At 43.8% G+C, this 286,801-nt stretch overlaps 4 protein-coding genes and 1 long non-coding RNA gene across 7 annotated transcripts; 3 read left to right on the top strand and 2 right to left on the bottom strand.

Moving 5' to 3' along the window:
• Positions 1 to 43,541: 43,541 nt before the first annotated feature.
• Positions 43,542 to 58,264, top strand: SERPINB9 (serpin family B member 9). The gene is made up of 7 exons (XM_002816350.5): positions 43,542 to 43,685; positions 46,249 to 46,426; positions 50,697 to 50,834; positions 51,381 to 51,498; positions 53,257 to 53,399; positions 54,791 to 54,946; positions 56,150 to 58,264. The coding sequence occupies exons 2-7, from the start codon at positions 46,259 to 46,261 to the stop codon at positions 56,555 to 56,557; spliced, it is 1,131 nt and encodes a 376-aa protein (XP_002816396.1). The 5' UTR covers positions 43,542 to 43,685; positions 46,249 to 46,258; the 3' UTR covers positions 56,558 to 58,264.
• On the bottom strand, positions 46,311 to 62,818 carry LOC103890804 (uncharacterized). The gene is made up of 5 exons (XR_002915509.2): positions 62,660 to 62,818; positions 61,893 to 62,022; positions 47,758 to 47,848; positions 46,816 to 46,956; positions 46,311 to 46,387 (listed from the first exon to the last, which is right to left on the bottom strand). It is a non-coding gene; the product is annotated as an uncharacterized LOC103890804 (long non-coding RNA).
• Positions 62,819 to 107,770: 44,952 nt separating this feature from the next.
• SERPINB1 (serpin family B member 1) lies at positions 107,771 to 117,381 on the top strand. Of its 2 annotated transcripts, none has more exons than XM_002816354.5 (7): positions 107,771 to 107,931; positions 109,147 to 109,322; positions 111,036 to 111,173; positions 111,722 to 111,839; positions 113,464 to 113,606; positions 113,691 to 113,858; positions 115,683 to 117,381. In XM_002816354.5, the coding sequence occupies exons 2-7, from the start codon at positions 109,155 to 109,157 to the stop codon at positions 116,085 to 116,087; spliced, it is 1,140 nt and encodes a 379-aa protein (XP_002816400.2). In that variant the 5' UTR covers positions 107,771 to 107,931; positions 109,147 to 109,154; the 3' UTR covers positions 116,088 to 117,381. The 2 variants fall into 2 exon arrangements, with proteins under 2 accessions (XP_002816400.2, XP_009239666.2); XM_009241391.4 differs by lacking the exon at positions 107,771 to 107,931 and adding an exon at positions 108,194 to 108,519.
• Positions 117,382 to 161,033: 43,652 nt separating this feature from the next.
• Positions 161,034 to 181,673, bottom strand: WRNIP1 (WRN helicase interacting protein 1). The gene is made up of 7 exons (XM_024248552.3): positions 180,621 to 181,673; positions 178,173 to 178,364; positions 176,679 to 176,920; positions 167,325 to 167,554; positions 163,214 to 163,369; positions 162,373 to 162,452; positions 161,034 to 161,775 (listed from the first exon to the last, which is right to left on the bottom strand). Exons 1-7 carry the CDS (start codon positions 181,440 to 181,442, stop codon positions 161,500 to 161,502), a joined length of 1,998 nt encoding a protein of 665 aa, XP_024104320.1. The 5' UTR covers positions 181,443 to 181,673; the 3' UTR covers positions 161,034 to 161,499.
• A 2,300-nt stretch (positions 181,674 to 183,973) lies between these two features.
• Positions 183,974 to 280,972, top strand: MYLK4 (myosin light chain kinase family member 4). 2 transcript variants are annotated; one of them, XM_054557128.2, is made up of 14 exons: positions 183,974 to 184,289; positions 185,806 to 185,901; positions 197,560 to 197,830; positions 254,736 to 254,811; positions 258,639 to 258,744; positions 262,020 to 262,113; positions 262,191 to 262,300; positions 264,439 to 264,580; positions 267,326 to 267,396; positions 268,211 to 268,339; positions 269,244 to 269,396; positions 272,484 to 272,562; positions 276,262 to 276,337; positions 279,223 to 279,487. In XM_054557128.2, coding segments are annotated over exons 1-13 (1,380 nt in total). In that variant the 5' UTR covers positions 183,974 to 184,287; the 3' UTR covers positions 276,313 to 276,337; positions 279,223 to 279,487. The 2 variants fall into 2 exon arrangements, with proteins under 2 accessions (XP_054413103.1, XP_054413102.1); XM_054557127.2 differs by lacking the exon at positions 279,223 to 279,487 and adding an exon at positions 279,705 to 280,972 and having other exon boundaries at positions 184,095 to 184,289.
• Positions 280,973 to 286,801: the final 5,829 nt, after the last annotated feature.

Below are 286,801 nucleotides of genomic sequence, written 5' to 3'. Positions count from 1 at the left end.
TGGGGGGAGCAGGTGAACCAGATGAGGGTGACAGCAGTCCCCTGCCCTGTGGGTGTTTCTGCTTCCCTGAGGACTGGTGGATCACATGCCTGTTCACACACACACTGCCCACTTCCAAAAATGTCAAATGATGGTAGTGTTCCCTTTATAGTAACGGAGTTTACGGCGACTTCACGAGTCAGCACCAGGTGCCTTTCTGTTTCACTGAAGTATTGCAGACAGAAAAGACAGCTAAGGTTTCTGGGGCCATTTGTGTTACTTGCTGGGAATGTGATCCCTGCACCCAGCCATCCAGGAGCAGAAGGACGGGTCAGGCTCAAATGGAGCCACACTGTTCCAGGGAGGCAGGAAGGACTTCTTTTGCAGGCAGTGGGAACCTGGCCTCTCCTCCTTTACCTGGTGCAACTGTGCTCTCATGTGCTCTCACTCTTCCTGGTTCTCTTTCCCCTTAGTGTCCAGGCTGGGGTGACAGATGGGACTCAGGAGCAGCAGGAGATATGGCAAGGATGAGTGGGAGAGCAGGGGAAAGAAGGGCCAGGTAGTGCTGGTTTTGTCCCTCACACTCCCTGCTCCCTGCTCTGCACAGCATTCTTGTTTGTTTGTTTGTTTGTTTGTTTTTGAGATGGAGTCTCACTCTGTCACCCAGGCTGGAGTGCAGTGGCACGATCTCGGCTCACTGCAAGCTCCACCTCCCGGGTTCAAGCCATTCTCCTGCCTCAGCCTCCCGAGTAGAGTAGCTGGGACTACAGGCATGCACCACCATGCCGGGATAATTTTTGCATTTTTAGTAGAGACAAGGTTTCCCAATGTTGGCCAGGCTGGTCTCAAATTCCTGACCTCAGGTGATCCGACCTGCCTTGGCCTCCCAAAGTGCTGGGATTACAGGTGTGAGCCACTGCGTCCGGCCTCAGCTAATCTTTTGTATTTTTAGTAGAGACAGGGTTTCGCTATGTTGGCCAGGCTGGTCTTGAACTCCTGACCTCGTGATCCACCCACCTTGGCCTCCCAAAGTGCTGGGATTATAAGCGTGAGCCACCATGCCCGGCCCATTCCTGGTTTTTTGTTGTTGTTGCTGTTGTTGTTGTTTTGAGACAGAGTCTTGCTCTGTTGCCCAGGCTGGAGTGCAGTGGCGTGATCTCGGCTCACTGCAAGCTCCGCCTCCCAGGTTCACACCATTCTCCTGCCTCAGCCTCCCCAGTAGCTGGGAATACAGGCACCCGCCACCATGCTTGGCTAATTTTTTGTATTTTTAGTAGAGTCGGGGTTTCACCATGTTAGCCAGGATGGTCTCAATCTCATGACCTCGTGATCCACCCACCTCGGCCTCCCAAAGTACTGGGATTACAGGCGTGAGCCACCGTGCCCGGCCCATTCCTGGTATTTTTTAAAGAATGGGGACAAGGAGACTTGGAACAAGGGCTCTGAGGGTAGGGCAGGATCCATTTATGTGATGCTTCCAGCATCACGGAGAGGGCTTCTGCACTGCAGCTGGCAGCTGCTGCCCTGTGTCCAGTTCTTGGACAGAGGCACGGGGTCCACATCCTTGCTTAGGGTCTGCTTAGGGGCAGGGATGGGGGCAGGGAGTGGGGTAAGTGGAATAGTCTCTAACCATCCAGGTATCATGGTATTCCCTTTCCCCAGGATAAGGATGGTATCACTAGTGAGTTAAGATGAACATTCAGGGTCCTATGTGTTACTGACCTCTGACAGGGGAAGAGAACAACCAACCCCACACATCCCGCTCTGGAAGGCTCCCTGGTCCCCGCTGAGTTACTGCCCCTTAGCTGTCTGTGACATCACCTTTGAAGGGTTATCTGTCACTCTTAATTTGATTACAATACAGTAAAAGGCACAACCATCTGAGTAATGCCTCTACATCTTTTAGGAAATGGCACAAGAAGACATTGGGGGGATTTTTGTTTAATTTTTAAATTTTCCATTGTGAACATGTATTCTTGTGTAATCAGAAAAATATTTTATTTATTTATTTAGAGACAGAGTCTCGATTCATCATGTGGGCTGGAGTGCCGTGATTCAATCTTGGCTCACTGCAACCTCTGCCTCCTGGGTTCAAGCGATTCTCATGCCTCAGCCTCCCGAGTAGCTGGGGTTACAGGCATGCACCACCACGCCCGGCTAATTTTTGTATTTTTTTTAGTAGCGATGGGGTTTTGCCCTGTTGGCCAGGCTGGTCTAAAACTCCTGACCTCAAATGATCCTCCTGCGTCAGCCTCCCAAAGTTCTGGGATTACAGGCGTGAGCCACCGTGCCGGCCAGAAAAATATTTTTAAACTGTGTACAGGGAAGTAAGGGTTTCTATTATATGCAAATCCTGTGGGATTGTTTGTGCCAGGGGAGATCTGTTCTTTCTCTGCAACTCACTGTATCCTCACCTGCTCTTCCTCATATGGCTCCCACCCTTACCCGTCTCTCCCCTGGGTTCATGCTGTTCTTCTCATTTCAATTCACTTTCCCTGAAAGGACTCGGCCTTCGCCAGTCTGTGCAGGCATGGTTCTGGGCTGGATGGCCCTCTGAGCTCGGCCAGGCGGCTGACCGCGGTCATGCAGATGGTGGCAGGATCCTTGGGTGCACTCATCTTCAATAAGGGCCTTGGACCTCGCAGTGGTCCTGAAGCTGCGGTGGATAGTCTCGGGGAAGGAGAATGGAATCACTGGCTCAGGCCCGCCTAGATTGCGCACGCACTGGGCCTTGCTTCTATTCACTCCCGCACTGAGACCGTTTGCATCTGGGTGAACAGGGCGCACATCCAGTTCCTACATGGATACTGCGTGTGGCTCTCAGAGCACAAATCATTCCAATCTTAACAGATGCAAGAAATAAAAGGGAGGAAACACTCTTTAGTTCACTGCATATTGACGAGCACAACCTTGGTAAGGTTGTGTTTGGAAATTACGTATGGGAAGGGAATTATGTATGGGAAGTAAGCTTAACCCAGGAATATGAAGTGGATGCAGCATGATAAAATGCATGCCATCTGTTCCATTATAGAATAAAGAAGCAAGATCATAGGGTCATATCCCTTGATGCAGAAATAGCTGTCTCCTTCTAAAGGAGAACATGGCAGCTGATAGACACAAGCCACAGTCTCAATAATTGATAGGGTTGTTTTTTCAGTCAGCCCTGCCAAATGCACAGGGCTTTACATACACTGAATAAAATTACATTTCCAAAGAAACCTTTTGAGGTGGATATCAGCTCTATTATTGTTGTTTTTAATCTGTAGACAAAAGTTTGGATGAATTTTTTTTATCCTTACAAAAGTGTTCCCAGTCTAACTAATTAACCTATTCTCTTAGTCATTTAGATACTTTATAGAATCAAGGGCAATTATGTTACCATTATTCTTGAATTTCACAACTATAAAATTATACACTTGGGACAGAAAACTATACCTTAAAGAGAAGAATAAATGAAACAGCGAAATTTGATTTCACTTTTCTGTGTCATTTTTGGAGACTGTCTGGAAGGACAGGCCAGCCATTAGGCCAGTAAGCGTGTCTATTCTGGCCGTTTCATCTGGCGAGGCATACAAGTTCAAGTTAAATTTTTGGCAAGCTTGAAAACACAGTAACTTTATGTATGTTTCTAGTAAAATATCCTCTTTCTTTTTTTTTTTTTTTTTTTGAGATGGACTCTCACTCTGTCACCCAGGCTGGAATGCAGTGGCGCAACCTCAGCTCACTGCAACCTCCACCTCCCAGGTTCAAGTGATTCTTGTGCCTCAGCCTCCTACGTAGCTGGGATTGTAATCCTGGGCCACCACACCTGGCTAATTTTTGTATTGTTTTTGTAGAGACAGGGTTTTGCCATGTTGGCCAGGCTAGTCTCAAACTCCTTGCCTCAAGTGATCCACCCACCTTGGCCTCCCAAGGTGCTGGGATTACAGGAGTGAGCCACTGTGCCTGGCCAATTTCCCCTTTCTTACTTAAAACCCAGAACCTCCTAATTTAGCTCTTAAAATACACCCTTTTGATAGTCAAGGGCAGCTGGGGATTTAGCTCCTCAGGCCCTCCTATGCTTGCCCCCCAGCTTCTGTCTCTCTGCACAGGACAGCCAGATGCATGCTCATGTGACTTTGCTAAAAGGTGACGGGCTGCAAAGGGAAATTAAAGTTGAAAGTAAGTGCTATGGCTTCTCAGTAAACTTGGAGGTCATTTAAAATAAGCTTTTTAGAAATAACACTTCCTTTCCCCCTTATTCTTAGAGGAAACAGACAAGCGCTCAGCGGAAATCTGATTACAGAACAACTGCATTTTTTTTCTGAAAACATAGTCACAACTTGTGTTTTTTTTCAGTATGCGAACCCTGTCACGGGTGAGCAGCACCTACCAGGGCCATTGGTGCTGGGGTAAAACAATTTCCCAAGATAGTTGTAGGTAAAGAAAGGCAGATTTATTAGAGAAAGTATGATATACATCGTTCAGGTCGAAATGCGCAGAATCAGCAAGAGAGGAGTTCAGTGCAAGGGAACAAAGGCTTGATGAGGGTTTTAGAGGATGGTTCTCGGGCTGATTGAGAACACCAAAGCAGTAGGGAGCTCGCTTGCATTCTTCTGTCAGCAGAGGTGTTTGATGATAAGTTGAAGTGTTTGATGATAAGCAGGAAGTTTGTGAGTTATGTACATTATTTGCGCAGGTGGGCCATATGTCTTGGGCCATAAAGAAAAGCGAACCTATAGCTTATCTGCTTTCTCTCTTTGCTTTCCCCTGGTCCTGCCAGCCTAACTCCTTTTTCCTCATTAGGAATCCACAAACCTACATGGCACCTACACAGTATTTACCAGTTATTGAAGGTTTCACTTTCCAGTGTTTCAGTTACCCATGGTCCAAAAATAGGTGAGTACAGTACTGTGGGTGTGAGAGAGAGAGGGAGAGAGAGAGATCATATTTACATAACTTTTTTTGAGACGGAGTTTCGCTCTTGTCCCCCAGGCTGCAGTGCAGCGTGATCTTGGCTCACTGCAACTTCCACCTCCCTGGTTCAAGCGATTCTCCTGCCTCAGCCTCCTGAGTAGTTAGGATTACAGGGGTGCACCACAACGCCCGGCTAATTTTTGTATTTTTAGTAGAGACGGGGTTTTACCATGTTGGCCAGGCTGGTCTCAAACTCCTGACCTCAAGTGATCTGCCCGCCTCAGCCTCCCAAAGTGCTAGGATTACAGGCGTGAGCCACCGCGCCTGGCCTATATTTACGTAACTTTTATTACAGTATGTTATTGTAAACCAAAAATAAAATACTTTTTTTTTTTTTTTGAGATGGAGCTTAACTCTTATTGCCCAGGTTGCAGTGCAATGGCGCGATCTCGGCTCACCGCAATCTCTGCCTCCCGGGTTCAAGCGATTCTCCTGCCTCAGCCTTCCGAGTAGCTGGGATTACAGGCATGGGCCACCACACCCAGATAATTTTGTATTTTTAGTAGAGACAGGGTTTCTCCACGTTGGTCAGGCTGGTCTCGAACTCCCGACCTCAGGTGATCCGCCCGCCTCAGCCTCCCAAAGTGCTGGGATTATAGGCATGAACCACCACGCCCGGCCCAAAAATAAAATTCTAAGCCCCCCGACCAAATGGACCCCTCCTCTCAGCCAAAGGCATTCTAAAGTAAACCTGAAACACTAGTTCAGGCCACGATGTGAAATAGGGAGGAGGGGCTCAGACATGCCTCATTCTACCTTCCTCCCTTTGGAATTCAGGCACAGCTGACCAGCATTACATTAAAACAGACCTTAACACTGACAAAACAGACTCTATCTAGCAATAAGCTACTAACATGACAGATAACGGGCCCTGAAAGAAACTGAAGTATTTTACCCCAGAACATATTTCTTTGACATATTTTGAAATGGCCCTGCAAAACTGCCTCTTGTGGGGAAAATCTACATTTTTGTAGAGACTCTCCTTCCCTTTCTGGGTCCTTCTCCTGATCCAGGAGAGTCTGATAAGAGATATTTACAATAGATGCTCTCTGAAGCCTGCTCGCTTCATCTGCAGAATAAGACCCTTGGTCTCCACAACACCTTATCTTAACCCACACACTCCCTTCTATTGATTTCAGGTCTTTAGATGAACTTTCAACCAGACAATCTTGGAAACCACCTGTGACCCAGAAGCTCCCCCCTGACCACCACCACCTTGGGCACATGTTCTCAGGATCTCCAGGGGTTGTGTCAAAGGCCATGGTCACTCACATTTGGCTCAGAACAAATCTCTTCAAATACTTCAGAGTTTGACCGCATTTCAATTTTATTGCATATATTATATTGCATATGAGTTTAACTCATATTTTGAGTTGTTAATCTCTTACTGTACCTAATTTATAAACTTTATCATATATATGCATAGGAAAAAAACAAAGTATATATAGGATTCAGTACTATCCATGGTTTCAGGCATCCACTGGAGATCTCTGAACATATCCTTTGCAGATAAGGGGGGAGCTGCTGTGTACTTCTATATAACGTGCTGCATGTGAAGTGTACCCAAAATGGGAAATCTAAAAATGAAAGGGAAAATGAACATAATTAAGGTTTTATTTAATTACTTTCAGAAATGCGGTCTTGTTATGCTGCCCAGGCTGGCCTCAAATTCCTGGGCTCCAGCAATCTTCCCCATCTCAGCCTCTCACACGGCTGGGACTACTGGCATGTACCCCCACCCGCAACTTCGGTGGCTTTATCTTTTTAAATTTACTTATTGTAAATCACGTTGGTTACAATTAAAAACATACTATATACTTAAAAATGAGAAAGAGGTTTGAAATCTTGTTAACTGTGTGCCTGCTCCTATCTGAAGGAATTCGGGAAAAGCAACTTGGCACGAATCTTGGTCCTTTTGTGTCCAGAATTGGTGGGTTCTTGGGTCTCACTGATTTCAAGAATAAAGCTGCGGACTTTCCTGGTAAGCACTACAGCTCTTAAGGCAGCACGTTCAGAGTTTTTTATTCTTCCCACCGGGTTTGTAGTCTCAACCACTTTAGAAGTGAAGCTGCAACTTTCTCAGTATTACAGGTCATAAAAGCAAAGCCGACTCAAAAAGCAAAAGAACAAAACTTACACAACACACAAAGTAATCTGAGCATGTTACCACCGCCGGCCCCGGCAGCCTGCTTTTATTCTCTTCTCTGGCCCCACCCACATCCTGCTGATTGGTAGAGCCGAGTGGTCTGTTTCGACAGGGCGCTGATTGGTGCGTTTACAATCCCTGAGCTAGACACAAAGGTTCTCCACATCCCCACCAGATTAGTTAGATACAGAGTATACACACAAAGGTTCTCCAAGGCCCCACCAGAGTAGTTAGATACAGAGTGTCAATTGGTGCATTCACAAACCTTGAGCTAGACACATGATGCTGATTGGTGTGTTTACAAACCTTGAGCTAGATACAGAGTGCTGATTGGTGTATTTACAATCCCTGGGCTAGACATAAAGGTTCTCCACGTCCCCACCAGACTCAGGAGCCCAGCTGGCTTCACGCAGTGGATCTTGTACGGGGGCTGCAGGTGGAGCTACCTGCTAGTCCCGCGCCCTGTGCCCGCAGTTCTCAGCCCTTGGGTGGTCGATGGGACTGGGCGCCATGTAGTAGGGGGTAGTGCACATCCGGGAGGCTCAGGCCGCACAGGAGCCCACGGAGCGGGTGGGAGGCTCAGGCATGGCGGGCTACAGGTCCCGAGCCCTGCCCCTCGGGAAGGCAGCTAAGGCCCGGTGAAAAATCTACGGCAGCGCCGGTGGGCTGGCACTACTGGGGGACCCAATACACCCTCCGCAGCTGCTGGCCCGGGTGCTAAGCCCCTCATTGCCCGGGGCCGGCAGGCTGCTCCGAGTGCAGGGCCCACCAAGCCCACGCCCACCCGGAACTCCAGCTGGCCCGCAAGTGCCGCGCGCAGCCCTGGTTCCTGCTCGCACTTCTCCCTCCACACCTCCCTGCAAGCTGAGGGAGCCGGCTCCGGCCTTGCTTGGCCAGCCCAGAAAGGGGCTCCCAAAGTGCAGCGATGGGCTGAAGGGCTCTTCAAGTGCCGCCAAAGTTGGAGCCCAGGCAGAGGAGGCGCCCAGAGCGAGCGAGGGCTGTGAGGACTGCCAGCATGCTGTCACCTCTCACTTTGTACTTTTAAAGGAAAGAATTCAAATGAGAGACAGGCAAGGGAATGTTTATTTTAAGCAATGTGAAAGTTTATTGGAGAAAGTAGGCTTGGAAGAGGGTCAAGCAGGAGACTTCAAAAATCAAGTGCTTCTTCCGCTTCGATTTTTTTTTTTTTTTTTGGACGGAGTCTCGCTCATGTCACCCAGGCTGGAGTGCAGTGGCGCGATCTCTGCTGACTGCAACCTTTGCCTCCAGGGTTCAAGTGATTCTCCTGCCTCAGCCTCCCAAGTAGCTGGGACTACAGGTGCGTGCCACCACGCCTGGCTAGTTTTTTGTATTTTTAGCAGAGACAGGGTTTCACCATGTAAACCAGGATGGTCTTGATCTCCTGACCTCGTGATCCACCTGCCTTGGCCTCCCGAAGTGCTGGAATTACAGGCGTGAGCCACCACCCCCAGCCTGCTTGGAGTTTTTATACCCCTTACTCTTTTCCAGGCTCTCTGTCTCCACTCTTTGTTCTTCCCCTGGCGGGCTGGCCCTCAATTATTGCATGCCCAGTAGCCCTCCCAGTAGGCACAGGATGTTTACTGAAGTTGTGCACATGCCCATTAGATGCAATTCTCCCTTACTGGTAGAGCGCCCCTAGAGGAAAGTCATATACCGGGTAAATTTCACACCTTGCTATTGCACATACTCAAAATTTTGGGACTGTGGCTTGCTAACTCCAGGTGTCTTCTGTCTGTTGCAAGACTCCTGTTATTCCCAGCGCCAGTCATGGCCACTTACTACCCTAGAGGGATAGTTTTATGCCCTTCTATCCCCATCCCAGTGAGAACCAGACAACTCTGGGGTCCCTTCCTTGTCTTGCTCATTATTTCAGAGGGAGAGATTTATAATTGTCTGACTGTGGCTTGACAAATGTCCAACATTCCTGGGGGCCTGCACATGCCCTTCTCACGTCTAACCGCCTACTCTGACATTCTCATCACAAAAAAAAATGTAGATGAGGTAATGCATATGGGAATTAGCTTGTTTTAGCCATTCTGCTGATATGGAAGGGTGTGCTCCCTTTAAATAACATGGAGGGGGGAAAAGGGCGTGGTCCCTGGCTAGGGCTCCAACCCTGGGCCTGTGCCCACGGACCTAGTTGAGGACAGGCATTTTTGTTTTCCTGCCCCAATGTTGCATTTCTCAAGACCACCCTGACCTGCCACGCCCCTACCCTGTGCCTGTAAAACCCCCTGAGACGCTAGCAGGCAAGCACACAGGTGGCTGCACATCCAGAAAAGTACATCAGTGGTGGAACACACGAGCAGCTGGAAGTTGAGAGGAATGGGATGCACCAGCAAGCACCAGCATGCAGGCAGGCCATCCACCGGCAGAACAATGCAGTTTGACTGGGGCAGTTGGAGGAGAGCCCAGGCTGCCAGACTTACCTTGCACTCTTTCTCCAAGCCCACATGTGATCCGATTCTTCCGGTACACCAAGGCAAGAAACCCGGGATACAGAAAACCCTCTGTCTTTGCAATAAGGTAGTGGTCTGATTGAACTGGTTAACACAAGCCACCTACGGATGGCTAAACTAAAAGAGCATCCTGTAACACATGCCCAGTGGGGCTTCAGGTGGTGTAAACATTCACCTAGAGACTGCCATGGGGTTGGAGCCCCACAGCCTGCCTGGCTGTAGTCTTTCCCAAAGGTTGGAGCAGCAGCGCACTGAAGTGAGCCACAGCCCCATCACACATCCTGAGAGGAACAAGGGAACTTTGTGCAAATATCAAAATATCACATTGCAAAAGTCTACAATTTTTGTCATTTTAAAAATTCACTGATTTTTATTAGAGAACCTAAAATTGTTAAATTGTTCTTTAAAAATGCTTAGAAAAGATTAAATTCACATTTTTAAAGAATCAGAAAGTTTAAAAATGTTAAAAGTACAGAATTATTTGCTATGGAATGAATTGTGCCCATCTCCCCTCCATGAATTCATGTTGAAGCCGTAACATAATTCAAATTCATAGCTTTAGAAGAGTATCTTTATCTACACAGCAAGAAGGTGGCTAAAAACAAAGTCATCACCAAAAACCACTGTGCTGGTGGGTCTGGAATTGGTCGGTTCATTGGTCTCAGTAACTTCAGGAATGAAGCCATAGACCCTTGCGGTGTTATTTCTTAAAAGCGGTATGTCCCAAATTTTTTCCTTCTAGGGGATTTGCGATCTCACTGGCTCAGAAGTAAAGCTTCAAGACATCCACAGTGACTATTACAGCTCTATAACACGGCACAATTCTGGAGTTCTCCAGTCCCGCAAGTGGACCGGTACTCTTGCTAGCTTCAAAAGCAAAAACCACACAGCTTAACAATATTGCAACTCATACAGGAAACATAACTAAAAGACAACACATTCACTTAATTAAAAAAAAAAAAAAAAAAAAAAAAAAAAAAAAAAAAAAAAAAAACTGAAAAACTTCCACTACGTTGAAACAAACCTCAATAGATTATCAGTGTTAGCCTGGGCAGCCTGCTTTATATTCCCTTATCTGGCCCCACCCACATCTTGCTGATTGGGCCATTTTACAGAAAGCTGATTAGTCTGTTTTACAGAGAGCTGATTGGTCCGTTTTGCCAGGGTGCTGATTGGTGCGTTTAACAATCCCTGAGCTAGACGCAAAAGTTCTCCAAGTCCCCACTAGATTAGCTAGACACAGAGCACTGATTGGTGCATTTACAAATCTTGAGCTAGACACAGGGTATTGATTGGTGCATTTACAAACCTTGAGCTAGATACTGAGTGCCGATTGGTGTATTCACAATCCCTTAGCTAGACATAAAAATTCTCCAAGTCCCCACCAGATCAGCTAGACACAGAGTGCTGATTGGTGCATTTACAAACCTTGAGCTAGATACAGAGTGCCAATTGGTGTATTCACAATCCCGTAGGTAGACATAAAGATTCTTCCAAGTCCCCAATAGACTCAGGAGCCCAGCTGGCTTCACCTAGTGGATCTCGCACTGGGACCGCACAGGGAGTTGCCTGCCCATCCTATGCTATGCGCCCGCACTCCTCAGCTCTTGGGCGGTTGATGGGACCGGGCGCCGTGGATCAGGGGGCGCCGCAGGTCGGGGAGGCTCAGACTGCGCAGGAGACCGCTGCCGCCGCAGCAGGTGCAGGGGAGACTTAGGCGGGGGGGCTGCAGGTCCTAAGCCCTACCCCGCGGGAAGGCAGCTAAGGCCTGGTGAGAAATCCAGCGCAGCGCCGGTGGGCCAGCAGTGCTAGGGAACCCGGCGCACCCTCCGCAGCTGTTGGCCTGGATGCTAAGCTCCTCACTATCCGGGGCCGGCAGGGCCGGCCAGCCGCTCCGAGTGCGGGGCCCGCCACGCCCACGCCCACCCGGAACTCTAGCTGGCCCGCAAGCGCTGAGCGCAGCCCCGGTTCTCGCGGGTGCCTCTCCCTCCCCACCTCCCCGCAAGCCGAGGGAGCTGGCTCCGGCCTCAGCCAGCCCAGAGAAGGGCTTCCACGGTGCAGCGGCGGGGTGAAGGGGCTCCTCAAGCGCTCCCAGAATGGGCGCTGAGGCCAAGGAGGCAGGGAGAGCCAGCGAGGGCTGCCAGCATGCTGTCACCTCTCACTGGCATCCTGATCTTGGACTTTCTGGCCTCCAGAACTGTGAGCAAATACATTTCTGTTGTTTGAGCTGCCCGGTCTATGGTATTTTGTATGGCAGCCTAAGCTAAGACATTATTCTTGGTGCATATTTATATACTGTAATCATTTCTTAACTGAATCTACCTCTATCAAACATCACTGGTATTTTTGCTCAATAATGTATTTTTCAATAGGATTTTATTAAGAAAATTTTTATAAATTGCATTTTATTGTCAATAAATGTAAAATTACTATCATGGTCAGTTGACTCGTCTGTTGACCATAGGTCCTGTGTGACCTGTGCAGCCATGCAGGGCTCCACATTCGCAGGGACACACACTTGGATAGATGTTTTACTGTCATCATTTTGAAATTATTTATAGTTTTTGAACAGAGGATCCTGCATTTTCATTTTGCAATGGGCCCTGCAAATTATGTAGCTGTTCCTGCTGTTAGACTATGGAATTTTTATGGAGAAAACACTCTTGAGCTGAGAGACGTGGTAAGCTCAGAGTAAATTCTGACAAATGAAGAACTGTTTAAATTCTAATTTTTCTCATTAAAATGTACAAGTATTTCAGTCTGAATATTTCCACAGTTACAATCTTTTTGCCTGCATACAATGTGTTTCTTTTCCAAATACTTTTATCAGACAAAGCTTATCAAATGACTTACTTAAATAATCCTTTTGAAGTTTTCACCAAATTTTTGTGCAGCAAACTTTTTGGACATCCCAGTTTCACTGCATTCTAATATAGCATATAAATTTACCCAGTTAAAAATAGGAAGTCCATCTAAAGATTCTTCCTCCAAGTCAAGATATGCCAAATTTCAATTACAGAATTTCAGAAAGTTAAGTCCTATTCACTATTAAGCTGATGCTGTTTAATTAGTTTCTCCTTTGGTTTTGTAGAACTTTGAATATCTTCCTGTTTGCAAACTTCGTTTTCAATGATTTCAAGTAACTAAAAGCCTCCAAAATTACATTTTTGGGTGCTTGGCTCTGAATATTTTGACTAAATATTTCTAACTGATTTTGAACAAAATGCACCTGAAATTTAGAGGACTCAGTTCAAAGAAGGTTAATAACATTACAGAACATTTAGGCTGATTTAAAATCGTTCTCCAAAAGAGCACACACAGCTACGTTTCAATTGCTCATGGGCAGCAAAGACGAAAAGCAGGCGCTGCCATCAATACATCATCAATATCATATAATATCTGTATTCATCAGCAGCTTCATCACAAATATTTTGTAGTAACTATATAAAGAAAATTTATAAATTTTGATAACTACAAATGCTATTTTGAACAGAAGAATATTGCAGCTTGATTAATAAAATTCAAAATGTGTGTTCATCTTAACCAACTCCAAGGTTGTGACTCATCAAAATTTGATTTGTATGAAAACCTTCCCTAATACACATTTTAACTAATTTTTTTTTGAGATGGAGTCTCACTCTGTTGCCCAGGCTTAACTAAATTTTTAACGGCATTTATTCACAACATATATATTTTCCCTGTGGGAAAGGGAACTTCTAAAAGCTTATTTTTAATTCTATCCATGAATTAGATGAAAAACTTACACTGCTTTTTAATTTGAAACATCTGATGAAACTTGAACAAAATGAAAGTTTTTCTGCTGCTAATGCAGCCAATGCTTCCATGTATTTCTTTACTTTTTGAAACTGACAGAAATTAACTTCAAATAGCAGTCATTTGATCAAATGAACAGCCTGCTTTACAAACTAATATATAAACATATCCTCTGCAATGCACTTGATAGTTATCTTTGGACAGAATTTTCTTTCTTTTTTTTTTTTTTGGAGACTGAGTCTCACTCTGTCGCCCAGGCTGGAGTTCAGTGACGTCTGTCTTGACTTACTGCAACCTCTGCCTCCCAGGTTCAGGCGATTCTCCTGCCTCAGCCTCCAGAGTAGCGGGGACTAGAGGCACCTGCCACCACACCTGGCTGATTTTTGTATTTTTAGTAGAGACAGGGTTTCACCATATTGGCCAGGCTCGTCTCGAACCCTGACCTTGTGATCCACCTGCCTTGGCCTCCCAAAGTGCTGGGATTACAGGGGTGAGCCACCGTGCCTGGCCAGAATTTTCTTAAAATAACTTCTAACTTTTGAAGGAGGTGCTAGTATTTCCTTATAAATTAGTGTCTTATAGTTTTTACATGGTCAGAGATAGCACTATGGTACCACTGGTGAGTGGTAAGCAGCAACATTTTGTGCACACTAAACATTCCACCTCTTGTGATATGAAAATTCAGTACTTAATTTCTGAGCTCACTGTTTGCTAAAAGAATTTATTGCAAAATTAAAGTGTAGCCAAACAGGCTGGGTGTGGTGGCTGTTGCCTGTAATTCCAGTACTTTGGGAGGCCGAGGTAGGTGGATCACCTGAGGTCAGGAGCTTGAGACCAGCCTGGCCAGCATGGCAAAACCGTGTCTCTACTAAAAATACAAAAAATTAGCCAGTCATGGTGGCGGGCGTCTGTAATCCCAGCGCTCAGGAGGCTGAGGCAGGAGAATCGCTTGAACCTGAGAAGTGGAGGTTGTGGTAAGCCGAGATGGTGTGACTGCATTCCAGCCTGAGTGACACAGTGAGACTCTGTCTCAAAATAAATAAAATTAAGTTAAAAAAGTATAGTCAAACAATTAAATAAATAAATGGCTGTAGATTTTCCTGTATAATGAATAACAAAACCACTGTAGCAAGAGAGTTTGGGCTTATTTCTATAATAATTTATAGCCTCTATTTCCTCTATTTAAATATGCTTCTGTTTTATATAGCCTCTATTTAAATATGCCTAAATTATAGTTTAAACTGTGTACCTAAATTATACTTTTCCACGTTTCCAACTGACCCTGCCAGATGATGGCTTCTCAAAAGCCACAGCACGAGCTATATTACAACTAAGTGGCTGTCAGGGGAAAGCAGTCCCAAAGAATTATCTCCTCAGTACTAGAGTCCAGAAGGACTTAGCTGTCCCTAGCTGGTTGTGAACAAGGATTAAGTTGTTTTATCAGTGAGTGAGTTCCTTATGTCCTGTCCTTGAAGGGGGAGACTTCCGGTAGGGATCAGACTCACAAGTTGCCTGTCAGATTTAACCACAGATTAAAGTGAGCATGCTGCACCTGCTGAGTCACTTACCAATTTATTGTCTCTTGGCTCTAGAGCCTCCTCTCATGACACATCTGTAACCCTGGAGTTGCTGTCACTTCCCTAGATGGCACAATGCTACGCTTCGTCTTTAGAGGATGCCAGTGAGACACTGCCAGGAAAGCCCAGTAGAAAGACACCTGTCCTTCCAGGTTCTGGTTCTCCTGTAACCACTCAGTGCAGGGTCCAGCAGCCCACACAGACCATCTCTAGCCTCATTCTCATGTTTTCTCCACGCAACAGCCATTTCTGCAGTCACAACAGCTGCAACCTCAGGCAGCTGTGTCCCTACCTGGCCTTTTGCTTCTGCGGACGGCTCTGGCCTGTCACACCCTCTGGCAATGGCAGACAGCTCCTGGCAGCCCACTCTGACCCATGTACTCTGCCAGCGGCAGCTGCATGTTTCTGTGGCAGCTGCATCCGCTTCAAAAAGATCTGAGTTTCAGCCCAAAGTGTGTGTGGGGTGGGGGTGGGGTAAAGGTCTCCTAACACTTTAGTCTTTCCTCATCCACTCTGACTGGGCCTGTGGGTAACAGCTGCCCCTTTTTCACATGCTGCTTCTGTGCCCCTTTTCCTAACTAACAATCCTTTATATTCTTTGTTCACATAACTGATGTGGCTTTGTCTCCTGAGTGGACCCTGACAGGTGTAAGTGTAGTGGGAGCTCACAGTACAAAGTAAAGACCTGCCAACCCCCTCCTGTAGCTGTTACTAACAATACTTCATTGAAAATGAAAAGCCTGTGACAAATGCTGACCCAGGCAGGACACCAAGGCAACAGGTATAACTGGGACTGTCCCAGACAAGCCAAGCTGTGTGGTCATCCTACTGACATGCCGTATTCCAAGAGGAGATGAGGAATTCTATTTCCTATTTAATTTTCCTGTCTGCATTGCATGCAATCAAAGCACCCCAAAAAGGAATGGATACATTTAGAAGACAAACAGGCCTCCCTAACTGCCACCCAACTCCTTGTCATTTAATACTTCCAGGTAATGCCCCTGGAATTAATAGGGTTTCTCATTCAACAAGGCACTAAGGAGACACTAATGGCAGCTTCCAGGTGGGATCATGTTCGAAACACTTGTTTCTCTCACAAACTCCTTCAAACAGAAAAATCCGACAAACTAATTAATGTAATGCTTTTCGAATTGAGGTCCACTGGGTTCCACACATTCCTGGGTCAGCAAGCATTCTCCAACATTTCTCTTCAGTGGACTGCTTTCATTTGCTAATGATCTTTAAAAAGAGGGTTGGTTAATTTGATATTTACATTTTTTTTCTTTTTGAATAGCAAGAATTCCAAATGTAATGACTTGTTCTGTGAAAAGTGGCTGTTAGTAGAATACCTAGCAAATATTTTTGAAAAACTAATGGATTGCCCTTGTAGGTAAAGATGCATCTTATCAAGAACTGCTTTTTGAAAGAGGGTGGAGTGATCATTTTAAAACATCTATTTGAAAGTTTTTCTTTCCCTCGTTAAATGATGTTATTGCTACAAAATGATGTTAAAACTCATATACTCATTTTTAACACTTGGAAATGTAATTTTATAACCTTTAAAAAACTCTTCCAAGGGCTGGGCATGGTGGCTCAGGCCTGTAATCCCAGCACTTTGGGAGGCTGAGGCAGGCAGATTGCCTGAGCTCAGGAGTTCGAGACCAGCCTGGGCAACATGGTGAAACCCCGTCTCTACTAAAATACAAAAAATTAGCCTGGCGTGGCAGCATGTGCCTGTAATCCCAGCTACTTGAGAGGCTGAGGCAGGAGAATTGCTTGAACCTGGGAGGCGGAGATTGCGGTGAGCTGAGATCGTGCCATTGCACTCCAGCCTGGGCAACAGAGTGAGACTCCATCTCAAAACAAAAACAAAAACAAACAAAAAACTCTTCCAAAAAGAAGAGGTTTGGTTGGTTTCAAATAATTAAAAATATAAATATATAAAATATTAAATATTATAATTAGACATAGATTGACAATCAAACATCAAGGCTTAGTAAGCTTTTATCAATGGTTTTATTTTATTTAAATCAACCCATATAATCCCAGTGCTTTGGGAGGCTGAAGTGGGAGGATTGCTTGAGTCCAGGAGCTTGAGCCCGAAGCGAGCTATTGTTAGGGAAGCGGGAGCTCAGGAGAGCCAGAATAAGCCCATTTTAAGTTCAGCTTCATCTTGAGACTAACAAGGCACATTCTTTTCCAGTCACCACCCATAGTCATAAAATATTTACACTTAAGGAAACAGCTTAAAGACACCTGCAGGGACACAGTCCTACAGCAACAGAAAGTCAAGATATCCCAATGCCCATAGCAATATATGCTTTCAAGATAATTATTATTATTGTTTGAGACTCAGTCTTGCTCTGTCGCCCAGGCTGGAGTGCAAGTGGTGTGATCTCAGCTCACCACAACCTCTGCCTCCTGGGTTTCAGGAATTCTCCTGCCTCAGCCTCCCTAGTAGCTGAGACTACAGGCGCGCGTCATCACGCCCGGCTAATTTTTGTATTTTTTAGTAGAGACAGGGTTTCACCATGTTAGCCAGGCTGGTTTTGAACTCCTGACCTCGTGATCTGCCCGCCTTGGTCTCCCAAAGTACTGGGATTACAGGCATGAGCCACCGTGCCTGGCTGCTTTCAAGATACTTGTATTTATGCTTTTATGTACGTACACACTAAAACTAAAAACAAACAAACAAAAAACAAGGACAGTTTTCTTTAAATCAACAGAATAATAAATTTTGTCATGCCGTCAGCCTACCCACACATGGATGTGGCTTAGCTTAGCTTTTACGTAGACAAGACCTGCTACATAAGAAAAACTTAAAGATGAGTTCCTCCTCTTGCTTTCTGAGGACACTGTGCTCTGTATCTGAGTAGCTTTCAATAAACAATGTCTTCTCACTGCACCCTGAGACTTGCCTTGAATTTCTTCCTGCATGAGATCCAAGAACCCTCTCCTGGGGTCTGGATCAGGACCTCTTTTTCTAGTAACACTATGATCGCACCACTGTACTCCAGCCTGGGCCACACACTCTTGTGGGTTTGTGGGTAATTGTGTGTTGTGTATGTGTCCGGGAAATTGAGTGTCTTTTTTTTTTTTTTTTGATGGAGTCTTGCTCTGTCGCCCAGGCTGGAGTACAGTGGTGCAATCTCGGATCACTGCAACCTCCGCCTCCCAGGTTCAAGCAATTCTCCTGCCTCAGCCTCCCATACAGCTGGGACTACAGGTGCGCACCAGCTCTAGTGGTGTATTTTCAGTAGAGACAGGGTTTTGTCATGTTGGCCAGGCTGGTCTTGAGCTCCTGACCTCAAGTGATCCACTTGCCTCGGCCTCCCAAAGTGCTGGGATTACAGGCGTGAGCCACCGCGCCCAGCCAAGTGAATGTCTTTTGTGGGCACTAGACGGCGGGATTGGCTCCTCTCAAGTGAGAAATTCCAAAGGAATTTTTGTTTGCAGATTGATCAAGCCCAACCAATGGAGACAGGAAGCACCAGCTGGTCCAGCTGCTTCAGTTTGGACACTTGGGGCTTGTTTGTTGCTGCATCAGTTGGATTGTGTTTTGGGGATTGTTTGGTGTGTGTCGATACAGTCATGGGAAATCTGAATTTGATAAACTGATATTCTTCTGTAATACTGTTTAGCCCCAATATTCTTTGGAATCTGGAATTTGCTGTTGAATGAGAAAGTGGGATGGAGGTCCCTGTATCCAGGCGTTTACGTTGCTGTTCTAAGCAGGGTTGGGCCTTGTTAGCAGGTTTCAGGTGATGTTCTTCTGTGGGGCTGTTTGCCCCCACTGTTCTTTGAAGTCTGAGGAGGTTTTGGCGTTTAAAAATCAAACTGCCATGAAAATTGCTTTACTCAAAATTTTGGTTCACAGCCTTCATTGGATTACCTATCTTTTGGGGGACCTGCCCCGAAAATCACATAGGTTCTTTTCTATTTTCCTAAGCGTCGGCCGGCTTGAGAAATAACGGGACAGAGTACAAAAGAGAGAAATTTTAAAGCTAGGCGTCCGGGGGAGACATCACACATTGGTAGGATCTGTGTTGCCTCACAAGCCACAAAAACCAACAAGTTTTTATTAGGGATTTTCAAAAGGGGAGGGAGTGTGCGAATAGGTGTGGGTCACAGACATCAAGTACTTAACAGGGTAATAGAATATCACAAGGCAAGTGGAGGCAGGGCGAGATCACAGGACCACAGGACCGGGGTGAAATGAAAATTGCTAATGAAGTTTCGGGCACCATTGTCATGGATAACATCTTATCAGGAGACAGGGTTTTGAGAACAACCGGTCTGACCAAAATTTATTAGGCAGGAATTTCCTCTTCCTAATAAGCCTGGGAGCGCTATGGGAGACTGGAGTTTATTTCGCCTCTGCAATCTCGACCATAAGAGACAGGTACGCCCCAGGGGGGCCAGTTCAGAGACCTGCCCCTAGGTGCGCATTCTCTTTCTCAGGGATATCCCATGCTGAGAAAAAGAATTCAGTGATATTTCTCCCATTTGCTTTTGAAAGAAGAGAAATATGGCTCTGTTCTGCCCGGCTCACCGGCGGCCAGAGTTTAAGGTTATCTCTCTTGTTCCCTAAACAATTGCTGTTATCCTGTTCTTTTTTCAGGGTGCCCACATTTCATATTGCTCAAACACACATGCTGTACAATTTGTGTAGTTAAAGCAATTATTACAGGGTCCTGAGATGACATACATACTCCTCAACTGACAGGATTAAGAGATTAAAGTAAAGACAGGCATAGGAAATCACAAGAGTATTGACTGGGGAAGTGATAAGTGTCCATGAAATCTTTACAATTTATGTTTAGAGATTGCAGTAAAGGCAGGCATAAGAAATTACAAAAGTATTAATTTGGGGAACTAATAAATGTCCATAAAATCTTCACAATCCACGTTCTTCTGTCATGGCTTCAGCCGGTCCCTCCGTTTGGGTCCCTGACTTCCCGCAACACCTATCCAGGAAAAAAAGTGTAGCCGTGGAAACCAGTGAGTTTATTTTCCTATCTCATGACTGGAGTTCTGAGGTAAAAGCTATTGGATTTTTCTTTATGTGTGTGTATATATATGTCTAGATGTGTTTACATATGTACATTTATTATGTTATATGTTGTGTCTACCAAATTGGCTTATAAATGAAAGAGCGCTCATAAGTAAATCCAAAGTATTTTTTCAAGTTTATGTGACTTAAAAAAAATCTTTACTAAACAAGCTGGCTTTAAAATGTCTTCAGAATTGTCAGCATACATTTCTGCCTGGGTTTTATGTTTGTCTCTGCTAGATATTTTGAGGTGTCACAGTTTGATATAGAGGGTTATAAAACCATAAACCCAGCCAAAATGAAATGATCTTGGTTTGTGTGCCTTTTTTGATAAATAAGACTAATTTAATGTTGTTAGCTAAATCTTCTGAGTTATTGGCAAAAATATCCAAATATTTAACTTTAAGGTTCTTACTTCTGTGAGCACCTGATGTTCACTGGCTATTAAAAAAATTATTTGCAAGGAAATTACTAACTTTAAATGAGGACTAGCTGTGTCTAATATCTCAGTTTTCAGAAGTAATCTAGGTAAACTGTTTAAAATGAAATAACTGAGTACATGTATATAGGATAAATGTAAGTGGTCTTTTTTTGTAATTTAAAATCTTAAAATTATTTTTGATGCTCATTGGATGTCTGGGACATTTCCAATTAAGAAGAGGTTATGATATGGGGAAACATGTTTCTAAAAATTGTTGTGGGGAAAAGAAAGAGAGATCAGATTGTTACTGTGTCTATGTAGAAAAGGAAGACATAAGAAACTCCATCTTGATGTGTACTAAGAAAAATTGTTTCTGCTTTGAGATGCTGTTAACCTGTAACTTTAACCCCAACCCTGTGCTCACAGAAACATGTGCTGTATTGAATGAAAGTTTAATGGATTTAGGGCTCTGTGGGATGTGCCTTGTACACAGTATGTTTGCAGGCAGTATGCTTGGTAAAAGTCATCGCCATTCTCCCTTCTCGATTAACCAGGGACACAATGCACTGCAGAAAGCTGCAGGGACCTCTGCCCAAGAAAGCCTGGGTTTCCCCACACTGAGACAGCCTGAGATATGGCCTCGTTGGAAAGGAAAGACCTTACCATTCCCCAGGCCGACACCCGTTAAGGGTCTGTGCTGAGGAGGAGTAGTGAAAGAGGGAGGCCTCTTTGCAGTTGAGATAAGAAGAAGGCTTCTGTCTCCTGCTCCTCCCTGGGAATGGAATGTCTCAGTGTAAAGCCTCCCATTCCCATTCGTTGGATTCTGAGATAGGAGAAAACCACCCTGTGGCTAGAGGCAAGATAAGCTGGCAACAATACTGCTCTGTTACTCTTTGCTACACTGAGATGTTTATGTGAAGTGAAAGATAAATCTGGCCTACGTGCACATCCAGGCACAGTACCTTTCCTCGAACTTATTCATGATACAGATTCCTTTGCTCACATGTTTCCCTGCTGACCTTCTCCCCACGTGTTGCCCTGCTACACTCCCCTCCCTAAGATAGTAAAAATAATGATCAGTAAATACTGAGGGAACTCAGAGGCCGGCGCTGGTGCGGGTCGTCTGTATGCTGAGCACCAGTCCCCTGGGCCCACTGTTCTTTCTCTATAGTTTGTCTCTGTGTCTTATTTCTTTTTTCAGTCTCTTGTCCCACCTGACGATAAATACCCACAGGTCTGGAGGGGCTGGCCCCCTTCAAATTGTCAAATGGTTCTCATCTATAAAATGCTAATATCTGATAGGCAGCTCAGGACTTCTTGCTTCCTAGGTTTCCACTAAAATTTAAGGTTACTGAGGATACGAATTATAGTTAATATATAATTCTGTATATAAAATGTGCCAAAGAAGATGTGTTCTTGTGAGATAAAGAATAATTTTGTCTGATTTAGAACTTATCTAAAGGTTAATTCAAATTATGGACTTGAAAAGGTTATTTATGAAAAGCGTAGTAAGGAACCAGTAAGTAGGGAAGAGAGATGGGAAGAAAGTTATGTATGTGAAGATGTATTTTTGTTAAGGAAGGTTATAAAGAAAAATAATAGTTTTGTATGAGAAAGGATCTTGTATGGTGAATTTTTGTCCTAAAGTAAAATGACTCATTATTAAAAAACAGAGAGAAAATTTAGGACAAAACAGAAAATCCAAGCATGTTATAGATGGTCTGTGTAAATCATGTGTAATTTTTTTTTGTTTCTCTGTGTCTGTCTTCATGCACATACCAAAAAAAAAAAAAAAAAAAGACAGTTGAAAAAGTTTAGATAATAAAATATTCTTTAAAACCTGATAGAAAATTGAAGACATTTGGCTAATTAACATTGTTCATAGTTAAAGCTCTTAGTCTTGATGAAGGTAAAATAAGAAATATTATAAAGAAATACATTGCCAGTTTGGCAATTCTTTTTAAATGTAGTTAAGCATGAAGCCAGATTACCATGGAGCCAAATTTCACACACATGCTTGCATTGCTTCACACTATATTTGCAATTCTGCATAGATAGTACTAGCACCAAAGTAATTACTGGTCACATACCCAAAGTGAATTTCTTAATCGCACAAAATATATCATGTTATCGATAGACTTAAATACATTGAATTGTATATCAGGACCGAAATATCCATTATGTGTTTCTTTAAGATGCTGGTTAACACTTTAGCCTCTAATGTAGGAGAACAATTGGGGTTGGTTTCCTGTTTATTTCCTTTTGCTTCTAATTTTCATTTGTTTGCTGTTTGTTCTCCTTTGGGTTTTACATATATATGCATATATAAAACCATTGATGTTTTTAAGTTTCCAGTGGAAGTCTTTTGTTTTGTTCTATAAATAGTCATTTTGTTTCCTATGCATTTCCAACAATTCATCATTTGTTTTATTTATCTAAAATTCTTAAGCCCCTTTGTCAAGCATCCAAAAATTGATAAAGGACATCAGCCATTTAAATTTTGGTTGGTTTTGCTTGATGATGGGGAGAGCTACAGGATCTTTAAGGCTCCTAGGAAAAAAATAAAAGACTAATTTTTGGAAGTTCTGAGCAGAAATAGCATATTATTTATTTTGTTACTTGAAGAAGTGGGTGAGAATGAAAATGTTTAAATGGTGTTTATTTCCAAGGTAATTCAATTCAGTCAATAATTTCAGTTGGTTTCAGATCTTTCCTTTAGGTAGTGAGGAAGTGCTCTGATATGGGTACAACATTTTAATGTTCAGGAAAGATTGGCTGTATCCTTAATGAAATTGTATTGCTTAGGATTATTCTGAAACTAATTTAGTTGTTGTTGACCATTATTAAAATTTAGTTGTGTTGGCCATTATTTTGTTGTGTTGACATTCACTTGGATTAAGTAGTAATAAAGAATGTGAGACTTTCTAGTGATTTTTGATCTCAAGCCGTTTATCACTGATGGGCTTTCATATGTGTACACGAAAAAAAAATGTACAAGTGTTGCGCTGGTTTGAAGATTTTAGTGGTGAAAGTTACTTAATTGGTTCTCAGTACTGTATCTAGGAACTAATGTTGGAAATATGGGATGATGTTCTTTAAACATAGCTGAAAAGAAATTACTGTGTGCTTGTTCTTACCTCGTCTTTGCTCTGTTGTATACTATTTAAGTGAAAGGAGCTTATTTATCCTCATTGAATTTCTGAAACCGATATTTGCATTTACCATTTTTTAATGATGGAGAGAAAAGCTAGTTGTTTTGTTTTGATACGTTTGGCACAGGACCCATCACTTTTGGATGCTTTGGGTCACAGTTCTGTCACTAGAACGCTAGTAACTAGATACATACAATGAGTAACCTAACTACTTTAATACAGTGGTTTGGAGTGTGCAGGCAGTAACTACTGAATGCCAAATCACAATATTTTAACTTGTGACATGTTAGAATGATAGAACTTTCTGTAGTCTAAATAATATCCCTTTAATCCTTGTGCTGTTAAGTTACAGGTCTTTGACTCCTGGGTCTGAAAAAGACACCAACCCCTGCTAAATTTTGAGCACTGATACCTGTCAAAGGCTCATCTTCAGACCCTCAGACCTGGGAGAAGGTGACAATCAAAATGAACTGCTTTTGTGAGACACAGGGCCAGAAATTGAAACTATTCAACCCTCTAGGCCCAGGGACTATTGCAGAAGAGGTGGGCCTATGAGATTGTAAGGGCCAATTTTGAGGGATAACATTAGTTCTATAAATTAAACATTAATATTGAAAGTGCACTGGTGCAAGGCTAGCATCTAGGCCCATATGTCTGAATAACAGGGTTTCTTGGAGCATTGATCTGTTCTTTAACAGAAAATCATAAATGGTTATAAAAAGTATATGGTAATCTTACCTTATGGTCAAATTGATTAAAATTAGATTTGTTTGTAAGGTTTTATCAAAATTAGCTTTAACATTAATAATACACCATACAAAGGTAAAATTCTGATTTTCTCTTTTGAACAAAATATTTGTGTAATATTAGTAAGAGATAAAAGATTTTTGTATACCTTTTTTGTAAACTAAAGCGAAAAAATGGAGGGGGAGAGACAGATTTCATTGGCCTCATGCTGTGTTTATTAGGTTTTATTGTTTGGGAAGCTGAATCTCCTCTCTATCAAAAGGTAAATGTTTTTGTTTTATCATTTTTGCTAAATAAATGACTATTTTATAGTGACCTGTGGTTCTATTTTGTGATATCAAGTATCTTAACACTGATATTTGGCAAACTTTCTAAGAGCAAAATTTCAAGTTCTAAATTCAGTCTTTTTGACCTCAAACTAACTTTTTTGAATATTAGATTCCCTGAATCCCAAGAGAGACAATTTAGGCTTATTTGTTATGTTAGAATTATTCAGAAAGCATTGTCAAATCTGAGGTGGTGTTGAGCTTCCTTTGGGTTATATTTATATAGATATGTCGTTAATATGTGTTCCAGGATTATATAAGATTCCTAAAATTCTGATATGTCTTAGTATATATTGTCAGTAATAATTATGATTATTATGTTAAATTGTTGTATGCCATAGATATAACCAAATGTCATTGACAACTGTATCTTTACAGCTGTCCTAAGACTTTTATCATTCACAATTGTTGTTTTGCTTTGATCCTTCTCAAAAAGTGACTTCTAATTAGCTATAGGCCAGGGTTTTCTTCTTTGGAGAAGTTCATGAAAAGAACTCTTGAAGGCAGGTTTCTGTTAACTTTGAAGATTGTGCCATTGGATTAGAGAGGATATTTCCAGGGTACTAGTTGAAAGGCTGATGTGCTCATAAAGGTTACTAACCCAATATGAAGTAGAGCAGGAGCTGACTGCATGGATTGAACTAACGGAGGACTGAGATAATTTTTCATGGCCTTTTTTGTTTGTTTGTTTGAAACATTTGCTGATTCTTCTGAGTCTGGAGAACATTTTTCCTTTTGAGCTATTTATAGCCTTTAACAATTGAGTAGATTATACTTTTGTAAACTGAAATTAAGGCATATTTTGTTCTCTGCCTAATTTCTCCAGAATTTGTTATTCATTTATGAATATTCTTAATTCACGGCAATGTGTTTGTTTGCATAACTTCAATAGGAATCTGTTTTCTTGGATACTGGGCACAGTGGAGGAACTGGCTGTTTTCCCAGGGCTTTGACTGAAATGGCATTGTGAGAGGTTCCAGCCAGTCCAATCTAGGAGAGCCTATGTGGACAAGGATTCTTGCTGCGCTTTGTGTGGGTCATCAGGCTACCTGTATGGGACTGAAGTTTCTTTTGCATGTAGGTTGGTCCTGCTGTTACTTGTCTTTGGTGGAAGTGAGGTCTGGAGAGAGAAAGATTGTGTTTCAGAAGAAAACTCTATATTAAGTTAACCTTTGACTTCTGGGTGGCCACGTGGTCACCCCTGGTATGAAGCTGCCCACAATGCCCCTCCTCAGCATGAAGCAGCCGGAAAGACCGACCCCCAGATTCCCCAGGATTCAGGAATTGATCAATAGAAAAATGGGACTGAAACCGACCCAAGAGTCCCACAGTTTTTTTTTTGTATAAACATGGAAATTGACTCTCTGATCACAAATCTTGAAACTCACATTTGTTTTATCTGAATTCCTTCCTCAAGAAAGGACCCCTAGGCCTCTCGGAAGGTATCAAAGGACTGAAACTGACCAGATTGCTGTATGCAGACAATGAGACGCCAAACCTCTGGTTCATCATGATTGCTTCTTTATCCCTCCCAAGTTCCTGTTTCCCATACATAGTCCATTTTTCCCTGCTCTATAAACCCTTAATTTCAGTCAGTCGAGTAGATGGTTTTGAGATGGATCTCCCATCTCCTTGGCTGCAGCACCCGATTAAAGCTTTCTTTCTTGGCAATGCTTGTCTCAGTCATGGGCTTTCTGTGCAGCAAACAGCAGGACCTAGACTCAACCCCTGGTGTTTCAGTAGCAGTAGTGATGGTGATGCTGGTGGCAGGAACCACCCAAGTGCCGGAGTCTTGGAAGTGTGGGCACCATGGGTGAGCCAGGACTCCAAGTGAGCTTAGGGAAAGGAAGCGGACTGAGGCCTGAGGCAGGCAGAGGGGAGTGGCCATAGCAGTAAGAACCTGGCAGGGTCCGCCAGCTGGGCAGCGGGCAGCGAGGATGGGGTCATTGCTCAGACATGACATGCGGGCCCCAGGTAGCAGGGGCAATGGGTCTTGTTGCTCTGGGTTGATGTGGTCCAAGGAGTCACCGGATAGGAGGAGGGGACATCCTGACATGCTCGCCGCCCGCATCTACAGCAACCGTCTATGTTTGTAAACCAAAAGTAAAATTCTAAGCTTCCCAACCATCTGAATAGACCCCCCCTCTTGGCAAGGACATCCCAAAGTTTACCTGAAAAACTAGTTTGGGCTAGGATGGTTTGGGGTAGCGGGACGTGCCTCATTATACCCTCCTTTCTTTTGGAATTATACCCTCCTTTCTTTTGGAATTACTGATAGAACAGATTCTTTAAATCTGATGAGAAACATTTACTTGGCCAGGTGCGGGGGCTCACACCTGTAATCCCAGCACTTTGGGAGGCCGAGGTGGGTGGATCATTCGAGGTCATGAGCTCAAGACCCAGACTGGCCAACATGGTGAAACCCCATCTCTACTAAAAAAAAAAATCCAAAAATTAGCTGGGTATGGTGCCTGTAATCCCAGCTAATTGGAAGGCTGAGGCAGGAGAATCGCTTGAACTCGGGAGGCGGAGGTTGCAGTGACAAGATCGTACCACTGCACTCCAGCCTGGGCAACAGAGTGAAAAAAAAAAAAAAAAAAAAAGGAAACACTTACTTTACTTTAAATCTGATTAAAAAAACATTTACAATCTATTTTCCCTGAAGCCTGCTACCTGGAAGCTTCGCCTGCATGCTGAAACCTTGGTCTCCACAACCCCTTATCTTAACCCAGACATTTCTTTCTGTTGATTTGGAAAATCTTTGGCTCTGCTTATGACCTGGAAGCCCCCACTTTGACTTGTCCCTCCTTTCCGGACCAAACCAATGTACATTTTATACGTATTGATTGATGTCTCATGTCTTCCTAAAATGTATAAAACCAAGCTGTGTCCCAACTACCTTGGGCATGTGTTCTCAGGATCTCCTGAGGGCTGTGCCATGGGCCATGGTCACTCATATTTGGCTCAGAATAAATCTCTTCAAATATTTTACAGAGGTTGACTCTTTTCGTTGACATGTTGCTACTGCTTTTTTAAAAAAGCAAAACATCTCCCATCTTCCTTCTTCATTGGCAGCTCCCCTCAGCTGGAAACATGCCTCTTCCCTGCTGCCCTTGTGGCGGCCAGCGGGTCCGTCCCTCTACATCTCACTTCGCCAGGGGCTTTCCTGCCCTCCCTCAACCTTCCCTCTCGGGCTCCTACACTCTCTCAGGTACCCAGTCAACTTCAAATGTTGGACATTCCCCTGAATTGGGTGGATTTCTTCTCATGGGTCTCCACTATAACCTCCAAGTAATTTCCTCCACTTACATAGAACTTCCTGGCACAGGGATGCAGATGGCATCCAAGGTCTGTCTCTAGAAGTGCCACTCATGCCAACGCCCTACTGTTCCTGGAAAGGGGTCCTGAGACAAACTCTAAGAGAAGGTTCTTGGATCTTGCATAAGAAAGAACTCAGGGTGAGTCCATAGAGTAAAGTGAAAGCAAGTTTATTAAGAAAGTAAAGGAATAAAGAATGGCTACTCCATAGGCAGAACAACCCCAGAGGTTGCTGGTTGGCTATTTTTATGGTTATTTCTTGATCATATACTAAACAAGGGGTGGATTATTCATAAGTTTCCTGGGAAAGCGGCAGGGATTTCCTGGAACTGAGGGTTCCTCTTCCTTTTAGACCACATAGGGTAACTTCCAGGCATGGGTAACTTCTTGCTGTGACACTGGCATGCTGTGGCACTGGCGGGAGTGTCTTTTAGCATACTAATGCATTATAATTAGTGTATGATGAGCAGTGAAGAGGACCAGAAGTCATGTTGTCACCATCTTGGATTCGGTGGGTTTTGGCCGGCTTCTTTATTGCATCCTGTTTTTATTTATTTTTTTGAGACTAGAGTGCAGTGGCACAATCATGGCTCACTGCAGCTTCGACCTTCTGGGCTCAAGTGATCCTCCCACCTTGGCGTCTTGAGTAGCTGGGACTACAGGCGTGTGCCACCACGCCTGGCTAATTTTTAAATTGTTGTTGTTGTTGTGACGGGATTTTGCTATGTTGTTCAGGCTGGTCTCAAACTCCTGGGTTTGAGCGATGTACCTGCCTTGGTCTCCCAAAGTTCGGGGATTACAGGTGTGAGCCACTGCACTGGGCCCTGCATCCTGTTTTATCAGCGGGTCTTGGTGACATGTATCTTGTGCTGGCCTTCTGAGAAGGCCTAAATTCCTGTGAATGCAGCCCAGTAGGTCTCAGCCTCATTTTACCCATCCCCTGTTCAAGATGGAGTTGCTCTGGTTCCAACTCCTGTGACACTACCTATATTTATATTTGAATATCCTGGGCTATCTTTGCTTACAGGGACAGTTGGGATGTCCCACGTGCCTCCAGTGGAACACCTCCTCTCCCACTGGGCTTCCTTGGGTATAAATGTTGCTGGAGCCTCTCAGAGCAGTCCTCGCCTCCGCCCACCCCCTGACCTGTGCTAGTCATGGCAGCAGCTCATGTCCTAATTCTCCAGCTGCATCCCAGCAGCTGCAGGTCTATGGCCGTGGACTGCTGACAGGCGCCCTAGCTTTTCCATATAAGACGGCCATCCATATGGTTTCCCTAAAACTCCAAAGTAATTGCATCAAACATTTGTTTAAAAGCACTCATGACTCTCCAGAGAGCAGATAGAGTTCAGATGCCTGAAACCAGCTGCCCTGCCAAGAGGGTTCCTGGGAAGTTTGGGGCTTCCCGAGGGTCTCTGCCCCTCTGACAGGAAACAGCAGACCCTGGCTCCCCCAAAGCTGGCTCTTCCTGCTATGGGTGAACATGTGGCTGACCCGCACGGCGAATTCCTGTATATGCCCTCTCCTCTGGTGTGAGTTCCAGATCATTTTCTTCCCCCACAAAAGTGTAAGGGAAGGTCTGCATTGGTACTCTTGGAATAAACTCGTCAGCAGGAGCGTGGGTGGGGAGAGAGGAGTGCGTGTGGGGAGAGAGGAGTGCAGCCACCTTGTTTCTTTATGTGTAAAAAGGAAACTAGTTTGATGCCAATGTATGTATTTATTTGTTTTTTAGAGAAGGGGGTCTCATTATACTGCTCAGACTGGATTTGAACTCCTGGACTCAAGTGCTCTTCCTGCCTCAGTCTCCAGAGTAGCTGGGACTACAGGCTCGCCCTACTGCACCCAGGCAGGAATTTCAATGTCAAGTTCAATGGCTGGAAATCAAACTTTTCCTATTGCAGTATATTTATGGTGCCATAGTGTTGTAGCGTGGGCACCCACCAGTATTGTTTTGTATGCTGTTGGAATGAATGCCTTCTAGATTTACTGGGAGAGGTCCATCCATGTCCAAAGTTCCAACTCTCTTACAATCTTTAATGTGCAAATGGGAGTGGAGTACCAAGAAGAACCTGAGGGGGGCGGAGAAGAGAGTCACCCTGTTGTCTCCTTCCAGCGTCAGCCTAACCATCAGTGTGAGCTGGGACACACCCCCAAGGCACACTTGTGTGTGAGTGTGTGCATGTGTGTGTGTCATTGCTATGGGGTAGATAATGACCAGTACCTACAGGCTGGAAAGGAAAGAGGCGAGGAAGTGAGAAGACAGGAGAGGCCAGAAGTACATGATTGTAAGGAATTAAGAGCAGTTTAATGGAGAGTCAACATTGATGGGTACTCCAGTTCATTCCTTTGCCTGTTCCGACAGGATGATTATACAAACACACACACACACTCCAGCCTAGGTTTATGACTGCCTCACCTGGATGGTAAAGCTCCACTTGCAGGTAGAGTCCAATTCAAATGGTATTTGGGTCTCTGTCATCTCTGTTTTCTCTTCCTCATTGAGTCTCTTTTGCTAATGCCATCCCTGGTGGGCCAGTACCCTCAGTGTGAGTATTCCTTCTGGCTTCCTAGCCTTTTATTTCCTTCAAGAGTAAGGTGAGATTGAGCATGGCAGAAGCAGCCTGGACACAGACCAGACCCTGCTGTGCTGGAGACACTACAGACACCAACCTACGCTGCTGCCCTGGAAGGCTCCCCAGAGGCTTGATTATTTGAGGACAATGGATGAACTTTCACATTTTGTTCTAGAATCATGACCTATTATGTGTAGGGTACTGTTGTGCAAATATCACTAGATGGCATTTTCTTGGCTGACATTTTCACTCATTGAAATGTGAAAGAATTTGCACTGATTGGGCTGTTTGTTGTTCTGTATTTAAAAATGGCCTTCACACCTTTTTTAAGTGTGAGGCACTCCCTTTTAAAAAATATTTTAGCAGGAAGCTAAAACAAAACATCTGACAGTGGAGGTGCACTCTTTGAAATAATTGTCTCCCATCTCCTGCCTCATCCACTCAGCTCCTTTTCCTTCCCACCGCGCCCCTGAGAGACTCAGAAGACCCCCGCTAAGGCTTAAGGGAGTATAGCCTCACAACTGCAGGGTGAGGCACTGCAGTCCACTGGGGATGTGGAATAAGCAAGATCAGGGGATGATACACCTGTTTATAAAAGTCAGCACATGCATGATGATCCTTATCTCTGCATAGAGTTTTCTGTAATTCTTGCTTTGCATATTTTCTAATTTTCTAAATGGAAACATATATTTCTTATGTGGCTTTAAAAAATGTGAGCAGAATATACATGCATATGAAAAAAGAGAGGATAACATAATATAGAAAAATAGCTTGCAGGGTTATTGGATTGTGGATGATTTGTCTCTTCATTTCCTAAAATGTCCTCAATAGTAACAGCAAAGAGACTTTGGGAAACAGGCACATGGATGAACTTTAATATTTTATTGAATAGTGACCCAGCCAAAGAGAATCCTACTCTACTATTATTAGGTAAGGCTTAATAGAAAGATATAATTAGGCCAGGTGTGGTGGCTCACGCCTGTAATCCTGGCACTTTGGGAGGTCAAGGCAGGTGGATCACTTGAGGTCAGGAGTTCGAGACCAGCTTGGGCATCATGGCGAAACCCCACCTCTACGAAAAATACAAAAATTAGCCGGGTGTGGTGGTGCAGGTCTGTGGTCCCAGCTACTTGGGAGGCTGAGGCAGGAGAATTGCTTGAACTTGGAAGGCAGAGGTTGCGGTGAGCCGAGATCGTGCCACTGCAGTCCAGTCTAGGTGACAGAGCAAGACTTTGTCTAGGAAAAAAAGAAATAATTAATGTTGGACTTCTAAAAATTTGCTAAAATTATAATAACTGATAGTAACCTGTAGTAACTTTTGATTTAGTAATAAAGTTTCTCTCAGGCACATCTTTTCCTTCTGTTTTCCCGGGTGCACTGGGTGACCCAGCCGCTCTCAAATGGAAGCATACCTCCTGGACCTGCCCCAAGAGATGTGTCGACTGGCCCCAAATCAACACCTCCAACTCAAGTTTCCACGTGGGATTTGGGCTTCATATTTGATGTCTATGCCAAGGCTGCCCTGGACAGCTCCCTAGCCTAGTTTCGGCAACTTCGGGGGAAGTGGTACCTCTCTGTGGACTCTCCCAGATTTAAAGTAACTGTCTCTTCAACATGGCCCTTATTTTACATCTCAAATGGACCCTTCAGATTTGGTGAGATCTGTCCAGCTGTTTCACATGACATGGTGACAGAAATGTAGTTTTTAGTTTTATTTTTTAGAAATGTAGCTTTGGCCGGCACGGTGGCTCACATCTGTAATCCCAGCACTTAGGGAGGCCGAGGCAGGTGGATCACCTGAGGTCAGGAGTCCAAAACCAGCCTGAACAAGATGTTGAAACCCCATCTCTACTAAAAATACAAAAATTAGCCGGGCCTGGTGGCGCATGCCTGTAATCACAGCTACTTGGGAGGCTGAGGCAGGAGAATCACTTGAGCCTGGGAGGCAGAGGTTGCAGTGAGCTGAGATTGCGCCACTGCGCTCCAGCCTGGGTGACAGAGTGAGGCTGTCTCAAAAAAAAAAAAAATGTAGTTTTTATTACAGAGAATTACATTCTTTATTCACAGAACAGTGGTTATAAATTATATTAGTGACACCAAATTGGGAAGGAGCTAGCAGCAATCAGGGGATTTTATGGAATGATCAAGGATGCAGCCTGTGGAATCAAATCACAGTTTCCAACCCTGACTTCATTGACACCAGCCACCTAGGAGATCTGGAACAAACTCAGTCTCCTCATCTTGGTGGGTACTTACTGCAGGGACTCAGTGTGTGATAGTGAGGGTTAGCTGAGAGGCATGTAAAGAACTTAGGGCGGTGCCTGTTTGCACTAGGGGCGGGTACAGCCACCCGGTCTCTGAGGGTGCCTGTGAGCCCTGCAGCAGTGCTGTTGCTGAGGCCCCGTACTGGCTACTCTGTGACTAAGCCAGTGTATTCATTTCCTATTGCTGCCATCACAAATTACCTCAAATCTCAAATGGCTGAAAACAGCCGAGCTTTACACCATACAGCTCTGAAGTCAGAACTCCAAAACGGGTCAGCTGGGTTGGTTCCTCCCAAGGCTTCGGGGAGAATCTGCTTCCTGGCCTTTTCCAGCTTCTAGAGGCCGCCTGTGTTCCGTGGCTTGTGGCTCCGCATCACCCTCACTTCTGCCTCTGTCCTCACGTCTCCTCTGGCTGTGACCCTCCTCCCTCTCTCATGAGGACCTGTGATCGCACTGAGCCCACCCAGATGATCTATAAGAATGATCTGTGATCCTAATGTCTAAAAATGGAGTGGCTTGTGTTATGTGTGTAAACCAAAAATAACATTCTAAGCCCTCAGTCCTCTATATGGACCCGTCCTCTCGGTAAAGGCCCAAAGCTAACTTGCAAAACTAGTTCAGGCCATAATGGGAAGGGGAGCCGGACATGCCTCATTATGCACTCTTCCGTTTTGGAATTACTGATAGAGCAGACTCTTTAAGTCTGATGAGAAACATTTACGGTTTATTATCTCTCACACCTGCTGCCTGGAGGCTTCACCTGCATGATAAAAGCTTGGTGTCCACAACCCCTCATCATCATCCAGACATTCCTTTCTATTGATTCAGAAAATCTCTGGGTTTGCCTATGACCTGGAAGCCCCTGCTTCCAGTTGTCCTGCCTTTCCAAACCAAAGTATATCTTACACATATTGATTGATGTCTCATGTCTCCCTAAAATGTATAAAACCAAGCTGTGTCCTGACCTTGGGCACCTGTTCTCAGGACCTCCTGAGGCCATGTCATCGGCATGCCCTTAACCTTGGCAAAATAAACCTCTAAATTGATCCAGACTTGCCTCAGATACTTTTTGGTTTTCAAGTGGCATGAAGCCCACAGTGAAGTTGTTTACTCCTTAAAGTGGTAAGCGTATGTATACTAGACTGAGCCTGAGCTCATAGTAAAGTTGTTTTTCTTTAAGGTGATAAATATATGTATAAGAGATGAGATTACATTTGCTGTGGCGTGTACCACCTGAGACCCAAAAAGAACCGATAGAAAATGGAGCCAAAAGGTGGCTGAGATGATGATGATGGACACACCTGGAGAAAACCATAAAACCAGCAAGGAACTGACACTGTCAGAGGCACCTTGAGAATTCCTGCCTGTAGGAAACATCACACTCTGGGGACTGTTGTGGGGTGGGGGGAGGGGGGAGGGATAGCATTAGGAGATATACCTAATGTTAAATGACGAGTTACTGGGTGCAGCACACCAACATGGTACATGTATACATATGTAACTAACCTGCACGTTGTGCACATGTACCCTAAAACTTAAAATATAATAGAAAAAAAAAATGCCTCCTCCCAGTGAGACAGGGGCTGCCCAGAGGCTCTGTGTGAGAGGAGTGTCTGCTGTGCTGGCCTTCTCAGCCACTGCCTGGGTTTGACATTCCCCTCATTACTGCCTTTAGTAATTGTACCGTGTCATTCCCATCACTCACAGGAAAAGAAACAATGAAAAAAATAATTGTATTGTGAATGTTTGCTTGATTGATTGGGTATGTATGAGTCTCTGGTAATAAACCATATTTAAGCATTGCAAATTGGCTACCGGGTCATTGTGAAACCTGGCTTTGATCTAGGCACCCAGGCCACAAGAACCTGATTACAATAACAATTAAAATGAACATAATACCAGATAACCAGCACGCCTCCCATCTCAAGATTCTTAACTAGAGGGATCACATCGGCAAAATCCCTTTTGCCATGTAAGACAGTCACTGGTTTTGGGGATTAGGAGGTAAGACATCTTTGGCAAGGGGCATTATTCTGCTGGCTACACCCCAGTGTTCACTGACTGGGGACTGACGACTAGGTGGCCATAGAGGGCTTGGTAGATGTGCTTCTGATCCAGACCTTCCCTGATGGATGAATTCAGGTGCAGATGGCACTTTTTTTTTTTTTTTTTTTTTTTTTTTGGAGACAGTCTCACTCTTTCACCCAGGCTGGAGTGCAGTGGTGCAATCTCGGCTCACTGCAACCTGCACCTCCTGGATTCAAGTGATTCTCCTGCCTTAGCCTCCTGAATAGCTGGGATTACAGGTGTGTGCCACCACGCCTGGCTAATTTTTTGTATTTTTAGTAGAGACAGGGTTTCACCATGTTGGCCAGGCTGGTCTCGAACTCCTGACCTCAAGTGATCCACCCGCCTCAGCCTCCCAAAGTGCTGGGATTACAGACGTGAGCCACTGCGCCCTGCCCTGATGGCACTTTTGCCAGCAGTTTGTTAAGGAGGAGGGTGATGAGAGCAACTCATGAAATGTGTTTTTCTTGCAACTCACGAAATGTGTTTTTCTTGCCCCTGAGCATCTCCTCTGCCATGGCCATGGTGCTCATGGGGACAGGTAGAAATGTACCTATCACATGGGGAGAATGATGGCATGTTTTTCTCCTGTGCTTCCACAGAGGGGCCTTTTCATACCTTCACATCAGCCGGTAAAATCTGGGGTGGCCTGTAGGTGGCAGGAAGGACCTCATGATAGCACATGGCAGAAATGGATAGAAGGGTGAACTGTGCAGGATGGGGAATCTCCTGTAGTGTTTGTGGGAGAAATCAAATGACGAAGTTATTTCTCTAGACAAAAGCATCCATAAATCACAGCAAAATTGCATCTTTGATAAGGTAAAGCTACAATTCTATTCCACAAAAAGACAATTTCAATTTTATGTTTTAAACTTTTGCTAAATGTGTTTAAAATAGAATTGCAGCTGTAAATGAACATTCCATAAAATGGGTTATTTTTAGTGGATGATAATGAATACATGAAAAAAGAAAAAAACACAAATGAGAATGTATATCTTCTGGAGCTTAGAGGGCAAATATATTCTGACTGCCCCAAAATGGATGATGGGAACCATATGTACAAATGAGGTAGTAGGCACTGCTTTAGGGAAGCAGTCCTTAACCTTTCTGAGTCTCAGGTTTCTTTGGTGATCTGGGGAAGTGTCTCGGCGTGTTACCACCTGTGCAATGTTGTGCAAGTCACATTAGTGGTGTCTGGCTGACCTCTCGAACTGCATCCACAGACCTCAGCTGAAGATCCCCCTGCAGCTGTTTCTTCCAGCTTCTGGTGGAAGGGCCGGAGATAGAGGAACACCCTTAATTTTCACTGTGGCTTGACATTTAAATCGTAGTGTTACCTGGAGAACTTCTGTAAAATTACTGGTGAAACATTTTCAGTTTTATGTCTGCTCTTTCTTGTGTTCCCTGGGGCCATGTTAGATTTAAACCTGAAGACTCATTTTTTTTTTTCTGTTCTGTTTTCCTCCTGTTATCAAGGCTTCCTAGCATGAATAAATCTGCCAGACCCATGGTTCTCACCTAGGGGGCAACTGTGCCCCGGCCTGGAGGACATTTGGCAATGTCTGGAGACATTTTTGGTTATCATCATGGAGGGGCAGGTGTGCCTGGCATGGAGGGGTGGAGGCCGGGGATGCTACTGAACGTCCTACACTGCACAGGACAGCCCCCAGTGCAAAGAATGAGCTGGCTCCACACATCAGCAACACGTCAGTTGAGAAACCCTGCGCTAGACAATTAAAGTATTTCATTATAGGAGCCTACCTAATTTTCTGTGTAGAGATTCATTTGGAGGTCCCTCTTTAGGGGAATTAAGAGGGCAATGTTCGAAGTTAGTGTTGCTGTTTAATATTACCAGGCACTTTGTTTAAACAAAGATAACGGTGTTCACCAAGACTTCCAGTCACTTCCCATTGAAGTGAATATATCTTAGAATTGCTGACAGACTTTGGAGAAAAAAACACGTTTTAGTAAGTAGTACTCACAATCAATGAAAAGGAAAATAAAAGAGGAACTACAGAAGAGTAGAGAATACACACAATTCTACTGCCATCACATGTACTTAAAATTGCACTTGTGTAATTATAATTTTTATTTATTATTTTTTTTGAGACAGAATCTCACTCTGTTGCCCAGGCTGGAGTGCAGTGGTGCGATCTTGGCTCACTGCAACCTCCGCTTCCTGGGTTCAAGCCATTCTCCTGCCTCAGCCTCCTGAGTAGCTGGGATTACAGGCGCATGCCACCACGCCTGGCTAATTTTTGTATTTTTAGTAGAGATGGGGTTTCACCATATTGGCCAGGCTGGTCTTGAACTCCTGACCTCAAGTGATCCACCTGCCTTGGCCTCCCAAAGTGTTAGGATTACAGGTGTGAGCCACTGGGCCTGGTCTAATTTTAATCTTTAATATTGCTTCTAAATTACATCTCTCTTGTTTATTTTTTGATAACTCTCTTCCGATGTCAATTTCAATATGTCCATTCTCCTGTGCCCAAATCTGCATCTGCTCCTTAAACCCCGTCTTCCAGCATGCAGCACAAGGCTCAGCCATCAGGGCCTCCTCCCCCATCTCACCTCTGGGTGCTGGACTGGTTTCCTCTCAAGGCCTCTTACATTCGCCCCCTTTCTGAGTCATCTCTGCTACTGCCTGGGTTCACAATCCCCCTTTAGCTTCTACACTACCATCTTAACTGCCTCTTAAGCACTCTCTCCAAGCACAGCCTGAAACCTCCCTTTGTCTCATAAACCCCCATTACTGACAGAATAGTTTTTGTAAATAAAAAATCTGTTCATTAAACTGAGGCTTTAAATTTGAGTAGCTTTTATTTACTTAAACGTGTACTCACAGTCCAGAAAAACCCTTCCATAATGCAATACATGAGGCTCAAACAAATTCTACCAGGTTGAAGGGGTGGGTCGCCCCTCCACACCTGTGGGTGTTTCTCGTTAGGTGGAACGAGAGACTTGGAAAAGAAAAAGACACGAAGACAAAGTATAGAGAAAGAAATAAGGGGACCCGGGGGACCAGCGTTCAGCATATGGAGGATCCCGCCGGCTTCTGAGTTCCCTTAGTATTTAGTGATCATTCCTGGGTGTTTCTCAGAGAGGGGGATGTGTCAGGGTCACAAGACAATAGTGGGGAGAGGGTCAGCAGACAAACACGTGAACAAAGGTCTTTGCATCATAGACCAGGTAAAGAATCAAGTGCTGTGCTTTAGATATGCATACACATAAACATCTCAATGCTTTACAAAGCAGTATTGCTGCCCGCATGTCTCACCTCCAGCCTAAGGTGGTTTTTCCCTATCTCAGTAGATGGAACGTACAATCGGGTTTTATACTGAGACATTCCATTGCCCAGGGACGGGCAGGAGACAGATGCCTTCCTCTTGTCTCAACTGCAAGAGGCATGCCTTCCTCTTATACTAATCCTCCTCAGCACAGACCCTTTATGGGTGTCAGGCTGGGGGACGGTCAGGTCTTTCCCTTCCCACGAGGCCATATTTCAGACTATCACATGGGGAGAAACCTTGGACAATACCTGGCTTTCCTAGGCAGAGGTCCCTGCGGCCTTCCGCGGTGTTTGTGTCCCTGGGTACTTGAGATTAGAGAGTGGTGATGACTCTTAAGGAGCATGCTGCCTTCAAGCATCTGTTTAACAAAGCACATCTTGCACAACCCTTAATCCATTTAACCCTGAGTTTGACACAGCACATGTTTCAGAGAGCATGGGGTTGGGGGTAAGTAAGGTCATAGATCAACAACATCTCAAGGCAGAAGAATTTTTCTTAGTACAGCACAAAATGGAGTCTCCTATGTCTACTTCTTTCTACACAGACACAGTAACAATCTGATCTCTCTTGCTTTTCCCCACACCAGGTAGCATGCAGGATGATGTTATCTGAGATCAGTGAGCTGCTGACTGGCTGGATTCCAAGGGTTCTTCTGTAAGATTCAAATATATCCCAGTCATCACTGCTGCCGGGGACTCTCCTGTTGAAGTTGCCTGCTCTCGGCTTATATCCCACTGGCGCAGATTCTGGGCCCTTTGGGTGGATAAGCACCAGCGATCCCAGGAATCGTTTTTGAACATTGGCCTGATCTTTGACTATTATAATTGGAGAATACTGGGGGCCACCTGCCACCTTTCTCGTTGCCTAGCCCCTTCTCCCCTCTACATCCTCTTCTGTAGAACCAAGATTATTTGAGAACAAGAAGCTGGGCAGAGGATGGGAGTCTAGTGCCAAGCCCATTATAGCTGAAACCAGGTGATCATGGAAGGGAGTCAGCTCTGGGCTTCAAAGGTTTGCATACAGGCCTTTTCGATTTGACCTCAACGTATGTTTCAAGGCTCATCTGCTGCTGTGTTCTTCTTATCCCCCTCCCGACACACGTACTCAAGCACACACACAGACACACACATACACAACCTCGACACATGAGCACACACACATACACAACCTCGACACACGTACTCGAGCACACACACAACCTCGACACATATACTCGAGCACACACACACACAACCTCGACACACGTACTCGAGCACACACACACACCACAACCTCGACACACGTACTCGAGCACACACACACACAACCTCGACACACGTACTCGAGCACACACACACACCTCAACACACGTACTCAAGCACACACACACACAACCTCGACACACGTACTCGAGTACACACACACACAACCTCGACACACGTACTCGAGCACACACACACAACCTCGACACACGTACTCGAGCACACACACACACAACCTCGACACACGTACTCGAGCACACACACACACACAACCTGGACACATGTACTTGAGCACACACACACACACACAACCTCGACACACATACTCGAGCGTGCGCGCACACACACACACACACACACACAACCTCCAGACCCTTCCAAGTCCATCTTCAGGGACCTTCCTTGGTCCCTGTTCTCTCAAGCCACCTCGATGATGCAGATCTGAAATGCCGTTTCCCTGTTTGCCCACTTGCAGATCTCTATTTCTTGATCATCTAATCCCAGTATGAAGCCTCTCAATCATTCAACAAATACGCTTCAACAAATACAGTTGTCTCTTGGTATCTGATTGATTCCAGGATCCTAGCGAACATTGAGCTCTGCGGATGCTCAAGTCCCTAATATAACATGGTGTAGTGTTTGCATATAACCCATGCAAATGTAACCTGTGTAACATCCTCCCACACGCTTGAAAACATCTCTAGATTATGTATAATACCTAATACAATGTAAATGCTGTACAAATAGCCGTTGTACTGTATTGTTTTAAAATTTGTATTATTTTTTGATTTTAAAAAATTTTTTTTTCCGAATATTTTCCATCTGCAGTTGGTTGAATCTGTGGTTGTGGAACCTGAGGTACCGGGGGCCAAATGTACAGTGTGCTAATATAAAAATTAGTAAAGGAGGGTTAGGCTGTCCTGAGGCTCACAGTCCGGTGTGGGAGACAGAAGATTTAGCGGAAAGTCCCTGTGGAGCTTAAGTGTTGGGCTGGGGCGTTCTAGGGGTGTTCAGGGCACCTTGGAAGTACCTCGGTGTGCTTGCCGTCTCTCCCTCAGACTGCTGCCCCCTTGGGCCAGATAGTGTCTTCAACTTGGTACCAAGTTCCCAGCAAGTGCCAAGCCAAGCCCATGGCAAGAAGCCAATTATTTTTTGTTAACTGAATGCATGAGTCTTAGAATGGAGCCTGACTGTGTCACAAGTATGATAGGAACATGTTGGGGGAAGGGAAATGTTTTCAAAGTTGTGGAAACCTTTGCAGAATGAATAGGGCCACGCTCCATAGTTTGCCCTTTGCAGGCCTTTAAGGAAGTGTGTCAGATGCCCACAGGCAGAGCTGGAAAATGTGGCCTTTGCTAAAGATACAGAAGAGTCCAGAGACGCACAACGGCTGGGTCACTGGTGGTGAGGGACTTTATTTGCAGTGAACTTGGAGCTAGGAAGGAAGTTGCTGCTGGGTGGGTCCTCAGTGACAGAGGTCTGCTTACACATGTTTGCCAGGTTTTCAGGCCAGCAACATGATTCTGTTATTTCTCTTGGACTTGTCTGATCATGAAGTAGTGATTTTTGAAAAATCCTTGGACCTGGCGTGAGGATCAAAGACTCCCTTCCTCTGGACAGTGTTGGAAAATCCTGCAAAAATGCTTCCTCTGGGGCCCTATGTATCTTCTATCTGGGAAAACCGTTACGAGCAATCAGATAAGGAAATATTTTTGTGATATGTTGTGACTTTCTTAAAGTAATAAAGTAGAAGAGATTTTGAATGAAAGATATACGTAATTGCAAAATCTCTTGATTCTTAGCTATTTCTGAACAGATTTCATGCCCCCCCCGTACAACTTTTAGTGGGGGAAAGAGGAGAAAGGAAAGGAAAAACTAAAATAACTCTTGTTTTCATAGTTCTGTTTTTTTATCCTTTGCTAAACCCATTTTCCATCGCTCGTCATATGATTTGGATTGAAAGGATGTTTCCTCTAGGCCTTGAAGCACAGAGGCAGCTAACATGTTTGCACTATGCCATCATGGTCCACGTTTACTCAGACACTTTCTTGCAATGGCACTGACAACGATGCCCCATTTGTTGCCTTAAAATTCATGGGTATGGCCAGGCACAGTGGTTCATGCCTGTAATCCCAGCACTTTGGGAGGCTGAGGCGGGAGGATCACCTGAGGTCGGGAGTTCGTGACCAGCCTGGCCAACATGGTGAAACCCCATCTCTACTAAAAATACAAAAATTAGCCGGGTGTAGTGACGCATGCCTATAGTCCCAGCTACTTGGGAGGCTGAGGCAGGAGAATCACTGGAATTGGGAGGTGGAGGTCGCAGTGAGCCAAGATCACGCCATTGCTCTCCAGCCTAGGCAACAGAGCAAGACTCCACCTCAAAAAAATAAATAAATAAATGAATAAATAAATAAATAAATAACAGCTTTTTGTTTAATCAATTGTCTCTATCATTATAAAGTTTTCTATATCATTGATTTATTCTCTAATCTTTATTATTTCTTCTTTTCTACTGATTTTGTGTTCAACGTATTTATACTTTTTCTAGTTTTTGAACGTAGAAACTGAGGTCATTGATTTGAAGCCTTTCTCCTCTCCTAATATAGGCATTTCATGCTGTAAAATTTCCCCAAAGTACTGATTTAATAACATCCTATAAATTTTGATGTTTTTATTTTCATTTTTTTAATTTCAAAATACATTCTAATTTCCCTTTTGATTTTATAATATTTTTATAAGTATTATTCAGTTATAAAAATAAATAAAGTACTGACAAATGCTACCTAGAACCATCAAGAATGACCCTTGAAGTGAAAGAAGGCAGTCACGAAAGACCACATATTGTATGATTCAATTTGCATGAAATCTTCACAGTCCGTCAATCCCCAGGGCCAGAAAATAAATCTGGAGGACGGAGCCTCTCCCAGAAGCCAGGGGTTGTGGGAAGGAGGAAATGGAGAATAATTGCTAATGGGTATCACCGTTCCTTTTAGGGTGATGAAAACCTTCTGGAGTTAGATAGTGGTGAGAGTTGGACAGCTTTGTCAATATACCAAGAACTATTGAATTGTATGCTTTAAAAGGATGAATATTATGGTCCATGAATTGTCTTTTAATAAAGGTCTTATTTTAAAAAACAAGCTAGGCACCTAGGGTGTCAAATTGAAGGAGGCTCTGATTCTCAGGGCCGCGCAAATGCAGGGTTGGCACCTATGCGTGTGGCCCTCCTGAAATTTTGTGCCTTAGGCACCTGGCTTGCTTCTCCCTAATTCAGGCCCTCAGGAGAAAGCTCTAATTCTGGTCCATTTGAAACAGGAGGGCACGGCTTCTGGGCGACGCTCCGTGCTCCAGAGAGAGCCATTTGTCTGTTCCCTTCCTCTGGACGTCACCGTGCCAACATGAAATGCTTCCAATTGAGTCCAGCCTGAGATGGAAGGGGGTGGGGGGATATCTGATGACATCACGAACTGCGCATCAACTCCCCCGAGTCCCTGCCTCTGGACCCCCTGATAGAGGACACAAGGAGTGTCCTGAGCCCGTGTGACTCAGTGTCTCTTCCCATCACTTTGCGGGAAAATGGGGCTGCTTACACCACACCGCAGCCCAAACACCTGTGGCTAGAGAAGGGCTCGGGTACTAAGAGTGAGGACGCCTGGTTCTGGGCCCAGGACTAGCTCTAGTTAGTGGTGGGACCTGGAACAAATGCTTTGGTTCTAAGTGAATCCCCCATATTCATGACAAGAGGCGTGGAACACAGACCCATGGGGCCTTCCCACTGGAACATGCAGCTTGGCTGTCACCCGACCTTCGCTTCCTTAAGTAGAAAAGCCCAGGGTTCCAGGCTCTGTCTCCTTTCCCGCAGACCCCTTGTTTCTTGGCGCGGAGGCCCTGGGCACCCCAGGCTCCCAACCTACTTCTCTGGGCCGTCATGTTCAGAACCCGATCCCGAAGCGGCCCTGGCCCTTGGGGTCGGCGAGGCCGGGCGCGCGCCTTGGGAACCCAGCTGGCCTCAGACTGGCGGGAACATTCGCAGACATCGCCCTGGCCCGGGAGGACTGGGGTGGACCCTGACCTGACCCTGCTCCTAGCTCTGACCTCGGCCACCACGCGCGCCGCCCCCGCTGGTCCCGCCAGGCTCCGCCTAAAGGCAGAAAGCGTGGGAGGCGCCCGAACCTGCGGTATAAAAGCGGTGCCTGCAGAGGCCCCAGCGGGAGCCCGCGGCGAGCGCAGCAGCAGGGCCCGGTACTGCGTCTCGGGGATCGGCGTCCAGGCTCGGAGCGCGGCACGGAGACGGCGGCAGCGCTGGACCAGGTAGCAGGTGAGGGCGTCCCCGCGCAGGGCCGGGTGGAGCACGGGAGTGGCGAGCTTCAAGCCCCCGGCTGCCACCGAGAGATGGGACCGGGGGACAGGAGAGGTCGCTCAGCCAAGCTCCCCGGGGAGGCGGTGCCTTCTCTTCTCGGTGGGGTCAACAACGGTCTCTGGGGGTGCCTTGGAGCGCGCAGCCGGTCTCCGCCTTGGCGGCCCACAGCTAGCGCGGACGCCTCCCTCCCGGATGTCTCCTTGCTGCCCTTCCCTGGCCGAAGCCCTCCTTTGCAGCCTCCTCCCCACCTGCTAGTCCTGTTTTCTCACTGCTCTCCTCTGCTCTGGGATCCGCAGGATGAAGTCTGTCCTGCTTCTTCACTGTCCTTTAAAGTCACCAGTCTCGGCCGGGCGCAGTGGCTCACGCCTGTAATCCCAGAACTTTGGGAAGCCGAGGCGGTCGAATCCTTGGAGATCAGGAGTTCGAGACCAGCCTGACAAACGTCGTGAAAACCGGTCTCTACTAAAAATACAAAAATTAGCCAGGCATGGTGGCCCACGCCTGTAATAATGTCATCTATGTGCTGAGGCAGGGAAATCACTTGAACTCGGGAGGCGGGATTGCGCCACTGCACTCCAGCCTGGCAGACGAAGTGAGACCTCGTCTCAAAACAAAAAAGCAAAAAACACAAAAAAACCACCACCACCACCAACAACAAAGTAAAGCCACCAGTCTCGAGTTTCAAATCTGAGCACTCTTATCCATGTTAATTCTTTCAATAATTCAGCTAAACGAATGGGGTCCTGAGGATCCGCGGAGCCAGGCTCAGCCCTCACCTGCAGGCCCTGCGGTCTGTGGGGACCGCCAGCAAGATGACGAATCACCTTCGGGAGGAAGGGTCGTGCTGGGGAGGGTCGCGCCGGCGGGGTCAAGAGAACCTCCTCCAGGGTGGGAATCAGCCTCCGGGCCGCGGTGTTTGAGGGCGAGTGGAATTAATCCCGTGATGGACATGGGGCCTTCTAAGGGGGACCAACAGTGTTTGAGAAGAGGTGACTTTGGGAGGGGTTCAGGATGGCCAGAGGTGGAGGCTGTGACCTCAGTGAGGCTGGATCAAGGGAGGGGGCAGGTGGAGAAGAAACCGTTTTAACAACGTGGCTTTGAGCGAATCCTAAGGGCCCCGGGAGATTTAGGAGGAAGGACAAGAGGATTAAGACACCGCTTTCTGAGGTGCTGTGTGGCTGTGGCGTGGTGGTGGCTGGGGGAGTGGGTTGTGTTCATTGTCCAAGGCTCTTCAGTGCTTTGTGTGGCGTTTTGGGGAGCACAGATGAGGTGTCCCGACAGTGGGGAGCGGCTCTAGGGAGACCAGAGGCTCGGGAGGGGGCCTGGGCATTAGACCAGACACAGGATCCGAAGTGGGAAGAAATGTGGGGCGTAGAGGGCAGGCCTTGGGGATGGGTGTGGGGGAGGAGGGGGAAATGGAAAGGAGTCAGGGAGGTCTCCCAGGCTCACCTGGAGGAGTCAGGGTCTCATTTCCAAGTGCACCGGGAACTGCAGCCTGGGGGTGGGGGTTCATTTTGTTCCAGACCTGTGGCCAAGAGACCCACCCCCTCACATTCACACTTTGGCCTCCATGGGCTTCACAGGCTCCACCTCCTTGTTCTCGCCTGTTTTACTCCTCACCTTGGGCTGTTTCTTGCCTTTCCATTCTGGCGTTCTGCAGGGATCAGTTCCTTCCTCTCATGCACAATCTACACTCATGGCTTTTGCTGGGAGTAATGAGTAAAGCTCCCAAATAGATGTTTCTGAGTTAGGAAGCACAATAAAAACAAAACAAAACGAAGCAAAAACAACACACAATTGTCTAAGTCCCACTCTGTGTTCAAGGGTCACATGATATCCAGAAGCTAGTGATGGGCAGGAGCTCTGAATGGAGTTACTGGGATGTCAGGCTGTGTGGGCCTGGGGCAGGCTGGCTGACTGGGAGCAGAGTGGCTCCACCCTGGCTGTCCGGGAGGCACTCACTTGCCTCCGCGGTTGACAGCTCCTTGCCTCACAGCTGTCTGTCTCTGGGTCAGATTCAGCATCTCAGTGTCTTTTGTGTATCAGCTGAATGACAGGGAGGCCCCAGGCTGGTGCCCAGTTGAAAATCTCACAAGGACTCTTTGTAAATGCATGCAAGAATAAGAACAGCATTTTCCTCTTCAGATGGGACGATCTGGTCCTTACGGAAAGAATTGGAGTTCACTGCTTCCAGCTCTGTGTGAGTGTGTGTGTGTGTGTGTGTGTGTTTGAGAGAGAGAGAGAGAGAGAGAGAGAGAGAGAGAGCTCCGCAGGCGAGCCAGTTCTGTTGCTATTGCTGGTTTAAGCTGCTGCCATCACCACACTTAGCTAGTTACCTTAACATTTGCACTTTTAATTTTTGGCCGGAGACTAACAGAAAATAAAATTTTCTCCAATTTAAAATACTTATGAACTTTGAGAAGAAAACAAAAAGTACAATTCCAAAATTGCCCTGTAGTAAGTAGGTCAGTAACATTCAGGGGGTGTGGAAACTGCATTTCTCTTTATTCTTCACTTCCAGGCGCTGCATCATGGAAACTCTTTCTAATGCAAGTGGTAATTTTGCCATACGCCTTTTAAAGATACTGTGTCAAGATAACCCTTCGCACAACGTGTTTTGTTCTCCTGTGAGCATCTCCTCCGCCCTGGCCATGGTTCTTCTAGGGGCAAAGGGAAACACCGCAACCCAGATGGCCCAGGTAAGCTTGCCTGTCCCCCAGGAGCAGGGACTGGCCTGGGCTGCGTGTTCTGTCACCAGCTTCATACTCACACTCCAGAGCCACTGACAAAGGAGGGCAGGACTGGGGCCCGAGTGTGCACTGGCCATTTCAGGGAGACGGGGGTCCACTGGGGAAGAAGCAGGGCAGGGCAGGGAGGCGGAACTCTGCTCCACCGAGATTTATTTGGGGGAAACTTTCCTTGGTTAATCCCTTGGAAAACACCATCCAAGCTGTCTTGTCCTAGCGCAGAATCTTTCTTTAGAAAATGACACTGAAATTATTTAAAACATAAGTTGCAAAGACCTACCTCTTTTTTGGAGCAAGAGACTTTGTAACTATAAACTTTCATTGGTAAGGAAAGTTAATACCTGTTTCAAGTTGTTTCTGTACCAACAGCTCAGGGAGAGCATCAACAGAAATTTGCAAGAAGGATTCTAGGGCAAGTGCTTAGTTATAGCTGCACACTGTGCAGGTACTGCTCAGCTCTGTCTCACCAACACTCAGAGAACCTGTGGAAATGATTCAAGATCAGTGCTTGTCCCCAGACGTTTGTGGAAAGGAGAGGAGACAGACACCTGAGATGAAACCGAAAACTTGCGTCATCCCTGAGCGCAGGCCCCTGGACACACCTTCATCATGGCAGTTGTCCTTTGTTCAATATGACTGTCTTTTTCTTTGATGACGCTTTTCAATAGTGAATTACTCATTTTAATAATTTCCCAGCTCCTTGTGTGAAGAAGGGAAGGTTTATGTGTAAAGGCTACCAGCCTTAATAATAACCACAGAGAGGCTCTCTAAAAGATATATATATTTGGAAATAGGGCATTGCAATGAAAATACGCATGCCATGGCGAGCTATGTGCATATTCAGGGAGGTGAAATAACACTAAGATTTTTAAAGGAAAAAGTAAAGAGGATTACATAATTCCTTTGAAATAATTATTTTTGGCAAAAAGATCAATAACGAAGGTGATGCCATTGTGAGGTTGGACGGGGAGTTCCTGGGTAGACGTCCTTGCACAAGTATTTTGTTGTGTAAGGCTGTGATGGCCTTTGTGCATGAGTGTAGGTTTTTACAGAGTCCTTTGTGATAGTTTTGTTATCAGGCATTCCAGCGTGAGAACCCTCTCTTCATGGCCCTCACTGTCTGTTTGTCAAAGGTTTTTGGTTTTGTTTTTTTAACATTAGTGACTCCATTTTGATTCTGAAGTTCCTTATGCTGAAATCTTTATGATCTTTTTCTATGTTTTAGGCTCACTGATAAACCCTTATAGAAAGCTTTTTTGAGAGCACCAAAATTGTCTGGGTACCTTCTTAGCTGTGAGACTGAGCTCTCTCCATGGCTCCAGTGTTCAAATGGATGCTCATGAGACACAAAACATTCTGAGTACACGTTGCTACCTGTAACACGCAGAGAAGCATTAATGGCAGCAGAAATATTTTAAAGAATTATTTATTTTTCTTTCATTATATAACTGGTAAAAGTCCACTATAAAAATTTTTAAAAAAATAAAAGTAGAAGGGAGGAAAACAAAATCCCTATGGATCCATCAAACAGAGACAACCACCCTTGATAATATAAAGCATCCTCCTCCAGTCCTAGTTCTTTTTTTTTTTTTTTTTTTATTGAGACAGAGTCTTGCTCTGTCGCCCAGGCTGGAGTGCAGTGGTGCGATCTCAGCTTACTGCAAGCTCCACCCGCCGAGTTCACACCATTCTCCCACCTCAGCCTCCCGAGTAGCTGGGACTACAGGTGCCCGCCCCCATGCCCAGCTAATTTTTATTTTTAGTAGAGACCGGGTTTCACTGTGTTAGCCAGGATGGTCTCGATCTCCTGACCTCGTGATCCACCTGCCTTGGCCTCACAAAGTGCTGGGATTACAGGCATGAGCCACCGCGCCCGGCCCTATTGCCCCATTTTCACTTGACATTTTGTACTTTGGTGATTATATGGTATCTTTACTTTTATAAATGTTTTTTCAGCTAATGTGAGGATTCAGTGAGACAGTCCATGTAAAGCAAGTGCTCAACATGTGTTGGCTGTGAATAGTAATAGTGGTGTCACAGCCTTAGGTGAAATTGGTCTTAGCTTTTGGTTCTGTTCTATTTTTGACAGGGTTTCTTATCAACAGTCTATGAGCTGTCTGAAATAAATTTAGTAGCTTCCTCTTTTTTCTATGTCATAGAACAGTGTGTATTGCATGAGAAATAGAAATTGCTTGAATATTAGAAAAAAAAATCCCTCAAAAGATCATCTAAGCCTTTTTAGAAGTAATTCTCTCTCTCTCCCTCTTTTTTTTTTGTTCATTCATTGTGACTGATAGATTCTGTTTTTTGTTTGTTTTGTTTGTTTGTTTTGTTTTGTTTTTTGAGATAGAGTCTCGCTCTGTCACCCAGGCTGGAGTGCAGTGGTGCTATCTCAGCTCGCTGCGACCTCCAATTCCCGAGTTCAAGTTCAAGTGATTCTCCTGCCTCAGCCTCCCGAGTAGCTGGGATTACAGGCACACATCACCATGCCTGGCTAGTATTCATATTTTTGACTGGCATTTGGTAACTTATAATCTGTACTTTACTGAAAATAATTACATAGAGTTTTTGTTTTAACATTCCCTTTGTTTGTGTTGCTGTAACCTCTTTTTCACATATAACTTTCCTTTGGCGTGCTTTTCCTTACATGTGGTGGGTGGCTGTCTGTTTTGTATGTATGTGTGTTTTCTTTTAAAGAACCAGCTCTTGGATTCATTGATCATTTTGTGTTTGTCCCAAAATTCCTTAGGAGTTTTTCTGTATCTTTTCTAACATAATGATTTTAAAGTTTTAGCATTTTATTACTTTCTTGGTAATATTGAAAACAATGCTATGTTTTAACTTATCTTTCGCCAGACTCTTTGGTCTAATATATATCACCCATATTTTGATTATTTTCTAAATCATGTGTCGTATACTTATTTAGAAGAATATTTTTTGTTTGTTTTTTGAGAAGGAGTCTTGCTCTGTTGCCCAGGCTGGAGTGCAATAGTATGATCTTGGCTCACTGCAACCTTCGCCTCCTGGGTTCAAGTGATTCTCCTGCCTCAGCCTCCCAAGTAGCTGGGATTACCAGCAAGCATCACCACACCCGGCTAATTTTCATATTTTTAGTAGAGACAGGGTTTTGCCATGTTGGCCAGGCTGGTCTTGAACTCCTGACCTCAAGTGATCTGCCCGCCTCAGCCCCCCAAAGTGCTGGGATTACAGGCATGAGCCACTGTGCCCAGCCTAGAAGAATGTTTTAAATATTTGTTTAGAAGAGGTTTTTTTGGTTTTTTTTTTGACATGGTCTTGCTCTGTCTCCTAGGCTGGAGTGCAGCAGCTTGATCACAGCTCACTGCAGCTTCAACATCCTGGGCTCCAGCAATCCTCCCATCTCAGCCTTCCAAGTAGCCGGGACCACAGGCACACACCATCATGCCCAGCTAATTGGAGATGGGATCTTGCAATGTTGCCCAGGCTAACCTCAAACTCTTGGACTCAAACAATCCTCCTGCCTTGGCCTCCCAAAGTGCTGGGATTACAGGCATGAGCCACTGTGCCTGGCCTAGAAGAGTATTTTAATTGTTACTTTGAAGAGTTAATTATTTAGAAAAGTGTTTTCAGTAATATTTTGTAGGTCATTTTCATTTTGTTGGCATTTTATTTATAATGCTGATTTTTTGTTACTACATTGAAGTTAGAGAATATAATCTATATAATTCTGTATTTCAGAATGTATTGAGACTTTGAGACTTTTCTTATGGCCCAATATGTGTTATAGTTTTTGAACTACTTAAGTAATACACACACATATAGTCCCTATAGGGTACAATTTTAATAACTGTGTTATTGTCTTATTAATCACATTGCTCATTTAATATCCTTGTTTCCTTTTGAGGATTCTGATGATTGTATTTCTGTCTGTTTTTCCTTGCATTTTTTCTGCTTTTAACTTTTTAACTGCATCTTTTTTTTTTACTATAAATTGTAGAGGTAATTTCCCCACCACTTAGGGTGCATTTATATTTTCCTTTGGATGCAAGATTTTATCACAACCTCTTTTCTGAGCTTTTCTCACCCTTGTCATTTTGTTTGTGTTACTCATCTTCAAATGAGCGAGATCCATTCAGGCAGGATGGCTACATCTTTTACTCACCTGTTTTCTGTCCCCTCTCTCTCCTCTCCCCATCCATCAAAGAGCTATCTTGATAACTTTTAAAATTATTTTTCACAACAGGCACTGTCTTTAAACACAGAGGAAGACATTCATCGGGGTTTCCAGTTGCTTCTCACTGAAGTGAACAAGCCTGGCACACAGTACCTGCTGAGAACGGCCAACAGGCTCTTTGGAGAGAAAACTTGTCAATTCCTCTCAGTAAGTTGAATCAATAGAACAATAAAAGTTGTATTCAACATACCTGGTGATATACAGTCTGGGAGAAAGACCCTAGAGAAATTGAGAAATTTATGTTAACCAATTAAAAAAAATTGCACTATTTTTTTTTTTCTAAGATGGGGTCTCACTACGTTGCCCAGGCTGGTCTTAAACTCCTGGTCTCAAGTGATCCTCCTGCCTGTTGGGATTACAGATGTGAGCCACCACGCCCAGCCTAAACTTCTTTTTTTTTTTAAAGACCACAATTCTATAATTATACCTTGCATTAGTATTGCAAAAGTAGTCTCTACTTTTCTTGAAAGGTAAAATTGAAAGGTAAAATTCTCAAGTTCATTTCTGGTTATTCAGGGTTCAATACATACCTATTCACAAACTCTGATATTTTAACATATCTTCATATGATCACTTTTAAAGAGTTATGTGTATTCTTTTTATTAAAAAAAGATAACATATTTAGAATTTTTGGAAGTTTGCTAACATTTGTATTTAGCAATGCAGCCTCACTGAACATTTTTCTCTCCAAAGACGTTTAAGGAATCCTGTCTTCAATTCTACCGTGCTGAGCTGAAGGAGCTTTCCTTTATGAAAGCTGCAGAAGAGTCCAGGAAACACATCAACACCTGGGTCTCAAAAAAGACCGAAGGTCAGAATGACAAGTTATTCCACCTTCCTCCCAACCCCTCCTCCTCCTGAAGCTCTTCCTGTTCCTCCTTCCCTCCTTTTATATCCTCCCTCCTCCTGCTCTCCCTCCTATCCCTCCTTCTCTCTCTCCTCACCCACCTCCACCTCTCCACTCCGCCCCTCTAATTTCACGGGTGTTTCAGATGGTCAGAGTAGTGTTGACTGGCAGGGCCTCCTGGCATACTGAACCTTGATGGACTCATAAAGGTTCTGATTAGACATTCAGGTTTTCAGCAACAGAGATTTACTTTTGTCTGTTCTCCCAGGACCAGAGTAGTTGATACAAATGTCAAAAGAGGACCAGGCACGGTGGCTCTCGCCTGTAATCCCAGCAACTTAGAAGGCCGAAGTGGGCGTATCACTTGAGGTCAGGAGTTCGAGACCAGCCTGACCAACATGGCAGGACCCCCATCTCTACTAAAAATACAAAAATTAGTCAGGTGTGGTGGCCCATGCCTGTAATCCCAGCTGCATGGGAGGCTGAGACATGAGAATCACTTGAACCTGGGAGGCAGAAGTTGTAGTGAGCTGAGATCATGCCACTCCACTCCAGCCTCTCTCAAAAACAAAAAACAAACAAAAAAACAAATGTCCAAAGAATCTCAGGCTAGGTTTCCAGTTTAATAACTTACATTAAAATATACTCTCCCTGGCCTGTAACATTCACATGTCAGGTGACTCCATTGTCTCTGTGAGAAGGAGATTGATGGACAGATCTTGCCTGAGGTATACACTTGGGCTGCCTCTTCCTAGGTTCTGGGGGACCTCCATCACTATTACCTTTACCTGCTAAGGTCACTTCTGACTTTTCATGTCTTCCACTTAAGCTCCTTTAGTTTGACTTGATAAGCCTACATTTGATTGGTTAACTGCAGACCCCCCCTCAGGGCTGATCAGTTCCACAGACTGAAAATACCCAAGACCAATGATGGTCTGATGAACCATTCAGACTCCTGCGCCAATTATGCTTAGTACCACTAGGAACATTTCCATTGCTGTGAATAAATGAGACAGTAAAGAATGGGAGACGTTCTTCGCTTAAGGTCTCAGCAATTGTTTCCCACATTCCTGCTTGGAGTATTTACCACGGATGCTCTCTTGAGGCAGTGAGTTAGCAGGGATGCCCTCAGTTCATTGAAACAGTACCACTTGATCTCCAGGGAAAGAAGGGGTGATCTTTGCTTGCCCACATCCTCTTTTCCAGGGATGCCTAGTGCTTTGTTGAGGGGATTCAGCAGGAATATCTCCTCCAAAAGCTTCTGGAAACTCTCCATGTGCTCAGTGTCAGCTCTTCCCGCTTTGCGCCGTCCATTCTGGCTGCTTCTGACATGTCCATGTGTAGTCACAGAATGTTAGAACTGGGTGTGATCATGAAGGGTTGGATCGAACACTCCAGTTAACCACGTGAGACAAACACCCCTTCAGCCTATCACATTTCCTGCTGGTCTTGTTCTCCAACCTGGTGTAATTTTTCTACTTTCTACCAACCTGCTTTCCTCGAGTGACTTAGGTGTCTTTCACCATCCTCAACTTGTCAGTAATCCTGGTGTCAGTAATCATGAATACCACTCATATGTGCTGTTTTTATTTCTCTACGTGAGAACCCAAACTCGGCAAATTTGAAAACAGAAGTTGGCTTCTCAACTAATAATCCAGGATCATCGAATGTATCAGGTTCTTATAAAAAGCAACTGAATGTAGTCTCTACTTTTCTTGAAAGGTAAAATTGAAGAGTTGTTGCCGGGTAGCTCAATTGATGCAGAAACCAGACTGGTTCTTGTCAATGCCATCTACTTCAAAGGAAAGTGGAATGAATCGTTTGACGAAACATACACAAGGGAAATGCCCTTTAAAATAAACCAGGTGGGGGAAGCTTTTTACAATCCTGCTAGTTTGATGGAGAAGTTGAATGGAAAGATTTAACTTTGTGAAAGCGTAAGTGACATAAGTGTAAGCCAAAAGGAATTTGAAACTTAAAGTAATTCTGAATGAATTTCTTAACTCAGTAGAAAAAAACCGAAGGAGTAAAAGATATTTGCTGCATATATATATATTTTATATATATATATATTGTATATGTAGTGTTTTATCACTGTTCTTAACTGCCTTTGATAATTTCTCAAACCATTGCTGCCACCTAGTTTTGGAAACTAAAGATCTTCCTATAAGCCCAATTTACTTGGCTAGAAAGCAAAAAAAAAAAAAAGCATTAAGGTAGTGTGATACGTGGGAGAGAGAGGCAGTACGGGGCAGGGTAGAGGGAGAGAAGGTGAAAACATGTGTCTTTAATTAGTTATTTTTAAAATTAAAGTAAGTTTTGATTTGAATTGTTAACTATCATTAATTCAGCATTTACAGCTTTTTAATATTAAAACTTCATGACAAAGACCTTAGTTTTGACATTGAAGTAAAACTTAATTAAGGCAAGCATTAGAATAATTTGCCAAATCCTCCACCCCCTAAAAAGATACCATTTTAATGCAATGAAAAAACGAAAGCAGGTAACCCTCCTGCATTTTTGTAAGGTGTACTTTAACTTAAAAAAATTAGTTCTCTAGTTGCAAAGGGTGGGAGGAGAATTCTTCTAACCCTGGTTTTAGAACTATTTTAATTTTTATAATAAATGATCTGTATCAATTTTTAAAAGTATTACATTAATAAATGTAATACTTTGCTGAACTTCTGTGTGCGTATGCCTCTTCTGTATTTTAAAAAAGTCATTTCCTTAGAGTATCAGAATTGAAAAGATTGGGTTAAAATACATTACTACATATGTAGGTCGTTACTCTTTCTGAGAGTGTATCCACTTATACTCCCTGTCATGCTGTTGTGGAACTGTAAGTTTCATCCCACTTTATGATTTTTTTCTCATATGTTGGGTTGGATAAATAGGAAAAACAATACACATTTTTTTCTAATTAAATCAAAACAAATTTGTATTTAATATCATTTGATTATATTGTTTTCTTAGATCTATTTGCTGAGCACAATTTAAATGAGAAACATCTTTCTCCTCTGGAAAATGTAGGGTATCACATTTTATTTTGCAGAACAAAACCTTTCCCAGGGTGGTACTGTGTCTGCTTGCAATGATGATAGGAAGGAACTGGTTGACTTGTGTGTGTGTGTGTGTGTGTGTGTTAACTGGGGCATGAATGTGGCGGTTTCCATCACAGGTGCTGAAAACACTCTTGGAGGCAACTTGCAGCCCTTTTGAAACTTTTAATTGCGTCTTTCAATAATCCCTCCCCCAGGAGGAGCAAAGGCCGGTGCAGATGATGTATCAGGAGGCCACGTTTAAGCTCGCCCACCTGGGCGAGGTGCGCGCGCAGCTGCTGGAGCTGCCCTACGCCGGGAAGGAGCTGAGCCTGCTGGTGCTGCTGCCTGATGACGGCGTGGAGCTCAGCACGGTAAGACCCGGGCTACGGGAAGAACCGAGGGACATCTTTGAGGGCAGAACTCGAGTGCCACTTCCACCTCTTATATTCACCTTCCGAGTTGGCGATGCGGCAGACGCACACTGTGCAGGCACTTGGCGTTGGGATCGAACTTTTGTTCAAGGCTGACTTTTCCCAATATTGTCTGCGTGATCTGCCAAACTACACATCTCAGTCCTCTGTTTTTTCATCGCTAGAAGGGGTGGGGGGCGGTTAAAATGCCTTTTAAAATAAATCAGGTAGGAGGAAGCTTATAAAAATCCTGCTAGTTTGATGAGTGGCAGACTTTTAACTCTAAAAGCATAAATGACTGCTTAGGGTTATTGCCTCGTAGAGTTATGATGAGGATAAAATGTGGGTAATTCAGGTAACAAGCTTACCACATTGCCTGGCAACTAGTAAACTCTCTACAAATGTGATCCATTATTATAATCATCATTCTTAGCATTATGCTTTTAAAGTCTATGAACCTGAAACAGAGAATGAGGAAGTCTTAACTTTCACCTAACAAGGCTAGGAGGGGGCATCCAGGGAGGTGTGAAGTCCAGTCCTCAGAGAGTGGGACCAGAGGCAGCCTCTGAGGGCACATCCAGGCACTCGGCTTCCTTTCAGCATGGATCCCCGGGGTGAGAGAGTCAACCATGGCAAATGGCAGGCAGTGGAACCCCATGACTTAAGAGGTCTGTGTGCGCAGCAGCCATTGGCTGTCCCTCTGCCCACCTTCCTGAAACTATGCTCCAGAAACTATGCAGAATCTCACCTGGGGCAGATAATCTTGTTAGAGTGGCTCACACTGAGAGCCCTTTCGTTTCCAATCCTTTTCTTTACTAGCAATGGTTTGTTGTCTTTAAAAAGACTATGTTTGAAAAAAAACATAGTCGCCTGGGCATTAACACTTGTCACAATACAAGATGTCTCTGAGTTGTTGGATAAGGAGAGGACAGCCACAGCCTTCCTGCCTCTGGCTGCTTGGTGTCTCTCCCCCTTGTCAAGGAAGTGGCACATGGGACATAGGACAAGTAAGAGTGCTCACAAGCTTCTGAAAGATGAAGGGGCCACTGATCCTATGTGAACAAACAACTACGTGCAAGAGGAGGAAGGGAACTGTGTGAGTGCCTGTGCGCTTGTAGATGTGCACTGAAGTCGGAATCTTAAAGTCTAATTCTGGTCTTTCAGGTGGAAAAAAGTCTCACTTTTGAGAAACTCACAGCCTGGACCAAGCCAGACTGTATGAAGAGTACTGAGGTTGAAGTTCTCCTTCCAAAATTTAAACTGCAAGAGCATTATGACATGGAATCTGTGCTTCGGCATTTGGGAATTGTTGATGCCTTCCAACAGGGCAAGGCTGACTTGTCGGCAATGTCAGTGGAGAGAGATCTGTGTCTGTCCAAGTTCGTGCACAAGAGTTTTGTGGAGGTGAATGAAGAAGGCACCGAGGCAGCGGCAGCCTCGAGTTGCTTCGTGGTTGCAGAGTGCTGCATGGAATCTGGCCCCAGGTTCTGTGCTGACCACCCTTTCCTTTTCTTCATCAGGCACAACAGAGCCAACAGCCTTCTGTTCTGTGGCAGGTTCTCATCTCCATAAAGGGTGCACTTACTGTGCACTCGGCCATTTCCCTCTTGCTGTGTCCCCAGATCCCCACTACAGCTCCAAGAGGATGGGCCTAGAAAGCCAAGTGCAAAGATGAGGGCAGATTCCTTACCTGTCTGCCCTCATGATTTGCCAGCATGAGTTCATGATGCTCCACACTCAGCTCTTCCATACTGACCACTCATTTATGCTACTTAATCAGAATCTTGAGAAAATAGACCATAATGATTCCCTGTTGTATTAAAATTGCAGTCCAAATCCCATAGGATGGCAAGCAAAGTTTTTCTAGAATTCCACATGCAATTCACTCTGGCGACCCTGTGCTTTCCTGATACCGCGAATACATTCTTTAACCTGCTGCCTTAGTGGTAATAAATGGTGCTAGATATTGCTACTATTTTATAGATTTCCTGGTGCTTAGCCTTTTAAAAAAGGTTTTAAAATGTACATTTATATTTTATCTTTTTTTTTTTTTTTTTTGAGACGGAGTCTTGCTCTGTTGCCCAGGCTGGAGTGCAGTGGCGCGATCTCCGCTCACTGCAAGCTCCGCCTCCCAGGTTCATGCCATCCTCCTGCCTCAGCCTCCCGGGTAGCTGGGACTACAGGCACCCGCCACCACGCGCAGCTAATTTTTTGTATTTTTTAGTAGAGATGGGGTTTCACCATGTTAGCCAGGATGGTCTCGATCTCCTGACCTCGTGATCTGCCCACCTCGGTCTCCCAAAGTGCTAGGATTACAGGCTTGAGCCACTGCCCCCGGCTATATTTTATCTTTTTCTTTGAGATTTACCAATCACCAAGCATGCACCAAACACTGCATTAGGCACTGAGGTCACAAAGGGGACAGAGCCATCCTCCTTTGACACCTGGTCTTCAATTCTGTACCCAACGTATATAGCTTTGACAACGACCAGGTTGGACTGTTTAATGTCTTTCAACTTACCATGTAATCCTCTTGTAGGGATCACATCTTTCTTTATGATATTGTATTTCTCTACCTCTAAGTCTAACAGTAAAAATTCCATTCAACCCTTAAAGCTCATTTCAAATTCTTCTTTGAGAAGTTTTTCCTTTCTCCGCAACCAGATGTACATATTTGAACTCTCTTTGTACTTGGAGGGCACTTCTTTCATGGTAGTTCTTTTATTTTTATTAATCTCTGTATCCTTAGATAGTCCTCCAACAACCAAGGGTTGGGACTCTGTCTTACATATCTGGGTGCCCCTCATAGTGCAGTAATAAGTAAGTTGATTATATACGAGCTATGTAACTTATATTTTTAATGGTTGGATATCACTGAGTTTTTTTTTTTAAGAATTTTTTTATTGAGGTAAAATTCACATAACATAAAGTTAACTATTTTAAAGTGAGTTCAGTGCCACTTAGTATTGTTAACAATGTTGTGTAACCACCACCTTTATTTAAAGTTCCAAAAAAAATTTTCTCTAAAAGGAAACCCCATCCCATTAAGCAGATACTCTCCATTCCTTCCTTCCTCCAGCCCCCGGCAACCACCAGTCTGTTTTCTGTCTCTACGGATTTATCTATTCTTGATATTTTATATAAATCGAATTGTATGAGACCTTTTGTGTCTGGCTTCTTTCACTTAGTACAAGTTTTTGAGATTTATTTACATAGTAGCATGTATCAACACGTCATTTTTATGGCCAAATAAAATTGTATTATGTGTTTATAGCACAATTTATTTATCCACTCATTGATTGATGGACTTTGGGTTGTTTCCGACTTGGCTATTGGGAATAGTGCTGCTATGAATGTTTGTGTACCTGTATTTGTTTGAATGCCTATTTTGCATTCTCTTGGTTATATATCTAGGAGTGGAACTGCTGGGTCATGTGTTAATTCTATGTTTAGCTTTTTGAAGAACAGACAAAATGTTTTCCACAGCAGTTGAACCATTCCACATTCCCACCAGCAATGTATGAGAATTCCAATTTCTCTCCACATCCTCACTAACACTTATTATTTTCCTTTTCCTTTTTTAAAAAAAAATAAGTTATGGCCATCTTAGTGGGTGTGAAGTGGTATCTCATTGTGTTTTTTATTTGCATTTCCTGTGTAATGAGCTAGAAACTAAAGTACAAACTAGATGGGACATCCAGTCCCTTTGATAGATAATGCTGAGTAAAAAATGAGATGAAAGACGTTTGTTTGTTTTTAGAACAAGAGTGAAAGTTTATTAAAAAGCTTTAGAGGAAGAATGAAAAGAAAGTGAAGTACACTTAGAAAAGGGCCAAGTGGACATCTTGGATGTCAAGTGCCTAGTTCAGTATCTTTTTTTTTTTTTTTTTTTTTTGAGACAGTGCCTCACTCTGTCACCCAGGCTGGAGTGTAGTGGCATGATCTGGGCTCACTGCAACCTCCTCCTCCTGGATTCAAGCAATTCTCTTGCCTCAGCCTCCCAAGTAGCTGAGACTACAGGCACCCACCACCACACCCGGCTAATTTTGTATTTTTCAGTAGAGACGGGGTTTCGCCATTTTGGCCATGTTGGTCTTGAACTCCTGGCCTCAAGCGATCCACCTACCTTGGCCTCCCAAAGTGCTAGGATTACAGGCATGAGCCACTGAGCCCAGCCCTAGTTCAGTATCTTTTATGTAAATTATAAACATCTGCAACATTATGTATCATATGCAGATACTTATTGCATTTCTTTTATTAGTGGTGAAAGTGTTTTATGCATTTATTGGCTCTTGAATTTCCTCACCTATGAACTGTCATTCACACACCTACTTTTCTGCTTCATTTTTACATATCTGCCTATTAAAGATATCCCTCTGTTTTATATTTTCTCTCATTCTTGTATTGCCTTTTAAATTTTGTTATGATGTTTCATTAATAAACAGCGTTTTGTTTTCCTCTATAATCAAACCTAGATTTTCCCTTTGTGATTTCTGACACTTCCATTCTTAGAAGTACTTTTCCATTCATAAAGTAGTAAAATAAAATATTTTTTTCTTCTAAACTTTTATTTTTGTAATGATTTAACTAATTCACATGGAATTTGATTTTGTATTATTGACATTCAGGAGAAAGCATAATTTTATTTATTAGCCAATTTCTGGATATTATTTGTAAATCTATTTTTCCCTAGTGTTCATTCCTATTTTTCCATCTTTATTCTTCTAGGTGAACTTTAGAATAATTTTTTAATACCCAAAGTAATTTTTTTAACTTTGAGTTTTTTGGGGGGAAGGATTAGCATGATATTAAGCATATAAATTACTTGGGTAAATTGATGTATTTACAATGTTTAGTCATCTCATTAAGGAAAATGAGAAGAGTCTCCATTTATTCAAGCCTTTTTCTATACTACTTTTATTAAAACCTTTTTTTTTTTGAGTTTTTTTCAATATAAGTCCTACACATCTTTTTTTTCTTGTTATGGTTATTTCTAAATTTTAGTAACAATTTTAAACAAGAGCATTTCCCCCGACCTGATTATGGATGGCATATAAGTAAACCATTGAAGTTTATAATCTTGTGCATGACCAATTTGGTATAGTCTTTTGGTAATTTAAGAATTTTCAGTAAATCATCTGAGTTTCTGCTATATGATTATGCAACAGGCAAACGATCTTTACTACGTATGTAACGGTATATGCAAATAAGAAAGAGGACATCCTTCTAAGTGATACACCCCTAGTGTCTCTTTTTTGTTTATTGTTTTGTCTTTGTCTTTTTTGCATTACCCAGGCAGGAGACAACTTTCTGTGGTTTAGATATTTGTCCCCCCACATTTCATGTTGAAACATGATCCCCAATGTTGGAGGTGGGGTCTAATGGGAAGTATTTGGATCATGGGGGCATGAATGGCTTGGTGCCATCCTCGAGGTAATGAGTGAGTTCTGGCTTTATTTGTTCCCCTGAGAACTGGTTGTTAAAAAGAGCCTGACACCTGCCCTCTGTCTCCTGCTTTTGATCTATTGCCTTCTGATCTCTGCACATGGCAGTTCCCCTTCACCTTTTGCCATCAGTGGAAACAGCCTGAGGCCTCACCAGAAGCAGATGCTGGTGCCATGCCTTTTGTACAGCCCGCAGAACTGTGAGCCAAATAAACCTCTTTTTGTGAATTACCCAGCCTCATGTATGTGTTTTTTTTTATAGCAACACAAATGAACCAAGACACACAGAGTGCACAATCATGACAGAAATTCTTGTTCCGCTCTCTGTTTTAATTTAGAGGTTGATAATATCCAGTATTGGTGAGCATATGAGAAAACAGGCATCCTTACATTGTGTGTGGGAATGTGGATTAAGGGTTTTTGGAAGGAAGTGGGCAGCCTTTCCATTTTAAATGGACATTCTTTTTGGGCCAGCATTTCACTTTTAGATGTCTGATCTACATAAGTATTTGCATACATGCTTAGATATGTTAAGGTTTTCCCTGTAGTATTTTTAAAGGGATTTTTGCAGGGTAATTTAAAAAATTGTGGTAAAGAAAAACAAAATTTACCATCTTAACCATTTCTAAGTGTACAGTTAGCATTATTTTTGAATAGCAAAAAAGGAAAGAAAAAGGAAAGAAGGTAGAGAGGGAGGGAGGGAAAAAACAAAGAAAATGAAGTGTAATTAATTCAATTTTAATTTTTCCTTCAATAGGAGAAGAATTTAATTAATTTATAGTATGAACTAATGCAGAATTTTAAAAAATCACAATAGGTTCAAATGCACTTCTTGTAAAACACTATGAAAACAAATTAAGTGAAAAATGTAACTGGCAATGCAATGGGTATAATATGATCTCATTTATGTGAATGAAACCCTGTGTATGTAAATTTATGTATACGAATCTATGGGAAGAGATTTAAAAGGTGATACTTTTTCATTGCTAACAGAGGTTGTCTCTGAGATAGGTTTGGGGAAGGAGATGTGGGAAAAAACCTTCCATTTTTTGCCTTCTATATTTCTGTAATATTTAAAATTTTAACAAGGAAAATCTAATTCTGTAGTCTGCACATAATCTAAAGAAAGAACTCCATTATACAACCACATGTCTAATATTAAGTGACATGGTATTGAAATTGAAATAAAATCCATATAAATGGTTTTTGAAAATATCTGTTTATCCTTGGTTTTTATAAGAGTTTTTAATGAGAATGGCATTTGAACATTGACTTCCTCTTTTCATGAATAAAGTCTATTTCTGCCTTTTCTTATGTTTAAGAGCTGTTTTTATTTCCTGTTCTGTGAATTGACTTCATATACTTCACCCATATTTTTCTTCAGGAGTGTAGGTCTAGTATGCATAGATGAGTAGAAGCATTTTTTATATTCAAGGAATTAAGCCGAGCACAGTGGCACGTACCTGTAGTCCCAGCCGTTCTGGAGGCTGGGGCGTAAGGACTGCTTGAGCCCAGGAGACTGTAGTGTGCTATGATTGTGCTGGTTAATAGCCAATGCCCTTCAGCCTGGGCAATGTAGTGAGGCCCCCATCTCTTAAAAAAAAAAAGGTAAGAAAGAGATTAGCCTTTTGTCTACGAAATGAATCATAAATATATCCCTAGATTGTTTTTTGTATTTTATCTTGTTTACAGTATTTTCACCATGTGAAATTAAAAAGAAGAGTTTTTATGTAGTCAAATTTATGAATCTTTTAGCTTCCAGGTTTTGTGATTGTTTACTCCTTACTCAGCCAACTCCAATCTGGTTTGTGCTCCACCATTACACGAAATAAATGCTCACCAACACCCTCCTTGTTCCTAAGTTCAATAGAAACCTGATTTTTGGGCAATATTTGACCCTTTTGGAGACTTCTTCCTTAAGAAACACTTTTTGCTTTGGGTCCTGATCTCCCTTCTACCTTGCTGGCCTCTCTTGCTTAGTCTCATTGTCCTGCCCTTTCCCTGGCCCGTGCTTTAAATATTGCTGTCCCTTGCAGGGCTGGCCTGAGTCTTCTTTCGTCCACTTTCTCCCAAATTGGTCTGGCCCTCATCAATGACCTGATTGCCAGCCCAGACTTCAGATCTCTCTCCTGAGCTCCAGACCCAAATCTCTGCTTGCTCATCCTATCCTTCCATTTGGACACACAAGTATCTCTACCTCAATGTATCCAAAGCCAAGATTATTACCCACTTTCCCAACACACCTTGTTTAATTTTTCAGCTCTAGGACTGGATTCACCAGAGCAGGGATCAAGTTCACTTTGTCAGCTCTGCATACTGGACACCTTACTCAGTGTCTTCTGCTCCTTATGAATTATCAGTTGCATTAAACTGAAAGGCAAGACAATCCGTGCCGTTACCCAAGCTGGACAATGAGACACCTTCTTCCCCCTGTCACTCTGTCATGGAAATTTAAATAGCACCTTTTGATACTGCCTACAGGTTTCCTATAGCAATCACTCAGTTGATTCCAACACATTGTATTCTCGCCTGTCTTCCTTCCTCTTCTTGCCTGCTCCAACCCATTCTCCACATTCCTTGTAGAGAAGTCTTTCCGAAAAGTAAATCTAGGTAATCCTAGCTGCTACATCATAAACCTGCAGTCTCAATAGCGTAACACAATAGAAATCTATTTCTTGCTCACATAAAATAAAAAATGATTGTTTCAGGTGGTGATTCAGAGACCTAGGATCCACAAGCATTCACCAATGCCTTCTAAGGATGCTGCAGAAGAAGAAAGAGTGTAGAGGGCCACACCTGGTTTTGGACCGCATCACATCTACCTGCATGCCACTGGTGAGAACTCAGTTTCAGGTCCACACCTGATTGCAAGGAACCTAGAACATGTGGTCCAGCTGCCTGCCTAGGGAGAGAACCTGGGTCTTATGATCAGCCTTGGTAGTTTCCCATTGCTTTGAGGATAAAGATTAAACTCCTTTATAGGAGCTAACAAGGCAGCTCCTGATTTAACTGGTTCTCCTCTCCCACCTTCGCCATTTCTCCACTGCAGCCCTCAACTCCAAACTCACTGAACTATTTGGAGTTTCCTGATTATTCCATACTCTCTCTTACCTCTGGGCTTTGCATTTTCCAACTTTTACCTGGAAATCCCTTCTTTTCCACTCTTCCCCCTCCACGAATCTCCTCCAGCCACACACCCCATATCACCGGCTAACCCTCACTAACTTTTACCAGGGATACTTACTTCGCCTGTGTACTTAATTTTTTTGAAGCAGAAACATTTGGTGCACTGAACTAACATGAGCTGTTCACCCATCTGCCTGCACGTGATCGTGAACTTGAGGGCAGTTTCCCCATAGCTGTACCCTCCACACCTAGCACCAGGATCAGTAGCATCACTTATGAGGCCCAAAATGCAAATGACAGGCCCCTTGTTAGAATTTTAGGACACCAACAGCAGCGCATCAACTCCAGGGTGAGCCCTCCTGAGGGCGAAGTCTTTGGGAACTACACAGATCACAGGCTCCTGAAGCCAGCTCTGCCTACAGAAGGCTAATCACACAAGCCAAATATCCACGGTGGCTTTTGTCATTGACCTAAGGTTTGAGATAACATCCAACTTTCTAATCTTTGGCTGGAAAGACAAAGAGAGGCCACATTTTTTTCTGAATAGTGTTGCAACAGGATTTTCTTTATTTTTCCATAAGTTATTGGGGTACAGGTGGTATTTGGTTACATGAGTAAGTTCTTTAGTGGAGATTTGTGAGATTTTGGTGCACCCACCACTCTGAGCAGTATACACTGCACCATATTTGTAGTCTTTTATCCCTCATCCCCCTCCCACTCTTCCCCCCAAGTCCCCAAAGTTCATTGTATCATTCTTATGCTTTTGTGTCTTCATAGCTTAGCTTCCACATATCAGTGAGAACATATGATGTTTAGTTTTCCATTCCTGAGTTACTTCACTTAGAATAATTGTCTCCAATCTCATCCAGGTCACTGCAAATGCTGTTAATTCATTCCTTTTTAAGGCTGAGCAGTATTCCATCATATATATATGATGGAATGTATATATATATTTATATATATATATTCTTGCCTCCTCCAACCCATTCTCCACATTCCTTGCAGAGAAGTCTTTCCTAAAAGTAAATTTAGGTAATCCTAGCTGCTACAACATAAGCCTGCAGTCTCAATAGTGTAACACAATGGAAATCTATTTCTTGCTCACATAAAATAAAAAATAAAAAATGAGGTGTCCAGTATGCACAGCTGATATATATATATATATATAGATATGTATCTATATATATAGATATATCTCACAGTTTCTTTACCCATTCATTGACTGATGGGCATTTGGGTTGGTTCCAGGATTTTTGCAATTGTGAATTGTGCTGCTATAAACATGCATGTGCAAGTATCTTTTTCGAATAATGACTTCTTTTCCTCTGAGTAGAGGGAATCCCACTACCCAGTAGTGGGATTGCTGAATCAAATGGTAGTTCTACCTTAATTTCTTTAAGGAATCTCCACACTGTTTTCCATAGCGGATGTACTAGTTTACATTCCCATCAGCAGTGTACAAGTGTTCGCTGATCACTGCACTGTTCCCTGATCACCGCATCCATGCCAACATCTAATGTCTTTTTGATTTTTTGATTATGGCCATTCTTGCAGGAATAAGGTGATATCACATTGTGCTTTTGACTTGCATTTCCCTGATCATTAGTGATGTTGAACTTTTTTTTTTCTTTTTCTTTTTTTTTTTTTTTGAGATGGAGTTTCGCTCTGTCACCCAGATTGGAGTGCAGTGGCACAATCTCTGCTCACTGCAACCTCCGCCTCCCAGGCTCAAGCGATTCTCCTGCCTCAGCCTCCTGAGTAGCTGGGATTACAAGCACATGCCACCACACCCAGCTAATTTTTGTATTTTTAATAGAGATGGGGTTTCACCATGTTGGTCAGGCTGGTCTCGAACTCCTGACCTCATGATCTGCCTGCCTCGCCCTCCCAAAGTGCTGGGATTACAGGCATGAGCCACTGCACTTGGCCTTAGAATTGTCTATTCATGCCAGCCCAATTTTTGATGGGACTGTTTCTTTTTTTCTTGCTAATTTGTTTGAGTTTCTTGTAGATTCTGGATATTAGTCCCTTGTCAGATGTATGGATTGTGAAGATTTTCTCCCACTCTGTGTGTTGTCTGTTTACTCTGCTGACTGTTCCTTTTGCTGTGCAAAAGCTCTTTAGTTTAATTAGGTCCCAGCTATTTATGTTTGTTTTTATTGCATTTGCTTCTGGGTTCTTGGTCATGAAATCCTTGCCTAAGCCAATGTGTTGAAGGATTTTTCCAATATCATCTTCTAGAATTTTTATAGTTTCAGGTCTTAGGTTTAAGTCCTTAATCCATCTTGAGTTGATTTTTGTATAAGGTGAGAGATGAGGATCCAGTTTCATTTTCCTACATGTGGCTAGCCAATTATCCCAGCACAATTTGTTGAAAAGGGTGTCCTTTCCTCCACTTTATGTTTTTGTTTGCTTTGTCGAATATCAGTTGGCTGTGAGTATTTGAGTTTATTTCTGGGTTCTCTATTCTGTTCCATTGGTCTATGTGCCTATTTTTATACCAGTACCATGCTGTTTTGGTGACTATAGCCTTATAGTATAGTTTGAAATCAGGTAATGTGATGCCTCCAGATTTGTTCTTTTTGCTTAGTCTTGCTTTAGCTATGTGGGCTCTTTTTTGGTTCCATATGAATTTTAGAATTGTTTTTTCTAACTCTGTGAAGAATGATGGTGGTATTTTGATGGGGATTGCATTGAATTTGTAGATTGCTTTGGGCAGTATGGTCATTTTCACAATATTGATTCTACCCATCCATGAGCATGGGATGTGTTTCTATTTGTTTGTGTCATCTATGATTTCTTTCAGCAGTTTTTTTTAGTTTTCCTTGTAGAGAGGTCTTTCAACTCCTTTGTTAGGTATAGTCCTAAGGTTTTTGTTTGTTTGTTTGTGTTTTTTTGCAGCTATTGTAAAAGGGGTTGAATTTTTGATTTGATTCTCTGCTTGGTCGCTGCTGGTGTATAGAAGAGCTACTGACTTGTGTACATTAATCACATATCTGAAAATATTGCTGAATTATTTTACCAGTTCTAGGAGCTTTCTGGAGGAGTCCTTTGGGTTTTCAAGGTAAATGATCATATTGTCAACAAACAGTGACACTTTCACTTCCTCTTTTTGATTTGATTTGTTTCTCTGCTTGGTCACTGTTGGTGTATAGAAAAGCTACTGATTTGTGTACATTAATCTCATATCTGGAAACACTGCTAAATTATTTTATCAGTTCTAGGAGCTTTCTGGAGGAGTCCTTAGGGTTTTGAAGGTAAACAATCATTTCATCAGCAAACAGTGAGTTTAACTTCCTCTTTACCGATTTGGATGTCCTTTATTTCTTTCTTTCGTCTGATTGCTCTGGCTAGGACTGCCAGTACTGTGTTGAGGAGGAGTACTAAGAGTCGGCATCCTTGTCTTGTTTACATTCTCAGAGGGAATGCTTTCAACTTTTCCCCATTCAGTATTATGTTGGCTGTGGGTTTGTCATAGATGGCTTTTGTTACATTAAGTTATGTCCTTTGTATGCCGATTTTGCTGAGGGTGTTAATCATAAAGTGATGCTGGATTTTGTCAAATGCTTTTTCTGCATCTATTGAGACGATCATGTGAACTTTGTTTTTAGTTATGTTTATGTGATATATCACATTTATTGACTTGCGTATGTTAAACCATCCCTGCATCCCTGAAATGAAACCCACTTGATCATGGTGGATTATCTTTTTGATATGTTGTTGTATTCAGTTAGCTGGTATTTTGTTAAGGATTTTAGCTCTATGTTCATCATGGATATTAGTCTGTAGTTTTCTTTTTTGGTTGTGTCCTTTCCTGGTTTTGGTATTAGGGTGATGTTGGCTTTGTAGAATGAATTAGGGAGCGTTCCTTCTTTCTATCTTGTGCAATAGTGTCAAAAGGATTGGTACCAATTCTTCTTTGAATGTTTGGTAGAATTCTGCTGTTAATCTCTCTGGTCCTGGACTTTATTTGTCGGTAATTTTAAAATTACCATTTCAATCTCGCTGCTTGTTATTGGTCTGGTCAGGGTATCTAATTCTTCCTGATTTAAGCTAGGAGGGTTATATTTTTTCCAGGAATTTATCCGTCTCTGCTAGGTTTTCTAGTTTATGTGCATAAATGTGTTCGTAATAGCCTTGAATGATCTTTTGTATTTCAGTACTGCCAGTTGTAATATCTCCTGTTTCATTTCTTAGTGAGGGTATTTGGATTTTCTCTCTTCTTTTCTTGGTTAATCTTGCTAATGATGTATCAATTTTATTTATCTTTCCAAAGAACCAGCTGTTTGTTTCATTTACCTTTTGTATTTTATTTTTTGTTTCAATTTCATTTAGTTCTGCTCTAATCTTGGTTATTTCCTTTCTTTTGCTGGTGTTTGGGTTTGGTTTGTTCTTGTTTCTCTAGTTCCTTGAGGTGTGACCTTAGATCATCTGTTTGTGCTCTTTCAGGCTTTTTGATGTGGGCATTTAGGGCTACGCTCTTAGCACCACCTTAGCTGTATCCCAGAGGTTTTGAAAGGTTGTGTCATTATTGTCATTCAGTCTGAATAATTTTTTAATTTCCATCTTGATTTTGTTTTTGATCCAATATTCATTCAGGAGCAGTTTATTTAATTTCCGTGTGTTTGCATGGTTTTGAAGGTTCCTTTTGATTTCCAGTTTTATTCCACTGTGGTGTGAGAGAGTGCTTTATATAATTTCAACTTTCTTAAATTTATTGAGGCTTATTTTATTGCCTCACTATTTATGGTCTATCTGGGAGAAAGTTCCACGTGCTGTTGAATAGAATGTGTATTCTGTGGTTGTTGGATGAAATGTTCCATATAGATCTGTTAAGTCCATTTGTTCCAAGGTATAGTTTAAATCCATTTTTTTGTTGTTGTTGGTTTTCTGTCTTGATGACCTGTCTAGTGCTGTCAGTGAAGTATTGAAGCCCCCACTATTATTGTGTTGCGGTCTATCTCATTTCTTAGGTCTATTGTTTTATAAATTTTATAAAATTGTTTTATAAATTTTGGAGCTCCAGTGTTAGATGCATACATGTTTAGGATTGTGATATTTTCCTGTTAGACAGGGCCTTTTACCATTATATACCGTCCCTCTTTGTCTCTTTTAACCACCGTTGCTTTAAAGTTTGTTTTGTCTGATATAAGAATAGCTACCCCTGCTCGCTTTTGGTGTCCATTTGCATGAAATGCCTATTTCTACCTCCTTTAAGTGAGTCCTTATGTGTTAGGTGAGTCTCCTGAAAGCAGCAGATGGTTGGTTGGTGAGTTCTTATCTGTTCTGCAATTCTGTATATTTTAAGTGGAGCATTTAGGCCATTTACATTCAATGATAGTACTGAAATGTGACGTACCATTGCATTCATCACGCTCTTTTTTGCCTCTGTAATTTTTTTTTTCATTTTGGTGTTTTTGCTTTTTAACTTGTATTTTTGTTTTATAGGTCCTCTGTGCTTTATGCTTTAAAGAGGTTCTGTTCTGCTGTGTTTCCAGGATTTGTTTCAAGATTTAGAGCTCCTTTTAGCACTTCTTGTAGCGGTGGCTTGGTAATGGCAAATTCTCTCAGCATTTGTTTGTCTGAAAATGACTGTCTCTTTCCTTCATATATAATGCTTAGTTTCGATGGATACAAAATACTTGGCTGATCATTGTTTTGTTTGAGGAGGCTGAAGATAGGTCCCCAGTCAGTCCTTTCTAGCTTGTAAGGTTTCTGCTGAGAAATCTGCGTTAATCTGATAGGTTGCCTTTATAGGTTACCTGGTGCTTCTGTCTCATAGCTCTTAAGATTCTTTCCTTCGTCTTAACTTTGCATAATCTAATGACAATGTGCCTAGGCGATGATTTTTTTTGCAATGAATTTCCCAGGTGTTCTTTGTGCTTCTTGTATTTGCATGTCTAGGTCTCTCACAAGGCTGGGAAAGTTTTCCTTGATTATTCCCCTGAATATGTTTTCCAAGCTTTTATAATTGTCTTTTTCCTCAGGAATACTGATTATTCTTAGGTTTGGTCATTTAACATAATCCCAGACTTCTTGGAGGCTTTGTTCATATTTTCTTATTCTTTTTTCTTTGTCTTTGTTGGATTGGGTTAATTTGAAGACCTTGTCTTCGAGCTCTGAGTTTCTTTCTTCTACTTGTTCAGTTCTATTGCTGAGACACACTGAAAAGTGTGTCCAAAGTTTCCTGAATTTTTGATTGTTTTTTCTTTAAGCTATCTATTTCCTTCAGTATTTGGATTTCCTTGCATTGGGCTTTGCCTTTCTCTGGTCCCTCCCTGATTTAACTTAATAACTAACCTCCTGAATTCTTTTTCAGGTAAATCAGGTATTTCTTCTTGGTTTGGATGCATTGGTGGTGAACTAGTGTGATTTTGGGGGGCACAGGGTGTTGATGAGCTTTGTTTTGTCGTATTACCAGGGTTGGTTTTCTGGTTCCTTCTCATTTGGGTAGGCTCTGTCAGAAGGAAAGTCTAGGGCTGATGACTATTGTTTATATTTTTTTGTCCCATGGAGTGTTCCCTTGATGTAGTACTCCCCAGCTTTTCCTGTGGATGTGGCTTCTTGTGAGCTGAACTGCAGTGATTGTTGTCTCTCTTCTGGGTTTAGCCACCCAGCGAATCTAACTGGCTCCGGGCTGGTACTGGGGGTTGTCTGTACAGATTCCTGTGATGTGAACCGTCTATGGGTTTTTCAGCTGTGGATACCAGCACATGTTCTGGTGGAAGTGGCAGAGGGTGCAATGGACTCCATGAGGGTCCTTAGCTTTGGTGGTTTAATGCTCTATTTTTGTGCTGGTTGGCCTCCTACCAGGAGGTAGTGATTTCTAGAAAGCATCAGCTGTAGTAGTGTGGAAAAGGACCAGTGGTGGGCAGGGCCCTAGAACTCCCAAGATTATATGTCCTGTGTCTTCCACTAACAGGGTGGGTAGGGAAGGACCAACAGGTGGGGGCGGGGTTAGTCGTGTCTGAGCTCAGACTCTCCTGGGGCAGGTCTTGCTGTGGCTGCTGTGGGGAATGGGGGTGAGATTCCCAGGTCACTGGAGTTGTATAACTAGTAGGATTATGGTTCCCTCTGCTAAGTCATGCAGGGGTCAGGGAAGTGGGGGAAAGCTGGCACTCACAGGCCTCACCCAGCTCCCATGCAAACTGAAAGGCTGGTCTCACTCCCACTGTGCCCTCCACAATAGCCCTGCATCTGTTTCCAGGTGAAGAGCAAGATGGGTTTGAAAACTTGTCGCGGGCTTTCCACCTCCTAGCTGAGAAAGAAAAGGGCTTTAGTTCTTCCCCCGCCTGCAAAGTCTGCAAGCTGGATTCGAGCCCTCTCCTGAGTTCTGGCCAGGAGGCTTCTCGCGGGGTTCAAATTGTTACAAAGTTCAGCTACAGAATTCCTTCTCCCTGTGGAGTTTTACCCCCTGCTCCTCAGGACACCCTCCCAAAGGATCCCTGTGGTGCCAGACAGGAATGGGCTGCTAGGGGACCCAGCAAGCTCCCAGGGCCTTACTGCTGCTTCCTCTCCCCCTGTTTTTCGCTGGGCTCTCCAACTTGACTCTGCTCCAGGTAAAGTCGGAAACTTCTCCGCAAACAGACCTTCAGCTTCTCCAGTGGGAGTGTGTGTTGGGGAGAGGAGGGTCTCCCTTTCCCTTTCCCACTTCCACAGTTGGGGCACTCAGTATTTGGGGTGTCTCCCGGGTCCTGCAGGAGCAGTCTGCTTCCTTCAGAGGGTCTGTGGGTCCTCTCAGGATTGCTGGTTTGTTCTTGCAGTTGATCTGGAGCTAAAATTCACAGTGCGAGCCTCTGCATGCTGCTCTGGCCAGAGTTGCAATCTAGTCCTACCTCCCGTTTGCCATGATCCTGAAATCCTCACAACAGGATGTTAAAGTGAGAATCTTTCTGTTTCAGTTTCGCCACAAACACCCATACAATGGATGTGTCATAACAGAAAGAAGAACAAAGCCAAGGCGATTGACCTGAGAGTCCAGGGCACCGTCAGCAGTTCATTGAGAAATATGCTGAGAGACAGAGTCCTGAGTTTTGTAAAGGCTGGGAAAAGGCAGCTTCTAGTGGTTGTGTCAATAAAACATTCAACTCTGGGGCTCTGACTGGGGCAGAACCAAGTTCATTGGTGAGCAGTGTGTCAGGTTGGATGCTGTGGGCGCCTGGCCTCTGAAGGCCACTCGAGACTCACTGTCCAGCTGTCGCTTGCGCCGCGCCAGGGCGCCGCCAGGGAGGCCGACAGAGTTCTGGCCAGGGCTGCGGGAAGGAAAGGGGGCGGCGTCCTTCACAGGGAGGGTGCAGCTGACCTCCCTCCGCTTGTGCAGATTGGAAAAGAATGGCCCAGATCCTCTGGGCTCCTCAGATGAGCGGATTCAGAGAGAAGCTTTTGAGAGAGTGCTGGCAAAGATATTTTTCACAAAAGAACTCTTGAGGTGCTCGTGTCCATGGCGTGCCTGGGTGAGAGAGGGCAGCTTTTCCACCAGGCCACCGGGAGTCCCCGCCCCCCGTAGCCTAGGCCGGCACCCCCCGGGCTCAGAGCGAGTGGGGGTGGTGAGGGGGTTGGGGGGGTCCCCTGCGGCGCCCGCCGCCCACGGTCCCCTGCCCACCCCGCCCGCCCGCCCACGCGCACCCCGCGGCCGCGCTGCCCCGCGGGGGAAACTGAGCGCTGCAGGCGCTTCCTCTTGTGTTCTTCAAACACGAATGCGTCCCAACTGCTCTGAGGCTTCGGGGAGGCGGGCTGCGGGAGGGCGCGGGTAGCGGGGATCTCGGAAGCGGGACGTCTCCTAGGAGGGATGGATCCCGGGGCACCACCCCGCAGTATTGCGGGTGGGGAACGCCTGGAGTTCAGCCAGGTTTGGACAGGGGCGACTTCTATTTATTTATTTATTCATTTGAGCTGCTCTAGTCGCCCAGGCTGGAGTGCAATGGCGGGATCTCGGCTCACCGCAGCTTCTCCCGGGTTCAAGCGATTCTCCTGCCTCAGCCTCCGGAGTAGCTGGGATTACAGACTCGCGCCACCACGCCCAGCTAATTTTTGCATTTTGGGGGCAGACACGGTTTCGCCATGTTGGCCGGTCGCACTCCCGACCTCAGGTGATTCGCCCGCCTCCGCCTCCCAAAGTGCGGGTATTACAGGCGTGAGCCACCGCGCCGGGCCCGGGTGTGTCTTCTTCCCGAACCTCCAGGCGGCGAACGGGGGAGGGCGAGCAGCTTGGCGGTGGGGGACGAGCTCCCGCAGGGTCCTGCGCCAGAGCTGGCTGCAGCGTCCGCCCTCGCGGAGAAGGGAGGCTGCAGGAGGGCCCGAGGACGCGGGGACATGAGCCGCTGCCCTGGGGCTGCCCTGGCGTCTCCAGCCTGCCTCGCCCGAAGCCTCCTAGCCGGATTAGCGCAGCGGCCTGGGGCCTGCCCTGACCCCGGAAGAGCAGAACCCTTAGCTGGAAGGCTTAGGAGGGAGAGAGGGACGCCAGCCCATTGCTTTGGGTTTAGGACACCTCTGCCGCGTGTCTCCCCAGGGATCCCTGGGACCTTAAGTTCATTTTGCCTTTGGGGGAGGGCAAGGAAAGACCAATGGGTCTAGGAATACGGTGTATGCCTAGGATTAGACAATAAAGATACAGAGTGTCTAAGTCGATGTGTAACTGGGTGTGCAAATACAGGTGAACCAGTGGGGACGGCTCATCGGTGTCCATTGTCTTAGGGGCGTGGCTCGATTCCTGTTTATTGAGCCCAGTCGCCAGAGAGAACGCCCCAGTAGAAGCTGGGAGGGCTGGGATGGGGAGGCCATGAGAGCCACGATGTGATGTCCTGGCATGAGCAGTGACTTTGATATTGAAGATATGTCACCTGGGGGGAAGACTGACTGATGGGCCAGCTTTTCACAAATATGCACCAGTACGGCCTCACTGGCTGTGTTATCACCAACGTTTCTTCTAACTGGCCAGTGCCCAGGATACTTTTACTCTGGGGCTCTCCTCTGTGACCCCCTCCCATCTCCTAGGAGGCACCCTTTCCTGAGTTGGTGGAGCATCCCAAGACACAAGCTGAAGATGACAGCCCAGAGTTGGGTCCCCAGGGGAGAGCCCTGTGTGTCTCTCTGGCCAAAGCCTGGGGAAGCGGAGCCCTCAGCCAGGCATCTGCTCATCAAAGTCATCCAGGAGGACCAGGATGGAGGCCAGGGCTGGGAGGAACACAGGTCCTGGACAGACAAGGATGGGGAGAAATTTTGGGCTTACCTAGGGCAAAGAGAAGAAGGGCCTGGGCATGGAAAGAGGCCCGCTGGGGTTTGCCAGAGACCCTGGTCTGAGAATGCTCTGCCAGGGCATGAGCAAACCTCTGCTCTAGAATGTCCCCACTGAGTGGCCTGGAATTCCAGAAATCAAGATCCCCTGGGAGTGTTTTGATGATAGCTGTCATGCTACCTAACGTGTCTACCTGACGTCAGCATGGCTGAGAGGTGGCATAGCAGTTAGGTGTGTGAGTTCTGTAGCCAGAGGGCTTGTGTTTGGCCCTCATTCTGCCACTTACAAATTAAACCTTAGATAAATGACTACAGCTCTCCACACCTGATTTCCTCATCTGGGAGGATACCCCAAAGGGGTTGTATTTAGAATTAGGGTTGTGACATACTGTACTTAGGCAACAGTACATGGACCGAAGTAAGGGCTCAACATAAATGTTAGGTTTGTTATTATTATTTTTTATTTTTTTCTTTTCTCTTAATTTTTAAAAATTGAGACAGGGTCTTACTCTGTCACACCAGGTGGAGTGCAGTGGCAAAATCTTGGCTCACTAGAGCCTCTGCCTCCCAGGCTCAGGCGATCGTCCCACCTCAGCCTCCTGAGTAGCTGGCACTTCAGGCATGCGCCACCATGCCTGGCTAGTTTTTTGTATTTTTGGTGGAGACAGGGTTTATCATGTTGCCCAAGCTGGTCTCAGACTCCTGAGCTCAAGCGATCCGCTCGCCTTGGCCTCCCAAAGTGCTGGGATTATAGGCATGAGCCACTGCGCCTGGCCTAGTTTGTGATTATTTAAAATTAGTTTAATCAGATTGCTGTCTTCTTCATGCACAGTTAATGCTACAGAGAGTGGAGAATGAAATTTTCTGGGAAGGTGGTGAAGAAAAGAAGTAGGAGGAGGAAGAAAAAAGTAGTTAATTAACGAGTTAGTTAATGCAGGTGTTTGGGGCAGAGGCGATGGTTCCGGAGCATGTGATGAGGTGTCTTTGGACAGCAGAGGCAGCATAAGGGAGGGTCCTGAGTGCTGGGCAGGGCGGGGAGAAATATGGCAGCAAGTGAGCGGGGAGAAAAAGGAGCAGTGATTTTGGCTCTAACTGGCCTTACTCTTCCTCGCTGACGTGAGCTGGCCTCTGGAAGCTGTCAGTTGCATTGCTGTCCCCCTGGCAAGCATAGCCTCCTGCCTCCCTGTCACCCAGCCTTGTCTAGTGGTCCCTCTGCCCTGCCTGTGAGTGAAGAAGAGAGGAGTCTGCTTCTCAGTCACCCCTTCCTCCCCCAAATTCCCTGGGCTGTACAAGACCCAAGAGCTACTCCTCCTCCCCCAACCCCTCCAGCATTCTGCTGGCTCCATCAGAGAAGCTGCTTGTTCTCCTCGAGGATGACAAACTGTCAAATACTCCTCCCCGTGCTCTGTTTCCAGACCCTCTACCATGAGCACCCTCTCTGAAGCAGATGGCTCCAGCCATCATCTTTTAAAGGAGCCATACGAAGAAAACCCTTCATGCAATGTGCTTTTGTCTGTCCCAAGTGTCTCCTCTGCTCTGGCCATGCTCTTCCTGGGAGTGGAAGGAAATGTGGCTGCCCAAATGGCCCAAGCCAGGAGACCTCCACTGGAGGAATTGTTTGTAGCCATTAGAGTTGTTTGCCAGAAATTTCCTCCCTTCCAGCACATGGTAAGTGATAACGTCTGGGTCCATGTCCCCACCCAAATCTCATCTTGAATTGTAATCCAAACTTTAATCCCCACGTGTTAGGGGAGGGACCTCGTGGCAGGTGATTGAATCATAGGGTGGTTCCCCCATGCTGTTCTCATGATTGTAAGTTCTCATGAGATGTGATGGTTTTATGAGGGGCTTTTCCCCTTTTTGCTCTGCACTTCTCTCATTCTCTTCCTGCTGCCATGTGAAGAAGAATGTGTTTGCTTCCCCTTCGGTCATTATCGTAAGTTTCCTGAGGCTTCCCCAGTCATGTGAAACTGTGAGTCAATTAAATCTCTTTTCTTTATAAATTACCCAGCATGAGAACATGTATGTCTTTATTAGCAGCATAAGAATGGACTAATACAGTAGGACGGTTCTTTTTGGCTCCCTTTTGGGGCTTTGTGACCAGTTCTGGCCAACAAGTTGTGTGTAGAAGTGACACACACTGAAGTATTTAATGGAAAGTTTGAGGTCCTCTAGAATTCTTTTTGTCCCTCTGGCATGACATCAGCAACATACGAGGTGATAGCTACTCTACTTGCTTGGGTCCCCAAGTGTCCCTGCCTATTCGTGATGGACTTGTAGCCTGAAGCACAAATGACACCTTGTTATCTGCAACCACTGAGATTTGGGGGATTCTTTGTTATCACAGAATATCCAGCTTCTCCTGAGTGATACAGATTAGATATTTCCTTCCACAGCTTATGGAGTGACTATGAGCACTCTTGCCAGTGCTGCTGGAATAGGAAAGGAAGTGAAAAATGTGTTAGGACTTTGCACACCTGTGATAATTTCTTCCATGGCTCATTTTTTTAATATAAACTCAAAGGTTTCATTGCCTTGTGGGAAGGCAGTAGGTTTCGAGTGAGTTGATGAGCTTTTTCTATTTTTTGCTTTATTATTATTTTTTTTCCCAAGATGGAGTCTTGCTCTGTCGCACAGGCTGGAGTGTAGTGGCGTGATCTCAGCTCACTGCAACCCCAGCCTCCTGGGTTCAAGCAATTCCCCCGCCTCAGCCTCCCAAGTAGCTGGGATTAAAGGTGCGCGCCAGCATGCCTGGCTAATTTTTGTATTTGTAGTAGAGATGCGGTTTCACCATGTTGGCCAGGCTGGTCTCAAACTCCCAACCTCGTGATCCACCTGCCTTGGCCTCCCAAAGTGCTGGGATTATAGGCGTGAGCCACCGCGCCCAGCCCTATGAGCTTTAAAGTCCAGGTACTGCCTCTGATTCACTGTGGAATCTTTCCTAAGCCACGTAACTTCTCAGAGCCTTATAAAAAAGAGTAAATATCAGCTTGGCCTACCACACATGAGGTGTTTGTAATCCAGCAAAATATGCATGTGAGTGCTTTATGAACTGTAATATATTTGTCTAGTAGCAAGAAAATGTTGGCTGTATCTCTGGGGAATTTTCTAGCTCAAAAAATTTCCGTGATTGCATAAGAGTACATTCAAGGGAATGAATCCAACTTTTACACTGGAAACTCATATTGTAGATGGAGAAAGTGTCCCTGACCTGAGAAATAATTCTAACTATGGGCAGAATCATACACTGTAGGTGAAAACGTCAGGACTCTGAGGACCTTCTGCCTAATTTGAAACTGATGCAGTTTTGAGAGTCCTCTCTTGGATGCCATCTCTGCTGGGATGCTCCTGTGTCCTGTCTTTTGGAATTGGGGATTCTACTTGACAAACTTTCCCTGTCCCATCAACTTGCTTTCCCTCCCCCAGATGAGCAACTTCCCTGTCCCTCCTTTCCCTTTGCAAATTCCACCCTGTGTGTCATGGAATTGTAGGAAGTCAGAGCTGAACGGATACTAGACTATCCAACCCAGGGGTTCTCAACTTTAGCTACATGAAAAAAATCACTGGGGGAGCTATTAATTCTATTTAGGCCTTGATATTTTCTTTTTTCAGTGTACTCATTGCAGTGTTTGCATTTTTATTTGTCTTGCATGTAGTTTTAACAGTCAATATAATTAAATCAATAAAAATAAAATAATTATGTATACACGAGGTCAGTTCTTTTTGGCCTCCCAGATACAGTAGTGAGCATGAATGGGACAACTTTAAAGACTGCTCTTGTATTAAAAAACAAACAAAAATCCTACTGAGAGGTGGCAACGTGCTAGCAGCCCTCGCTCGCTCTGGGCACCTCCTCAGGACACGGTGTCCACTCTGACCGCGCTTGAGGAACCCTTCAGTCCGCCACTGCACTGTGGGAGCCACTCTCGGAGGTGGCCAGGCCAGAGCCGGCTCCCTCTTCTTGCCGGGAGGTGTGGAGGGAAAGGGGAGGTGTAGAGGGAGAGGCGCGGGCAGGAACTGCGGCTGCGCGCCACACTCACAGGCCAGCATGAGTTCCAGGTGGGCGCGGGGCTGGGCGGGCTCAGCAGGCCCCGCACTCGGAGACTCCGGCCGGCCGGCAGCGCCGAGCAGTAAAGGGCTTAGCACCCGAGCCAGCAGCTGCAGAGGGCGCGCCAGGTCCCCCAGTACTGCTGGCCCGTCCGCGCCGCGCTAGAATTCTCGCTGGCCTCAGCCGTCTCCTCGCGGGGAAAGGCTCAGGACTTGCAGCCCGCCGTGCCCCAGCCGCACCCCACCCCACCCCACCCCGGTGGTGGGCTCCTGCGCACGCCCAAGCCTCCCCGACGGGCGCCGCCCCCTGCTCTGCCCATCAACTGCCCAAGGGCTGAGAAGTGCAGGTGGCCGGCGCGGGACTGGTGGGCAGCTCAGCCAAGGCCCCGAGATCCACTAGACAAAATCACCTGGGCTCCTGAGTCCAATGGGGACTTGGAGAACTTTTATGTCTAGCTAAAGGATTATAAATACATCAGTCAGCACTCTGTGTCTAGCTCAAAGTTTGTAAACACCCCAATCAGCAGTCTGTGTCTAGCTCAAGGTTTGTAAACGCACCAATCAGTGCTCTGTGTCTAGCTAATCTAGTGGGGACTTAGAGAAACTTTATGTCTAGCTAAAGGATTGTAAATACACCAATCAGCACTCTGTGTCTAGCTCAAGGTTTGTAAACACACCAATCAGTGCTCTGTATCTGGTTAATCTGGTGAGGACTTGGAGAATTTTTATATCTAGCTAAAGGATTGTAAGTACACCAATCAGCACTGTGTCTAGCTCAGGACTGTAAACGCACCAATCAACACCCTGTCAAAATGGACCAATCAGCTCTCTGTAAAATGGACCATTAGCAGGATGTGGGTGGGGCCAGATGAGGGAATAAAAGCAGGCTGCCTGACCCACTAGTAACAAGCTGTTGGGGTTGTTTTGAGTAGGGTTTGGGGTCTGTGTGCCTTTTTAGAAGCTGTGACACTGACCACGAAAGTCTGCAGGTTCACTTCTGAAGGTAGTGAGATAACGGACCAGCTGGAAGGGAAAAACTGAACATGTTCAAACATAGGAAACAAGCTTTGGATACACCGTCTTTAGGAACTATAACACTGAGGGTCTGTGGCTTCTTTTTTCAAGTTGGTGAGATCAAGAACCCACGGATTTCAGACATATATGTTCCACTTAAGTTTAATTATTTAAGACTGGAGCTTAAGCATTGGTGTTTTCTAAAGCTTTCCCCAGATTGTTTCAATGTACAACTAGCCAGGTTGAAAAACCGGGCTCTAGGACAGTGGTTCTCCATATGGGCAATGTTGGAATTGTCTGAGAACTTGTTAGACCTCTGAATTTTCAAGCCCCGCCTAAGACTTTAGGAACTTTGAGAATGGGAATCTCCGGGTGAGTGATTCTGATGCATGCTCTGTATAGGTTGAGAAACACTTGTCTAGCCCAACCCTACATGGGTGGTAAGGAGGCTGAGAGCCTAATAAGTTTGTTACTTATAGTTCTAGCCAAGATGGAGTAACAAGTATCAGATTTATCCTTCCATTGTTACTAACTGTAAACTGGATAATGTATATGAAACAACTGGTGGTTGGTTTGATCTTGTGGAAGCTTGGTTTTATTAGGAATAGTTTGGAGTAATGTAGGGCTGTACTAGCCCTAGTCCAGAGGCCTGAGAGTTCTGGACTCAACTACATGCTAAAATGTCCATATTTTAAAAAGTTACTAAACCTACGTAGTACAACACATGACCAGGACAAAATAGTCAATAAAAACACACGAAAGTGATGCAAATGTTGAAATTAACAAAGACTGCAATGCAACTCTTATACATTAAAGAATTTAAGGAGTAGATGGCACAGTGAGTGAACAGATGGAAAACCTCAGCAGAAAAATAGAAACAAAAAAAATTCTCGGGAGGCTGAGGCAGGAGAATGGCGTGAACCGGGAATGCGGAGCTTGCAGTGAGCCGAGATTGTGCCACCGCATTGTGCCACCGCATTCCAGCCTGGGCGGCAGAGCGAGACTATCTCAAAAAATTTCTGAAACTGAAACACAAGTTAATTTGCCAAACGTTTCATTTTAATATTGGATTGGACATTTTAAAAAATCAGTGAATTACATATATAATTACTTTTTACCCATAAATACATTTTTATATACCCCTAAATATGCATTTTTTATTTTTTAAAAGGACATTTTCCTATAAAACTGTAATATCTCATACTTATTAAAATGAACAATTAGTTTCTCATACTGAATCCATATTCAAATTTTCCAGCGGTCTTGGAGATACCTTTTTTTTTCTTTCTTTTTTTTTTTTTATGAAGTATTTATTGATCATTCTTGGGTGTTTCTCGGAGAGGGGGATGTGGCAGGGTCATAGGATAATAGTGGAGAGAAGGTCAGGAGATAAACACATGAACAAAGGTCTCTGGTTTTCCCAGGCAGAGGTCCCTGCAGCCTTCTGCAGTGTTTGTGTCCCTGGGTACTTGAGATTAGGGAGTGGTGATGACTCTTAAAGAGCATGCTGCCTTCAAGCATCTGTTTAACAAAGCACATCTTGCACCGCCCTTAATCCATTTAACCCTGAGTTGACACAGCACATGTTTCAGAGAGCATGGGGCTGGGGGAAAGGCCATAGATCAACAGCATCCCAAGGCAGAAGACTTTCTCCTAGTCAGAACAAAATGGAGTCTCCTATGCCCACCTCTTTCTACACAGACACAGCAACAATCTGATCTCTCCTTCCTTTCCCCACACTTCCCCCCTTCTTTTCAACAAAACCGCCATCGTCCTCATGGCCCGCTCCCGATGGTCGCTGTCTCTTCGGAGCTGTTGGGTACACCTCCCAGACAGGGCGGCCGGGCAGAGGCGCTCCTCACTTCCCAGACGGGGCGGCCGGACAGAGGTGCTCCTCATCTCCCAGACGGGGCAGCCGGGCAGAGGTGCTCCTCACTTCCTCCCAGGTGGGGTGGCGGCCGGGCAGAGGCACTCCTCACCTCCCCGACGGGGCGGCCGGGCATAGGTGCTCCTCACTTCCCAGACGGGGCGGCCGGGCATAGGTGCTCCTCACTTCCCAGACGGGGCAGCCGGGCAGAAGCGCTCCTCACTTTCCAGACGGGGCGGCCAGGTAGAGGTGCTCCTCACTTCCCAGATGGGGCAGCCGGGCAGAGGCGCTCCTCACTTCCTCCCAGACTGGGTGGCGGCCGGGTAGAGGCGCTCCTCTGGAGATACCTTTTATAGCTTGTTTATTTGAGCAAGAATCCATTCAAGGGTTATGAATTAAATTTCATTATGATGTTGCTTAAATTTTTTTAATCCAGAACACCACCTCTGAGCATTTTGTCTCCTTCATTTTCTGACACGTTGACTTAAGAGCTCATTCTTGTACAATATCCCATGAACAAGGTTGCTATTGGTATTCATTTTAGTTGATTTCAGCCAGAATAGGGTTGGGAGAAGAAAAGATGCATGAAATAAAGTATTTCTGGATCTTCATGTTTTTAGCTGCTAAATCAGCTCTTGTGCCTATGCATATTTCATGCAACAGAAAATCGCATGGACTTTGTTAAATGTCATACATCTCTCTGGCATCATTTATAATGGCTACCTTATAATCCATTAGGTAACTTAACCATAATGTATTATTGAGTCATGTAAAAATAGACATTCCAGCTGTTTATATTTTTACCATTACAAATATCACTTTGATAATTTGATGGGAGGAAAATTGCATGTCACCATTATTTAAATTTTCGTTTGTTTATTAGTCACTCATACTTCTTTTAGAAATTAGCCTATTTTTATTATTTGCCTACTTTTGTCCTTGGAATATTCATTTTTTTGTCTTGTAGTTTTTAAGCACTCTCTACCAATAGATTTTTCTCAATGCTATATACATATTGCAAGATAATTCCCGTGCTTTTAATTTACATTTTAGTGTTATTAATGTTTTAAGGAAAGAACTTTTTTTTATTTAAATAGTCCACTTTACCATTTTTTTCTTTTTCTTCCCTCAGAATCTTGCATAGAAAGTCTTCTTGACACTTAGATTATATAAATATTCACTTGTCTTTTTCCTTAGAGCTTTTATGATTTTGTGTTTTTGCATTAACTCATTTGGAACTTCTTTCAGACTAACATGTGAGAAGTTTAATTTTTGAGGTAATAAGTTTTATTGTATGTATTAAAAATACTGAGGCTGGGCATGGTATCTTACACCGGTAATCCCAGCACTTTGGGAGGCCAAGGCAGGAAGATCACTTGAGCCCAGGAGTTCAAGACCAATCTAGGCAAGTAAGACCAGTAAGTCAAGCCTAATGAAGCCATGACTGATAAGAAAAAGGTGTTATGAACTTAGCAACACTATCAGTAAGTGGGAGTAAAGACCTTTAAGAGTTTTTTTCCTCACACGAATCAGTTCTTTGACACCAACTGGGTGTCCAACAATTCAGTTCAATTCTGACAATACTTACGTCCAGTTAGAGGGCTCAGTCCCCAAGTCTGCCCCCTCTTCAGACACCTGTCACAAATGGGGTGCCCAGGCTATTCACACTGCTGCCTGGCCAAGTACAAATTTGGGGATTCCCACAACCTCCCTTAGGCTTAATAATTTACTAGAATGACTCACAGAACTCAAGAAAGCACTTTATTATTATCACCAGTTTATTATAAAGGCTACAATGCAGAAACAGTGGAAGAGATGCAGACGGCAAGTGAAGGGGGGTGGGGGGTGAGTGCAGAGAGCTTCCATGTCCTCCCTAGGCACTCCATCCTCAGCACCTGTCTGTTCGTTAACCCACATGCTCCCTCAACCTGGTCTTTCGGATTTTTATGGAGGTTCCATTATATAGGTGTGATTGATTAATTCACTGGCCATTGGTGGCTGAACTCAATTCCCAGCCCTTCTTCCCTCCCCAGGGGATCACCAAGAGCCGCCTCATCAGCATAAGCTCAGGTGTAGCTAAAGCGGCTCATTTTGAATAGCAAAACACATTTGCATTACTCAGGAAATTCCAAGGGTTTCAGGAGCTTTGTGCCAGGAACTGGGGATAAACACCAGATATATTTTTTATTATATCAGGAACCTAAATGAAAGTAACCTCTGAGGAAGCCTGAAAAGGGATGAAAATAACTAGGAGTTGTCGACTGAAAGGAAGAAACTGAGGCAAAATTAATATGAAAGTTTATTTGGGTCAGGGTTGAGAAAAGCTGCTTGGGAAACACTTCCAAGTTGTCTTGGGAAGTGCCCGGAGAACAAAGGATGAATCAGGAGAGGAGGCAATTACCAACATTGTTGGTTAAGAATTTTTATTGGTTTGCCGAAATAACATTGATTAGTGATTGGCTAAAGTTGAACTATAGGGTATACGTTATGTTGTCCAGCATATGGCATCGTTAGGTTAATTTATAGCTATTGGTGGTGGCATTGGGTCAAGAGTCCACATAGCAGACAGATTACATACATACATAGCTCAAGCGGTGAGTGAGATGTGACTACTGTCACATTTCAATGCCTGTCTGGACCTGATGACTTGAAGGGGCTCATATTCCTCAGATAAAAAGTTTCCTTTCCGGCCCGGAGTGGTGGCTCACACCTGTAATCCCAGAACTTTGGGAAGCCAATGTGGGAGGATCACTTGAGGCCAGGAGTTTGAGACCATCTTGGGCAACATAGTGAGACCTTGTCTCTACAAAAATAAATAAAATTAGCCGGGCGTGATGGCACACGTCTGTAATCCCAGCTACTCAGGAGGCTGAAGTAGGAGGGTTGCTTGAGCCCAGGAGGTCAAGACTGCAGTCAACTGAGTTTGCGCCACTGCACTGCATCCTGGGTGACAGAGTGAGATCCTGAGAAAGAGAAGTGAAGCGGAGGGGAGGGAGTGCACGGGAGAGGAGAGGAAGGGAAGCGGGGAGGGAGGGAGGAAGGAAGGAGGGAGAGAGAGAGGGAGGGAGGGAGGGAGGGAGGGAAAGAAAGATTCTTCCTCAGAGACAAATGCTCAGTGAGTTCTATCCTAGGTGTTGCAAGGTGAAGGGAGGGAGTCACAAAACCATGATAGAATCATATCTTCAAGGAGCTTAAAATCTGGTCATGGAATAAGATGGACAAATGGGCCGATTATTTTAGGATTGACCCTCCCCACAACAGGCTGCCCCGTCTCCATTTGGTTATGCCCGGTCCGTTGCTGCTGTTGCCCTCTCTTCTCCTTAACACTCTGGGATTGTTGGTAGCTGACTCTCTCATCAGGACAATTTTTAGGGTTTTCATTTCTCGGAAAAGTTGTTGACTATGGAGAAACAAGAAAGATTGTAGCAATGAATAGAATTCTCATTCCTATGCAGGCATAAGAAGGATGGGTCTTTCCCCCAAAACTTTAAAGAATCTTGCCAGAAATTGTATCAGGCCAAGCCAGAGGGGCCATCCTTTGCAGAGGCTGCAGAGGTGTCCATGCAACACACACAAATGCTTAGGTGGTGAAAGCGACAGAGGGTGGGGTCTTTAATTTTTACGTTTTCTGTTGTTAAGAGCATTGTACTTTATAAAGGACAGAAATTTATTTCCACAACTATTTCTACTACATATAAATTGGTATGTGGTAGATAAGAAAATTATTAGGTAAGGAAAAGCAATCAATTTTTAATTATTCTGAGAGACAAAAAACAAAAAACTTTAGGACAATAGTCATCAACAAATCATTTCTTTTTTTTCTTTTCTTTTTTTTTTTTTTGAAACAGAGTCGGCTCACTGCAACCTCTGCCTTCTGGGATCAAGCAATTCTCCTGCCTCAGCCTCCCGAATAGCTGGGATTACAGTCATGCACCACCACACCCAGTTAATTTTTGTGTGTATTTTTAGTAGAGACAGGGTTTCACCATGTTGGCCAGGCTGGTCTCAAACTCCTGTCCTCAAGTGATTCACCCGCCTCGGCCTCACAAAGTGTTGGGATTACAGGTGTGAGCCACTGCACCCGGCCTGAACATTTCTTTAGTTATCTCTTACTTAATGATGGAGGAGGCATATGCCTCATAGCTCAGGGCATGGCAGCCAAAGAATCCAGTGGTATTTGGAGCAGTTTCTTCCAGTTCAGCTTAGTTTAATAAACATGTAGGAATGTTGACTTTGGCCCAGGCCCTGGGGATATAAAGATGAAAAGATAATTCTGCCCTGTAAGCTCTTTGGCTTACAGGACAACTGGGAGTGATCCTGCATTCAATGTGTCAAGTCCACCTCCCCTTGGGGAGCCTTAAGAAGCCTCAGCCTGGGGGGATCATGTATGGCCTTCCTCCTAGGAGATGTGTTTGGATGATTAAATCCACGAGTGTATCTGAGTCCTTGGTGCAATGCCTGGGGCAGGATAGGTTCAGCGAGGTTGGATGTCGGCATGTAATCCCAGATACCCCACCTTCCACAGCTGTCCATCAGTGTTTCAAAGGAAAGTGATCTACACAGTTTTATTAAATAAACAACAACAGCAACTTGTGTGTGGGGTAGGGAGTCTTAAAATTAGCAAGGTAAGGATAGAACGATGTCCCGATGTCTATCTGTGCAGAAACTGTCTTGAAACACTAGGACACTGTCATGGGCTGGATTGGGTTGTTCTTCACTCCCCTCAATTCATATGTTAAATTCCTAACCTCCAGTATCTTGGAATGTGACTGTATTTGGAGACAGGGTTTTTACAGGAGTAATTAAGGCAAAATGAGGTCATTAGGTCACCCAATATGACTGGTGTCCTTATAAAAGGGGTAATTTGGACACGGACACATACAGAAGGAAGACAGTAAAGAGCTATAGAGAGAGGAGGGCCATCTGCAATTTAAGGAGAGAGGCCTGGAACATGTTCTCCCTCTGAGTCCCAAGAAGGAACCCACCTTACTGACACCTTGATCTTAGACTTTCAGCCCTCAGAACTGAGACAATAAATACCTTTCTGTTGTTTAAGCTGCCCAGCCTAAAGTACTTTGTTATGTACGGCAGCCCTAGACAGTTAATACAAATATGAATACCAAGAATTAGTCACAATGATTCTTTTTGGGTTTTTAAATGCAAATGAGTGCCTAAACACCAGAGATGATTTTCTCTTTAGCTGAATCATGTGAGTATTCTGAGTTAAGTTTATATTTTTAATAAGTTAAAACATTTTGCCTTCCCCTTTCCATCATCTGGTTGTGGTCATCTGATTTGAATAACATCCGCTTTCTTTTAGAATGGGAACAAAGCCGTTACACTCATATATAAAATACACCCTTCTCACCACCTGTTTTGGGGGATTAGTCATAGTTTAAAAATTAAGTGCAACTCAAGTTGTGGCCAAGCAAGGCCGACTGACTTCCTGAGATGTTAGGATCCTGTTCTTGGGGCCACCTCATTTGCTTGCATGGCTCCAGGGGACACCTTTCACATTGGGTATGACTGGAGCATCATCCTTGAAGGTGGGTGACTCTGCAGCCCTACCTACCCTCTGGTGACATCTGAAGTGTTGACATCAGCTTTAATTTGGAGGAACTCTACACAAATGTCTTGGGTACTCCTATATGCTGAATACTGTGGGAAGACCGTTCTTCAAGGAGTTTACGATCCACTCCAAAGGTGGAAAGGCAAGTCCACCTTCAATATGACATAGAACGTGGTAACAAAATAGGTGTGTAAAGCACTTTTGCTACTTAGAAACACTTTAGATCCATTTGACTATTTGATTTTTTCCAGCTTTCTTGAGGTATAGTTGACAAAAATTGTATACATTTGCAATGTACAATGTGATGTTTTGATATATGTCTTAGTCCATTTTGTGCTGCTATAACAGAATACCACAGACTAGGTAATTTATAAAGAACAGAAATTTATTTCCTCACAGTTCTGGAGGCAGGGAATCCAAGATTGAGGGTCTGGTGTCTGGTGAGGGCCTTCTTGCTGCCTCATCCCATGGTGGAAGGTGGAAGGCAAGAGACGACGAGAGACAAAAGAAGGCCCAACTTGTCCTTTTATAAGGAATCCACTCCCCAGATAAATGCATTAATCTATTCATATGGGCAGAGCCCTCATGATCTGATCACCTCTTAAAGGTCTCACCTCTTAATACTGTTACAGTGGCAATTAAATTTCAACATGAGTTTCGGAGGGGACAAACATTTAAACCATAGAAATACACAGATACATTGTGAAATGGTCACCATAGTCAAGCAAATTAACATATCCTTCACCACATATACTTATCATTTGTGTGTGTGTGTGTGTGTGTGTGTGTGTGTGTGTGTGTATGTGATGAGAACATTCAGGATCTACTCTTAGCAAATCTCAAGCATACATTCTCATGAACTTTCATAGCCATGCTGTACCTTAGATTTCCAAAATGTGTTAACTTTGAGTAACTTAAACTTGTTTTAAGGCAGAGTCTCAGTCTGTCACCCAGGCTGAAATGCAGTGGTGTGATCTCAGCTCACTGCCACCTCCACCACCTGTGTTCAAGTGATCTTTCCACTTCAGCCACTCAAAGTACTGAGATTACAGGTGTGAGCCACAATGCTCGGCCCATAATTGAAACTTTATACCCTTTGACCAACATCTCCCCATTCCCGTGTTCCCCAGCCCCTGGCAAGCCGCTTTCTACTCTCTGCTTTCATGAGTTCTACTAGTTTAGATTCCAAATATAAATGAAATCATTCAGTATTTGTCTTTCTGTGCCTGGGCCTGGTTTATTTCACTTAGCATAATGTTTTCTAAGTTCATCCATGTTGAAAATGATAATTTTTTTTTAAGATTGGATAATATTATGTACACCACACTTTCTGTAGCCATTCATTCATGGACAGACACTTGGCTTGTTTTCATATCTTGGCCATTGTGAATAGTGCTGCAATGAACATGGGAGTGTAGATACCACTTCAGGGTAAGGATTTCATTTCCTTTGGAGATATACCCAGTAGTGAAATCGCTAGATCATATGGTAATTCTATTTTTAATTTTTTGCGGGACTTCCATACTGTTTCCCTGAATGCTTGTACTAATTTAAATTCCCAGCAACAGTGTGCAGGTGTTCCCTTCCTCCACATCCTGACCAGCCCTTGTTATCTTGATTGTTTTTTTTTAATTTATTTATCATGTTATTTGATTTTTAGAACAACTCTAAGCCATAGGCAAAGCGGAAGCCATTACCTTCCTTTCACAAATGAGGAATGGAGGACAAAGTTTTAGAAACCTTTGTCCACTAGACACTTGACACTAGACATTTGTCTAAGATCACACAGATAAGAGACTTAAATTTAGATGTTTGATGACGCAGAGATACAGACAACAGGAAGAGGATGGAGGTTAAACCCAAAAGCTCAAGCAAAGGGCTGCTGAGCTGAGCATCTGCGAGGCTGCACTATGCTGAAGGGCCTGCATGAGCGACGGTGTGGAGAGAGAAGACCCATAAGACAGTTACCGGAGGGACCAGCCCAGAGAAGGGGCAGGGGACAGAGCCATTCAGCTGGAGCCGTACTGAAGAGGAGTTAGAACTTTTTCCAGGGCCATCATTTATGATCAGTGGAGTCACATGGTCTCCTTGGCAGCTGGGACACTGTTTAATCGTCTCTCATCTTCCCAGACCCTAACCTGATATGTGGCACTGTAATAGAAAGTGCACAACAAATGTTTATTGTCCAAACCAGTGAGGATCTCTGGCTCCGAGGATGATCTGGCAGCAGAAGGAGGCTGGTTTTGGTGTGGGGGAAGAGGTAGGGTAGGTCAAACAGAGGCGGGGCCAAGAGAAAGGGGCATTCACTCAGAGAACCACTGTCAGCTGGAGAAAAACAAAATGAAACCAAATTATTTTTCCCAGGCCTTGAGGCAGAACTGTCTTTTTCTAGAAGCATGATAAAAGAAGAGGCCAGGCATGGTGGCTTATGCCTGTAATCCCAGCACTTTGGGAGGCTGAGGTGGGCAGATCACAAGGTCAAGAGATCAAGACCAGCCTGACCAATATGGTAAAACCCCATCTCTACTAACATTACAAAAATTAGCCAGGCGTGGTTGCATGCGCCTGTAATCCCAGCTACTTGGGAGGCTGAGGCAGGAGAATTGCTTGAACCCGGGAGGCAGAGGTCGCAGTGAGCCCAGATCCCGCCACTGCACTCCAGGCTGGGCAACAAAGCAAGACTAAAAAAAAAAAAAAAAAAAAAGTACAGGAAGTAGAAAGGGGGTGAGAGGAAGGGAGAAACGGGGGAAGGGGGAGGGGGAGGGAAAGGGGAGACAGGAAGAGAAGGAAAGATAGCAATTCTTAAGGCCTGTTATCTATTAGTTACCCTTGCCTTGGCGGCAGACACAGCAGAGTCCTAACGCAGACTTTTCCATATCCCCTCTCCCGCGTCAACAGTGATCTGTCCTCCCACTTCAGAGTTTAATTCAGTGCTGCTTTAGCTTTACGCCCCCATGAAAACAGGAAAACGGTCTGCAGCTTTATCATAACCTTGCTTATGTCTGTTGTTCTAGGTCTCAAATACCCTGTCCTCAGGAAGGCCCACCAACACTGGCCGGCCTTCAAGCACCCGGGCCTCTGCTCGTGTACAGCTCCTGATCTGCCCTGCCTCTGAGTTACTGTAAGTCCCTGCCCACTGGAGAGCACACTACCAGTCTCACCCCCCCATTTTAAAATGGCAGCCCCCTTGCCTTTTATTTATAGACAGGTGCTTTCCAATCCTTAAGTGATTTTTTGGTGAACAGGTCATAAAGTTTCCTGTCATGGCATGAGGTGGAGGGGACAGCCCTCAGAGAGGGGTGTGGGGACCGTGGCCGGCGGTCACGTCACACTGGCCTCTCCCGCCTGCAGCCTTGCCCTTTGCAGATGACTCAGGTGGGGAAAGCTCAGAAGGAAGGCCGCCAAGTCCGGATGCCCCACACCACACGCAGAATCTAGCTTTTCAGGGAAAGCAAGAAGGGGATGCTTCAGGGGACTTTGCTGAGGCCAACCTTTGGCATCTTTTTTGAAAAGACATTTGTGCCCGTTTGCTCATTTTTTTCATGATCAAGGAGGGTCCTCCCAGGCTGCCCTTGGCGGACCCCTTTCCTTGTACCCCGTCCACCTTGTCCTCTGGCTTCCAGCGGGTCCACTCCTCTTTCCTGCTTCCTAAACCTCGCCCGGAGCCTGCACCCCTCTCACCCTGGCCCAAACTCCCATACACAGATTTGCAGCAGCGCAGCCAATGATGTTTTCTTCATGTGACTTCCTGGGACACTGCTTAGTGCCTCCTCCCATGTCTTCCTTGGGCTCCAGCATCTCTCAGGGCTCACAGAGGCCCCTCTAGCTCCAAGGGGACTTCTTGGTCTGTTTCACAGGCCAGGAGACAGTGTTCAGATACATCCCCACTGTATGTTTCATCCATGGCAGTCTGGCCTTCCCATGAAGAGCCTCCGTGTGAGAAAATTGAAAATAGGGCTTCTTGCCCCAACCTTCCATGGAAATGGCTATGGTTTCAGTCTCCATAAAGGTTACTTGCTCTTTTTCTGAAAATCCAAAAGGACAGTGTTAACCCTTTATACAAATTACACTAGCCATTTGGTCTTAGCGCAAACTTTTTGGACCATGTTTCATTTTCATTTTGAGGTGAAAGAAAATATCAAAGCCTCCTAGCATTTTGAAACTACTCAAATATCAAGTGCAAAACTGCCGATGGGATCAAAGATGTCGGCTAAATTCTTGGCCGATAAGATAAGACTGTTTCCTGTCAACTGACAAGCAATACATGAATATGTGCAGGGTAGCTGATAATCTATGAAATTATCGGCTGGGCACAGTGGCTCATGCATGTAATCTCAGCACTTTGGGAGGCCAAGGTGGGCGGATCACCTTAGGTCAGGAGTTCGAGACCAGCCTGGCCAACATGCTGAAACCCTGTCTCTACTAGAAATACAAAAAGTAGCCAGGCATGGTGGCAGGCACCTGTAGTCCCAGATAGTTGGGGAGGCTGAGGCAGGAGAATGGCTTGAACTCAGGAGGTGGAGCTTGCAGTGAGCCAAGATCGTGCTACTGCACTCCAGCCTGGGCAACAAAGTGAGACTCCATCTCAAAAAAAAAAAAAAAAAAAAGAAAAGAAATTACTACCAATTACTAACTAGTAACTAATAAGTTACTTGAAATGAACTTGATCCTTGTCTTAAACCAGTGGTGGGCTACAGGAAACTTGAAGATTCTTGAGCCGCAGCCCTGTTTTGATTTGTAGTTTTTGTTGCAATATACACCTCTTTACTAAGCACAGGTGACACATGGGAGCTTGTGTCAGGACATGTGGGGGCCCTGTACAGGGTCCAGACCTTGAGGTGTCAGGCAGCAGAGCCTGTGGCTGGGAATGGGGGTGCGTGGGGCTTATCTTGGGCCTCACATAGGGCCTCAAGGTTAAAATGTTGAAATTATTTCCTAGTAATCTTACTATACTTAGAGTCACAGAGACAGATACACTGAAAAGATGGACAGAAATTACTTGGATGATAAAAGTTAAGCTCATGTTCCATGAAAGAAATGCCATAAGAATGTTTTCTAAATCCTATGCTTAACTTCGGAATAGCACAATTAGATTGCATTGCATTTTTGAAAGATCACTTGTTAAATACAAAATTTTAAAACATACCACAATGTTTGGCACTTCATTTTCTTTATTAAACAAGGAGACTCAGAAAATCATAGTGGCCTGGGACCATGTGAACCTCTGTGCAAGCCTCCCACAGGGAGAGTGGACTCAGACGCCATGGTCCTAGGTGGGAATGGGGGGAGCAGTGTAGGCCTCGGTGCGGACCCAATGCTGGGGCCCTAGGGCTCTCTCCTCTTTTCTTCCAGGGGGAAAATGAGCTTATATATGAAGAAGTCAGTGAGTGGACAAAGCCAGGCGCAATGGATAGCAATTCAAGTTAGAAGAAAACTGCAGCACGGAGTCTGCTCTCAGCTGTTTGGGAATTACTGATGCCTTTGACTAAGTCAAGACTGACTTTTCCAGAATATCACCAAGACATAGAGCCGTCCCTGTCCAAGTTTGTGCGCTAGCCCTTCATGGAGGTCAGAGAGGAAGGCACAAAGGCAGCTGTGGCCTTGGCGGTCACAGTGTCAGAATGTGCAAGCCCCATAGAGAGGTTTCACGCAGGCCACCCATCCCTTTTCATTCTCCAGCAGAACAGGACAGAGAGCATTCTGTTCTGCAGAAGGTTTTCCATTCTACAAGGCAATCCCTCCAGCTGCTTTGCTGTATTGTGCTGTCTCCTGTCACACTATGAATGCAGGGACCTCAGCCAGCAGCAGGGAGAACCCCCCTGCCCCCCGAACAAAGGACCTCATGTGAAATCCTGAGCTCAGAGCTTACAGATATGTGTGCACTTTCACTTTACATAGGCTGTGACTTTCAAACAACTTCAGGAAACTTTAGGATCTCTGAGGTATACTGGAGATTATAGCAGCGTAGAATGTTCATTTGGATTTAGAACAAAAATGCTTATTTTATATTTGGCTGCTCCCAAACTGTCCCCAAACTTCCTCTCCAGCGGTTACCCCTCCACTGCCCTGGATGTCCCACATTTACACTCACACCTCCACCCTAACAAAGTCCTCCACGGGGTCAAACCATACATCACTTCATCTCTGTAGAGACGACTTCCTGTCCTCTGGTCTGTGGATAAAGACCCCAGATAAAGATGCCTGTGTTGCTCAACTCTTGTATATACACTTGAAACATTTTGAAAGCAGAAGGAAAGGAGACAGATGACGTGGGAAAATAAAAAGGATGGTCTGCTTGTTCAGAAACATTTTGAGAATGCCCTTCCCTAAGAGAGAACAGTAAAAGTGAACAATACTTCCTGAGCTGTGGGTTCATACGGCTGGACTGTGCTGTTTCTCAGGGGAGACAGGGGAGAAGTTCTCATCTCCCCTGCATGCACGTCCCTGTTTGCCAGCCTGGCCTTGGGTGTGGTGGTATCATGGTGCATTCCCAGGAGGGAAGGGCTTGGTCAAGACTTCTGCTTGGGTTCGACTATCAGTTCTGGTTTCATTTAAGGCACAGGATCTTCCCTTTAAGGCAAAAACACCCCCTTGACACAAAGTAAGGGACAAGGGAACTTTAAACCGTTTGGAAACCCAAGCACAATAGGCTGTAGGTTATAAAAAGAAATTACAAAGGTAATTTTATCCGGAAGAGGGAGCAGTTTAACTTCTGCAGGGTAAGATTCAGATTCACTTTTGTAACTGAACAGGGAATTTTCTAAATGTTTTGAAAATGCCGGAACATTTACTGTTGGCATTTCACAGAAACGTTCAAAGTTCCCTAATGATAGTTTCCGCTGTGCTCACTCCGGAGGCTGCTAAGCAACGTCAGTAATTAGCTCGACTGAGGAAACGAAACTGTGGGGGACTCAGGGCTTTCAGTTTCCATGATAGGGAAACCAGGCAAGAAGTATCGTCTCCTCAAGTTGTGACGAGACCGTAGTTCTTGCCTGGTTTCTCTGTCATGGAGTCTTGGTTGGATTCTGCTATGCGTCTCTTGAAGAAATGTGATACTAGCAATTGAACAATTAAGAAAATGGATGGCAGGTGGTGGAGCGGTTTGTCACTATTGGAGTTGCGGAGGCGCAGTGGGGGAACCTGAGAAACACTGCGTCTCCCAGGTCATCACCCCGTCAGCACTGATTAGTCATGTTGATGGCATGTACCCTGGATATGACACAATGAGATGGCACTTTACCTCTGTGGCCTTTCCCCAAAAAAACCATAACCCCAGTCTAACCATGAGAAAAATGTAAGACAATGGTGCAGGCAGGGTGTTTCAGTAGAGGGACAGGGAAAGGGGAGGGGGCCCCAGGAGAGGGTCAGGGGAGGGGACTTCAGGAGAGGGACAGGGAGAGGGGAGGGGACTTCAGGAGAGGGACAGGGAGAGGGGAGGGGGTCCCAGGAGAGGGTCAGGGAAAGGGGAGGCGGCCCCAGGAGAGGGTCAGGGGAGGGGACTTCAGGAGAGGGACAGGGAGAGGGGAGGAGACCTCAGGAGAGGGACAGGGAGAGGCGAGGGGGCTCCAGGAGAGGGTCAGGGAAAGGGGAGGGGGTCCCAGGAGAGGATCGGGGAAGGGGCGGGGCTTCAGGAGAGGGTCTGAGAACACACAGGCAGGCAACACCTTAAAATCCCATCTCAGTCAGCAATGACTTCTCATAGGGCCACCACGAGCTTAAATGTCACTTAAATGTCCCTGTTTGCCAGCCTGGCCTTGGGTGTGGTGGTATCATGGTGCATTCCCAGGAGGGAAGTGCTTGGTCAAGACCTGCTTGGGTTCAACTATCAGTTCTGGTTTCACACGCACTGTGTGAACACACTTCATACAGAGAGTCAGCACCGCACCGTGTGAACACGCTTCATACAAAGAGTCAGCACCGCACCGTGTGAACACGCTTCATACAGAGAGTCAGCACCGCACCGTGTGAACACGCTTCATACAAAGAGTCAGCACCGCACTGTGTGAACACGCTTCATACAAAGAGTCAGCACCGCACCGTGTGAACACGCTTCATACAAAGAGTCAGCACCGCACCGTGTGAAAACGCTTCATACAAAGAGTCAGCACTGCACCGTGTGAACACGCTTCATACAAAGAGTCAGCACTGCACCGTGTGAACACGCTTCATACAGAGAGTCAGCACTGCACCGTGTGAACACGCTTCATACAGAGGGTCAGCACTGCACCGTGTGAACACGCTTCATACAGAGGGTCAGCACTGCACCGTGTGAACACGCTTCATACAGAGGGTCAGCACTGCACCGTGTGAACACGCTTCATACATGTCAACACTGCACCGTGTGAACACGCTTCATACAGAGGGTCAGTACCTCATTGTGTGAACACGCTTCATACAGAGGGTCAGCACCGCACCGTGTGAACACGCTTCATACAAAGAGTCAGCACTGCACCGTGTAAACACGCTTCATACAGAGAGTCAGCACCGCACTGTGTGAACACGCTTCATACAGAGGGTCAGCTCTGCACTGTGTGAACACGCTTCATACAAAGAGTCAGCACTGCACCGTGTAAACACGCTTCATACAGAGAGTCAGCACCGCACCGTGTAAACACGCTTCATACAAAGAGTCAGCTCTGCACCGTGTGAACACGCTTCATACAGAGAGTCAGCACCGCACTGTGTGAACACGCTTCATACAGAGGGTCAGCTCTGCACTGTGTGAACACGCTTCATACAGAGGGTCAGTACCTCATTGTGTGAACACGCTTCATACAGAGGGTCAGCACCGCACCGTGTGAACACGCTTCATACAGAGAGTCAGCACCGCACTGTGTGAACACGCTTCATACAAAGAGTCAGCACCGCACCGTGTAAACACGCTTCATACAAAGAGTCAGCACCGCACCGTGTGAACACGCTTCATACAAAGAGTCAGCACCGCACCGTGTGAACACGCTTCATACAAAGAGTCAGCACCGCACCGTGTGAACACGCTTCATACAGAGGGTCAGCACCGCACCGTGTGAACACGCTTCCTACAGAGGGTCAGCACCGCACCATGTGAACACGCTTCATACAGAGGGTCAGCACCGCACCGTGTAAACACGCTTCATACAGAGGGTCAGCACCGCACCCTGTGAACACGCTTCATACAAAGAGTCAGCACTGCACCGTGTAAACACGCTTCATACAAAGAGTCAGCACCGCACTGTGTGAACACGCTTCATACAAAGAGTCAGCACCGCACCATGTGAACACGCTTCATACAAAGAGTCAGCACTGCACCGTGTGAACACGCTTCATACATGTCAGCACTGCACCGTGTGAACACGCTTCATACAGAGGGTCAGTACCTCATTGTGTGAACACGCTTCATACAGAGGGTCAGCACCGCACCGTGTGAACACGCTTCATACAGAGAGTCAGCACTGCACCGTGTGAACACGCTTCATACAGAGGGTCAGCACTGCACCGTGTGAACACGCTTCATACATGTCAGCACTGCACCGTGTGAACACGCTTCATACAGAGGGTCAGTACCTCATTGTGTGAACACGCTTCATACAGAGGGTCAGCACCGCACCGTGTGAACACGCTTCATACAGAGGGTCAGCACCGCACCGTGTGAACACGCTTCATACAAAGAGTCAGCACCGCACCGTGTGAACACGCTTCATACAGAGGGTCAGCACCGCACCGTGTGAACACGCTTCATACAGAGGGTCAGCACCGCACCCTGTGAACACGCTTCATACAAAGAGTCAGCACTGCACCGTGTAAACACGCTTCATACAAAGAGTCAGCACTGCACTGTGTGAACACGCTTCATACAAAGAGTCAGCACTGCACCATGTGAACACGCTTCATACAAAGAGTCAGCACTGCACCGTGTGAACACGCTTCATACAAAGAGTCAGCACCGCACTGTGTGAACACGCTTCATACAGAGGGTCAGTACCTCATTGTGTGAACACGCTTCATACAGAGGGTCAGCACCGCACCGTGTGAACACGCTTCATACAAAGAGTCAGCACTGCACCGTGTGAACACGCTTCATACAGAGGGTCAGCACTGCACCGTGTGAACACGCTTCATACATGTCAGCACTGCACCGTGTGAACACGCTTCATACAGAGGGTCAGTACCTCATTGTGTGAACACGCTTCATACAGAGGGTCAGCACCGCACCGTGTGAACACGCTTCATACAAAGAGTCAGCACCGCACTGTGTGAACACGCTTCATACAAAGAGTCAGCACCGCACTGTGTGAACACGCTTCATACAGAGGGTCAGCTCTGCACTGTGTGAACACGCTTCATACAAAGAGTCAGCACTGCACCGTGTAAACACGCTTCATACAGAGAGTCAGCACCGCACTGTGTGAACACGCTTCATACAGAGGGTCAGCTCTGCACTGTGTGAACACGCTTCATACAAAGAGTCAGCACTGCACCGTGTGAACACGCTTCATACAGAGAGTCAGCACCGCACCGTGTAAACACGCTTCATACAAAGAGTCAGCTCTGCACCGTGTGAACACGCTTCATACAGAGAGTCAGCACCGCACTGTGTGAACACGCTTCATACAGAGGGTCAGCTCTGCACTGTGTGAACACGCTTCATACAAAGAGTCAGAACTGCACCGTGTAAACACGCTTCATACAGAGAGTCAGCACCGCACCGTGTAAACACGCTTCATACAAAGAGTCAGCTCTGCACCGTGTGAACATGCTTCATACAGAGAGTCAGCATCGCACTGTGTGAACACGCTTCATACAGAGGGTCAGCTCTGCACTGTGTGAACACGCTTCATACATGTCAGCACTGCACCGTGTGAACATGCTTCATACAGAGGGTCAGCACTGCACCGTGTGAACATGCTTCATACATGTCAGCACTGCACCGTGTGAACACGCTTCATACAGAGGGTCAGTACCTCATTGTGTGAACACGCTTCATACAGAGGGTCAGCACCGCACCGTGTGAACACGCTTCATACAGAGGGTCAGCACTGCACCGTGTGAACACGCTTCATACAGAGGGTCAGCACCTCATTGTGTGAACACGCTTCATACAGAGGGTCAGCTCTGCACCGTGTAAACACGCTTCATACAGAGAGTCAGCACCGCACCGTGTGAACACGCTTCATACAGAGGGTCAGCACCTCATTGTGTGAACACGCTTCATACAGAGGGTCAGCACGGCACTGTGTGAACACGCTTCATACAAAGAGTCAGCACTGCACCGTGTAAACACGCTTCATACAGAGGGTCAGCACCGCACCGTGTGAACACGCTTCATACAGAGAGTCAGCACCGCTGACTCTCTTCATACAGAGGGTTGGGTCAGCACCGCACCGTGTCAACATGCTTCAGACAGAGTCAGCCCTGCACTATGTGAACATGCTTCATGCAGAGACTCTGCCCTGCACTAGGTGAACACGCTTCATACAGAGGGTCAGCACTGCACCGTGTGAACACGCTTCACACAGAGGGTCTGTACCACACCCCGTCAACATGTGTCAGCACCATACCATGTGAACATGCTTGACACAATGATATACATGCATGTGGCAGAGCTGTGAAATTATGACCTCCTGCAGACAGACTTTGTACACTGTGCTATCAGCCAACTGGGCAAATGTGGACAAGAGTCCCTGCATGTCTCTATTCACTGGATAATGGCTGGTCTGACCCATGATTAGTGCCTGTAAGAGCTGAGTTATCCCGGAGTGTAGGCGTGGGATATTAAAAAAAAAAAAATATATATATATATATATATATATATATATATATATATATGTATATATTTGGGCTGGGTGTGGTGGGTCATGCCTGTAATCCAGCACTTTGGGAGGCCCAGGCAGGCAGATAACCTGAGGCCAGGAATTCAAGACCAGCCTGGCCAACATGGTGAAACCCCGTCTCTACAAAAATACAAAAAATTGGCCAGGTGCAGTGGCTCACGCCTATAATCCCAACACTTTGGGAGGCCGAGGTGGGCAGATGCCCTGAGGTCAGGAGTTTGAGACCAGGCTGGCCAATATATAGTGAAACCCCAACTCTACTAAAAAAATACAAAAATTAACTGGGAGTGGTGGCAAACGTCTGTGGTCCCAGCTACTTGGGAAGCTGAGGCAGGGGAATCGTTCAAACCCAGGAGGTGGAGGTTGCAGTGAGCCGAGATAGCGCCACTCCACTCCAGCCTGGGTGACAGAGCAAGACTCCATCTCTCAAAAAAACAAGAACAAAAACAAAAAACAACAACTTAGCCGGACGTGGTGGTGGGTGCCTGTAATCTCAGCTACTCAGGAGGCTGAGGCACAAGAATCCCTTGAACCTGGGAGGTGGAGGTTGCAGTGAGCAGAGATCTCACCATTGCACTGCAGCCTGGGCAACAAGAGCAAAACTCCATCTCAAAAAATAATAATAATAAATAAATAATAAATAAAATAAAGATAAAAATATATTTGGTCTTAGTCCTTGGTTCCTGGCACAGAGCTTCAAAAATTCCTGGAATTTCCTGAGTGATAAGGGTGTCTGTTTATTTGTAAAGCGCTCCTTCTGACCATGCCTGAGCTTATGCCAATGAGGTGCCTCAAAATGGGCCTTTAGGGAGCTTCAAGAGAGGGGCTGGCCATGCCAGAGAGATCAAGTCCATATTTAAAGGGCTAGAACGTTCAGCCCCATCCGACCTCTGCAGAGGGGAGAGGGATTGGGCACTGAGTTCATTCCTGCTTACATGGCTGGCTTTTATTTGTCCCTCTCTCTTTTTTAAAATGAGTATAGGAACCTGAAACAGTGGCTGACACATGCCTGTAATCCTAGTGCTTTGGGAGGCTGAAGTGGGAGGATCACGTGAGCCCAGGAATTTGAGACCAGCCGGGGCAACATAGCAAGACACTGTCTCTACAAAAAAAAAAAAAAAAAAAAAATTAACCAGGCACAGTGGCATGTACACCTGTAGTCCCAGCTACTCAGGAGGCTGAGGCAGAAGGATCACTTGAGCCCAGGAGGTCCAGGCTATAGTGAGCTATGATGGCACCACTGCATTCCAGCCTGGGTGACAGAACAAGACTCTGTCTCTAGAAAGACAAAAAAAAAAAGACTTAAATTTTTACATTTTAGCTATAACTTACTGAAACTCTAAGTAGCCTTGAAATTCATAATATCATAAACAGGCTGGGCGCGGTGGCTCATGCCTCTAATCCCAGCACTTTGGGAGGCCGAGGTGGGTGGATCATTTGAGGTCCGGAGTTCGAGACCAGCCTGGGCAACATGGCGAAACCCTGTCTCTACTAAAAAATACAAAAAATTATCCCAGCTACTTGGGAGGCTGAGGCAGAATTGCTAGAACTTGGGAGACGGAGGTTGCGGTGAGCTGAGATCACGCCACTGCATTCCAGCCTGGGCAACAGAGAGAGACTTGGTCTCAAAAAACTAAAATAAAAATTAAAAACTATTAAAAAACACATACTGAGGAGAGAGTGCTTAAGGAAATGAAATGAGTTACATATTCTGCTCTGCTTTTCCTGTAAAGGAAATGTCAGAAGAGACGGGGAAAGGGTCCCAAAGGCTGTCCCCCGGCAGATCCCCAGGTCAACACTTGGGGTGGGAGCTGAGAATCCTGGTGTGGAGCTCAGGTCTGAGCCATCCCCTACAATGCAGCTGTTACACAGAGTCCTACATCAAGGCTCCCAGGTGCATATACATATATATATATATTTTAAATTAATTAATTAATTAATTTTTTTGAGATGGAGTCTTACTCTATTGCCCAGGCTGGAGTGTGGGGGCGTGATCTCAGCTCACTGCAATCTCTGCCTCCTGGGTTCAAGTGATTCTCCTGCCTCAGCCTCCCGAGTAGCTGGGATTACAGGCGTGCACCACCGTGTACAACTAACTGTACAGCTAACTTTTTGTATTTTTAGTAGAGACGAGGTGGGGGTCCCACCATGTTGGCCAACCTGGTCTTGAACTCCTGACCTCAGATGATCCGCCTGCCTTGCCTCCCAAAGTGCTGGGACTAGAGGCATGAGCCACCGCACCCGGCCCCAGGTGCTTTTAAAAAGCAGATGCCTCCGCCACTGCTTTGTCCCTTGAACTTGTCCAGAGTGCTGGGCTGTTGGGGGTTCCTTACAAAAATGTAGCCCAACTTGCTGAATTCATAGACAATTTAGAATTAAGAAAAACATTTAGAACTTTGATGTTAACTCATGCATTCTTTGGTCCAAAGTAGAAATTTCCTCTTCACTATCCCTGAGTAGATCATCAAGTTGGCTTCAGTGACAAAAACGAGCATCGTGTTTCCATGGAGGGCTTCCCGTCTGTGTATGAGAAAGTTCTGGACGTCACACTGCTTCCGACACATCCACATTAGTCCCCAGAGCCATGCAGAAGGAGCCTGCTGTCCATGACACAGTGCTCCATGAGACAGCACCTACACTTGTGGAAGGTTGACTAGGTGTTCCCCACCCAGGTGTGTTGGAACAAGCATTCTGGTCTGTCTCTCATCCAGTCTTACTGGTTGGTAAGTGTCTGTCGTGAATTGTGCTGTGCGTCGCTAGTGGATGGGGCTAGAGGCTGTGGCTCCTGGGACGTGCTCTTATTTGCATTCAGCTTCCTGTTGCCATACCTGAAACACACTTAGGCAACCTAAGCTCCAACAACCAGTTATTGCACGTGTACTACAGGCGAGGCAAATGCTCTTAACCATCTTTCGGACTGTATCTAGATTGATCCTAACCTTTATAGACATTTCATTTAATCTACCCAAAAACCTTAGGAGATTGCCATTACTATCTCCAATCACAGATGATGCAGCTGGGTCTGTGAGGATATGAGAAATTCACCTCAAGGACCCAACCAGTAAGAGGCTGCACTGGGATTCAGACCCAGGTCCTCTTGCCATGAAAGCTCCTTCGAATTTCCGTATTGTATTGTCCAGATCTCCCTGATGGTTTTCTCTCATTTCAGAGTCTTATCCTCTGAATGAAGCAAATCCGATTCCTTCCGAAATTCCCCCACAGAATATCACCCTCATCTCCCTCTGACTATGGGTGGCACCCACATCTGAAAGCCATCTCTAAACAGGTCAGACCAGAGTGTGGGGCATGGCCCCTACCCCCTTACTGGATGTGGCTGCTATGCTTCTATCAGTGCTAAAACCTTCCTCACCATATTGGTGAATGTTGAGTTTGTGGTCAGTTAAAATTTCAGATTTTTCTTCATGTGAAGTGCGACTAAACTAGGCCTCCCACTTCTGGCATTGGCATAATTGATTTTTTTAAAATCTAAATTTAAAACATCTATATTGTCATTATTACATTTATTCATATTGGTCTGGGATGACATTTCAGCTAGCGGAGTTCTTTCAAATCTCGATTCTGTCATCCACTGCAATAGGCTTGTGCTATTTGAAAATTTCTTCTTTGTGGCCCTCTATGCTTCCATCAAAGTTGCTTGTGAGAGGGTGAGACAGGACCACACACAGGCAGAGCCCTGTGGTATACCTTGAGAGACCTCCCTCCCAAGTGAACCACAGTTTTAGGTCATTTCTTTTTTTCTTTTTTTTGAGACAGAGTCTCACTCTGTTGCCCAGTCTGGAGTGCAGTGGCACAGTCTCAGCTCTCTACAAACTCCGCCTCCCGGGTTCCAGCGATTCTCCTGCCTCAGCCTCCCAACTAGCTGGGATTACAGGCATATGCAACCACGCCCAGGTAATTTTTGTGTTTTTAGTAGAGACAGGGTTTTACCATGTTGGCCAGCCTGGTCTCGAACTCCTGACCTCAGATGAACCACCCACCTCAGCCTCCCAAAGTGCTGGGATTACAGGCATGAGCCACCACACCTGGCAATTTTAGGTCATTTTTATAGGCAGCTAACAATCCTTTTTTTTTTTTTGAGACGGAGTTTCATTCTTGTTGCCCAGGCTGGAGTGCAGTGGCGCGATCTTGGCTCACCGCAACCTCCGCCTCCCGGGTTCAAGCGACTCTCCAGCCTCAGCCTCCTGAGTAGCTGGGATTACAGGTACACACCACCACGCCCAGCTAATTTTGTATTTTTAGTAGAGACGGGGTTTCTCCATGTTGGCCAGGCTGGTCTCGAACTCCTGACCTCAGGGGATCCACCTGCCTCAGACTCCCAAAGTGTTGGGATTATAGGCGTGGGTCACCATGCCCGGCCAATCCTTTATTATAATATCAGCTTACTCTTGTTTATCTTGTCCTCAGAGTAATAATCAGAGGCTTTGGTAAACGCCTCTTTCTTCGTTCTGAATTCCCAGGCAAACTTTTTTGCACCATGATTATGCCATGCAGATCGTTTCTGTCATGTACTTTGTTTCCTGTATCTTGCTGTTTATACTGGGACCTGAATTCCTCTTGTTGGGGCTCCATTTTCATTCAAATTATAGTTATTCTATCCATGCAGTTTAGAGAGCTTTTTATTCTCCTTATCATTCATCAAGAAACTGAACTGAGCAATGCCATATCATCTGTCCACATGGCTTGGTTTGTTCTGAGCTATAACCTTCATTCACGTATTTAGCAAAATGTCCTAAACAACTGCTATATGCCAGGTGTTTTAGATACTGGGGATGCAGCAGTGAACAACTGGGTCAAAGCCTTATTCTTCTGATGTTATGTTCTGTTGAAGGAGATAGGCAACCAGTTTCTGATGGTGACTGAGGCTACAAAGCAAACAAAGTAACTCGGGATGAGAACAGAAGCCAGGGAAGGTCTCAGGGAAGAGGTGGCATTGAGCCAAGACCAGAATTAGAAGAAGGGGTGAGTCATCTAGAAAGATGCAATATCAGGGACAAAGACCTGAAAGAAAATGAGCCTTCTAAGGTGAGACACTGAAAGGAAGCTGGTGAAATGAGGGGGAAAGAAGGATGCGAGGTCAGAGGAAGTCCCAGTGGACTGCTTACATGGATATTTGCAAGAGAAAATTAAATTATAGACATTCTAGCTACCCCAGTGAGGAGGACCAAGCTTGACTGAAAAGGAGAAATTACATGATGTCCTGGCATTTATGTCTCAGCGGAAGCCAGTGATTTGTATTTTATAAATGATGGAATTCTGCCCTCTGGAGGATGAAGCTGTGTTACACAGCTGAAATTTTAATGCTAGGTTTGTTCCATCATTTGGCAGAAAATAAAAGGACTAAAAGAAACCTTGGCCAGGCGCGGTGGCTTGCTTGTAATCCCAGCACTTTGGGAGGCTGAGGTGGGCAGATTGCTTGAGGTCAGGGGTTCGAGACCAGCTTGGCCAACATAGTGAAACTGTCTCTACTAAAAATACAAAAAATTAGCTGGGCATGGTGATGCACACCTGTAGTCCTAACTACTCAGGAGGCTGAGGCAGGAGAATCGCTTGAACCTGGGAGGCGGAGGTTGCAGTGAGCAGAGTCAAGATCGTGCCACTGCACTCCAGTCTGGGTAACACAAACAGACTCCGTCTCAAAAAAAAAAAAAAGAAAAAGAAAAAAGAAAAAAGAAGAAACCCTGAGACATTATTTTATCTGTTTCTCTCATTTCAGTCATGTAAGCTGCCTAAGATAGGAAAATGTAAATGATTTTAGACTTTCCTGGAAGCGTCTTCTTATCTGCAACCACTGTCCAGGGGCTAAAATTATTCACTGTCATGAAATTAGTCTCACCCAAAATTGTCAGACTATTATAAGAAAACATTATCTGTGAAATGATTTTGTGTTATTTTTCTAGTTGTGTTTATAAGGTACAAATTAGTTTTTTGGTGTTTTTTTGTTTTTTATTTTTGAGACAGGTTCTCACTTTGTCACCCAGGTTGGAGTGCAGTGGCGCAATCATAGCTCACTGCAGCCTCCCGCAACTCCTGGGCTCAAGTGATCCTCTCACCTCAACCTCCCAAGTAGCTGGGACCACAGGTGTGTACCACCACACCCAGCTAATTTTTAAAGTTTTTTAGAGATAGGGTCTCCCTATGTTGCCCAGGCTGAAAAAATTATTTATTAAAAACAAGTGTAATAATTATTTTCATATTTCTCCTTTGCTATAGTAAATACAGGCTATGGCACACAAAAATTGGTTTTTTTGAGTTTAAAATGTTTCCAATTGCTGAACTGCTAGTGGATTACTATACATTTTATCTTTTGAGGAATTGAGTACCTAAAATAAAATATATTACCCAGCGAGCACAACATGGAAATAATTTACCCACAAGAATTATATTGAATATATTTACAAAACGCTATTGTGAGACTTTTAATTTCACCACTCTGCAAGTTTATTAAAAGTGTCACAATTCACTTAATAGCAGTTTCTTAAACTGAACAAGAAAACAAGCTAATTCAAAATGGCTTTTGAAGAGTGAAGAAAAAAATTCTCAAGATGCTCCTGAGAGTTCTAGGTGATCAGTAGCAGCTTGTTTGAACAGCCAGAAAATGCCTAAGTTCTACTTTCAGGAGCTGGGGGCAGGAGGAATAATTCAGGAATAATTCAAGGTGGAGGAGAGTAAGGAAAAACACTTAGGAGACTGACACTTCTCCATATTATTGTTGGATGAGATGGGCTAGGAAGACTCAGGGGGCAGTAATGTGGCAGTGTCCACACATTTCTCCTAGACAAGAAGGATAAGAAAAAGGCCAGCTTCTCAAGAAGAGCCCCTGTCTTAGTCTTTTCCTGCTGCTTTATCAAAATATCTTGTAAACACTAGACACCTATTTCTTACAGTTCTGGAGGCTGGGAAGTCCAAGGCTGGGAAGTTCAAGATCTGCAGGTGCAGACTCAGTGTCTGATGAGGGCATTTTCTTGCGGTGTTCTCATTTGGTGGGAAAGGCAAAAGGGACAAATGCTGTGTCCTCACGTGGCAGAAGAGATGTTATGGGCTGAATATGTCTCCCCAAAATTCATATGTTGAAACTTTATCACCAATGTGATAATATTAAGAGGTAGAGAGAGCCTTAAGAAGTGCTTAAGTCATGAGGGCAGAACCCTCATGGGTGGGATTTGGGCCCTTGAGGGAGTGCATTCATCCCTTTCCATCCCTCCCAGCACCACGTGAAGATACAGTATATTTCCCCCTTAGATGCCGCAACAAGGTGCCATTTTGGAAGCAGAGAGCAGCCCACACCAGGCACCAAATATGTTGGTGCCCTTATTCTTGGACTTCCCAGCCTCCAGAACTGTGAGCAATACATTTCTGTTTTTAATAAATTGCCCAATCACAGGTATTTATTTATAGCAGCACAAATGGACTGTGACAGAAATTGATACTGAGAAGTGGGATGTTGCTATAACTAATACCTAAATATGTGGAAGCAGCTTTGAAACTGAGTAATGGGTAGAGGCTGGAAGAATTTGGAGATGCATGCTGGAAAAAGCCTATATAGACATTAACAGAGCATTAAGGGAAATTAAGGGTGAGGGCTCAGAAGACAGGGAGAGCTGTAGGGAGAGCCTAAATCTTCTTAGAGATTAAGTGGTCTGGTCTTGATCAGAATGCGGTTAGAAGTATAGACGGTAAAGACAGTTTTGATGAGATCTTAAAAGGAAACTGGAGGAAAGGTCATCCTTGTTACACAGTGGCAATGAACTTGGCTGAATTGTGTCTGTGTCCTAGTGTTTTCTGAATGGCAGAACTTAAAGGCAATAAACTAGGATATTTGGTGGAAGAAATCTCTGAGCAAAGCGTTGAGAGTGCAGCATGGCTTCTCTTGACTGCTTATAGTAAAATGTGAGCAGAGAGAATGAATTAAAGACGAAGTTTATAATCAAGAGGGAAGCAGAGCTTAAAGTTTTGGAAAATTCTCAGCCTGGCCATGTAAAGAATGAAAAGGCATGTTTGGGAGAGAACACCAAGAGTGCAGCCAGGTTCACGTTTGATAATGAGATGAGTATGTATAGAAGGAAGCCAGATGCTATTTATCAAGACAATGGAAGAATGAACCCAAAGGCATTTCTGAGGTTACTGGTGCTGGATTCCCATCCCTGTCCCAGAGTGCCAGGACCCTGAGGGCAGAATGGTTTTAAGGGAGGACTCAGGACACCATGGAACCTTGGGGCTTGCTGCCTAGGGCTGCCTCAAGTCTCTGCCCCCCCACCCCCCACATTCTGGTGCAGCACTCTTTGGCCACCATTCCAGGTGTGGCTTATGCAGGCCCTTGTCAGGCCACCCTTCCTGTAAGCCTTGTCAGAGTCCACGTGATGCTAACTCTGCAGGTGCACAGAGTGCATGAACTGTGGAGACACGGCCACCTCCACCTAGATTTTGAAGGATGTCTTGGGGACCCTGGGGGCCCAGTCAGAGAATTGTCACTGAGGTGAGGCTGCTGCAGAAAGCCCTCACTAGGGCAATGTTTAGTGGAGCAGTGGGATTGGGGCCACTGCAGAGAGCCCCAACTAGGGTAATATCTAGTGGAGCTGTGGGAACAGGGCTGTCCCTGAGAACCCAGAACTGTACAGCCACCAGCATGCAAGTCTATCCTGGGAGAGCCTAGACCTCAACCTCTGAGAGCTGCTGCATGGCTTGTACCTGGCAAATCCATGGGAGTGGGTCCCCTGGACCCTAGGGGACCCAGTCCCCACCCCCATGTGCTCGGAATGGGGGACACAGCATCAAAGAAGATTATTCTGAAGCCCCAAGATTTAATGCTGTTTGCCTTGTTGGGTTTGGACTTATTTGGGACCAGATACTCCTTTCTTCTTGCCTGTTTCTCCCTTTGGGAATGGGAATGTCCGTCCTGTGCCTGTCTCACCACTGTATTTTGAAGGCATGTAACCTATTTGATTTCACGGGCTCATAGCTGGAGGGGAATTTCACTTAGGATGAATTGTACTTTGAATCTTATGCCTTTCTAATTTAGAAGATATTTAGATGACACTTTGGACTTACATTTTAAAGTTGATACTGGAACTCTGGGGGCCACTGGGATACAATGCATGCATTTTGTGTGTGAGAAGGGCATGAATTTGGAGGGCTGGGGCAGAATGCTATGCTTTGAATGTCTGTGTTCCCTGCAAAATTCATGCTGAAACAATCCTCAATGCAATACTAAGAGGTGGTGCCTTTAGGAGGTGATTGGATCATGAGGGCACCTTCCTCATGAGTGGGATTAGCCCCTTATACAAGAGACTTCACATGAGATTTGGCCCCTTTTGCCCTTCCACTTTCCACCATTGAGGATGCAGCAGCAAGCTGTCATCTTGGAAATAGGGAGCAGGTGTTTGGAACTGGTTCTGTTTTATCTGATTCTGGGGGCCCTATTTTTCCCCGTGCAAGATCCCCAAATTTGCTTCCTTCTCTCAAAGAAAGCTCCCAATATAGATGGGACTCAAAGGGAGTCATTTGCCCTCTAACAGGTGTCACAATATGTCGTCTCAGTCATTCACACCTTAGTAAGAAAAAGCTTTTCAGGTCCTTGCCAGAGATTCGGGAAGGGCTTTGAACTGAGAAAGGCGCCGCTCCCCCGAGGAGGGCGCTGCCCGGAAGCCACGCTCACTTCTGCTTCCACTTAGGCAACCTCGGGAGCTCTGACTCCTAGGGAAGGGCGGCTGCTGGCCCGGGTGACGCTTCCGCATGCTATAAGGGCAGCGGCCCTTGGTGCCTCCTTCCAGACCTCGCACCCAGCTCGGAGCCCGGAGCGTGCCTCGGCGGCCTATCGGGTAAGGCCGGGCCACGGAGCGGTGGCGCGGGGCGGGCTGGGGGGAGAGGCCAGGCTCCCTCGCTCAGCTTCCAGCCCAGCACCCCCGACCCCGCAGGCTCAGGCCCATCAGACCTGCAGCTCCCTGCACCCCACCTCCCCACCAGCTTCGCGCCCCCATCCCTTCCGGGCGCCCGGTCTGAGGCAGACGACCTCTGATCCCCCGCCCCTCCCTGGGTACAGGCCGGGCCAGCCTGCGAGGGAGGGAGGACTGCAGATGCAGGCGGAAGGCAAGACTGAAACCTGAGATCAGAATGTTGTCCCTTCTCCCTGAATTCCCTTCCTCCAAGAGCTGTTTGTGACAGTTTCCAGGCAGCCCAGGGCCAAGCCTCGGCTCCTATCTGCAGCTGCACGGAGAGAGAGGAGGAGCCCTGTGCGATTCTAGAGACGATTTCACAACAAGGAGAAATCAGCTTTGTCTTTACATGCCGAGCAGCCAGCACAGTTCTTCTTTGCCTGTCCTTGGGGGAAATTAGGGCTCTGAGAGTGGAGATCAAGACGGGCTAGTGGGTGGAGGATGGGATGCTGCACCGCCAGACCCTGGACTGTGGTGGGTTTCCAAACTGGCACATCCTACACCGGCTCTGAGACTTCGGGCACTGGACCTCTTATACCTTTTGAATCTCAAAAATAAGGAAGAATTATATTATTATAATAATTACAGTGATACCTTTGCTGGAGTTTTAATGCATAGTAGGTAGCTGAGTCTCTGATACAATGAATGCTCTTAGTTCAGGTGAAGGTAGGCAATGGATTCATTGCCCAATGAATCAGAGACTTGAATCAAAGGCTCAGAAGCACGTGCGCTCCCACACAGAGGTTGGGAGGACCTAGGGCTGGGTGAGTCCTCCCACCCCGCTAAAGCTGGGGTGGCTGGGGCCTGCCCTACCCGCACCCCACCCCCAGACTCACCTGTCTGCAAGGTCAGAGCCCTTTAGGGCACCCTGGGTGCCCTAAAATCCCCTGTAACTGCTGAGTCCTTGGCCAGAATGGTCCCACACTTGTGGGCCTGGGAAAGTGTTCTTGCCCTGCTGGAATAAAAAAGCGGGGAGAAAGTACAAGATCCAGGATGCCACAGGGTGGTTGGCAGAAATTGAGGAAGCTTTTGGAGAAATAGTGCTGCCTAATCGGCTGGCGTGGGCAGTGGGCACCATGGGGACCCTGTTCTTTGTTGCAGTTTTCACCATGGAGCAGCTGAGCTCAGCAAACACCCGCTTCGCCTTGGACCTGTTCCTGGCGTTGAGTGAGAACAATCCGGCTGGAAACATCTTCATCTCTCCCTTCAGCATTTCATCTGCTATGGCCATGGTTTTTCTGGGGACCAGAGGTAACACGGCAGCACAGCTGTCCAAGGTCAGCAGAAACATCAAAAAGGGTCTGCTTTCCTCCCATCTCCCTACGAATGGACAGTCTGTAGGGAAAGGTTGTGCTTTTGAGCTCTTACAGTGTGTTTTCAAAACTGCATTTTTATGAGATCAGACTTTCAGAAAAGTCACACTTGTATGCAGGCTTTCATTCATCATCAGGTTTTTCCTAAGTACCTACCACATACCAGGAACTGTTTTTCTTATTGCTGAGGAGACAGCAGTGAGCAAAGCTGACAAAAATCCCTGCAGGGCGAGGCTTCTCTGTTCCAGTGGATGAATCTGACAGCTTTCCTGAAAGCCATACTACATCCTCCTGAGCTAGCAGCTTCCAGTTTTTGCTTTGCATATGATGATATGCAACTCATAAATATTGCCTGTTATGTAACACTATTTTCAAGCATAATGAGAGGAGTAAGACATAGGGAATGCATTATAGTGGAGATAGTGGCATTGCTTTTTTGCAAGGAAAAGAGAAAAAGTGACCCTGTGGTTCTGTAGTCCCAGGGTGCTAAGCATGGTTCAGTGGGCTGTGTATAGCAGGCCCTGCAGGGGAGGCGAGGGGGAGACCCAGCAGCTTCAGGAGCAGGACCCAGCCCTTGGCAATGTGACAGGTCACTCTCCTGCCCAGCCTTCCTTCTTGTCCTTAATGGACATGGAGGGGACTTCTGTGCTTGGTACTCTTTAATTCTGAGAAGAGAACTCTAGCTCTCTCTGTCGAAGCCCAGCAGAAAGGAGTAGTAAAAGCGGAGGCTTTTCTAACATACCTGCCGCAAATTACACTGCACCTGTTCCTTGGCAAGGTGCAGCCCGGGATTCAAGTTAAAGGGGCTGCGAAGCTTCTATTACTCATCGCTTTAGATACGAAAGTATTTTAAAGATTTTTTAAAAATCCATTTAGAAAAAAAACCTCTGTTGCTAATTGTCAGTTGCTTCTTGCTGGGTTATATCAGTTCCTAGCTTGAGGCTTTCCAGGGACTTTAAAACCTCAGCAAAGAATAGTTTTAAGGACTCCTCCCCCATTTCCATTAAAGCAGATGGAGCATAGGCACAGTGCAAACATTCCATATCTCGGTGAGTAATGCAATTTTGTTCTTTGTGTCTTAATCATAAAGGAACCAGCCTAGGTCTCATAAAACCACAAAGGGCCTCTTGATTTGTAACTGATACATGGGGAATTAAACTTTTGCCAGAATGTTAAGTTTAAGGAAGTTATTTTAAAATAAGTGAGTTGCCGATGTTAATAGGGTAATAAAATTTCAAAAGCCTCAGTCCGTACTATCTTTGTGGTTCTGAATAGAGGATGAATCCTATTTTTACTGCTTATTTCTGAGAACTTTCAGTAAAATTACATTTGATACAGAATATAAACATGAACATACCATTTATTATTTTCTTTGGAAAAGGCAGACATATATAAATATTTAGTGTATTAACCACCCACATTTGTGGAACTGTAAGTATAACAAAGAGTGATGTAAAAGCAATGTCTAAAGTTGTAATCATTCGGTCTCACAAAGCCATAAATTTTGGATTTCCCATTGTTTGTTCTGCAATGACAAATTAATAAAGTATTGGGTTTGGGATCACCAATAATTAGTAATAAAAACACATTAATTTAATCTGATAGAAGGAAACACCAAGAAATCACTTTATAGTTTCAAAATAAATGGTTGTAGAAAGAAGTTTTTCTTTATTTTAGACTTTTCATTTCAACACGGTTGAAGAGGTTCATTCAAGATTCCAGAGTCTGAACGCTGATATCAACAAACGTGGAGCGTCTTATATTCTGAAACTTGCTAATAGATTATATGGAGAGAAAACTTACAATTTCCTTCCTGTAAGTACTTTGCCCTTCACATTCTAAAACCCCACTAGACAGTGCAGATATTTTCCAGCACAATCAAGTCATGGAACTCAGTTTTAATATTTGTAAACTTTCAGAAAAACAATACAGAAGGCAAACATGGCAAAAACAATACAGAAGGCAAACATGACAGAATGCAAACTTTAATTGACATGGTGATTTTGTGTTACAGTCTTTTTAGTGAAAAGATAGCTCCTGGAGGTTTTACTGAAGCAAGAGGACAATCGGTATTTGTGAAATCTTAGTCAAAGTTTAGAAAACAGTGGTAATTTTTATATAACAACAACAGTATAAGGGTTAGGCTTACCACTACTGGAATGCACAGTTAAAAATGGCTAAGAGAGTAAATTTAATGTTAAATGATTTTTACTACTATAAGAAAAACCATAAAAGTTAGAAATTTTGTGTTACATGGAATTGTAGCCTTTTAGGACAATTTCTGTTGCTTTTCAGGATTTTAGAAAACAATTTCTATATGTAGTAGGAGATATATATATTTCCTTTTTCTTTTTTTTTAATAGGAGTTCTTGGCTTCGACTCAGAAAACATATGGTGCTGACCTGGCCAGTGTGGATTTTCAGCATGCCTCTGAAGATGCAAGGAAGACCATAAACCAGTGGGTCAAAGGACAGACAGAAGGTGAGAGCCTGGGCAGAATGGAATCATTATGCGCTGGTCATGTCATTCGTTTCCTCAGTCCGCCTTCCCCACCTGCAGTTATTCCCTCCCCAGCTCCCACAGTCCTGGCGCACATCGTGGTTACCGTCAGAGGACGCTGCCGGTGCGTGAACTCTGCACTGCACGTTGCTGGACAGCTCTCACATGTTAGAAGCTCACCAGAGTGGAAACTTAAACATGATTTAACTCAAGCAGCTAAATGCTTTTTTCTCATCAGCTCCCCAAAACTTTTAAAGTTACATTTCAAAGTTAAAACCAACATTGGCAGGCACGGTGGCTCATGCCTGTAATCCCAGCACTTTGGGAGCCCAAGGCGGGTGGATCATTTGAGGTCAGGAGTTCAAGACCAGCTTGGCCAACATGATGAAACCCTGTCTCTACTAAAAATACAAAAAAATTAGCCGGGTGCGGTAACACACACCTGTAATCCCAGCTACTCTGGAGGCTGAGGCAGGAGAATCTCTTGAACCCGGGAGGCAGAGGTTGCAGTGAGCCAAGATCATGCCACTGTACTCCAGCCTAGGCAACAGAGCGAGACTCCATCGTAAAAAAAATAATAAAAATAATAAAAAATAAAAAATGAAGTTAAAACCAACACTGAATACAGCAAAAAAGGAATTAAAATTTTGAGGACAATCCAGCCTGCCAAAAGTTATCTAATACTCATATGGAAAGAAATGTCCTGGAATTTCATGGAAATACCTGAAATCAATATTCACAAACTACTGTGGTCATAAATTTTTTGCCAACATCTTGTCCAGTAAAACAGTTGTGGTAGGTGGGGACTGACTTGCTCTTAGGGTGCAATTTATTTCTTTACTACATCTGTCTTCTTACATAGTCCTGTATTAGTCAACCCACTCCAGAAGGCCTGTCTTCCATTATGGGAATTGTTCCCGGCCATACTTGTGGTCACCAAGGTGACCTTTATTTCCATGGAGTATGTTCTGCTGGGTTTTTTGTTTGTTTGTTTTTTGTTTTTAAGAGACAGAGTCTTGCTCTGTCGCCCAGGCTTGAGTGCAGTGGTGCGATCGTGACTCACTGCAGCCTTGACCTCCTGGGCTCAAGGAATCTTCTCATCTCCACCTCCCAAAGCGGTGGGACTGCAGGTGTGCGCCACCATGCTTGCTCTTGTTCTGCCTTTTGGATATTGTTTAAACCTTTTTTTTGTGAGAGTAGGCATCTACTGAGTGATTTGAAGAAGTGATTTACTGATGACTAAAGATATCGTCATTAAGAATTTTTTTTTTCTAAAAAAGAATGGTTGTTACAAAATAAGGCTCATTGTTTATCATACAGTCCAGAAAAGGAGAATTTTCCTGCCTTTAGTCTTTCGGCACATATGAATTGTTTAAAATGTCAAGTCCTTTGTGGGAAGTTTGTGTGTCATCCTGGTTTGCCCCACAGGTTGTTATATTTAAAGTAGAGACATGTTAGTGAGTAGGGCTTTCCTAAGTTAATATCTTGTTAAATGAAAATTAAGTAGAAAGTATATATTTGAATTGCATTTCCGTGCTAATATATTGTCAGTTCAAATTTGGAATTCCAGTTTGGATTTTTTTAACACTAACTTGATTTTTTTTAGGGAAAATTCCGGAACTGTTGGCTTCGGGCACGGTTGATAACATGACTAAACTTGTGCTAGTAAATGCCATCTATTTCAAGGGAAACTGGCAGGATAAATTCATGAAAGAAGCCACGACGGACGCACCATTCAGACTGAATAAGGTGAGGTGAGGTAACTGTACAGAGTCATGCATTGCTCTAAAGGAATGCAGAGAATAATTTCAGTGATTTTTTAAAACTGTTCAGAAAGACAGAAAAACTGTGAAAATGATGTATCAGAAGAAAAAATTTGCATATGGCTACATCGAGGACCTTAAGTGCCGTGTGCTGGAACTGCCTTACCAAGGCAAGGAGCTCAGCATGGTCATCCTGCTGCCGGATGACATTGAGGACGAGTCCACGGGCCTGAAGAAGGTATGGCTCCTGGGCTTCATGCTTTGTGGTTTCTCTTGTGTGTGTGTGTCGCATGGTAGGTAGGTGCTTGTTAAGTGTTCACTGATGGTGCATTTTCCAGTAGTTTGTCATTCCTTTGTAAATGTAGCCCATCAACACTTACTACACTAAAGCCCAGAGTTAATTTTTTTTTAAATTTACTTATAGAGACAAGGTCTCACTATGTTGTCTAGGCTGGTCTTGACCTCCTGGCTTCCAGCAATCCTCCTGCCTCAGCCTCCTGAGTAGCTGGGACTACAGCTGTGAGCCACTGTGCCCGGCTAACGTTTCATTTTTCAAGAAAGATGGCCAGCTACTTTCAGTGGACACTTGTGATGGGGTCATCAAAGATCTATACTAAATATAATACTGGTTAGTGGCAGCCCATGGAAGGGCTCTTGAATTAGCTTTAGAGGAAATTACAGTAAGATGAGGATTGTTTTACTGAGGAAAAAGATTGAGAAGCCCCAAATAGTGTAGCATATATCTTCATCATGTACCATAAAATTCTATTATTACACTGTTCATTCTCATCACAATTCATATAGATAGTGAATTAAATTTTCAATGGGTACAAGACAGAAAAAGCCTCATGTGACACATTAGGCCTATTTACTAATATGATCTTTGTATGAGGTTTCCATTATATGTAGGGACTCTAGCCTGCTCTGTGCTCTCTGTCTCCTCCCCAACTAAACTTGCTATCAGGAAGTGGGTCTAATATTAATCATTTGCAGGTACAGACTTTTAATACATTGTATAAAAATCAATGTGGTCTTTCTTTCGGTTGTATTTTTGCATTAGTTTTTTTTCTGATTGTAAAGTGAAAATCTCTAGCCTCTTAAAGGGAATTATCAGCACCATTAGAACAAGTAGAGTGATGGTTCTGTTCTAGTCCAATAGCTATAACAATAGTAATGATAATAGCTGACATTTATGTAGCACTATGGGCCAAGCGCTTTATATACATCATTTCATTTAATGCTCTCAACAATCTATAAGGTAGATATAAGTAATGTCCACATCACATTTCAGATGAGGAACCAGATCCAGTGCATAATCTGCCTTTTAAATTTTTACCTAGGAGCTAAAGTTATTAGATATTACTTTAGCTTCAGTGGGATTCAGACTAAACAGAAGAAATGTTTTAAATTTCTTCTAGCACTACTCAATCTGGACGTAATAGCAGCTGTCACGGCCTATCACAGTAATCCATGTGGTAGGGGTTTAGTAAACCCTGGATGAATGGATGGGTGGATGAATGGGTAGATGGATGGGTGGATGGGTGGATGAGTAAATGGGTGGATGGATGATAGATAGATGGATAAATTGTTGGATGGGTGGGTGGGTGTATAGGTGAATGGATGGATGGATGGATGGGTGGATGGGTAGATGGATGATGAATAGGTGGATAGATGGTTGGATGGGTGGGTGGGTGGATAGGTGAATAAATGGATGGCTGGATGGGTGGCTGTGTTGCTGGGTAGCTGGGTGGATGGATGGATGGATGGATGAGTGGATGAATGGGTGAATGGGTGGATGGATGGGTGGATGGGTGGGTGAGTGGATGATGGACCCAATGTACAAAGTCCCTTGAACCTTTGATAACTTGGAACACCACCTCTGCCCTATTTCATCAATTGCAAGAACGAAATAAAATGCTCCAAATGGAATCTGTTTTGGCACAAAACATGAAGGAAACTAACTAGCAACTGATATTATGGGTCCATTGATTCAAATAATACTTTATTGCCTTACTTAAGTAAAATTGATATCACTTCTTCTTTCGCCTCATTTTAATTGCAGATTGAGGGACAGTTGACTTTGGAAAAGCTGCATGAGTGGACTAAACCTGAGAATCTCGATTTCATTGAAGTTAATGTCAGCTTGCCCAGGTTCAAACTGGAAGAGAGTTACACCCTCAACTCTGACCTCACCCGCCTAGGTGTGCAGGATCTCTTTAACAGTAGCAAGGCTGATCTGTCTGGCATGTCAGGAGCCAGAGATATTTTTATATCAAAAATTGTCCACAAGTCCTTTGTGGAAGTGAATGAAGAGGGAACAGAGGCGGCAGCTGCCACAGCAGGCATCGCCACCTTCTGCATGTTGATGCCTGAGGAAAATTTCACTGCTGACCATCCATTCCTTTTCTTTATCCGGCACAATTCCTCAGGTAGCATTCTGTTCTTGGGCAGATTTTCTTCCCCTTAGAAGAAAGAGACTGTAGCAATACAAAAATCAAGCTTAGTGCTTTATTACCTGAGTTTTTAATAGAGCCAATATGTCTTATATCTTTACCAATAAAACCACTATCCAGAAACAAATCTTTCATTTTCTTTGTAAGTTTGGCTCTGTTGGCTGTTTACACCCAGGAATTTTGGCGCAGGTATCTTTCTTTTTTTACATTGAAAAAATCCAGTGGTTGCTTTGGAATGCATCAAGTAAAGAGGAAGAAAAGCATACATTAGATGTGTAGATTCTTGACCTTGTAGTAATCTATAAAATTGCTATATCCTCCTGATAGCCATGGGAAAACATGATAAGATGGTCATTTATTTTGCAGTTAGGATTTTAGAAGCCACGAAATAGACAGACAGCCTGACTGTTGAAGGGAGGTTTAAAAACAGATATTCAATTGAAATATAAGAGAGCACCCCAATTGAGAGCCCAGGTTATGAAGATAAACTTGCCTTGCCTGACGTTTCTGTCCGTTGTTCTGCAGAATTAGTATTCTGTCACAGCCCTCTAGTTTTTAGACTCTTCAATTAAAGGGCCAGTAGTTATAACCTGCATTCCCTTTTTCGTTCTTCTTTATGTATAATATATAGTTCATGTGGCACTGGGTGTCTTAGGATAAAAGATGCCAAGAGTCTACAAAAATAACCATGTAGTAAGATAAACTGCTGAACAGAGGTTTTACTATTAGCCACCTTCTCATGTATTTTCTTTTTTCTTTCTTTTCTTTTCTTTCTTTTTTTTTTTTTTTTTTTGAGACAGTCTTGCTCTGTTACCCAGGCTGGAATGCAGTGGCACAATCTCGGCTCACTGCAACCTCTGCCTCCTGGGTTCAAGTGATTCTCTTGCTTCAGCCTCCTGAGTAGCTGGGATTACAGGCATGCACCACTAGGCCTGGCTAATTTTTGTGTTTTTAGTAGAGATGGGGTTTTGCCATGTTGGCCAGGCTGGTCCTGAACTCCTGACTTCAGGTGATCTGCCCACCTTGGCCTCCCAAAGTGCTGGGATTACAGGCGCGAGCTACCATGCCTGGCCTTCTCATGTGTTTTCCGATTAAGGCTCTTGACTTCCTTCGTCCATACACGTTGTTATGCCAATAAGATGGCATTGTGCGAGGCTGTGTGGGGAGATGGGGTGGGGGCTCTTGGAATAATATAAAACTTTGTCAAATGTAGTTCTTTGAATGGGGCTTGAAACGCTGCATTTTCTTGCTCCCACGAGGATAGTGAGCATCATGGATTAATAAAACTTCCCAGGATTCTGCAAGCCAGACTGGTCTCAGGCCTCTTCTTATTGTCCCTATCCCAGACATGTTAAGACTACAAGTGGGGATTCTTGGCCTTACAACATTGTTGGTAGAGAGGAATTCCACATGTTAACAACAACATTTTAGAAACTCTTTTGCCAACAAACTTTCTTTTCCCCCCCTTTCTTTTTTTTTTTGAGATGGAGTCTTGCTCTGTCACCCAGGCTGGAGTGCAGTAGCACAATCTCGGCTCACTGCAAGCTCCACCTCCTAGGTTCATGCCATTCTCCTACCTCAGCCTCCCGAGTAGCTGGGACTACAGGCGCCCGCCACCAGGCCTGGCTAATCTTTTTGTATTTTTAGTAGAGATGGGGTTTCACCACATTAGCCAGGATGGTCTCGATCTCCTGACCTCATGATCTGCCCGCCTTGGCCTCCCAAAGTGCTGGGATTACAGGCGTGAGCCACCGCACCCGGCCCCCTTTCTTAAAATACTTACCATATTCCAGGTTGTCTTACTTATAGGAAAAACACTGCCTTCTGTAAGTCTTCTCTTTTGGTTCCTCATCCTAAAATCCACTCTGATTTGGAGTAATCATGTTAATTGTGTAGAAACTGAATTGTAGGGGTCCAAGTGAGCCTGCTCAAATTGTGTATGAGGGAACAGGCCTACAGACTATAAGTAAATTGTTGAAGGTCAAAACAATTGGTGAGTTCCAGGGCAGAGACTAGAATCCAATTCGTATTTTATGTGGAGAGCATCTAATTTATGTAATGGTGAAATAGTTACCTCAGGCCTCTGAAGACAATTAAAAACCAAACAAATATAACAAGCATCAGCCCAAAGGCAAGGGAGGGCTAATCTGAACATAAAGAATTATTGGGCCAAGATCCAGAACAAATTGGAAATTCAGAAAGGTGAATCTGGAAATTGGGGCCACTTCTGCCCCAGGGCCATCTGCCAGTCCAGAAGAGGGAAATGAGAAGTGGTAGACAGAGTTTGAGCCTGTCAAGAGTGGGGGCCCCATTATACTGCCTCTGCTTTTGTTTGGCATCCTAAGAGCTATGCCCTATGAGTATGACAGAGTCAGCTCAGACTGCAGCCCTGCTATAAGTCATTGAACAGCCCAGAACTTTCCAATCCCTAGAAGTAGATTATTTTCATCCTGGTTTGCTGCTATCCATCGGCATATTGCAGAAGCAAACAAAAATCATATTTTGGGGAAAATTACCCATAAACCTCAAATCATGTTTATCATCAGCTTTTATAATATGATATCCAGCACATAATCAAAGATAATTGGACAGTTGAGGAGCCATGACAATGTAAACTAAAATCAGCACAAAAGATAGACAATAGAAACACCAGTACAGGGGCTCCAAATATTAGAATTGTCACATACAAACTAGAAAAGAACACTGCTTTCTATGATCAAGATGATTAAAGACAAGGTTTAACATTTCAGCAGATAATTGGAAACTTAAAAGAGACACTGCATATTTGAATAAAAATAAGACAGAAATTCCAGTGCTCAAAAATACAATAATAAATGAACTCAATAGATAAGATTTAACAAAAAATTAGATGGCTAAAGAGAGAATTTGTGAATTTTAAAGTTCAAAGAAATTATTCATAGTTTATTCCAGAAAGACTAATATGATAAATAAAACCTCAAAAGGCAAAAGAATGGAAAATACAAAATGGAGGATAAGAGACTCAAGGTAGTCAATAAGAAGATGCTTAATGGGAGAAGAGATAGAGCAGAATCATATTATATTTATTGAGTTATTATTAATTATTAATTTTTAGAAACAGGATCTCACTTTGTTTCTCGGGCTGGAGAGCAGTGGCACAATCATGGCTCACTGCAGCCTTGAACTCCTGGGCTCAAGTGATCCTCTCACTTCAGCCTCCCAAGTAGCTGGGACCACAGGAGTGTGTCACCACACCTGATTAATTTTTAATTTATTTTTTGCAGTGACAGGATCTCTCTATCTTGCTGAGCCTGGTCTCTAATCCTGGCCTCAAGCGATCCTCCCACTTTGGCCGCCCAAAGTGCTGGGATTACAGGCATGAGCCACCACACCTGGCATCAGAATCATTTTTAAAATCTAACATTCAAATGTTTATACTAAAACAGATAAAGAATGTCAATTCACAGAGTCTGGAAACCCTACTCAAACCCCAAGTAGGAAAATACAAAGAAATCCATCTCCAGACATACCCTAGTTAAACTGCACTCATCCAAAGACTTAAGGGAAAAATCACAAGATGAAAGCAACCGAAGGAAAGGCCAAAGTACCTTTAAAGAGGCAGTGATTACAATGTCAACACATATGTCAACAGAAATAATAAAAGCCAGAAAACCATAGGATGATTCTCTCAATATGTTGGAAAAAACAAAATCTGAAAACCTGGCCAAACTAGAATTATTGTATGCCCAGGAAGAACATCCTTCAAGACATTTTCAGACAAAAACTGAGAAAGTTCACCATCAGCAGACTTCCCCTGAGAAAAAGTCTAAAGTAGATTCTTTATGCACAGGAAATGTCAGAGTTGTAACAACAACAAAAAAAGAGCAAGAAAAATTGGTGAATATAATAAGTTTACATGAATATTGACCATATAAAACAGAAATGACGTCTACAAAGTTTCAAATATATTCAGAATTAAAATAAATGATAACAGAAGTTGGGGAGGGAAATGGAGTCAAAAGTTCTAAGGTCCTTGCATTGTCTGGGAAGGGAATAAAGTACAATTACAATTACATTAGAGGCTGATAAAGAATGACAAAGAATACCATCATCAGTCTGAAAGAAAAATAGAAAGACGTGAAAATGATACATAGAGTAGGCATGACAACCAGCAAGATGGTATATTAGACTCTAAATAAAATGTACATTGAGTAAATGTCCCCGTTCCAGTTAAACGACAAAGATGGTCAAGCTGGATTGAAAAAATACTATATGCTAGTTAGAGGAAATAGATATAAAACATAAGACTAGGGAGAATTTGAAAAGAAAAGAATAGAAAAAGATATATCATGCAAATACTAACCATAAAAGTAAGTGTAGCTATAATGGCATTAGGGATAATGTCTACAGAGTCTCATATATATCCAGAATTAAAATAAATGATAACATAGAAGTTGGGGAAGGAAATGGAGTTAAAAGTTCTAAAGTCCTTGCATTGTCTGGGAAGAGAATAAAGTACAATTACAATTACATATTTCCTATTCTTATTCCAGAGATAAGGACAGACACTTCATAACAACAACAACAAGTTTCAACTCACTAGGAAAATATAACAATTCTAAACTTGTATATATCCAACAACATGCCCTCAAAATGAAACAACAAAAATAGAAAGAAATTAAAGGAGAAATTGGTCTGAATTTGAGAACAAGACAAGGATGTGCTATCACCACTTAATAATTTAATGAAGATCCTAGCTGATATACTAACTCAAGAAAAAAATAAATAAAATATATAATGATTTGAAAGAAAGAACAAACCTCATAATATTTCAGATTATTTTTCTAGAAAATCTAAATTATTAGAATTTAAGTAAGTTAAGTAAGGTTGCTGGTTATCAGTTTAATTTGTAAAGCTAGTTTGTATTTCTAGATAACATCTGCAGTTTAAAAAATTTTAATACCATTTATAAGGACATCAAAAAAAACTTTAGTGCCTAGGAATGAATCCAACAAGTTGTTTGGGACTTTATACGTTATTGAGAGTAAATGAAAGAGATCTGAAAAAACGAAGAGCTATGCCATAGTTATGATGCAATACTTTAAATATGTCAAATGGGCTGGGCATGGTGCTCACGCCTGTAACCCCAGCACTTTGGGAGGCTGAGGGGGGAGGATCACTTGAGCCCAGGAGTTCTAGATCAGCCTGGGCAGAAGACTTCATCTCTACTAAAAATAAAAACAAAAAAATTGGCCAGGCATGGTGACATGTGCCCATCCCCACTCCTTTGGAGGCTGAGGCAGGAGGATCACTTGAGCCTAGGAGTTTGAGGCTGCAGTGAGCTATGATCATGCCACTGCACCACTCTATCCTGGGTGACAGAGCAAGACCCGGTCAAAAAAAAAAAAAAAAAAAAAAAGCCAATTGGTCTATAGAATCAATGCAATCCCAATAAAAAACACAATAGTTATTTTTGTTTGGTTTGGTCTTCTTTTCTGTGAAATATGGCAAGTGGTTCTTTTTTTTTTTTTGAGACAAAGTCTCGCTCTGTCACCAGGGCTGGAGTGCAGTGGCATGATCTCGGCTCACTGCAACCTCCGCCTCCTGGGTTCAAGTGATTCTCCTGCCTCAGCCTCCCAAGTAGCTGGGATTACAAGTGCACGCCACCACGCCTGGCTAATTTTTGTATTTTTAGTAGAGATGGGGTTTCACCATGTTGGTCAGGCTGGTCTCGAACACCTGACCTCGTGATCCGCCCACCTTGGCCTCCCAAAGTGCTGGGATTACAGGCGTGGGCCACCGCACCTGGCCAAGTTGTTCTAATGGTTATATAAATATGTAAAAGCCAAAAACACCCAAGACAATCTGGAAGAAGAATTAGTAAGAGGATGAACTTAATTGAATCAAGACTTATTCTAAAGCTGCAGAAAATAAGATAAAGCAGTTTTGGTGCAAGGATGACCAGAAATGGACTAGAACGGAGAGCCTAGAAATAGCCTCCCACGATGAACCCAGCTTCATGACGAGTAGGACCGTCATCCCAGTGTACCCCAAACAGCCTGTTTACACCTCTGGTCCTAATGGAATTAGTAATTTTGTATCTTTTATCTTTTACTCTCAAAATTTAATCCACTTGGATAATAAATCCTATGGTCATTATACTTATGACAATTGCAGCATTTCGGGGTCGAGAATTAATGGGGAAAATTTTCAATAATTTGTCTGGGACATTTAGGAACCCATACTAAAAAAGTTTAAAGTTGATTCCTGCCTTACAACCTACAGGAACATTGATACCAGATGGACTGTAGACTTAACTGTGAACAAAAAACAATAAGGATTTCAGGAGATAATAGAAGCATCTATCTTCATGAACTTGTGGAGAGAGATTTTTTAAGAAGACACATACACATGTTTTGTTACATTTAGTCCAAGGCATATGGACTTTTTTGATGCTAAATTGGACCAAATGAAAATTAAGAACTTCAGTTCTGCAAAACATAGCACTGAGGAGTGAAATGGTGAGCCTCAGGGGTAGTTTATGTAGGCCAATACCCCAAGAAGCTGTAACATCTAGATAGGCTCTGAGAGTTTCCGTTGGCAGCATTCCAATTCTAGAGCTTTCCCCACTTCACTCTGTGATCTCCCGAGCTGGTGATTAAAAAAAATGTAGTGAAGGCAGCCAGAGAGAGCTCTATGTAGTCACAGTTTTGGAGAACTGGCTTCCAAATATCTTCCGAGTTTTTCATATTTCAGAAACACTGCCTTAGGTGACCCAGAAGAAGTGGGGGCCAATTCTAAGATGGGAGAGCAGGGGGATCTGGTTGAGTGTTATAAAATTTGGGTGCTTTTATTTATTATTTATTTATTTTTATTTCATTTATTACATTATTTTATTTTATTTATTTATTTATTTATTTGAGATGGAGTCTCACTCTGTCTCCCGGGCTGGAGTGCAGTGGTGTGATCTCAGCTCACTGCAACCTCCATCTCCTGGGTTCAAGCAATTCTCCTGCCTCAGACTCCAGAGCAGCTGGGATTATAGGCGCCTGCCACCACACCTGGCTAATTTTTGTATTTTTAGTAGAGACAGGGTTTCACCATAGTGGCCAGGCTGGTCTCGAACTCCTGACCTCAGGTGATCCACCTGCTTCAGCCTTCCAAAGTGCCTGGATTACAGGCTTTCCCGCCTGTAATCCTGTGTTGCCCAGGCTGGTCTCAAACTCCTGGGCTCAAGTGATCCATGTACTTCAGCCTCACAAAGTGCTGGGATTACAGGTGTGAGCTACTGCACCCGGCCTATGTCCTTGTATTCTAAATTCTTCCTTACTTGAAAAATAATCACTATATTGTAACCTAGAATTCTCATCCCACCATAGCTCTTCTTCCAGCTTAGGGCAGGAAGAACTCGCTAATATTTAGTGAGGAATAACATGGGGCCACCCTGGCGCTTGGAATCTGATATTTGTATTTTTGTGAAGTATTATTAACATCAACTTCCCGAAAAGGGTGCTATTATCTTCATTCTATAGATGATCTCAGAGCAGAATGGAGACTTGGTCTCACCGCTCTGAAGGGCAGAAATCAACCTGATTCGTCATGAGCAGAAGTCCCTGAATTTCACCATAGGATTTTGTCAGAGTGTTGAATACATTCTAAGCTCTCCTAAGAGGTTTGGGTGTTTCAATATTAATGTCATCCTTTCACTTTTCACTGTGAAACTCTGCCAATGGAAATGGAACCTTTGATAATTTTGGAATCTTCCATAAACTTGTTCTTGACCAGCTGGACTGGGAATTGCTTGGACATAGGTAAATGACATTTCAGTAGAACCTGCTGATTTATCATCTTTCCACGGCACAAATTCAGCAGCCTTGTCCCCCTCCATTGTCACTGCCAAGAGCCAAGATCATTACAAAAGCTTGTACATCTGGTTGGGTATAAGAAATAAACTAGAGGACACATTTGACTTAAAAAACAAAAATTCAGGACTAAGGGAGGATCTGTTATATTTCAACCTTGGAGAAGGTGATGCTTCATAAACATCTACAGATTATAAAGTAAAAAAGCATTTCTTCAGCTGAACTATCAGAGTTCTAATTACATATATTTAAAACGACAGAATTGCGATGCTGGGGAGACTTCTGATCTGAAAAACCAGTCAGCAGCTGCTGTGACCACAGCTGAATACCCAGGTTGTGGAAGAGGGGTGTGGAGTGAATGAATTAACCCCAAATCACTCTGCCCAAGGATAACTTATAATGTGACATCTTGTATGTGTTGTGTAACAAAGCCGATTTTCTTTTTGAGATAGAGTCTCGCTCTGTTGCCCAGGTTGGAGTGCAATGGCACCATCTCGGCTCACTGCAACCTCCGCCTCCCGATTTCAAGCAATTTTCCTGCCTCAGGCTCCCGAGAAGCTGGGACTACAGGCATGTGCCACCACACCCACGTAACTTTTATATTGTCTTTTTTTTTTTCTTTGAGACAGAGTCTTTCTCTGTTGCCCAGGCTGGAGTGCAGTAGCCCAAACTTGGCTCACTGCAACCTCTGCTTCCTGGGTGCATTCTCCTACCTCAGCCTCCTGAGTAGCTGGGATTACAGGCATGCACCACCACCACGCCCAGCTAAATTTTTTTTTTTTTTTTTCTGAGACAGCTTTTCGCTCTGTTGTCCAGGCTAGAGTGCAGTGGTGTGATCTCTGCTCACTGCAAGCTCTGCCTCCCGGGTTCATGCCATTCTCCTGCCTCAGCCTCCCCAGTAGCTGGGACTACAGGCACCTACCACCACGCCCAGCTAATTTTTTGTACTTTTAGTAGAGACGGGGTTTCACCATGTTAGCCAGGACGATCTCAATCTCCTGACCTCATGATCCACCCGCCTCGGTCTCCCAAAGTGCTGGTATTACAGGCGTAAGCCACCGCGCCCGGCCTGTATTTTTAATAGAGATGGGATTTCATCATGTTGGTCAGGTTGGTCTCGAACTCCTGACCTCAAGTGATCCACTCGCCTATAATATATAAAATATGTATATTAAAATATATATATTTTAATGTCAAAAAGCCTCACGGCTGCTGAAGCATTTTATGGCCAACGGTGACACAAACAAATTCACATTAAAACACTGACTCTGCCTGCCACTTGAAGAATAATTGCAAGGTAATCAGGAGTGGGAGCTGTGGGGTCACTCAGGGGTCATGACAGTGGCTTCCACCAGGAGCCAGAGGAGGTGGACATGAAGAGATGGATATGAGACCTACTTGATAGCAGCACTTTGCAGTTGATAAGTTGTGGAGGGTGAAAGAAAATGAATTTTCTATTAAAGTTTTCCTTCAGCTTTCTAGCAGTTGGGCAAATGCACATGCTACCCCTGAGATGAGAAGCCCAGAAGGCTGACAGTTCTGGTGGAAGGTGGGAGTGTAGTCATGAACACGTGGGTCTTCCAGAAGGAGATGCCACGTTGGTGGTTGGGTATGTGGATCTGCAGCTCAGAAGCGAGGTCTGGGAAGAGATGTGAACCTGGTCACCCACACCACAGAGCTATAAGATTGCATGGATGAGGCTGGGCGTGGTGGCTCACGCTTGTAATCCCAGCACTTTGGGAGGCCGAAGCGGGCGGATCATGAGGTCAGGAGATCGAGAGCATCCTGGCTAACACGGTGAAACCCCGTCTCTACTAAAAACACAAAAACAAAATTAGCCGGGCGTGGTGGTGGGCGCCTGTAGTCCCAGCTACTCGGGAGGCTGAGGTGGGAGAATGGTGTGAACTCGGGAGGTGGAGCTTGCAGTGAGCTGAGATTGCGCCACTGCACTCCAGCCTGGGCGACAGAGCAAGACTCTGTCTCAAAAAATAAAAAAATAAAAAATAAAAAAGATTGCATGGATGAGAACGTGAAGGATGTGAAGAGGGGAGGACCCCTAAAAGAGAACCAGAGGTATCCACCATTCAGATCCACCATTCAGGGACAGGAACAGAATGAGGATGACAAGGAGGCCAATGAGAAGTGGCCCAGGAAGGAGATGGGAGAGCTCAGGGGATAAACTCTATCACATTCTACTGAGAGGTCAGGTGAGGTGAGTTAGCGACGTGGAGGTCACTGGGGACCTCAGCAAGGAAGATGTATTTGGAGTGGTGGGAACGAAAGCCAAGTTGAAGTGGCTTAAAGAGTACATAGCCCAACTCTGGCTGCAAGATTGTGGCACTAGCATAGATTTTTTTTCTTATTAATCAGCCTTGAGTCATAGTTTACATATCATCACCCATTTTAAGCATAAAGCTCAATGAACTTTGATAAGTGTATATCCTTGTGAATCCGGCACCCAAGTCAACATATAGAACACCCTGTCGCTCCAGGAGTACACTCATTTTTAAATGTCACTGCAGATTTCTTTGTTCTGTAATTGGATGGAAATGGAACCGTATACTAAGCACTTTTTGTGCTTGACTTCTTTCACTTGGCATGCTTTTGAGATTCATCCATGTTGTTACATGTGTCAGTTCATTCTTTTTTAACGCCAAATAGTATTTCCTTGTGTGTTAGTCTGTTTGGGCGGCTATATCAAATCACCATAGACCAGGTGGCTCATAAACCACAGAAATTGCTTATGGTGCTGGAGGCCACAAAGTCCAAGATCAAGGTACAGGAAGATTTGATGTCTGGCAAGGGCCTGCTTACTGGTTCCTAGATGGCCCTTTCTTGCTGTGTCCTCATGTGGAAGAAGCGGGGATGCAGCTCTCTGGGGTCCTTTTTATAAGGGTGCTAATTCCATTTATAAGGGCTCCACCTTTACGACCTAATCACCTCCCGAAGGTTGCACCTTCTAATATCATCAGCTTGGGGGTTAGATTTCAGCACATGAATTGTAGGGGAACACAGATATTCAGATCATAGCATTTAGATATATACTGTAATTTATCTGCATATTTTTAATGGACATAATTGAGTTGGCTCTATGCTGTGAAAGCAAATACAATTCAGCACTAGACAATCTAGTAAGAAGAAAAACAATATAATGAGAAAAAAATTATAATCATATGACAAATGGTGAAAAAGCGTTTGGAAACACTTAACTCCCTAACTTGATAAGGAACTTTTGCTAGAAACCCATAATATCACGCTTAGTGGTAAAATATTATAGGCATCTCCATTAAAGTCAAGACCTGTTGTTAAGGATACCTGCTATCACCAACACCAATAAATTTTTCTAGATATTGCAGACAGTGAAATGAGTCAAGAAAGAGAACTGAAGTACAAATATTAGAAAAAGATAAAGAAAATATCTAGAAAACTAGGGAATCAATTAATAAAAAAGGAGACCAATAAGATAGCAAGATGCAAGGTAACTATTCAAAAATTAGTAGCTTTGCTATATAACAGTAGTGGTAAAGTAGAAATTGGAAAAAAAATCCCATTTACCATATCAGAAAAAAAATCTAGATATTAATAGAGGTGCAAGAGTAGGAAGAAAACGACGAAACTTTAGCAAACGATACAGAAGACAATGACTACAGCACCACATTATTAGAAGACAGACTTAACATGGCAAAGACACCAATCTCCCCAAATTAATCCATAGTTCTGATGTAATTCCAATCCTAATTTGACAAACTAATTCTAAGGCTTTTCTGGAAGAGTAAATGAGTAAAAATAGGAAAAGTATTTTTGAAAGAGGGGGAAATGAGGAAGAATTAGTCCTACAGTTAAACACTGTGGCTCTGGCTCAGAAATAGACAAACCAATAGAGTAAAAAACCATCAGGTAATAAAATCTGTGAGAATCTCAGAGTTCATTGTGTGATTAATGAGCCACCTCAAATTTGGGGAAAGGATGGACTAAGTGGGTATAGAGGCTGTTCTTCGGGAAGAAGTAGTTCTCTATTTTGTACCCTGAACAAATTTCAGATAGATCAAAGTGATAAATTTAGAATATAAAGCCACAAAAGTACTGGAACACGATACTGGAGAATATATTTTTAATCTTTGAGTGGGGAAAGGACTTCTCAAACAAGACAAAAGATCCAGAAAGTAGAAATTTAGCCATAAAGTAGAAATTTAAAGATTTGATTCCATAAATTTTGCTACTCCCCATATAAAATAATTGCACAATATATAAGAAAGGTGTGGTATCCCTGAGACATGTGTCAGGAGAAGCGATCACTGTGTCCTGCCATCGGGGACAGAAGGTTGTGTGAACGACCCCTCAGATGCCTTTGTCCCTGTGGTCCTGTGATTCCAGGAAGCTGCCTCACCAGGACCAAGACGGTAAGTCCTCTGTCCACCTCTCATTGCCCTAGATGCTGAAGATTAACACAGCAGTAAGAAAAGGTGGTTCCTTTGGAAGGTGGCCATCTATCTGGGGAGACAAATACCATAAGCCGGAGGCAGGGACATCCACTGCATTTTGCAGCACAAAGTGGGAAGTGACTTCCTTTGCTCTGGGGAGGTCAGTTAAGCCTGGAACTGGGTTCCACACATCACTACAACTCTCTTTGTTGCTTTTTTTTTTTTTTTTTTTTTTGAGGTGGAGTCTTGCCCCGTCATCAAGGCTGGAGTGCAGTGGCTTGACCTTGGCTCACTGCAACCTCCGCCTCCTGGGTTCAAGCGATTCTCCTGCCTCAGCCTCCGAGTTGCTGGGACTACAGGCGCATGCCACCATGCCCAGCTAATTTTTTGTATTTTTAGTAGGGATGGGGTTATACTGTGTTAGCCAGGATGGTCTCGATCTCCTGACCTCGTGATCCACCCACCTCGGCCTCCCAAAGTGCTGGCATTACAGGCGTGAGCCACTGCACCTGGCCCTCTTTGCTCTTTGATGATGTTTGTTTTATTTAATCATTGCAACCATCCATTTTTCTAGCAAGGGAATGCCTTTATTTGACTTCACGAAACTTAGAAAGCTCTTTACAAACAAATGAAAAAAAAAATCAACACACCCATGTATTCAGCACCCAGATTGAGAAATCCAACCCTTCCAGCACCTTAGAGGCCACAGACCCCTTCTAAAGAGCATAGAGGAATTTTATCTATATACTGTCTTAATTTTCTTAGTTATATTTTGTGTATACGTGTGTGGCATCCATGATCAATCTATTTTGAATGACCAACTACCGTTGTGAAGAAAGTAAATCCTTTAGGACTAAAGTTCTGTATTTGGTTTTTAGGTGGATGCGAGTTTGTAGCAAATTCTAGCCATCTTTAGTTTTTCTTTCCCTAGCCTGCTCTTTTCTCTTGGATGTTAACAAACCCTTCTAGATGTGAGCAATCCAGCACCAGTTAAGCAGGAAACCATTCTCTTCCTGAACAGTTCAACCACAGTTTTGTCATGATGATCCGTCAAACTCTCAGGAAGGCCTCTTTGCTCGTTACTTTTTAGAAAAAATAAAAGCTTACTTCTATTATATGTCAAAATCAGCACTGACACAGAAAACCCCAGTGAAGAAAAGCCAAACAATTGCTTAATTTATTTTGCTAAGAATCACCAAGCCAGCAATCAAGTGGATCATGGGGGGAAAGTAAAAACCCTAAAGAAAAGGAAAGGTGCCTGTGTTCCCCTAACCCTACCCACTCCCTGTTTTCTTTGGCTTCAGTTTTGAGCACAGCCCTTCCAAATTCCCATTTGTCACCCTGAGGAGGCTTTGCGTTGACATGATCAACGATGACATTGACATAGATTGAACTCTAAAAGGAAGATAATATCTCACACTACAAAGTGCTGAAGTGACAGGAACTTTTCTAAGTTCTAGGAGCGTATTTAATCCTCTCAACAATCTGATGAGTTGGGTATTACCTGCGTCCTCATTTTATGTATGGTGACACTAAGAGACACGATGTTAGGCACGTTGCCAACAGTCACAAAGGGCCAGGGTTCAACGTAGACTGTCTGGCCCCAAAGCCTGTGCTCTTTTCTTTTTTGTTAATTTGTATTTACTTATTTATTTTCATCCTTTAAAAAATAATTTTACTTTTATTTTGGATTCAGGGGTGCATTTGCAGGTTTGTTCCATAAATGTATTGCATGATACTTAGGTTTGGGGTGTGTGTATACCACATTTTCATTATCTAATCCACTGTTGATGGGCACCTGGGTTGAATCCATATCGTTGCTATTATGAATAGTGCTGCAATAAACATCCGAGTGTACGTGTGTTTCTTATAGATTGATTTGTTTTCCTTTGGGTATATACCCACTAATGGGATTGCTGGGTCACTTGGTAGTTCTGTTTTAGGTTCTTTGAGAAGTCTCCAAACTGCTTTCTACAGTAGCTGAACTAATATACATTCTCACCAGCAGTGTGTAAGTTTTCCCTTTTCTCCTCAGCTTCACCAGCATTCGTTGTTTTGGCAAAGTCTATGCTCTTACCCACTTTACTGCCCCCAGCATAACACAGGCTGGTGAGGGAGGTGTGACACTTCTTCATGTGCTCAAGGCAGCCTGTTGCAGACCAAAATCTACTACGCATCTTGAAGATTGTTGCTCAGATCCACGTATTAATGTTTCTGAATACTGGAAACTGTGCTAGTGGCTGGGGACCAGGAATAAGTATAGTGGAGTCCTTGCTGGCAAGGAGTCCTTTACCAGAGGAAAAAGACAGGGCAGGGAATGCTCAGCTGCACAAGACTCTGAACATAAAGACCAGATTCTATTTGGAGCTGTTGACTCAAAGAGCAAAAGGAGATGGCCATTAGCATATCAGACATAGAAGCCATATTCCCCATGGGCAAAAATGAAGAATGTTCTGTAAGGGTCCTTCAAGCTATACCACCCTGTGGTCCTCACTAGTGTTCATGGTCCTGTTAACGGATGGGACACACTGGCCAAATGCTGGTGATCAAGCCAGCAAAGCTTCACCAGGCAGGCAAAACAAGGTATCTGGCATAATTTGGATACATCACATCACTGCAGTTCATTGTACTGAGTAAAAATATTACACACAGCCCAGGTATGTAATGAAAACAAAATATAAAAAAACAAAAGCCACAAAATGTCCCAGCTGGCAAAGAGACTGCACTCCAAATGGGAGGGATCCTAGAGAGGAAGCACAGTTCATATTTATGGAATAGAACGGGACAGCTAGATGCTTTGGTTTTTGGGGGGAAGTATTTGGCCTAACCCAATCACAACATATATATTTTCTAACTCAGGGATTTGTGAGTTATTATCATAGATTGCTCATGGTTATTACCGAAGGTTGCTCTGTCTCTTTGAAACCAACCACGTTGCTGGGCAACAGCTTCCTTGTTGATTTCATTTCTCCTCTTATCATTGTCTCAGTAACTTCAGCAAATCTATCCATATTCTGTTCTCTCCCACACAAAATAAAGTCCCTTTACATTCCTGAATTATGAGGCAGCAGAAGTAAAAAGTGATAGATTCATCAGGCCTAACTATAAGATAAGATGTTGGATATTTTACTGCTATTTCTGCAGTCTCAGCTTTGGTTTGAGTTTGAAGCATTATGGGTCAAAATTCCCAATGATTTTTGAAAATGCCACCTGTGAGGCCTGTGGCAGAGCAAGCAGTTATACTGGGGGAAAGTAAAAATAAACTCAGAGTTCAGGTTCATGTGCTGTAAGTGATTTGGTCAGAACTGGATTTTCCTGGAGAGCAGGAAGATTATGATAACCTTTGAATTTTCAACACAAACCAACAAGGCGTGTTTCCTTTTTACAGTGGTAAAAATGTTGGAGGATTTGGGAACAATGAGTGTTTATTGTACCTGAAACCAGGCTCATCTGAGCCAAGAAGAAATGTTGATAGTCTACAACTGTTCCCGGAGGAGTCCAGTTCCTCTGCTTCCGGAGATCTTGCTTATGTAACTCTGACTAATGCCTGAAATTCCATGGCTAAGCTACACCCTGTTACCTTAAAACCTTGAGTCTTCTTTACTATAAAAATGCTTACTACAGGAATGATGGTCTTTAGCCACCTTTTACATCTTAGTAAAGATTAGTCATTTATATCTTTGTAGGAATGAAGAATCTGAGAGCGAAATATAAGTGGCAAGAATGACAGAATGAAGGCACTGCACTCTGGATAAAATGACAAAATAACAGGCCTGAACCACAGACTTTGGAGAAAACACTGGCCCTAAGACTGTCCCTAATTTGAGCACCCTAGTTGTCTAATGACTTACATAAATACCTGAATGCACAGATACCAGACAATACAGACTTATTTTGATTCCTCCTTCTTCCTCACCAGCACCCAATCCTCATCAACCACAAAGCTATAAAGGATTACAGATTCTCTTCCTCCTAAACCAATTCTAGTCCATGCACATAACAAAAGATCAAAATACATCGAGCAAAAACTGAAAGAACTGAAAGAAGAGACAGATGAACCCACTATTATAGTAAGAGATTGTAGTACATCTCTCTCAATAAATGAAAGAATGAACAGACAGAAAATCAGTAAAGATACAGAAGACTTGAACAACACTACCAACCAAATTGACCTAATTGACATGTATAGAACACTCTATCTACCCAACAACAGCAGAATACACATTTTTTTCAAGGTACATGGGACACTGAGCAAGATACACCATATTTTGGACCACAAAACGAGTCTTAATACATTTAAAATTATACAAATCATAAAAAGTTTTTTCTGACCACAATAGAATTACAATAGAAATCAGTAACAGAAAGATATCTAGAAAAATCCTCTACGTAAAAACTAAACAATGCACTCTAAAGTAACCCACAGGAGAGGAAATGAAAAGAAATCAAAAAAGCACTTTGAAGTGAATTTAATTTTTAAAATGAAAAAAATGATACATCAAAATTTGTGGTATGCAGCTAAAGTAATGCTTAGAGGGAAATTAAAGTATCAAATGTCTATGATAGAAAAAAGAAAGGTCTCGAATTGATGATCTAAGCTTCTATGCTTAGAAGTTAGAAAAGAAAAATAATCCCAAAGTAAGGAGAAGACGGAAATAATACATATAAGAGCTGAAGTCAATCAAATAGAAAGCAGACTAAAAAAATAGAGAAAATCAACAAAGCTAAAAGCTGGTTCTCTAAGAATATAAATAAAATTGATAAATCTCTAGCCAGATTGAACAGGAAAAAAAAAGATGCAAATGACACATATCAGAAATGAAACAAAGGACATCACAAGATATTCTACAGACAATAAGAAAATATAATTACAAACTTTATACTAATACTAATTCAACAACTTTGATGAACGAGTACATTTATTGAAATATAACTACCAAAGCTCACTAAAAATAAATCAATAACCTAACTATCAATTAAAGGAGTTGAATTTGTAACTAAACATCTTCCCAACAAGAGAACTCCAGGCCCAGATACTTTCATTGCTGAATTCTACTGAAAATTTAAAGAATAAATAATAATTTTATATAAACTCTCCCAGAAAGTTGAAAAGAATGAAACACTTCCCACTAATTATACAAGGCCAATATTACCATGATACCAAAACCAAAGACATTACAAGAAAGGAATACTAGACACTAAGATATATTATGATGCAGATGCAAAAATTATCAGTTAGATTTTAGCAAGTCAGACACAGCAATATACAAAAAGACAATACCTAGTGATCCAATGGGGCTTACCTCAGGAATGCAAGGTTGGTTTGACATTCAGAAATCAATCAAAGCACAATAAAAAAAATGAAGGCAATTCACCATATGGACAGATTAAAAACAAAATACTATGTTCATGACTATCTCAATATGATCATCTGGATACAGAAGAAGCATTCAAAAAATTAAACATCTATTCATATTAACACTCTACTCTCAACAAACTAGAAAGAGAAGAGAGGGCATCTCTTCTCTTTCTAGTGGCTCATACCTGTAACCTCAGCACTTTGAGAGGTGGAGGTAGGAGGATTGCTTGGGGACAGGAGTTTGAGACCAGCCTGAGCAACACAGTGAGACCCTGTCTTTACAAAAATTTTAAAAATTAGCCTGGCATGGTGGCTGCACCTGTAGTCCTACCTACTTGGGAATTTGAGGTGGGAGGACTGCTTGAGCCCAGGAATTCAAGGCTGCAGTGAGCTATGATTGTACTTCTGCATTCCACCCTGGATGACAGACTGAGACCCTGTCTCTAAATAAATAAAAGAAAGAAAGAAAGAAAGAGAAGAGGACTTCCTAAACCTGATGAAGAACATCTACCTACACCCGGGAAGCGGAGCTTGCAGTGAGCCGAGATCGTGCCACTGCACTCCAGCCTGGGTGACAGAGCAAGACTCCATCTCAAAAAAAAAAAAAAAAAAAAAAAAGACAAGAAAAGGGTATACATTATAGAATTCTTGTAATTGCTAACTAGTCTACAGTGGCAGAAAGCAGGACGATGATTGCCTGGACTGGAGAAGGGAGGGAGGGATTATAAAAGGGAATGAAGAAATTTGGGGGTCTAATGGATGTTTGCCATCTTGATTGTGATGATGATTTCACAGATGTATACATATGTCAAAACTCAGCAAATATATACTTTAAATATGGGCAGTTTACGATATGTCAATATACCTCAACAAAGCTGTTAAAGAAATTTCTGTCTCCAACCCGTTCCTTTTTTTCTTTTTTCCTTCTTTTTTTTTTTTTTTTTTTTTTTGAGATAGAGTCTCGCTCTGTTGCCCAGGCTCAAGTGCAGTGATGTGATCTCAGCCCATTGCAACCTCCGCCTTCCAGGTTCAAATGATTCTTCTGCCTCAGCCTCCCGAGTAGCTGGGATTACAGGCCTGTGCCACCACACCTGGCTAATTTTTGTATTTTTAGTAGAGACAAGGTTTCACCATGTTGGCCAGGCTGGTCTTGAACTCCTGACCTCAGGTGATCCACCTGCCTCGGCCTCCCAAAGTGCTGGGATTACAGGCATGGGCCACCATGCCCAGCCCATTCCTTCTTTTCCATTCCCACTGACACCATCCTATGTTCAGGCCCTAATTATACCCCACCTCTGCTAACACCTTCATTGTTGTTTACTGTTTAACACCCTCCAATCAACCGTTCATCGATGCCACAAGATCCAACTTCCTAAAATCCAGCCATACCAACATACCAGCACACCAACGGCCTGCTCCAAAATCTTCAACAACTCCTGTTATCCACTTTTCAGTAATCTTTCGATGTAAGTGTTATTACCCTCATCCCTGTTTTCAGGCAGGACTTGCCCAAGTTTGCACAGCAGCACCAGAAAAACCCCGTGCCTGTCTGACTGTACGACCCTTCATCACCTCTTTACAATCCACCCTGCTGTAATCTAGGCCGCTTGACATTCACAATGGCTCTCTAGTTCATCTTCCCAGCTGTGTCTGTCTATCGCTGCCTATATCTTACAGGGTCTACATTGTTGAGCCATATAAAGGTACCATTTTTGTAGGTCGAAAATGGTGAAGTATGAACAATTTCAAGTGGTTCAACTATATGTCTATATATTGGTGTACATATACATTTATAAGGATACATGTAGGCTGTGTGCGGTGGCTCACGCCTGTAATCCCAGCACTTTGGGAGGCTGAGGCGGGCGGATCACGAGGTCAGGAGATTGAGACCATTCTGGCTAACACGGTGAAACCCCGTCTCTACAAAAATACAAAAAATTAGCAGGGTGTGGCGGCAGGCGCCTGTAGTCCCAGCTACTCGGGAAGCTGAGGCAGGAGAATGGCGTGAACCCGGGACGTGGAGGTTGCAGTGAGCCGAGATTGCGCCACTGCATTCCAGCCTGGGTGACAGAGCAAGACTCCGTCTCAAAAAAAAAAAAAAAAGATACATGTACAGTTTTGCATATTACATATGCATACATATATGTGCAGTAAGTCTTCACTTAACTTCACCAATAGGTTTTTGGAAACTGCAATTTTAAGTGAAACAATGTATAACAAAATCAAGTTTTTTCTCCTTTACATTATAACAAAATGATGTGAATGAAATGATGTTATTGGAGGACCTGCTGCACATTATCAGTTCTCTTGAAGTCAAAGTGCCTTGGACAGTTACTATATATATATATACACATATATATATATCCTCATATATGTGTCTGTGTGTATATATATTCTGTATCAGTAGCTCTCATCCAAGGTGATTTTGTCCCCAATCCCAGGGTCAGTTGGCAATGTCTGGAAACATTCCTGGTTGTTACCACTGGGGTCGGAGTGTCACTAGCAACCAGTGGGTTGACAGTGGGATGCCGCTACACAGCCGACAGCTCACAGGACAGCCCCGACAACAAAGAATTATCCGGTCAAAATGTCAGTCATGCTGCAGCTGAGAAACCATTTCCTCTGTTGAAGAAGAGCTGTGGATGCCCTGTCTTCTTTCTGGAATGCTGATTTCTACCATCTCCACCTGTTGAAATACTGCTTACCCTCCAAGATGCCTTCAGTGCTCTCTGCACCTGGATCTTTTCCTGATGGAGAGGCATCCTCGCTCATATCCTTGGCCCTCCACTGCTATTTAACATGTACTACGTACTACCTTTTTGAGTTACCATTAGCGTTTCTGTCTTAAAGTGAAAATATAATAGACTTACCTTAAACTCCACAAGGGCAAATACCCACTTCTTGCTTATCTTTGTACCTTCTTCAGATCTTAGTAATTTAACTAAAATACAAAGCAGACCATGAAAAGTAATAGAATATTAAAGATACTGTACTGGCCTTATTGGACTGTACAAAATAATTAATTCTGGTCGGAAGACTTCTCCTAGGAGATGGCATTGAACCTGCCCTGTTCCTAGTGAATTTTCTCTCTGACAAAGTACCAACTCTTTTGCAATTATGTGTGAAGGTGTGTAAGCTTCCAATCTGTGTGAGTATTTAGGGATCCTTAAGACTGCTAAGTTAACTGGAGTGATGGCTTTTCTGAAATGCTAGGTTTATAAAATTAAGGACCACACCTGAATTATAGAGCACAGTGCAATGTCCGAATGATGACCATAGCCTGCCTCTGTGGGTGATAAGGCATAGCATTGTCTAGCTGGGGGGCCACTGAGGCCTGCAGTATTGACTATGTTATGATGATTGTGAAACAGTCGCTACATATTTGAGAGGCACTCGCTTTCATAGAGTAAGAAAAGCTAACCCGTAGGACAGTCAGCAACCTCCATTACACAACTGTAACCTCAAGCGTAAGTTTGTAGAGTTCCCAGAATTACCCTCACCATCCCTCTTGGGAGTTCCCCTCTTTCAAAAACCTCTGGACTCCTTTCTGTCTCAGCAGACACTGAAGGGAGGGAGGGAGATGCCCAAATCCTTAATCAGAAACTTCCTGACCACACCTGTAGCTTACCCGCTCATGAGTAGCACCTGTTCCCCAGGAGAGACACCTGAGTCACCCTCTTACTAATCCTCCCCTGGCCAACCCCCAGAATCTGTCAATCCTGCTCTGTCCTCACCCGCCTTCATCATGGGAGATTTCACCTTCTCTTGCCCAGCCCATGGGAACAGCCCATGATTCAACTCCATTGTAGCCGCAGTTCACCATACAGAATTCTAATCCCAGGAAGTCGCTCTTTTGACTGAAAACCTTCCATGACTCTCCATTACCTACCAACCACTAGGGCACGATTGTAACTCCAAGTACTAATCTGTTTTCCCCACACCAGGTGTTCCTCTGTCTTCTCTCCCACCACACCCAGGGAAACCCCTGGTGTACAGGAAAACAAAGCTAAAGATGAAAAACTGCCGACTTTGATGCCATGGTTTCTAAGTGCAGCCTTGAGGTAGAAAGATTTGGAGGTGTGTTTGAGTCTTTCTGATTGCAAACCCTTAATAAGACTGGCCTGGGCTGAAAGACGAGATACTGTGAGTGGTTGGGGAGGAATTGGCACAACTGAGGAAGGCGAGAAGGAAGTGAGGTGAGTGAGGTCCTCTGTGCAGTAAAAATGGGTGGAGGAACCAGAGAGCAGAGATAACTTGGGCCAAGTTGTCCTCAGACTAGTCCATTGCCTTGGACAACCTGTCCTCTGATATGCTGGGTGCATGCAGAGCCCTGAATAGAGGGACTTATATGGGGAATCAGGCTTGAAGGGGAAGTTGTGCTCATCACTGGAAGGTGAACAGAACGAAATTGGTAGAGAATTTATTTTCACTTAGGATGCGTGAGGATTTAGCTCTTGGCTTCCACTATTCCCTTTGCTTCCTATCACCATCTTCTTTGGTTATAATTTTGGATTAAATAATATTTGGTATTAACATTGTTATAATCACATAAGGGTTATTCACAACTGAGCAGCATGGTAAACTCTGTTCCCTTCTTGCTTTAACGTTTTTCCTGAGGTTAATAGTGCCTTGTTTTTTATTGCTCAGTTTCTTTGTGCCTGTAATTTTCCCCATGCTTTTCAATAGCCTCTCAGTGCTATTTTCAGCAAGGTCAATAACCTCAGTTAATCAGCTGGGTCCACTTTGTTTGTGGAGACATCCCCGCTGCAAACCTCTTTGCTCCTCTGTCTGGAATGATTGCGTAGGTCATATCCTGGAACTTCCCTTTACATCCCCCCAACCCAGCTTTATTGAAGTATGATTGTCAAATAAAATAAAATATGTATATATTTAAAGTAAACAACATGATTAGATATATGTATGCCTTGTATTCCTCAACCAAGCTAATATATTCATCACTTCACATAGTTATGTGTGTGTGGAATTTCAAGTGTACAGTACATTATTAAGTGTAGTCACCATGCTGTACATTAGATTCCCAGAACATATTCATCTTACTACTGCAAGTTTGTACCCCTTGACCAATGTCTCACCATTCCTTTCCTTGCTTCCCAGCCCTTGTCCATCCCCATTCCACCTGCTGTTTCTAGGAGTTTGACTTTTTTAGGTTCCACATATAAATGAGATCATGCAGTATTTGTCTTTCTGTGTCTGATTTATTTCACTTAATATTATGTCCTCCAGGCTCATCCATGTTGTTGCAAATGCAGGATTTTCGTTTTTTTAGGGATAAATCACATCTTATTTTATATATACCACATTTTTAATCCATTCGTCCATCACTGGATCCTTAGATTGTTTCATTATCTTGGCTATTGTGAGTAATGCAGCAATAAACATGGGGCTGCAGAGATCTTTTACATCCTTTGCATACATACACAGAAGAAGGATTGCTGGATTATATGGAATTTATTTCTTTTCTTTTCTTTTTTATTTTAAGAGACGACCTGTCACTCAGGTTGGAGTGCCATGGTGCAATCATAGTTCACTGCAGCCTCGACCTCTCAGGCTCAAGCAATCCTCTTGCCTCAGCATCCTGAGTAGCTGGGACTACAGGTATGTGCCACCATGTCCAGCTAATATTTTTACTTTTTGTAGAGATAGGGTCTCATTATGTTGCCCAGGCTGGTCTTGAACTCCTGGCCTCAAGCAATCCCTTCTGCCTCAGCCTCCCAAAGTGCTGGGATTACAGGCGTGGGCCACTGTGCCCGGCCTCTCATAAGGCAGTTCCATTTTTAGTTTTATTTTTGCAGAGCCTCCATACTGTCTTCCATAGTGGCTGTGCCAGTTTACATTCCCATCAACCGTGGGAATGTTTCCTTTTCATCACATCTGGCCACTTGTTATCTTTTGATTTCCCCCCCAGCTGTATTTAGATATGATGAACAAATCTTTTTACTTTAACTCATGGAATTCCTTCTGCCTTTTTCCTGCTTGGACTCTCTGTTTCCTGGATCTCACATCTTCCTATTTTTTGACTTTATCTCCTTGGTTGATGGAGCACATCCTCCCATTGTTTCATCCCAGGGAGGAGGTGGCACGAGGCTGAGGGGACAGTGACATCGATAGTGGCGTGCCACTTCAGAGTCACACGGCCTGTTCTGGCTGGGGTGCCAGCTGTGCCCTACACTTATTTGTCATTGCAGATTTTTTGTTGTTGTTGTTCAGCTGAAGATTTACATCATCCTAGAGATTTCCTTTTCCTTCTAGGTTGGACTTCTTAATATTCTATATTCCATGTCTTCTTTTATCTTGGCTCATTCTCTTCTTTGGGGGAAGCTACCCTCTGGCTGCTTCCTGGAAAATGATACGGGCAATTATTTTTGTTGTTGTTGAGAACTTACATGTCTGCACCTGTTTTGTGCTACCATCAGATCTGATCAATAATTGTGGTTTAGAATTCTACTTGGGAAATCATTGTCCTTTTGGGTTTTGAAAGCAATACTCCATTGCCTTCTATTTTTCCAGTGTTGTCATTTGCAAGTCCTCGATCCTTTGTATGTGACCTGTCTTTTTCTTTGGAAATTTGAAACACATTCTCTTTACCCTCGGTATTCTGAAATATCATTTTTCTTGGGCGTCTGACAATTGGTTTTCCTGGGACTAAGAGTGGGGGACTGGACAACTGCTTACAACCTCTGTGCACCTAGGTGGTCATCATCAGCTTGCAGCTTACTCTAGGATGGGCCATTCTCAGGGTCTCTAGGTTTTTCCTCTTTGACTGATTAGAATCCCAGGGGAGACTCCCAATTTCCTGCCTAGATATTAAAGATCTGGCTGCCAATGTTCTGGGAAGCAAGTGAGGAAGAAGGAAGTGAGTTTCTGCATTGGTATTTACATGTGCAGTTTCATTTAATCTCCACATAGGCCAAAGACCCTCTGTTTTACTCTTTCCAGACTTCTACTCTGGGCAGCTTTCCTGAGCCTTGGCGTTTAAGTGCCCAGTGGGTTCCTCTTGCCTGCTGTCCAGACAGAGTTGATTTATTAAGGCAAGGAAGTTGAAATAGAGAAAGAGTTTTGCACACATAGAGCTGGCTGAATGGGAGGTCAAGGTTTTACTATTCCCCAAATCAACCTCCCTGAAAGTCGGGAAGTTAGGGTTTTTCAAAGATAGTTTGGGGTAAGAGAGGAGTGGTGGCTAGGCTGGGTGTTTCCTGCGACTGGTCAAGGCTGCAATCACTGGGCTGTGGGAAATGGTTCTCCTGGTGCTGAGTCACTTCTGGTTGGGGCCACAGGAGTGGTTGGTGGGTCCAGGTGGGGCCATCAGTGTCAGACATGCAAAAAACCTGAAAAGACATCTTAAAAGGCCAATCTTAGGTTCTACAATCGTGATGTTTTCTTCAGGAGTCATTGGGGAAGTTACACACCTTGAGAACTCCGCAATAATGTCTGGTAATAATTTATGTCTACACCTTAGCAGAATTCGGGTTCCTCTCATCCTCCCAGCTTAGTGGCCTTTCATTAGTTTTACAAAAGCAATTTTGTTTGGAGAAGAACTATTATCATTTAAGCTATAAGCTAAATATCTCCCAAAGTTAGCTTGGCCCAAGCCCAGGAATAGTTAAGGGCAGTTTGAAGGCTAAAGGCAAGAAGGGAGTTGGCTAAATCAGATTTCTTTCACTGCCATGATTTTCTCACTGTTATAATTGTTGCAAATGTGGTTTCAGGGGGACTGGCTCAAAATGGACTCTGGGCTTCTGTTTTCTCTTGTCACCTATCTACAAGCAAGAATCCCACTTCATGTAACTAGCTTTGGGGTGGGGTGGGGGTGGCGTGTTCTGTCTCACCAGACTCAGACAAGTTGTTAACCAGTTCCCTGTGAACCTACTTCACAAAACTGGCTCAGTGAGCAGGGTCTGGTCTGACAGGACCATGGCTTCTTGGCAAAGAGGGAGGGTGGTACCCCTCAGTACCCAGCCCAGGCAGAGACATCAGCCTGGGAGTGTGGGAGGCTGGACATGAAGCTGGAAGTTTTATAGAAAAGGAAGGGTGATAAGTGGAACAGAGGTCACCTTCCCTACACACACACACAACACACACACACACACACACATACACACACACACACACAGATGAGAGAGAGCTGGCTGCAAGGACTGACGTGGGGAGAAAAGAATATGGAAATGAGAGCATGGCACACGACCCCCTGGTTGCTGGGCACTCATGTGATCACTCTTTCCCGGGGCTGGAGAGTTCAGGAGTGGGTACGTAGGTGGACCCCAGGGTACCTGAGAGGGAACCCACATGCACAATGTGGGTCTTCACAGAAAAGGAGAATTTGGATCTAAGGGATAGATGTGGGCAAAATGCAGGGGAGGCCATGTCGTGGCTCTCTGGGATAGCTGATGAGAGAGGACAGAATGCTCTGCTGTCCCAAAAGAAATGGTGCAATTAAGGGTGGGGACAAGGTCTCCAGGCCCCCACAATGCTCCTGTCAAAGAAGAGAAAAATTAAACTGATGCCATCGGCAGGTTCGATGACAGACATGGCGATTGACAGTGCCTGTTTGCTGTGGGTGGGGCCCTTTGGGCTATTTTGGGCACAGTGACGATGGTTCCCACTTCTGCACTATAACAGGGGTCCCAACCCCCCCGGGCCACAGACTGGTACTGATCTGTGGCCTGTTAGGAACCAGGTCGCACAGCAGGAGGTGAGCATGGACAAGGGAGCATTACCACCTGAGCTCCGCCTCCTGTCAGAACAGCGGCGGCATTAGATTCTCATAGGAGCGCGAGCCCCACCGCGCACTGTGCATGTGAGGGACTTAGGTTGCATGCATCTTATGAGAAGGTAATGGTAAATATAATGGGCTTGAATCGTCTTGAAACCATCCACTCTCCCATCTTGGAAAAACTGTTTTCCACAAAACCAGTCCCTGGTGCCAAAATGGTTGAGGACCTCTGTGTTATAGGCATCGACACGGGGGCTGCAGTGGCACAGAACGTCACACCACCTAGATGGCATGCCCTCACAGCAACAGTGGGGCAGATCCACTCCTGCCTACCACCTAAGCTCCCCAAGCCCCAGTGGGTTGTTCAGCAAAAGCAGTACTGAATGCAAAGTGGAGAACAGGACTTTGTGTTAATTCTGATAAAAATGTTACAAACCATTCTGTCACACGGTTGACTTTGGCTGGTCAAAAAGACCCTCAGGGGATGGAGACCAACAACGGACTGTTGCAGGCTGAACGCCAAGGCCACTTGGGCAGGAAGCCAAAGAAATATCCCAGATGCCATCAAGCAAAAATTGTTGGCCTGGCAGCATCCACTAATAAAGAGGAGGCCCCACAGCAGGTAGGTCTCTTTGAGTGCTAGAGATAGCATATACCCACCTTGTGTTCTTTTGCCCCCCTGAGTCAAGGTGATGGGCAAAGCTGCCAACTTTGAACAGGGCCCTTTGCAATAGCAGGCCTTGGAAGTCACTTAACAACTTTTGTCTCGGGCACTGCCTTTAAAACTTTTAGAGCCTGCTAGCCCAATGGAATTATAGGCGTCTGCCATCTCCACACGTGCCGATTGGAGCCTCTTGCAACAGGAAACTGCCACTGGGGTGCACCGGCCTCAGGTTTTGGACATATAATTCCTAAAGCAGCCCCCAGATATACATCTATTGAATGGCAACTGCTTGCTTGCTATTGGGCAGTGCAGGAAACTGGAGATCCACATGTGATATTGCAACCTGAACTGCCCAACTTGAATGCTTACAAATTCCACCAATAAAATCAAACAGGCTCATCAGAGCTCAACTGTCGAGTGAAAATAGTACCTTTAAGATTGGATACAGCCAGGACCCAAGGGGTCGGTGGGCTTCATGAATAATGGCTAGCTTGACAAAAGGTACCATGTGAGCTGACAGGGGTGCTTCAGCTCCTCCTGGGGCTAACTGAGACCCAAGATTCAGATTCACAGACTGGACTGCCTATGATATGGCATGGTTTACTGACAGCTCTGCAAAACAACAAGCAGACAGGGTCCACTGGGCTGCAGCCACTGTCCAGCCAGTGAATGGCTGTCTTTCGATTGAGACTGCACATGGATATTCTGTCCAATGGGCTGGACCACAGGCAGGGGTGATGGCCATGCAGACCACCACCATATCTTGTTAGATATTCGCTGATTCATGGACTGTGGCTAACAGCCTACATGACTGTTCAGGAGAATGGCTACTGAGTGGCTGGACTATTAAAGGGTTTCCTGCTAAAGGACTATGACAATAGCTTGCTGCCTGGAAGGGACACAGAGACGTCACTCATGTGGATGCTGAGACTACCATGGCCACCCTTGAGAGGAGCTTCCGTCATGTTTTTGGATATCCCGGAAACTCACTCTGCCCAAGGAACATCCTTCACTGCCTTAGCAGCATAACAGTGGGTGCGTACTCACGAAATAGGACTTTCCATGTGCACTGTCACCTGTAGGCCAGTGGGGCTACTGAATGATGGAACCATTGCCCACAAAGAAACCGAAGACAGGACATCAAGATGGCCTGCTAGCAGGGTGACACCATCTGATTAGGGCGTTATGGACCCTGAACTCTGTACTCCCGCACAAGGGAAGTGCCGAGGCCAGCTCAGTCAGGGAGACCCTAACCCAGCGGCCCTAGAGGGAAGCAAGACACTGCAGGGCGCATTGAGAGACACTGGGCTTGTAAGGGTGATGGCGATGCGGGGCGGCAGGCAGCCACCTGATTAGGCTGCACCTGTGAAATCCCAATCTCAGCATTCCTAACCATTCTTTTTCCCTTCTCCCTTTACAGTGCACGTCCTGAAGGTGGTTTGTGGTTCAGGCTGCCATAGTACCCCAGACAGGGCTTCCAACTTGAAGCTGGACTCAATACGTCCCCTGGGGGTCTCCCCTCTATGGGGTCCCACAGAAGTGGGGATGGGACCAAGGAATACCAAGGTGCTAGGGTCTCTCTAGTGGCAGGGGGAACATCTGATCTTCCACTAGAGTGGGCAACATTATCAGACATGTCGTTTGTACAGGACGTGACACCCTTTCCTGGACTAGATGACTGAGGCCAGGTCTGAGTCATGCAACAGGGACCATGGGGGCCACAGAGGTAGTGGCCTGGGCTGGGGCAGACAGACTTAGTCACTGCAGCAACTCAGCCCAGCCTTGTCCACAGGTGGGGAACACCTGGAACCCCGAGTGGGGGAGGGACACTAATGTGTCTCTGCTTTTCCACAAGGATGTGGGAGCAGACGCCCAGGAGCCCAATGCCTTTGTCAGGCTCTCTGAGCTGTAGCCCTCCCAGGCAACCTGGCAAAGTGCTAGATCTGCCCTTCTGGACCTCGTTCTGTCCCTGACATGCACACTGAGCCTGGTGAGATAGAACAATGTCCCTGACATTGCACTGAACCTGTGTCCGTCAACATGTTACATCGACCTGACAAGACACACCTCTGTCTCCAGATCTGGAGAGGTCGGAGGCCAGAGGCAATGGACTGGCTTTGTGGAAAGGGCTACCTGGGTTGGGAGGTGGACTGCAGGACAGCTCTCCAGGTGACCCTGGACTAACCCAGTTCCGCCCCACTTCTCACTCATAGCTGTCAAGAATAACCATAGAACATGCTGGAATGCTGCATCCCGAGATAGGGAGGGACTGACTGGGCCTGCCTGGGCTCTCTCCTGGTCTCCCCTAGAAACAGGATGTCCTTCAACACTGCAGCCCAGTGTGTCCTGTGACCCCAGGGAATAAAACCCAGGGCAGGCTGCTTTCTGGGGGTCCCTCAGCTGTGGTGCAAGTGGGGTACACACAGATGTGACTCCACCTGCCCCGGGCAGCTTTCCTGAGCCTTGGGGACCGGTTTGCTGTGGAGCCATGGCTTCTGCAGTCCCTTGCCGTTCATCTGTGAGTAAGAAATCCACTTCATGGTGCTTGTTGAATTTGATTGTGTTCTATCTCATCAGGCTCAGACACATTCATAAACAGTGCCCAGTGACACTGCTTCACAAACCCCTTCTAGACCTTTCTCCAGTGAGCCTGGACCATCCACAGAAACTCCGAGGGAACTAAATGGAATATCACGGGAGGGCATAGGGTCAGTGGAGGAGCTACCTTGGTCTGTTACTCACGTACTTAGTGAAGGCAGTCAGGTTTCCAGTTAAATTCTCCATATCTGTAACCTATGGTCACTGTGCTAAAAATAATTTGCCATTTTTCATTTGCAGGCAGAGGTTTTATCGAGTTGATTAGATTAGGGATTGGTATTTACTAGCTATATTAATGGAAAAAGTTATGATCAGACACATTACCTACCAAACTATCTTTGATTTTGATATTTCCTGTTCCCACCATAGTGTTTCTGTTACATTGTCAGTGGATGACATGTGGTTCCTGTGGAAATTGGATTAAGTGACTCAGAAGTTCCTTTCCAGTCCGTGATGCTATGTGACACGGTGCTGATTATCTGCAAGTGGTCTAATCTTAGGGCTCGAACGCAGACCGTCACCCAGCTCCATTTACTTATGTATGTTTTAACAACACAGGAAAAAGGACCTCCAGAAGTGAATGCCCCAGAACGAGTGTTTGACACTCCTGACTTTGCAGGTGGACAGAAAAACTACATCTGTCCAGGCCCCAGCACAGGAGTATGATCCTGGCCACTTCTAAAAATACTCAGGATCAGAGAGAAAAATCTTTACTTTGACTAGAAAGTGTTATTATATAGGAGACTTTCAAGATCTGTAGCAAAACACCTTCTATGTGCCATGCATTTTGTATTCATTTTTGAACTCCTCTCTGGTCCTACATGTAGGTATCATTTGCTCAGTTTTACAAATGAAGGATGGAGGTTCAGGGTGTGGCTGCAATGAGCCAGGACTGGAAACCAGGCTTAAGTGCAAAGCCATGCTCTCTCCACAGCCTCTGCCCCTTGGTGTGGGATCTGGTATCAGGGGATGGGGCCTGATGGAGAGGGACAGAGGTAAGGGAGGAGCAGCTGCCAAGCCTGGCTGCTTCTGATTGAAATTATAGCAAACAAACAAAAACTAGAGTAGAAGGACGTGCCTACCAGACTTTTATAGTTCTTGAAGACAAAGACACTCTGCTTACCTCCATTTCAAAATACATTTTGAGTTTTCCTTTTTCAATAGAAAATCCAGGCTGGCCACAGTGGCTCATGCCTGTAATTGCATTATTTTGGGAGGCCGAGGAGGGTGGATCACCTGAGGTCAGGAGTTCGAGACCAGCCTGGCCAACACGGTGAAACCCCCTCTCTACTAAAAATACAAGAATTAGCTGGCCGTGGTGGTGTGTGCCTGTAATCCCAGCTACTTGGGAGGCTGAGGCAGGAGAATTGCTTGAACCCAGGAGGCAGAGGTTGCAGTGAGCTGAGATCATGCCACTGCACTCCAGCCTGGGCAACAGAGTGAGACTCCATCTCAAAAAAAAGAAAAAAAAAAAAAAGGAAAATCCAAATTCCGAAGTTCCCAGTAAACCAAGGTACCCCAATGGGTATGAGGTTTCTGGGGCTGCGCTCCACCCATCCCGATGGCTACTGAACCCGTGGCCTCATGGGCCTCTGCACGGCTGGAACCCACCTGTCCCGGCTCCGCCCCCACACTAGCCCTGCTGTTCATCGGTCATAACTCCTCTTGGTTGCCAGTTATTGAAACCCAATTTAAGCTGGATTAAGAGGAAACAAAGGAAGGGATTTTTGGAAGTTTCAAGCTACCACAGAAATGGCAGGGGTGTGGTGGGTGTGAGAAACACCTGTCACTAGGCCTGGCATGGGCCCTGGCTGTCTCCTCCTCTCAGCTGGGTTCTTCCCAGTGTTGTTTCCTCACACTGGCTTCTTCACATAGCGGGAAACACATGTTCACATCTCTGAGCATCATGACCAAAGAGTCAGGGCTTGCTCCTGTGTTCCCAGGGAAGAACTTAGACCAAGAGCCTGTCCTTGGACGGAGTGACTGGAGCCTGAGGAAGGGGCACCAGAGGAGGCCGCCTGGAGGGAGTGTTCCTCCCTGTGCTGGGCGGGGCAGCCTGGGCCTTGAGGAGTCCACAGCTCCCCTCACATCACACACTTGGAGGAAGAGTAAATGTCCCCGGAGAAAGGGGTTGCTGTCATGCGTATGCGAATCCTCCATGCCCGCAGTAGCCAACCAAGCAGATCTCTGCAAATGTGTCTCCATCCACCACCCAGGAGAGGGGTCACATCGCTGGCATGCAGCAGGAGCTATCTAGTTAATATATTGCAACTCACTGCAGGCAATGATTCCAATCAATAGTGAATTTTGTTTAAAATATTATTTATTTCAAAGTTATCACTACTTCACAAGTATTTTAGCAACTATTTATTTAAAAGTATCTTCTTGATACCAAAAAAAAAAAAAAAAAGAAACTGTGAGCTTAAACACATTTGAATGGAGAGGAGGAATTCATTTGAAGTTAGTTTGATGCATTAGCTTGAAGTCGCAGCAGAGGCTGATTTTAAAGTGACAGCGCTCTCTCCCCATCTCCTCTCACAGCCTGCCCAGGGCAGCATGAAGGAGGAGGAGGAGGGGAGGGAAAAGGAGGAGGAGGAGGTGGGGGAGGAGGAGGAGGAGGAGGTGGGGGAGGAGGAGGAGGAGGGGGAAGAGGAGGAGGAGAAGGAGGTGGGGGAGGAGGAGAAGGAGGTGGGGGAGGAGGAGGAGGGGGAAGAGGAGGAGGAGGAGGGGGAAGAGGAGGAGGTGGGGGAGGAGGAGGAGGTGGGGGAGGAGGAGGGGGAAGAGGAGGAGGAGGGGGAAGAGGAGGAGGAGGGGGAAGAGGAGGAGGAGGAGGTGGGGGAGGAGGAGGAGGAGGAGGTGGAAGAGGAGGAGGAGGAGGTGGGGGAGGAGGAGGAGGAGGTGGGGGAGGAGGAGGAGGAGGAGGTGGGGGAGGAGGAGGAGAAGCAGGTGGGGGAGGAGGAGGAGGAGGAGGTGGGGGAGGAGGAGGAGGAGGAGGAGGAGGAGGAGGAGGTGGGGGAGGAGGAGGAGAAGCAGGTGGGGGAGGAGGAGGAGGAGGTGGAGGAGGAGGAGGAGGTGGGGGAGGAGGAGGAGGAGGAGGAGGTGGGGGAGGAGGAGGAGGAGGTGGGGGAGGAGGAGGAGGTGGAGGAGGAGGAGGAGGTGGGGGAGGAGGAGGGGGAAGAGGAGGAGGAGGAGGAGGTGGGGGAGGAGGAGGAGGAGGGGGAAGAGGAGAAGGAGGAGGACGTCGGGGAGGAGGAGGAGGAGGAGGAGGAGATCTGCCTTGGGTGAGATCAGCCCAGGGCTGAACCCGTGGTATTCAAATTGGGGCTTCGTTGTTTGTGTACATTCTTGTGAATTCATTTCTGGGATCTCGTCCCTCCCCACCTTGCTTGCTGTTGGCTGTCTCGAGGGACTTCAGGGAACTGGGAACTGTGAAGAATGTGTTGCTCGAGAACTTCACCTGTCACATGTTCTGGGAGGGGAGCAGGGAGGGAAGAACAGCTGCACAGTACTGCCGAGGACACATTCATTCTCAGTTCTTGCCTAAGTTTCCAGGGACTACATCACTGAGGGCCTCCCCCTTCTCTCCCACCCTTGCCATTGTAGGAAACTTCAGGTGTCTTCGTCCACCCAGCATTCAAACTCCTGACTAGAAGGAGCTAGCGAAGGCCTGGGAAGCTGCAGGAATGGATCTGGTGCTGAGCCTCCAGGCCACTGAGCCCAGAGTCACACCTGGCCAGCTTCCTCTCATCTCCTTCCTTCTGTGCTGAGGCCTCAGTTTCTCAATTCACCAAGACCACTTGCTGCCCCAAGGGGCTTCCCCTGTGTCCTTGGTCCTGCAGACACAGCGCAACCCTGGAGCTGCCCTTGTGGGCTCTACCATGTGTGGCTGTTCCATGCGGCTCTTCCCTAATGCCAGGGCCCTAAATCCAGAAGGAACGGGTGGGCCCAGAGCAAAAGGTGTGATGGGATTTGCTCATAGACATCTGAATTGAGTAAGAGTCTTCTCAGTGGAGAGACACCCAGCCTTTGAGAGCTTTGGACATTTCCTTATGAAAGAGACTTGAAGTTGAGTAACAGCAGGGAGATGAGAGAGGACTGGACTTGTTCTCTAGAGAGCAGCTTTTGGGCTGGTGGCTGGAGGTGGGCACAGGGGAGGTGCAGGAGCAGCCCACCCCCTCCTCCTCCCTGCCCTTCAAAATGCCCAGTGCTGCCCTGCAAACGCTGGAACTGCGGGATGATCAGCCAGCCCTTGTAAGGCCTCTGCTTCCAGAGAAAAGAGAAGGAGAGTCCCAGTGAGGCACTTGAGGAGAAAGAGAAGAGCCTGGGGAAGGTGATCCGCTATTTTGATATTATCTGACAGTTACTGAACCATGTGATCCATTTCCCTGACATTCTGACACAAAAGTCTTTGAGCATAACTTACAATATTGTTTCTTCCTTTTTTTTTTTTTTTTTTAGACAGAGTCTTGCTCTGTCGCCCAGTCTGGAGTGCAGTGGCGCAGTCTCAGCTCACTGCAAGCTCTGCCTCCTGGGTTCACACCATTCTCCTGCCTCAGCCTCCCGAGGAGCTGGGACTACAGGCACCCGCCACCACGCTCGGCTAATTTTTTTGTATTTTTAGGAGAGATGGGGTTTCACCCTATTAGCCAGGATGGTCTCGATCTCCTGACCTCATGATCCGCCCACCTCGGCCTCCCAAAGTGCTGGGATTACAGGCATGAGCCACTGTGCCCGGCCAATATTGTTTCTTAAAATGAAGGAGGCACAAAAAAATCTCTTGAGCTTTTGTTCACACAGATTCCTTAGCAATTCCGGCTGAGTCAGCCGAGGCTAGGCATCGCATTCTGCGTTTCTCACGGGCTCAGGCTGCTGGCTGCCAGTCCGGGCACCACACCCTGGGCAGCACTGGCTGAAAGCATGGGGCTGGCGGTCCTGCGGGGTCGTAGATGTGCCACTCACCTGGAGGGCAGCTCGTACTCCTAGTTCAAGCCTGACTTGCAGAAAGTTTTGCAAAGATTGCATAAGCCTCGCTGTTGTGACACCCCGTCTGTTCTCTTTCCAGTTCTGTGTCACGGTGACAACTCACAGGCCAGAGGAAACTAGAAAAGAGGTTTCTGGTATGAACTGTCCTGAGGGCTCCTCTCCTCTGCTATTTCACGATTTCCGTACCATCACCGGGTTTAGCAGTATTCTTTGATGATCCTAAATTCTCTAAATTTAGCTTCTTAATCAAGCCTGTTTCTGGTTACAGGAATGGGCAGATGGAGTGGGCAGACAGGCAGTAACAGACCCTTCTAAATCTACCAAAGAGGCCAAGACAACTCCAGCTTACAAAAGGCAGCACGTCCATCAAAATCTGTGGCCATCCAGGTCTGCTCTCTCCCAAGGAGGAAAGAGCCAAGGTATCTCCAAGGAGAGAGAAAAAGAGACAAGGGGAGAGGAAGGCACAGGGCACACTGATCATTTTCCCATTGGAGTTCATTCCATACCCATTTGAATATCATGTGAGCTAATGAAACAATTCTGACTTCCATAGCATCTGGCTTCTGAAAACTGCTAATATTTCTTAATGCTTTCCCATGTAAACAGTCAAAATAATCGTGCCTTAATTTAAATAGCACTTGACAGTTGATAGAATATTTTTATCTGCATATCTTACTTGATTTTCATAAGAAACTTCCAATGTAAAAGTGGCCCTGCCAAAAAATAAAAGTGAACCTAGAAGTCACTGTTATACCCACTTCCAAGCTGAGAAAATCGAGGCCTGAATGAGTGAAGTGACTTACCAGAGATTGAACAATGGCCTTGTCTCAAAGCCAGTTTTCTCAACATGGAAGCTTGTTGGAAGGATGTAAAATATGTATTTAATGACTCATTAGCAAAATGGAGATTTTCCTTTAAGTGGTTCTTATGATACAGATAACAACTATGTTTTGTTGTTGGTTTTTTATTTATTTATTTATTTACTTTTTTGAGATGGAGTCTCACTCTGTCGCCCAGGCTGGGAGGCAATTGCATAGTCTTGGCTCACTGCAAGCTCTGCCTCCTGGGTTCAAGCAATTCTCCTGCCTCAGCCTCCTGAGTAGCTGGGATTGCAGGTGCACGCCACCACGCCCAGCTAATTTTCGTATTTTTAGTAGAGATGGGGTTTCACCATGTTGGTCAGGTTGGTCTCGAACTCCTGACCTCGCGATCCACCCACCTCAACAACAACAATGTATTTTTAAACTGCATGAGTTTGTAGAGATTATTGTAATCTATCCTCCTTTAAGAGATAAGGAAACTGAGGCTTACAGAGGCTGATATACTATGATCCAGAAGTTGTCCAAATCTGTTTTATGATTTATGACCTTAAGCACATTAATTATATTTTAAAATTCTGCTTCATTAAAACATCATGGGAAGGTACAGCAACACGACATTTGCAATGAGGTTATTGCATAAACAATCATAAGGCAGAAGGGATGCGAATCCTGTTTTTAGCGCACTAGTAGGAAATTCATACCACATCCTAAGCTATTCCAGTCACTCCACTGTGCAAACCAGAGAATGAAAAATGATCTCGGCTCATGACTAATCCACTGCCCTGAGCCAGGGGACGTTCACACCTACACTATCTGCGACATGGAGTTGTCTATTCTTGAAAAGCATCATCTTCTGTAGCGAGGAAAGTCAGTTAAGCAATTACTTGCTGAAAAGCTACTAGGAGCCAAACATTGTGGAGTGAACATGACTATGACTATGCTTGCCCTCAGAAGGCTTATAACCCATAGCCAAAAAGACAGAACCTATGCAGTGTGATGTGAGCAGAGGAAGGAGAGACTTAATGAAGTGGATGGTTAGATGAAGACTTCACTATTTTTTATAGATCATGGGGGCAGGATTTCAAAAAAATTAGAGAATGGAAGAAATATGGAATTCTAATTCAAATACTTTCTGCTTCAACAAAGTTGGCTAGTCATAGAGATGGCGGTTGAGTAACTTCACGCAGAGTAAAGAAATGCCACACCCAGGACTTTGCAGGTTGCTCAAGCAGATGGCCACATGGACCCTGGCTTCCTCAGAGCCTGCTGTGACTAGAGCACAACCAGTACAAGTGACAAGAGACCCGCCCCATGTGTGCACTTGCTACTCAAGCTTCTGACATTCACCATTCCCCACACTTGGGGAATCTCATACCAGAAAGTCTATTCTTGGCCCAGCAGACTTTCTGTTCCACTGCACTTGTCTCAACTACCTGCAACAGTGAGGAGGAGATGAGACAGGCAGAGAATTTGCAGGCTATGGAGTGGAATTCATATATTTTATTCCTCAGTAAGGAGCCAAATGAGTAAGAAGGTGTGTTTTCACCGGAAGCCACAAGCTAAAGCAAAATAGGCAAGAAGCATAAACGGACTTGCTCAAAAGCCTCTCTCTTTCCTCAGAGCCCAGCTAGCCCACATGTGCCTTTGTGAGACTCAGAAAAAGATGTCCTCTCCTCTGGATTTCTGCCTGCTCATCGTCGGCCCTCAGCCAGGCCTCCTTGGCCTTGCCTTGCCCACACAGCCACACAGCAGCCAGTTCCCCACCCATGCAGCAATTTCAAGTGTGGATGACAAAACACCTGGAGAGAAGCAGCAGCTGGTGTCAGAAGGAATGACAGGGGAGGGGGACGAAGGAGGCAAGCTCAGGTGGCATGGGGACTCAGGACCTCCTTAAGGCCTCATAAGTCACTGAATGTGTTTAGAGCAAGGAAGAAAAGATAAATGACAGCTACAGGTAGGGAGGCAGGAGGTGGGTCTGAAAAGAGCCTGTTTGCCACCAAAAACTTATTTCTAGGCTATTGATGGCAGGTCACATAACACAGTGAAGTGGTTCTCAAAGTGTGGTCCGTGTGGACCAGCCCCATTAGCACCACCTGAGAACTTATAGTTAGAAACACAAATTCTTAGGCCCCATCAAAGACGGACTGAATTAGAAATTCTGGGATTTTTAGCGAGTCCTCTAGGTGATTCTGATACATGTAAGAGCCTGGAGCTACTGGCAAGGTGGCCGGGCAGGTCCGGCTCTGGGGGTTTCCATCCTAGCTGACTCTCAGGAAGTCACTTTGCCATCTTAAGTTGTGTGCTCCTTTTCTCCATGTAAAACAGACACTAACAGCACCAGCTTATATAGTCTTTTTGGAAATTGAGATCACATATGGAAAACATTTTGCATGGTGCCCAGCATATGGCAGGCAGGGAATACATGTTTGCAATTACTGCTGCCAGCCAAAATGAAGCAGCAAGTGTGCTTGGAAGACTGCAGGCCTCCGCAGTCCCCAAGTTCAGCCTGTCCCCTGAGCAAAGAAAGTGAAAGAGATGCAGGCTGGCGTCCAGGGAGAGCCCAGAGGGAGAGAGCAGTGCCCGGTGTATAACCACCCAAGGCCCTGGAACACCGCAATGGCTCAGAGCCCAGGTGAGCAATAGCACCTGGGGCTGCACAGAGCTGGGCTGGGAAGCTGAGCCTGAGGGCTCAACGCAGGCTTTGAGAGGAAAGCGATGCTTGAACTGAGGTGGGGAGAATGAGTCTTGGCAATACCCAACATTTATGGACTGTGTGCCAGACACGACTTTAAGCAATGCCAGATTTGAATCATGTGACCTCCATTGTGATGAAGTAATATTTTGATACCTGTTTTAAAGATGAGGGAAAAGAAAATAACCTTGACCATGGTCATGGGGTGAAGTGGCTCAGACAGGATTTGAACCCAAGCAGGCAGACTCCTGGACCCACACGCCTCACCAAGTGTGGTTGGCTGGCGAGCTGAAAGAACCCTGGAGGCAGGGTGCTGAAGGAGGCGAGAGTGGTGTGAGGCTGTTTCTCTTATTAAATCCAGCTCTAGGCCGGCCGCGGTGGCTCACGCCTGTAATCCCAGCACTTTGGGAGGCTGAGGTGGGTGGATCACCTGAGGTCAGGAGTTCAAGACCAGCCTGACCAACATGGTGAAACCCCATCTCTACTAAAAACACAAAAATTAGCCAGGCATGGTGGCGCGTGCCTGTAATCCCAGCTACTCGGCAGGCTGAGGCAGGAGAACTGCTTGAATCCGGGAGGCAGCAGAGGCTGCAGTGAGCCGAGATTGCACCACTGTACTCTAGCCTGGGCGACAGAGTGAGACTCCATCTCAAAAATAAAATAAAATACGATAAATAAATCCAGCTACTAGGTGTCTGGCGTGACCTACCCTCTGTGGAGGGCACGGCTGGTGGGGTGCAGCACAGGAGGGGTGCACCTCCCTGGTGGCGGCTCCAACTCAGCCATGAAAAGTCACACGCTAAGAGACTAATTCTGCATCTAAGAAATCATGTGAGGGGGTGAGAAACAGCAAGCTATAAACAGATGGTGTAGACACACACACACACACACACACACACACACTCATTGGAAAAAATTCCCAAAGGACATACACTAAAATGTTTATAGTGGTTATCACTGAGAAAAAATATTAAATATTAAAGTTTAATATTTAGTTTAATAAAAGATTTTTGTCTTCTGCTTTTTTTCTTGCATCTTCTCCTGTGCCTATGTGCAATGATCATGTATTACTTTTGCAATCAGACAAATACATAAGCTCTACTTTAAAACTGTTTATTAATCTACCAGGTTAATGACAAATACTGAAACTCAGTCTTGGTCTGAACCTGGTGACCTGGAGCTGGTGGAAGGCCTGGTGAGAGACAGCTCAGACACTGGCTCACTCTCTCCTGGCTGAAGCCTGACTCCTGGTGGACAGAAACATCAGCGACAGACTTCTATTTTCAAACATCTACATACACATCTTAGGGAAAGTTTATTTATCCCCTCATTTTGTCATTCAACAAATATGTACTGATCACATTCTACATGCCAAGCATGATGGGAATGTAAAAAGAAATTTGAGATGATGCCTTTGAGGAAAAACGGCTTCTCTCTACTTTCGTTCTCATTTTCTTTTGTTTCAATAGTAGGGTATATAGTGTGGTAGTTTTCCTCGTGTAAGTCCTGCTCCTCAGTTACAATTCAGTTTCTTTCCAGGTTGCTACTGAGAATGGAATATTCTTCTTGGTGTCTTTTCTGATTACAGTAGTGGCCTGGAAGCTATGGATTTTCATGTGTTGTTTCCATGTGGCCACTTTACTGGACTATTAGCTGTTCGGACTCTTATTGGCTCTCAAGGTATACAATCACACAGAAAGAATTTTGTTTCTCCTGAAATAGAGCAGTAGTAGTTCTCATTTCAGAGATCTGTGCACACTGGGTATTCTCCACCCTTCTCGCCTGGCTTTTTAACCAGGGAAACTTCTGGTTGGTCCTGCAGTGGGAGGGACTGGCAGGAAATGAGAGGGCAAGAGAGAGAGGATTCAGACCATGCATCTCCTCCTCCTACCCCAGGTTCCCTACTCAAGAGGTGCAGCAGCTGCTGAGTTCTTTGCCTCCACTCAGGGCCGCAGTTCCTGTCTGAAGGCTGCTGGCCACCTCCTGCTCTCCCAAGGCTCCCTGCCTGCTCCCACCCCTTGCCTTTCCAGGCCTTGCCAGAGAATTGCTTCTCACCTTGTGTTGGTCCCCTGAACCTCCCCCATACCTTTCTAATACTTGTGATCCCTGATTAAAAGCTTCTCAGTGGCCTGAGAGGACCATCTGTGTCCTCCCTGTCCTCTTATGCCTGACTGGCATAAGAGCTTCAAAACATTTAGTTTTAAATGATTGCTTTTTATGAAGATTTGTTAACTCTATTAAAAATATTTACTTCTGCTTGGTTTCTGCTTAAGTTATAAATGCCTCTGTGGGCTCAAACTGCCTGGAACTGCATCTATGAATGTGTAGTAGTGCTTTCAAACTGTAGTCGCTACACAAAGGTTAATTCGTCAAAAAGTAGGATATCCATGGCATTTATATGAAAGTATAGGAAATTCATCCTTTCTAATACAACATCAGTATCAAAATGCTGGTTCTCTCATTTGGAATTAATTGATAACATTGTCCAGATTAATTGATATTGTCCAGGTTTGATGAATTGTATCTGGAAAAGATGAGTTAACAACCATTCTTGTTGTAACAACTGGAACAAATCTCTGCAAGTTACTATTCTTACTGTTCTTAAACTCAGGCTTGGCTGTACAAGGGTGAACAAAACTACCAAATACACTTGGAACATAAGGAATAAATTGTGTTTGGTGGTTATGTTGCTTTTTCAGAATCAGTACATAACTTGTGATATTTATTTATTTACTTATTATTATTTTTTAAGATGGAGTCTCACTCTGTCACCTAGCCTGGAGTGCAGTGGTGCAATCTCAGCTCCCTGCAACCTCCACCTCCCAGGTTCAAGCGATTCTCCTGCCTCAGGCTCCTGACTAGCTGAGATTACAGGTGTGCGCCACCACGCCCAGCCAATTTTTATACATTTAATAGAGACGGCATTTCACCATGTTGTCCAGGCTGGTCTCAAACTCCTGACCTCAAGTGACCTGCCCACCTCAGCCTCCCAAAGTGCTGGGATTACAGGTGTGTGCCACCGCACCTGGCCCATAACTTGTGGTATTTAAATGGCATCATATGGAAGAGCTGCTCTCAATTGTTGAATACTACTGTAAACAGGCAAGAGATGTGCCTCCCTCATCAGAAACTCTGGCTCACTGCATTAGTTTTTCCCAGGGTTTAGCTAATGGTGTACTTTCACAATCATGCTCACTGTGGTATGTCCTAGGTATTCAGGCAGTGAATATCTGCTTTACAAAACTTTAAAAATCTGCTTTCACATAATAAGATTCTTTGAAACCAAAAAACAAACATTTCCAAACTTTCAAGTTTGATTTTACAATTACAGAAAGTTGGCTGCTCAGCGCCCCGCTGCTGGATACAGCAAGAAGTGTACTGCAGGCTCTCCCCAGCACCACATGCTCCAGAACAGGCCCCGAGTCCGTGTTACACACTGTGTGTTCAGGGCCACATGTCTTAATAGGATGATGGGTCTCAAAGAGCCCTCATCACTTATTTGTTGGCTTGAGTTACGATGCTCACATTCACACCTGTGCCTTGACCACTACTGGGATCCGTCCCTCAGGAAACTGACAGGAGTGAGTCATGACAGAAAAGCTTGTTCAGGAGTTAATGTCACCTCTGGTTACATCACAAGCACACTTCTTATCTAGAAGTAACTCCATCCCCCAACAAATTTTTTTTTTTTTTGAGACAGAGTCTCGCTCTGTCGCCCAGGCTGGAGTGCAGTGGTGCGGTCTCAGCTCACTGCAAGCTCCACCTCCAGGGTTCATGCCATTCTCCTGCCTTAGCCGCCCGAGTAGCTGGGACTACAGGCACCCGCCACCACGCCCGGCTAATTTTTTGTATTTTTAGTAGAGACGGGGTTTCACTGTGTTAGCCACGATGGTCTCAATCTCCTGACCTCGTGATCCACCTGTCTCGGCCTCCCAAAGTGCTGGGATTACAGGCATGAGCCACCATGCCCGGCCTGTAAAAATGTTATTTTTAAAGAATCAAAATTGGCCAGGCACGGTGGCTCATGCCTGTAATCCTAGCATTTTGGGAAGCTGAGGTGGGTGGATTGCATGAGCTCAGGAGTTCGAGACCAGCCTGGGCAAGACGGTAAAACCTTGTCTTTACCAAAATACAAAAAAATTAGCCAGGCGTGGTGGTGTGTGCCTGTAGTCCCAGCTACTCAGGAGGCTGAGGCAGAAGTGCTTGAACCCAGGAGGCAGAGGTTGCAGTGAGCCGAGATCGCGTCATTGCACTCCAGCCTGGGCAAAAGAGCACAAGACTCCGTCTCCAAAAAAAAAAAGAAAGAAAGAAAGAAAAAACTGGGCTATAAATTTCTTAATGAAATACTAGTAAAGATAATGGATTGGACCCACATGTAATTTTATTTCCTCCTAAGCCTCCACCAAAAATACAGTAAAGGAATCCTTAAAAGCCATCAAACCTTAAAAGTGAGGAGAACAAGTGAGATAATGGCAACACGATGCTGGAGGTGGAAACGTGACAGGCAAATAACTGACCTGGCAAGTCGAGTGGGGAATGGCAAGGCATCAACATGGCAGACGTCTCAGAGGCCTGGGAGGTGGCAGCAGGCAGGGAAGAGGAAGAGGGGTCTCCAGACACCCTCTCCTACTCCAGGCCATGGGAGGACCTCTGAACCAGAGGGCCCCAGATAGATCCAGGGGCTTGGGTACCATTTCAGTCAGATCAAAGTGGTAGGCACATATTGAGTGATGTATGACGACTTTCCTCTTTCCCTACCTGGCACTGAGAACGCAGGGAACTGTGCCTTGACCTACTTGACCGAAAACATGAGCCTGACCCTACCTACTGTCTAGTCTCAACACCGCGGCAAGGGATCCCTGCAACATCAAAGTCTCATCATGACAGTCCTTTGGGGGAAACCCTGAGTAAAAGCCAAAGTCCCTCCCATGATCTAAAAGGTCCCACCTTATCTGAAGCTCCATGATCCTCGGCCTCGACTTCCACCACTGTTTCCTCCCCTCCGGCTAGACTGGTCTCCTTACCGGACGCTGAACCCACCCAGCCTTCCAGCCTCCCTCGGGGCCTTTGCACTTGCTTTGCCCTCTACCTGGGATGATCCTTCCCCAGGTGTCTGAAAGGCACATTCACTTCCTTGAAGTCTGGACTCAAACACTTTCTTGGTGAGCTCCACCTTGGCCACTCTACTAAAACTGCACCCATACCTCCCAACCCTTTCCATAGTCAACCTTTCATTCATTTTCTCCTTAGCATAGCACTTATCACTTTTGGCATGTTAACGTATTATTTTTCATACCATAGGCTTCAAGAACACAGAATTTTTGGTCTCTTCTGCTCACTGATGTGTTTCAACATCAACAAGAATGCTTAGCATAAAACAGGCACTCAATATTTATTGAGGCCGGGCGCGGTGGCTCACGCCTGTAATCCCAGCACTTTGGGAGGCTGAGGTGGGTGGATCACCTGAGGTCAGGAGTTCGAGACCAGCCTGACCAACGTGGTGAAACCCCGTCTCTACTAAATACAAAAATTAGCCTTGTGTGGTGGTGTGCGCCTGTAATCCCAACTACTTGGGAGGCTGAGGCAGGAGAATTGCTTGAACCTGGGAGTGGAGGTTGCAGTGAGCCCAGATCGCATCATTGCACTCCAGCCTGTGAAAAAGAGCAAGAGTTGGTCTCATAAATAAATAAATTTATTGAATAAAAAAAGAAACTTCCCTAGAACTGCAAGGAGTTTCCAGGTTGAAAGGTCCAACAAGTACCCAGTGCAGACTTTTAAAACACGGGGAGCAAAGACAGAAGAGTCTACAAGTTGATAGAGGTTACAAACAAAAGACCACACACATCAGGATGCCTTCAAACTTGACAACAATGTGGGAAAGTGTAAAACAATGCACAAGTAATTTCTTACCTAAAATTTATTCCTAGCCAAACTCTCAGACAGGTCTGAAGGTAGAATAAAAGCATTTTGAGTCTCCTGAGGTCTAAAAATACTTTTCCTCCACACACCCCTGCTCCATAAAGCTACTAGAGGGTACATGCCACCTGTGACAGAAAGCACAGTCAGTCCTGTAATCAGATGGGGTGCAGGGAGAAGCAAAGGAAAGCTCCAGGGTGATGATGAAGGGAGATTCTGGGGATGGCAACTGCACACTACAGTGCAACCACTCCAGACAGAAGGAGGGAGGCCAGTCGGGACCAAGCCTCTGCAACGTACAGTGCCTCCGGCCTGATAAAACTACTAGAGGATGGGTTGCACTGAAATAGCGGAATAAACCAATAAGGCAGGATGGAGCATCCAGAAAATGGGAATCTCACTCAGAATAAAGGCAGAGGACGTCCCAGCCCAACAGCCGGCAGCCTTCCAGACATGGCAGGAGGACCCCAGGAGGGATCACACAACGGCGGGGGGAGAACCGACTACCTGAAGGGGCCATCCTTGTGGGAATATGCACGACATGCGACTAAGGAGAGGGAGAGGAAGTAGCAGTAGGGACACATAACTCTCAACTGAGCAGGAGGAGTGGCATATTTTGTGTTCAGGACACACAAAAAGTAAAAGAAAAATGACTGTTTAGAAATATGGAGCTGCAAGAAGAAACCAGGACAAGCGGGGAGGAATGGGCATGGGACTACTGGAGTCTTCTACAAGCCATTTAAAGAATTCCTTTATGTGTTCCTTTAAAGAGATCAGAGTTAACTTTCAACAAGGTAACACTGACTTTTTAACCAAGCTCCCCGCTCTTCGCATCTGGCGTGATTTCTCCTTCCCAGTATCCAGCCACCAAATGCAATGGTGACAAGGCTGGTAGCTGGCATCCAGGCGGGAAAACCATGACAGAATCGAAGAGTACTTTGAAATAGTTTTATTGGCTTGTAAGACCTTTGCATATAAAAAAAATACCCAAAACACTATGCAGTATTAAATCACAATTACATTTTTTTTTACCAATTAAAACTACCCAGAATATACATTTTTTAAAGAAAAAAAAATCCTACAGAACTGAATTCTGAAATGACATTATGACTTAAATACTATGACAAAATAGATAATTCCTTATAACATTAATTCATTGCACAAAGCTGCCAGATATTTTCATAAGCATAACCGCTGCACCGAGTGCAAATGAACACAATTTCAAAGTTACACATTTAGTTGAAATAACTGCGCCTCCACCTATGAAACTCTTAAATTTCTGGCACAAAATGTTGGTCTGTTCTAACTTCCACCAGGTAACCAACTTTGCAATCCAGTTACTTTCTTTCTGGCCCTCCCTTAAAAAAAGCAACATCCTTCTGCTGTCATGGCCTGAGGAGTCAGCACCTCCTCTGCTTGAAGAAATCTACTCCCCTCAACTCTTCAGGCAGGTACTCCTGATCCACAGGCTCGCTGTACATGGGGTTGTACTTGTAGCCTTTGCCATAGCCCAAATCCTTCATCAGCCTAGTGGGCGCGTTCCTCAGGTGCAGGGGCACAGGGGGCAGTGGCCCCTGGTGGTTCCTCAGGCAGGCTTTGACGTTGTTGTAGGCGCTGTACACCTCAATGGACTTTGGGGCTCTGGCAAAGTAGACCACACACTGGGCCAGAAGCACCTACCAATGACACAGAGGACACATTTTACTAGCAAGATGCCAAGCTTCTGTTCTGCAGAGCCCCTTCTGATACACAGCTCTAGGTAATTCTGAGAAGATCCCCACATGCTTTTATTATCCCCGCTTTGCGCCTACACTCTGGATAACCACCTATGACAGACAGAAGACATTCCCATGAGGTCAGAGGCAAACCAGGTGAGTGGTTTTCATTTTTTTTTTTATCTGAAGGACTTTTTACTAAATTAAATTTTTCTTAAGCCCCCAATATATAAAAGAGATGAATATGAAGCTGCTCTGGGGGCGAACTTGCAGAGGCTTGCTGTTCAGCTCCTTTAACTTTTCTACTCCCTGGAAAATACGGAGCATGTGCTCTGAACCCCGGAATCCCGAGGACAGTTTGAAACATGACCTCGTTGATACAGAAGGTTTCCCTCTCTAGGAGTCTAATAGTCTACAATTGGAATTCCAAAGCCAAGCAGCATATTCAGTTGGCCCAATACACCAATGGTGAAGGAGGGACATTTATTCAAATCTACAAAGGGACAGAGCACACGAGAGAAAAGAAGTGATTTGCAAGAACTGAGCTGATTACTTTACCTCACATTCGGGCATGCCTATAAAATGACAGCCTTGGTAAGCAGCAACTGCTTGTGTTAACGCAGACGGGTCTGCCAGACCTGCCACACACAGAGAGACAAAGGAGAGTTTCAGTCATGACACGCACTGTCCTCCTGGCCTATGAGCAGGCAACCACAGACCACCACTGCTTGTACACTTGGTGACCACAACAATCCCATGTAGCAAAACAGACTGACTTAGCTCTAGTCTCTGATCACATGAACTTATGCAAGAAATATTTAGTGAGTGGTTACTGTGTGGTGTTAAGAACTGTTTCCTTGTGGATAAAAACTACATCTAGAAAAATATGAGTCTCTGTATAACAAATATAAGAAGTGAAGGCTATGGAGACGTTCACCAGGATGGAAACACTAAAAACAAAACATCCCCTAATACCAAAGAAGAGGAGAGCTTTCCTGATCTTTTTCTTCATATAGTGTCTAGAGTCTTCCATTTTTACCTTGGGAGCTGTCCAAAGAAAACCTTGAACACCTGACTTAAAGCAAATTTAAAAGCAGCTCACCTATTGCAATACTCTGAATAGTCACCATGTTAGTAAAAACATTCCCAAAGAAGAAACAGAAAATGGTGACTTTATGAACATAAACATTCAAAAGCACATACACCAGGAAATAAACGACTGAGCTCAGGCATAAAGTCTTATCTTCTCCTGCCAGTCTCACATAACCCTGAGACATTCTTCCTGCTACCCCCACCCACCCTGCCCTGCCAAAAAAAAAAAAAAAAGCCACAATGTAACTGTTAGCCACTTCCCCACCCTCATGGACACAGGGCTCTGGGACCCTCCCATCACACTCACCTATGTCCTCACTGGCAAACCTGACAAGCCTCCGTGCCACGTAGAGCGGGTCCTCTCCTCCCTCGAGCATGCGAGCCAGCCAGTAGAGGGAGGCGTTCTGGTCTGAGCCCCTCATGGACTTGTGCAGGGCAGAGATGCAGTTGTAATGCTCCTCACCTGACATCACAAAGAGCACCAGTCACACAGAGCTCACAGGAGGGGCGCCCAAGCCATCTTCACCTCCGCCAGCTGACTTCCAGGAAGCCTGAATGAATGGCCCTGAGAAAGCCAAAGAGAGGTTTGGGCAGCTGCCTTAACCGTGCTCTGAGTGGGGTACACCGGCTGCTCGGGCTTAATCCCAGGACATGCCCCAGCACCGTTCTCTGTGGGGCTGGGGAGCCTGTTCAGTAACCCAGTCCTCTTCAGGGGAAGAGGCTGCTGCAGCAGAAACCTGTAGCTGTCGACATGGAGCGCACGCACAAGCACAGAGGCAGGACGGAGGGCACATTCACTTGGAAAGGCGGTCCTCCCAGCTGGTGGATTTGCCAGAGACAAGAGTGGAGGGAGGGCAAGTCGTCTGTTCTGGCTCCATCCTGTGGCCCACCATCTACTGGAGGAAAATCAACGGTGGGCCTGGTCGGAGCCAGGAGGATGTAGACCCAAGGGGCAAAGGCAGCTGTTATAGCCCATCTGTTCCTCAGTGTCATTTCCAGCTGCCTTTCTGATATCCGAAGCCTGTGGTCATTTAAACCCCCTTCTGCCAGCCTTGGTGTGGGGACACCTGTGTGGCAGGGTCCCAGAAGGACTGACACATGGACTAACCAGCTCCCGCCCTGAAGGTATGGAAGCCCACTCTCTCACCGCCTGGTCTTACCCCATTTTTACCCTAGATTCACATGAAATCAGTGAAATGTGCTTTAAAAAAAGGCATATTTAAGGGCAAAAAAATGACAGCTAAACAGTTCTCAGGAACTAAGCAGTGGCACCTGCATACATTTCACTATTCTCTGGCCATCGTCCCTTAGGTAAGTTCAAGGAGGGGGCACCCTCCTCACGAGAAAGCGGAGGATGATGTTCCTGTGAGTCTCACTCCTCCCAGAGGAGCATCTGCTCTGTGCTCAGCATAAGCCCATGTCCACAATACGACTGGCGACAGCCACAAATCCTGGCAGCTGCGCTCGCTGGTAAGATGACAGTTGGTCTTCAGGTGGAGGAGAGAGCACGCGAAGATGCTGGCCTCCCACAGGGGAAAGACCTGCAGGACCCACGGCTCAGCCTGAGTGATTCTGGTTTCTGAGAACCCGGGCAGATGGATGGGTCAGCCCAGCTACTGGATTTCTGAGGATGAACTGAGTGTCTCCTGGGCAGAGCGCCCCTGGTGAAGTCAGAGGGCTACGGACACTGGCCGAGAGGGTGTCCTGGATGACATCTGCATGGTTCTGGCCCATTCCCTCACCCTGCTGACCCAGGCACTCAGGCTACGCTCTGCTCTTTTGCAGGGTGAAGGAAGGCGGGGAAGAGGGTAGCAGATAACAGGCCTGGCTAAACTCACGGGCATGGGGGCTGGAAGAAACTACCCACACCACTTTATGTCAAATTTAAACTCCTCCTACACAGGTTAGTCATCTTTTCCCACTTTGTCAATGCCAGGTGCAATACCACCAGTATAACGGGCAAGAGCACAGGCTCTGGGACCAGGCAGCCTGGGCTGGACCCCCAAGCTCGTGGGCCATGGGCAAGTTCCTGATCCTCACTGTGCCTCAGGTTTCTCATCTGTAAAATGGGAAAAACGAGACCACTTACCTCACAGGGCTGTATTAAATAACACACGCCTGGCACAGAGCAGGCACTGTAAAAAGATTCTTTTGCATCAGTGATACATACTAGTATTATTCCATGCTACCTTCCATGTTTGCTTTTATTATACACTGCTTTATAACCCGAAATTTGACGACTTCTATAAAACCCCGATCTCAATGCATGGCAGAGAGTTTGCTCTCATTTAGAAATTCCTTCACTCTGATGCAGAAACATCACTGGATCCTACTAGTGGGTAACTATGTACTAGGTGGCATATAAAAAAATAATCACAACTCTGGGGGTGGGTCTTTGTCTCACTCGAGTTATAAAAAGGCCCAAGAGTATAAGCTAACAGGTTTCCAGGGCAATGCTTCCACCATCCCTATTTAGAGAGCAAAGCCTGTAAAAGCAGCTTTCTCCAGGATCTGAATGATATTTATATGTCTGCAGATCCACTGTGGGGCAGACATGTTGCACTGGGGTGGGGTGTGTAAGCATGCTCATACTGGGAAGATGTATAGGATGTGGGGTTCTTAAGGCGGTGGCACTAGGCAGCCTCCACCGCCCCCCAGCTCCAAGCCATAGACAAGGTGATCCCCACTGTGCAGAGCTCTGCAACGTGGAGCTCAGGAAGTGGGATTCCTAGGACTGAACCCCTCCAAGATCCGCTCTGTATGTGCATGGAGGGGTGACCCCTCTCAGGAGCGTGATGTAACGGGTGAGATCAGTAACAGCATGGCAAGGCTGGTGTGGAGGCAAACGCAGATGGGGGGAAGGACAGTCTTGGGAACCAGTCAGACCTGGATTTACGGGTCAGTTTCACCACTTGCTTTGTGAATGCAGGCAAGTTTTGTATCTTAAAATGGGGGTAATATTAATAGCTATCTCCATAAAATGATTTTGAGAATTTGAAAGATGAATACACCTATAAAATACTCAATGGCTGAGTGTTAGTGAATGCCATGTTATATGGATCTCAACTGACAGTCTGATAAAATGTCAAAGAACAGTCCTAGTCGTTCCAGTCAAAACAAGGCAAATCCTTTGGGACGCCTACAAGAAGAGAGAGACCCCGCTGCTGCTGCACCTCAGAAACAATGGAGATTCCGGCATGGTGAGATTTTTTTAATGTCTTAAAATCTTTTTCTTGTTCATATCTACATTTTTTCTATTTGGCCAAAAGTCAAGCAGGGCTCTACACACCTAGAATGTGTTGCTTTTCAGACTTTGCAAGCATTCATGTCATGCTCCAGAGCACTAGGGAGAGCCAGCCATCTGAGCAGGCCCCGCTGAGGCACATTCACATCAAAATGCAGACAGGATTGTTTACTTAACTTGCCAGTGTGTCCTTAGTACTAATGAACACCCCCGAGCTACCATCAGCTAAGGCACGCTAAAGCCAAAAAGCTTTGGTCAGCCCCCCAAGGTCATGCAGCGAGTGTGCTCACCCACGAAGAGGCAGCGCCTGGAACCAAAGTCATTCTTAAGCCCCTCCACCCCTTCTCTAACCAGTAAGGACTCTCCATTGTCACATGGCACAGCCTACGTGAGATCAGGAACATTCAATTATCAGCCTCCTTTTCTGGCAGATCTTTGAAAAGTGTGGAAATTATATTCCACAGTTACTGCAACATGATTCCATCCAAAGTCCCACAAATGCTCAAGCAGCAGAAGTTTGCTAATCTACAGTATGTTATCTTCATCTCCCACTTGTTTTATAAAAAGATGCAAATGTGCTGTGCTAATGACATTTAATATTGCTAAGTCACATAAGAGCTGGTATCAAATCTGCTATTTGTAAATGCAGTTCTACACAAACAGATAAGTGCACACAGCAAAATTAAATTTTTGAAAAAGCTACTACATAAAATAAAAACTTCAAGATCCATGACAATTTATTTTTTAGTATAGACTCAAGAAATAGAGCATTTTCTCAATTAAAACTAATAAGTCATTATGACAAAAATCCTCTTTTTATTTACTGCCATTGTAAATGATCACAAAACATATTCATTGTCAAGTGAATGCACAGGCTTTCAAAGGTGATTGTATTCTGCAAGGTGGGGAATAGCCAACTACCTTCTAAGGTGAATGTGCAGCCTGCCATTTCCAACCCCAAAACTCCTCTAGATTCTCAACAGGGCAGCTTCTGCTTCACGCCTCTCTTCGGAAAGGTCAGCCCTGTGTGGAAGGCTTAATACCAACATGGAGATCCACCTGAGAATCACTGGAATGCTTTGGACCCAGCTGAAAGTCAGGCTTCCGGAAATGAGAATGTGTGCACACACTTCTTTCCATACAGTTTCACTCTTTCCACAGGTGAATTACTTACCTGCCCGGTCATATAAAATGTGGGATCGCTGTAGGCCCTCCTTCACGTCATTCTCTGTGATCAGAACTCTACTGGGAGAATAGGATTGCCCACTCTTCTTACAGAACATCTTCCTAGAGCTTAACCTAGCCAGCACTGCCAGCTGCAGTCCGTTCAACCCAGCTCGGGCGTCACCGTCACTGAGGTAAGCCAGGGTGTCTACTGCTTTATCCTCTATGAACATGGCGGGCCTGAAACACAACCAGGGTTAGTTACGGTCACACTCAGGCTGCATACTTCTTGTTCTGCACATGTCTTAGAAACTCATACTTCTCGGCAAGGACACTGAAGAGTTCAAGGCCTTTGCCTCTTATTCTCACCTTTGTCAACGTGCTTAAGCATCATCAAGACTACGAACTGACCGGGTCTCCTAAGTCACCAGGTTATCGCCCTGTATCTTATAAGTGTCGAGGGTATCTCACTGCATAGGTTCATACATCTAAGTTTGTGTGAAACAGACACTGACTGGCCTGGAAAGTCACTGTTGACAGGTGGTCTCTCTGGTTCTACCCTGCAGAACAGTGAAAACTTTATTAGAAATGCTAGCACCTCATTACCGTGTATGGAAAACATGTTCCAAATGCAGCCTACATCCTGATGAGACAGACGTGCTTAGACCACTTTCCACACAGGGGAGAGTCAGCATCACATCTGAATATTAGCTCTGAAGGGCTCCAGATCATGCAGTTCAATTCCTTCATTTTAAAAACAACAAATTGGGTCCCTAGTTATTCTGAGCACAGCAGATCCTAGAAGCAGGTCTCAGGAATCTTGGCCTGGGGAATCTTGGAAGCTGCAGTAGGTCATCTCATAGTGGGCACTAATCATGCAAAATCTGCACAGGGTAGCAGAGAGGTCATTAGCCTGGGGAGCGACGAGAAGACTGCTGGTACCTAGCCATGAGACCCTGGGTAAGCCACCTAACCTCTCTCTGAACATCAGGACTAAAACTTACAGTCACATTTCTAAATTTGGACCCTCATAAATAAGATCTAACTATGATCAGAAGGCTGACTCAGTAAAATTTTCTATTCCTAGTTGAGTTAAACAAGACATCTAACACATGTCATGACTTAGTGGGGTCTTATATTATTCCTGGCTAAGCTGCTAGCTGCACATTTGTGAAGCAAAAAAATAAAAATTTTCAGTGACAGTTCACCCATGTCATTATCAACACTTAGCTGAGAACATCTACAGTAAATAGTAAGCCCATTAGGACTGTCCGAATCAGCTACCTGGGAAACAATGTACAGGCACCAACGGGGCTGGGCCGGGGAGGGGGTGGCGGTTTCCGAAGGGGACCCAGCTTGCCTGCTGGATCAACGCAGAACTCCTCAGCATACACCCACTCACTGACACTATTCTGCTCACTGAGTAACCCAAATAACACCAATCTGCATTTCATTCACGGAAGGATTTGTTCCCAATGCCTTAAAGATGTCTTATTACACCCCCATATTTACCAAAGTTGATTTCCAGTTATTCCTTGTGGGTCTCTCACCAGACCTAAGACAACTGGCCAGCCCCAGCTTTACAACAAATGACTCTCTCCTCACTCGTGCCAACTGCCTGGGCCCCAGAGCCACCGGTGCAGCCTGGAGACCCATCTTCCCCTCTCCTGATGACAGCATTCTCTCAGCAGAGACCCCACCACCAGAACAACACAAAACAAACACCGAGGACCCCCCCAGAACAACACAAAACAAACACCGAGGACCCCACCAGAACAACACAAAACAAACACCGAGGACCCCACCAGAACAACACAAAACAAACACCGAGGACCCCACCAGAACAACACAAAACAAACACCGAGGACCCTACCAGAACAACACAAAACAAACACCGAGGACCTCACCAGAACAACAAAAAACAAACACCGAGGCCATGGCACTGGCACTCTATAAACCCTGCGGTTCACTTCTCAACCAGAAATTAGTTAGCAAGTCTTCCAGAAGATGATTTAGAAGATAATGATGGACAGAACATATACTAAAGAAAATGTATGGGGAAGGACCAGCATCAGAGGGGTGTGGCAGTACGTGACATGCCTGAGGGAAGGGTGCACTCTCGGCCCCTTACTGCACTCAACCTGTGTGGGAAGACAGGTAGGGAGAACAGAAACTGCCTGGGCATCTCATTTCTGCCTCAGAACTAGTAAAAACAATGGATTCTCTCTCCTTGGAAAGCTGCCTAGCAACAAAAAGCCTTCAGGACAATTGAGGGAAGAAAAAGGAGTCAAAGCAGGAGCCCCAGTGGATCCTAACGGACTGAACCAGCCTATATCCTGCACCATGGGTTGGATTGTGTGTTGATTACATTACATTCATCGTCTCTCCATCCCTACTACATGCAGAGCACCTCAAAGACAGGAATATTTTATTCTTTGTATTTCCAGACCTGGTAGATGATAGACATCCAATATTTGCACAATAAATGGACTAACTTCAGTTTTATCATAATCTCAGAGTGAAACCTTTACTTCTTATAAATTATACGGAAAGTAAAGAGAAAACAAAAATAATCCGTATTTCCAGCACCGAGAGATAAAAATGTACTTGTTATTTCATGGCTGAATGAAAGCTACTGTGTCAAGTGTTGAATTTATGACCCACTCACCCATGCAACCGTCAACCTTACAGCTAACTTTTAAAACAAAAATTGGGACCACATATTGTATAGTTTTACATCCTTAACCATTAAATAATTGTTTGAAAAACAAGCTACTCAGACTCGTCAACATTTACTTTTAAAAAATTTACATTAAATTTTAAAAATAGACAAAGGGAGAAAATTCACCTTCTGCTAGACTACCTTGACGTTAGTATTTTGGTATGTATCCCTTCTCCATGAATTTGTCTTTTGTATGTATTTAGGGGCATGGCGTGCTCTTGGAACAGTGACGAGATGGGCAGCCTTATATACCATGGTATTTACTAGTATAAACTGCCTCATTTCCATTAATCCTCACATACAGACAGGGAGGCAGGCTTTATTAATTAGGACAGAAGCCAGCTAGCCGTCTACTCCATAGATTTATGAACAGTATGCTGTGAATAAGTCTTTAGCAATGATTATGTATTTTATGTGGTTGGAAAATAAGGTCTTCCTTTGGCTTTTAAACTCCTGACCAAAGTACAAGTGGTTCCACTCTTCTGGTTTGGAGTCATGGGGAATGGAGGTGCTGTCACAACGAAAGCTACCGAGCTCCCGCCACTCCCTTCTTCTTCCTCCCCTTGAGTATAATCCACATTTTAAATTTTACCCTGTCCAAAAGAAGAAAGTATTTCGAGGCCCAGATCAATCTGTCGGCAACTCTGTCCAAGTAATACAGGATCTGCTGACACCACTCACTATGATCACACAAGAAAATTACAAAATGGAGATTCACTGTGAAGAAGACTGAGCAGGGAAAGGTTCCACTTAAACACCCAATATATCTTGAACTCCCATTTACTAAGTTCTGAAGAACAAAGTAAGATATACTAAAATACCTTGAGATCTTAGAATGGGAAGCCCATGAGAGAACTCATGCCAAGAATGATGAAGGGATAGTTGTATTGATATTGGCAAAATCCCTCAGCAAACTGCTGCACAAACTATTTTGAGAGTGTTCCCAGTCTAAAGAATTTACAATTATTTTTAAATTTAAGCATATATTAAAATTAAGCATATATTTATAAAGTGTTCTGCAGTTAAAAATAACCTTCCAAAGGTAGAATACAATAAAAAGAGGTCAAATCTATTCTGGGGATAGACTGCCCAAAATGTCATAACATCCTACATGGAAATAAACAATAGGAAGTAAATTATGTTGTTATAATAAAACACTATTCATAATAAGGGAAAATTGGTTAAAATAAATGCATTGGAAAAGATTCTATTTCTAGTTAACAAAACCTAGAAATAAAAACAGACTTAAGAGAGCTTGGCTTCTCCAACTGATGAGAAGGGCTTTAATTTTAACAGAAGAATATAGGAAGCTCTCTCCTTTCTTCTTCCAGGTGCCTAAATCCTGAAGCTTTCTACACATTGGGTAATACTGGAATTTGGAGGATACTACTTAGACAGCTGGATGTGTAAGTTGGAGAAGGAGTGTAGTAAGTAAAAATGTACCTGTTATTTCAAGGCAGAACGAAAGAATATGCATGGCTTGGTTAAACTCTCTCTCTCTAAATTACAAACCAAACTCCACAAATCTCTTTCAGTAAGGAAAAGGAACACTTCTTGGTCAGGGTGATAATTGCTGTGTAGAGGTTCTCAACCAGGGATATGCATCAAGTTAGACACAAATACAGCCACATGTACCTTACCTACCATAGACTGAGCTCAAATCTCCAGGGAAAGACCCTGAGCAAGGCATGTTTCTAAAATGTATCCCAGGGAAGTGTGATGTGCAGATCTGGTTAAGAGGCTCTCCTGCTGCTCTGACACAAAGAAGTGCCAAGAGAGAAAAGTCAGAACGGAAAAACCGAGCAGTGGGTCCATCCTCTGTAAACTTGGCACCTCCACCCCTTGTAGCACTTGAAGTCACTGAGAAGACAGAGACATGCCTTAAACACTGGCTCCATCACATTGAAGCTGGTTGGTCTTGGGCATGTTACTTAACCTTTTTGTGCCTCAGTTTCCTCATCTAGTAAATATGAGGTAATGAGACCTACTTTGCAGAGCTGTATTGAGGACTGAATGAGATTAAGACATGTGGAATGCTTAGAGCAGTGCCTGCCATGTCATGAGACTCGACAAATACTGCTATTGGTATCAACAGTGAGGAGAATCACCCTCATCAGACTATGCAACAGCATACTCTCCAGAACTGCACATATTCAAGGGAGAGCCCCAGATGCTGCCACTTCCATAACATCAGAGTGAAAGCAAAGCAAAACAAAACTTACTTTCTCCACAAAAAGAGAAGGTACATTTCAGATGACGACGTCTTTCTGTTTAATTCCATGGAGACACATGTCTTTCCAAATTACATTATACTTGGTACGGGTCTGTAGTGGGTTGAATAGTGACCCCAAAAGATTTAAGTTCTAATCCCTGGAACCTGTGACTGTGACTTTATTTGGAAATAGGGTCTTTATAGATGTAACTAAGGGTCTCAAGATGAAATCATCCTGGATTTAGAGTGTACCTTAAATCCAATGACAAATGTCCTTACAAAACACAGAAAAAGAGAAGACATAAGGACACAGAGAAGAAGGCCACCATGTGAAGACGGATGTAGAGATTGGAGTGACATAGTCATAAGCCAAGGAATGCCAAGAGCCATGAGATGCTGGATGAGAGCATGGCCTTGTTGATACCTCGATTCTGGTCTTCTGGCTTTCAGAACTGTGAGGGTGAAGCTCTGTGTTCTGAGCCACCCAGTTTGTGGCAATTGTCACAGCAGCCACAGGAAATGCATCCAAGGACCATGAGATCTGTGGTTCTGGCTGCTGGTGCTTTTATGGCATTATTTTAATGCACTCTTGTATTAAAACAGCTATGTTAATGTACTGTATTAATGTACTTAAAAAAATTTTAAATAAAAATATTGACATCTACTGTATACCAACCATTTATTCTGGCCAATACCTTGTATTCTGGAGTTCCACTACCTTTCTTTCTATTCAATGGCACAAAAGATTATTTAAGACAATTTAAACTTTTATAAAAAGAAAAAAGAATCCATAGCCACCTTGTTTGGGGGCCAGCTTGTCAAGGGCTCTCCTCTCCAGATGATTAGAGAAAAGCCCCACACCCAGTTACGCCACAGCCCTTACCCAGGGACAGACGTCATGTACTGTCTTCCAACCACCTCTCGGAACTCAGCCTAGCTAGGCAGAGGGCAGTTATGACTTCTCATTTCACTCTCTTGATCTCCAAAGACTTGTATACTCTATCTGGTTCACAAATAATTGATTCTTTAGAAGTGTTTTTGAATATGTATATATTCCATGACCTAGGAATCTATACTTCTTCAAAGCAGCAAGTAGTGCAGGATGATGAAATGCTAGCTTACTTTTTCATTTTCAGCAGCACAAGCTCATTCTTTGTATCATGAATCATGGACATTTTTTTCCTGGCCTCCAAAATTAACCCAGAGCAGACAGAATCTTCACTGTTTGTATCATGTGATCCAAATATTTTTGGGAGAGTAAAATACCTGAACACTATTGCTTAGCCATACAAACCAAAGCAACTATGGCATAGACAATGAGCTTTCTATTTCACTCAGTTAAATTCTGCTTATCCTTCAAAACTCAACTCCGCATCCCCTCATCTAGGAGGTGAAATACTGGATTTCACATATTCTAAATGCTGCTTCTCTACGCCCACTGCACTTGGCGTATAAGCGTGGCACTGGAAGTGGACCTGCTCCCCTAGCCTTCATCATACTGCGCTCCCTCTAAAGGCACAGGAACAAGCTTTTCAACCCTCAGCCAATGCCTAGCATATGCAGGAGCTTCAATTTTGACTGAATAATAACTACAGGAGGAAATTTTTGTTTTTAAAAAAAGAACACTTATTTCACTTTAATGGGAATTTATCACTTACATGAGTATACTGTGTGACAACTCACAATTCCTCAAGTGCAATCGAGAATGGCTAAGCAGCAGCTTGATTAGTTTCCAAATCCAGTGCCCTGCTCACCTCCTCTCACGTGCAGTTCAACAGCCTGGGACCTCTCTGTAAATGTTCTAGTTGCTATCTAGGGCACCAAAACATGACACAAGAATACAAATGCACACCAATAGCTTCCCGGAGAGAGAAAGTAAGTATATGGGGTTGAAAGTCTTTTCTCTCAACTAGATTAGTGTCACCAAATCTGATTTATATGCACAAGGATGTATATATAGCTGTCAACAGGGATTCGAAAGCAAAATTTTACCTAAAGCAACTAAAAGACATCCCAATCCACTCTTAATTATCCCTGACAGTTGCGGTGGCAGGTACTTGTATTCGGAAATCACTTGTAAGAGTTCTTTCTGTGGCCTATGATATCTCCTAACTTAACTTCTTGTTAGAATCGCTAACAAGTAGACCAATTAATGGATTTAAGCATAATATTCTTTCATTTTACTCTGCTTGCTGCTGATGAAAAGGGCAATAGTATTAAAGAAAAAGGCTCTTGATAACCTGGGTAATTATCCCTTATGCTAGATAACACAAAACATATTAAACTACTTTTCTCATATTGAAAGCTAGGATTTCTTCATTTCCAAACCATTCACAAAGCACATAATGTGTGCCAGGCACTGTGCTGGGGATATGAACAAGGACAAGCTCCTGTCCTCACAGTCTTCCCAGGAAAGTGGGGGACACAAGATAGCAAATATAATTGGGATCAATTCTAAGCAAGTGGTAGTGGAAATAGTAAATCGTTTACTGGATATGGGAAGTTTTCTCTGAAAAGCAATTTTAGCAGATTAAGAATCTCTAGCTCATTTTTATATCAATGTCAATAACTAAATCTTAATTATTTCACTTGATCTTCTCAAACTTTAATGTGCCTGCAAATCACCTGAGGATTTTTAAAATAAAATACAGAAATTCTTCTCACAAGGATGAGCTCCTTGGCTGCCGCCTTTCTCATTTCATTTAAATTCCTGCATGGCAGTGACTGGTGAGAGGTGAAAAAACCTGAGGGTATCTGAGTAACAACTGATTATTATTGACTTCATGTCATCAATATTAATTATTGATTTCATGTTCTATTTCATGAACTGATGACATGAAATAAAAACCACCCCAGACAAGTACACATGCAGAATATTAAGTTGCAGATACATTACGATAACCAGTACACAGAACAAAGAACACACAGAAACATGAAACATGTTAGAATTTCCCCCTTTTCTTTCAATTTGTCTTTACCATGTGGTTCTATGCGTCTGTAATGAGAATTCTGTTACAGGAAACCTACACATGAGTATCCCACATCTGAAGTGCCTGGGACCAGAAGTGGTCTGAATTTCCTATTTTTTTGATTTTAGAATATTGGCATTATATACTTACCAGATGAGCAACCCAAAATTCAGAAATCTGAAGTGCTCCAATAAGCATTTCCTTTGAGCATCATGAAGGTGCTCAAAAAGCTTTAGATCTGGGAGCATTTTGGATTTCAGATTTGGGATACTCAACCTGTACTAGATATGAGGAGCTGGCAGCCCCTTTAGGCTCTGACAAATGCCCACCACATAAAGGGCTTCTGAGTGTGAGTTCATGTGGCTGATACCAGCAGGTTCCACACACTGCTTGTGGCCACAGATCTAATGGCTATCCCCATCACAACGGTATTCCAAAACAAGGCCACTCTGTCCTACCCAGTGGTCCACAGGCCAAATGTTTCAAGGCTTTCATGAGACACGGCAGAATTCTCCCTCCGTCTCAGACAGGAGCAAATGGGGCCAGACACATAGGAAGAGCCTGTTGAAACCTAAACCCTGAGCCTAAACTATGCCTTGTACTTTAATCCTCACAAAAAAGGGGCTCCAGAACTTGGCCTCAGGGCAGGCACGAGCAGCTGCAGAGTCCACAGCAGGAGGAGGTGGGCAATAGCCTCTCATCAGACCAGATTATGTTCCATGGCAGTATTTCAGCCAACATATGAACAAATACCATCTGAAGAATATGTTCTAATACAAAAAAAAGGAAAACCCCTCACCCAAGAAATCAAATTGATTATCTATGATATATACTTGGTGCATTAATGAGCTCATGTGGCACTCATGATGCAGAAACAGGTCACTAAAAGGATAGGGACAGCCTCTAATGTCATATTCAGTTAACATTACTTTCATGAAGTTGAGTTTCAAGTACACAAAAAGGATTATGTAATTTTAAGGTTACAAGTTAATTATTACTTGATTTTTTTTTTTTAACAAAACGCTAAACTGCAGGTTAAAAAGAAATTGACACGTGAGTACAATGCTCAAAAGAGTTGTATGGTAAGTCTAGGAAGTATTTATCTATCTATTTGTTCTATTCAATGGGGACATAAAGCCTTTCAAATCATCAATAAGGCTTCCCATAGAAGCCTAAGCACAAAAGCAAACACCCAAGAACCAAAACAACAAAGCAAAGTTAAAGCTTGAAGAATTATAGAAACACACATTAGAGGCTAGAAAATGCATCTTCAAGTTTGCAGGGATACCTTTGTTAGGTATAATCGAACATTTCCCTCCTCTTTTATTTTCATTACGGGCAGATCAACATTTCTTCTCTGTCCCCACCCTCTTCTCACTGATGCCCGGCCCTTTCTGGCCCCCTGCCAGGAGACTCTCTGGGAGGTGTGTGCCCCCAGGACGCTGCACACTGTCAACTTACTCTGAGCTGCTGTTGCTGCTGTGGCTCAGAGGGTCAGTGGGACGGCTAGAGTCTAGGACGTGGATTCCCAGGGAGTTGATCGCTCGCATTAAAATAGTCACCATTGCTTCTACTGGAAGCTTCTCAAGAACAATCACTCGACAGCGGCTCAGAAGAGCAGCGTTGACCTGGAAGGAAGGGTTTTCAGTGGTTGCCCCAATCAGAGTGATCGTCCCACATTCCACGTGAGGAAGGAAAGTGTCCTAATCATGGGAGGAAAACAGAAAAAAGTGATTCCAGTCAACAGCCACCTGCAGAATCCTATGTAAGTTGGCTATCCCTTCCTTCCTTTTCCTCATTTTTATCTTTCGAGTTCAGGAATAGCAGCAGCCTTATATTCACTGAATATGGATGCAATATTTGGGGGAGTACAACTCTTGCTTTTAAGTCTGAAACACATCTTCTGGAATGACCGTCTAAGCCTGATCTCTTGCTGGTAGACGAATAGCTTTAAGTAGAACTCTAGCTTAGTTTCAACATAAATGATTTCTTTACTCAGAAAACCATCTTCTACCAAAGGCTGAACTGGCACATAGCTTATATGTAACAGCTATTTATTTACAGACGAGAAAGAACACACAAAAACGTTAATTAACACTTCTGGAATCTTCTTCCACTGCAAGTACTCAATCATATTATTATTATTGCTATTATGCTGTTTTATGGGGAAAAAATACTAAGATGAGTCAATGGTCCAATATGAAACCTAGAATGCTAACATCTCGTCAGAATTTTAAAAGGGTCTGTTTATTCAAAAAGGTTCAAAAACGGCTCAGTAGAGTTTTGTGAAATATTCTATGTATGATTAAAAAGTTACAAAAAATACATTTTAAAAAGTTATGCCTAAAAATTTATTTTATTTTTTTTTTATTTAGAGTATAGCTCTCAGATCTCAGCCTGATAAAATTTTAATGTTTATTTTTTTAAAATCCCTAAGTGGCTTTGTTTATAAAAATAGCTTGTGTCCTTTTATTTCAGAAAGCCATTTAAATAAACAGTAATCATTATCTCTTCCAACGTTCACCTTGAAGAGAGCCTGGAGTTACAGAAAATACAGATTGTTTAATTTTCAAAATAAAAATACTGTTAAAGAAATTTTTAAAAACCCATTAAAATAATGACCTTAAAAATCATTATTTTACTGTTCACAATGACTCCTAGTATTTAGATTAAAAATTTCTAAAACTGGAAATTGGATTCAAAGCTGCTTTTCTGACATGTATAGCTCAGGGATATACCAACCATTTCATTTATCAGATAGGGAAAGCATTTTCTTGTTACCAAAAAACACTAAGAAATGTATGGGGAAATGGGCTTGAAGGAGATGGGTTGACAAGCCTATGCTTCTTTGTAAACAAAGCTCATAATAAGTCTCTAGCATTTATATCGTGATCTCACACACTTTATATTGTTTGATGTTCACAACAACCAAAAGGTAGAAGGAAGTTAATATACCTGCTGAGATTTATTGAACCGATGAATCTCATCAATAAAAAGGATGGTTTTCCTTTTGAAAAAGCTCTTTTCATTTTGAGCTTGTTTTATGACATCTCGCACATCATTTGTCTTGGCATTTGTTGCAGATAATGTCACAAACCTTATACTATGTTTCTTGCTGTTGTTGGCTATGATGTGAGCCAGAGTGGTCTAGAAAAGATGACATACATAGAGTTTGAAAAGCTGGTAAGATACAGAGACCAGCACCCATGGGAACTACTACAAGCAGCATCACTATTTACCAAGCAACTTGAACTCTGAAGAATGCTTAGCAGCACAGAAACAATCAAAAATACCACAGTACATTTAAAAACAAAAAACAAAAAAAAAATATTATAAATAAAACAGGAAAGTAGCTAAACCTTAGGCTAATCCTGACCTTTTCTCTTCTGTCCCTAACCACCTTTGATTCCTTTTTGGGGGACTCTTTAAGATCTTTGGAATCCCAGTAAAGAGCGGCTGTCTTGATTTAGCAGAGTGACAGCTGTGACCTCTCACCAAAGAGAAAATTCTCCCTCCTCTAGCCAAGACAGCACGGAAGGATCTAGGTGCAGAACTCATCGCAGAACCACAGCCCGAAATGGAAGCTCAGGACAGCTGAGAAAAGGACAGTGAGGGAGCATTTGCCTTGAGACCAATGACATCGACCTAGCATTTGAGATGACTGCAGACCACTTTTGCATGTTCAGTCTGGTAGGAGATGAAGGGCAGCACTGTGGTCACATTAGCAATTACTAGAAAACCAAGGAGACCCAAGTAAGGCACTTCTTGGGTGCTCAACAAATATGTATATGCTGTTATTTTAATATGAATGTTGTTATTAGTACTAAAGGATGAGAAGAAAAACTGAAGACTGTTTAATGAGTGGAAAAAATCTGCACCTAAATGAAAGGTGGTACTTTGTTTTCTAAAAGTTGTAGAGCGCCCATTGTGTGGCTGCTTCTTTCCGAAATCCCCGCCTGCCTGCCTTTTGGAATCAGGTTCGCAAGTCACAGATGCCCAGGCTTGCAAATGACCAACGCCCATCTCACTGAGCAGCCTGGACCACCCAAACCTCTTGCCTGGCATTTGGTAGGTGGGATGAGCTCACCCACTCGTCTCCCTAAGGACCTTCTTGCTGTCTGGGGCCACCAACAGCTGATTATCCATTCTCATGATCTTATGTAAAGACTTCACAATTACTAAGAATGATACTGCTCAATCCCTTAAATGGGGTTAACAACTAACTCCATGGGGACAGACGCCAACAATTCGACCACCATCATCATAAAACGTTATTTGGGATAGATGTGCTTTATTCCCGGCCAAAGGGAAGGCATGAGTGAAAACAAGAAGGCACAAAAAGGGCAATTCATTCCAGGAACTGGAGTTAAAAGGGGTGTGGTTAAGTTGTGGGAGATAAAGCTAGAAAGGAAAATAGAAGAAAAATAATAAAAGCTTTGTGTGCAAACGAGTCTGAATCTCAAAGCTACAAGAACTCTTTACAGTTTGATCCCTGAATTCTCCCTTTCCCTCCCTGATGCTGGTTCTTCTCCCTTATTATGGATAAAAGCATCCTGTATTTAAGCACTTCTTAGCTTTCTCTGTTTTCTGGCTCACCTCCTCCATTTTTTCTCAAGTGTTTTTCCAATGACATGCTTTCTAGACTCACAATATCCTAACTGCCCTCGTCTGGAACGCTAACGCCTCACGAAGGGACACAGAACTGGACACCAAAATGCACGGATGTTTCTTCTCTAGAGTACAAGGCATTATGAGAAAATTTATGGAAATACCGGATGAAAATGACTTGCAGATGAAAAAGTTTTTTATGTTAGTTTTGTAAATACATGAATATATTTAGTAAAATCAATATATTCTCTAGAATATAAGAATGTTAAATAAATATATTCTCAAGAATAAATAAATACGTCTGTTAAACCAACAACTAGTGGAAAGGGAAGGAAGCACAACAGAATTAATTTGATTTTTTTTCATAGCTGAATCCGTATTATGTACAAACGGAATATACAAATGTTTCTTTACAATTTAAACATGCTGATTCCTTGCGAATTCGGTTACTAAATCAAAGTCTGGGGAGGGGGCGGGGAGACCGATGGAAGATAAAGGCAGATCAAATCTAAGAGTCCGCATCTTGTAAAACTATGGATTCACAGACATCGTCCTTTTGAAAACCCGGCAAGCCTGCCTTACGAATCTGGGGGTGTGTGCCCTTTTCACACCCATCACAGACTCCACCTGTGGACCAGGCACTGCCCCAGCCCAGCCCAAGTCTGCACCCCTGGACCCTCTTATCCAGGAGAGGCAGGCGGCTTCTTTCGAGGGCAGCACACGCGGCTCTCCGACCGTCAGCCGCATCCACCGCCGAGATAACTACGGAAGCCCAATGGCCAAGGCTGCACTCACCTTGCCGCAGCCCGGCGGCCCCCACAGGATAAGCGAGGGGATTTCGTTGGTCTCCAGGAGCGAGCGCAGCAGGGTATCCTGGCCCACGGCCTTGCTCTGCCCGAAGTAATCCTGCAGCGTGTCAGGACGCATCGTGTCGGCCAGCGGCTTGCCCTGTAGCATCTGTCGGATCTCCTCGGCCGCCAGCGCCCGGGGGTGCGGGCGGCCCCCGCCGCTGGCCCCGAAGGCGCTGGCGGCTTCGGCAGCGTCCGCGTCCCAGTGCCCCGGGTCGTCCTCGCCGTCCGCGTCCGCGTCCCCGTCGCCATCGCCGTCGCCCACGGCCTCCTCCTCCTCCTGCGCCTCCGCCTCGTCCCAGCTGCGCGGAGACGCGCTCCCCGCCGCGGCGGCGGCCGCCGGCCTCTTCCCCGACCCCTTCCTCCCGGGGCTGCTGGAGCGGGCCACCGGAAAGTCGGGGATAAGGCGGGCGCCGCTGGGCGTGGGCGGCGCGTCGTAGCTCTCGCGGCTCTCGGTCTCGCCGCCGTCGTCGCCCTCCTCGCCCTCGCCCTCGCTGCTCTCGGCTGCCGTCGGGGTGGCAGGCTGCTTCAGCGCCGAGCTCTCCGACAGCCGCCGCCTCTTGGCGCCGGGCGGCGAGGGCCCCTTGGCCCGTTCCCCGGCGCGGTGCGACCCGGCCGCGGGCTCCGCGTGCCCCGCCGGGTGGAGCAGCAGACAGCGGTCCAGGTGCGAGTTGATGTGCGCGGCGGGCATCATCTGCTGGCACACGGGGCACTGCACCTGGTGCAGCTGCGAAAGGAAGGGGTCGTCTTCCGGCCCGCTCACCTCCATGGCGGCCGCCGCCCTCCCCGGCGCCCGGCGCGGCCGCAGCAGCCCGTGCGCCCGCCGAGGCCTCCGATGCCCTCCGCTAGGCCCCGCGCCGCGCGACCCTCGCTCGGGGAGCCAGCAGGACGCTCGCGGGCCTGGGGAGGGCGCCGCTCATGCCTCACGTCCGCAGCTCCCGCGTCCGCCCGCCTTCGGCCGGCCGCCGGCAGCGCCTCGCGCAGCCTATCGGGAAGTGTAGTTCGTGGCCGTTTGCCCCGGCGGCAGAGGCGCCTCGCGCGGCACGTAGGGAAGTGTAGTCCGTGGCCGTTTGTCCCAATCACCGCCGAGAATACCTCTCGCGGCACTTCGGGAAGTGTAGTCCGCGGCCGTTCGCCCCAACCGCCGTGCGTCCATTTCCGACTCTGAGAACAGCCTTTGTGAGGGGGTCGCGAGGCGAGCGTGGTACGCGTGCGCGAGGTTGCGCGGTGGAGGACGCAGCCCTCCGCCCGGGCCTGCGAGGCGCGCGAGGGCGGGGAGGAGCGGCGAACACCGCTTTCCCGGCCTTCCGCGCTGGGCTGTTGAATGGGCCTGTGGGGACAAGCAGGAGGAGGCCGCAGCGGGTCGTTTGTAACGCAAGGGAAATGGGGGAAAAAACCCAAAAGCCTCCAATAGAAAACCAGTGTTCTATTGGACGTGAACAGCAGAAAAAATACAAACAAGTACGCGGGTGAAAGAAATGCTCACCTCAGTAGTGGTCAGGGAAATGTAAATAAAGCGTCCCTCGCCCCCTTTTAGATGTGTTGGCCTTTAAGTCAAGGGCGGTTCACCTACAGCGCGCTTCGAGCCAAGAGCTGCTTCTCGCGGGCCGCTCGGAAACACCAGCCTTCTGTCTCCTTAGCAACCAAAGGATGGGAGGCGCCCGTGTGCAATTACGTCGTAGACGGATAGAAATGGAAAGAATATCAGATTAAAACAAGTGTGGTATTCTGCATGTTTGAATGAATTACCATGTTCTGTGATTTTATTTTTTTGCTTTTCTGTAAGTCTCCCTTTTTAAAACATGTATCTTAAACATGCATTTTTGGTAACTAGAGGAGGTAAATGAATTGAGGGAGAATGAAGACTTTTCCGAAATTTGGCCAAAAGTGGAATTTTTATTTCATCTGGGCAAGAGCAGATGGAGGGTCTCACTCGTTCTGTCACCCAGGCTGGAGTGCAGGGTCGCGACCAGAGCTCACCACAACCTTGAACTCCTGGGCGCCCAGGACCCTCCCGCCTTAGCCTTTGGAGTCGTCCTGGGGTTACAGGCTTAGCCACCACGCCTGGCTGGATGGTTAAGTGTTTTTCTAACTAAAAAAGTTAGGCTCAAAAATAAGATTAATAGAAACGTTAGAGAAACGAGTTAAACTTTCTTTACTCATCGTATAATTTGAAATTACAAAAAGAGGATCGTGAGCTTTTATTATTTATTTTTTGAGACGCAGTTTCACTCTTGTTGCCCAGGCTGGAGTGCAATGGTGCAATCTCAGCTCACCGCAACCTCCGCTTCCTGGGTTCAAGTGATTCTCCTGCCTCAGCCTCCCAAGTAGCTGGGATTACAGGGGCCTACCACCACACCCGGGTAATTTTTTTGTATTTTTAGTACAGACGGGGTTTCTTATTGCTGGTCAGGCTAGTCTCGAACTCCCGACCTCAGGTGATCCACCCACCTCGGCCTCCCAAAGTGCTGGGATTACAGGCATGAGCCACTGTGCGTGGCCGTGAGCTTTTATTTTTATTTGTCCCGCAGCAGTGAGAGGTGACAGCGTTCTGGCATCCACTCCGGCTGTGCTTGCGAAGCCTTTCAGCCTGCTGCTGCACTGTGGGAGCCCTTTTCTGGGCTGGCCAAGGCCGGAGCTGACTCCTTCAGCTTGTGGCGTGAGAGGCGCGGGCGGGAACCGGTGCTGCCCGCAGTGCTTGCGGGCCAGCGCGCGTTCTGGGTGGGCGTGGGCTCGGTGAGCCTCGCACTCGGAGGGGCCGGCCGGCGCCGCCGGCCCAGGGTAGTGAGGGGCTTAGCACTTGGGCCAGCACTTCTCGCCAGACCTTAGTTACCTCCGTGCCGTGCAAGGCTTGGGACCTGCAGCCCGCTATGCCTGAGCCTCCCCCCACCGTGGGCTTCTGCGCGGCCCGAGCCTCCCTGACGAGCGCCGCCCACTGCTCCACGGCACCCAGTCCCATTCACCACCCAAGGGCTAAAAAGTGTGGGCGCACACGCACGGGACTGGCAGGCAGCGCCAGCTGCGGCCCCGATTCACAATCTAGTCGGGGAAGCCCACTGAGTTCTTGAGTCTGGTGGGGACTTGGAGAACCTTTATGTCTAGCTAAGGGATTGTAAATACACCAATCGGCACTCTGTATCTAGCTCAAGGTTTGTAAACACACCAATCAGCACCCTGTCAAAACAGACCAATCAGCTCTCTGTAAAACAGACCAATGGGCTCTCTGTAAAGTGGACCAATCAGCAGGATGTGGGTGGGGCCAGATAAGAGAATAAAAGCAGTCTGCCCAGAGCTACCTGTGGTAACTCACTTGGCTCTTTTTCAGTGCTGTGGTGGGTTAGTTCTTTTACTGTTTGTAATATATGTTGCTGGTGTTTGGATCTACGTTGCTTTCATGAGTAGTAATACTCACTATGAAGATCTGTAGCTTTATTCCTGAAGGCAGCTGGAGCATGAACCCACTGGTAGGAACAGCTAATTTCAGATGTGCTGCCTTAAGAGCTCTAACGGTCGCCGTGAAGGTCTGCAGGTTGAGAGCCAGAGAGATCAGGAAGCCCCAAGGAGGAAAAAACTCCGGACTGTGCTGTGTTTAAGAACTGTGATAGTTTTCGTGCATGTCTGTGGCTTTATTCTTGAAGTTAATGAGACTAAAAGCTCATCAATTCTTGACACGTAAGGACTATCACAGGAGCATCATAGAAGTGAATACTTCCTGGAAAAGAAGTTCTAGGGCTGGCCTCAAAACAAGGTTTTCCAGAAAAGTGTTACTAAGTGTAGAAATACAGTACACTGATCTTAAGCATTTGTAGAAATACATGGACACATGATCACTCTTAACCCATCCAAAAAGTTTTAAAATGGAAACAAAAAAACAGATTTCTTGAATCTTTTAATGTAAGGCCTAAAATTTCTTTTTTTTAAAAAACAATGCTGTGGAAAATCTACTTGTAATCATTGTTGGTATTTTAGCACCTTTTCCTAGTCTGTAAAGATGTGTTTCAAGATTAGACAGTATAGTTGCATATAGACATAATTTTATGTCCAACTTTATTAACTAATAGTGTTTTTGAAAGTATTGTCATGGGAAACTTGTGTACTATGGGAGTAAAAATTGAGAGCTAGAACTAATATAAACTCCTGTAATCCCAGCAGTTTGGGAGGCTGAGGCGAGAAGATCACGTCAGGAGATGGGGACCATCCTGACCAACATGGTGAAACCCTGTCTACTAAAAATATAAAAATTAGCTGGGTGTGGTGGTGCATGCCTGTAGTCACAGCTACTTGGGCGGCTGAGGCAGGAGAATTGCTTGAACCTAGGAGGTGGAGGTTGCAGTGAGCCGAAATCACAACACTGCACTGCAGCCTGGTGACAGAGCGAGACTCCATCTCAAAAAACAAAAACAAAACCTAAAGTATATAGTATAATCCCATTTCCTTTTTATACTTGTGTTTTTCTAATCTATATTATATAAATAAAAAGGAAAAATACAAAGCAAAGATTTTGTGTGTGTGTGTGTGTGTGTGTGTGTGTGTGCAACTCCCACAGCTACATACATGGATGAAGTTGAGCTATTTGGATGACCTGTGAGGTGAAAATGACTCTAGACCTTGACTTCAAGAACCCGGGTTTTGAGCTGTCCATAGTGTGACCTTGGGCAAGCTACATAACTTCTCACACTCAGTTTCCAAATCTAAAGGAGGAATAAGAATGCCTACCTCACAGTCTGTCGTAAGAATTAAGTAAACTTGTCAATGTGAAAGTAGTAAAGTGCCTGGCACCCAGTAGGTCCTGTAGTAATATTTTTTCCTGAACCCTATCCCCCTCTGTCTGAAGTTCAAGGTTTTCTCCACTAGGTGGTGATGGTAGAGAAATAAATGAAAAAAACGTACTTCAAAAATCACCCCTCCTCTTAGGTTGCTTTGCCAACCAAATTTAAACTTTCTTTTCAGATCAGCATAAATACAAATAAATTTAAACTCATATAGTATAAGTCCCAGGAAATGAAATCAATGTAAAGCAGAAACCTAGGCTTCCATTTTCTCCTTTAATACCTCACTGTTTAATTGTCTGCAGCTGGCCTCGGTGGTTTACTTTTAAGTGTGTAACTATCTTCTCTGTCTTCCTTCCCCAGGGTCAGAATGGGGAGGATAGATTCAGTGGTGACCCAAATAGACCTTCTGTCAGTAACCACAAGTAGAGTCAGCCTGGCTGCAGTGACTATGAGCAGGTATTTTATAGGCCACCTACTATTAGTGAACCTTTGGGCATCATCTTGCGCACCTTCATGTTCATACCTAAGGTATGCTGGACAGTTGAGTCCAGTTAATCCCACATGACTCACATCCCTGCCATCTGTAGTCAGCATCTTAAAAGTTAGTCGTATGGTTATCTATTCTTCCTACTCTGATTACTGCCCCCTAACCCAACCTCATGTTCTTTTCTCTTCTTGACTTTCCACTACATCTTCTGGAATCTATGCCACATTTTGTATTGTTTATTCTAACACATTTTATATATTTCCTTACTATTCTAAGTAGAACCTTTTATTTACTCTATTTTCTTACTGCCCTTTATTGGTATAAAAGAAATGCATTGATTTTTTGTTAATTTATTTCATACTTGGCCTTTTTGTGAACTCTTATTAGTTTTAAGTGATTTTCCATTGATATTCATAGTATAAAAAGGAGTATATTCAGCCTTTCTCCTTGGCTCCTGGCAGAGATCTTCAGAATCCCGTGGGATTTCCTGAGTGCTAGAAGTGCCTTTATAATGCTAATGAAGCAACTCTTAGTGGCTCCCTATGGTTGGAACTTGGGACCAGCCCAATTTCAGGGGCTAGAAATTGAATTTGATTGCATGGCCAAAAATTTAATCAATCATGCCTACACAATGAAACCTCAATAAAAACTCTGGACATGGAAGCTCAGTGGAGCTTCCTGGTTGTGAACATGCTGATGTGCTGGGAGGGTGGTATGCCTGGATTCTACAAGGAGAGGGCTTGGAAGCTCCATGTCTGGGACCCTCCTGCCCCTCACCCTATGTGTCTCCTTTATAATAAAACATAAAACTATGCACATACTCCCATATATTTTAAGTCATCTCTAGATTACTTATGATACCTAATGCAATGTAAATGCTATATAAGTAATTATACTGTATTGCTATTTTATTTGTATTATTTTCTGTAACCTATGCACATATGCTCATATATGTTAAATCATCTCTAGATTACTTGTGATACCTAATACAATGTAAATGCTATATAAATAGCTATTATACTGTATTGCTTTTTTATTTGTCCTATTTTTTATTAATTGTACTGCTGTTTCTTATTTTTTCCCAAATTTTTGATCCACTGTTGGTTGAATGAGTAGGTGCAGAACATGTGGAAATGGAGGGCCAACTGTATTGTCAAGTTATTGGAAAGATCAGTTCTCTGTATCGTATAAAGTGGAATGTGAAGGGACATTTGACAAAAGTCTACTTCAATCATTGATTTAAAAATAATCTCTAGTAAAATAGAGAAAGTTATCTTCTTAACATGATGATTTTTTTTTGTCCTCAAACCAGCACCATTATCATGTTGGATGGTAAAAACATCATTGATGAGGGGAAAGGTTTCTTTTTAAAAAAATAATGCACTAACCATAAAAGGAAAAGATTAATACATCTTACTACATGAAAATGAACATCTATTTATTTAGCAGAAGATACTACAAGAGTGAAAATACAAGGCACAGAGAGGGAGAAGACATCTTAAACACACATTACTGTCAAGCACAGTGTGTAGGATGTAGAATAAGTCCTACATAATGATAAGAAAATAGGAGAAAATGTAATTAAAAGTGAGTAAAGAACATAAATATGTACTTCATAAAAAACAGAGACCAAGTGACCAAATATGTATTTGAGAACATCTTAGCTGGGCACAGTGGTTCATGCCTGTAATCCCAGCAGTTTGCGAGGCCAAGGCAGGAGGATCACTTGAACCCAGGAGTTCAAGACCAACCTGGGCAAAAAAGTGAGACCTCCATCTCTAAAAAATTTTTAAACAATTAGCTTGGTGTGGTGTTGTGCAGCAGTGGCCCTAACTACTCAAGAGGATCACTTGAGGCCAGGAATTCAAGACCACAGTGAGCTATGATTGTGCTACAGCACTCCAGCCTGGGTAACAGAGTAAGACCTGTCTCTAAAAATAACAACAAAAAAGAAACCCTTCAACTCTTTAGTAATCAGAGAAATGCAATTTAAATTTATAAATGATATACTATTGCACACCCAATAGATTAGCAAAAACTAAGTGTTTTTAAAGCTATAGAGCAACAGGAGAATTCTTATAGTGCTGGTAGGAGTGTAAATTGGTATATACATTTAAGTGTGTGTACTTCATGTGTGCACATTGGTGTTCATAGCAGCCCCAAATGGAAAACAGCCAAATGTCCGTCAGTGAATAAACACATACATTTTGTAATATTCATACAACAAAATATTATATAATAATGAAAACTAACCAAGACGTCTATACACACTATATACAAAAATATGATGGGTTATAGACAGTTTTAACTGGGAAAAAAACTAAGAAAACAATACAAACAGTATGAATACATTCAAACAAACTAAAACTGCCAAAACAAAGCTATTATTTAGAGTGCACATGTAAATGGTAAAATTGCAAGGAAAATCAAGGAAATTATTGAAAAGATTCAGATTAGTGGTTAGCTTGGGAAGGACAAAAGGATGGGATTTTTGAATTTGGGGATTCTTGACCTGGTGGTGGCTTTATGAGTATTGCTTTTATAATTATTTATTAAATAGTATATGGTTTTATATACTTTCCATATGTATATCTTTCAATAAAAGATACATATATCTTTTATTGTTATATATCTTACATATTACATGTCTTGTATACTTGTATAACATTTTTATGTTATTTATATTATCAAAAATATGTATTTCATATATACATATGTAATATATATGTCCTGATAAAAGAAAAAATATTATAAATTACTGTGACTTCATTTTGTAGTTGCTAAGGCCCTGGTATACAATAACAGTAAGTGATGTTACACTGTTGATTAAGAAAACTGAGCTACTCCAGAATATTTTTCCTCTTTAGAATCTTGGCTCTAAAATTTTCAGCCAAATAATCTTTTATTTCTTAGGAGATCTGATAACATGAATAACAATAATATTACCAATGATAACCATAAAGGCTGTTATTTATTAAGTTTCTCTGATGCATCAGCCATTTTTATCTCATTGTTTACCCCTCAACAACCCCATAAGGTAAATGTTGTTATCCTCACTTAACAAATAGGAAGCACTGAGGTTCAGGAAGACTGAGCAGCTCTTGAGTCGACACAGCTAGCAGAGCTTGAACTCAAGCCTAGGCTACGTGTCTCCAATGCCCATGACTTTCCCACTAGGCTGGGAAATTTATTTTGGCAACTTTTTTACATTAAGAAGGAAATATATGTTTATTTTAGAAAAATGGATAACTCCAGGAAAGCACAAACCGTATTTGGCATAGCAATCTTATCTATTTAGCTATGGATCTCTGTATTATCATTCATCTGCTATATATTGACAGTGCATCTTTTTTTAGTTAAAATTCGGATCCTATTGCATCTGCTGTGCCCGGATCTGTCCCTTTTTCCCTAACTATGAAATTGACACATGACCAATAACCCTAGTTTTTTTTTTAATGGAAGTATCCTATCTATAACTCTTGTACGTAGGTTCTATTTCAGTGTTTTATATATAACAAATAATGTTATGATGATATCTTCAGAGACAATATTTTGTGTACAACTCAATTTCTTTGAGGTAAACTTCTTAGAGCTGTGATTGCAGGGTCAAAGGGCATGACCAATTTGCCTTCCATAAAAATCAGAGCAATATGCGTTTTAACCAGAAGTGTACAAGGCTGCCCATCTGCCCTCTCCCTCCCAGGCTTCATTCACACTGAAGATGTTTTCCATATATTAACTTGGGGCTTATAATGCTTTTTACCATTTTACGGCTGCCATGGTCCTTTTGTACCCCAGATTCTTCAATACTTTTGGACATATAGAATAAAAGCTAGCAACCTATTATGAGTCATTACATAATAGCTCAACTTATTTTCTACCTAAAAATACAACTTTTATCTTTAATTAAAAAAAAAAGCACACCTCTGAGAGTTCACCAAACTGCCCATCAGCCATGAATGCACACCCTATGGCAGTGTTTTTCCATGTGGAAAATTTCTCCTCTCACCCTTACCCTCTTGGGACAAGGAAGCCAACATTTGGTCAGAAGAGCATGACTTGGACTTTGCACTTCTGTAATTTCATGCCTTGTTACTATCATAAGCTTATTCTAGCTCTGAAATCTACTTCCAATTTAGAAGGTAGGAAAGCATTCCCGAGAACGTAAACATAAACATTGTTCCTCCAGTTCCTAAAACGAGAAAATGATGATTCATGCTGTAGCATGGGATTTTTAAATATTGGAAATGAATATCCTTAGACTTTCCTCAATTGTTTAGAATGGATAGTCACAACAGTAGCATGAATTTTACCTTGTAGCAAGCATTTTATTTTGTGTTTTCTCATGTTTAAAATTTTTAGGCTTAAAGAATCAGTGGGAGGGGGTTACATATGTGGTATAGGGAAAGGGCAGAAAGAATCCTATGGTGTTGGGTTGGAAATAGAAATATATCAATATGAGTGTGAACTCATGATTTTTTAGAAAGAATTATATTTCCTCGCTCTGTCCTCTGAAGTGTCTACAGGGACACCCCTGTAGCAAAAAACACTCCTGGTGCCCAGGGCTTGATTTCTAAATACCATTCTGCCTAAGAGGAAGGAGGGCTCCTTGAAGAAATGGCAGAATTCAGAAATAGGGTGAAAACAATACTGAAAGTAAAGAAGTACTCAAAAAATAATAATGACATGTCGAAAGTACATAGGAGCCAGCTCGAAGCCACTTCCATTGGCCAATATGGGACAATTTGAGCATCAAAATAAAGAATGTAGAGAGTGTATGTCCATTTTTGAAAGGCCATGAGCTCATCCTGATACTAAAGAGAGTGAGGTTCAGGATGGGGATGGAAAGCTCTTCTTTATAAAAGAATACCAATTAATAAGTATAGAAGAAATGGCAGAATTAGAAAATCATTTCACAGTCACTGTGGTAATCATTGATTCTCAAGAATAGATACGGAGAAACGTTGGGTGATGCATTGTGGGGGAACACGATACCTATAAATTCCCACAAGTTACTTATCAATCACAAAAATAAAAGGGTTAGTTTTACATTTGAGAAGTCTGGTGGACACAACCTTAATCAGATCACCAAATTTAATATCATGAATAATGGCACAGACCGACATCATGTGCCACCTTTTGTGATGTTCTGAAAAAGATACAGTGTCACTGCTGTAGTTTTCATGCTCGGGTATAACCTGGTTCCAAGCATGAAGACACAATCAGGAAATTAGAATTGAGAGACATTTTATGAAACAATTTGTCCGAAGACTTCAAAAATATCAATGTCATGAAGGATTACAAAAAAGAGAGAGAGACTAGGAAGCCTCATCTCCACAAAAAATACAAAACTTGTCCTGGTGTGGTGGTGCCTGCCAATCGTCCCAGCTACTTGGAGGGCTGAGGCAGGAGAATCGCTTGAGCCAAGGTCAAGGCTGCAGTGAGCTGTGTTCACGCCACTGCACTCCAGCACAAGCAACAGAGTGAGACCTTGTCTCAAAAAGTAAAATAAAATAAGCGGAATGCCCATTTCCTAAATAGATAAAAGGAGACTAAAAAGACATGGTGATTAAATGCACTATGTAATTTTTGAGTAGATTCTGTTATGTGAGAAAGTGTCTTTTTTCTCAAGAAACATATACCAGTTCATATAGGGGTAAAGTTTCATGAGATACGCAACTTACTCGCAAAAGAGAGAGAGAGAGAGGGCAAACATGGAAAATGCTAACATTTGGTGAATATGGGTGAAGAATGTATAGGTATTCATTGTACTATGCTTGCAAATATCCCTTAGAAAGTTTAAGGGATATAATTAAAGGAACAATTTGTGTAGCCACTGCAGAGGTAATAAACTGAAACATTATGTAATATTTCTGAAAAATATTAATTTTTAAATGATCCAATCCATATTTTTATCTAATTTTTAAAACCTATTTTATTTTCATTTTTACATTTCGTAATACTTAGCTAATTGCTGTCACTTAGAAGTTTTAATGGTCTAATATCAAAATTTCCTGTAAATAAATCTGGATATTCTATAACATCATTATCTTTCTTGCTCAAAGTATCCTATCTCCAAGCAGAAAATAAAAGATAGAAATTACTTTTAAAATTACTATTAATTTTTCTATTAATTACAAAATCTTATATTACATGATATTCATGCCAGGAGAAGAAAAGCGTGAGACTCTTAACTGTCTCCTCCTCACCATTCCTTTTCTTTGGCCCTAGGTGACCTGGCGAGTGTGGAATATAATTTATGTTTCCCTGGATCCCAGCCTTGGTCACTGGGGACAGATGGCCATGAAGTGTTCAGTTTTTTCCTCTCCTTTTAACAAGCTACTTTTTGTTAATCATATTATTGAGTTTTCTTTTTTCTTAATGACTCTATTGAAGTATAATTTACCTATTATAAAATTCACCCATCTCAAGTGCACGATTCTGCGCTGTTTTAAGAAACTGAATGAGTTGTACAGTCATCACTACCACACATCATCTGGTAAGATTCTGTTTACAATTAACCCCCATTCCTGCACCCAGCCCCAGGCAACCACCAGTCTGCTTTCTACATCTATAGATTTGTCTTTTCTGGTCATTTTGTACAAATGGAATCATGCAATCTGGTCTATGTTTCTGGATTTTTTTTTTTCAATTAGCACAGTGTTTCTGCTCATCCATATTGTAGTAGATACCAGTATTTCATTCCTTTGAATTACATAGTGTTCCATTTGTATGCGTATACCACATTATCTTTTCCCAGTCCCCAAACCATCCGATGGACATTTTGGTTGTTTTCAGTTTTTGGCTATTGTGAATAATGCTGCTGTGAACATTCATGTGCCATGGTTTCTGTGTTCATATGTTTTCATTTCTCTTGGGTAGATACCTAGGAGAAGAATTTCTAGGTCATATGGGAAATAAGTTTTTAAGAAATTGCCAACCTCTTTTATAAAACACCTGTACCATTTTATATTCCCATCAACATATTTGGTGAGGGTTCCAGTTTTTCCACATCCTTGTGAACACTTGCTTTTCTCTGTCTTTTTTTTTTTTTTTGGTAGAGATGGGGTCTCGCTATGTTGCCCAGGCTGGTCTCAAACTCCTGGACTCAAGTGATCCTCCCGTCTTGGCCTCCTAAAGTGCTAGGATTACACGTGTGAGCCACCACACCCAACCTATCTTTTTTTTTTTTTCATTATTATTACAGCTCTCCTAGTGGGTGTGAAATGATGTTTCCTTGTGGTTTTAATTTGCATCTCCCTGATGACTGATTTTGAGCATTTTTTTTTTCATGTGCTTATTAACCATTTTTATATCTTCTTTGGTGAGGTCTGTTTTAATCTTTTGTCCATTTAAAAAACTGGAATGTTTTGTCATACTAAGTTGTATATGCTGGACACAGTCCTGTGTCAAATATGTGACTTCACAGTATTTTCTACACATCTGTAGCTGGTCTTTCATTTTCATAATAGTGTCTTTTCATTTTCCTAATAGTGTTTTTTCAAAGGCAAACATTTTGAATTTTGAAGAAGTGCAATTTATCAATCTTTGTTTTTATGGGTCGTATTCAGTGGTGATTTTTGAAAGTAAGGAAGTTCTATTGTAATGTGGATAACAGGGATGCAGTAGCTTTTTATTTGCATTTTGGTATTTGTGCTGTTGCTCCACTTTTGTGTGTAAACATTCAAGAGGTCTTGTTTTGGAAACATTCAGAATACTGTGTAGAAACAAAAACTCTTAGCGTAATCTAGCCGGGTTTCAATGCCAACCCATAGACAAGAGCTGTCAACGATGTTCCTTCATGTGACTCCTTTGACAGCACAGTCTCTTACTCAGCTAATGGAAATGTCCCTTGAAAAGAATCAAGGGATTCTTTTCCATGGCTCTGTAGGGTGCTGTTTTCCTGATGTTGGTATTTTTTAAAGAAGTATAACGCCAAAATATGGAAATACTGGAAAAGTGTTCCTGGGCCTGCTCATATTCCTCACTAATGAATTTTTCCGGGTATAAGAGCATCTTTAAGCATGCAGAACATTTTATGGTATGGACTTAGGGTCCCGAGGCTAGGCCGATAGACCAGAATGAGTGTGCATGTATAACCTGTTTTTTTGTGGTCAAGTGTTATGCCAGCAGTGTGCTTGTCCTGTATGCCATCAGAAGCTGGGAACAGTGTGATACAGCAGAACCAGACAACCAGAACCAGACAAACAGTCACTTTTAGCATGGATGATTTTAATTGACTTGTTTTTTAGGGCAAGTAGACACAATTAAAGATTACTCTGTCTAGTCATTAATCAAATATGTATTGAATGTATATTGTGCATGGAAATGTCTATATGTGGATGCCTTCCAAATTCTTATCTCCAGCCTACACCCCTCCCCTGAACTCCAGTTTCTATCTCCACAGCCTATTCAACTTGAACGTTTAATGGACTTGCCAAAGACTTCATGCCTGACCTTTCCCTCCAGAGTTGCCCTTCCCACAGCCGTCTCCATCTCAGTTAATGTTCACTCTGTCTTTCAAGTGCTCAGGAGAAAATTTGCAAAGGTGTCTACCATCTTTCTTTCATACTCCATACCCAATCTATCATAAATCCTACTGATTCTAAATGTAATGTGGAATCCTGCATGGGATTCTGGAACAGAAAAGGGGCATTTGGGGAAAGAAAACCCAGCAACAATAAAGTATTGAGTTTAGTTAATAATAACATTCACCATGGTTCGTTAATTGTGACAAGTATACCATACCAACGTAAGATGTTAAAAACAGAAGATTCGGGGTGCAGGGCAAGGGGAACTCTGAACTACCTTTGCACCTTTTCTGTAGATGTAAAACTACTCTAAAAGGAAAAGTTTATTACAAAAAAATAAGCTAAGGAGCAGATTCTCCTGGCCTCTGGTTCACTCAAGCCTGCGGTTGGTTTGCTGGAGCCAAGGAGATGGAAAGTCTGCTTTTGCGTGGTGGTGGTCTGGGTGGAGGATGTGGTTGGATCAGCAGCAGCCCACACACATTTTGCCTCTGGCAGGGCATTTGTTGCCTTATCAGTACTTCTACACAATTTAATTATACTAACAAAATTGGTAACCTCAAACCAGCTTAATCGTTATATAATAATTTTGTCAGATAATTTATCTCTCACAAATTTATAGTTCCACTTCATTACTTTTCCTGAAGAACAAAGCTCTCTCATCTGAAAAATAACAAGCATTTTGTGTTTTAAAAAAGATTTTGCTATAATTCATTAATACTACATAAAATGGAAAAATGTGTATTTTTATTTCACATGGAATGCATCGATCTGAATTAAAAATAAGGTTTTTTTTTAAAGAAGCAGAAGAGCAGCAGAGGCTGGTGTTATAATGGGGCATAGAGGGGCTAACACGGGCTCCAAATAAGAGGTGACAGTTGGCCAGGCCCTGAAAAATTGCAGGGTTGTCTAGACTGCAAAGTCCAGCCTCTGGGCAATCAAAGTTTCATGCCACTTCAATCAATCTAGGGATGCACTACTGCGAGAGTTGGGCAGGTGGGTTGAAATTCCCCTTTCTTGGTCTGTGCAAAAAACTATGGGTGAAGTCCTAATGTTGCTTAAGGAGAATTTCTGAAAAATTCATTCCTGTTTCCTGGATGCCTGTGCCTTTGACCTTTCCCTAGAGCTAGAAATGGTTGGAGACTTTGCAAACATCTTTAAGAACTGAGAAAAATAAAACAAACTTGCTAACTGCTTTCAGAAGATCTTCTATATTGCAGTTGGATATGCTCAAAGCGTAAGATGGGCAAACAGAGGTGGCTGTGGGGTTGCCACACCTGGCATTTTCCCGACTGGGGGAAATTTAACGAGCACTTAAATAATCCTGAGTCTGAAAGGGGCAGAAGGTCCAGGCAGACGATTGCTGAGAACAAATCTAGCTTTGTAAATCCGAGAGTATTGACACAATGATACGAGGGAAAGGTGAAGGTGATATTTCATCCAGTGTTCCCAGTTCATCCTTTCCTTACCTGACCTCTGAAATGGAGCCATTGGCCTTGAAAAGCCTGGTGTCTAAAATTAATATTCTTCCCCATCTGACTAAGAAGGCAACAGCTGAGCAACATGAGATCAAGAGCCATATTAATTTAAACAGGGGCTCAAAGTGGCATTTGAGAGAGAAGATACTTCCTCTCGTAGTGGACACTTGTCTTTTCAGAAGATTTATATGACTGAGAGTCAAAACTTTTACCAGAGACTTCCATAGTCAGTTTGAATTCTGCAAAATTTCTCTTTATCTTCTGGAATGTATGCTCTACACTTGGAGTGGCTCAAGCTCTTCGATGTTATCTTATCAATGGTAATTATCTTTGTTTATTGTTATAACCTCTCAAATCTCCTTCCCTTTTTTCTAAGTTACCTTCAATAACAAATTGTACCAAACTTCAGGTAGAGCTTAATGTTTAATATTTCTTTGCAAAATTATTGTATCTTAATCCTAAGTTTTTGTTTTAATACATTAATTTTGTGTGGCTTCCTGATCCAACTTGAGTTTCATCTGCAATTAACCATAGTATTTTAGTTGTAGTTTGCCTTAGAAATAGCCATGCATTTGTTTCCTTATTTTAATAATTTTTTCAGGGCAATTCGAAAGAATGTTAAGAATGGTCTATAATGTATCTGTAGAGCTCTGGTTGATAGTATTAATATTTGCATTTTTATTTGTTTGAATGTAAGCTCTTTATGTGGATAAGTATAACTTTTTAGAGCAGTGAATTTTAAGCCCTTTGGAACTCAAGAGTATCGTTTTACTATAGGAATTGAGGAAACAAAATATTAAGTTTTGTGGTGAGAATCACAATACGGTTTTTAAGCTGAGAAAATGCTGGAAGAGGCGCTTTTCAGAAAATCTCCACCAGGGGGCCTCAGTTGTCAGCCATGTGGAACTAGCACAAATTCAAATCTCTCTCCCTCTCCCTGCCTCTCTATGCAATCAAGTGATGTGTACCTATAGACATGCGTATGTCTCTAGTATCAAAGCGTATTATGTATGCTGCATTACTTAAGTATTTTAAGGAGAGTGAAAAGACTCTGAGCTTCTCGGTACATAGCTGTTAATGCAGATGCAAGGAAAGGTATCTGGGTGTGCTGTCCACGTGAGAGGACAATAAGGAAACAAATTTCTTTTCACAAATAAACACCACACATTTTAAGGCATAGGTAGAGAAGAGATCTGGGAAAGGACTCATTTGGGGGCGATCCCTCTGGAGAGGGAGGCCAGGGGAAGCAGAGAGACCCCTTCTGTGATAAGCCCTTCCCACGTGGTTCCAATTAAACCCAAAGATACTTTATAATTTACATCCAAGCTGGCCACTTGATCTACAGCTTATTTTGTGCAGTGAGGAGCATATTTCATCACCCAGTGAATCTTGACATTGCTTCTTACTGTTTGCTTTTGTAGTTTTAAAGTGAAAAAAATTTTTTTCCTTTTAAAGTTCCAATGTTGGAAACTCAATATGAATGTTAGTATTTCTTTTCCTAATTTTGGATCCTCTCTCCAGTTTAAACAGAAGAGACTTCCAAATTCTCACTGGTCATTTTCCCAAGAAGTCAAATGCATGAATAAGTGATGAGAACTTTCTGTGTTTCCTTTCTCTGCAGTCAAGAGAAAGAAGCACGGAAGAGTCATAATTGTGTCTTGATTTATAAATCGGAGACAGAGGGAGACGAAAACCACACTCCAGAAAGTAGCTTAATTGGACTCACTACTAAGATGTTAAAAGTGAAGAGGCTGGAAGAATTCAGCACGTGTTATAACAGCAACCAGCTGGAGAAAATGGCCTTTTTTCAGTGCAAGGAAGAGGTGGAGAAAGTGAAGTGTTTTCTGGAAGAAAATTCTGGGGACCAGGATTCAAGACCTCGACATAATGAGGTAATCATGTTCTAATTTAGTCTCCTAAAAAGTATTCATTCTATCTTATCTTTTCTAATGTCACGGAGCCACTTGTGAGTACAATTAAAGTTAGTTTATGAATAGGCACCATTCCATTTTGCTTCACTCAGAATTGTGTATGTCAACTATACAATTGTGTTTGGTAAATAATTAGGAGGCCTTTGAAACTGCATTTCTGCTAGCAGTCTACTTCACTTTGTAGTTAGTGGCTTAGGAGTTATACAGCCAGCTTGCAGAAATGAAGAAGAATGCTTTAACATGATGGATTTGGGCCTGAAATTCAGAAAAGGGCTCTGAGAGGCACAACTGTTCTGCAAAAAGAAGTTTCTCCTTTCCTTCAGATCTTGAATTCCTCATGGAGTAGACGGCAGAGCTATTGATAGTGAAGTTCAGAGAAGCAACAAGAAAGACTTGCTGATGGCACGACGGTGGGGCTTGTATCCTCCTCTGTGCAGAACGAGAGTTCTGAGCCCAATTCCAGCTGCTCGTTCTTGGGAAAAAATATTAATTTAACCAAGGGCTTGCCACATCTGAATTAGTGAGATAATAGCAATTGTGAAATTTAAGTGTGATCACATCTATAAAGCACTCCGCCTAGCATCTGTCACTAGAGTCATTTAATATGTGTTAGCAGCAGCAGCAATTACCTCCCCTGCCTTGGCCCAGTCAGTTCCTGCCCATCATCCATTGGCTCCTTGCCGGTGGGAGCATCAAGCGTTTTGCCCGTGCCTTCATTCCAGCACATGCAGTGTTTTTGAACATGTTGATCACCTTTCTCTAGACAAGGCTCCTTAAGGCTGGGAAACCTCATGTTATTTGTTCATGTTTTCTCAGTTGCTTTCCCAGTAACGGGAACAAATAGGCACCAAAAGTGTTTTTGGAATGAACAGATCTATTTAAATGAATTCTGGTTGAGGGCTGGGAACCATTATTTTTGATAATCAGAGCAAGTGATTCTTATCAGGCAGGTTTGGAAAACATCCTTCTTTGCCCAGCTGCTGTTCTAAAACACACTATTCAGGTAGGAAGGGCGTTTCTAACAATGCAATAGACAATGAAATAGAGATATTGTATATAAAAGGTCTAGGAGGCTTTTTATTGTAAGTGAATAAGAAATGACAAAATGTGCTGGAGAGAATAAATGAGTCAGATTGAAACAGGTTTTTTTGAGACCTCTGTTTTCCCCGTGAGTTCAATATAGACCAAGAAGAAATATCTACAGGCAAAATTAAGTGAGACATGACTTTCTCATTGGGTTTTTAGTGGTACAAACAGGATAATTTTTTCTGTTTATTAATTTCGGTAGGACAGAGAAGACAAAATATTCTTCTTGGATAACTTTGAAATCATCAACTAACCGTAATAGTTTATATGAATTTCATTATCTTTCAAGTACTGTTTTTCTCCAAATTCTATGATACAATTTTTATAAATAGGCAACACTCTTAAAGAGTGAGATAAGCTGGACACATGGCTCATACCTGTAATCCCAGCACTTTGGGAGGCTGGGGCAGGAGAATCACTGGAGGCCAGGAGTTTGAGACCAGCCCAGGTGACATGGTGAGACGTCTATTTCTACAAAAATAAAAAAATACAAATAAAATAGCCGGGCATGGTGGCACACATCTGTAGTCCCAGCTACTTGGGAGGCTGAGGCAGGAGGATTGCTTGAGCCTGGGAGTTCAAGGATGCAGTGAGCTATGATCACACCACTGCACTCCAGCGTGGGCAACAGAGTAAGACCCTGTTTCTGAAGATAAAAAAAAGATAGTGCTAAGTTGGAACATAAATATATGTAGGGATATTACTTTTGTGATAGCCAACTACATCCAGAAGTTGATGATTTGGAAGTTAAATATTTTTAGGGTGTTTTTGAGGGAAAAATTGAGACTGTTATTTAACCTCTAGAAACCATCAGAGAATGTCCTTTGTAGTAAGTCTCATATCCCTTCTGTGACTTGGGCCTCCTGGCTTCGGTCCTGCAGTTGACACCCTGTGGAAGGTGGGAAGGAATCACTAGGAGCTCCATGTGTCCCATTCAATTTCTTACTTGTAAATGTCTGCAATAAATTTCCCTGTCTCTCTCCGTCCACGTGGAGAATGGATAGGTGCACGTGTCGGAGGCACAGAGTTCTCCTTTCCATGGCCTGGAGCCCCTGCCTGTCCTGTTAGTGGGTGCCAGGGCAGCCAGCAGGCTTGGCAGCGGGCGGGGTGGGGGGGGTGGAGAAAGACATTCCAGCAGCTCAGATGTCTTCAGGTATGCAGACAGAGCTAGATTAACACGTCTTCATCTTCTGCTGGGGCAGCAGTAAATCTTTAAAATGCCATGCTTTTCTCTCCAGGGACTATAAAAACATGCTTGTCGATTTTCTTCACCTATTCCCCTTTCTCTGTCATCCCTTCTCTCTTTGAGGAGATTAGCATGGCTAATCATAGTAGAAACATCCCCTGTGGTGCACTGGAAAGAATGTACTCTGAATTTCAGACTCTGGTGACATGAAAGCTTTGTTCTGGAAGCTTGCAGTGCAGTTTCTTTAGAGTCTGGAACTACTCTCCAGTCCCAATAGGGGAAGAATTTTATATAGATTTAACAACTTATATTTGTTAAAATAGTTTGATAAAACTCAGATTCTTTTTGTTTTCCTGCTCTTAATCAGATTTTTCTGTTTCTTTTATTTTTCTTCTACTGAATTTATTTTTAGCTATCTTCCTTCTTTCCTCTGTGTTTTATTGAGTTTATAGTTTATGAAACACTTCGTAGCCTTCTTTTCTTCCTTCTACTTAAGTAGTTCTTGTTCTTTTAATTTTTCTTTCTTTTTTTTTTTTTTTTTTTTGAGACGGAGTCTTGCTCTGTCGCCCAGGCTGGAGTGCACTGGTGCGATCTCAGCTCACTGCAACCTCCGTCTCCCAGGTTGAAGCAATTCTCCTGCCTTAGCCTCCTGAGTAGCTGGGATTACAGGTGCGCACCACCACGCCCGACTCATTTTTTTTTTGTATTTTTAGTAGAGACAGGGTTTCACCACATTGGTCAGGCTGGTCTCGAACTCCTGACCTCGTGATCCACCCGCCTCGGCCTCCCAAAGTGCTGAGATTACAGGTGTGAGCCACCACGCCCGGCCTTGTTCTTTTAATTTTTCTTGTTTGTTTCTTTTTTTTTTTTTTTTTTGAGGCAGTCTTGCTCTGTCACCTAGGCTGGAGTGCAGTGGTGCTCACTGCAACCTCCGTCTCCCAGGTTGAAGCAATTCTCCTGCCTTAGCCTCCTGAATAGCTGGGATTACAGGCGCGCGCCACCACGCCCGACTCATTTTTTTTGTATGTTTTTAGTAGAGATGGGGTTTCACCACATTGGTCAGGCTGGTCTCGAACTCCTGACCTCATGATCCACTCCCCCCCCCAACCTCCCAAAGTGCTGAGATTACAGGCATGAGCCACCGCGCCCTGCCCTGTTCTTCTAATTTTTCTTCTTTGTTTCTTTATTTCCTTTTTCTTTCTTTTTTTTTTTTTCAGACAGGTTCTCACTCTGTTGCCCAGGCTAGAGTGCAGTGGTGTGATCTCAGCTCACTGCAGCTTTGACCTCCTTGGCTCAAGTGATTCTCCTGCCTCAGCCTCCCAAGTAGCTGGGACTAGGCATGCACCACCGCCCATGGCTACTTTCTGTATTTTTTTGTAGAGACAGGGGTCTCCCTGTGTTGCTCAGACTGGTCTTGAACTCCTGGGCTGAAGTGATCCTCCCACCTTGGCCTCCCAGAGTGCTGGAATTTATAGGCATGAGCTGCTGTGTGTGGACTATTTTTCCTACTTTCCTTTCTGTTCTGTTTTCTAGTGACTTTTCTCATTCTATTATGTTCCAAAGGCTGTTCAAAATCACCTAAATTCTACCTACTGTGTACAATTTTAAAAGTTTTCAGCAGATAACCATATGCCATAATAAACTAGATCTAAACATACGTACATGGTGTGGTGTTGAAATCAAGTAAAATTTACAAAACCAAATTGGTCTGACTCATATGAGTGATGAGCTTGATAGCTATTGTGTCCATACCATTAAGTTATAAATGATGAACAGGTTTCATAACTATAATTGGTATTATTTTTGTACAGTTGAATCTGGGTTTTTTTTCTTTTGTCAGTTCTCTGTTATCTGTATAGTAAATAGCCCTTGTGTTGTATTTCCCTCAGATTTACTTGAATATTTAGTAGGATCTCTATCTCATATACACCCCCATACCCCTCTGCTTAATGAAACACAAATGTGCCCAGTGATATTCTCAGCCAACCATTCGGCCCTGTGTGCTTCTCACTGCCTTCCTCCGTGTACCACCCCTATCCCTGCTCCTGAGGCCCGGGGTTGTCTGTGCTCACCTCCTCGTCCCTTCATTTTCCCCACCTTCCTGTTCACCCCTAGTTACTCATCCTCCATCCAAAAGGCATGGTCCCAAGTATAAAAGTAGGACACAGGTTGTGAATGCTCACTCTACAAAAATATGTCAGCATGGCCCACCGTTCCACATCCACGCCTAGAAGACCCCTAAGTAAATCATTTCTGAATTTATCCTAACCCTTGTTGATTTGTGTTTAAAAGCCTTCCTTCATAGGGAATAATTCCTTTTTAAAACCTGGCTTAAGTTCTTCCATATCCCAACCAGGGGGTATCCCAAAGCTGTGGGGGTAGAAACAAGCATGGCCCCAGCAGACTCGGGACACCACTGTCCCTGGAGTGTTTAAATGCCTGGTACAAATGCTCCCAAGACCAAGCAAAGCAAAAATATTTATTAACAGGATGTGCAGAGGGACAGAGTGGGTTGGAGTAAAGTGTGGATTTTCCTATTTTGATTGCAGTTGGTGGATTTAACACCAGGTGGCACTTCGTGACCATCTGCTGTGAAATTGTACCATCGGCACCGTCCATAATGCCCATAACTTAGATCTCAAAATAACAAGGCTGAGGGCAGAGGTTTTGTGATTTTTCAAGTTGCATTTCGCCACCCCCATCCCTGTGCTCCTCACCCTGTAAGGGCAGGAGAAAGCTTCCTGGCGGTGGCCCAGCCTCGGCAGCCAGCAGATGCCAGATACAGTGGTGCTAATTGTCCTTGAACTGGGAACAAATGCGCATTCACAGCGTCGTAAATTATTGCCAGCAGTCTCCCAGTGCCCCTACACCTGTTTCAGATCTGTCACACAAGGCCATCATATTTTTCCTTTTAAAGAGGCAGATTATTTATTTGCTGATCACGTAACTGGAGATGTCCAGTGCAGGACTCTGCAAGAACCCTCTGTAATTCGGTGACACCCACTCCTCAGGAGAGAGCAAAGGGTGACACTGCTTGAGAAGTGCTGGTGCTAGATCAGGGCAGGGAAGGAACATATAAGCCAAGCGACATCCACAGCTGCTCCCAGAGAATGGACTTCACACTCAGAAGAAAAGACGTCTGGGTTGTAGGTAGCGTGTGCCTTCTCTCGTCTTCAGTTCTCTGGCGCTTGATCCGGTTCGTGATGACCCGGGGAGGCCACTGGCAGGCTCCTGCTCTTGAGGATGTGCAGGTAGTAAAATCACCTTTATCTAAGACAGATTCATTTTGTTCGAATGTTTCCAACCTGGGAGTGATGCTTGCCAAAGAAAATGGAATGCATGCCCTGGCTGAATCTTTGCCCAGGACCCTGGTCTTAGGGACAGTTGAGGTAATAGTAGTGGCATGTGACACATTTCAACCTTTCAAACACTTGCACCAACTTTTGGGGAACCTCACGGGCAGGGATTCCCTGTGCATATTAAAGTTGGTGATCTGTTTTTGTTTGTGAGAGCTAAAAATAATGTCCGTATCTCTTCCTTCTCCTACTTCTTATATGACTTATGAAAAGAAAATAAAGCATAAGCAAAAGTGCTTCTACTCTTACTAAGAAATCGATTGCAAACACAGCGCCTGCAGTGATCAGCCCTTCTGAGCATAGCCTTCTCTGCTTTCTCCTTTGAGCTGTCGCCTGATAATGCGTTTCATGTAACACCATAGCTATTCCAGGAATGGAATTCAGTCAGAAGCATAGCAGAATTCTGGAAGAAGATAAATAATTCCTATTCTAAGAATTTTAGCACTTTTCAAGAGAGGGTATTCATGTTGGGGAAGACAACTCTTTGCACATATTTAACTTTCTTATCAATTAGCATATGATAAATTATTTTTAAAACAATATACAACAGTTTAGAAAGCACTGTGGAAAACAGTCTGAATCATTGTTCCTGTCTGAAGGTGGGTTTATGGCAGTGTTTCTCAGCCTTTTTTTCATTATCATCCACCCCCTCCTAGACTTTTTAGGGTTTTTTCCCCTTAGTTGACTCCTCCCATTAAATTTTAATATCACACGTATACTGCATACCTGTTGATGCATTGTTTGTATCTCTGTGCTTTATACATAAAAAGAGTAAGATTTTCTTCACATGGCCCCAGAAGAACCAGTTTTCATTCCTTTGGGGTGCTATTGCCCCATTGACAATGCATGCAGTTAAAAAAATTTCTCTAGGGGAGTTAGACAGCCTATCCCTATACCTGTGTATAAATGTCTTATTTATTCTTATTCAACAAGAAGCCACCAACTCGGCATCTTGTTGGTGTTCAGAAGTGGGAGAGCCCTAGGAGTCGGCCTTTCCGCAGGGTCTGCGCCTTTCCCGGGGACCTTTCCACAGCAAATATCTCTGGAGCATCCAGTTCATATGAAGAGGAATTGCCCAATCTTGGAATGGCTTGTCAATCATCTGATCTGTCTTAGTTGAGAACAAAGTGAAAGAGATGGAAGAAAGGAAAATATTTTATTTTTAAAGTAAGCAATCATAAAACATTATAATTCTCTTTAGGTCTGACCTAACATCATGGTTAAGTCTGTGTTTTTAGGCAGTCACTGTTGACCAAGTGTTAATCATTTTTCACTGTTTATTGTATCTCCTGTGGGAGATGCCAAGAGGACTACATTACTCCTATGGGAAATACTAAGGGCTTTCATCTTCCATGCAGAAAAGAATGTGTTACTCACTCAAGCTATGAGATTGTAGCCCTCAGAGCATTTCCCAGTGAAAAGGCCAACAAGTTATATGAGTTAATTAGGAGTATTGTGGATGTATATTTCGGAATGTTTTTGCAACTTTTTAGCTATAAAGAAAATCTCTCTTAAATTAGAGTGTACATGTCCTCATGGCTTTTCTTATTGCTAATGAATATTTAGAAATGTGAGCAAACCATTGTCTTTGAAATATCTACAAGCACAGCAGTTTTAAGAACTGTCTTTTGTAGAGGTATCAGTGAATCCTATTTATGATATGAATGTGCTCTATCTCCATTCAAGACAGAGAGCAATAAAAAGGTTTTCCAATGTACTGTGTATAGATACCTGCCCATGCAAATTCTGAGTGTCCTTGACCAAATGCACAGATGAGTCAACTTATGTGTATGTTGTTTCAGCTTCTTAGAGTAATTAAAATTATGATAGTTTTATGCCATTTCTGTTGTTTTAATATGAGGAAAAGATCTTTATTTGCTCTCTCTGAAAGTTAAAACAACGTCGTCAAAAATACAAATGTTGCAAATCAAGTCTGTGTACCTAAGTAAGAGAATGGTTAGCATACTTGATAATAAAATTCCTAAATATAGATGCCCAAACTACGATCCTATCCACTTACCTAAAACATAATGGTTATAAAAGGCACGTTTATCTGTTAGTTTTCCAGATCTTTTTTTCACACACCACTATCATGATTTTTGCTATATTTACATGCTATCTTTACTCCTATTAATATTTTTCATATGTTGAGTCATTTAAAACATTTTTAGCCAAAGCAAAAATAAAGTGAAATCATGGTTTTGATGTTTTATTTATAGATTTCTAATGCACAGTAACACACACGTAAGTTTTAAAAATGGTTTGTTACTGTATGATCTAAAACCACCTAAAGTCTCTTGCAATGAAGTGGCCCAAAGTCAATCTCCGGACATCCGACTCAGGAAGCTATTGCAGGTCTTTGGTATTTGGCCCTTTTACTTTTTTCTCATTTTCTGCCCACCACATGGTGATAACAACAAAGTCCACTTCCCTCAAGAGAGCAGACACGGAGAAGACTGATCATAGGCAGCGTTTAGTATAGAAAATGAGGAACAGGTAAAGTTTGTGTAGGGTTTCTTATGTGCCCAGCACCATGTCTCTATGAAGTCATTCCTGAGTTCCTACCAGAAAGCAGAGCCCAAGCATGCATGAGGGTGGCTTGTTTTGTGAACTGACTCCAGGGAATAGGTGTGGGGGCTTGAGGAGTATGAAACAAGGAAGGAAAGAAGCCCCAACAAGGTGGAGTTGCCAAACTGGCTACTTCAGACAGGATGACCTCAGAGCTACCTGCCCGTAGGACTGAAGCAGGCACTGGCACTGATTCCCCGGGCGCCATCTCCACCATCGGGGGGTCTTGTGGAGTGACTATCCCCCTGGCATTTTCAGTTGCATATGCATAAATGCCATTTCCCAAGAAGGTCCCGCAGCAATGCCAGAGAACCCTGGGAAGAAGGCGTAATGCAGTGGCCTGAGGTGAAGCACTTTCAGACTACACCTCTATGGATCTGGTTGCCACAGTACTGGCTGGAGCAGAGGTGGGGGAGAGCATGCGCGGAGGACGAGGAGAGGTGCACCTATTCTGATGCCTTTAAAGTCTCACTGTCAGCCATGAGGTAGGTACTATTTCCTCCACTTTACAGTGGAGACCCAGGAAGGCTCACTGCCCTGCCCAAAACCCACATGCAGAAGAGCTGGGCTTTGAACCCCATGGTGGGCCCCTAGCTTGCACTCTATGCCACCACGAAGGATTGTCCCGCTATACCCAACTTCGTGCTTCACAGTTAAATATCCTGTTCAAGATGCACCACTGGGGTCAGGAGATGCGGCTTCCAGTCCTGGCTCCGCCCTCGCAGGGGAGTTCTTTAAGCTCTTTGCACAACAGTATATGCAGGTCAGTTTCTGCAGCCCCATCTACTGCACAGGGTTGCTCTTAGGGCCAAATAAAGTAACATGCATGTGTGAAAGTTCTTTGTAAAGTGTAAAATGCTGTATGTTAATACTGCTATCAGTACATTTCTCTTATATGCTTAAGTATATAAATACACTAAAGGCCCTAGGTCTTCTTAAATATGGAGATACAACCTGTACAGTGCCTCCTGGCATTTTGTATTAATTGTAATGATTTTTTAAAACCTCATTTGCCATTTTTAATAGGGAAAAGTATCTTATTTGCCAGTCCATTGAGGGTGACAGTATGCTATGTGCTCAATTGGATACCAGTATAAACATAATCCATGACTCATGGCTTCCTCCACTTGGGGTTTCAGATGCACACAGGTTGTAGTGGCATTTCCATAGTGAAGGCAGTGCTCTGACCCACAGGTTGTGACTCAAAGATTAGGGACCTTAATGCATAGATCCTGAGGAACTTTGGGGGTCAGCTCATCCAAACCCTTCTCTGAAGAGAAACTGAAAGTCCGGGAAAAGTTAGACGGACTCACCCAAGATTCCTTAGTGTCTAAGCTTTCCTTTAAATATTTATGCCTAGATTCTGTATTAATTTACTCAGCAAATCATTACTGAGCCACCACTGCACGAAAGACACTGTGTTGGTTCTGGTCGGGCTCTCCAGTAGTGATCTGCCTGCCTTGGCCTCCCAAAGTGTTGGGATTCCAGGTGCGAGCCACTGTGCCTGGCCGAAGTTGGTAGAATTCTTCTCTCTACCTTGTAGGTGAGCAAACTGAGGCTTAGTGAGGTCAGGAACTGGCTCACAGTTATAAAGCTATATACCATCTGATCTTTGAATGCATTCGCTTGCCGAACATATGAAACAGGTGCTTAGGTCTCTGTAGAAATTTTAACTGAATTCAAAATATTTATCAACTGTTAACAATCCCAATAGAGTGGGACATATTTTACAATTGATAAACTTACATCAACATATCAGTATCACTCAGAGGCCATGGTTCACATCAGGGTTCACTCTTGCTGCACATTCTGTGGGTTTGGACAAATATGTAATAACATGTATCTACTGTCATAGTAACCTAAAAATTAAAAAGTGTCGAGATGAAACATTATGTATTTGAAAACAAGCTGCTATCAGTGATGAATTTTCTAAGGACAGTTTTTTGCCACATGATCTGAAGTATGTTTTAATGATTGTTGCTTTGGTTGGTTGGTTGATTTCTTTATGCAGCTATAGCCAGCCTAGATGGATGAAAACGTCCACTTTCTTTACCGCCACAAATTGAGGTTCTGCTCTGCAACTGCAAGGTAACAGTGACCTCCAGTGGGGAAAAGTTGCAAAAGTTACTGCAGCAATGCAGTGAAGTCACAGCATTTTAAGCTAATCCTAATTGTTGGAACGAATGTCAGGCCACCCTCAGCTCTCTGTTCGTAGACACAGAAGCTGCTGGGAAGGACTACACTGAAACTAATGATTCCCTCAGGCATATAGAATAAGGCTGGAAGATTATAAACTAAATGCAGTTTGCCAGCCTGCTCTAAAATACTTTGTTTCATTAAACAATGTATTAGTATGTTTCCCATGCTCAGTACTTTGTTAATCATAATTGAGTCTTGACTACAGAGTGGAACTGACATTTCACTAAAGATAGATCAGGAAGGTGGGTAATCCAAAATTTATCCTGTTTAGCTTTTTATAGTGTCACCCACTTGCTAGTTTTGCAGGGTTGCCTACTCCCATGTTTTGCCTAATAATGAGAAGTTACATTGTGACACATTCTTACCGTGCAATCTAGTTTCACATAAGACCACCAGCTGGAATTTCATTTCTGCCTCTTGCTACTTCCATGACATCGAGGATATTATTTATTTCAACTATTTCCTCACCTGGGGTTACCACTGACCCCGCCCCCACCCCCGCCCCGCCCCCCGGGGTTGTTGTATAAAGCAGTTAACACAGTGCTTGGCTTAGAGAGAAAAAAAACAAAAAGCTACATGAACAAAACAATACACTCTTACTACTAACATAGCTAAACTTTACACCATCTACCATTCTAGTAATTTACAGGGCATACTGTCTGTGACCCAATATCTTTCCTGCTCAGAGTCCTACAGATCTAGTTTCCTCAAGGACATTTTCTTCTTTCATGTCTTTCCACACTTAATTTCTTTCTGTGGGTGATGCTGTCAGGTTTCTCAGGCACTGGCCTGGGATCCTGGCATCTTGATGTCACATTGCCTGGAGCTATGGACTCCCCCTCCCTCCCCTGTCATATTCTGTCAGATACCAAATTCTGCACAAGATTTCTTGAAATGTATCTTACATCTCTCCTTTTCATTCCTACTGGTGACTGCAGAATGTGTTAGTTCTTCCCCACCCCAACTGTCCTCTAAGGATGTGAACAGATGAGTTACCATCAGAGACTGAAGAAGGAGAATGAAACTTCATCCAGTCCAGCAAGAATAAGATGCCCCAGTACTACCAAGGTCACAGGTGTGAAAATGCCTTGGAAAATCAAAAGCATTAAGCAAGGCATAATGGTAGGATCGTTTTATTATTTTTTTTTATTATTTTTTGAGATGGAGTCTCGCTCTGTCGCCAGGCTGGAGTGCAGTGGCACGATCTCGGCTCACTGCAACCTCTGCCTCCCGGGTTCAAGCGATTCTCCTGCCTTTGCCTCCCAAGTAGCTGGGACTACAGGCAGGCGCCACCACGCACAGCTAGTTTTTGTATTTTTGGTAGAGATGGGGTTTCACCATGTTGGCCAGGATGGTCTCGATCTCTTGACCTCGTGATCCGCCCACCTCGGCCTCCCAAAGTGCTGGGATTACAGGCGTATTATTTGATGTGCGTAAGAACTTAGCAACATAGGCTTCGTAGAACATGAGAGAAGGCACAGACTATTTTATTGGACAAACGCAACTCAGTACGTCATGAGAGCCAGGTGATGGATGGCTACTTTACACCTGATGCAGACAGTGTACAAAGATTTATAAATTAGGAAATTACAACAGTTACTAACAAAAGGGGCAGGAGAGATTCCTTTGGTGTCTTGTCCAGAACCTTTGTCTCTTAATATGTCAAATGGTGAACCACCAGACCAGACTTACCTAGCTGTTAGATACCACAGCAGAAGCTGTGTCTCCACTTTCCATTCTCTGTCCTTTTCCCCTGAGAATTGCCCCTGAGAATTCCCCTGAGAGTCTGTTGGAGTGTATTTTTAAATGAAATTAGCTGGGAATGTCAGGAAGAATGGAAAGCCACCAGACATACAGTCTAGCTCTGAAGCTAGTTCACCATAACATAATGGCTTATCATTGAAACCCATCAGAGTCTACTTCCCATTATTCTATTTCAGTATTATGTTTTTGCATGATCAATATTCTCTTATGTGAGATTTTTAATATTATTCCAACACATAATATTAGAGATTTTCAATGCAGGTTAGAGTGTTAAAGGCTCTGAGAGGTTTCTGTTAAAAAATTAGCTGGGCGTGGTGGTGGGTGCCTGTAGTCCCAGCTACTTGGGAGGCCGAGGCAGGTGATTCCCTTGAACCTGGGAGACAGAGGTTGCAGTGAGTCGAGATTGTGCCATTGCACTGCAGCCTGGGCGACAGAGCGAGACTCCATCTCAAAAACAACAACAGCAACAACAATAATGACAAATATTTTAAACCAAGCACATGGGAAGCATGTAATAAATGTTAACTTATATCTGTAACAGTATTATTATTTATCCTGAGAGCTTTCAAAATTTATTTGACTTCTGGCCTTTTCTTTTTCCTGACTCATTATTAACATTTTAGGGAGCTGTAAGATGTGCTTTGGGGCATGCTGGTTTAGGGTGGACCGATGATGGACTTTGATATCAAATATGCCCAAATTCAAATCCCCTTGGAGACCACCTACCAGCTGTGGGACCTAAGTCATTTAGCTTTTCTGAGTTTCAGTTCTTGGTTCACCAAATTGGTGTAATAATGCCAACCTTGCAGGATTATTGGGAGGATTAAATTAGCAATTTGTCTGTTAGAGATGTGACCCAAAAACTTAATTTCTGTTCTGCTTCATTGTTTTTCCCCAAACCTGCTCTCATTCTCTCTCCTCTTCTGTGCCTTTTGAAATCCTTCAAGGCCAGATTTAAATCACACCACAGTTGATTCTAATTTTACCTCCCCAGTTTGCATGGATTACATACGCTGAACCAGGTGTGTGCATAGTTTTGGGGCCCTGCGTGATAAATACTATGTCATGGGTTTGGACCTCCATTCCTGAAAAGCTGGAGCTCCCTCCCCATGGGGATCATTCTCTGTATTTTTTTGTATCATTCACATAAGACATGTCCATTCTCAACTGTGTACTAGTTATTACCAATACATTTTAGGCATAATTTTGCCTTTGATGTCTTAGAAGTGAGGATAATGATTAATGTACTTATTTCAAATATTTAAACAATGTAATGAATAGGGCCAGCCTTCGTATAGCAGAATATTTGGAATAATATAGCGTTTGTATATTTTTTCCCAAGAGCTTCCGAGGTTGGAATTTTAATCATTTCTAGACTGGCAGAATCAATTTTGAGCAGTCAGAGTGACCTGACATTCCCTGGCTTTCTTCATTTACCTTCAGATCAGAGCATCAAAAATGAGAGAAAAATACCTGTAGTTCTGGGTGCTTTCTGTCCCCTTATGAAGAAGAAGGCAACCTGATTCTTGTAAGTCAGGACTTGTCTGTTAACTCTTACTGAAATGGCTCTAACACGGGAAGAATTGTTTGTAATGATGGCTAAGAGGCATTGCCCAGATTCTGAAGTTCCTTCTGAATCATCTAAGAAAGAGTGCCTTAATTTGAACTTAGTTTTGTTTGTTTTACATATTCTAAGCTTTGACAGGTGCTGTTTTATGTGTGATGCAAACATGGTCATCTGTCACAAGCTGGAATCTGATTGCTCAGAGTGGCTCCTGCCTGGGCCTCAAGCATTCCCTAGGAGCTGGCTACAAATGCAGGCTCTCGGGCCCCATCCAACCTGCTGAATAGGAATCTGCATTTTATCAGGGTTCCTGGATGACTCCTGTGCACGTCAAAGTGTGAGAAGCACTAGAATATTCATTAACCCCTACAGTCAAATAATGAAGTTTACTTCAAAAAACTGCTGAAAGAAAAATAAAGGTAATAGGTACTACTGCAGTTGTGAATGTATGCTTACCTAAGTAATATTCATACGCGTATTACATTTAAATACACACACACATATATACACGTATGTGCATGTGTGTGTATAATATGTATGTGTGTATGAGTGTACATATATATAGTCTTTCAGGCTATTCCTTGGGAACCAGGCAGCATCCTTTCTTGAACATTTTAAGAGCATATTTTCCTTGATAAGATAAATATTTCTAATAATAGTCCTTTCCATTAGATTTCCCAGGCCGACAAAACACAGAACTTGTCCTGCGGCCAGTTAGATAAGCCCGGGTGAGAGGACGTGTGAAGTGGCAGCACTCCCTCTGCCCTGGGAGGGTCACATTGGTCTCCTGGAGGGCAGGTCTGAGTTCCAAGTTCCTCACCCATTCGAAGGGTGGTGGCCCTGTGACAGACGCTGACAGACCGCAGCATGGAAATTCCTTGGTCTGCCCTTGTCAGCAAAGCAGCAGATGGTTTAGCGAAAGGCTCATATGTGCTGGGTAAGGGAACAACCTGCGAGATTCCATCCTGTAACAGAGTTGCTTCTGGCAGGTGCCCGCTAGCAAGGGTTTGCCAACACGAGTACGTGTGGCGTGGAGCAGCGGAATACCATTGCATTCTACTGTCGCTGGTTTTAGCATGATTTTTGGCTCATACGTTCCCAGGGTTGAATGGAAAGGTCACTAGTGTCTGGAGTCTGTGGTCTGTTTGGGCTTTGGCACTCACGTTAGATAAGTGACCTTGACTTTGAGCAAGTTGTGGGATGTGCTGACATTTATCATTTATCAGGGATGAGAACCACTGTAGATAAGAATCACCTGGGGTACTAGGTTAGCATCCAGATTCCCAGGTTCCCCTAGCACCACCAAAGCAGCATCTCCGTGGGCAGAGCTTGGGAATCTGTGCTTTTGATAACCCTTCATGGGGTTATCATGAGAAGTCTCATGAGAAGTGTGGTTTGTGCCGTTGGAGGGAATCCACTTGATTGCTATCCACTCACTTTCCTCCTCCATCCTTCTAAACTCACTCCTACCAGGAGGTGCCAACGACAGCTGAGAGAGTGATAGTGTGTCATTGCTAGGGATTGGTTAGACTGTAATAAAAAACGTATTAAATTTTACAACATTTGAGCTCTATCTGGGCTGACTACACATCACCCCTCCCTCTTACAGCTCAGTCAGTCTTGTGGCCACCTAGACTTCCTTCTCTGTAAGTGAGGCTGATGGCGCACGCCTCTTAGGTGGTTCCTCGTTCTGAGTGAACACTCCATGCTCGTTTTGGCTGATAGCATTGAGTTTCTAGCCCCTCCCATTGCTTGGTGGTTTTCTGAGGTCTGTTGGTCTCTGGGGATTATGGATTCACAGAAAACTGTAGGGACTGTAGTTTTTACACACGTATTTCCATTTCCACCATAACTCTTCTGCCTTTGCATCAGCTGCACTATGACTGAAATAGGAAAAACTTTATGGGGATAAAAATTTGGTTCTCTTATACCTAGTGAAGTCAGAAACCTTTCTCTGACAGAAGGCTGGCTTCTTTTACAGTTTACATAAAAGAACTAATATGTGGCTGAAGTAGCAAAAGCCCATTTTTGCAGGGTAAAAACAGCAGATTATAAATAATTCTAAAAGAAGAAGGATATAATTTGACAGTTTAAAGAAGAGCTGAGACCGTTTTTGTTCTGTGTGAAAGCAGGTAGAAGGTCCATTCTCTGCCTGAATAGATATAATAAAGTCAACCTTCCTTGAATCGACTTGAGAAATGGAATGAAATCCACCTCCAGTGTTATTTAGCTCTAAGCATGTCCACGAATAGATCGAGGGAGCAGACAGGGGCAGAGGGTCAAGGAAGGTTGTGAGTGAAAGAATGTTTGGAAGGAACAGCCAGGGCTAGGTGGAGTGAAGCCCAAACTCTCTGTGATACAGGGTCACTCCCAGCAAAAACAAAGCACAGTGCAGTCCCTTTGGTCGTTCCTGCAAACCCTCTAGATTTTCAGTTTTATGGCATCAGAGGAAGCTACAGCAACCACCCAGGATGTTGGTCTAACACCCTCCTCAGGCTCTCTCAGCTCCAGTGGGTCTCGGGGGTCACTTGGCATGATAGGCACAGTGTGATGTTCCTAGGGCCACTGCAGAGCTGGCCAATAAACTGTCAGCCCAGGATCCACTCAGGCCGACTCTGTGGCTGTATGTGTAGACCCAGGTGGAAGCTTCTGTAAACAGAAATACAAGGACTTGTTCTACCCTGCTCTGGCTAAGTTGAGAGGATTTATTGAGTGCTTCCTGAGGGCTCAGATATCCACTAGGATCTAGAGAAGAGGCCAAAGAAATGGGGTTTCCAGTGCCCATCACGATGAGCTGTTGGACCTGTGTAAATCTCTGCAGCTTGCTGAGTGGGTATTTGAAATATGGGGTTAACGCTATTGTTCTCATCTGGGCTGCCGTGCAGGTAAATATATACAGTGCGTAAAATGCTTGGACTGTGCCTGGCACAAAGTTAGCACTCACTAAATGGTAGCTAAAATCATTATTAATGGTATTGCTACCATCACTCCAGAAGCTTGTCATTTCGTGGAAGCTGGCACGTCTGATTATGTGAATCAGGAAGAAAACAAGGCTGGCCAAAGGCCAGCATGGGTCTTGGAGGCTATAATCCTCCAGGTGCATTTTGCAGGTGTATGAGCAGGCTGGTCCAGGTCAGTTTCCAGGTCTGTTTAGGCTTCCTCCCTCTCACTTAAGTTGGTGCAGAAATGGAGTGCACTCTCTGCTCCCTGGAGATGGTCAGCCTGACTGCCTGTGGATGGCCTCCCCACTGCTCAACGGATGATGCCATGATCACCTACTTGCTGCCACTTGCTCTTCCTCACCCGTCTCCTTAAAATGCCAACTTTGGAGCCCAATCTCCAGGTCCTTTTGTAATAAAAGATAACCTAGGCATATAAAACTGGACTCACAGAAAACAACATTGATTCGTTTTACCAGTATTCATTAAACACCCAACAGGTGGATGTGGGCTGGATGAGTAAGGGAGGTTGAATACAACAATGAATAAAAGAAACAGTCCCCTCCCCCACCAATCTTAGAGAGAATTCAGCAGTGGAAAAGGGTGCTCAGGGTTAAGACCAGAGCAGGTGCCGTAGGAGTCCAGAGCAGGGGAATTTTATCTAATCTGTAGGGATTAAGGAAGGCATCTCTGAGCAGGTGAAGTTTCATCTGCACCTGAAGGATAGCAGGGGCTAAACCCAGGGCACATAGGAGGCGCTCAGCAAAGGCTCAGCATGGGGTGAAGGAATGCGGCCGGGCAGAGGGAGAAGCACCTCCAGCAGCCATGGCTCAGTGACCAGGTTTCAGACCTGCCTACCTAGAGTCCAGAGAAACTGGGGCCTCTTATCCAGCCCCAGAGCCGAGACACCAAGGTGCAGCCTGTTTCCATCCTCTTGTCGGTTCCCATTTCCTGATAATATTCCTACCATTTTTTTGTCACCCCTAAAAGTTAATTCTAGCAGTTCCAGGATTCATTCCTGGGACTTCTTAGAAATGAAATTATGCTTGGTACCATTTCCCTTTCTTCTGAAATTACTGTTGCTATATTTTTAGTATGTTTTGGGGGAGTGAAAAGCATTACTTACCTCTAGTTTTCCATATAACCTCTTCTGATGACTACCCCTTTTAAATCTTTTTTTTTAAAAGGCTATCCAGCCTGAATTAGCTTTTCTGTAAGAAAAGGTCTTTCGTGGTTTATAAATTTTAATGTAGGATGCTAACTGCCAGGATATTTTTGGACCACAACCAGGGGTTTAAGCCGCCTCCCGTAACAGATGAAACGAGGCCAGCCTGAACTGCACCTGGACACAGTGGCCCTCTCATCCTTCACGTTCAAAGTCATGACACCTCCCGCTTTCAACCTTAGGACATCAAGAATTTTCTTTTTAAAACTCGTTTCCTGGAAATAGGTCTTTGCTGTGCTAATGGATAATTTTTCACTTCATATTTTTTTAAGATGAATAAATTCTATTTTTTTTTCCTTTTGCAAATAAGAAAAAAAAACAGGGTATGGGGGGGCTGTGGTAAGCATCTCCTCTGTATTAAACAGCACAGGCCATTACTGTCCTGGATTTTTAAATGTTTCATTAGCAACAGGGGATTCCTACACTGCCCTATTCATTCCTCCTCAGACACTGGACTGATTATTTTGACTAGAAGTGCTGAGTAAGAGAATGTTGCCTGGAAATTCGCCTGTTAAGTGAATGCCGGGGCTTTTAACCACACAGGGACCTGCTCTTGTGGCTACTTACAGCCCCTCATTCAATGCTGCAATGAAGGAAAACTGGAATTTTCAGGTTCAACCACTTGCCCCTGTTTTCTGCATCCTTCCTCCCGCTATGCTGGACAATTCTCCAAGAATAATGTATCACTCCAAGCCAGCAGGCACAAAATTAAAAGAGGGGCTCCCTCGGGGGCAGTAGATTGAGAGGGATATCCTTCTACGTGCCCTGTTGGCTCACATCTTGGCCAGCTGACAGCGCTTCCCCTCCTTGGGTTTGGCCAAGGGAGCAACACGCTTGCTTTCAGCCCCGCACCTCCCCGAAGGGCAGCTCCGTGGAGGGTGTGAACTACACGCTGCAGGCAGATGGCCTGAGGAATGCTTCCCCAGCATGCTGTTCTTAGCTACCTGTCCATTCATTATTGTTGAACCACTGATATTTTATCTGAAAGACCCCAGATCATGAAGTTTTGAAGGAAGTATAGTGAGTTTTTCAGTAAGGCGATGTGCTTTAGGGAGAAAATCCAGTGTTTGAAGACTGCCAACTGTGTTTCTGTCTGGATGGAGGGAAGAAGTTGCCTTGGGCCCAGTGGCCCAGCTGGGAGGGATTGCTCCAGCCACCCTTCTTGCTTATGTAAATGAAAAAAGATCACAGAAGCCACTGCCTTCCTATAGGTCCTAATAGGGTCCTTTGTAGGTTGTCAGAAACTTCTCTCCCAATGGTCTTGGTGGGTAAATGCTGAAAAATGCCTCCTTGAGAGAAACAGCATGAGGCCTTCACCCCCTCCCCAGTGAGGTTCAAAGTCACTAAAACACATCTGATCCACTGAAGTCCAGTCTGGAAAGCATCCTGAGAGGCAGAAGAGAAACACTCCTTGAGGGAGCCTGGCCCCCTGCTGCAGGCAGGGTTTAGGGTCGGGGAACTAGGAAAAAATACAGGACCCCTTGGAGAAACTGGAATATCAGATAATGGTGGATCGTGTTTAGTATAAGTTTGTAATAATCAGTACACAAACCACAGTTAAAAGTTATTTGTTGCTTATCTGGAGAGGTGCGAGCTCCTTTGCCAGGATCTCTGTGTCCCGCAGCCGACCTGCCTTGGCATCCTCATCTCCTGCCACTTCCTGTTTTGCCCCATGTGCTTGCTGGTCCCTGAATTCTCTTCCATCTGTCTTTCCTCATCCTCCTGGCCCCACTGGCTCCCCAGCCATGCCCAGAGAGGTTGGCACTTCTGCTGAGGCTGCAGCTGGGAAGCCCGTGGGGGCCACAGAATGTGTTTTCCTTCTGTCCTTCTGTCCTGGTTATCACAGTGGCCAAAATTTCACCAACCTGGAAACCAAGCACGTTCACATCTGCTTTGACTTGATCTGTCAAACCAATCTGTCAAGCACCCACCTCCCAGTCACAGGGTCCCTGGCATCTCTTTCTTCTTCCATCCACGCCCACCCCAAGAAGCTATCTCTGCTGCTGACCTCAGAGGAAAGAGAGCTGAGAATCTCCACGGTGGGTGGCAGATCCTGGCTTTCTGTGTCTCTGCCTTCTGTTGCTACCTCCCCATTTTGCTATCATAGGGCTCGGCAATAGAATGGAGCCTTTGAAATTTGCTGGGCATCCTGTATTTTTACTTGCATGACAATAGGGGCATGGCCTGTAAGTGGGGCTGGCACATGAAGTGTGTATCATAACTGTGGCTTTGCAGGAGTGTGAGCTAAAGAGCTGGAACCTTGGGAGCCCAAGTGTGAGCACAGTCGGTGGACGGTGAGCCAGGAGGAAGTGGGTATCTCCTTTGAACCATGGTGTGTGTGTGCACGTAGCAACCAGCAAAGACTCCATTCTATTGCCGAGCCCTATGATAGCAAAATGGGGAGGTAGCAACAGAAGGCAGAGACACAGAAAGCCAGGATCTGCCACCCACCGTGGAGATTCTCAGCTCTCTTTCCTCTGAGGTCAGCAGCAGAGATAGCTTCTTGGGGTGGGCGTGGATGGAAGAAGAAAGAGATGCCAGGGACCCTGTGACTGGGAGGTGGGTGCTTGACAGATTGGTTTGACAGATCAAGTCAAAGCAGATGTGAACGTGCTTGGTTTCCAGGTTGGTGAAATTTTGGCCACTGTGATAACCAGGACAGAAGGACAGAAGGAAAACACATTCTGTGGCCCCCACGGGCTTCCCAGCTGCAGCCTCAGCAGAAGTGCCAACCTCTCTGGGCATGGCTGGGGAGCCAGTGGGGCCAGGAGGATGAGGAAAGACAGATGGAAGAGAATTCAGGGACCAGCAAGCACATGGGGTAAAACAGGAAGTGGCAGGAGATGAGGATGCCAAGGCAGGTCGGCTGCGGGACACAGAGATCCTGGCAAAGGAGCTCGCACCTCTCCAGGGCTGGGCATCATCAGACTTTTTTTTTTTAATAAAACTTTTCAGACAATACATAATGAGTTAGATAAGGACATAAAAGTGCTTTCCTCAGAGAGACGGGGACTCAGACCCCTCTCATTCTGTAGAAAACAGTAGGGTTCCCCTGCACTGCCTTTGTCTTACATATGAAAAACACCTAAAGACAAATAAGGAGAAACATATACAAATTCTTGCAGCGGTATTTGCTGCCCCATGTCTGATTCCATTTTTTGGGACTTTGTTTTTCAAACTGTGGTACCTTTAAAAATAGAGGTATCAGCTCTGCTAGTTACTGCCTCAGTGACCTTGTACTCATTACTTATCCTTTCTGTGCCTCAGTTTAATTGTGTGTAGAATGGGGGAAAATGGAGCCCATACAAGGTTGAGGTGAGCACTAAATAAGGGCTATACCAGGGCTACTGTAAGCCCTCAGTAAATGATAGCTTTTTTTTTTTTTTTTTGAGACGGAGTCTTGCTCAGTCGCCCAGGCTGGAGTGCAATGGCGTGATCTCGGCTCACTGCAACCTCTGCCTCCCGGGTTCAAGCGATTCTCCTACCTCATCCTCCCGAGTAGTTGGGATTACAGGCGCACCATGCCCAGCTAATTTTTGTCTTTTTAGTAGAAACGGGGTTTTACCATGTGGGCCAGGATGGTCTCGATCTCTTGACCTCATGATCTGCCCGCCTCGGTCTCCCAAAGTGCTGGGATTACAGGCGTGAATGATAGCTATTATTAATAATAATGATGATGATGAGATATGAACCACCTTATTAGTTTTTATTTTAGAACCCCGTTCCAGGCCTATGAAATTAAAACTTCTGATCCTTCTGTCCAGATGCAACCCCGAGCGGTTTGTAGGCACTCTACAATTTTGAAGCATGACTGTCACTTTCTGTGAAGAGCGGCTGTCTTTGGGGGGGCTTCCCACTCACTTGTGCATGGGGGCAGGGATCGGGGCCCCTCCTGAGACTCTAGAGGAGAAGGCAGAGTTTTTCAGTGCCTCGGCCTCTAGCTCTGGGCAGCCCTTTTCGTGGCATTCCTCCAGCTCTCCCAACTTCCATGTAACGCTGACAGCACTGCAGGGCTTTCCAGGGTCTTCTCTTTCCTTGTGGGCAGAATCTTAGAGTAGCGGAATCCAAGTTTTTATGTTTAAGGCTGAGCAGTGGCTTCATTTTGCTTTAAAAGGGAGCAGGCTTTGATTGACTTAGTTAATGGAGCCACTTCTTTAAGATCTGTGAAAACCGACAGTGAGACCAGAAAGAGCAAATCCTCTAAGCTGGGTTCCACCTGTTCTGCCCCCATCTCTGAAGCCACACAGTGGGCTGAAAAAGGCCACCTTTCAGATCGCAGAATCTGACACGTTCACAATGTCAGAGTATTTTGTGTCACAAAACCGATCTCTCCTGCTGTGAGATAATAATACAGTTTTAACATATTTACACAGAAATTTGTTTTAGCCCAGGTAATCATTTGGTTAATTATATAGTAGGTGCCCGGGCACGGTGGCTCATGCCTGTAATCCCAGCACTTTGGGAGGCTGAGGTGGTGGATCACCTGAGGTCAGGAGTTCAAGACCAGCCTGGCCAACATGGTGAAACCCCATCTCTACTAAAAATACAAAAATTAGCCTGGCATGGTGGCCGGCGCCTGTAATCCCAGCTACTCAGGAGGCTGAGGCAGGAGAATTGCTGGAAGCCGGGAGGCAGAGGTTGCAGTGAGCCAAGATCCCGCCATTGCACTCCAGCCTGGGCAACAAGAGTAAAACTCAGTCTCAAAAAAAAAAAAAAAAAAAAATTGTATAGTAGGCACACAGCTAAGGATGTGGGAGCTACTTTAGTTTGGAGTTCCTCTGAGCCACTCTGGCTTCTCACTTTGACTTCTCATATTTGGTAGTGACCTAACAACTCTGGGCATGGTTTTTGTCTCCTCTAAGTTGGAGTGAGTAATTTTCTCAATGACTGAAAGGATGCAATTTACAGAAGCAGCCCCTGAACGCTGAGATCTGGTTTCAGGCCAGCTACTCGCCTAACAGTCCAAAAACACTTAAAGCTACTTTCTGGCAAAATGGCTACGCCTCTGCTGGCCCTGGGCTCCTTCTCTCCTCTCACCTACTACATCTTTCTGCTTTTTATTACATTAGTCTATAACCCAAAACATTTTCCTTTTTTGCGATTTTGCTGTTAGAGAGTCTCAAGGTAATCTTTGGACTTTAATAACAGTGTATGTTTTCCAAACACACTGGATATGTAGATTATTTCTCAGTCTTTTTAATGCCTTAACTCCATGAGATGTTTGCAACTGATAACGAGAGAAGTCAGCCAGACGAAGGGACGACTCAGCGCTGTTGGCCACTGCTTTACTCCTTGGAAAACCCCTCAAAGTCTGTCTTAAAGATAAGAGACCAGGGTTATCTTACTCACCTTGTTATATAAAAACAGACCTTCCAAACACTGAGCTTGTTCCATGCTAGAACGCCTTATGAAATAGAGAGCTCGTGGCTGGATGATCAGTTGTCAGGTATGTTATTAATGTTACAGAAGGCTGAGTGAGATGCACTCACGTGTCCCTCCAAACTGCAGGATTCTTTGATTTTTAAAAATGTTAAATTCGGATGTACTTTGAATTCTGATGTATATTCTCTCAGAACACATGAGGTTATTTCAAGAAGTGCTCTGCCTATCGATAGTTAAAAGATAAGCTTTACATTCTACTTATCTACAGGATATTCTTTTTAAAATTTTTCTTTCTTTCTCTCTCTCTCTTTCTCTCTTTTTTCTTTCTTTCTTTCTCTCTTTCTTTCTTTCCTTTCTCTCTTTCTCTCTCTCTCTCTTTCTTTCTTTTTTTCTTTCTTTCCTCTCTCTCTCTCTCCCCTTCTCTTTCTTCCTTTCTTTCCTGAGATGGGGCCTTCCCGTGTCACCCAGGCTGCAGTGCAGTAGTGCAATCATTGCAATCATAGCTCATTGCAGCCTTGAACTTCTGAGTTCAAGCAACCCTCCTACCTTGGCCTCCCAAGTAGCTCGGACTATAGGTGTGTACCACCACGCCATGCCTGGATAATTGTTTTCATTCTTTTTGTGGAGATGGAGTCTCCCTATCTTGCCCAGGTTGGTCTTGAAATCCTGGCCTCAAGCAGTCCTCTCACTTTAGCCTCCCAAAGTGCTGGGATTATAGGCATGAGCCATCATGCTTAGCCCCATATTCTATTTTTGTTTGTTTGTTTTTGAGGCAGAGTCTCGCTCTGCTGCCCAGGCTGGAGTGCAGTGGGGCCATCTCGGCTCACTGCAACCTCCGCCTCCCAGGTTCAAGTGATTCTTCTGCCTCAGCCTCCCGAGCAGCTGGGATTACAGGTGTGTGCCACCATGCCCAGCTAATTTTTCTATTTTTAGTAGAGACGGAGTTTCATCATGTTGGCCAGGCTGGTCTTAAACTCATGACCTCAGGTGATCCGTCTGCCTCGGCCTCCCAAAATGCCCAGCCTATTCTTAATTATATATAGTTTTACTATGCTTGAGTTGTATTATGGACTTTAACTTAGAAAATTGTGCTTCTTGAATTAATAGAATACGAGGTCTCCCTGTCACATGAACTTAATCATCAAGACATTAGCTAATTTTCTATTTGTGTGTTGCTGTGCTATGTACAATATTCAGAGACAGACCAGGCTGGGCTCTGTGTTCACCCCATCATTACAAAGTGAATTCCCTCAAAATATCCTGCAAGAAATGCACTTTGGAATAGGCTCAAATGTCTTGGACTTTTTAGCAACTGACCATAAAAGTCTAAAGGATGAATTTCTGTAGTGTGATTTTAACTTGGGAGTAAAAAGCTTTATCCTTCCCTTCATGATTTCCCTTTTGGCTTTTAGCAACCCTTTACACTTCCTTTCTCCAGCACCAAGTGACGAAAGGTCCCTGCATACCTTTCTCCCTGCGTTAGTGATTGATTTCTCCCTGGCTGGATCGAGTTGGAGGAACCCTTTCATAGCTCCTATAGATCTGAACCCTCTGGAATTTCTTAATGTGCCTCTATCCAGGACAACTCCTTTTTGGAACCTCAGGAGCAGGAACACTGGGAGACATGGGTTTTTGTTGACAAAGACTAAGCAGTCACTGGAAAGTCCTCTGTGTATCGCCCATCTGTAGCAGATGCTGGGTAAGGGAAGGAAAACAAGGTCATCTTTAAAATAATCAATCAGCCAGGCACGGTGGCTCACGTCTGTAATCACAGCACTTTGGGAGGCTGAGGTGGGTGGATCATTGAGGTGGGTGGATCATTGAGGCCGGTTCAAGACCAGCCTGGCCAACATGGTGAAACCCCGTCTCTACTAAAAATACAAAAATTAGCCCAGTGGTAGTGGCACGCACCTGTAATCCCAGCTACTTGGGAGGCTGAGGCAGGAGAATCACTTGAGCCTGGGAGGCGGAGGTTGCTGTGAGCCAAGTTTGCGCCACTGCCCTCCAGTCTGGGTGACAGAGTGAGACCCTGTCTCAAAAAAATAATAATAATAATAAAATAAAATAATCAATCAACAAAGCCATTGTGAAGGGCATCAGAAACTGACAAAATAACTGTGTAGAAGACAACCAAGTTGTCTTAGATCCCAGAAATAGTGGGGCTCCAAAGTGCTGCCAACCTAATGAAGGTTGTCTGTCTAGCCAGAGATGACTGGAGCCAGAGCTACCCACAGCCCGACCACTTCTACCTGAGCTCTTATTGAGGATGCAAAAAGCCAAAACCATAAGTTTACGAGGTGCTCTGATGGGGCCATGAGTGAAGAGGAAATATGGAAAATTGATCCTAAGTGAAAGAGCAAACGCAGACCCTGGGGTGCCAGCGAGGGCGAGAGAACCTCAAGCTAACTCAGTGTGAGGGAGTCAGCAGTTTTTTTGAGAGATCTTTGCATCTGTTTTATTCCCCAATATTTGAATGCTCAATTGCTTCAGCAAATTTGTTTCAAATTAGAGCTTTAAAATAAACTCCTTCCCATGTTTCACAAGTATGGAGAACAGAAAGTTTTCAGTTAGAACCTTACTGAATTATCTTAACAATTATCAGCACTCACATAGCTTTTTCTTTTCTTTATTTTTGAGACAGGGTCTGACTCCATCACCCAGGCAGAGTGCAGTGGCGTGATCTCAGCTCACTGCAGCCTTGACTTCCCAGGCTTAAGTGATCACCGCACCTCAGCCTCCTGAGTAGCTGGGACTACAGGCATGTGCTACCATGCCCAGCTAATTTTTTTTGAGTTTTTGTAGAGATGGGATCTCACTATGTTCCTCAGGCTGGTCTTGAATTCCTGAGCTCATGCAATCCTCCCCCCTCAGCCTCCCAAAGTGCTGGGATTGAAGGTGTGAGCCACCATGCCCAGACTCAGCTTTTTAAAAAAACTTAAAGAAGCAAAAATATGAGAAGCTGGTATATTATTGAAAAAATGCATATTAAGGTGATACAATAGGTTCTCAAATTGTCATGCTAAGAATTGGGGCAGTTCATTCATAATTAAAACATTATATATGGGATGTATAAAATATTTCTACATAAAAATCTTTATATTTTTGTATTCATTATGCATTTACATAATTTGAAGAGTCATAACGTTTTACAAAGCCTTTGCTAAGACACAGCAGTTGCTATCCCTTCTGTCCCCATTCCCCCTCACCAGAGGTAAACATTTTCATTTCCTTTATCTGATTATTTTGTTATTTACCTCCATGTGTCTAAATAATATGCATGTGTTCGTTTTTCTTTTCATACTTGGGTTTTGAAAATTGTCTTCTGTAGAGAGAAAGATGAGGATTAGGTCTCTTCTATTTTCCACCTCCAACACACACACACACACACACACACACACACACACACCTTTTATGTCCTCCTTCCTGCCCTCATTCTCTCAATTATAATTTTTGGTTAAATAAAAAGTGCTTCAATGATTGTGATTTTGAAAATGTTATTATTCATGGCTGAAGGCTATGTTGAGTGCTACTATAAATTTTTATTTCTTGCCCAGCTTTTTCTTTTCCCTGGAGTTATTGGTTGCCTTGATTTTTAAAAACTTGCTTATTTTTGAAAAACACATCTCCTACTCTAAACCACACTGTATACTAATTGTCAAAATCCTTTCTACATACCTTCAGATTTATTAAATATTCTATCAATTTTATCTTCTTGAAGAAATTTCTCCAAGAGACTTCTAACCAATCTGGGCTTTATTCTACTCCACGGTAGTTGCCCTCTAAGTCTGAAGCACAGCTGGTATCTGAGGATTTCAACTCTCCAACAGTCTGGAAAGACCCTGTCTCTGTATATTGCATCACCTCTCTTAGATATCTTTTGCTTTCCTTTCTTATTTTGCTCCCCGTTTAGATGTAATACATCTTCCAGTAGTTTTCTGAGAATGGTGGAGGATTGTATATTTTTGAGACCTTACATTTCTGAAAGGTACATGTCTTAATTTTACATGTACACATTGATAGTTTGACTTTGTTTTCCATTGTCTTCTAGCTTTCATGCAGCTGTTGAGAAGTCCAAACAAGTTCAGAATCCTGATCTTATGTGTGTGGCCTATATTTTCTCTCTCTAGCAACTTGGGAAACCTTCTATTTGTCCTTGTATTGGGAAAAGTTTCTGCCAGAACCAAGAACCACTGTCCATAAGTGGAGGGAAGTTCAGACTGAAGAAAGAGGCAAAACCACTCTAGGTTGGTATGTAGTCAAAGGTTTATTCAGGAGGAACTTACATCTGAGGCTGTCTTGGGTAGCAGGAAGAAGGGGTAGATCTCCAAGCTTGCAATGCAAGCCTCTCTAAACTTTTATAACACAAAAAGAAAAGGGAAAGAAAATAAAAGTCACAGACGGTGTGTTAAACCATCCAGTTGCTTTCTTAATCTATTTACTTTCTACTTAAAGAAATTGGATCCCCTACAATCTGGTCAACACTCCTAAAGCAGGGGCAGATATTCCGGGCAGCAGCAGTTATCTTGGTCCCCCAGTCACTGTGTCCTGCAACTCACTTTGAGGTCACGTACCCAGAATACATTTCCATAACACCTGGATTTTCTGAAATTTCACAGTGATAGACTTTGTATGAGTGTTTCATCCATTGTGCTGGACATTTGCTGGGTGCTCACATCCTTCAGTCTGGGAACCTTTCTTGGATAGTTTCATGTTCTCTTATTGTTTATTTATTTATGTATTTATTTATTTTTGAGACAGAGTCTTGCTCTGTCACCCAGGCTGGAGTGCAGTGGCATGATCTCAGCTCACTGCAACCTCTGCCTCCCAGGTTCAAGCGATTCTCCTGCCTCAGCCTCCCGAGTAGCTGGGACTACAGGCATGTGCCACCATGCCCGGCTAATTTTTGGATTTTTAGTAGTGATGGGGTTTCACCATGTTGGCCAGGCTGGTCTCGAACTCCTGACCTCGTGATCCACCCACCTCAGCCTCCCAAAGTGCTGGGATTATAAGTGTGAGCCACCACTCCCAGCCCACATTCTCTTATTCTTGTTCTGGAACTCCGGTTATTAATATTGGGATGTTAGATCTCCTAGTCTAGTCCTTTACGTTTCCTGTCTTTTTGCTTTTATTTTTCTTCTCTATATCTAGTGGCTCTGCTTTCAGGGAGACTTATTTACTCTATTGTGGAAACTTTCTTTAAATTTTCTTATCTACTATCATAGTCTTAATTTCCAATAATTTCTTTTTATTCTCTGAATGTTTCTTTTACACGAATCCTATTCTTGTGACATAGATTTAATACATTTTCTTATTTCCCTGAAGATATTAGGTTGGTGCAAAGGTAACTGCAGTTTTTGCATTACTTTTAATGGCAAAAACTGCAATTTCCTTTGCATTACCCTAATATCAATGAGTAATTTTTAAAGTTCTCATTTCCTTGCATAATCTCTGCTGTCTCCAACTTGCTTTGTTTCATTAGTTTGTCTCTGCTTTTTTTTTTTTTTTTTTTTGGATGGAGTCTTGCTCTGTCTCCAGACTGGAGTGCAGTGGCATGATCTCGGCTCACTACAAGCTCTGCCTCCCGGGTTCAAGCAATTCTCCTGCCTCAGCCTCCCGAGTAGCTGGGACTACAGGCGCCAGCCACAACGCCTGGCTAATTTTTTGTATTTTTAGTAGAGACGGAGTTTCACCACGTTGGCCAGGATGGTCTCGATCTCCTGACCTCGTGATCCGCCCGCCTCAGCCTCCCAAAGTGCTGGGATTACAGGTGTGAGCCACCGTGCCCGGCCTAGTCTCTGCTTTTTTAAAAAAAATGTTAGGACAGTGGTCCCTAAACTTATCTGTGTATTAGAATCACCTGGGAAATCTTTAAAAATTCTAAAGACCAGGTAAATTAAATTATAATCTCTGGGAATAGGACTGATTTTTGTATTTTTAGTAGAGATGGGGTTTTGCCATGTTGGCCAGGCTGGTCTCGAACTCCTGACCTCAGGTGATCCGCCTGCCTCAGCCTCCCAAAGTGTTGGGATTACAGGTATGAGCCACCACATCCAGCCCAGACTAATTTTTCTGATGACAAATGTTGCTTGTTGATGTGAGTTCTGATATGGCACACACTTGAGCCTCACTTTGTTAGCTATTAATTTGTGTTACTGAATTTACAGGCCTGGAATACAATTTGTGCTTCTTTTTAAATGTATTTCATACTTTTTTTTAAATGGACTTGTAATCTACCTGAACTTGGATTTGTTGAGGGTTTATGCTAATGAAAATAACAGAAAGACAAACTGTGAGATATATCATGCGATTTATAATTAATAAATCACCAAACAGAGGCACAAACTTCAAGGGCTATAAAATGCCACACATTTTCACAGACAGGTAATAATAAATTATTTGGCACACGCACTTTTGTAGCTGGGTAGGAAGTTACTGTATTTAGTTGCTTTCAAGCCCGTAATTTTACCTGTGGAAGGGTGGCCCTCTTTTGACTCTTTCAAGAACTGTTATAAAACATGAGGTGTTTGTGTGCGTGTGTTGGGGGGATTATGCCTCACCCTTCCAGTTTACAGAAATGCTGCTGGTTTGTTTCTTTTTAATACCATTGGTCTGGTCCTCCTCCCTTCCCTGCCTTTCTCACTGATAAAAATTCAATGTACTGGTCTTTATGAGTGAGGCTGACTGGAGTGTTTCTTCGTGTATGTGGGTGGATGTGATTCAGGAATGTAACCCAAGATTTAGCTGCACGTCCTGCCCTTTGAAGAGCCTTTTGTAGAGAGTTCTAGCTTTCCCTAAGAAGCCCTAGGACTTTTGTTCAAAATGAGCGCCCCGTTTTCCCTCATTCCTTGCTAATATGGTCTGTCTGCAAGAACAGTCCAAAGTAACGTCAGTAGGATGGTGGAAAGAGGACCACATCGTGAGTCCAGATAACTGGCCTTAGAAAATTACTTTATGGATCAAAGGAGACTCATGACTTCTAGCCATATCAAAAGGCGTTCTTCACGTAAAAGAAAAACATTCACAGACTTCCTTATCATAGCAGCCATACTTCTGTTATTTCCTGTTGAGAAATTACACGACTATCAGCTATTTTTATTCAGTTGTTCTTTTGAATAAATTTGATTCTTACTAACCACACCAGTATAAACAAACATCTGAACAATGGTAATACATTCAGTAGTGCTAATATTTAGTTAGAAATTGTATGCAGCTTCTAGAAACAGAGCTCTATGCCTAGTGGATTAAATATTATACATAAATATCGGCCCTCACAATAAAGAAGTCCAGAGGTGTTGGTTTATAGCCAAGGTCTCTGAAATTCTCTGACCTTTTCTTCATGGTCCCAAAGTGGCTGCTGGAGCTCCTACCATATCTGCTTTTCCTGCAGCTTGAAGAAGGAAGGATGATGGAAGGGCAAAGGGTTTTCCTTGAAAGGTTTTTATATTTTTTATGCTTATTTACCAACGGCTACCCCTTCTTCAAAAGAGGCTAAAGGATGTAGTTTTTTTGGAGCGCACATTATCCAGGTATCTGTTAGAATAGAAGAAGGGAGAAAGATATTGGCTAGGCTACTAGCAATCTATGACTCGCCCAGTCTGTAGACAATGCTGGAAGTGCATCTAGAATCATGGGCATGGTGGGGATTCTTGGTATAGGTTTGGAGACCGCAGTACTAGATGTCTAGGATTTTCTTTTCTTTTCTTTTTCTTTTTCTTTCTTTTTTTTTTTTTTTTGAAACAGGGTTTTACTCTGTTGACCAGACTGGAGTGCAATGGTGTGATCTTGGCTCACTGCAATCTCCGCCTCCCAGGTTCAAACCATTCTCCTGCCTCAGCCTCCGGAGTAGCTGGAATTACAGGCATGCACCACCACGCCCAGCTAATTTTGTATTTTTGGTAGAGATGGGGTTTCTCCATGTTGGTCAGGCTGGTCTCGAACTCCTGACCTCAGGTGATCTGCCTGCCTCAGCCGCCCAAAGTGCTGGGATTACAGGCATGAGCCACTGCACCCGGCCGGTGTCTAGGATTTCTTATATCTCTCACACAATGATTCTATGAAGCCAACATCCTGGAGTGCTGAGTTTAAAGCACTTCTCAGAGGAGACAGCATGTAGCAGTGAAAAGAGCACTGAATGTGGAGTCAGAAGACATGGATCTAAATCCTGAACTATTATCAGGAACTCAGGCAAATTTCTGGACTTCTCAGAGGCCCAGTTTTTCTCCTATAAAAGGGAAAAAATAATGTCTACCCACAAGTTTCTGCTGAGGATTGGAGGAGGGCATCTTAGTGCACTATCTCAAACATGTAGGTGTTTACTCAGTGTGACTTTAGGTTGAGAAGCCCAAAGTACAGTCTAATCCCAAATCCGGGGAGAGCCAGGGAAATGTGACCATCAGGACCAGCCCCACTTAGTGGGTGCTGAACTGGATCTCCTAACGCCCAACAGCCATATTGTACGTTCCCTAGCCCAGAAGCAGGTGTCAATTGGATTTCGAGAGGTGTGAGGCCTGCTGCATTCTGCATGTCTGCTCTGGAGGTCTGCTTAGGGACCTGCTTTATATTTCAGGATTTTCATTTTTTATACTAGCTCATTTACAGATGTTTGATCAGGTGTGAACTTCTACCAAGAAGACTGTAAAAAGGAAATTTAACAAGTGAGTCTGAAATGGCATAGGAAGGGTCAGACTTTACACAAATTACGTACTGGACTTTCAAAACGAACAAAGCTGCTCTTTCTTTCTCATTTCCTCGAGACGCTCCTGGAAGGAAAGTTCAGGAGTTCACCTTGCCTGCGGGGGCTGCTAACCAGGCAGTCATACCAACCTGTTTCTGCTCATGCTGTCTCCTTCTCTTGGAATGTCCTTTCCCTCCTCTTACCTGGCAGAACACCACTTCTCCATTAAGGCCTAGCTCAAGCAGCATCTCCATTTTAGAGCCTTGATACCCCAGGGCCCAGACGAAGAAATCCCTCTTCTATTGGTGTAATGCCTGTCTCACATCTTTACTGTAGTAACATCAGGCATTACTGAGAGAGCTCACTATGTTCCAAGCACGTCCTAACTGCTTTACATATTTTCATTCATTTTATATTCATAAAAACTCTGTCAGATAGGAAATACTATCCTCATTTTACAGATGAAAATTGAGGTACAGAAAGGTATAGCTTGTCCAAGATCACATGGCTAAGAAATGGCCAAGTCAGGATTTGAACCTAGGTTCTTGACCAATTACAGTACACACGTGGTAACTAATAATGTATGGATCAGTTTCCCCTACTAGGTTATAAGGAGTTTTCTGCCAGGGCTCTATCTTACTCCTCTGAGCATAGCCAGGTCTTATCTTGAATGAATGAATGAATACCACATACTAGCACGTGGTAACAAATTCAAACTACAGAAAATACTGAAATAGAGTACTCTATGCCCCCAATTTAAGTTTCTATCTGCATAACAAACACAGTCAATAGCTTTTTGTGATTTCTTTGAGATGTTTTAATGCACACACCAGCATATATGTATTTTCCTTAAAGGATTTACCCAAACAGGATCACACTTAAACACATTCTGCTCCTAGCTACTACATACAGGTATAAAGATAATTTTCAACTTATGACAAAGTGAAAACCCAATGAAGGGGTGATTTATGATGTTTTGGTTAACTATGATACTTGAAAATTCCTTTGATTTTGTGTCCATAAAAATAGTTGTCCTGACCACGTGGTAGTAACCTCAAATCCTTTGGTGATGAGGGAAAGAAATTAGGAAAGAGAGATAATTATCTGTCTTAACCAATGTGCTTGTCCACCATGTTCAGACTCATTAAAGGATTCTTCCTGTATTTTCTGTTACTCTGTATTTACAAAGAAACATTTACTGGAGTTTAAAAAAAAAAGGGCAGCAGAGAGCTTTGACCAGAGTACAAAGGTTCTGGAATCCCTGGGGCAACAGTCGTGGTAGCCTGGGTGGTGGCGGTGCACAAGGAACTGTGGAATCCTGGTTAGCATGGAACAGGTCCCATAAATCTTGGACTTTCCAAGGGCCTGCAGTTTCACACGTGTTCTGAGTTATTTGACTGTGCAAACATTTCATCTCCTCTGGCAGGGAAAACCCTTTCATATTCCATATGCTACAAATAGGCCCCTCTCTCAGAAATGGGGAGACAGCAAGAATTTCTGCATTCATGAACCTGAGACAAGCAAGTTTGCTAGTGGTTTTGACCCTCACCTGTAAGCCAGACACGTGAAGCAGGACTAGCTAATTCTTGGAAGTCAACTTTGATTCAGATGTCTTGTAGGGAGACGCTCCTTTCCCCTAGATCCAACAAGTCCCCTGTACTCAGGTAGGAGGGAAAAACCTCCTGCTCATACAACAGGTAATGTTAACACCATGCTTTTCTCTGCCCAACATTGTTTGGATCAGCCAGTTTTCTTCTCAGAAAGGTTCCAAACAGCAACATAGATGAAATTGGCTTTTATGACTTAAAAAAATTGTGGTAAAAGACACATAACATAAAATACCATTTTAACCATTAAGTGTCCAATTCAGTGATGCTGAGTACATTCACACTGTTGTATAGCCCAACAGCACCATCCATCTCCAGAACTCTTTTCTTCTTACAAAACCGCAACTCTGTACCCATTTTTTTTTTTTTTTTGAGACGGAGTTTTTCTCTTGTTGCCCAGGCCAGAGTGCAATGGCAGGATCTCAGCTCACCGCAACCTCCGCCTCCCAGGTTCAAGTGATTCTCCTCAGCTTCCTGAGTAGCTGGGATCACAGGCACCTGCCACCACACCTGGCCAATTTTGTATTTTTAGTAGAGACGGGGTTTCTCCATGTTGGTCAGGCTGGTCTAGAACTCCTGACCTCAGCTGATCTGCCCGCCTCGGCCTCCCAAAGTGCTGGGATTACAGGAGTGAGCCATCACGCCCAGCCAACTCTGTACCCATTAAAGACCAACTTCCCATTCCCTGACCCCAGCCCCTGGCAACCACTATTCTACTTTCTGTCTCTATGAATTTGACTACTGTAAATGGAATGACACAGTATTTATCTTTTTGTGTCTGGCTTATTTCACTGAGCATAAAGTCTTCAAGGTTCATCCATGTTGTAGCATGGATCAGAATTTCCTTTCTTTTTAAGGCGGAATCATATTCTATTGTGTGTATATACCACATCTTGTTTATCCATTCAGCTGTCAGCGGACACTTGGTTTGTTTCCACCATTTGGCTATTGTGAGTAAGCTGCTATGAACACACATGTACAAATAGCTCTTGAGATCCTTGCTTTCAGTTTTCATGGATGTATACTCAGAAGTGGAATTGCTGGGTCATATGATAATTCTGATGCCGGACAGGTGAGCCCCCAAATTGGGGCTTTGCCCAGGAAAGAATTCAAGGGTGAGCCAGTGATGTTAGTCAGCAATCTTTAATCGAATGGTACTGCTCTTTGCAGAGCAGGGCTGACTCATAGGCAGTGCATCCAGAGTGCAACGTATGGGGTATTGGCAACTGTATTTACACTCATTCAAACCCACTTTCAATTACATGCAAATTAAGGGGTGAGTTAATGCAAATTGAAGGGCAGTTTACTTAGAACTTTCTAAGAAGGGGGTGGTAACTTCTGGGACGTTGCCATGGCATTTGTGAACTGTCATGGAGTCATGGGCTGGTGAGATGTGTTATGCTAATGAGCAATGGGGCCAGCTGGGGATTGCTTTGGTCGCCATCTGCTGGTTTTGGCTGGTTTCTTCACTTCCTCTGTTGGGGTCCGAGAAACAAGTCCTGCTGGCCTCCTACCTCAATTCCATGTTCAGTCTTGAGGAACTTCCACACTGCTTGCCGTAGCAGCTGCAGTATTTTACATTCCAAGCAACCGTGCACAAGGGTTCCCATTTTTCCACATCCTTGCCAACGCTTGCTATTTTCTTTGTCAGTAGCCATCCTAATGGGTATAAGGGGCTATCTCATTGTGGTTTGGGCTTGTATTATTTTTCACCCAAGAAAAATCATTCTTCATCCTGGGTTTGAGTGGGAGGGGCCATGATTTATTTGTGTTTTGAAGAGGAATTTTTACAAAGCCAGTTTCTCTACTGAATGGGAGCTCAGAGCAGCTTTGCCAGCCTATGTGTAGGCCTAAATATGGGATACGACCTTTAAAAGGTACTGGCTGTACCACCTGGCCCTGCTGGTCCTCAATGACCTCCCCAGGGCATTGCTAACAGTTAAATCCTGCCCTGACTCATGGGGTGGGGAGTGAGTTCTCTTTAACGTAATACCAGGGCAGCTTTATGCCTCCTGTTACGTAAAGGGAGAGCGTTGTTCCAAGTATCAGGGTCATGCATGGATGTGACTCTTATTTCACCAAGCAGTGGCAAAGACTCCACACTGAGACACACACAGAACCTTCTCTTTTGGCCATGGAGAAAGGATTCTGTGCACTGCTCCATTTGTGCAGAACTTGAAAATGCTTGTTGAAGGAAAGACTAAATCAAGTTAGTATTTTTGTTGCTTTTCTTTTCTTTTTTTCTTTTTTTTTGAGACAGAGTTTCACTCTTGTTGCCCAGGCTGGAGTCCAATGATGCGATCTTGGCTCACTGCAATCTCTGCCTCCTGGGTTCAAGCGATTCTCCTGCCTCAGCGTCCCAAGTAGCTGGGATTACAGGCATGCACCACCATGCCTGGCTAATTTTATGTTTTTAGTAGAGGTGGGGTTTCTCCGTGTTGATCAAGCTGGTCTCGAACTCCTGACCTCAGGGGATCCACCCACCTCAGCCTCCCAAAGTGCTGGGATTATAGGCATGAGCCACCGCGCCAGGACTATGTTGCTTTTCTTTTTCCAAAAGTGCTTTCACGTGTGTCACTGTATCTTGGCCTCACAATAAACTTTGGATCCAATAGAAACTATGCCCATTTGACAGAGAAGCATAGTCTTTGAGATGTTAAATGCCTTCCTCAAGGGTACATGTCTGGTTAGCAGAAATGGGATGAGAACTCAGCATCCTGGCTGTAGATCAGTCCTTGGTTTTGAGAGAGAGGATCCCATCCAGGAGTTAACATTTTGTGGATTTAAATGGCCTGCTTTCTTCAGGACTTTTCAGGGCTTGAAGCAAGGTACTCTGTTGAGTGGGGTCAGAGAGTAACTTGTGTCCAATTTTTTCTGCATGAAGTCTTGATGTGTGAAAGCCCGATGCAGCAGTCTGGCTCTGTGAAGAGAGGCACGTCTCATTTGGGCCTTCTTAACTTCAGTGGGTCCCACTTAGCGTACCTCAAAATCACTGGAGGTTCTGTTTGTTTGATTCTGCTTAGCTTAAGTTTAGAAGCTATTGCTTATGACTTTTGTGATCATTAAATCTGTTTCTCAAAACATGAATGTCATAGACTAGTGAATTTGCTGGGTTTTCGTTGTTACCATTGCTCTATTTAGTGCAAGTCAGAGATGACCTTTTACATCACTGGCGATGTGCTTTGAATGCCCGTTGGCTCTCTACTTGAGTTTAAGTGGCCCGAAGTAGACACACGGGTCTGGGCAAGCCTACCCATATGTGGCCTATCTTCTGGAATTTGCTAGCCAGGACCTGCATGTCAGAGAGAGTACGTGAGTGCTACTGAACACAGCTGGTGACTGCCGTTGATGGACAAAAGGGAGCCAGCTTAGATTTATAGCTTCTCTCCACAAAGGTCATTTATCATCTCAGGTGGCCTCTGCTGAACATGAGCCCCAGAACAGGATGAAGCTGCTGTTAAGGGAGAGGGGCATCCGTGCTTGAGGCCTTTAGATTACAGTGAGCATTAGTGGAAACATGGTGGTGCTTTCTTTGAATAAACCAGTTAACAGCAGTCCCTCTTCTGCTTTAAAACAAAAGATGAGAAAAATCTACTTCAAATGGCCAGCTCTGAATATATCCTGATACATATTTACCTGCGTAATATATAACTTATATTTTCATGATTTACATCTTTACAGAAGCACCTTTTGTCAAGGATATCATGGTTGGAGGAAAGAGCTTTAGTTATTTTGAAAAACATTTATCATTTGTATGTTGCTCTTTCGGATGAAATGCTTAGAGTCTACTTTAAAGTTATATACCTTAAAATTTGCCTTTTTTTTAAAAAAAAAAAACAACGATACCCAACTTTAGCATTGTTAAAAGTTGTTTTCAATTAATGGATAATGTTATATACTAAATGCATGTCTCAGATGCCTTTCCAAAACATCTTTGCACTTCTTAGCTTACCAGATAAGTGCTGCCCCGTTAAAGTGTGTTCCTGTGCAGTCATGGTCCTTCCATAGGGCTGACACCCCATAGCAATTCTCATGCAGGATAAACAGAAAATTGTCCTCCTATGTCATAGTAGTGCAAAGTTTGAAAATAAAAGGAGCCTCTTCCCCCGTTTCATTTTATCTTTATTGAGCCATAGGCAAGAACATTTAATGAGAAGATTCTGAAGTAATTGGAATCTAAGAATATTTAGAATATGGAACCACCTGAGTGTGAAGGTAGGAGGATGCTAACACATCCAGAACACTAACAATAATTTGTAACTTGAATTCATTAAGAAAATATCATGCTAAAGTCATCTTACTTCCTTTTCTCCATGGTTACTAAACTAGTTGTTGATGGTAATACCATGATTAGATTAATTTCTGCAGTTGAGCTTCTTACCATGTCCTTGTGGGAAATTCAGAGGCATGGAAACTGGATAACAACAGCTGGGTGAAGTTGTGGCACTGATACATGTTAATTAATGGACTGATATGAGCCTGAGCAGCGGTTCTTGCCATTTTCTGTTGTGGCACACACGGAGGAGGATGTTCCCACCCTGGTCTCATGTACACGGCTGTGTGTGGTTATGCGTAAGCCAGCAGAATGGCCACAGTTCCTCCCCTGTGTCTCCCACTCAGGAAAACACTCCTGGAGACAAGCGAGTGCAAGAAATGTTATTATAAGGAATAAACTTGAAACCACTGATTTGAAAAAAGAAAGGCTGGCAAATTTTAGTACCTCGGACATTGCTGGTAACAAATTATTGGTGATATTATAAGCTACTGTAAGACAGTCTGTGCTGTGACACAGCCCTTCATCCTGTTCAGCCTTTTAAACACTAACTTTAAAGCATACTGAAAGCCATGTGTCTAATCTTATTGCTGGAACACCAGGGGTTTGGTCTAGGTCCCGTCGCTTGCAGCACAGAAAGCTGGTCACTGAGACTTCGAGTCTTGCCAGGGAAGAAGGTTTTATTTGGGTGCTGCAGCCAAGGAGATGGGAGATCTGTTTCAAATCCATCTCCTCAACCAGCTGAAATTAGGGGTTTTTATAGCAGTGAAGATATGTAAAACAGGAATTAGGGAGGGGTAAGGAAGCAGAGCTGGTCAACAGGAAGGAGGTGGTTGTTTAGGCAATCATGATGGATAAGGAATCTGGCATTTCATTGTCCAGATGTGGTGATCTGGTGAGTTTTAGTTCTTTGATACTGTCTGGGAGACCGGATGGTTGGTTTCCTGAGAAAGGAACTCAGAGAAGAAAAATGTAAGTTTTTCAAGTTTTAAGACTGGGGGAGGGAGTGGGGGCTGTAAATTTCTAATAAGACACTATGAACATCAGTTCTATGGGACAACTGGGCCGATTTCAATCTCCTAAGGAACCACATGGCTTGAGAGCTTTAATACCAACGTTGGGGGGATCAATTTCTATGTTTATTCAATGCAGCCTGCAGGAGTGAGGAATCATTCAAAACTGGAAGCAGCATTCAGTGTCAGAAAACTTACAAGAGAGAGAAGGTTTATATTAGTACTTAAAAGCTATTAATTTTTAAGAATATATTTTTGATGCCTCCATCTAAAAGGGTTTTATTTATGTCTTACTCCAAATGGACATCTCTCATAAGCAGAAATGTCAACATAGCCAATTACTACTTAAATATTTTTATATTTTAAAGAAATGATTTCTTGTTTTAATAAAATATATATTCAAGTATGGAAGATTTTATTTTATTTCAGCTCCTGACTGTTAGTTTCTTGAGGACAGAGACTGTTAGTTTATTTCTCTGCTGTCAAATCCTAGCACCTCCCAATGCCTACTCTTAAAGTTTGGTGAATTAAGCCATCATTAACCAAACCTGAAAGAGAAATCTTGGCTGGGGCTACAGAATTCACTTTCCATTTAGCACAAGCTTTACAAATTAGAGAGATCGTACATTAGCAAGCTAACCCTAGGGCAATTGTTCTCAACTCAATTCAATCTGTGACTGAATGTCGGAATCACATAGGTTGCCAAAGAAAAACGTGCAGAACACTAGTTCAAATGGAATTGCAAACAGCGTTTCTCTGGGTTGCCATGTGCTGTGCTTGCTCGTTTGTTGAATTCCTGGTGCCATTCATGAACCTCAGTCCTGGGGCTTGCTGTGGCCCTGAATTCTAAGGTGGTGAACCTCCTTTGTGAGCTATGCCCAGTGGGAAGGTGCAAGGCACAGATCTGGCTCTGTCTGGCTTTGAGTGGGACCCCATGCCTCATGGGCAGATCCACGAATAAGACACAAGTCTCATGGCACCACTGACAGAAATTGAAACAATGGGAAGGCAAGCTAATATGGAGTGTTAAGATGTTGATGTCAAATGATGTTTTCTTTTTGATATGTAAAGTTTGAGATCCTTACAGCATGACCAGATGTTAAGATCTACTCATTGTTGTGTGATAGAAATAAAGACCGAATTTTGGAATGATTGGTGCAGAGTTGAATAGAAAGGGCTCATGAGTTTTCCAAGAGGAAGAAATATCAGTTCACTGTTCATAGATGACTAGTAGACTAGTAGATGAGAAGACCGATAGAGGGTTACGATGGCCAAAGTGGGAAGAAATGTCAAATAGCAGTGAGTTGTACTGATTAAACATAAATGATGAGTACCGCTAACAGGATAGAGGCCAGAGCAACCATGATCATTCTGTTATTATCAAGCTGAAGAAGGCAAAATATCTTCTAAAAGAATGGGGACAATCGGAAATTTTATAGGTACATGGCTTGAGAAGGGAGGTTAAACTTCTTCAAATTTTAAAAATAGTAGTTTATTTAGAAAGAAATCAGATACTGTGTTCAAGGCTATGAGAGAATATACAGAGACGCAAAAGCCAGAAGATGAACCCAGGCTTTCCTGTAATGTTGACTTCTGTCTTGAGGGAACGATGTTTCTTCATGAGAACTAGGACTTTTAGTTATGAGTCAGAGTACAAAGTAATAGGCCAAAAGATTAAGTAGACTAGAACATATAGTCCTGGGTGTAACCAAAACAACAACCTTTGTGAGAGTTGAGAGCTGCCAGAATCCCTACGCATATTAGAATAGCCGATTTACTTTGGGGCTGCTTGAGTCTAACAGTTTAAGTCCAAGTAAATATAGTTTTTTGATATTGGATAATTTCTCTACTTTGTTAGCAGAGGAAATGGAAAGGTGAGCCATGATTTTTTTTCTCCCATAGCCAAAATGATGATGAAGGTTACATTGTATGGCAAATCTGTGAAGATGAACTTTGATGAACAAAGATCAGCACTTTGGTATTCTCTGAAAAATCATTCCCAAACCCAGTAGAGGAGAATGTAACAAAATGTAATGCTCAAAGGCAAATTTTTAAAACTGAGGTTTTCATCAGGGAATAGTACTCAGAAGCACACATTTTTATTTCTAAGTATGAATATGTTTGTAGATTCAGTGTCGACTTTCCCAACTTTTATTTTGGAGTTAGTGTTCTTTGATTATTACTTGAACTTAGTAAGGAAACTGACTTTAACATTATTAATTATTAAAATAAAACATTGTTTTGAGAAAGTGTGTTTCCATATAAGGTTGAGATTAATACCATCAAAATTCCTATTTTTGAGTTTTAATAAAGATATTAAATCATCCAGGGGAAAAGATTATATACACTCTGTGAATGTGAATATGGTTAAATGAGTATTGATGGGAGCAATATTTTAATAAAAATATGATGCTTATGAATGGTATGCTATTTCACTAAAAATACATATCCATATTTTATAACAAACTAGTCTTAGTTACTTAATCACTTGAAAAAAGTAGATTTTAGGATTTTGATTTGTTGATTTTTTTGCATCTGGAGTCTCAATTTTATAGAATGCAGATTTTCTTCAGTGTTGTAATCCTTATTTGGTTAGTTTTCTTTAAAATTCAAAAGAAAAAACACATTTGACTTTGACATTTATTGTCACAACTTTTAGTGGAGAAAAATTTGGGGGTGATACTAACTAAAAGTCAAATTCATAAAATGTGCTTAACACTTTTTATAGCATCTACCTGGGAACTGAACTTACTTATTTTAAATAACACTACTTCTCTATTAGGAGAAGTTCATGCCAGTATGATTAATTTTGTGGGGGTGAATAGAAAATGAACAACAGCAAAGTAATAGCATGCGAACTTTTCATGTTGCGATTTGACTGATGTTGCTGTAGTAAGTTATGTGTATGTGCAAATGTGCGCCACCAATAATGAGATCGGTTTGAAAATATATTGCTATATAACTGAATTAAATCAAAATGAAAAATTTTACAGTGATTGTTAAATGCCAAATTGAACTGATCTCATTAAATGTGAAATTCAAGTATATTTATACTGTGGCCTAAATTTTAATACATGAAAATAATGAGATATGGCCAGAATAGTTGGAAAAAGTTACTATTCTTAAAGCAGTTTTTTTATTTCACAGTTTAGATCTATTTTCTGCAGTTGGGTGAAATAGCTTAGGACCTGAGTATGGAGTATGTAATGTCTCTCAGTTAACAGAGGAAGAAAAACATATACTGTCCCATGCTGCTTCGTGCAGGTATCTTCCTGTGATATTTACTTCAGGTTGCTACCTTTAGGTGCAAGTGGACGTTCACAAAGAAGAAAAAGTTCATTAAGAACTTTGAGAAAGACACAGCTGCATGTAGTAAGTACAGATGGAGCCCCATTTTATATGGGGCTCCTAACTGAAAACAGACTTTAATTCTGTTCTTGGAATACCCATAATTGAACTTTCCATCTGTGATCATGTGTTTCTGCTGCAGAGGCCAACTGTCACCTCATCGTAGGCACTGATTTACTTATTACTGCTCTGAGTGTAGTTTAGCACGTTCTCCGTGAAGGAGGAAGAGCCAGTCTGCACTGCTGTGGCTTCCTATGGAAATGCACACCCTGGGTGATACTGTACCTCTCTCCTCCTCGAAGAATTTCAAGTGGGGCCCTCTGCCAATCAAGGAAGTAAGCCAACCCCTCCTGGCTCCCACACGCTGTCTAGTCCAAAGCTAAAGTTTCTCTTTAGATACCACAGGTGCTAATATAGTTTTCATAATCTTGTCCATTATTATATCTATATTTTAAAAGGCTTCATTGAGGTATAAATTTATATACAAAAATTACACATATTTAATATACACATTTTGATGAGTTTGGACAAATGCATATACCTGTGATACCATCACCACCATCAAGTTACTAAACTTATCCATCACCTCCAAAAATGTCCTTTTGTTCTTTTGTGAGGTTTTTTTTTCTGGAAAAAAAAAAAGTCACTTTAGAGTGACGAATAACGTGTTTCTCACTATAGCAACCTGATACCAAAACATAAATTAATTCTTATGCTTATACAAATACCTAACACAAATTAATCTATAGTTGCCTACTCTTCTAAACATCACAGAAAACTAGTATACAATAACAGATAGAATATTCAGAGCTGTGTGTCTTTGAAAAATGCATTGTGATGGCTGGATGTTTAATGAGAGGAAAGATCATATATTGCAATGTCCTATGACACTTTTAAAGATGAAAGTGTGGGAAAAGATCATCAATATTATTCAGTGTTATCGACGGTCATCCCTTTTGGCAAAAACATTTTAAACATTATTAAAATTTCCTGTACTTAGGTGAAATTGGGTAGAATCTCATTTCAAGTTGAGCTGATTGGGCTACAATGCTCTTTAAGGTTTTTTTTTTTTTCCCTGAATTCAAATGGATTACATAATTTGAGAAATTTTCCCTTTCTTTGTCTTATTTTGAGCTTCTAAAATACTATTTTTTTTGTGGTAAATTGTATGGTTGGGAATACAAAACAGTTACCTTTCTAACCCAATGGACTGGGAGGCAAACTCCTTCCATTCCCGTAATTTCTTTGTAATATAAAATTTAAATGTGATGTTAAATCTAAGTTGTTTTTTCAGATTTCTTCTTGTTCTGCCTTCAGCCAACATGGAAAATAAATGGCTGATTTAGACAACAACAAAAAATGCTGCTTTTGGGTTTGTTTTGGTTTCATTCACCAAAACAGCAATGTCCTGCCTTGGAGAATAAGAGATTGTTATTCTTATTTGAATCAGCAAATCAAGCTCCCTGCTTAAACAGGGAAGACAGGCTCATTGCCATGGATGACCGGGACCAGGAATCTGAAAAGGACCTGCAGGGGCATGTGTTAAAAACTCAGACTCTGTATACCCCCATCCCGCTTAATGATTACTACCTCCAAGCAATGCTTGAGAAGAAACTTGAGAAGAACCTTGAGACTACTCCCATCACCCTCCCTTCCCTTTGTGGAAAGGGGAATGGGAAACTTTGTTGAGAAAGTCCTCAGTAGAACGATTTCCATGTTGACAGTTCCTAATGCAGTAGGACAACCTAAGAACTGAACCCAAGCGAAGGCCTCACCTGCTGAGAAATGGGGAAGAACTAAAAACACTAAATAAATCAATAAGCAGCACACAGCCACCCAAACAAGCATCTTGCTTTTTTCTGTGATCTGTTATAAAGACATTTTTGCTTAGCAATCTGGTTACTACTAAATCATCATAACAGCGGAAGACAGATTCCAAGAGTGGAGATATTTGGAAAAGCACCCAGGAAGGGGTGTCTTGCAACCATATAAAGCTTCTGAGGATGCTCCTTCACTGTGCTGAGCTTTCTTCTAGCTCCTGTGACATCCTAGAACTTTAAAGCTGAGGGGACATTAGAGTGATGGATATGATGTATAATTGGACTGGCTACTTATTGCCATTGGAAATATTGTGAAGGACTTTAATAGTAAAATGCAGAGACATTATTTAGCACCTGATTTGATGTTGGGTTAGGTGATGTACAAAGAAATTTAATCAGACATTTCAAAGGAAGGAGCTACTCCCTGCTCTTGTCTTCTGGCAAAATTAGTTTCCATAATCATAATAAAGTAAAATGTGGCAGCAACAATCCCTAACTCTAACCTCATTTCCCATGATCAAAAGTATTCATGAAGTATCTCTCTGTGCAAACATGTTAAAGCATGCTAAAGAAGTTATGGCCAATGCAGAAATATGAATAATAGATCTTAAATATATACACTAAGCAAATGAATGTTTATAGTACATGTTCTGATTTTTAGTAGGTCTAAGAAATTTGAGAAGGTGATCAAATGGTAAATTACTTCAAAAACCATACTGAGGATAGAGTTTCAGATGCTGCTGGTGACACAAACATTTGAATTTCTACAAAGGTCTGAAAAGACTTAGTTTTTTTTCTAGAGGTCCAGGACAACAGATTGCCCTGCATGGAGGTGGAACTTGTAGGTACCACAGGAGTCTGGGAGCTGGACATCAAAGTGTGATGTTGAGGAGGATGTAATAAAGGGCATGTAATGGCAGCCCTTGACAAAAATTTTTATACAGGTGGTTGAGATGATCAGCAAATACAGCCTGGCATCAGTTCCCCCCACCTGACCTTCTAATCAACAAATCAGTCAATCAATCAGAGTCTGTCATGAGCTGACACTGAGTTAGATTCTAGAGATACTGAGATGCCTTGAGGGGGTCAGAAATGCAAACAAATCATTCAACACAGTGTGATAAATCCACGAAGATGTGTGGCCAACAGAGGCAGAGAGAAGGTGGACTCCTCCTTAGGTAGAACTTATGGGAGGGGAGTGTTTAAGAAAGAATTCGCCTGTAATCCCAGCACTTTGGGAGGCCGAGGTAGGCAGATCACGAGGTCAAGAGATGGAGACCATCCTGGCCAGCATGGTGAAACCCCATCGCTACTAAAAATACAAAAATTAGGTGGGTGTGGTGGCACACACCTGTAATCTCAGCTACTTGGGAGGCTGAGGCAGGAGAATCGCTTGAACCCGGGAGGCAGAGTTTGCAGTGAGCTGAAATCATGCTACTGCACTCCAGCCTGGTGACAGAGCAAGACTCCGTCTCAAAAAAAAAAAAAAAAAGAATTCACAAACGGAGACCTTCCTGAATTGGGTCTTGAATAATGAGTAGGAGTTCCACCTGTTTTCTCAAAGTAGGGTCACTGGACCACGTGCATCAGAATCACTCCCAGAGCTCATGAAAAATGTCCTTGGGCTTCAACCCAGACCCACAGATTGAGAATTTCTGGGGAAGGAACTTTATTAATTTCAGGGCCACCATCCCAGGGCCTAAGGTAGGTAAAGGCATCGCTGGTAGTAACTCTTTTACCTCTCTTCACTGTTGTCCATTGCTCTCTCCTTGACTTTCAAAGCACACTTTGATTCCGTATCTAATAATGAACTTGCAGGGATAGCGTAAATATTTTTAAAAACTTCTTATTTAAACATTAAATATTACATGGCCAACAGCCTGTTGTTGTGGCCACGTGCCTTCATATGATACTCTTGTTCCCTGGTCTGTACACTAATAACTGGGAGTCCACAGTTGCTCACGTATCAAGGTGTACTGCGTTGGACCAGGGTCCTGGGGGCCCCCTCCATGCTAGATATTGACCCTATAGTTACTGGTCTTAGGACAGTCCCGAGGCTGAGAGGAGGCAAGGTCGGGAGGTTGGAGGAGCTCCTAGGAGTCTCAGAAAATCCCCTATTTACCAGCCAGCATAGAGGTAGTTCCATGTTTTAATAACTAGGACGGTACCAGCATACCAGCTGAATATTTCCCCCATGTCCACAATCAAACAAAGGACAATAAGACAAGAACCCGAAGAGTTCAGCTTGGTGTTCATGTTCTTCATATATTGAGAGTTTAAGCATATCTTAGGAGTAAAAGCACAGACCGATCGGGGGTGTTGGAGGGTATGTACTAGCTGTGTACTTAACATTTTTAATTTATTTATTTTTAATTGACAATAACAGTTGTGTATATTCATGGGGCACGGTGTGAAGTTTTGATCTATGTATACATTGTAGAAAGGGTCAATCAAGCTAACTAACTTAACACTCTTTTGTGGTGAGGATGTTAAAAATCTATTCCTTTAGCAATTTTGAAATATGTACAGTATGTTATTAACAATCGTGGTCACCAAGCCATGCAATAGTTCACTAAAACTTATCCCTCCGGTCTGAGACTTTGTACCCTTTAATCAACAGCTCCTCTTTCCACCTTCCTCCCCTACCCCACCCTTCAGCCTCTAAATTTTGATTTGTAAGAACGGTGCTAAACACAATACTTTTATTTTCTTTCAAGTTGATAGTCATCTTTATCATAGGCAGGTTACCGCACTTGTATTAATTCTAACTGTATTCTTTGCATTAATCCTGACTGCATAATTTGCATTTTGGGGTCCATCAGAATACATTCCTAATTCTCTAGAGCTTGGTTTGCCTTGGTTTTCATCCTGTCTTTGGGCCTTAATGTTGCTCTTCTCTGAGGCCTGAGTTTGGGCAATCTGTCAACCCCAGAGATTAGTGGAAAGTTCCAGTCACATGATACCTAGTCGTGCGTGCTCTTCCCTGAGCTCCAGCAGGAGTCCTGGGCTCCAGCGGGAGTCCTGGGCCTCCTGAGCAGCTCACGGATGTTCCACGCAGTGCTGGGTCTCCACCAATTGCTGCCAGCAAGGCCAGAGGCATGCAGCCCCCACTGAGTGCTGTCTTGACTCCCTCCCGCCTCCTCACTGGCTTCCCTCTGAGCTTACCTAAGTACAAGATTAGCTCTTCAGACGCCTTGTGGATGGAGGCAAGATGTGAATAGACACACGAGGCTGGGACACATATTTTGTAAAATGCTTCTTCACACCAATTCATGAAGTATATTCACTAGGTCAACGCTTCTGAAATTCTAACATGTATGGGAACCGCCTGGCCATTGGTTAAAGAGCAGATTTTGATTGGGTGGGTGGTGGGGAGGGGCTGAGGTTCTGAGGTTCTGCATTGCTAGTAGGTTCCCAGGAGATGCTGCCACGGGTTCACCAGCCCACTTTGAATAGACTGGAGCAGGCGAGTAAACATTGGGGACAGTCATAACTGATTAGTTTTTTACCTACGCAGTTTGTATTACAGACAAATTCATCCATTCAGAGACATTTTTTAAGAGCTTTGCAGTATCTCTTTGCTTCTCAGAGGTAGCTTTTCAAAAGTCACTCTGCTTTGCAGTATGTGTTTCCTGTGTAGGGGAAGATGCAGAAAGGTAAACCATTAGGAGGTTAAGCATTTTGCTCAGTGAGTCTAAGCGCAGATCTCTAAATATTCCTGCAGTCCAGGGGACCACACCTCGCCTCACATTAGGAAACACCAAGCCCCTCTGAGCCTCGGCCGGCGTGCCCCACTGCAGGGAGCCAGTGGGGCTCGGGGAGGCTGAACTGAACTTAGGCTCTGAGTGGGAGACAGGAGATGAAGTGATAAAAAATGATCTTAAAATAAAAATTAAAAAGCACACCGAGAATCCCATGTGAAATGAAGGCTCTTAAAACTGTCTGCGGCGGGAAGAAATCAAAGAGTTTTATTGGGTGATGAAGAAACACTGTAAACTTCATGCGAAAACATTCCAAGGTTTGGACTTGTGTTATGAAAGGGAAATTTTACAAAGTAAGACTCATTTTAATGAAATGAACATGAGGAGCTGTGATTCCATTTGAAGTCGGTTGACATACACATGCACTCATGCTCTCAATTTCTTAGTAGCCTCACTGCACAGTTTTTGAAGTGCTCAGGTGCTATTCTGGTGACGGAATCCCAAGAAGGCAAAGCATCCCTTGATGTATAGTTTTTACATGTACTTTTACCCAAAGTGCTATAAATACTTCTATGCCCTGAAAGGCAATATTTCTCCACCTCAGCCTCAGTCCTCCTCTCTTCTGCTTACCTCCATTTTAATGGAGGAATTAAATCACTTTCAATTACTAAATTTTGGCCAAGAAGCCAGGCAGAAAGCTTTCAGGCAGAGGACCAGAGGCATGGTTGGCAATGTTGGATTTTTTATTTGTTGCCCTCCCAGGATGCCTCATAGATCATTTATGGGTTTCAGGGCCGTTTACCTTGGCCTCATTTCCACACATGTATCCCTGGGTGGAGGATAAGGAAGAGGCAGTGGTTTGCTAGATAGTGCATCCTGGATAGGATCAAAGACCTTGCTTATCGGGGGGAGGAAGAGGGATTCCAGTGTTGTTATAATTGCTCCAAACTGTGACCAGAGGGAGCCTGGCTGGTAAGAAGGCCTCAGAACAAAGGCCAGAGTGACCGGAGGCGACAGAGGAAGTGGGTCCCCTCCCTTTTAGTACTTTACAATCCCTGGGGTGTGGGTGGATTAAAAAACACTGGTGTTCTGGCCCCACTCAAGACCCAGTTTATCAGAATCTTCAGGGGAGGACCCAGGCATTAATAGTTCCCAACGTCCCCAGATCGTTGGGAGCCACATATTAGAACTTAGAACAGTTTGGATAACAAAAACAGGTGGGGTGAGCAATGCAAGTTTGAGAGGGAAAGAAAGAGCGGCCTCAAGTCAGAGGGCTCAGCGTTTTCTCTGTGGGAAGGACAGGTAAGGTGGCAGTGGGAAGAAAATAACAATATCAGACTCATTATAAGGTGTCAGCACATCCAACGGGTATAAGATGGGGGAAAATAAAATCTATGCTATCGAACTACTCTACTCACTGTGGCCACATAGGTAGGTGAAGGTTCTTAATTTGTTCATTTTAGGTGGTTGTTTTTAAAATTGATGCAGACAGGCTGGATAGAAGAATGGAGGAGAGCGAATATTTGTAATAATTTGTAGCTGTGACCCACAGCCTGGACCCCCATGGTGGCCGGTAGATGTTAGGGGTTGGCCACCCCATCTTACAGTTCTGTCCTCTACCACCAGGCTCAAGCATTGATCTTTTCAAACCTCCTCAGCTCTGAACATATAACCCTTTCTACAACAAGGGAGTTATCAGGATAAGAAAACTTGGAAGTATATTTATAAAAAGTTTTGATGTCAATAAGGAATAGCCTAATGGAGTAAATTTGACCATCCTGGGCTCCACATGGTCTTTTTGTGCTAGCAGAGGCTGTTAAATGTGGTAGCAGCTGGGCATGATGGCTCACAGCTGTAATCCCAGCACTTTGGGAGGCCGAGGTGGGTGGATCACGAGGTCAGGAGTTCAAGACCAGCCTGGCCAAGATGGTGAAACCCCGTCTCTACTAAAAATACAAAAAAAATTAGCCAGGTGTGGTGGTGGGCACCTGTAATCCCAGCTACTGGGGAGGCTGAGGCAGAAAATTGCTTGAACTTGGGAGATGGAGGTTGCAGGGAGCCGAGATTGTGCCACTGCACTCCAGCCTGGGCAACAGAGACAGACTGCATATCAAAAAAAAAAAAAAAAAAGAAAAGTGGTAGCATGCTTTCTTTTATGATACAGCTCGATGTATATTATAATAAAATAAAGTAAAAATATCCGTGCATCTTCATTTGATGGATGATCCAGTTAGGCTTTCCTAAATCCACACCTTTAACTTCAGGTCCTTTCTTAGTCTATGTACTTGGAGGGTCCATTTACTTGGCTTCCGAATGGAGCACTGTGCACGTAATTGTGGGTGCATCGAAAGGCTTTGATTTTCCTGGCGGGGTTATTTTCTCAGGTGACTGACTCCACCTGATGTCATCAGCAGCCTGGGGAGGATCCACTTACTGAGTTCTGAGAATAGGTGAACGCTTTCCCTTTCTGGATTTGGTCAGTCAGATTCTGTCCTGCCTTGAGCCATGCCAGTCCCCACACACCATGAAACAGGCTGTGCTTTGTGAGAATTCCTTTTATGACCCAGGACATCAGGGTTTTCTTGCTTCATGCATGGAGAGTTTGAGTGTGTGCTGAGGTTGAAGGGAAATAGATTTACTTTACAAACGATCTCTAGAAGTATCTTCTATGCTCAGGTAAGAAAATGTTTTCGTATTTCTTCTGAAAATTCATCTCTTTGTATTCTTGTAGGATTTATTTATTGTTCTCTCCCCCATTAGGAATCTAATCAAAGTTTAATAAAGTCATTATAAATTGTTATAATTTTGTTTAGATATTTCTAGAACTTAGGTTAAGATGGCCAAAAATTGTTCGTCTTGGCATCTCCATAAACAGTAATATGAAAAGCTGTTATTCAGGGTACACATGACCTAGCATCCTCTGCTAGCAAGAAAAGACTGTGTGGAGCCCAGGACTGGTCAGATTTATTCCATTAGGCTATTCCTTTTTGACACTGAACTTTTAGAATTTAAATACACTTCCAAGTTTTCTTATCCTGATAACCCCCTTGTTGTAGAAAGGCCATGTGGGTGATATGTTCAGAGCCGAGGAGGTTTGAAAAGACCAATGCTTCAGCCTGGCAGTAGAGGACAGAGCTGAAGGACAGGGTGGCCAACCTCTAACATCTACCTGCCACCATCAGAGTCCAGGCTGTGGATCACAGCTACAAATTATTACAAATATTTGCTCTCCTCCATTCTTCTATCTGGCCTGTCTGCAACAGTTTTAAAAAGAACCAGGAATTCTCTATATATTATGTTATGAACACAATTTTCTGTAGCAACTGTAATCCCAAAATGCATGGCCGTTGATATTGCTGGCCATCAACTATGTAAATTCAGGGCGGTAGATATGAGCCACTGTAACAGGGATGCATCTGAGATGGCCCCCAGGGCAGCCTGGCTTTTCAGGGTTGCACCCTGATGACAGAGTGTCCTCACAGTGAAAGTGCCATTCCAGAAAGCACTGTTTTCTTCATCACACATTGCTTCACCAAGCACTTTAGAACCTTACCCTCTGTTCGGTGCTGGGGAAACAAAGAAGAGAAGGTTCCGTATGCCAGCGGGCAGACAGACACATTGAGAACGCTGCAGTAACACAGAAAATGCTGGTGGTATTGTTGAGGTCCAGAGGAGGCAGCCCTTATCTTAGCATTTATGTTCTTTTAAGGTCAAATCTGTTTTACGATTGATTTTTAAAATGATTTTTATGGAATGGGAATGAAAGAAGGATTAGACAATGTTGTTCAATTGAATGAATTTCCCTTTCAGCTATTCCACCATTCTCAGGAAAAGTAGGGTTTTGATGTAGTACTGGGACAGGTCTGTAGCGTAGGGCGAGAGTGCACTCATGCCCAGGTAGCCAGCACATGCCTGTGGACCAATGCCACCCTCCTGTTCAAATCTGGATCCTATGGCAGTAAATGTAATGGTTAACGCAGAAAAGAGGATAAAGTGCGGACTTAAAATTGCTTAAATAATCAAAACTGGCATGCAAACGATGAATACTGAACTCTTAAAAGCAGTACTTTGCAGAAGGAGAAAAAGAGTTTGCAAGAATTGAGCTGATAGTTCCAATTATGTTCTTGCACTCAAACCGACTAATTAGAATGATCCTTCTCCAAAACACACTTCAGAAAATCAGAGTGTGAAGCATGTTGTTATCTACAATTGTCTCCAAATTATTTTGATTTTGCACTGCCATCAGTAAAAGATTTTAAAGCACACCCCAATGTATTTATTTATAAATTATATACATTGATAACCACTACATGCACTTTATTTTATTATTTTATTTTATTTTATTTTTGAGACGGAGTCTCTCTCTGTTGCCAAGGCTGGAGTGCAGTGGCGTAATCTTGACTCACGGCAACCTCTGCCTCCAGGGTTCAAGCAATTCTCCTGCCTCAGCCTCCTGAGAGCTGGGACTACAGGTGTGCACCACCAGGCCCAGCTAATTTTTGTATTTTTAGTAGAGATGGGGTTTCACTATGTTGGCCGGGCTGGTCTCAAACTCCTGACCACATGATCTGCCCACCTCGGCCTCCCAAAGTGTTGAGATTACAGGCGCGAGCCACCGCGCCTGGCTGCACTTTTATTTTTATAAATAACATTTAATATGTCAGAGATACTTTTATATGTGTCCAATTGTATCAATATATTTTTAAAAACATATGTAAAATATAAATGTTAAAAGAATGGTGTCTTAGCTTGGCTGCTATAGCAAATTTTTCTGGACTGGGTGGTTTAAACAACAAACATTTATTTCTCACAGTTCTGGGGGCTGAGAAGTCCCAAATCAGGCTGCTGGCAGATCCAGGGCCTGGCGAGGGCCCCGTTACTAGTGTGTAGTGGGCTTCTCCCCATAAAAAGTGAGCAAACTTTCATTTTGGTTCTTATAAGGGCACTAATCCCATTCATGAGGACTCTCCAATCATGACCTAGTCACCTCTGAAGGCCCTACCTTTTAATAGCATCACCATGAGGGTTAGGATTTTAATGTATGAATTCGTGTATGTATATCATCGGGGGCGGGGGGGATACATTCAATCCATAAGAAATGGAATAAATTGAAGTGAGTTCTAGCATGTCTTTGATACCCTCCAAAGGAATACTATGGACACTCCCTGGGTACGTATGCCCCACTTACGAGACCAGTCTAGGAAGCCAGACAGAGTGGAGAGAACTGAGCTGTGTTTTGAATACTTGGGCATCTGGACCACATAGCCTTTCTTCCCTGTGTCATTCTATATCCACTGATAAATTATAATAAAAGGAATTGGTAAATAGTTCCAAAGGAATCCATATGCAAATACAGAAATTTTTTTAAGTGAATTTGCATGAAAGAGGTCCTTAGGTTCATCCCAGCCATTGATGTGAATTCAGCAGAGGAACATAGTCACTGACATGATTTTCATCCCATTAACTGGGGATGGTCAGGATTGGGTCAGAAACTTCGTGCTTAAGAGCACGGTCCTATGCTCTTTAATCGGTAGAAGACATGTTTCATTTTTGGACAACAAACAAGATGTATCTACAAACTTGAGCTTTCTATTTTAGCAACGTCTAGGCATAACTTAGAAATACAAAGTAAAAACATTTCATATTTTTGGTTGCAGTCCTGGAAAGGAAAGGAGAAATACAGCTTCCGTCCTGGAAAGAACAGGAGAAATACAACTTCTGTTTGTTGGAAACTCTTCAGTTCAAAGTTCCTCTAGATGTCAGTATTACATAGGGAAATGAAAATATAACAGCCTTTGGCAATGAATAAAGGCCTTCTTACATTATTTAAATGGAAAAACATATGTGATATATAATTACTAAAGAAAAAAGCAGCCTGTCTTGGAAGCTGGTTTCGTATATTCCTCAATACTGACAGCTTCTCCTGTTGGTTAAGTCCGACTGTGAACCCAAAGAATATTGGTTCAGCATGTGGACTTTTCCACCTGATACTCAGATGGCCTCAGAGGCAAACGTGGATCTGTCAGTGCTCCACGGAGTCTTACAGCCAGCTGCTCAATTTTGTATACTTTGATGGGCAGAAATTGACTGATACATACCAGTTTTCATTACTAAATCCACATATACTTATATCATTGCGTTCATGCCACACAGAATAAACCCAGAAGCACAATGTCTATTGATATACCAGAAGTTTTCATTTCAAAAGGGAAGAACTGAAAGACAGTTATAAAGCATCTTAAACACAATTTGTTAAACTGTCTTATTCTACTAATTTGGATATATGCTTTCAAAATTGGACTTAAATTCTCTCTCTTTTTTGCTTCTCTTCCATGTTAATTGTAATCTTTTGACAAATATTTATCTCTTCACTCTGCTAATTTGTTTTTGATTTATGACCTTCTCTCTTAATCATTTTTCTTATCTCCTGTGGTGCCAACTATGTAGTAGATCTCAATAAATATGAATCATGTAACTTGGCTATAGTCTTTCTATCTTTTTTTTTCCCCAGAAAGACAGTATAGTGTGGTAGTTAGGTGCAGTGTCTGAAGTAGACAGCTGGGTCTGAATCCTAGCTCTACCATTTCTAAACTTTATAACCTTGGGAAATTACCTAACTTCATTTGTACGATGGGGCTAATAGTATCTATCTTAAAGGGCTGTTAGGAGGAGCAAACAGGTAAACAAAGTGCTTAGAAGAGTGGTACATAATGTGTGTGCACAATACATGGTAGCCGTCACCACTACCACCATCATCACCATGACCGTCACCATCACCACTACAATGGCCACCACCACTACAATCACCACCATCACCACCACCACAACACTACCACATCACCACCACCACCACCACCACCACGACTACCACCACAACCAACACCATCACCACCATCACCACCATCACCACCACCACCACCACTGCCACCAGCAGCAGCACTACCACCACCACCACCACTACAATCACCACCATCACCACAACCACCATCATCACCACCACCACCACCACTGCCACCACCACCGTCATGGCCACCACCATCATCACCACCACCATCACCACCACCACCACCATCACCACCATCACCACCACCACCATCACCACCACCATCACCATCACCACCACCACCATCATCACCACCACCATCACCACCATCACCACCACCACCATCACCACCACCATCACCATCACCACCATCACCAAAACCACCATCACCACCACCATCACCATCACCACCACCACCATCATCACCACCACCACCACCACCAATCACCACCACCACCATCACCACCACCATCACCACCACCATCACCACCACCATCACCACCACCACCATCACCACCACCACCACCACCATCACCACCACCACCATCACCACCACCACCACCATCATCACCACCATCATCACCACTACCATCACCACCACCACCACCACCATCATCATCACCATCACCACCACCATCACCATCACCACCACCATCATCACCACCACCATCACCACCACCATCACCACCACCACGATCATCACCACTACCACTATCATCATCATCATCATCACTACATACTGGTCTCTGAAGTAATCACCAGGGAGTCAAAGATGAACCAGTCTTGTTGCCCACTAGAAGTCCACAATCTAGTGGGAAATTGACAGGAAAAAAGGCTTAAAGTGTTATAAGGGATACCAGGGGTGGGGCTATGTGCTGAGTTCTGTGCAAGCGCAGAGGAGGGAGCAATCGGCTTTGCTTGAAGAGGCGGCAGACCATTTTCCCTGCAGAGGGAAAAGTAGGCAAGTGCCGTCTCTGGACTTTCACTTAAAGAGAAACTCTGAAGCTCTCACTTCCAGTCTTGGCTTTCCACAGATTCACTAAACATGCGTTTATGTTGTAAGTTCACCATCTAAAAAATGGAAATACTCTGAATCCATGGAGCTGCCCCCTGCATTGTGTAAAAGCACATTTGCAGCAGCCGGATGTGTTGGCTCACACCTGTAATCCCAGCACTTTGGGAGGCCAGGGCAGGCAGATCACCTGAGGTCAGGAGTTCAAGACCAGTCTGGCAAACGTGGCAAAACCCTGTCTCTACTGAAAATACAAAATATTAGCCAGGCATGGTGGCGCATGCCTGTAGTCCCAGCTACTCAGGAGGCTGAGGCAGGAGAATCGCCTGAACCCGGGAGGTGGAGGTTGCAGTGAGCTGAGATTGCGCCATTGCACTCCAGCCTGGGCAACAAGAGCGAAACTCCATCTCAAAAAAAAAAGAAAAAAGCACATTTGCAATTTGTCTTGATATCTGTGCTCTGAACTTACATGGTGTTTCATGCTTGCAAATCAGCTGAAGGCAGATTATGTCGTGTTTCAAAGGGGAAATAAATACTTCTTTTTGGACATCCACACAATGTCATTAATTTATAATGCAAAACTTTAGAAGTTGTGATAATTTGGGTGGATTGGGCTAATGTTTCCCTTTTATATGGGGTACATTAGCTAACGGTTTGCTCAGCTAATTCAGATACTCCAGGACTGTGAGAAGAATGTTTATCCACTTAGGAAAAGGGCCATCTGTTCTAAGCACTGTAAAGGTTCCATTTATAAAGCTGACTTTCATCTCCTACTCTCTGGTTTACAGAGCCCATTCACATGTATCTTCTCATTTCTATTTGATTTATATGTAAACCATATCAAGACAACTTAAACAGAGGTCAAGGGTGATGCACACATTATTAATATCCTTTCATCTATTCATGAAGATGGGCTTTTTTCCCATAATGACAGTTTTACAGAATTTCTTTGAAAATAGTGAGCTCATTTCAGATACTATAGTCTATATGGGCTTTCATTAATTCAGACTGTTCTGCCCTCTACATTACTATTACTTTTACGGGGTTTTTTTCTATGTTTGAATCGTATAATATAGTAGTTTTCAGCCTGGGGTGATGGGTGATTTTGCTCCCCATTTATAGATCTCTGGAGACCTTTTTGGTCATCACAACTGGGAGGGAGGGTGCTACTGGCATCTGGTGGATAGAGGCCAGCGATGCTGCTATCCTGTAATGCTCGTGACATTCCCCACCACATGGAATCATCCAGCGCAAGTGTCAGGGGTGCTGAGGTAGAAAAGCCCAGATGTAATATTTAACTTCAGTTACTCAATTGTGCCTCCACAGGTGAAGGAGGTGTGGTCAAATGCCGACCTGACGGAAAGGATGCCCGTCAAAAGCAAAAGGACATCAGCCCTCACAGGTAACATCTTTAGAAAACTAGATAGTTACGGATAAAGAAAGTTCTGTTATAAAAGTCCTGTTGTTATTCAGAGGAAGTTGCACATTCATAAAGCCGTGTGTAGGAAGAAGTGATGTTTATAAAAAAATACCCTCCCCCCACCTTTTTTTTTTTTTTTTGCTTGTCTTTGAGTCTTACTAGTTACAAACAAGAAAATCTTTTGGAACCCAGTTGGTCATATTTCCTTCTGCTTTGCTTTTAAAAGCTTATATCTGCTGATAAAAAACAAACCTGGATAAAGATGCCATTATAGAAAGCCAAAATTATACTGATCACCTGCATTTTCCATTAAAATATTTTGTGTCCTGTGGTGACTTCTAGAGAGATCTACCCAGAAGAATCAGCTCTCCTCTGAGAAAGAAAAGGTTAATAAACCCAACAAGAAAAATGCTGAGAAGACCAATGCCTCTCTAGTTCATAGAAATTTTGCCATATTTCACACAAAAAGACAAGACAAAGTAAAAGATTTTGCTCCAAGATCCAAGAGAGAATATAGATGGAACAGACATTTCATGCACAGAGAGCCTGAATACACAGGAAAGTGATAGTGCTGGGAATGAAAAGCAAGCCACTGTGGATAAAAATGAACACCCAGTGTTTGAAGAAGAGAAAAACGGGTTTCATTCTAAGGAAGATACTAGTGGACGAGAAGCTGAGAAGAAAAGAGAACTGGCAACTGCACATGAGACAGAGCTGGACCAATGTCCAAATAAAAATCAATACGTGTATCAAACTAATGGTGACGAATTTCATGAAAGGTAGGGTTACAACATTGCATATCCACAGCAATGTTTTCTGTAGATCTATGTGCCATTGCAGTTTAAGGCCTTATTAAAAGGATAAATGAAGAGAGTTTTGAAGCAATGATTTATAACTTGGTTTTCCAGCTTATATGAATTTTTCATGGCCACATTTTATTGCCATTATTTTTTCTTCTTGCCTGTGATATTTTCAGGCATTTTATTATTTTCTATGTTTTCTACCAACTGGTAGACAAAGATGACGATTAATAGTGCCCACAGGAATCAGTGTTTTTTAAAGATCAAGTAAAACATTTTCATTTTTAGCAATACAGAATATATCCTTCCTAAGGACAAGAATTAAGTAATGACTGGATTTATCTGTAAGTTAAAAACCTAAATCTGAAAAAGCTTACCTACTCCATCATAAATAACAAATTGCCTGTTTTTCCCAAATATTGTGAGGATGAAGTAAGATGTAGATTATTGAATGACTTTCTTTCTCAACTACACAGTTTCACTTATAGATTCGGGTAATATTATAGCCAATTGAAATGAACTACTCTAAGTTATGAGTAATCACATATCACAGTATCTATTTGGAACCAAAAGTATCAAACCACTTGTGTGGTCTTTTTTAGGGTTTAAAACATAATTCTTACTTCATTTTTTAATAATGTATCTGAAACCTCATCTTGGAGAAATTTAATTTTCCAAGACTTAGGCATAAATATTAATGATTGCTAAGAAAGAAACTTCATCACTGCCAGATGTGTTCAGTAAGATCGAGAGCTGCTGAGAAAGGGAAATTAGGTCAATTCTTCCACTGATAAAGGTTTAGTCTCACAGCCGTTAAGATTCAGAGAGATTGGCCAGTGCGGTGGCTCACGCCTGTAATGCCAGCACTTTGGGAGGCTGAGGCGGGTGGATCACGAGGTCAGGAGATCGAGACCATCCTGGCTAACACGGTGAAACCCCGTCTCTATTAAAAAATACAAAAAAAATAGCCGGGTGTGGTGGCGGGTGCCTGTAGTCCCAGCTACTCAGGAGGCTGAGGCAGGAGAACGGCGTGAACCCGGGAGGCAGAGCTTGCAGTGAGCCAAGATCGCGCCACTGCACTCCAGCCTGGGTGACAGGGTGAGACTCCGTCTCAAAAAAAAAAAAAAGATTCAAAAGATTCAGACAGATTATTGCTTCTTTTATCATGCTATAATTTAATAATTTTTCTCTAAGGAAAGGAAGTGAAAAAATGAAGATTAAATTAGTTAGGTATTCATAAAATGACAGCTTTTGTTAAGTGCCAGTGGAATAACTTGGGGTCACGATTTGGCCAGTGGTGAGATTCCCTGGGACCCTGGTTATCTACACCCATGGACTCGATGGGGAGCATGCTGCTCCATTTCCTCTCCAAGCACCGAAATGGTCACCTCTATCACGGAGCTCACGTCCTCGTCACCAAAACACTGTTTTAAGAAAGCCTTCGTTCTAAGAATTTTCACCATCTGAATGTTTTCCTCTTGAAACTTTGAGAGCTGCAACTAGACTTTACTTTCCAGGTGTGTCAGCAGCATAAAGGCCATTTCTACCCCCACGAATCCCTGGAAGTTCAGCAGTAGGATCCATTTTCTGGAATGCCGGCCAGACAGAGTGCCCAGGCAGCAGTAAGCGTGGAGTGACAGAGGAGCGCCTCGTCAATGAGGACAGCAAAAAGCACAGAGTAGATGTAGTGGGCACAGGGGACGAACACACGTGTCAGAAGACACAGGCAGCCAGGCAAGCTGAGGAGCTCCCAGGGCTGACTCCAGGAGCCTGCTGGGATGAAGACCTCCTGAGGGCAAGATGGCCTGACCCCAATGGGTAGGAAATGGCTTTTGTATGGGCCTTTTAAGGCTTTTTAACCTTTTCCAGCAAGCATTGCAGACTACATTTCATTTAGTCTAACAGCCTGCAGGAGATATAATGCCATTTCGATGCCGCTTGTGTATTTAACTCCCTCTTTTTATTAATCTGAAACAGTGAATGTTATCAAGATGCTTCTCTGGTGACTGCAGTTTTCAGCATATTTAGGCTGTGAGAAGTGATGTCCATATCAAATCAGATTCCCAGAGATTTATATTATCTGAATTTTTAAAAATATTAACACTTGGCAGAGTGTCTGGAACAAGGTAAATGCTCAAGAAACATATGTCAAATAAATGTAGAGTGTTTCGAAAGCAAAGCTGTTATTTACTTACCTCCCTTTGTATTCTTATTGTATGCATGCAGTCGCTGCTTAGTAAATGAATTAGCGAAGAATGAGCAGGTTCATGGCAAGCCAATTTCAACAGCAGTAGTCATGGAAAGGTAAAAGAATACTGGGAAGAATATCCCTGAGTAATTCTGTATGTTAGACCTGGTGCTGATGCGGACCAGCGTTTAAACACTTAAGGTGGAAGGGGAGAAAGTGGGAGAAATTTGATCTCTGTCGAATACACACTTACCTGGTTTTATTGGGTGTTTTATTTCCAGCCAGCCAGGAAAAATTCATCTTTGTGCCTTAAATGTGTCTTAAATAAAGTCTAAGACATTTTGGAAAGTAATATATAATATCAAGCCTTTCAATAACATGAAGAAATGTTTCATTTTTCTCTTTTGTCTCTGATTTAATTAAAATAATGGATTATATCAGTAATGCATTTTAAAAATGAATCAAACAATTTCTCATGTTTGAATTTGAATGGTCTCAGGCTTGGGAGTATTACCTGTTTGGACTGTGTTGGGTTGGAAATTTTCAACTATCTTGACATTTCTGAAAGTGATCCTGAAGATGGTATGGACAACCATTGAGCCGCCCTGACACTCTTTCTCGGAGGTGTCAGGATCACCTTTATGAGTCACAGCTCATAATCTCAAGTGGAAATCTGTATCCCTGGATCATTAGGAATCAAACAGATGGCTCCTTGTATTTTATTATTAAATGAGCACATTTTTACTATGAGGCCCAGGCTTGCCGCCTTAACGAGGTCAGACTGCTTGACAGATGGCCCTTCTGTTTCTCTCACCTTCTAGTTGACATCCCAGCTCCTCCGGCCCCATTTGATCATCGTATTGTGACAGCCAAGCAAGGAGCGGTCAACAGCTTCTATACTGTGAGCAAGACAGAAATCCTAGGAGGGTGAGTAAGGCTGAATGTTAATTCTCTCAACAAAAGAAGAGAGCGTGCAAATGGCTTCGTAAATGTCTGCCTGTCTTGACCTGAGAACTAGAAACGTTAGAAACAAACATTTTAAGAAACTGTAACCATTTCTGAAAATTGTCACTGATGCCAGAAAGGTTAATGTGGTGACTAAACTCCACGTTTATTATCTGCTTTACTTCCCATGTTGTAATGTCTAAAAGAAAGAAAAACCCATTGTGAGTCATCAGAAGGTTGACCAGCTGTCCAAAGCCATAGTGCGGCCTGCAGGAGACAGAACATAGAAATGAGTCAACAGCATGTAGTTCTTATGGCCTGTGTTAGGTCTTTCTGTCATTGCTCCTGGTTTTTCATTTATGTTGTTACTATATTAATTACTATTATCCATTTCAACTGATTACTTTGCTAAGCAAATAACTTATTTTAGGGACATTTAAATGTACATTCTCCCTAAAGAAGGAAGATTAAAGGCCTTGCGCGGTGGCTTATGCCTGTAATCCCAACACTTTGGGAAACCAAGGCGGGCAGATCACTTGAGGTCAGGAGTTCAAGACCATCCTGGCCAACATGGTGAAACCCTGTCTCTATTAAAAATACAAAAATTAGCTGGGCGTGGTGGCGCATGCCTATAATCCCAGCTACTCGGGAGGCTGAGGCAGGAGAATCGCTTGAACCAGGGAGTTGGAGGTTGCAGTGAGCCGAGATCGGGCCCCTACACTCCAGCCTGGTGACAGAGTGAGACTCTGTCTCAAAAAAAAAAGAAAAGAAAAGAAAAAAACCAGAAGGAAAATTAATGTCCATCAGGGACCAGCTTCATGCTGGGGGTGGGGAGAGGGTGTTCTTTCTTCTTTTACTTCTTTCACAACCCCCCTATGATGTCTTGTAACTCAAAGTCTAAATTATAACGTTTGCTGCCATCGGCATGTCTGTGTAAAATAGGAAGAGAAAAGCAGAACATCTGCACGTATACATACAAAATGTACTCACCAACACAAGGAAAGCAGGCATCGCTACTGCAGTTCAGGCGTCTGCAAGTGGTCTTCAGGGAGTCATTGATATTTGTGAAGTCCCTTCCTCCTCTTCCCACTCCGTATTTCTTTGCCCTGTGCTGAATGGAACCACCTGGACTTTCCCTTCCTGATGTGGCTGATCTCATAGAATGCCCCATGAGACTGCGGGGATGGGCTGAGGGAGAAACAGGAATTCCACAGCATGAACTGGCTCCATGGAAGCCTGAGGTATTTGGGCCTTCAGGGACATCAGTGGCAAGCCAGCAACTATTTCTCTAACCGAGAATAGTTATTTGCAGAAGAAGCTTTGAAAGAATTCCCAGGGTTTGTGCTGTTTTTCTGGTCAAGGTTTGTCAATTGCTCTTTTGAAACTTCCTTTCTGTCTGTTGGGGCACCATGGGATCTTCTCTTTGGTACTGCAGTCTAGACCAGCTGCCCGTCGGCTCTCGTGATGGGCTTCACCAAAATTGGCAGCCGTAATTCACTCAGCAAGTAAGTTAGAGGAGCATGATCAAATGTGCGTGGATGCCTTCAAAATGCAGACATCACCAAGTGCTGCACCTCCTTTTAAGTGGTAGGAGGTTCAAGATGTAGCAACTTATCTTTTACTTTTGGCAGAAATATTGCAACATGCCAAGGATCACTGGATCCCAAAAAACCTGCCCACAGGGGCAGGCCCCTGAATTTTCCTGGGAGTTCGTCTCCTGCCCTGTGGCCTTGAGGGTATCCATCATCCCTGCTTGCCATGTTCAGTGAGCATGAGGTTATCACGGTGTTGAACCAGCATGAATCCTGGGAGTTGGCCTCAACCTTCAGGGCCCTTGCAGAGTAAATCAGGGGAAACAGCCAGAGGGTTGAGGGAGCCGGGAAGTCAGACAGTGATGGGCATCACTGCTGGGTCAGGAGGTTCTGGGGCCATTGCTAGTGAAGGGAAAAAAAAACCATTTCCATAACAACCACTTAAGAGGTGGCTGGGGCTGCGTCCATGTGTTCCCATAGAGACTCCATCTGGAACAGAGGTTGGAATTGAAGTCACGCTGTGGCTATGTTTACGGTAATCCTGTGTCATTCTCCAAGATTCATCTGCCTCTGTGCTGGGTGTGCAGCCCCACAGTGGGATGCAGCAGCCGCCAGTGCCCCTGCATCTGCCCAGCGTTGCCATGACTTTCATTGTTGAAGTCCGTCGAAGTCCTCTGCCTTGTCATAGGGCTTGCCTCGGGTTCACTGTGTTGCTAGGGAAGCTGTTCCTCACTCTCTACTGTGACATCCACCACTGCAGAGCAGGGACACATGTTCTAGCTTATTTTACTAAATAAGAAATCAAACTAAGCAAATTAGATTTAAAACTGCTCACAAATGTGCACATCTGTATGTGATTACGTAGGTAAGAAGCTGTCTTATGTTTATATTCAAGCTCATAGGTGACTTGGCAATATGCAGTCTTGACTATATGGATGTATATGCAGTACTGTTACATATGCAGTTTCCAAAAATAATTTTATATATCTGAAGGTGGGCTCTCTTGTTCGTATGCTGACAAAGCCCAGCTCATAACATTCATATGTATTCAGAAAGATCCTGCATTGTCTGCAAAGGTGGTTCTCAAATGTTAGGGTGCATATGAATCACCCAAGAAATGTGCTGAAATGTAGATTCTGGGGCCTACCCCCGGATTCTTGCCTCAGGAGGTCTGGGGTGGGGCCCAGAATCCTGGATTCTTTTTTTTTTTCTTTTTCTTTTTTTTCGAGGTGGAGTCTTGCACTGTCGCCCAGGCTGGAGTGCAATAGTGCAATCTCGGCTCACTGCAACCTCCGCCCCCTGGGTTCATGCCATTCTCCTGCCTCAGCCTCCCAAGTAGCTGGGATTACAGGCACATGCCACCACATCTGGCTAATTTTTTGTATTTGTATTTTTAGCAGAGATGGGGTTTCACTATGTTGGCCAGACTGGTCTTGAACTCCTGACCTCGTGATCCTCCCGCCTTGGCCTCCCAAAGTGCTGGGATTACAGGTGTGAGCCACTGCACCTGGCCAAAACCCGAGTTCTTAACAGCTCCCAGGTGATTCTGATGCAAGTGACCCACAGACCACACCTTGACAAATACTGCTCTAGAAGTTTACGAAAGAACTCCTCGTAGGGCTGCTCATCCAGACTCAGCAGGAGAAATACTGGGGCCACTGTGCACTGTCCACTTGGCAGCTGACCACAGGGCCTCATGCTACGCCGCTTCCTCTTTTTTGGCAGAGGGCGTTTCGGCCAGGTTCACAAGTGTGAGGAGACGGCCACAGGTCTGAAGCTGGCAGCCAAAATCATCAAGACCAGAGGCATGAAGGACAAGGTACAGCCTGTGGGAGGTGGTCCCCTCCCTCCCTGCCCCGTCTTAACCACACTAATGCACTGTTTCCCGCTTCTCAGGAGGAGGTGAAGAACGAGATCAGTGTCATGAACCAGCTGGACCACGCGAACCTCATCCAGCTGTACGATGCCTTCGAGTCTAAGAACGACATTGTCCTGGTCATGGAGTAGTACGTATCTCCTCCGCCCCCTGCCTGACCGCCCCAACGGCACTCACCACCATACTGTACCTCAGTAGCTCCATCCTGCTGTAGTGGGACCAGAACCAAGCTCGCCCCCGCAGACTCTGATTCACGCGATCACACAATCACATCAGTTCCAGAAGGGAAACACTTGGGGTTACACATCTCCATATGGGACTTTATTGCTAAGAAGTAGTGGGACCAAGTAGATCTAGCTCTGTATCTACGCTGTTTGTCAAAAATCAAGCTTAAATATTAGCCAGGGCAACCTGGAGAAAAGTGGTTTTTGAGCTACATCTTCCTTTCACCATATTCACTAATACAAAGTTCATGTCAAAAACTGTTGATGATTAGGGCTGAGAAGCTTCCATTTAAACTCACCTTTATAAAAACATAGGGACTGGTTAGTTAGAAACCGAGTACGGTCATTACTTGGTATCTGAGAGGGATTGGTCCCAGGATCCCCGCAAATACCAAAACTGGAGGACACTCAATTTCCTGATATAAAATGTCATAGTCTTTTGCATATAACCTATGCCCATCCCCCCGAGTACTTTAAATAATCTCTAGACTACTTACAATACTTGATAAACTGTAAATGCCACATATACAGTTGTTATACTGTATTTTTTAAAAATTTGTATTATTTTTGTTGTTGTATTGTCCATTTTTATTGTTTTTTGGTCAAACATTTTGGTTTACGATTGTTTGAACCTGTGGAAACAGAACCCACGAATAGGGAGGGCCGACTGCAATTCCAACACTGAATCGATATTGTGATTCCATTTTGTTTTTCATTCCGCAATAAGGCATTTTGAATAAAAAGTATAGTATCGTGGTCCTCCCTTATCCACACTTTTACTTTCCATGGTCTCAGTTACCCAAGGCCCCAAAATATTAAGTGGAAAATTCCAGAAGTAAACAATCAACAGGTTTTAAATTGCACACTGTTCTGAGTAGCCTGATGAAATCTCCCACCGTCCTGCTCGGTCCCACCCAGGACGTGAATCATCCCTTTGTCCAGCGTCTCCACCACTCTCTGCGGTTAGTCACTTAGTAGCCGACTGGGTCATCAGATCGACTGTGGAGGCATCGCAGTGCTTGTGTTCACGGAACTCTCATTTTACTTCATAATGACCCCAAAACACAAGAGTAGTGCAGCTGGCATGTTGTTATAATTGTTCTATTTTACCCTTAGTTATTGTTGTTAATCCCTTACTGTGCTTAATTTATGAATTAAACTGTATCGGAGTTATGTATCTATAGGAAATAACATAGTATATACAGGGTTCAGTACTATCCACAGTTTCAGGCATCCATGGAAGGTCTTGGAAGGTGTCCCCGAGAATAAGGGAAATTACTGTGTCTAGCACCAGCCACATAGAAGCACTTTATCCCTGAATTCAGTCTGGAGACTTAGAGGGCTAAGACCCAGACTACCTTCAGTCAGGGCTTGGAGTTCCCCTCCCGGAGTTCTTAGGGTCCTCTTTCTCTTCAACATCTTTAGAACATGATACATGTGGGCTCACCCCAGAGCTGAAGACACTGGATAAAGGGGCTTTGAGGGCCGGTGCAGTGGCTCACACCTGTAATCCCAGCACTTTGGGAGGCCGAGGCTGGTGGATCACTTGAGGTCAGGAGTTCGAAACAAGCCTGGCCAACATGGTGAAACCCAATCTCTACTAAAAATACAAAAATTAGCCGGGCATGTTGGCGCGTGCCTCTAATCTCAGCTACTTGGGAGACCGAGGCATGAGAATCGCTTGAATCTGGGAGGTGGAGCTTGCAGTGAGCCAAGATCCCGCCACTGCACTCCAGCCTGAGCGACAGAGCGAGACTCCGTCTCAAAACACACACACACACACACACACACACACACACACACACACACACACACAAAAGGTGGGGGGTTGGCTTGAGGATTTCCATTTATGAGATTAAAGGTATATAAAATACAGGCCTTCAAGATAAGAATCATCTAAGTAAGATAGCAAAGAAGGCAGAGAAATAACTGCACATACACCTTTCAAAAGAGGTAGCAGAACTTGCACGCCAGGTCACTACAAGAAAGGTACATGGTGGTTAGGAAATCGGGACCGAGGGCTTCGCTCCTCTTCCCTCTGCAGTGTGGATGGTGGAGAGCTGTTTGACCGCATCATTGATGAGAACTACAATTTGACGGAGCTTGATACCATCCTGTTCATGAAGCAGATATGTGAGGGGATAAGGCACATGCATCAGATGTACATTCTCCACTTGGACCTGAAGGTAAGGGTGTTTTGTATCCTGTGAGACGTAAGCCCTTCCCAGCCCTTGCTCAGTGGGCCCTGTCTGCTATTATATGCCAGCTGGGGAAATTGGTACAGTCATTTCAGAAATGAATAAACATCTGAATTGTTACCCTCATCTCCTTATTCTCAGCTTCTGTCACTCCCTGATATTTGCACATTCCATCTTCAGGGGCTAATATTCAGATTCTTGTAACTTGCCTGCATTAAGGAAATCTATATGGCAATGGTTTCCCTAAAAGTTTAGAATTAAAACAGTCACCACCACCACCGCCACGGTGGTATCCATGTGGTATCCCTCTCATCAGGACAAGTAGGTGAGAGGATTTTAGCTAACTCAGAATTCCCTAAGTAGTAGTCAACCTTTCCAGGTCTCCAAGAATCGCTGGCAGCTCCTCGAGTCACTCAGGAAGCTCCGGACTTTGGGACTTGTTTTTCTGTGGGTTTGCTGCCCCATGGAATAGAATCCTATGGAGAATGGAGCAGAGGGCAGTCGGAAGGACGGGGCCAAAGTGCTAAGGAGCAGAGAGGGTGGGGCGGGCACCCCACTGCCAATGGTGGAAAGCACGCAGAAGCCAAGCCGCCTTTCTTTCTCCTCCTGTTGATTGCTCTTTCCCTCTTTACCTCTCTCATTATGTCTCATTATGAAGTTCCTAGAATCGGACTCTACGTAGTCTTAGTTACAACCAATAAAAGACCTAGGCCCAGCAACCCTGATCAAGTCCCATATTGGGACTAAGTACCATAAAGTACATCTTGTGTGGCTTGGTCATTTTCTCATTTTCCTGTTTGCACAGCGTGACAGTAAGATAAAATATACATTCTATATAACATCCCATCTATTGCATTCACTAGGGATTGCAGAGCTAAATAAATTTAGCCTCCTGAAACAGGTTTCCATGGGCCTCTCTTCCTATAACTTGGCTTCCCTCACTGTCTTGATTTATGTGCCTTGCCTTTTCCATTCACTTTTGAGCAGGAGGAGAGCAGGAGGAAGTGGTTTATAAAATGACAAAGTCAGAGGTTAAAAATCATTAGCAAAACCCTCGCTATGAGCTGAGTTTGATAATGCATGCTTTCATGGAGCATTTTCATTGAATGTAGATATTCTGCAGATATCCCTACAGGGATTTGATTGGCAACTGGAACTAGGAGCAAACCTATTGTAAGTCGAATGACTCCATATGAGGCTTCATAACATTGATTGAGGACGTGCAGTGGGCAATTTTAGTTATGGCTTGGATGCAAAGATCATCATAAAGGTGACAGCTGGATGGGTCCTTAAGGAACTGCTTTTCTGAAAGCTCCTTGGAAGGAAAAGGGCCAAAAAATATTAAGAGTGATAGTCACTATGTGGGGGGAGATTATAGGTGGCTTACAAACAATCTGTTTTATATTTTTCTGTTTTGCAAATTTTATCCAATGAACATTCTTTAATTTTATCATCATAAAAAGGCTAACTTTTTGAAATGGCCTCAAAACGGTTTCTCTATATCCTGCAAACTTTTTGATGCCACAGTACTCCTTCACAATTGGACAGCTTTATACATGATCCATTAGTTATTTAAGCATGAAACCAAATGTTTCACATGGCACCCCCTTCTCTATAATGACTTTTACTCACAAACATCTGTTTTAGAGATAGTTTAGAAAAGGGCTTCCAAAGATATTCTACCCAACCAAATCTACTATTGAGTATTGATAAGGAGACATTATGTCATTTCATAATGTGTTTCTGAATTTCTGATCTCATAGGAACCTCTTCTCCACCCAGACAGGTTGGGGAGGGGGAGCCTGATCCCACTAAAGGCTGAGGAATGGGATCCTGGGCATTCGGCTTCTGGGCTGGTGCTCTCCAGCTCGTAAAGAATTGGGACTGAGGGTTCTTAACTCTTTGAAAACTTTTTTTCTCTTTTATAAATGACCTTGACTTTAAATCAAATCCCTTACTTTCCCAAGACCTCTGTTTTTCTACCCCAATAAACATTAGGTGCACTTGTAAGACATTCTGTGAACACTGACCAGCTGCACTACAACCTATTTTCTCCCCCTGCACCCCAAGACTGTCAGGTCAGCAGGCTAAGGTCTTACCAGGGCCTAGCTCCAAAGGAACACGTAGTCAGGAGTTTTAGGCATTGAGACCAAACTCAGCAAAACTTCAGAACTGCTGAGACTGAAGAACAACTGGAGAGAAAAGCCCTCCTCTGCCGTGCGACTTTCCCATAGGCATTGAGCAAAGGGAAGCTCTGGAGGCCGGAACATTCACATGACAGTGTATGTTCAGTGTGGCTGTTTGAATGGAGCAAGTCAATTCTCTTGGAACTCACAAATCTTGGGAAAAATATTTCTCCAAGAAGGGGAAATTCATACTGAATAATTTAGAGGGGCAGATGTCAGGTCTGAGCGGGCCTCCACAGCGCATTTGGGAAGGACTGAAGCAATCTCCTCTTCTTGCTCCCCTCGAGGCCTCTGCCTGAACTCAGGCATTATGGTGAACTGTGAAGCCGTGCAGAGGACAGGCTGGATAATGCAGGGTTGGCAGGATACCCGCAACCTCATCCACCACATAATTAAAGGAGAAAGTACCCACACGGACAAGCCCGCCCCGAAGTGAAAGGCCTGATATGTTTTTTCTGAGCATCGTTGTATTTTTAGTTGTGGTTCAAGGACAATTTGAGTGAATGATGGTTGTTTTCATTGCTAATGTGTCTCTTTCTCCTGGCAGCCTGAGAATATCCTGTGTGTGAATCGGGATGCTAAGCAAATAAAAATTATTGATTTTGGATTGGCCAGAAGGTATGTCTATTTGGACATAGGTGTACGAATGGAGCTAGGGTACATGATGGGTGCCCGTCCTTTGCAAACATACATCTGATCTGCCCTTTGGTTTCATGATCTCATTTATAATTAATTTAACAAAAATTATGTTTGGCCTTAACTTGCTAAATTTGAGACTTGAGTGTTTAGAAGTTTCTATAATGCATGCAGTAAAAAGTATAAAAAATTAAAACCTAATACAGTGAAGTTTATTAAATTAGAAGCCATTAATTTAGCATTTTCAAGAGTTTGTCCCCTCTTTCATATTTGTTCCATCTGTACAGAGAAGATTTACTTTAAAAATATTAACAACGTAAACAAGTTTGCAAAGGGTTCTGGCACATATAAGATTCTTCAGGGAACAAAGAGTTTACGTGGGCACATTAACAATTCAGCACATTAACGACACGTATAAAATGGATGTTGTAAATTATTGCAGTACTGTGTTTATTCATTAATACAGGCTTATTCAAGTCATCTCCATGTCAATGACTATATCAGTTTTCCTCTCGTCATCTTCTGTAATTCACATGTTCTAATTTTTCGCAGCAGCTTCTCCCGCAACTGGTTCAGCTTATTAAGGTTTCCTAGTATGAATTTTGACTTTTAAATTTTCTGGGCCCTCTTTACAAGTTTTTGACCCTCTTGCTTAATTGTCTGATTTCCTTTAATGTTTATTTATTTGAAGTTTGCTGTATGGCTGAAGTTATTTTGTCTCATAGACTGCATCATTTCAGTGTTCATGATTTTTGATTGACACTGCCATCCTTGCACTTTGTCTCTTAAATTGCAGATACAAACCCAGAGAGAAGCTGAAGGTGAACTTTGGAACCCCAGAATTTCTCGCCCCTGAAGTTGTGAATTACGATTTTGTTTCCTTTCCCACTGACATGTGGAGTGTGGGGGTCATCGCCTACATGCTGTGAGCAGCTCTCCTCTGTCTCTGACCCTTCTCCAACTCCATGCATATTTTCTGAGGTTTTGCCATTTTAAATAAAAGCCCCAATTGTGGTATTTAAAAAATAAATAACACTGTCCCATCCGCAGTTGCCTTCTAGGTTTTGTTGACTCCTGTGGGTGAAAGGAGTGCATTCTTTCCCTGTACATCATTTGGAAAAGTAAATGTGTGTCCTCTTCATTAATCACTTTAACTCCTAGGACACAACCTGAAAGCCAAAAATTAATTTAAAAAGCTCACATGGCCTAGCGCGGTGGCTCAAGCCTGTAATCCCAGCACTTTGGGAGGCTGAGGTGGGCGGATCATGAGGTCAAGAGATTGAGACCATCCTGGCCAACATGGTGAAACCCCATGTCTACTAAAAGTACAAAAATCAGCCGCGCATGGTGGCATGCACCTGTAATCCCAGCTACTCAGGAGGCTGCAGGAGAATCGCTTCCAGGAGGTGGAGGTTGCAGTGAGACGAGATCATGCCGTTGCACTCCAGCCTGGAGACAGAGCGAGACTCCGTCTCAAAAAAAAAAAAAAACTGATCTCCTAAATGACTCAGGCTAGCCTCACCCCTCAGAGGTGACATGCCTGGCGTTTGCCATCTGAGCATGTAGTAGCACTTTGTGAGCTGTAAAGTGCTTTAAAAAGGAAGCTGATATTCATATTCATACTCTGTTATTGCTGCAGTTGTTCAATTAGGAGTTGGGTGGGGGTGGCAAGCATTTTCTTGATTGCAATAATATATTATAAAATTATGCTTCGGGATTAGGTTATTTTCCTTCTCTCACCTTTAAATGGCAGAACTAGAAAAGCAATCTGTATGGAAAGGGGTTGAGGCTGTTTAAAAAATACTCATTCTGGACCCTGTGTCCTCCAGACTTAGCGGTTTGTCCCCTTTTCTGGGTGACAATGATGCTGAGACGCTGAACAACATCCTGGCCTGCAGGTGGGACTTAGAGGATGAAGAATTTCAGGACATCTCGGAGGAGGCCAAGGAGTTCATCTCCAAGCTTCTGATTAAGGAGAAGAGGTAACGCAAGTTCGTCCTGTGCTCTGGGTGCAGTAGGGATGATAAGGAAGCAGGGCATACCACCAGGGCTGTTCGAATTTATTCCCTTACTAACATCTGTGATGCTTTTGCAGTCATAGACAGAATGAGGTTTGATCCTCTTGACCCAATCTACTGAGATCTGGGACTGCTTTGGTCATGAAGCTACACAAACCTTTCTCTTCCTACCATTTATCATGCAGCCATACCAGCCATGGACTCCTGCTGGGCCTCAGTTGACTCACTGTCAAAATGAAAGGCTTGGGAGAAGTATTTCTAGGATTCCTTTCACCTCTACAAAGCTGTATATGGTTCCGTGTAGCTAAATCTTTAACTACCATTTCATTTGAAAACCTACTATGGGCCAGATCACGCCAAGTGCTTTGTGGACATTATCTCTTTTAACCACCACCCCTGCCCCCAACTCCATGAGGCAGAAATCGGGTAGAAGATCCCACGTGGTTTGCCCATGATCATACCGCCGGTAATTGGCAGAACGGAGGCTCAAACAAATAGTTCTCCTTCCCCCACGACCACACACTTGGCTGTTATTTATTACATGGTCCTCTATTTTCTGTTATGCTAAAACCACATGAATTCAAAATTCAGTGGATGGAAAAGAGTGACATTGAAGTATGGGGATTTGCATTTTAGAATCCTAGAGGGAGAAGGGCATTGTGATTAACCCATCAAACACGCTGTTTCAGATGGCTTTATACCTGAGCCATATAATGATTGAAGCAGTTAAGATTTTCAGGGCCAATAGCACTTGCCTTATCGTTTTATTACCTTTATGGCTTCGAAGTCACTAATACACATGGCCATGGATCAGCAGGTAGAAGGGTGTCACAGGGAGTGGGGAAACAGTGTGGGCAGTGGGTCTGGCACACAGCTTGGCGGGAGATGCTTTCATTCCAGTGTTGATCACCTACTGTGTGACAGGAAATGTGTCATGTGCTAAGAATAGATGCGCAAATCCAGTACCTGCCTATAGTAACTCACCATCTAATAAAAGGGATAGGTATTTTTAAAAAAATGTAATAAAATGTGGTTAACACAAAGATAAGGCCATCCCTAGAGGATGAAGAGAACCTAGCCAGGCTAGGGGTATCAGTCCGACAGGAGGGACAATTCACAAATAGTGGATTAATAATAATAATAATAACCTTGGCTGTTATTGCGCCTTGATGGAAAGGCACAATAACAGCCAAGGTTATTATTATTAGCACATTACCCTACCGAAGGCAGTGAACAGATGGAAACTGTCAACCCTTTCAAATCTTTGGAGGACGAGAAATCCACATTTACTGTGAACCTGTTTTACATGTGTACTTTTGTGTGTTATCTTATTTGGCTTCTGGATAATCCTGTGGTCTGTGGAGACCATCATTTTACAGATGGGGAAACTGAGGCTGAGAGCAGTGCTGCAGTCACACGGCCAGCTCAGAGCAGATGCAGAGGTGGGCCCAGTGGGCTCCAGTGCCGCTCACTCCTTCAGTCTGAGGGCTTCATGAATGCCCAAGGAGCATCAGATACCCATTTGGGCCGATGGCAACTGGCTTAGAATTCCAGTCAATGCTTGGATGAAACTAAAGCCAAAAGCCAAACACCACTATCATAGAATAAATTTCTGGGGTACAAAAATAAACTTGAAATGTTATTAAGTTTAATTACTAGTACAATGTTATTGTTAACTTTTTAATAGCCAGATTTAAGAAGTTCGACACTAGAGTGCAGAATCATCATTTTTCACGTTGGTCAGCCATTGGAATGCTCTGGAGATCCAGTACTGAAAATTTATGACACTAAGCAGAACCACACTTCCAAATGAGGTTGGTGGAGGTCAAGAGGTTTTTAAAAATTACCTCTGCCTGTTTTTGGCACTATAATGGTGATGCTGTCACCAAGTTCATTGATTGTAATAAAGACTTACCTCCTCTTCAAATCTTATACTTAAATATTTTGGTATCTGATGAAGCAATTGCATTGAAGCAATCCTACAAACTGAAGCTTCATTACTGCTTGAAACTACCTCTGACTTCAGATTGTTACATTCACTTACAGGTTTTTGTTTGTTTGTTTGTTTGTTTGTTTGTTTTTTTGAGACGGAATCTCGCACTGTCACCTAGGGTGGTGTGCAATGGCACGATCTTGGCTCACTGCAAACTCCGCCTCCTGGGTTCACGTGATTCTCCTGCCTCAGCCTCCTGAGTAGCTGGGATTACAGGTGTGCCCCACCACACCCAGCTAATTTTTTGTATTTTTAGTATAGACGGGGTTTCACTATGTTGGCCAGACAGATCTTGCACTCCTGACTTCATGATCTGCCCGCCTCGGCCTCCCAAAGTGCTGGGATTACAGGCATGAGCCATCGCACCTGGCCTACAGTCTTTATTTTGAAAGGTTATTTGTTTTAATGTGATAAATGTTAGCACAACAGACAAATTTATAGAATTTAGAATTCGAATATAGTAAATCTATATTATTCTTCCTCATATTATTTCCCAAAATCGTATAAACCTTTGCTAGCTCCAAAAGGATATTGTTTCTTTGTAAAAGTATCTAATGGCCCCTCTCTTAATAATTACATTGACTCTATTTCCCTACCTATTTAACTCAAAACTTCTCAATTCAAAAGTTAGTAATATTTATTATTCAAAAGTTTTAATACACAAATTGCTTTGGCAATCATCAAGAATCATTGTAGCATTTTGTTCTTACAATAATAAATATATATTTATTTTTCAACTGACTGATAGGAATCCACTTTACTAAGCTCAGATGTTATACTACAGTAATGGTTACTTGTATTTGAAAGTAAATGTTCAGTTATTAACAAGAATTTTTATTATTTGCCTTGTTTGTCTTTACTAATGTTATCCCGATTGGATTCAATAGTCACCTATGCCATCATTGATAGCACACAATTCAAGAGGAGGCAGAATTGACCATGAGTTTGACATTTGGCCATCTGGTCTCCTGAAGGCAGAGGCTGGAGCTGAGATTGAACAGCAGATACGGGCCTTCTTCGGTGTGTTTCTACTGATCACCTTTTGAATTTCCTTCTAGTTGGCGAATAAGTGCAAGCGAAGCTCTCAAGCACCCCTGGTTGTCAGACCACAAGCTCCACTCCAGACTCAATGCCCAGGTGACCATGGCTTCTTGTTCTTCCTCTTTTTCTCCTGTCTGCCTGTCTTTTGAAGATCGGATGCTAGAGTCATCTTAACCTTAAATAAGATGCTTTCTCATTCCTTTTCTAACAGACTGCAAATCTTGTGCGGGTATTAAATTACTTAAAATGCTTTTTAAAAAAAATTTTTTTTTGAGGCAGAATTTCACTCTCGTCGTCCAAACTAGAGTGCAATGGCACGATCTCAGCTCACTGCAACCTCCACCTCCCTGGTTCAAGTGATTCTCCTGCCTCAGTCTCACAAGTAGCTGGGATTACAGGCATGTGCCACCATGCCTGGCTAATTTTGTAGTTTTAGTAGAGACAGAGTTTCACCATGTTGGTCAGGCTGGTCTCAAACCCCTGACCTCGTGATCCACCCACGCTGGCCTCCCATAGTGCTGGGATTACAGGCCTGAGCCACTGCACCCGGCCTTAAAATGCTTTTTGAGCAGTTTACATTTTAAAAATAATGTATTTGTTGTTTAATAGAGTATTTTCAGCATAACTGTTTATTATTAAATTATTGTATCCATTATAAAATGAATTACTTCATCGTCTTATGTGCACATACATACACACATATAACCTATAAACATATAAAGTTCTGGAGAATATATAGTAATTTTCATTCAGGAGAAATATGCCTCCTTAAAACAGAATTCAGAATTCTAAATTCTGTGCTCGCCTGGCTTGATCTGCTCTGGGCACCAAATCTTATCTCTAATACTCAGCTTAGTCCAGATATCTATACAAGTCTATGTGTAGGAGACTCTTAGACTACAGACTGAGTATTGTGAATAACCTAGCCCACTCTCTGTAATAACTTCTTACAATGAAATCTTCATCTACTCTCATTGCCTTAATTACCAGATGTTTATATTCCGACTTTCTCATCTGTCTCTTTGGCACAGATATCTTTCCTAAGCTGCAGATCTGTATGTCCATCTGTGTACTAGATGTTTCCACCAGGATCTTCCCATCCCTAAACTAATCTCATCTCCCTGTCCCTTGCCTCACCATCAGTGATCCTCCTAGGGAAGGATGCCCGTGGAGCGGCCCCAGCCAGCCCCTGTGCTGCTTCTTTGTTTCCTTCCTCTCCCTCGAGCCCCCATCTCATGTTTAATTTACCTCCATGTTCTGTACATGATATCCCCTAATTACCTCTGGAAGCTGTCTGTTTCTTTCCATTCCCATGGTTACTGTGGCCTGGGACATGCCTCCCCTGAGTGACTGCAGCTTCCTAACTGGCTTCTCTGCCTCCTTCATGTTGTCTCCATCCAAATAATTGTGGATTATATAATTAACACAGAAACAGATATGTAATGCCCAAGTAACTTTACTGAACATCTAGGATGTTCAACTGGCAAGATGCATATACAGGCAAGACGCCATGCCAACCTTTGGGCCCACCAGGGACCTGTCTGATGTGCCCATCAGTTAGGGTGGCTGGTGCCCTGCCCTGGTATAGCATGGGTTTGATACGTTTTTGTTTCTTCCACCTTTGCTCCTCATCCTCTCCATTTCCTGAGGTTTTGGAATGGAACTTTTTCACTGACCAACAAACCTTGGAATGACTATGCCTTAGGTACTCACTTTTTCCACATCCAGTTTTTATTGAAATTAACTTAACTTCTAAATTCAGCATCGGCACTAAGTTTTATTTGTGTCTGAATATACCTTTCTTTGATAATTGGTACTGATGTCAAGTAAAAATAGACTTATTACCTAGTGGGTACCTCACGCAGACTACATAAACTGCTTATTAGGGTTACTAACCTATTTTGAGCCAGTTTTCCACCAATGTATTTTTATCCAAGCTTATTGGTGTCCAAATCCACCTTGACGGGGCAGGGTAGTATAGAAGCCACAGCAGAAAATTAATGACATTGTACAGTTTAAAAAGTGTTTAAGAATATTTTTTAAACCATATAACAACAAGTAAAATCACCTTTTGTATCCATCCATCTGCTGGTACCTGAGGTGAATAGATAGTTCAAGAGTGATGATGGGTTTTTTTTAATGAAAAATAAATTCCGTTTTATAAATCTAGTTATTACAGTTATAATTATACAGTATTGTGGAGGCACTCTTCTAACTGCTTTACAAAAAATAACTCACTGACTCCTCGTAGCAACCCTCAAAATGGGCACATTAGTGTCTGTAGCTGAGAACACTCAGGACAGGGCTGAGCTCTGCAGTCCGGGCAGAGCCTCACTGCTCTGCTCTCCTGCCGATGATGGGCTGCTGGGTACAGGGGACCTGAGCGATGCTTCCAGAGCCTTTCTTGTACCATACAGTTTTAGTGTTACTGAAAGTCAATATTCAAACTTAGTATATCTTACTTTTCAAGGAAATATTGAGACTAAAGTTTTCCAGAAGGCTAATTTTTAGAATAATATTGGTTTCACAAAATCAGAATTTACCTTTAAGTTGAAAATTTAATTCTGATCCAAAACTGTTTACCATTTCAACCTAAATTCTATTTTTAAGTCTTTCATATATTTTTATTTGTCTCTTTTGCTTCAAGCTTAAAAGCACTTACTATTTTGTAACCACTTGAGTAGCATATAGACTGTCACTAAATTTAAGAAGGATTTTTTTTCTTAGAAGTTAACATCCGAGAGTTCTCTGCCCTCTGTATTATGCTCAAGGTGACATGCGATGGCTTGCAGCCTTTCTTACATCCCCAACTATCTGTGCGTAACCTGTTTCCATCAGAAGCAGCTCTCAGCTGGGGTGGGGCAAAGCACTCCCAAACTGGGAATCTACTAGAACTCAGTACCTACTGCAGAATTAGCCAGGGTTCTGGGGCCAGAGGAAGGAACACGACACAAATTTGACATGGTTTCTTTCCTCCAGAACTAAGAAGCCTCTGACCCTTCCTTCCCATTCTCAGAGTTGTGACCTTGGCTCATGCCCTCTCAGTGAACTAATAAAACAGCCCATGAGCTGATATCCAATCTCTACTCACCCTCTTCCCTAATCTATCAAATCATTAGTTCCTTAATTACAGCTCAGACCTTGACTGAAAAAATCTTCACGCGTTCCCCGTTGTCCACACCAGACCCAACCCGGTTGCAGTCAGGGCCTGCTCCAAGACGCCCCCAGCTCTTATTTTGAGCCTCGTCTTCACTGCTGCCTCTAGAGCAGCCCACAAGTCAGTACTTGTCTAGGGCCTGTATTAAATGCCCCAGCTTTTCTCAATTCTCGAACTGGAGACTCTTTCTCTGTCTTCTTGAATCTCTTTGTGGAATTCACATTACCGTTGTCTACTCAATTTGAAAACTTTTGGAAGAAGCCATTTCTGTGTCTGACTCATCTTTGCAATCATCGTAGCCCCAGTATTGCAAGTGATAGAGCATTCTTGTGCTATATACTTGTGAGTTTTGGCAAAACATACCTGAGTGTGATGAGGTGCTGAGCTGTTTGGTCCTGACTCTAAATGAGAAGGAAGGGTCGTGTGACAGGGGCCTCAGGGGAGAGTGGACTCTGAGATGGACTCTGAGGTTGGCTGGTGTGTCTGCCAGGGTGTTGTCAGGAATGTAGACTTCAAGAACCTCTCTTGAAGAGCACCTTCTACTCAGTAGCAAGTGATTGTCTTTTCATATGTGCTTATAAGTCAGGGCCTGAAGGAAACAGTCCTAATCCTTCCCATATGCCTTCTGCTTTCCCTAGAAGAAGAAGAAGAATCGTGGCTCTGATGCCCAGGACTTTGTGACCAAATAGTCCACAGGAGGCACCCATTTGGAAGGTTAGTCTTGGGTCTGCTGAAGAGGTGTCTGTGAAGGCCTTAAGAGACAGGAATAAGAAAGAATTTGCTCACAGACTATGCGGGAAGAAGAGGAGCATTTTGGCTGGCATGGAGGGCCCTGAAATCAGACTGCTGTGTTTGTACCCTGGCTCTGCTCTTTCTTACTGGAGGAAGCTCAGTGCCTGACTTGCGGGTTGGGGAGAGTCTCACTTCCTAAGCTTGTTGAGTGGCTCCCATGAGATCATCCAAGCAAAGCCCTGAGACCAGAGCCTGGTGCATGGGAGGGATCAATAACCAGCTCAGGGGGTGCTGGTAACCATCTAGGGGTAGTTCTTACGACAATGTGTGAGAACAGAGGAAGTGACACCCTCTTCTGTACAGATGGGGAAATTGAGTCTCAGAGACTCAGAGACTAAATAACACCCCCACGGCCATGCAGCTTGTAAAGGGTGGAATGTGGTTCCCTCAGGTGTTTCTGAAGCTGAAGCCCACGTTTTTTAATCCCCTGAGCTGCTTCCTGATCTTGGCCTGCTCTACGAGCCCAAAGAATACCACCTCCTACACACCCAGACACCTGCGGACCTCCACCTAGCTCAGGTGTTTTTGGAATTATTGAGAGATGGGTTTATACATGAATACCTTCTTTGATATCAATAATCTAGCCCAATGTAGCCCTAAAGGAGAAGACTAAGAGGCACATGTACTTATGAAGGACTCTAAGAAAACCCAACATTCATGTCCTTGCCGGGGGCCTAGACCCCGCAGCGAGTCAGCTCCCTAATCTTGGGAGGGGAGTCCGCAGCTGTTTTCACAGCTCCATGCATGTAACTGCACAGGGTTGATGACTTGTGAGTGAGTTCTTGCTGCTCACTGTTTTTTGTTTGTTTGTTTGTTTGTTTTTTGAGATAGAGTCTTGCTCTGTCACCCAGGCTGGAGTGCAATGGTGCGATCTTGGCTTACTGCAACCCCCACCTCCCAGGTTCAAGCAATTCTCCTGCCTCAGCATCCTGAGTAGCTGGGATTACAGGCACCTGCCACCACGCCTGGCTAAGTTTTGTATTTTTAGTAGAGACAGGGTTTCACCATGTTAGCCAGGCTAGTCTCAAACTCCTGACCTTAGGTGATCCGCCCGCCTCAGCCTCCCAAAGTGCTGGGATTACAGGTGTGAGCCACCGGGCCCGGCCTGGTCTTAATCCTTTCTTCTGATAGATATGTTTCTGGGCCTGAGGTTTTTGCATGTCTTTTTGATTGTACATATTATTGTAAGCTGCCTTGAATTTTTTGTAGAATAAGATGGGGTAGAAATGAATCAGTACCTCATAGTAAAGGCCACACATCAGTGCTAGGAAAACACTTGGCCTTCGGAGGAAGGGACGCTTACATATGCCCTGTCACTTATTTAGAAATCCACAAAAGGTGAACAGGAAGGCTTGTGCATTCTGTTTACAAAGACCATTCTTCTTTGTCAAAAACAGCAAGGACATGAAAGTCTCGATAAGGTAGGAGAGAGTTGTTTCTTGTGAGGACAACCTGGAGAAAGAAAGGACCCTCGTGCCCCCAGGCCTAGGTTATGGCACTCAGCGAGGTGCCCCAGCCCTGCCCCGTGAGTGCCTGGATCCGCAGACAACCAGGCTGTGTCCACTCCTTCTCTCCCCCGCCTTCACCCTCTCCCCCAGAAGCAGTTTTGTCCCTAGCGACCACAAACCCCGAGGGTTTGCCACAAACCACCTTCCCACCATGAGGACTGGAGCCACTTTGGAGGCCTGGTGGGAATGAATTCACTGGGTGACAGGGTTGCATTCCAAGGCGGGCCTGCTGCCAGGGTCCTGCGGGGGAAGAATGAGGAGGAAATGGTGGTGGGAGGGGGTAGAGTCCTTCCACACAGACATGGGTGCCTCGAACCCAATGTGATGGAAGACAACAGCAGCCTACGAAGTGATGGCTGTGCAGAGGATGAAGACAGCAGCATTTGGGCTGGCCACGCTGGGGCAGCTGGACACAGCCTCTGCTGGAACTGCTTGAGGAGGGCTGCTGACAGCCATGGAGCTGGCTGCCTTCCTCTCCTGCACTCTTCAGCCCCATTTGGCCTCAGAAATTCACCTGAGTCACGCCACAGGCCAAGGAAGAATCATTTCAGATACACACAATCTGGATGCTTCCTAGTTTGCTTTCTGGTTTTTTGTTTTTTGTTTTTTTTTAATTAGAGACAGAGTCTTGCTGTATTACCCAGGCTGGAGTGCAGTGTCGTCAGCATAGCTCACTGCAGCCTCAAACTCCTGAACTCAAGTGATCCTCCTACCTCAGCCTCCTGAGTAGCTGGGAGAAAAGGCATTCACCACCACGCCTGGCTAATTTTTAAATTTTTTGTAGAGGTGGGGTCTCACTATGTTGCCCAGGCTGGCCTTGAACTCCTGAGCTCAAGTGATCCTCCTGCCTCTGCCTCCCAAAGCACTGAGATTACAGGAATAAGCCACCATGCCCCGCCTACTTTCTTACTTAAAAAAAATAAATAAATAAAACTTAATGTAAGATTTTAACTCTGGGAGCAGCCTCATTTGAGAAGTTAGAAAAAAAAAGATTATTCTTCACGATAATATTCCCTGCCAGGATGAGATGGGTTTATGGCACGATGTATTATGACGGAAACCAAATTTGAGATAATATTGATTTTAAAAATCTGGTGGTTGAAGATTATTCCTGTGGAAAAAGAAAGAGTTCCAGGCCGATAAATAAGGCATAATTCACAATGTCAACTGAGGCATATACATCTCCTGCAATTTGTTAGATGAAACATTCCCAAAATCAACCTGGTGGCATTTTGTTTCTGGTTACCTCTGTCGTATCTTTTGCCAACTTATGGGATATAAATTTAGGGTACTCTTCAGATCCACAGGAATGATGGCAGGTAGCCGTGTGCGGGCCCCAGGTCAGACGTGGTCGTAAAGCACATGGAAACGTCCCCACACCTGAGGCCACATTCTCACTTTGATGCTGGGATCAAGCTGACCAGATGGACGGAGTGGCTGTACTTCAGATGAAACAAAGAGGCCTTGTCCTTCAATATTGCAAATAGTACTAAAATATCTTGCACAAATGTACCCATGTAACAAACCTGCACATGTACCCCTTTGAACCTAAAATAAAAGTTGGAAAGAAAAAAAAATATCTTGCACAAACTGAAAAATAAAAAGCCCAACTCTGCTAAGTGGTGGAATCCATCAAGAGGTTTCTTTTTTTTTCCTGCTCATATACACACATACGTTATAAAAAAAAATCATGTGTGGTTTTCCTAAGGGGCACAACCAACTAATTATAATTTTAAAAGCCCTGCTGAATTAACAAGATTCATATTTTGTTTGCTTTGCAGGAAAACTGCTGTGGTTGCTGCTGCTTCGAGAAAATTTTTTGAAAAATCAGCAGTTCTGATGCCTTGACCCCTATGATGACTGGTAGTCTTAGCTGGGGGAGCCCTTGACCCTGAATGTGAACTTGAACTGGAGTGCCTCTGCTGCGCTCGGAGAACACCCAGCGCTGCAGTCTGGTCTCAGGGTGCAAACACATCCCTGCACCCAGTGGTAGTGACATTGGGAAGATGTTTCCCTGCCATCTTGAGATTTTTTACTTTTAAAAAAAATTTTTTTGATCTTAGTCACTGGGGCAGGGGGTGCATTATGTCTGCTATTTCTCAAATGACTACAGCCATGACACTTAAAATTTATTGGAGATTTTAAAATGGAGGATGCATTTAGAGGGAGAAAGCTACTTCCAGCCATTAGACTATGCCTTTGGAAGGGGCAATTAGATGGCCAGAAAAAATTCTTATTCCCATGCACCCTTGAAGACTTAGTTTCTCAGACTCTGTCATTTTGATTTGGTCTGTGGTCACGTGACTACAATGGATAAATAATTTGTTTGCTGGAACAGAAGCCGTCTTTGAATTCTCCAACAAGAGGCATCAGCCACTGTGTCTTTCATTTATTCTGAATTGTCCCTAGCGTGCATTTTCTTCCACGTATTCTTTTTATCACATCTACACTCCCCGCACCCTTCTGACTGACAGTTCATCCCCACAAAACACATTGGTTTTGAGAGGTGATGCAAAAAGTATCTGTTTATGGTTGGTCTTTGAAATTCCCACCTTTGGAATAATGTCAACAGTCACAAGAGGTTTCCTCAAGCCCCAGTTGTCAACGAAAAGAGATGGATCTGCACCTCCTGGAGCAAGATAGCACTGAGATTTCAACGTTGAAGTGACTTGGGAAATAACATTCAAGCTTCTGGGTAAACACAAACAAACACTGGCAAAGACCAAGTGCAGTCTCTCGCCTGTGCTGTCTCACGGGACTCAATGGTGGTGAAGAAATTTCAATCGGACACCAGAGGTGAGGGCAACTCTGCAAGCTCACCTGCTGGACGTGAGAATGTTGGAATGTTCCAGTTGGAAGGTTCCTATGCCCAGCCCGTGTGCCATTTCATGGCAGATATGTAAGAAAGGAAATGGCCCTACTGTAGACAGCTTATGGGGCCCAGAAAGGCACTGGGCTTTAAAGAGCGAAACGAGTGTGTCATTTCCACATGAAGGAGAGGCAAGGAAAAGCCCCACAAAATTCCCGTTACCCACTCAACTCCAAGCTCACCAACCAGCTTCATGAGCTTTCCTCACATTTTCCATTTCCAAATAACTGTTGTGTTGAATCAGCTGTGTTAATGCCTTTATTCTTTGTTTTGTTTTGTTTTGTTTTGTTTTGTTTTGTTTTGTTTTGTTTTGTTTTGTTTTAGACGGTGTCTCACTCTGTCACGAGGCTGGAGTGCAGTGGCGCCATCTCGGCTCACTGCAACCTCCGCCTCCCGAGTAGCTGGGATTACAGGCGCATGCCACCATGCGTGGCTGATTTTTGTATTTTTAGTAGAGATGGGGTTTCACCGTGTTGGCCAGGATGGTCTCAATTACTGTTGTCACAATAGCAATGAAAGGTATAAGAATTACTTGGTGGCCTCATCAGGGATGGCAATTTCACTTTGCATCAGCTTTCCCCCATTATCTCTCAGATCCACTTAAGGAATCTTTACAGCTTACAGCATGCCATGAATGTGTGCAACATCCTTATTCTCATCTTTAAGGTAAGGAGGAAGTAGAGATAGAAGGAAATATGTGATTTGGTGAAGGCCACGTGCAAACTTTGTGGTCGTGTTAGTTATAAAACTGACTCTTTTCCAGCCTTCGCTCTTACATTATGATGCATTTCTTTTTCTCCTTTGGCCTTGCATTTATCCAAGGTTGGTTTCTTATGTTCCTGTTATGTGACTATGCTTCAAATGTTTAATTTAGTTTGCTTAAAACACGCACACACACACACACACACACACAAAACCCTGTGACTGGAGTGTTATATTACTATGCTATCTTTAGCTGATGAGATTCATTGAGCCTGGAAAAATACAAGCCAGTGCATGCATTAATACTTAGTTAGACCACAGAGAGCTGGCATTCACTCAAATGCTAAACAGGACACGAGGGTCTGATTTGAAGCCCCTCGTGGAAGGGCGTTTTCTGTCCTGTGGTGTGCATTCTCTACCAAATCGAGCATGAGATCTTTTGCACGATGTGCAATTTGCATCCACCTTCCCTTCTGACTCACGTTGGCAGATATACTGTCCCCAGACCCTGCCACACATGGAAGAGACAGCTCAGGCCAAATACAGGCATGATTTCTTTGCCAAGTTAATCCACTGATGACCCTGCAGTGAGTGGGTGTGATTTTTGTTTTGTTTTGAGGTTTAGAAAGGAGACTCTACTTTGAAAATGGATCTTGTTTGATTCTGTAGTTAAATTTCCACATTTGGAATGGGAAGGCATCTCCATGCCAGCAGGATGCCTTTTATATGAGTGCTGAGGGTAGTTTGCATTGCAGAGTTCATGATTACAGTCTAGAGTTACTTGAAATGGGAGATTATCAGTCTAGTGTTCATCCCGCCCCTGCTCCATGTCCTTGTGTGGCTGCTCCAGCAAGAGCCGGTAACTAGGTAGATTGCTGGTCTAATGGGGAAAGGGAGCTTTGCAAAGCTGAGGAATCAAGCCAGATGCAAGCATGGACTCAGAAAAGCTGAGTCTGGCTAGACCAGGGCTATGGAGATCAATTTTTCCAACAGGTCATTAGGATTTGGGAGGCTGTATTTCTCCTCCACCCTCTTAATGGATGCTATGGCTTTGCTCACTCACTAGGCAGTTCCCACTTTCTTTAGCAAATGGAGGAAATTAAGCACCGATGTGGCATTTCCCACTACCTGGAGAGAAATAAACCTCGCAAGTTATTAAGGAGAAGGCATGCCACATTGGTAATTTGGAAGACACCAACACTTACCCAGAATCTGTTGCTATTTAAAAGTCAGGGAGAGGAGGGCACATGTCCCCATTTGCTACATTACAAACTTTGGATGAGACTCTCATCTGAACTAACTTGGGGAAACAATTTCTGGGTTGAAGCTGGTAACACTCATGTCTGTTGAGTGTCATAAGTTTGTTTTCAGTTATTTCCTCTAACTTGATATTAATTTGCTTTCTTTCCTCAAAAATGTAAGTAGGCATGTTGCCATTGTTGTGGCTTGCTTTGATGTATGCTTGGAAAGATGTGTGAATACTTAATTTTTATCCATTTTATGGAAATTAGCTTAGCAATTTTTTTTCTCTTTTGAGAATCAAAATATGGATTTCATACTAGGAAAAGAATCTGCTCTTTATTTCATTCCTTTTTTGTCCCTTCTGCTTCCTCTGCCTCTCCCCCAGCCATGCAGCACGGGTGCCAGCGTGCATGCGTGTGCTGGGTTAGTTTGTGCTGGGGGCCAAATGACAGAACCCCGGTTGAAAATCCACTTGTGAAAGCACAAGTGAGAGGCAGCATCAGGCCCCTGGAGGGCTGTGGTCCTCGGACTTGGTTCTTTCCTGTCCCCTGGCCGTCCTGTCATCCCTGTGTGCTGCAGCATCACCACGGCCCACTTCTCAATATCCACAAAGCTTTGCCTTTGCTTTTGCACGCTCTTTTACATTTTTTTACTTCTTTCCTTTTTCTTAAGTTAGAGTCCAAGTTTGTCTTCTTATCCATCACTATGCTCCCTGAAAGTCTTTTTGAGATTAAGAAATTTTCTTACCAGGAGGCAGCTTTCCGTCTGTCCTAAAGGGAAGTGGGTGCTGGATTTATTAGATATTGGGTTCCTGGATTAAGATGACTTCCTCACATAGCTTGGAGTCTGCAGTTTCTCAGTTAGAAGTGTTCTATATTTCTTTTTGCTCTATTTTAGTGCGCTGTGCTTTGTATAAGTGGTCTTTCTGTGGGCAGTTACACCTTCCATGAAGGCTTATAACTCAACCACTACTACCCGTTCAGAAGAGCAGACAGCATCTGCTGTGTGAGCGTTCATATGTTACCTAATGTGTATTTTGCTGTCCTCTCAGCTGATAGATGTCAGTGAGTCTTTCTGACTAGGTTTATCGGTGTTGAGAAGAAATAAAAAAAAGGATTCATAACGTGGTGATTGTGTCTATCATGTATATTTTAAATTTCTGAACGTACTTTCATTTAGCTGTTTTTCTTTGCTTTCTAAAGATGTATAACAATCATGTATATGTATTGTATTGAAGAATAAACATGGACCTTATTTATCTTTTGATTAATGGGCTCAATCATTCAAAGATATTGCATTAGTCCGTTCTCGTATTGCTATGAAGAACTACCTGAGATTGGGTAATTTATGAAGAAAAGAGGTTTAATTGGCTCATGGTTCTGCCAGCTGTACAGGCTTCTGCTTCAGAAGGAGAAGGAGGCCTCAGGAAACTTACAACTCCATAGGAGAAGGTGAAGGGGAAGCAGGCACGGTCTTCACATGGCCAGAGCAGGAGAGACAGAGAGAGAGAGAGAGAGAGAGAGAGACCAAAGGGGGAGGTGCTACACGCTTTCAAACCACCAGATTTCGTGAGAACTCACTATCACAAGAACAGTAAGGGGGAAATCCACCCCCATGATCCAGTCACCTCTCACCAGGCCCCTGCTCCAACACTGGGGATTACAATTCAACATGAGATTTGGACAGCGACACAGAGCCAAACCATATCAGACGTGGACTTGGCAAATACAATGCAAACTCCTTTACTTCAGGTCTAACATGCCAATTCCTGTGACATTCAGAACCCAAGCTACCTAAAAGAGCTTCACACTTATAGGGGCCCCAGCGCAGTCCACGGTGATACTGGCCAGCCACGTCGGGGGAAAACAACTGTCCCATTTGAAAACATGGTGGTTCCAATGTACCAAGACAAGGTTCAGGGTGTCTTTTTTCCCCTATTAATACAAAAATATTGACTGAGATTTACGTAAAGTGTCTAGTTTCAGACGGTGTTTAATAAATTATTAAGGCAATTAGTAGCAATCCAACCCCTTTCATGTCTGTTAGTGATTATTCCTTAAGCACTGAAAAGTGTCTGCTTCAAAAGTCCCAACACTGAAGGACCTCAGTATAAAGCGGCCACCACAGGCCACAGGATCGCTTTCTGGGCCTGTTTCTTGTCTGGAGATGGGACTGTTCTCACCCAGGCCTGCATGTGAGTCTGTGGTTGACACCTGGATCTAGGCCAACACTCCCCTCTCAGCCCAGCAGTGGTCAGCTCTCCCAGCGGCAACGAGACCCCCCACCCTGGCGGGGCTTGAGGCAGGCCCGGTGGGTTTTCCATTGCCCGTATTGCAAGCAGCAGGGAGGGACGGAGCTTTGTGTTCTCACATGAAACAATCTCATCTTGAATGTAGTCTTTTGCCACTCAAACTTCTAGGTGAGGCATTCTGAGTTATTCCCCAAAGTGAAGAAACCTTCTTGGCCCTCCCTCCATCATTGGTGCAGTTCCCAGCAGATGAACACACCCTTTCCCAGGAACAGATTCAGTGCTGGAGTTTCAGGGCCTGCGACTCAGAGAGAAGGGTCAGCCATCTTTTTCCTCCCTGGCCCTTCTTGGACTCTCCTGGGGTAAGGTGGATTGGGGGGGTTCTCCTTCACCATGCCCACAGAGGGAGGCGCTGAACCCCTTCACCACTCGCCTCCCCACTCCCCATTTGGAAAGGGGACACCCATCCCATCCCATGATCCTGAGCCATTAGGAAGACTGGTTCTCGATCCTCGCCCTTCAGTCATTCCTCTCTCCCACTCCTAATTTAGGGTTTCCCCGAGAGCTTGTAATCAGCGCTTTCCAAACAGCACTGTGGGGACATAGGATCTCATGAAAGATACTCATCTGAATTTAGCTGGCTCAGGACCTCAGAGCTCACATGGTTATTACTAGAGACCTCCAAAATATCCTAATACAAGTCTAGCATCCAGTGTGTCAGAGAGAATGGGCTCTTCTGGCAGGATACACCCCCACCCCCTGGGCACCTCCCTGCCACTTTCCCGGTCCACCCTGACAGACACAGCCCCCCCGACAAGGGTGCGGCTTCCTGGCATCACCCAAGAGGCCAGCCCTCAAGGGAGCAGCGATGCTGTATTTCCTGGGGCCCCTGTCAGGCTAATGCTGCATGCATAAGCCAGGCAGAAGTGCAGAGGTGCCCACCACTCAGCCTTGCTTGGACAGACCCAGGTCAACTGGCTACCACAACGGTTAGAATCTTCTCCGGAGCCATGAGAAGTGAGGGCAATAGATCTCCCCCCAGCCCCCACCACCTGCCTGCCAGGCGGTGTTTGGTACAATGAGGGCAAGGTTGAATTCTCCCAGGCTGACTTCTGCCACACCCCCAAATGAGGAGTAGTCGGGACAGCCACAGTTAGACAAACTGTTGGGGGAGCCTCGTGAAGCCTCTGCTCTCTGGCCTTTTAGCCCCCTCTGACAGCATCTTGCATGAAAGGTTGACTCCTGCCCTGTCCACTCAGGAGACCATGTTTTTCTCAGTCACCAGTTCACACTTCATGGCTGGGTCAGCCCTAATGATATCCTGCACTCTCTTTTCATATTCTACTAAATTATACTAGGATATTATTTATCAAATCACTAATAGCTACTGATATTTAAGTACCTTACTATGTTTCTAAGCTCTTTCTCCATATCACCTCCTTTAATACTAACAAGCCAGCAAGACAATTAAACCCAATTTACAAATAAGCCCCTGATAGTGAAGTTAAGTAACAAACCCAAGGACATATAGCAAATCAGTAAAGGAACTGAAATTTTCATCCGGTGAGTCTGACCCGAAAGCTCATGCCCTTTATCCACTAGAACAGTTTCTCACACTTTAATGTGCATAAGAATCACCTGTGGATGTTGCTAATGAAAAGATTCTGATTCAGAAGTTCTGGGTAGGGCCTCAGGCTCTTCCTTTTTAATAAGCTCCAGGTGACACAGCTGTGGCAATATCTGTTTTGAGTGAAGCTTGCAATTCTGATCACAAAGTCCAGCTACCTGTCTAGTAGGATCAGATGACAGCATCCCCT

The sequence above is a fragment of the Pongo abelii genome, chromosome 5 (assembly GCF_028885655.2).
Source record: "Pongo abelii isolate AG06213 chromosome 5, NHGRI_mPonAbe1-v2.0_pri, whole genome shotgun sequence".
In the NCBI taxonomy this organism is placed as follows: domain Eukaryota; kingdom Metazoa; phylum Chordata; class Mammalia; order Primates; family Hominidae; genus Pongo; species Pongo abelii.
This window is presented reverse-complemented; position numbering and strand designations above follow the sequence as displayed.

Excerpts from the sequence above, each read along its gene's own strand:
- SERPINB9 (XM_002816350.5), top strand. The coding sequence starts at position 46,259 with ATGGAAACTCTTTCTAATGCAAGTGGTAATTTTGCCATACGCCTTTTA. Across the intron at positions 46,427-50,696 it reads CCGCAACCCAGATGGCCCAG|GCACTGTCTTTAAACACAGA; the intron begins GTAAGCTTGCCT and ends TTTTCACAACAG. Across the intron at positions 54,947-56,149 it reads ACGGCGTGGAGCTCAGCACG|GTGGAAAAAAGTCTCACTTT; the intron begins GTAAGACCCGGG and ends CTGGTCTTTCAG.
- SERPINB1 (XM_009241391.4), top strand. The coding sequence starts at position 108,492 with ATGCTGCACCGCCAGACCCTGGACTGTG. Across the intron at positions 111,840-113,463 it reads GGTCAAAGGACAGACAGAAG|GGAAAATTCCGGAACTGTTG; the intron begins GTGAGAGCCTGG and ends GATTTTTTTTAG. Across the intron at positions 113,859-115,682 it reads AGTCCACGGGCCTGAAGAAG|ATTGAGGGACAGTTGACTTT; the intron begins GTATGGCTCCTG and ends TTTTAATTGCAG.
- WRNIP1 (XM_024248552.3), bottom strand. The coding sequence starts at position 181,442 with ATGGAGGTGAGCGGGCCGGAAGACGACCCCTTCCTTTCGCAGCTGCAC. Across the intron at positions 167,555-176,678 it reads AGCAGCAACAGCAGCTCAGA|GCCCGCCATGTTCATAGAGG; the intron begins GTAAGTTGACAG and ends GTTGTGTTTCAG. Across the intron at positions 163,370-167,324 it reads CATTTTATATGACCGGGCAG|GTGAGGAGCATTACAACTGC; the intron begins GTAAGTAATTCA and ends TTGTGATGTCAG.
- MYLK4 (XM_054557127.2), top strand. Across the intron at positions 258,745-262,019 it reads AAGACAGAAATCCTAGGAGG|AGGGCGTTTCGGCCAGGTTC; the intron begins GTGAGTAAGGCT and ends CTTTTTTGGCAG. Across the intron at positions 267,397-268,210 it reads GATTTTGGATTGGCCAGAAG|ATACAAACCCAGAGAGAAGC; the intron begins GTATGTCTATTT and ends CTTAAATTGCAG.